Below are 269,176 nucleotides of genomic sequence, written 5' to 3' on the forward strand. Positions count from 1 at the left end.
TTTAAATAACAGCTGATTCTATGATGTATTATGTCTTATGATGCTATGATGTTTATATATGTTTTATAATTTATGTTTTATATTAGTCTTTCCCTGTAGCACTGTGAGATTTGTTTAAAATGTAAAGTGTGTTATACATAAAATGTATTATTATTATTATTTTTTATTATATTATTATTATTATTATTAGATCAAAGAAACATGTAAGCTGCAGGTTGACTTTAAATTACTGTTTGAAGATACACTGCTCATCTTTTTTTTTCTTTTTTTTTTTTGAGAATGAGGTGAATGTGAAATTTAGACTGAGGCCGGCTATATTTTTCTAGACCTGAAATGCTTGCTGCAGAATAGTTGTCAATGATACACACAAAAAGACCACGCTGTGTCTGTATTAATAACCAAATAAGGGAGGCAAGGTTAAAAGTAGGGGGAAAGCACTTGAATTTACTAAATAGCCATTGTTTTTAAGTGTATACTGTTGACAGCTTTATGGTAATTGCAACTTAAAACTTCTATGGAACTTATGTTGCTACCTATGTTTTCCTAAATAGTGTTTGCAATTTAGAATTGTGGTCCATTTCTGTGGTTGATATTTTAAACAATCACCTCTTCAATCAATAATAATTGCTGCACTGCCAAAAAACATTGTGGTGACAGTCATATACACTTTGTACAGTGTTTGTATTGTAACTTTTGAATGTGGATTACCTTGAACTTACTTTGTTGGTTGATAAAAGGAATAAAGGATTGTATTTTATTTACCCCAGTTTAATAATTCCTCATTTGCTGTTTGTTTATCTGATAAGTACAACTAAAAAAAGATTAAAAGGGGAATTTTTAATTTATGGTTTTTGTAATGAAAAAGGATTAAACGTCTGTTTTCTTGTTTTGCCATAATGGTTTTTGAGATGAAAATCAAATGACCAAAGGTAGTTCAAGAACGCAATACTGTTTTAACTTTAGGAGTCCTATAAAATTATTAATTATTGAAATATTTGGTGAAATAACCCAATTTTTTATTCACAGCTATCATGTGTCATTTCACATTGCTGTGGGGTGACTTTATGCCACTTCTGGTGCGAGAAAAAAAAAATCAAGCAACTTTGTTTTTTGATGGATGTTTTTAGTGTGGTCAGCTCTGGGGATAGTTCTTACCATGACGGTCTTAATCTGCTGGTTCCCCTGAAGCCAATTTCGTGAATGAGGTCAAAAGACAGAAACATCAATACTGGTCGGACACAAACCCTCACGAGACTTATACATTTTACACGGTAGCCTCACATAAATATATGGTGTGGAGCAGCCTTTCTCAACCGGGGTGCCGTCTGGCTTCGTCAGGGGTGCCGTCGAAAATATTCTGATAATGATGGGTCGTTCGCGAACGATCCGATTCTATTGAACGGCTCTTTAAAATAAACAAAAGGAACCGAGTCTCGCCTCTGGGAGCCGCTATATATGTTTTTATTTCTGCGCCGTTCAGACTGTAATCCACCCATTCCGCATCCATCAGTAGAGGGAATTAATCAGTCATAATAAGAGCTGTTTATTGTCGAAATTCAAATCCGAAAACGGAGAGCGGAGAGCGAGCGACACACACACACACACACACACACACACACGCACACACACACAGAGAGAGAGAGAGAGAGAGAGAGAGAGAGAGAGAGAGAGCGAGAGAGAGAGACACACACACAAACACAAACTGATCGTTATTACTACCTCATTACTGTAAATATAATTTTTATTGTTATTATTTTGCACAGTTTTTATTAATATTTTATTCTATTTTATATTTTTTTGCACATGTATCTGTTTTGTATATATTTGTTCTTTCTTACTGTTATTTTTTATTATTTCTCTGTAACTTGCTTTGGCAATACGAATGTCTTTATTTGTCATGCCAATAAAGCTTCTTTTGAGTTTGAGTTGAGAGAGCCATAACCGAACTACAGAGAGAAAATGCAGAAAAGAAGCAGTGCTCTTAGTATAATGACAAATAATTATGAAATAAACTATAAACTCGTTTAATTATGTTAAATCTGATTCGTTCATGACGCGAACTGAGCTTTTCAAGCCTAACTTACATCAAGAACAAGTACAGAGAGCGACTGAGGGCTCTGGACCAGGAGCTCGTGTCTGCCTCTCATCCATCCCTGCTAGAATAGGGCGATTGTGTGCATCATCCCAGGCTCAGGTTTCCCATTAAAAGTAAGTCACGTTTACCCCTCCCTCCCTAAATGACACCTTATGGTGTGTGTGCGTGTGTGTTAGCAGTCCGAGGGATGCAGAGTGTACGTTTTTTAATACATTTTAGACTGGGGTGACTTGAGATTTTGCATACTTTTAAAGGGTGCCGTGACCTGAAAAAAGGTTGAGAAACACTGGTGTGGAGTATGGGGTACCCAATTTGTGGGACTGTTAATGCAAGGGTGTGAGACGTTAATGTCAGAGGATGAAACGTTTTCCTGAGTTCTTCAAACAAACTATCTATCTATCCCAAATAAAAAAAAAACTTGGGACAGTATGAAATATGCTAAATAGTGTTTCTTACATTTTATTTATTTATTTATTTACTTATTTATTTATTTATTTATTTATTTATTTATTTATTTATTTATTTATTTCATAGACTATAGACCCAAGATATTTCATGTTTAATCTGGTCAACTTAAGTTCATTTGTTAATAAACATCCATTCCTGCATTAACGGCCTGCAACACATTCCAAAAAAAGTTGGGATGGTAAAGCATTTTTCACTATGTAATGTTGCCATTTCTTCTTACAAGACTTAAATGATGATCAAGGATACCAAGCAATCAAGCAGTGAAGTTTTTAGGTGTTTTTTTGGGCTATTCTTCATGCAAACAGGTCTTAGGGTGTGCAACTGTACAGGGATTTTGTTGTTGCATTTTTTTTTGTTTGTTTTAAAATTATTCACACATTCTTTATTGGTGACTGCAGACAGGCCAGTCCAGTACCAGCACCCTCTTCTTTCGCAGACATGCCCATGCGTGCAGCATGTGGTTTTGCATTGTCTTGTTAAAAAAGAAAACACGATGCCTGAACAACGAATATTGTAGTGCTTGACAAAGGTTTTAAGACAATGAAATTGACAAGCAGGAAGGTGAACGGGGTAAACCTGTGACTGGATGCTTTAACAGCTTTTCCCCAACCGGTGCTGATGAGGCATCAAAGAAAAAAAGGTAGACGGTACCCAATTTGAGAAGTGCTTTAAAAATAAACACTTATCTGTGGCGTAACTTGAATTATTTGATGTTGCTGGATCAACTTGCATTTTGAATCTCCCAAAGAAACAAGCTCATGGCATTTATTAATTAAATGTGGAATTTTTACTTGTCATTCCTTTAATTCAGTGTTTTTATCATCAACACACAAGGTCAATTATGTAAAAATCAGAACATTGTAAAGTAGCACAATGCATTTTACTCTCTCAAAAATGATTGTATACACTTTACTGTTTTTATTAATCATACTCTAAGTTCCATGTTTTTAAGATGGTGAATTCTCTTTCTGTGATGAATGTAAGATGGACACTATATGGCCAAAAGTATATGGGCTTGTTGGACATCTCATTTATCTTTTTAGTTATGACAGCAGCCACTTCTCTGACAAGATTTTGAACTATCTCTGTTTGAATTTGTGCACAGTTAAAAGGGCATTTGTATGACTGGGCACCAACATTGGTCAAGAAAATCTCAAGTGGTCAGGGCTCTGTGTGGGCTACCAAGCTTTCTTTAAAACAAGAAAAGGCCTTCCCTAACTTGCAGCAAAGTTGGAAGCATATACTTTGTTATATTATAGATTAACTAGACCTGTTAACAATTGTTATGGCTAAGACACATGCATACACACAATAAATTTGTCCATATAGTGCAAGGGTTCCTGAAATGTATCTTAAACATTTTAATCCATACAAAACTGCAACAAAGTGTCATCACCTTTACAGTGGAATTATTGCAATTGACATGCATTAGGTATCTTAATTTTTATTTTGTAACAGCAATCTTTGCTTTTAACATATTTTTTAAAAACTGCACAATAATTGCTTTACAACTTAACTAGCTACCTGGGAGGGAAAAAACTAAAACCTGAACCTTTGCTTGTACAGTGGTGTTCAAAAAAATAGCAGTGATTTTAAAAAAGCGAATAAAGCACAAAATCATTATAATAACTTTTATTTCCATAAATGCAAATGCACTGAAAATACTACATTTTCAATTCTAAATCAAAATATTAACAAAATTTAGTCAGTTTGTGTCAATCCTTTACAGAAAATTAAGAAAAATTAATATTAGGCTGTTCAAAATAATAGCAGTGCCAGCATTTTTCTTTAAAAACTCAAAAAATTTATCTATAACATGAAAAAATGTTTGAGGTTTCACTTTACTTTAAATTACTGAACTAATATTTAGTGGCATAACAATTGTTTCCGAGATCTGTGTTGCATGGAGTCAACCAACTTCTGGCACCTCTGAACAGGTATTCCAGTCCAGGATGATTACACTACATTCCACAGTTCTTCTGCAATTTTGGGTTTTGCCTCAAAAAAACACGTTTCAGATTTCAGCCCACAAGTTCTCTATGGGATTGAAGTCAGGGGATTGGGCTGGCCACTCTATTACCTCAATCTTGTTTGTCTGTAACCAAGATGTTTTGGGTCATTGTCATGTTGAAACACCCATTTTAAGGACATTTCTACTTTAAAATAGGGCAACATGATCTGCTCAAGTATTCTGATATATTTAAACTGATCCATGATCCCTCGTATGCGATAAATAGGCGTAACACCATGGTATGATAAACATCCCCATATCATCATTTTGTACCACCGTGCTTTACTGTCTTCACAGTGAACTTTGGCTTGAATTCAGTGCTTGGGGGTGGTCTGACATACTGTCTACGGCCACTAGACCGAAATAGAACAATTTTGCTTTCACCAGTCCACAAAATGTTGAGCCATTTCTCTTTGGACCAGTCAATGTGTTCCTTGGCAAATGTTAACCCATTCAGGAAACGTCTTTTTCTTAACAACGGGACTTTGCAAGGAGTTCTTGCTGGTAAATTGGCTTCATTTAATCATCTTCTGTACTCACTGGTAAATTTAGATGTTCCTTGATCTTTCTGGAGGTGATCATTGACTGAGTATTTGCTATTTTGGCTAATCTTCGATCCAATTGAACAGTAGTTCCACGCTTCCTTCCGTATCTTTCAGGTTTTGGTTGTCACTTCAAGGCATTTGAGATCATTTTAGCTGAGAAGGCTATAATTTGCTGCACTTCTCTGTATGTTTTTTCTCTCTACAATCAACTTTTTAATCAAAGTACGCTGTTCATCAGAACAATGTCTGGAACAACTCATTTTCCCCAGTATTTCAAAAGGAAATGTGCTATGACCAACCTGTGCAACATTTGCCACCCTCCTACATTAAATAAGGGCCAAAACTGACACCCGTTCTTCTGCAGAATGAATGACTTCACCAATTGAACTCCTCACTGCTATTATTTTGAACAACCCCCTTTCAATCAATGCTTCGATTACTCAGAATGAGTGGGATGCATGTCCTAATTGTTGGGTTTGTTTTGTTTTCATTACTCTACTACACTTTCAAGTAAATCTTTTGCTATGTAGAAATATCACTTCTACTAAAAACAGTGATTTATCAGGTTAATGGTGTTGGACTGCTATTATTTTGAACACCACTGTATGTGTAGCTGGGAACCCTCTTACAAACTTTTGCTAGCAGTCCATCTTGCTAGTCGATCTTTTGATAGCAGTGCTCAAATGTCTCAATTATATGCTTTGCACAATATATAGATTTTTTTTCTGGCATGGTTGTTTTTATTTCATCAACTTTAGTTTGGTTAAATATCATGATATACTGCATTACTAAGTATTGGCATGTGTAGTTATGAACAATTTAGCCGCATTTATAGAAAAAAGAAATAGTATAGTATTTTGTATATTTTGATTTGTATCTTGTATGATTTTTTTGCAGATTATTCATGCAGTTGTAGTACAAACCATTGTGTACAGACAGTGTCATAGATGTGTAAAAGATGTCTTGTTTCAAAGAAGTTCGAAAGGAATTTTTAAAAAATTTAAAATATATAAGCGATAACTTGGGTACTTTTGCCACCTCTGTACATAGAACCACTGTTTTTAACTTAAACAGAAGTTAAATCCAAAATTGGCCACCATGTTGGTGACATCGCCTAACAGGTTTCCTCTCTTGACTCACAGCTTGAGTCATGGATCACCATCTGCCAAAGTGTTTTTATTTAATATGGGTATTTTCTTACTTTTGAGACACCCTGTATGATGGTCTGCAGCTGCATGCGTTGCTTTCACATGATCTGGACTATTTGTTATAACTGATGTAAACATGAACTCTGCTCTCTATCAGAAAGTCTTAAAGAAGAATGTCTGTCTGTCGGTTCTAAATGACCAGAAAGAAATGAAGGTTTTGGAGCAGAATCCCACCGAGAAGCTGTGGCAAGATCTTAAACAAACAGTTCACGCTTGGTGATCCTCCACTGTAGCCGAATTAAAACCATTTTATAAAGAAGAGTGGCCCAGAATTCCTCCACAGTGATGTTAAAGACTTAAAGTTTTTGCTAACATTTGACTGCAGTTACTGCCAAGGGTGACACAACCAGTTATTAGGTTTAGAGGGGCAATTACTTGTTTATGTGGTTAATTATAGGTTTAAAATAAATCTTTATTCTCAAAAAATGGAATGTTGTTTAAAAGTTGTATTTTGTTTTACTTGTGTTGTCTATCATATTAATACAAGCTGGAGGATATTAAACATTTAATTGTAACAAATTAACAAAAATACAAACAAATCAGGCACTATTATCATTACCATTGATTTATGCACATTTTAGTTTTTCAATTTTGTTTTAAATCATTTCTTTATGAACGGCGGATCTTAAATGTTGTACTTTGCAGTGAGAAACCCAAAACACAAAGAGTAACAAAACTAATAAATTATCTACCACCTGCATTTTTGTGGGGCTAAAACTAATTAAGTTTTGTAGTGCATGCTAAGTTTTTACTTGTGTCCCTTAAAATTACTGTAAATGTGATTCCACACTAAACAGTACATTGTTTAGAAAAGAGAATGAAACTTTAGCAATTGTAAATTTCAGCAAACCAGCCTTCTGGTTATCATTACAATAATTATTGTATTAGCTTTATACTGACTGCCCTTAAGGTGTATTAGGAAATACTGAGTTCACATTAGACCTAATTTGATTGTTATTAATTATTGCTGAAAAAAGATGAATGATGGTAACCAACACATCTGATGCCTACAACCATGCCACAGTCAGACACTCAACACATCCACCCTCTGGTCTGATGTTTAATGTAAACATTATCTGCAGCTCATCACCAGTGTATTCACTTTTTTTTCTGCTGTTGCAGCGACATATTGTTAAAATTCATGTCATCCACAGCCACTGTTAAATTATTCTAATAGAGATGTATAGGTGTTTCTGTTAGCCAGTCTTGTGGCATTGTAGCAAATTAAACCATACAGAAACTGATCAAGAGCTTCAGTTAATAGTCAAATCTTGATTTCTGCTACAACCTGCAGATTAGGTCAGAATTTAATGTAAACTATGACTTGATTGGCCCAATTTACCTTGTTTCATCAGGCTGCTCGTGGGGGTTATTGTGTGAGGATTGTTTTGTTTAAACACTTTTGCGTTCTTCCCAGTATTGCAATACTTCGAGACATTTCTTTCAGTGGCTAGTACTGTAAACCACTATACAATAAACTGTGTTCCTGTTAATTTTTAATGGTCTTGGTGCATTTGGTGCAGATGGCATTTTACCAGTGTTTTAAATCATTACAGAAGGCCGCAGCGGTAAATTTAATCTAATATTTTCCAGGTGCCATCAATACAGAGCTGATTTGCAGTGTTCCTACAATGATCAAGAAATTGTTGAAACCCACTGGAGCTACTTCACAGATGTAGAGGCAGGAGCCATATTAGGTGCTGTTCAGTATGGAACTAAAGTGGTCAATCTCTAACTGTGCAATAAAAGAAATTGGTGCAAGGCTTAGGTAGACGCTGTGGCTAAGAAGCTCTGGGAAGTGAGTAAAAAGCTTTGTAATCTGTGCTAAGGTCTGGACTGTAATAGTGCACTTTAATTCGTTACGAGGGCCAGATAGAAGACACTCAGATATATGTACCTGTGAATGCAAACCACATCATTTAACCACTACTGTTTCAGGTCAAATTATATTTAGGAGTAAAAAACTTATTATTAAAGAGAAAAACAACAGCATGCCTTACTAATGAGAAAACTAAGATTCATGATCATGATGCGTGCTTCAGCTGCTTCTTACTTGTTATATGAACACTTTTTGAAAAGGGCATATGCCAGGTACGTGTGCTCATCCAGCAGCATATAAGTATAATGCATGGAGTCCCATCACTGAGACAAAATACATACAAATACACAAAATTGCTAATAACTGCATGCATGTTAGTGCACATTTTCACTGCATATGGTTGTTCTTAACAGCTATTATATCTACCAAAAACTGTACAATAATGCAGTGACTAGGATTTAGAATTTGAACAAAATAACGCCCGGAGAAAACCCACACAGACAGGAGGAGAACGTGCAAACTTTACACAGAAAGGACTGGATTGCTCCACCTGGGAAATCGAACCCAGGAGGCAACAGTGCTACCCACTGAGCCACCGGGCCACCCCAACTTTAATATTGTTTAATATTGCAAGTTACATATGCAAAAAAGCATGACTAAATAATACACTATGAGGTAAAACCAGAAACAACCTCTTTTCCCTATGATGTGGATAGGTATAATGTTAATACCTAAACTTTAATGTGTATAAATGCATATAAGGCTTTATTTACAGCTAAGTAATTCGAAAAATAGTAACTAGTTTAAAATAAAATTGGAAATAATAATGCATTGACACTAGAAAATGCAAGTGCTAATACATTTTTATTAAGTGAAAACATATTTACACATTTATATACAAACTTTTGGTTTTTATAGCCCAGCAATCTTCTGGTGTAGGACATGTTTCATGTCTCTGCACTGCAGATTATCTGTAATGGTGGTAAGAAAGTGCTTTGTATTGGCTATCTGCAGGGCAGTGCTACTCTTGGGATATGCGGCCAAGACTGCTTCATAGTGGGACAAAATGTCGAGTGCACACAGAAATAATGGCTCTGGCTGTCCTGGGATCATCACCTGCACATGAAGAACATGACAATACAGCTGAGTCATTACAAACAGAACCTCCTTGCTATGGGTCCTAGTGCCTTCTGTTGGACTATTAGGTGAAGTTGTGGTGGACTGAAGTGGCACCTTGTCCTTTAATGAGTTGATGATGCCCCTCACAGCAGTAGCATAGAGCCTTCCTACATGTGCCCAGGCTCGAAGAGGCAACCAGTCTGCACAGCTGCAGCCACAAAGCAGCTGAAATATGCGCAGCAGGAACACAGACATACGCAGGTCACAAGCAAAAGAATATAGATCAAGTAATGGGAGATAGTCCACATATTCAATGGAGTAGGGCACATAAAGTTTATCTGACTGTAGTAGCTCATGCAAAACTTTTAGTAGTCGCACCCATTCACTAGCTGTGCACCAGGGAAGGACCTGAGTTACTGCTACCAAGAGACCTTTGCTGAACATGCTGACATCCTCAGAATTGTGCAGGTTTAGAGACAGGGAGTCCAGCATTGTGTCCTGAATATGATCTGAAAGACAGCAACACTCGATCCAAGCCAGTAGGCCAGTGCCTTGTCCATACTGTGGTAATATCAACGCAGACCACTCCCACTCTGAAAGATCACACACAGCCATGAGAGAGCTTGGCACCTCGAATTTAAAATGTTCTCCCCAAACTACCTTTAGGTGAAATCGGACCGTCCAGTCAAGTTCTTCGACTTTTTCATAGAGCCAAGAAATAGCCCTGGACCAAGTACCAGGGGCAAGAGCCACTTCTTGACCAACTGTCTTGCCCAGTACAGTCAAAACAGAGATTAACAATTCTTTAGACTCAAAAGATAAAGCTATTTCACTCTCTAATGGCTGCTCCCAGCACCTACTGCAATTATTCAGGAGCTGAGCAAGACAGTAAAGAAGAGCAAATGGAGAGCAGTTCATTATCCACTGCGTAGCATTATCTACAGATGTATGTGCCAGAGCTGACTGGAGAAGTCGAAGGCACAATTCAAAGCTACAAGCCTTGGGGGATATTGAGGAAAGGTAAGGCAGGACAAATGCACGCACAGCTTTCTCTGGTGGCAAGAAGCTTAGCTTTTCTCCATTTTGTCCATATATGTTGGGCTCCATCAATGCTGTAAGAAAACAAAGAAACTGGTCTTCTTCTTGATGTGATGAGAGTTTGTTCCACACAGTGTCTTGCAGACATCTGCACAGCAGGTCCTGTTCTTTGATTATTGTTCCTGTGCAGTCTCTGAATGAGCTACTAAGGCCAGACAGCTGCTGCAAGATCTGAGCAAGGAGAGTGTGAGCTCCAAGATTCACGACAGCCATGTGGCAGCATCTGCGCATGGTAGCTTCAGGGTTCTGGAAGGCCACACGAGCCACAGCAAATACAGCTGAACTCAGGCTGCTCTTTGCATCACTTTGAATGATGCAGTTAAAGGCCAAATTGAGCTCCTCATCGAAGCCTGCTATTACAGGGCTAGTAAGAAAACCATGCAAACCTTTGTTTGACATGGCAAGAACATCAGAAATTGCTGCATTCTTTTCAGGTAAAGGTAACTGTGAAAAGATGTCCACTGTTATATCCTTAAGCTTTTTACAATGATTCACACTAGCATTGCTCTGAAATTTTGTTATAAGAGAAGCTACCAATGCCATAACAAGGTCTTTTCGCTGAAATTTACTTTTGTTTCTCTCAATGCAGCTTAGCCACTCCTCTGTGTCCTGAAACACGTGGCTCATATTTGAAGCACACAGTTTAGGAAGATCCTGGAACCCATTTAGACTGCCATCCATGATGGCCACAGCAATTTTTGCCATGTCAGATGCAGGGCATGTAGGCACAGTAAAAGATAAAGATAAAGTTTGCAAATCTTCCAAAGTTTTTTTTAAACTATTGATTGTCTGTTTATTTTCATTGAGGTTTTCAAACAAAGTTGGCAGGTTCATGGATTTAAGAACTCGGCACAGACTATCCTTAAGGCGAATTAATAAGGCACTCTGGTCATTAGTGGGTATTATTAATAACCCCTTGATGTCCCATGCACATATTATTTCAAGTGCTGTCTGCATGGCTTGAATTAATGTAATTCCACTTGGCTTGGACTGTGCAGGACTGAGTATGGCGGAAAGATCCCGCAGAGACTCGAGTATTGCCTGAGTAAGTTCAACTTCTTCCAACAGATTATTTCTTTTTCGCAGGCTTACTGCATGGGCAATGTTTTGTAGTTTAACTTCAACTGGAACGATGACTGGATGATCCAAAAGAAAGTTAGTATACAACATGTCCAGGCAGTTGGAGAGGGCAAAAAAACACAGCTCAGATGAATTTATGTTCTCTTTTATGTCCTTGAGTGCTTGAAATAGGATGGACACAATGCACGTTGTGGACAGAGCCAAATCTGGGTCTGGTTTAAACCGTTTTGAGGCCTGTGATGAGCAGTCTGGGGGTCTCTGTATTAAATGGACACAATTAGCGGCAAACATTTGGTCACAGTTGTCTTCTGCTTCTCTCCTGCCCCTCATCAGCTCCCACCACACCTCCAGCAGGAACTTAACATCTGCTTCAGTGGTTTCACTTGTCACATGCTTTACTAATCTTTCCAGCTCTTTGCACTGTCTGTCTGGTTCAAAGCACTGAAGCAACTCAACGTAGATGCTAAAAAAGCCCATTGATTTGATTAGCTCAAACATCAAAGTATGATTAATACTGGGGAGGCTATTCTGAACAGCAAAAAGAGGGTTTTCTCTCCATCTGATGTCAAGGTTCTCCTCGTTTTTATACTCCAAGATCTTGCTCCATAAAATACAGAGAACTCGCTTTCTCCACTGATGCCCGTCCTGGTTGTTTACACACAACTGTTCACATATCTCAGTGACTGCTTGGACAATAGGTTTTCCGATATGAGTCCAGTCATTTTTCTTTAAAGTAGAGAGAGACTCAGGGTGGCATAACTGATTAGCTAGCAGAAATCCTCCCTGCAGAACAGTAGTCTTCTCAGAGCTTAACCAGGATTCTGTAAGTAGAATAGATAGACATCAGAAGGTTGTTAAAATGAAAAATTATAATAATAATTTTTATAATATCTCAATCAAAAAAATACGAGATGAGAATTAAGTATTACAAAAACCCTCTGGTTAGCAATTTTGGATTTGTTTTTTATTTTAATTGTAAAATAAATAATTGTGCTTTTACAAGCCTTTATCAATATAAATAAACCATTGTGCTTTTACATTGTGCTTTAACAAAGTAGGAATACATTTGCCCTCATCCCCACCCCCCACCCCAACAAAAAAACTTACTAGTTAATATATGTTCTAAGCTGATAGTAGACACCTACTAAACTGTTAATTAAGAGTATGTCTATTATAAACGTTTGTTTGTTTGTTTATTAGAATTTTAACGTCATGTTTTACACTTTGGTTACATTCATGACGGCAACGGTAGTCACTCATTACACAAGATTCATCAGTTCACAAGGTTATATCAAACACAGTCATGGACAATTTTGGACTGAGGGAGGAAACCAGAGCACCCGGAGGAAACCAACGCGGACACGGGGAGAACATGCAAAATCCACACAGAAAGGACTAGGGGTGGGTTTATAAAATCGATTTTTCGATTCGAATCAATCTTTATTTGAACGATCCGATATCGATTCATATAAACGCGAGATCGATCTTTCAAATACGCCCCTTTTTACGGTGCACACGGAAATCTGTTACCTTCTTTAATTTCACGTGACCAGCCAGTGTTTTTTCATGTAACGAGATCTGACCTGCACATCAGTTCAGCATGGCAGAAGCTCAGGTTATGACCACTACACGACTTTTTGCACTGATTTTCGCTCGGCGACGGGTGGATTCGGGAAGAACTCGGTGTTCGCTCTGCGATCAAAACTCGGCTCTCAATCAATGTGAGAAACAGCGAGGGGAAACACAGGGGAGAGGTTGGAAACAGGTGGTGGAGCGCAATATAGTTTCTATCAGAATACATCAGCACACGCGAGTTTTACAGTATTTCTGACCTGATCATTCTCTACAAAACAAAATATTTATTAACCTCCAACTCACTATAGAACAAGCCATGCTGCTCGTGTTGCCAAATCCACTTAGATTCATTTATTTAATCAGCGCACAAACTTTGATCTCTCGCTACTTGTTGATGTGCATGTTTGGACGTGGTATCATTAAACCTTTCATCACTTCTCACGTGTGTTTTCGTGACAAAACGTAGTTTTGGAGACCAGAGAAGCTCGCCTGTGATTCCCCCTGGTGATAGATGGTGCAGTGTAAAACCCCCCATCGCCGATCAGTCGTGTAGTTTGAACATTACAGCGACCAGGTGTTAATCAGAGTGTCGTGTAGTGTAAACTTGGCATAAGCTGTTTAACAGCCAGGTGTATGTTTACATTACATTTACAATGTTGTAGCGTGTCAGATATATAAAATAATAATAAAAAAGTGAATGTTACTGTTTTCTGTTTTGGATTAATTATTTATGTAAACAAAATACACAAATATTTTTAATAATGAGTGTTCTTTGTACAATTATCACATTCGTTCTCTGAACATCTGTACATATTTAAAGAAAACCTGTTAATGTAACTCAAATATGCCTAAATGTGTTGAATCGAAATTCAATCGAAAATTGATTGATTGATTGATTGATTGAGTACTTTATTAATCCCCGAAGGGAAATTATGGTGTCGCAGCAGCAATAACAATTATAAACAAGTAAGATATAAAATCTAAAAAATATACATATATGAAGAAAATAAAATAAAATAAAATAAAAATATAATAACATAAAAAATAATAATATAATATAAAAACATCTAACAGGACAAGAACAAAAGAAACTAAAAGGGAGGGGGGCTGAAGGTGCAGTTACAGACGTTGTGCAATTTGAAATTTTTAAATAAAAACTAAAAACAGTACCCTGTGCAAATTGTAGTTTAATTGTCTTTTGTGGGTGTTATAGGTTCTGAGTCCTTCTCTTGCACCAGTGAGAGTTATTATAGGTTGCCACCGCTGTGGGCAGAAATGACTTCCTATAGCGCTCTTTGTTGCAGCGAAGTTGGCGGAACCTTCCACTGAAGGCACTTTGCTGTTTAATCAGCAGGTCGTGTAACGGGTGTGTGGTATTGTCCATTACGTTGAGCAGCTTGTGCAAAATTCTCTGCTCAATAACCAGCTCTAGGGGCTCCAGAGCAAAACCCAGCACAGAACCAGCCTTCCTGATAAGCTTGTTAAGCTTTTTGGAGTCTTTGGCTCTAATGCTGCTTCCCCAGCAGATGGCTGCATAGAAAATTGCACTTTCGACTACAGACTGGTAAAAAATGTGTAGCATCTTGCTGCATACATTGAAGGACCTGAGCCTCCTTAAGAAATAAAGTCTGCTCTGGCCTTTTTTGTAGACAGCCTCGGTGTTGCACTTCCAGTCCAGTCTGTTGTCAAGATGGACACCAAGGTATTTGTAACTTTCCACCACCTCCACATCATCCCCCAGGATACAGAGGGGTTTCAAAGCAGCCCTGGTCTTCCTGAAGTCTAGGACCATCTCTTTTGTCTTGGTCACATTTAAAAGAAGGTGGTTGTTCCTTGACCACGAGACAAAGCGGTCAACCAGATCCCTGTACTCACTCTCATCTCCACCCCTGATACACCCCACCACTGCTGAGTCATCTGAGAACTTTTGTAGATGACAGGACTCAGAGTTGTACTGGAAATCTGAGGTATACAGGGTAAAGAGAAAAGGTGAGAGAACAGTCCCCTGCGGTGCTCCTATGTTGCTAACCACCTGATCAGAAACACCTCCTTTCAGTCGCACAAACTGCGGTCTGTCTGTCAGGTAGTCAGTAATCCAAGAGGAAGTGAAGGTGTCCACTTGCATTAATTGAAGCTTCTCTTTAAGCATCAAAGGCTGGATGGTGTTAAAATCGAAAAAAAAATCGAATCGAATCGAAAATCGAAAATCGAATCGAAATCGAATCGATACCCAGCCCTAGAAAGGACCCGGACCGCCCCACCTGGGGATCGAACCCAGGACCTTCTTGCTGTGCGGCGACAGTGCTACCCACTTAGCCTCCCTCTATTATAAACATACCCTACTGTCATAATGAAATGGCTACAGCTGAAGACAAAAACTTTACGTATTGTACTCTGTGTTTGTAGCAGGCATGTATGTCATGACAGTATTGGAAATGTGAATGATTTCTGCAACTGTTTAATATGTGACTAAATGATTGAAGCAAATAATATTAAGTAGGGGTTAAATAATTGAGTAACACAATATTTTGTTAATACTGCAGTGTTACAAATACTTCAATTTTCTTTGTTCATTCAACTGTTAAAAACCAGCAAGCAGTTTACACATAGGGCCAGGTAGGGCTGAACAGTTTTTTTTCCCCTTAAATAGATGTAATCAATTAAAAAAAAACATTTTGTGGTTAATTGAGTTATCTTTGTTTTTATATAAAAAAAAAAGGTTTAATAAATAAAAAAACATTACTTTTACCTTTTTTTTTTTAATTAGAGCTTAAGAATTCCTTTCTTGGACACAAACTTAGCAGCATGTCTGTGATATGATTAAAAATTGGACTAAAACATTTTACTAAATTACCAAATATACAGTTTTATTATTTATTTTTATAACAGGGTAAACACTGTTAATTGGAGTACCCTTGATCTAGATTATACTCAATTACTGCTAGTGTTACACGCGACTGTCACAAACACACAGCTACACAAAGTACAATTAGCTGGATCATTTGCTCAACAATAATCCAGACTGATGTTAATTAAAAATAAGGAAATTAAAATATTCCAAGTTAGAGAAAGTTCGATATACATATTACATTTTATATATTATTTGAAAAAGAAAAACTAGATTAAGCACATAATCAAACGTGAGAGATAAAATATTGATACTAATTAATAAGGTATTACCTTGCTCCATTGTTGACTTGATTGCACCAGAGTGAGAAGTAATGACAGAACTGGACGTGTTTGTTCTTTACTAAAAGTCCACGCGAAATCTTTGCTACTGAATCAAACGTTCAGACCGCAATGCAGATCCCATAATACAATCCTAACGTGTGTTACTGAGACTTTGAGATGATGATAATCATGTAACTCCGTATCTGGTTTTGTTAGTAACAATGTTTTACTATAACGAACCGTACATGTGGAGTAAACGTACAAACTCTGACCTTCCATACCAACGAATTCAAATAAGAGAACTACTCACAGTACAAACAGTCTGTATGTCTGCGTTAGTATCGCCCTCGTGCGTTGAAGCGGTATAACAACGTTCCAATTCCAAATAATCGTTATTGTCATGCATTCGTTTATTTATTTATTTATTTATTGTTTTATCACCGCCTTATCAGGTCAGAGTCGCGGTGGGTGTGATTCATTCGAAAGACAGGAAACACTTCACAAAGGTCACCAGTCCATAACACCGCCTTATCAGGTCAGAGTCGCGGTGGGTGTGATTCATTCGAAAGACAGGAAACACTTCACAAAGGTCACCAGTCCATAACACCGCCTTATCAGGTCAGAGTCGCGGTGGGTGTGATTCATTCGAAAGACAGGAAACACTTCACAAAGGTCACCAGTCCATAACACCGCCTTATCAGGTCAGAGTCGCGGTGGGTGTGATTCATTCGAAAGACAGGAAACACTTCACAAAGGTCACCAGTCCATAACAGGGCACACACACACACAACACAAACACAATCTCAATTCAATTCAATTCAAGGAGCTTTATTAGCATGACTGTTGTGGTGGTTACAGTATTGCCAAAGCATTGAAAAGACATTTATATAAATATACAAAAAGAAAGAATTTTAGGAAAATATAAAATGTAAAAAAGAAACATAAAATAAAAATAGAATCTTAAAAAAAATATCTCTCTCTCTCTCCCTCCCTCCCTCTCTCTTTCACACACACACACACACACACAACACAACACATACACAATCTCTCTCTTTCTCCCTCTCTCTTTCACACACACACACACACACACAACACATACACAATCTCTTTCTCTCTCCCTCTCTCTCTTTCACACACACACACACACACACACACAACACATACACACTCTCTCTCTCCCTCTCTCTCTTTCACACACACACACACACACACACACACATACGCGTTTATGTGAAAAATGGGGACGTAAGAGAAACCGCAGTCATATCAGGACCTGCCTTTCTAAAGGTCCTGGAAACAAAATAAGACTATTTTTTGGATTTATTTAGCTCACATATCATCTCTGTCTGTTGATTTTTTAATTTTTTTACTTTTTTAAAAATTTTATATTTTTCAGGTTTATGTTAAATTTTAGGACTTAATTTCTGGTTTATGTTCATTTTTAGGACATAAAAGCACACACACTTTAAAGTCAGTTACTACTAACATATTTGGGACATAAAGAAAACTCAGGACCACATCGACAACAATTAATAGAGTACGATTAAGACACAGCTTGTTCTTATTATAAAAAACAAAACAACTAAATACTTATGATTTAAAACAGAGTTTTTAATATAGTGCCTTTTATAAACATGTAAAAGACATCACCATTCAGCATGACTTGAGAGTAACAGAAATATTGACTGCTTTTAACAAAGCTGCTTATCATTTAGACTATCAACATTGTAGTATGCATAGATTTATAAAACAGAATTATCTAAACACGATATAAAAGTGCAAACAAAATGTCAACAGATGTGCTAATATATAGTGAAGAAAATAATTATTTGATACACTGCCGATTTTGCAGTTTTCCCACCTACAAAGACTGGAGAGGCCTGTAATTTTTATCATTGGTACACTTCAACTGTGAGAGACAGAATCTAAAAAAAAAATCCAGATAATCACATTGTATGATTTTTAAATAATTAATTTGCATTTTATTGTATGAAATAAGTAATTGATCACCTACCAACCAGCAAGAATTCTGGCTCTCACAGACCTGTTAGTTTTTCTTTAAGAAGCTCCTCCTATTCTGCACTCATTACCTGTATTTATTGCACCTGTTTGAACTCGTTACCTGTATAAAAGACACCTGTCCACACACTCAATCAATCACACTCCAACCTCCTTACTATGGCCAAGACCAAAGAGCTGTCTAAGGACACCAGGGACAAAATTGTAGACCTGCACAAGGCTGGGATGGGCTACAGGACAATAGCAAGCAGCTTGGTGAGAAGGCAACAACTGTTGGTGCAATTATTAGAAAATGGAAGAAACACAAGATGACTGTCAATCTTCCTCGGTCTGCTGCTCCATGCAAGATCTCACCTCGTGGGGTAAGGATGATCCTGAGAAAGGTCAGTAATCAGCCCAGAACCACAAGGGAGGACCTGGTCAATGACCTGAAGAGAGCTGGGACCACAGTCTCAAAGATTACCGTTAGTAACACACTACGCCACCATGGATTAAAATCCTGCAAGGCACGCAAGGTCCCCCTGCTCACGCCAGCACATGTCCAGGCCCGTTTAAAGTTCGCCAATGACCATCTGGATGATCCAGAGGAGGCATGGGAGAAGGTCATGTGGTCAGATGAGACTAAAATAGAGCTTTTTGGTATCAACTCCACTCTCTGTGTTTGGAGGAAGAAGGAGGATGAGTACAACCCGTCCCAACCGTGAAGCATGGGGGTGGAAACATCATAATTTGGGAGTACTTTTCTGCAAAGGGGACAGGACGACTGCACCGTATTGAAGGGAGGATGGATTGGGGTCGTGGAAAGCGAGATTTTGGCCAACAACCTCCTTCCTTCAGTAAGAGCATTGAAGATGGGTCGTGGCTGGGTCTTCCAGCATGACAATGACCCGCAACTAAGGAGTGGCACCGTTAGAAGCATTTCAAGGTCCTTGAGTGGCCTAGTCAGTGTCCAGACCTGAACCCAATAGAAAATCTTTGGGGGCAGCTTAAACTTAATGTTGCCCAGTGACAGCCCCGAAACCTGAAAGATCTGGAGAAGATCTATATGGAGGAGTGGGCCAAAATCCCTGCTGTAGTGTGTGCAAACTTGGTCAAGAACTACAGGAAACGTCTGACCTCTGTAAAGGTTTCTGTACCAAATATTAACTTCTGTTTTTCCATTGTATCAAATACTTATTTCATGCAATAAAATGCAAATTCATTATTTAAAAATCATACAATGTGATTTTCTGGATATTTTTTTTTTAGATTCTGTCTCTCACAGTTGAAGTGTCTCTACGATAAAAATTACAGGCCTCTCCATTCTTTGTAGGTGGGAAAAGTTGCAAAATCAGCAGTGTATCAAATACTTATTTTTCTCACTGTATAAAACAGAAACATATCTGAACACGACATAAAAGTGCAAATAAACATCAACAGATGTGCTGTACTGTGCCAAAGTCTTGGGCATTTTATGTTTTTCATTTAATATTCTGTTTTTTTATTTGTTTTATTGGTCACTGCCCTTTGTAGTTCCACTATTACAGACTGTTGTCCATCTGTTTCTCTCTTTCTTAATCCCCTTTACTCTGTTCTGTAACTTTCAGTACCACCACAGAGCAGGTGTTATTTAGGTGGTGGATGATTCTCAGCACTGCAGTGACACTGAACATGGTGGTGGTGTGTTAGTGTGTGTAGTGCTGGTATGATGGGAACAGACACAGCAGCGCTGCTGGAGTTTTTAAACACCTCAGTATCACTGCTGGACTGAAAATAGTTCACCAACTAAAATGCTGTAGGCCGCGTAAAAAAACTCCAGCAGCTCTGCTGTGTCTGATCCACTCGTAGCAACACTACACACACTAACACACCACCACCATGTCAGTGCCACTGAAGTGCTAAGAATGATCCACCACCTAAATAATACCTGCTCTGTCCTCGTAATTGTAATAGGAAATTGTAAAGCTGCTTTGAGACAATGCTTCATTGTAAATAAATTTTACTTTGGTCTTGTGGTGGTCCTGACCATTAGAAAACAGAGTAAAAGGGACTAACATGGAAACAGATGGACTACAGCCTGTAATTGTGGTACTACAATTACTGCAGTGACCACTAAAATGTAATTAAAGTCTTTTACACAGTACTTTAGAAACAGTGCTTTCTTTTAAGAGTGGTAATTCTGTTTTTGACATAGTATTTAACAGCTGTCCAGTCTCGATTTCTGAGTGCATGTGGTTCAGCAATGATGCATGAGACACAGTCTCTCTTTATGGGGACCCGACAACTCTGAATAAATGTCAGAAGATGTTTCTCAACAGCATTTACTTCTTCATTGCTCCACTTTTTCCTGTCCTTCAGGATACCTGATAAAGGAAATGTGTGCTTTGTTAATATCATATTAATATGGACTTAATTTGCAGTGCCTATAAAAAACTTTATACCCTATTCAAATTATTTTCTTTTCTCACATCATACCATGACAATAAAAATGTCTTACTTTTTTAACTGTATTTACACATTATAACACAAACTATTAACCTTGCATGAATAAGTAATCAGTCCATTAGAGTAACCATTTTTAAGTTGCTCAGGTACAACCAATCACCTTTCAGATCTTATCCTTCAGTGACCTGGTACTGACCTAAATCTAATGAGGAAAAAAAAAATCGGTTGATGGATTTGAAGAGAGCAGTTTATTGCAGGTCCCCACGAAATTTGACTAACTCAAACAATTTTGCAAAGTTTGTTTGTTTATTATGATTTAAATGTCATGCTCAGTGATAGCTCAGTGGTTAAGGTACTGGACTAGTAAACAGAAGGTTGCCGGTTCAAGCCCCACCACCACCAAGTTGCCACTGTTGGGTCCCTGAGCAAGGCCCTTAACCCTCAATTGCTTATCGTGTTCAGCTCATTGTGTAAGTCGCTTTGGATAAAATTATAAAAAGGAGGGCGAAAAGGCAAAGATACTTCAAAAACAACTGAAGTTGGAGATTAAGGAGGGGAAACAAGCCTACAAACAGAGAGTAGAACAACAGTTACAACAGGAAGGAGTGCGTCAGGTCTGGAATGGCATGAGAAAGATCACTGGTTTGAAACAGAAGGAAGGAGGGCTGCTTGATGGTGACCAGGACACAGCTGAGGACCTGAATTTGTTCTTCAACAGATTTGAACAATCTACCTCACAATGCCTTCTACCTGTTGCACACAATGCCACCTTGTCATCAGTAACCACACCCTTAACACTTAAACCATATCAAGTGAAAACTGGATCGACTTAAGCAGGGAAAAGCAGCTGGACCTGACGGAATCTGCCCCAGGCTGTTGAGGATTTGTTCCAGTCAGCTTTGTGGCATTTTCACACACCTTTTCAACCTGAGCTTGCGTCTACAGAGGATCCCCACTCTGTGGAAAACTTCCTGCTTGGTTCCCGTTCCCAAAAAGAGACACCCAACAAATCCCAACGACTACAGGCCTGTCGCCCTTACTTCACATGTTATGAAGTCGCTAGAGAGACTAGTCCTTGCTCACATCAGACCCAGAGTGAAGGAACACATGGATCCTCTACAGTTCGCCTACCAACAAAACATCGGCGTGGATGATGCTCTCATCTATATGTTACAGAGGGCTCATGCTCATCTGGACAGTGTGGACACTACTGTGAGGATTATGTTTTTCGATTTTTCATGTGCCTTCAATACTATACAGTCCCTGACAGAAGTTCTGTCGCTTATCCCTGTTGTGGAAACAAAAGCTTATAACCTGACTTTAAATTCATCCATTGGTTTTTAGAAATGACTCATATGAAAGCTGAAACCCTCCCAAATGAGGTTTAATTTACGAAAATAAATTTGCTTCACTGCAGAAATATTGATCATTTAATGAACACAGAAAGGTCAGATTTTGGCAAGACAAAAGTTTTGTCGCCTTGTCATATAATGCACCCAATCCTAGTTTACAGCCTCACCTGTGCTCACTAATTGATCGGTTAATTAGTGGGTGTGTATAAAAAGAACCCCAGCACCCCAGACCTTCACTTGAACTGCAACTTCACCTCTGACAACATGCCAAAAATCCACCCTGCGACCAAAGCCTTGATTATCAAGAGGCTGAAGACCAGATCCACTGCAGAGGTGGCTGGCACCTTTAATGTGTCTCAGCGTCAAGTACAAAGAATTAAAAAAAGATTTGAAGAGACTGGAGATGTTTTTGACAAGCCCAGGTCCGGCAGACCCCGCAAGACGACTGCTAAGGAGGAACGTTTGTTGGTTAGAAAATCCAAAGCCAGCCCCTCTTCCACTGCAGCAGAGATCCACCAGGCCTGGTCACCTCAAGTCCCTGTGCCAACTAGAACAGTTTGTAGGATTCTGTCTCGAAATGGCCTCCATGGTCGAATCAGTGCCCAGAAGCCAGCACTAAACAAAAGGCAATTAAAAAACCGTGTGGCATTTGCCAAGGCCCACAGCCTGCTAAACGGATGGACGCTGGAAAAGTGGCAGAAGGTGGATTTCTCAGATGAATCTTCAGTTGAATTACACCACAGCCGCCACAAATACTGCAGGAGACCTACTGGAGCCCGTATGGATCCAAGATTCACCCAGAAAACTGTTAAGTTTGGTGGTGGAAAGATCATGGTCTGGGGTTACATTCAGTATGGGGGTGTGCGAAACATTTGCAAGGTGGAAGGCAATATCAATAGCCTAAAACATCAAGAAGTATTAGCTACCTCTTACATTCACAATCATAAAAGGGGTCAAATTTTGCAGCAGGATGGTGCTCCATCTCATACATCCATCTCTACATCAAAGTTCCTCAAGGCGAAGAAGATCAAGGTGCTCCAGGACAGGCCAGCCCAGTCACCAGACATGAACATCATTGAGCATGTTTGGGGTAGGATGAAAGAGGAAGCTTGGAAGACAAAACCAAAGAATCTTGATGAACTCTGGGAGGCATGTAAGACTGCATTCTTTGCTATTCCTGATGACTTCATCAATAAATTGTATGAATCATTGTGGAACCGCATGGATGCAGTCCTTAAAGCTCATGGAAGTCACACAAAATATTAAATATGGCTCTAATAGCACCACAACTTCATTCACCAATGTTATGAAACATATCTTTGTATTTGAAGTAAATTATTTGTTTGATTTTCACATTACTTTTTGTGGGCGACAAAACTTTTGTCTGGCCAAAATCTGACCTTTCTGTGTTCATTAAATGATCAATATTTCTGCAGTGAAGCAAATTTATTTTGGTAAATTAAACCTCATTTGGGAGGGTTTCAGCTTTCATATGAGTCATTTCTAAAACCAATGGATGAATTTAAAGTCAGGTTATAAGCTTTAGTTTCCACAACAGGGATAAGCGACAGAACTTCTGTCAGGGACTGTACAACCTGCACGGCTAGGTGAAAAGATGCTGAAGATGAATGTGGAACCAGCTCTAGTCTCCTTGGTTTTGGACTATCTATCTTCTAGACCACAGTTTGTGCGACTTAAAAACTGTGTCTCTGTAAAAACCTTGAGCAGTATGGGGGCCCCACAAGGAACAGTCCTGTCGCCTTTCCTGTTTACGCTGTATACATCGGACTTTCAATATAACTCTGTTATTAAGAAAACAACTGTTTTCTTCAGAAGTTTTCAGATGATTCAGCAGTCGTGGGTTGTATTAGAGCAGGATGTGAGCAGGAATACAGGGGCACGGTTAAGGACTTTGTGGACTGGTGTAGCAACAACCACCTACAACTAAACATCACAAAAACCAAAGAGATGGTGGTGGACTTTAGAAGGAGGAGGAGGGATCCTGAGCCAGTTACTATCCTAGGAACTGAGGTGGAACTTGTACCCAGCTACAGGTACCTTGGAGTTCAGCTGGACAACAAGCTGGACTGGTCTACACACATGGAGACGGTGTACAAAAAGGGGCAGAGCAGACTGTACTTCTTAAGAAGGCTGAAATCTTTTAACATCAGTAGGCCCCCTTTGTGCACCTTTTATCAGTCTGTGGTGGCCAGTGCTCTTTTCTTTGGAGTGGTTTGCTGGGGTGAGAGTGCTAGAACAATGGACTCAAACCGAATAAACCACCAGATCAAAAAGGCCAGCTCCATAGTGGGGTCTGAACAGGACTCAGTTCAGCAGGTAGCAGAGTTAAGAATGCTCACAAAGCTTAACTCAATTATCAAAAACAATTCACACCCGCTTCACTCCCTGTGGAGGTGTTTCGACAGAGCACCTTCAGTCACAGACTGATTCCTCCTAAATGCCCAAGAAGGACGGGCCCTGCTGAGTCTGGTTCCTCTCAAGGTTTCTTCCTGTAATTTTCAGGGAGTTTTTCCTTGCCACAGTCGCCCTCGGCTTGCTCAACAGGGGTTTTTGTATCTGTTGGTCCTGGATTTTGTAAAGTTGCTTTGAGACAATGTCTATTGTAAAAAGCGCTATATAAATAAAGTTGACTTGACTTGACTGACTTGACTAAATGCAGGACTGAACGCTACAGAAAATCCTTTCTTATAACTGCTATCAGACTGTTTAACAATTCACAATAATCCAAATAAACCATTTATAAGAAATACCTACTTCTGTATGCTATGCATGCACCATTAAACCAATGGTTACATACAGTGTATCACAAAAGTGAGTACACCCCTCACATTTCTGCAAATATTTTATTATATCTTTTCATGGGACAACACTATAGAAATAAAACTTGGATATAACTTAGAGTAGTCAGTGTACAACTTGTATAGCAGTGTAGATTTACTGTCTTCTGAAAATAACTCAACACACAGCCATTAATGTCTAAACAGCTGGCAACATAAGTGAGTACACCCCACAGTGAACATGTCCAAATTGTGCCCAAAGTGTCAATATTTTGTGTGACCACCATTATTATCCAGCACTGCCTTAACCCTCCTGGGCATGGAATTCACCAGAGCTGCACAGGTTGCTACTGGAATCCTCTTCCACTCCTCCATGATGACATCACGGAGCTGGTGGATGTTAGACACCTTGAACTCCTCCACCTTCCACTTGAGGATGCGCCACAGGTGCTCAATTGGGTTTAGTCCATCACCTTTACCTTCAGCTTCCTCAGCAAGGCAGTTGTCATCTTGGAGGTTGTGTTTGGGGTCGTTATCCTGTTGGAAAACTGCCATGAGGCCCAGTTTTCGAAGGGAGGGGATCATGCTCTGTTTCAGAATGTCACAGTACATGTTGGAATTCATGTTTCCCTCAATGAACTGCAGCTCCCCAGTGCCAGCAACACTCATGCAGCCCAAGACCATGATGCTACCACCACCATGCTTGACTGTAGGCAAGATACAGTTGTCTTGGTACTTCTCACCAGGGCGCCGCCACACATGCTGGACACCATCTGAGCCAAACAAGTTTATCTTGGTCTCGTCAGACCACAGGGCATTCCAGTAATCCATGTTCTTGGACTGCTTGTCTTCAGCAAACTGTTTGCGGGCTTTCTTGTGCGTCAGCTTCCTTCTGGGATGACGACCATGCAGACCGAGTTGATGCAGTGTGCGGCGTATGGTCTGAGCACTGACAGGCTGACCTCCCACGTCTTCAACCTCTGCAGCAATGCTGGCAGCACTCGTGTCTATTTTTTAAAGCCAACCTCTGGATATGACGCCGAACACGTGGACTCAACTTCTTTGGTCGACCCTGGCGAAGCCTGTTCCGAGTGGAACCTGTCCTGGAAAACCGCTGTATGACCTTGGCCACCATGCTGTAGCTCAGTTTCAGGGTGTTAGCAATCTTCTTATAGCCCAGGCCATCTTTGTGGAGAGCAACAATTCTATTTCTCTCATCCTCAGAGAGTTCTTTGCCATGAGGTGCCATGGTGAATATCCAGTGGCCAGTATGAGAGAATTGTACCCAAAACACCAAATTTAACAGCCCTGCTCCCCATTTACACCTGGGACCTTGACACATGACACCAGGGAGGGACAACGACACATTTGGGCACAATTTGGACATGTTCACTGTGGGGTGTACTCACTTATGTTGCCAGCTATTTAGACATTAATGGCTGTGTGTTGAGTTATTTTCAGAAGACAGTAAATCTACACTGCTATACAAGCTGTACACTGACTACTCTAAGTTATATCCAAGTTTCATGTCTATAGTGTTGTCCCATGAAAAGATATAATGAAATATTTGCAGAAATGTGAGGGGTGTACTCACTTTTGTGATACACTGTACCTCAATAAATACTAATTTTGTATGCTATGCATACACCATAAAAAACTTTACATGTATATAGTACCATACTGCACATTTTTATCTTATTGCTTGTTTTACACTGTAAGTTAATGTTGTATGTATACAAGAGGTTGTTGTTGTCTGAGCTGCTATAACAAAGAAATTTCCTGCAAAGGATCAATAAAGAATCTCTCTCTCTCTCTCTATTTATCTATCTATCTATAAGCGTCTGCTAAATGCCTAAAATGTAAATGTCATGTTTTATACTTTGGTTACATTCATGACAAAAACGGTAGTTACTCAGTACACAAGGTTCATCAGTTCACAAGGTTATATTACACACACTCATGGACAATTTAGTGTCTCCAATTCACCTCACATGCACGTCTTTGGACTGTGGGAGGAAACCCGGAGCACCTGGAGGAAACCCACGCAGACACGGAGAGAACATGAAAACTCCACACAGAAAGGACCCGGACCGCCCCACCTGGGGTTCAAACCCAGGACCTTCTTGCTGTGAGGCGACAGTGCTACCCACTTAGCCACCGTGACGCCCTACCTCCAAAGTAACAGCTTTTAGGGAAGAAATAAATTCTTTCTTGTTCTGTTAAATTTAGGTGCAGCATTGGACACTATAGATCATAACATTCCAGTAGGAATGTCAGTGTTAGGTTCCATGCGACAGCTGGTTAAGTTTGGACATGGCACTAAAGATGTACAGTGGGGCCAAAAAGTATTTAGTCAGACACGGATTGTGCAAGTTCTCCTACTTAGAAAGATGAGAGAGGTCTGTAATTTTCATCATAGCTACACTTCAACTATGAGAGACAAAATGAGAAAAAAAAAAAACCTTTGTTGGCAATGACAGAGGTGAAACGTTTCCTGTAAGTCTTCACCAGGTTTGCACACACTGTAGCTGGTATTTTGGCCCATTCCTCCATGCAGATCTCCTCTAGAGCAGTGATGTTTTGAGCTGTCGCTGGGAAACACGGACTCCACAAATGTTCTATGGGGTTGAGGTCTGGAGACTGGCTAGGCCACTCCAGGACCTTGAAATGCTTTTTACGGAGCCACTCCTTCATTGCCCGAGCGGTGTGTTTGGGATCATTGTCATGCTGGAAGACCCAGCCACGTTCCATCTTCAATGCTCTCACTGATGGAAGGAGGTTTTGGCTTAAAATCTCACGATACATGGCCCCGTTCATTCTTCCCTTAACACGGATCAGTCGTCCTGTCCCCTATGCAGAAAAACAGCCCCAAAGCATGATGTTTCCACCCCCATGCTTCACAGTAGGTATGGTGTTCTTGGGTTCTTCTTCTTCCTCCAAACACGACGAGTTGAGTTTTTACCAAAAAAGTTCAATTTTGGTTTCATCTGACCACATGATATTCTCCCAATCCTCTTCTGGATCATCCATATGCTCTCTGGCAAACTTCAGACGGGCCTGGACATGTACTGGCTTAAGCAGGGGGACACGCCTGGCACTGCAGGATTTGAGTCCCTCTCGGCATAGTGTGTTACTGACGGTAGCCTTTGTTACTTTGGTCCCAGCTCTCTGCAGGTCATTCATCAGGTCCCTCCGTGTAGTTCTGGGATTTTTGCTCACCGTTCTCATGATCATTTTGACCCCACGGGATGAGATCTTGCGTGGGGCCCCAGATCGAGGAAGATTATCAATGGTCTTGTATGTCTTCCATTTTCTTACAGTTGCTCCCACAGTTGATTTATTCACACCAACCTGCTTGCCTATTGTAGATTCACTCTTCCCAGCCTGGTGCAGGTCTACAATTTTCTTCCTGGTGTCCTTCGACAGCTCTTTGGTCTTGGCCATGGTTGAGTTTGGAGTCTAACTGAGTAGGCTATGGACAGGTGTCTTTTATACAGATAACGAGGTCAAACAGGTGCCATTAATACAGGTAACGAGTGGAGGACAGAAGAGCTTCTTAAAGAAGAAGTTACAGGTCTGTGAGAGCCAGAAATCTTGCTTGTTTGTTAGACCAAATACTTATTTTCCACCATAATTTACAAATAAATTCTTTAAAAATCCTACAATGTGATTTCCTGGATTTTTTTTTCTCATTTTGTCTCTCATAGTTGAAGTGTAGCTATGATGAAAATTACAGACCTCTCTCATCTTTCTAAGTAGGAGAACCTGCACAATCAGTGGCTGACTAAATACTTTTTGGCCCCACTGTAGCTAAGTAGCTCTGTAAGCAGCTTCTAAAAGTTCTGTTATCACCCAAGTCTTTTGATGTGTGCGAGAGGGTTTTTTACCTTTTTTTAATTTTTTTTATTTATGTATTTATATAGGGCAGTTGTAGCCTAGTGGTTAAGGTACTGGACTAGTAACCAGAAGGTTGCCGGTTCAAGCCCCACCACTGCCAGGTTGCCACTGTTGGGCCCTTGAGCAAGGCCCTTAACCCTCAATTGCTTAGACTGTATACTGTTACAGTACTGTAAGGGGTCCAAGGGGGCGTGGTCCGGGGGTACCTCCTGGAAATGAGTTTTTGCAACTTGGGATGTCTGGTATTACCACTAGGTAGAAACAACAATTTTACCTCTGCTTTAGTCAGGTCTTCCCTCTCATCAGTATCCAAAAAAGAATCGTGATCAAATATGTCACTGCTCTTTACGGTCTGAAGATCAGCATTTACATTCTAATAGAAGAAAGATATTTAAACTCAAAATCAAATTACAAAAATATAAAACTTATTATGAACAAAATAGAAGATTGATTTTTTAAATTGGATTTTAATATACGCTAAGCTACAATATCAGGACTCGACACACACACACTTTCTGGTAATGACATTATCAGGACCTTGTAGACTTGAAGTAGAAAATCAGCCTTCACCCCAAAAAGTGTCTAAGAAAGTCATTTTCAGGACCTCCGTTTACTGACTGTTTAACTGGTTTAAAGTGTTTATTTAGATGGAATTATTTACATTTTGTGTGTTTACACTGTGTTTAAATAATGCATGTTTACCTTCACCACTCTGATTTCTCCTCTCTGCCCATCAGAACAGTCAGGTTCAGCAGGTGACTTGCTGGTTTTTGTCTTTTCCTATAAAGTTAGAATGAAATAAGACATGAATACATTGCAGTAGCATTAATAACACCAATCTATTGTCATAAAACACAATTTAGAACCAAAATATGGTTTAATTTTAATGCGTTCTATTTCATATACGCTAAGCTACAATATCAGGACTCGACACACACACACTTTCTGGTAATGACATTATCAGGACCTTGTAGACTTGAAGTAGAAAATCAGCCTTCACCCCAAAAAGTGTCTAAGAAAGTCATTTTCAGGACCTCCGTTTACTGACTGTTTAACTGGTTTAAAGTGTTTATTAAGGTGAAATTATTTACATTTTATGTGTTTACACTGTGTTTAAATAATGCATGTTTACCTTCACCGCTCTGATTTCTCCTCTCTGCCCATCAGAACAGTCAGGTTCAGCAGGTGACTTGCTTGTTTTTGTCTTTTCCTATAAAGTTAGAATGAAATAAGCTATTAAGACATTACAGTAGCATTAATAACACCAATCTATTGTCATAAAACACAATTTATAACCAAAATATGGTTTAATATTAATACAATGTATTTAATATACGCTAAGCTACAATATCAGGACTCGACACACACACACTTTCTGGTAATGACATTATCAGGACCTTGTAGACTTGAAGTAGAAAATCAGCCTTCACCCCAAAAAGTGTCTAAGAAAGTCATTTTCAGGACCTCCGTTTACTGACTGTTTAACTGGTTTAAAGTGTTTATTTAGGTGAAATTATTTACATTTTATGTGTTTACACTGTGTTTAAATAATGCATGTTTACCTTCACCGCTCTGATTTCTCCTCTCTGCCCATCAGAACAGTCAGGTTCAGCAGGTGACTTGCTTGTTTTTGTCTTTTCCTATAAAGTTAGAATGAAATAAGCTATTAAGACATTACAGTAGCATTAATAACACTAATCTATTGTCATAAAACACAATTTATAACCAAAATATGGTTTAATATTAATACAATGTATTTAATATACGCTAAGCTACAATATCAGGACTCGACACACACACACTTTCTGGTAATGACATTATCAGGACCTTGTAGACTTGAAGTAGAAAATCAGCCTTCACCCCAAAAAGTGTCTAAGAAAGTCATTTTCAGGACCTCCGTTTACTGACTGTTTAACTGGTTTAAAGTGTTTATTAAGGTGAAATTATTAACATTTTGTGTGTTTACACTGTGTTTAAATAATGCATGTTTACCTTCACCACTCTGATTTCTCCTCTCTGCCCATCAGAACAGTCAGGTTCAGCAGGTGACTTGCTGGTTTTTGTCTTTTCCTATAAAGTTAGAATGAAATAAGACATGAATACATTGCAGTAGCATTAATAACACCAATCTATTGTCATAAAACACAATTTAGAACCAAAATATGGTTTAATTTTAATGCGTTCTATTTCATATACGCTAAGCTACAATATCAGGACTCGACACACACACACTTTCTGGTAATGACATTATCAGGACCTTGTAGACTTGAAGTAGAAAATCAGCCTTCACCCCAAAAAGTGTCTAAGAAAGTCATTTTCAGGACCTCCGTTTACTGACTGTTTAACTGGTTTAAAGTGTTTATTTAGGTGAAATTATTAACATTTTGTGTGTTTACACTGTGTTTAAATAATGCATGTTTACCTTCACCACTCTGATTTCTCCTCTCTGCCCATCAGAACAGTCAGGTTCAGCAGGTGACTTGCTGGTTTTTGTCTTTTCCTATAAAGTTAGAATGAAATAAGACATGAATACATTACAGTAGCATTAATAACACCAATCTATTGTCATAAAACACAATTTATAACCAAAATATGGTTTAATATTAATACAATGTATTTAATATACGCTAAGCTACAATATCAGGACTCCACACACACACACTTTCTGGTAATGACATTATCAGGACCTTGTAGACTTGAAGTAGAAAATCAGCCTTCACCCCAAAAAGTGTCTAAGAAAGTCATTTTCAGGACCTCCGTTTACTGACTGTTTAAAAAAGACTATTTTGTTTTTCTGAGTATCTTCTTTGTCTTTCAAAGGACTCCTGTTGCGAAATAAGGTCCCCCCGATATTCGAGGACAAAGCTTCCTTTTTCAATAAGCACAAGGGCAAATACTCCCCTGCCTAGCATAAAAAACAAACATTATTTACTCTAAGAAAAAAACTGTTTAAATAACATTTAGTCGATTAAACACTACTTAAAAGAAAGAGACTAAAATAATACTGCAAAACTACTGTAGAAAAATCAGACCTACCTTTATACTCGTTAATAAATCTCTCTTCAAACCATGGTTTATCTGTGCCTGAAAGAATGTGTTCAACAGCATCTTTTGTGGGGCTTCGCCTAGTTTTTCTTGACATCGTACATCCATACAGAATCCAATTTGAAGCTATGAATTAAAAGAAATGCATTAAAAATATAATTTATAACATACTTATTCATGACCAAATAAATCTAACCACTTAGTGTACTGTAAAATTATGAAAGGAATATGCCTCCCTTTATCCTTATTGATGATGTGAGTACAGAAGTACACTCTGAACCCCAGTAAACATGCATTACATTTACTGAACAAACAGTGAACACAAATTACAGTATTACAGACCTGACAGGGCATAAAGATTAAGCATCAAATTTGCAAGGTTTAGGCCCTGTTCTTGCATATGCTTATAATATTTATTATAACCTGCCTTATTTCCTATTACCCTCAAATAGTGTTTCAATTTGAAATAAAAATAGATATCCTCAAATTAAAAAACTTTTACTGTGTGCTTTATTTAGGCCTTTAATCCACTACCCTCTCTGTACATGTTCCACTTACATGTTTAAAGTTTAAATACATGTTTAAAGTCCCTTCTCTTACTGTGTGCTTTACTCAGGCCTTTTAATCCACATGTTCCTCTCCTACATCACTGACTGATATTCTCCTTCTCACTTTCTATATACCATTTTGTCTTCATTCCTTTACAACATTTTTGTCTCCTCCATTTTTAACACAATTTGTATAACTTTGTTTTACATTGAGCGTTTTCTCTCCTTTCTTTCTATAACGCTAAGTGAGCACACAGTATGCTGTTTCCACTCTTTTAAACAGTCCTAACACCTTATATTTCTTTGTAATTAATAAAACAAAACGAAACACTAATGTAAATTATGCCGTTTTAAAACATTTAAAACACAAACTCGTTTGTACTCACCAGAGAACACAGTACACTGTCCCAAAATCACAAACGATGACGTCATTTTCCCGGGAAAATTCACCTTCATCCAAAACGATTCCGTTTTTAGGATTCGACTCCAACTCTCGACTCTACCGCTTGAATCAATCGAGTTGACTCTTCCAGTGACTTCCATTCACCAGCATGTATCAGTTTGCAAGAGTCGATTCCGACTCCTGCCTTTGAAATCACTAAAGTTGACTCCTCAACCTAAATTAATTTTAAACCACACCGCACTAAGGTAAAAGATAAAGAGCGATCTATATCCATATGTGCGCGCGTGTGTGTGTGTGTGTGTAAAATGCAAAATGTCAGTGTGTTGGCTACACAAAATGATATACACAAGTGATATACTGTACATGTGTTTTAATGTATGAATTTATTTGATGTTTCCATAAAAGTAAAGTGCTGGTGTTAGTGTCGCTTCTTTGCTTTGATTAATAGTCTATTGGTTCACATTTAAAGACAAGAATATGTCTGTGCTATGTTTATCTTTTCCTTAATTCGCGCTAAAGCATAGCCTGATATGCTAATGCAGGGTAGCCTGCTAACACTGTGTATTGCAAGCGTTATTTCGTGACGTCAGGAAGAGCCGCCATCTTGAAGTGGGGTAAAACTTTTTCGAGCGTCCACTAGTTGGCGTGCACACTCGTGAGCCAAAAGTGCTACACCCACACCCCAGTCTGTTTCAGGCCTGAGAGAAATTTTAGGACATCAAAAAAACTCAGAGCAGATACGTTTTAGAGCATGCTGAACACGATAGCGTGGTCAGAAAAATCAGGACCTCATTTTTGGTCCTAACATGCGCCGAGGTCCTGATAGTGTGGGTGTGTTTTCTGATTCAAGTCCTGACTTTTCACAAAAACACACGCACACACACAACACATACACAATCTCTTTCTCTCTCCCTCTCTCTCTTTCACACACACACACAACGCATACACACTCTCTCTCTCTCTCCCTCTCTCTCTTTCACACACACACACACACACACACAACACATACACACTCTCTCTCTCCCTCTCTCTCTTTCACACACACACACACACACACACACACACACACAATTTTCCGGAGGAAACCCTAGCGGGCACATGGAAAACTCCACACAACAGATTTCGGCCAGCCAGAAATCAAACCCAGTCCCTGCTAGCTATAAGGCGACAGTGCCACCTGCTACCTACTGCACCACTGTGTTGCCCTCATTATTTTTACTGTTTCATTCTGGCCAGGGTCATAGTGGGTTTGACACCAAACTGGAAACAATTAATGCAAGGTAGAAATGCACCCTGGACTGGATGCCAACACATCACAAGGCTATGGCGACCCCCTTACCTGTGATAGGGATCGAACCTAGGTTGCTCTTGCACTCATTTGTTTGGATATTTGGTATGTCCACATAGTTACTTATGTAGTATGTAAAGCTACCTCAGTGTACTCTAGTTTCATAATATCATTTAACCAAGGTTGGATTGGTTACACAAAATTTTGTCTAGGTCCAGGTACCCTGTCTACGATATAATCCTGCCTTGTGCCCACTGTTTCATGTGTTTCATGTTCATAAGTAAATAAATAAATAAAAAATACACTACATTACACAATGAACAATGTAAAAGCCAAACAGCATATTAACAAAACAATTAGTTAATTTAGTTAATTAGTTAATTGATTGATTAAGCTGATTGTGGATGAATGTCTTTATTTGTCATACACATACAGTTACACATGTATACAGAAATTCTTTTTCTGCATATCCAAGCTTGTTTGAAAGCTGGGGTCAGAGTGCAGGATCAGCCATTATATGGTGCCCCTGGAGCAGACAGGCTTAAGAAACTTGCTCAAGGGCCCAACAGTGGTTGCATAGCAAAGCCTGGATTTGAACTGACAATCTTTCAACTAATAGCCCAAAGGTCTACACACTAAGCTACCAGTGTCCCACTGTATTATATTTAGAGCTAATTAAATTAATAAGAAATTGATCACTAAAAATCACTGCTTTCGCTATGTACTGAATAAAGCTAAAGAGTGATGTTCCTAAAGTAAATTTGACATTTTTCTTTGTCATAAATAATTAAATCTTGTAAGCTTTCAGTCTATATAATTACAAAAAAAAACATTAATTGTCAGGAATTATATACTATATTACATACAATCCCAGCAGTTCACCTAAAAGCCAGCAGTTATAGATAGCAGTTATGTCAGCAGTAAATCCCTTCTGTTATACTGCAGATTTTGGGACAGAGATTATGATGGCTTATATAAACCATGACGGAACTTTTATTTGAGCGAGTGAAGTGTTTAAAATGTCTGTGAGCACATCAGTTAACTCGTACACACATTCCCTTTGTGGCATTGTACTTGATGTCTCAAAGTGGGCATAGATGTTGTTTAAGATACAGTATCAGAAAGGGAAGCATCACTGTTTCCGGGGTCAGTGGTGGCTCTTTTTCTCCCATTGTCAGTGATGACTCTGATGCCCTGCCACATGTGTTGTAGTTTATTGTCAGCCAGAAGTTGTGGATGCTCCACGCATGGATGTTTGCCTGTTTGATCCCTGCATTAAGGTTACATGTGGCTGCTCTGGGGCAGTTCTGTCCCCAGACTTAAAGGCTATGTCTCTAGCATTTAGTAGAGAGTCCACATTTGAATTTAGCCAGGGTTTTTGGTTGGGCCGTAGGGTGATTGTTTTATCGTAAACAATGTCCCTCACAAACTTTATATACCTTATGACAGACTAGGCATATTCATCCAGTCACCATGTGTGGCAGCCTCTTTGAACAGCTGCCAGTCTGTGCATGAGAAGCAGTCCTGAAGCACTGGGACTGCCTCTTTAGGCCATAATGTAATGTCCTTCTTTACTAATTTTTGACATCTTTTGAGCTGAAATGCAGAACTGGTCATGTTGGTCTTTAGCCATGTCTATGTGATGGTTAAAATGCAGCAAATCATCATCTCCTTCTGTGAATTTAGTCCCAGTCTGAGTAAATCAATTTTGTTGTCCAATAAATAAACAGAGCACTGACGCAACCCGACACTACAACAGTCCCTAAGTTTTGGAGTTGCTGATAACAGTCTAGGTGGTTCTTTTTGTCTTTGGTCATACAGTGTCCACTTTCACCAAAAAAAAAACGTCTGGAATACTGATTTGTCTAATTACAACAAATGTTTCCACTATGTGATGGTCCATACCAGATGCCTTAGAGCCCAGTCCAGTAAAATAAACTTAGTGGCATTTGTGAATGTAACTCTGTATTGTAGTTCTTGACAAAGATTTGCCAAACTAATCCCTTGCCCGTGTGGTTCTATCAGTTATTGATGAATGACAGTTCTTGATGCAGTGCCATCTGACAGATCACGAGTGTTCAGCTTAGACTTGCAGCTTTGCCCTTTAAACACTGAAACTGCATGATATTATACACTGTAGAGGAATGCCTCACTAGTCAGACATTGAACATTGCATAGTTTTAAACTAACATTGCAATTAACATTGCATAGAAAAAACTTCATTTGACCACCGCTCATACTGAAAAAAAAACTGAATTTAGCCAGACTATTACTTTTTATGAGGTTATAATTTGAGGAAGTTTTACCTCCTTAAACAGTTATTGAAAACACAAATTTAATTCAGATAATTTTGTTTAGTAAGTTCAGTAAGAGAAATAATTCATAAATTTTATTAATTTAGTTCAAATAAATTTAGCAAGAGAAATAACTTACCACTAGACTTGGAGCTGCAGAAAAAAAACAATCAATGAGTTTATTAAGACTTTCACAAACCATAACACACTGAGCAGGTTCTGGAAGCAACTGAAGAGTACTAGAATTCACCGCCTTTTTATACCCCAATTCATTACTTTTCCAATATTGTTTCAGTTTATCAGTGTTCCAAATTATGTGTCATGCAAACATCATTGTTTATTAATAAATTTTTCCCAATACTATTGTTTTCAAATTATAGCTTATGTTTTTTTTAAGAATGATGTCACATTCCACTATTCACAATTGTTCACTTTGTTCCTTGTTTTTTTTACATTTCTTTCTAATAACACCATTATTTCACGTTCATCCATAATCACGTTAAAAATTTAGTTTGTTGTCATAACATACACTATTTTGTTAATTATAGTATTTCTATATAAAACAGTTTGATAATATAACTGATCTTTGATAATACTGATATATAAAAGAAAACATTTTTTAAAAGAATTTTTAAAATATGCTACTTTCCATAATTCTGATTTACATACATTCTTATTTCTTCCTTGTTTATCACACATAATAACATTTGTAGCTATACATTTGTAGAAATTTGAAACATGTGTCTGATGTCAGTGAACAGAACACACTTTCAGAATATTACTGAATACTGATTCATATTAGTCTAGGCTTGTCACTGCCCTCAGTTCTCACACACACACACTTCAACGCTTTTTCTCTCTCACACATACACACACACACACACACACACACACACACACACGCCAACGCTTTTTCTCTCTCTCACACACACACACACTCCAACGCTTTTTCTCTCTCACACACTCAAACTCAAACTCAAAAGAAGCTTTATTGGCATGACAAATAAGGACATTCGTATTGCCAAAGCAAGTTACAGGGAAATATAAACAATAAAAATAAGAAAGAACAAAAATATACAGAACAGTTACATGTGCAAAAAATATAGAATAGAATAAAATATTAATAAAAACAGTGCAAAATAATAACAATAAAAAGTATAATATTTACAATAATGAGGTAGTAAAACAATCAGTTTGTGCGTGTGTGTGTGTGTATGTGTGTATGAGACATGGTCACCCACTGTCCCTCACCTGGTGGCAGGTGTGAGTATAGAGTGCTGCTAGTGTGCAGCTCTCTCTGTGCTCCCCCAGTAGATGGGGCAGTTTGTCGGGGTCTGGGAGGGAGGTAAAGTTGAGGATGATGTTATTAAATTTAGGGAAGAATTGGGAGCGGACGTGGTGGTACTTGGTACACCGGGTGAGGAAGTGCAGCTCCGTCTCTACTGTACTGAGAGTGCAGTGCTGACACAACCTCTCCTCCCGGGGCAGCCAGGACCGGGTGTGTCGCCCCGTCTCCACGGCCAGGTCGTGTGCGCTCAGTCTGTACCTCGTCAGGGTGTTTCTTAATTTAGGGTCGGATACTGTGCTCAGATAATCTGCTGCACTGTAGTGTCTGTTTAGGGCCAAGTAACACTGCATTTTACTTTGAGATTTAGTTTCAGTTTCCCAATAATTCAGATATTTAGTTCTGAGTTTTTGTGTAATTTGGTTTATTCTAATTGGGTTTACAGATTTCTCTTGTTCCTGAGTCTTTATTGTGTTAGTGTGTGTTATTAGTGTGTTGGTGTGTGTTAGTGGTGTATCTGTGTGTGTTAGAGTGTCTGTGTGTGTTATTAGTGTATCGGTGTGTGTTAGTGGTGTATCTGTGTGTGTTACTGGTGTATCTGTGTGTGTTAGTGGTGTGTGGGTGCAGTGACTCAGGACCAGTTGGATGAGGGGACTGGTATGTTTGCTCAGCTCTTGGTGTTTCAGGGCTTTATAATGATAAGTTTGGGGGTCGCTCTCATTTAGATGGTTCCAGAAGTTGATTGCTCTTCTCTGTATGTTGATAATTAGTGGAAATCGGCCTAATTCTGCCCTGCACGCATTGTTCGTGGTGTGTCTGTGCACCTTTAGGATGCTTTTACAGAACTCTGTGTGCAGGGTCTCTAATGGATGTTTGTCCCAATTATGGAATTGATGGTGTGTAAGCGAACCCCAAACTTCACTGCCATATAGAGCAATCGGTTCAATTATTGATTCAAAAATGTTAAGCCAGATTCGAATCGGAATTTCCACGAATGTTTGACGTTTTATAGCGTAAAAGGCCCTGCGAGCTTTTTCTCTCAGTTCATTTACTGCCGGGTTAAAGTTTCCTGTGGACCTGATGTTCAGTCCGAGGTAAGTATAATCTTTAGTGTGCTCAATTTCATGATGTCCTAATTTATATGTGTGTTTGGTTCCCTGAGATCTGGATCTTTTCTGGAAGGTCATAATTTTGGTCTTTTTGAGGTTGACGGTCAGGGCCCAGGTCTGACAGTACTGCTGCAGCAGGTCCAGTTTGTGCTGGAGACCCTGAGCGCTGGGGGACAGCAGGACCAGATCATGTGTGAGACACACACACATACTCTCACACACCATCCAAATATGTACACACACTCTCACACATTCATACACACACTTTTTTGCTTACACATACACACTGACTTCAAGCAAGCAAGCAGCCCAGAAGCATAATGTATTAACTTGGCTTGCATGTGGTTTGGATTCTCTAGTATTATAAAAAAAAACAGCTAGTGAGCCCTGAAATGTAAACAGCATTACATATTGTCTGTCACTGCAAGAATGTATACATTTTAGTACTGTTATTATTTCCAATCTAGTAGAAATCATTACTAAAAGATTAAATGCTGTTATACTAGCATTAAGAAAGCAACAAAAACACACTTCTTGTGGCATGCACCTTTGTTGGATCCTCCTTTTATACCCTATTATAACCCCCCCCCCACCCCCCACACCTGTTACTAATTCACTTGCTTTTTATGTATTATTTTAAAACACTATACCTTCAATATTCAATATTCTTTTCACATTTATTTTTAGTTACAGGCATCAAATTGTAAATGTTTAATATTTACAAACTACAATGAAGTGAACAAATTTGAAATCTTTTCTTTCTACTTTTGTCAGTAAAATATTCAAGAGAATTAACAAATAATTTCACAAAGATTCATCTTTTTATTGCATTTTACTAAATGTCTCGGTTTTCTGAAAAGGGGTTTTGTACATCTACAGTGGTGTGAAAAAGTAAGTCTGTGGTTGCATCTGTTGTTGCATACGTCATTTCACAAAAGAAACTTGAGTAACGGCATAGTTTGTAAAACATTTGTTCATTCATTTATTGTCTTTTTTACCACTGCTGTGTCAGAGTTGCTGTGTATAAAGATTCCTTTTCTCTTCAGCTCAATTAATAAAGTCTTCTCAACTGATAAGTTGAAAGTAAAGGATTAAAGGACAGCCAGCCCAAACAGAAGACAGGATGTTTTAGAGAAACACTATTCATATGGTTACCAGAAGTTGGAATTTACTTGACGGTACTTAAAAATAATAATTAAAAAATATATATTTATTACTTATTTTGTTTAGAGCTAAATTAATGCATGTAAATGCAATAAGATATTAAATAGTGTTTGAATTGAAAAACTTTAAATTAGTCCAGTTGGGGAAAAAAATGCATTGACTCTGTATTTACCTAATTAAGTATACAGTAGATTTTTTCATTCAGGCTAAGATTAAAAGATTAAATTGACCAACCTTAATTAATTGAATCTTCAGAAAGATTTTCAGTTAGATACACAGCAATATGTGATTTGTTTTCAGTTAAAATTTGTTACCTCTAAAGCTTTATATGTATTAACAGTGGCATGTACAATGATGGACAATGTCGGACCTTAAACAGCAGAGAGTGCAGAGCCAAATAGTCCTGTCCCCACTGGGATTTTTTTTATTTTATTGTTTAGATTTACTATCACTCTGCAAATGTACTTATATTACAAAACACTTCTAAATGTGATTAGAAGGGGCTGCACACAATAGAGTGTAGAGTCCTGAAGTCATAAGCAATTTTAATTGTAGTTCAAGCTGTAGCCCAACATTAAGTGTATCATATATGTGTCATATTCAAGGCAAATTAGTGTTTAAATACGTTAATATTTTTTATTTAATTAAATGTATTAATAACCCTTCCATATACAGTACAAAAAACAGTGCAACAGCAAATACAACCAGTGCATTTAGATTATTAATATAATTACTGCATTCATCTTGGCCTGTAGGAGTTAAGCACTCTTTGCTTCTGATACTTTCACAAAAAGCTACAGCTTAGTGTGGAATTTGCAGGAGTCAAAAAATTCTGCATATTGATAAAGCTGCTGCCAAATAATATTAATCAAAATAAATGTGTATTTTAGGTTAAAAACAAGTCTAAATAGATAAACAGAAGCACCATAAATAACATTTGTTAATTATGCAGCAACTGTGGGTTCAATGCATGTCTAAAGTTGTTCCAATAAAGTTTGAGCAGTAATATAATTTATTAGTAAAAAAAGAGTCAATCAGTCACTCTGGACTGCAACATTATCTTTCATTTTCAAAAGCTTAATTTCATTCAGCACAAATCAAAAGTGTACAAGCACTTTTGCAAGTCCACTGTTTTTTAATGGCTACAAAAATAAGATTTAGTTCTAATTAATCTTTGCATGACTCATGAATGTGTATACTTTCAGGAATGGAACATGGACAGACAAGAAGAACAAGACAAAAATCATAGGGGGTCAGAAAAGTTGTGAGAGTTGCTGGTAATATTCACAATGCAAAGAAGGACTTGAGGCCTGCGGGGCAAACATCCAAAGCGTGTAAATAGAGACTTCGTATTCTTTTGTGTCTTGGAGAAAATATGAATTTAATATATAAATAAGTATAAAACAAGCAAGCAGAAATATATATATATATATATATATATATATATATATATATATATATATTATAATTGTATTCAATTATTAAGAAGTAAGGTAAAAATAAGGTCAAAGTCAATACAGATGTAATTAAAACAAAAAATGGTAACATAAAAACAGACCCAACAGCGGCAATTTCCAAAGTCCAGACACAAATTAGCCCAATGTGGCCCAATATGTGTGTATAGATACAATTCCTGAAGAAAAATAGGATACAAAAGCAATAAGGCAAATTTTATGTAAACTGGACAATTTTTGTTTGTGTAACATTATCTTGCATGTTATAGCGCCTAGCACTGCAGTTACACAATTTTTGCCATAGCCTACAAACCTCCTCCTGCGCTATATGGATATGTGTGCCTTATGCTTGGCTTACTCCACTCATGTTTTTGATTGACATCTGGTAATGATACTACATAAACATTACAGCATTTTTTAATAACTATTAAAGTTCAACTGCTTAGGGTTGATACCACATTTGTGCATGTAGAGTAAAAATCCAATGCCTGTTGCATGTTCAAACATTTTGCATATTATGTGATTTTGCATATTATGCAAATTAGTTCAAGATCTAAGTGGGAGGCTTTTTTGAAGGGCATGAAACAAGCAATAAGAGAAAAAGAATTTAGTCTGTCCGTCATACGGGGGAGGACATATAGACCTTGAAGTTTGGTGCTACACTATAGTGCCACTGTCAGGCAAGTCTTTGTGGAGGTCAGAGTTGCTTTGACAGCATATTAGCTGAGTGCTCCTGATGTTTCAGCACATGTTGTATGTCATTATGTTGTGCTAAAAGAAAATTATTTTGTTTCTGTGGTCCTATTGTAACCCAAGAATCATTAGATCTAGGTCTGCTATCAGTAAGACATTGTTGAAACACACATGTTTTTATCTGAAGGATTGGTATGTCACTGGACGAAACAAAGATTATGGAACAATGGTCAGAATTATGGTCGGAGGAGAAAGCGTAGGGCATTAGAATCCAACAACACTGTAGCTGCTGTCGAACTTGTGGTAGTATTATGCTCTAAAAAAATTGGCTAAAAAAAGGCTAAAGTTAAACATTAGATTTTTTTACCTATTCATGTGCATGTTCTTCACTCAACATGTGAACTGTACTGAAAAGTGAAGTCTGTATAAGAACACCAACAAATGTGGTTGAATTATCAGTTCTGCCAAGTAGAGTAAATAGAGCTAATGGGTAATATAACCAGATACAGTTATACTCCAAAGTGTGGCAAATATTTCAGATCAAAAGGTTTTTGTAGAAATTGAAACCAAACAAAACACAAAATAGCCCTATCACATACATACCAAAACAAACAAACTTTTAAAAAGTGTTGGTACAGCAGGACTTTTCACTTCTTTAAAATGGTTCTACCATAATTTTTCTTTTTCTTTTTTTCTGTGTGTGTGTGTGTGTGTGTGTGTGTAACACAACCTGACGTAAGCATTTAAGGTACATTCACAAATAATCAATAATCAATTTAAAATGCACTTAGGAACAATTTTTTTATCAGTTGTTGAAAGCGCAATTTTCTATGCAATATTCTATGCAGCATCAGAGCCAAAGACTCCAAGAAGCTGAACAAGCTTATAAGGAAGGCTGGCTCTGTGCTGGGTTTTGCTCTGGAGCACCTAGAGCTAGTTGTTGAGCAGAAAATCTTGCACAAGCTGCTCAATATGATGGACAACACCTCACACGTGTGGATCTTTTATATCCATTTTTGCATTACATTACTTTTAAGTTTTAATTCTTTTTTTGTGCTACATTGATGTGTTGTTGTGTGATGCTTGTGATAATTGTGATTTGCTGCTGTAACAATGCAATTTCCCTTTAGGGATCAATAAAGTAATCAATTAATCAATCAGTGTAGCATCAGTCATGGGAGTGGCTGTCTGCCTTTGTTTTTTTTTAGCTGCCACTGATGTTATGGAGTTTCCTGCCACTTGAGCTGTCCAACCATGCGCTGGAAACAGCATAGGTTTGTGTCCCTGTGGGGTGAACGTCTTATTTCTTTTAGTGGCAAGCATGTGGAATGTCATGTTTACTTCTCCAATTGCATGCTTGTCTGTTTGTTCTATTATCTTTTTGCTTATGGCCGTGGATTTTAATTTGGTTTTCCTTTTTGATTACATTTTTCTATATTTTGGCCAATAGCTATTTTGTAGGGGTTTGAGGTTCTTTATCTGCAGTATTGTTTTACCTTGGTTAAACATTCTGCACATTGGGTTAATCCTCTTCGTTTGAGACACAATCTGCCCTGTTACAGGCACTTTAAGTAAGAGGCAGAGCTCTAAAGTCTTGCTCTAATGCAAGACAAAAGATCACACGGTAAATGAAATGAGTAAAAATCTAATAAAAATATACTGACTGTTTTGAAATAGGACTTAAATTATCAGTATGTAATTTCCAAATTCTAAATTCTACTTTGTTTTAGAGGAAAGTTTCCTTTAAACAGATGTGTGGACACGTCTTAGCTCTGATTATGTAACAGTAATACGAGAACTTTGACCAGTGAATGGGAAGCTTGCTGTAACACGGCAGAACGCTGCAGTCAATGTGCAACATGGTGTATGACTGTGTAGTTATAGGAGCAGGGATCCAGGGATCCTGTACGGCCTACCACCTGGCCAAAAATAACAAGAAAACTCTTTTGCTGGAGCAGGTCAGTGGATTATATTTTAAATATGCACAGAACTTTAGTTAATGTAAGGACTTCAATTCATTATGTATTTTCAAGACATATGAATGCTATTATGGTTTAGAGGAAAGTTCCCATTAAACAGATGTGTGGACACGTCTTAGCTCTGATTATGTAACAGTAATATGAGAATTTTGACCAATAAATGGGAAGTTTGCTGTAACACGGCAGAACGCTGCAGTCAATGTGCAACATGGTGTATGACTGTGTAGTTATAGGAGCAGGGATCCAGGAATCCTGTACCGCCTACCACCTGGCCAAAAATAACAAGAAAACTCTTCTGCTGGAGCAGACCATTAAATTGTATCTAAAATAATTACAGCACTTAAGTTTAGATTTTAAAAAAGCAGATTCTCTTTTGTATTTATCTTGCTGCACATTGATGTGACGGCACAATGTTCTATTTTATGTGTGTATTTTGCACAGAACGGTCAGTATTGCAAAACTCGGTTAACAGCTTTAATAAACACAGTGTGTGTCCTTATATTTCTGCTCAGTTTCTCCTGCCACACTCCCGTGGAAGCTCTCATGGCCAGACACGTATCATTCGCAAAGCTTATGAGGAAGATTTCTATGTACACATGATGGAGGAGAGCTATAAACTCTGGGAACAGCTTGAAAAAGAGGCAGGAGTGAAACTTCACAGGTGTGTTCAATTAAACAAAGGTCAAAAGTTTACCAACACTTGTAAGAAGACTGAATGATTAGAGCACATACAGTACATGTATATCCAAAACGCATTCACAAGTGTGAGTTCTTGCATAAGTCTATTGTGGGTACATAAATAAAAACAACAATTTCCTAAACCTTGTTCACAACATCTGTTTTTTTAATTTACACCCACTGCTAAACAAATTACATAAAATAAATTATATGCTTGCAATTCTGTGGTAACAGTTTTTGGAAGGCCCTTATATATTCAATCAATCTGTGTTTGTGTGTGGTTATAAACCCCGCTTCACAAATAATTAAATGAGATGCAGAGACTCATTCACTCACTCACTCATGCTATACACCAATCAGCCATAACATTAAAACCACCTCCTTGTTTCTACACTCACTGTCCATTTTATCAGCTCCACTTACCATATAGAAGCACTTTGTAGCTCTACAATTACTGACTGTAGTCCATCTGTTTCTCTGCATTCTTTGTTAGCCCCCTTTCATGCTGTTCTTCAATGGTCAGGACCCCCACAGGACCACTACAGAGTTTGGGTAATGGATCATTCTCAGCACTGCACTGACACTGACATGGTGGTGGTGTGTTAGTGTGTGTTGTGCTGGTATGAGTGGATCAGACACAGCAGCACTGCTGGAGTTTTTAAACACCTCACTGTCACTGCTGGACTGAGAATAGTCCACCAACCAAAAATATCCAGCCAACAGCGCGGATGTGGGCTGTGTCCTGTGACCACTCATGAAGGTCTAGAAGATGACCAACTCAAACAGCAGCAAAAGATGAGCGATCATCTCTGACTTTACATCTACAAGGTGGACCAACTAGATAGGAGTATCTAATAGAGTGGACAGTGAGTAGACACAGTATTTAAAAACTGTGTCTGATCCACTCACACCAGCACAACACACACTAACACACCACCACCATGTCACTGTCACTGCAGTGCTGAGAATGTTCCACCACCTAAATAATACCTGCTCTGTGGGGGTCCTGACCATTGAAGAACAGGGTGAAAGCAGGCTAAAAAGGTATGTAGAGAAACAGATGGACTACAGTCAGCAATTGCAGATCTACAAAGTGTTATAGTAGAAACAGTGAGTGTAGAAACAAGGAGGTGGTTTTAATGTTATGGCTGATCAGTGTATATTCTTCTATAAAGTATGTCATTGCATGCTAGCATATAGCATATGCTTACCTCTAAAATGGTCATTATGTATATATGGGTTTTGTTACTGAAAAAGAACAATGTCAGTTACAAGTATATTTAAATGTTTGACACATATACTTAACAAACCAGGTTCTTTGTGTTAATGATGATAAATTTACAGACCTAACTGGAACTGTTAACTATAAAGATCTATTTGCTACAGCCAGACAGGTCTGCTGGTGATGGGACCAGAGAATGGAAAGGACTTCCAGCTTATAAAAAACTCAGTGCAAAAGAACAAAGTTCCCACTGTGATGCTGGAGAGAAATGAATTTAGCCAGCACATTCCCAACGTTAACCTAACGAATGATAATGCAGCACTTGTGGATATTACTGCCGGAGTTTTGTATGCAGATCGAGCACTTAAAGCTGTTCAGGTAACTCAGTGCTGAATCCTGTCCATTACATTAAGTTTACATTCTAACTGTTTCTTCCTTTTTTAGAGAAAGAAGTAATAGCTGTTTGTATTGAGTGTTAGTCAGTATCCCAACCACAGAACAGAACTGCTAGCCAGAACAAACCACAACATAAAATTATTCAGGACCTCTAAAACAGCTCACATAATATCCCTCTTTGCACCAATCACAGTCCACTTGGCGTGGCCGTAGTACCCATGTGACATTACAATACTTTCTTTAAGCCATTTGGCTGCAAAATTTCTTTATTACATCTTTAAATATTTTGCACTTCTGGGTTTTGGCAGTGTATCTCATTCTCCCAATCTCCATTAGACTGGATGGCAATTTGTGGAAAGGACTGTGAACTTCAATCACATCTGTGAACTGCCATCTTCAGGACTCTAAACAGATGTTCCACAGGGTTTAAGTCTAGGCTTTGGTTTAGTTATTTAAGGGCATTTAGAGATTTGCCCCAAATCCACTTCAGTCTTGATTTGGTTGTATGATTTGGGTCTAAGTTGTGCTAAAAGGTGAACGGTCTCCTTCACTCTGGAAGAGGTTTTCTTCAGGGATGTTCCTGTTTTGGCATATTTACATTTACACAGCATTTAGCAATGTTATGTATGTTATATGCCAGCTTGTATTTCCATAACAGTGGCTTCTGCTTCCTTACAGGCTGAAGTGGTTCTAAGTTCAAGTAGTTTTCTTATTTATGTATAGGACTACTAAAGCACTTTTAGAATGATTGTTGGGTTTTCACTTATTTAACTGACCAAAGTACTTTTTGCCTGGATGCCCAATTTGGCCTGACAGCCACCTCTGTGAAGGTTCAAGGTTTCAATTTCAAAATAATCGAAGCCATTGTGATCCTGTGAACACTCAAAGCCTTGGTTAATGTTTTATATTCTGTCCTTATTTATGCCAAAATTTGATCATTGAGATCCACATACAGATCCCTGAACTTCATGGCTTGGTTTTTGTCTTGTCAATGAAGTATAAATTGTGGAACCTTATAGACATAGATGTGTGCCTTTCCAAACTATGAACAGTCAGTTTAAATTGCACAGGGTGGACATCACCTATATTGTAGATACGAGGATATCTAAAGCAAACAGGATGCACCTGATCACAGTTTTAAGTGTCACAGGATTATTAATTATTTTCTAAAAAAAAAAAAAAAAAACTATTGTCGTAATAGTTGATTTAGGGAAGATTGGTAGGTTTAAGTGGCAATTTTATTCATTTAAAATCTACAACAATATGCAAAAGGAAAAGGGTCTGAATTCTTTCTACATCCACTGTATACGAGAACAGGCAAATGATAAGTCAGTGTAGCTTGTTATGGCTTTTTGTCTCTGCTATCGGACTTTGCACTTACGTAGGTCTCAACCTGCTTTTGCCAAAATTGCACTAATAAATTCCCTTCTGCCACTGTTTGAAAGCAGTTAATTTTCTGGCCACTTTGTTTTTTGTTTTTTATATGTTATTATCTCTTCTCTTAACCAGAGGCTTTTCCAGTCACATGGAGGTGTGATAAAAGATGGTGAGGAAGTGATCAGTATTGAGCCTTGCTCAACAGTTACAGTGACAACAGCAAATGGCGTATACCAAGCAAAAAGCCTGGTGATCACAGCAGGTCCCTGGGCCAACAAACTACTCTCCCACATCGGACTTCAGCTTCCGCTGCAGGTACTCACCAAGCCAGGGTACCATCCTAACATAAAAAAAAAACACAGACAGAAAAAATATTCACTCACATACACACCTAATCTCTATAGTTTTTACTTGATTGATCATTTTTAAACTGTCCATATTTGGATATATACTGTATGGCCAAAAGTATTTGGACACATGACCATGAGCTTATCACACATCATATTTTGAAAATTAAAATATGACCTCTCTGTGACTTTTCAGCTATAACAACAGTTACCTTTTTGAGATGGCTAGAATATCTATGAATTCAGTAAACAGAAGGGGTGTCCCACAATGGCAAGCATGGTGGCAGGCTAGCACACAGCTCCCCAACATATGTAAAGCCTCCAACTGCATCTTTACATCGGCCAGCAGTGAATTCAAAGGAATGGATGATTACGCTTCTCTCATTGGATTCTTCTGCCACACTATACTAATAACTAATTTGATAATAATAATTATCAAATAATTTGATTTACATTTGTTGCATTTAGCAGACACTTTTTATCCAAAGTGACTTACAATTGTGACTGAATACAGTTTGAGCAACTGAGGGTTAAGGGCCTTGCTCAAGGGTCCAACAATAGCAATTTGGCAGTGGTGAGCCTTGAACCTGCAATCTTCTGATCACTTCTCCAGTACCTTATCCACTAAGGTACCACTGTCGCTTGACACGGCCACCTGTGTTCAAATGTACAATGCTAGATTGTGACATTATCAAAAGCTGTGCATCTTAACCTTTTTGTATAATTAAAGTATATAAATAGACGCATTGTGTAGATGTGCAGCCTGCAAATCTCTTAGGGGTTAAAAACAAAAGAGGAAATTATTTCCACCATGGTGCAGTGTAAAGGTTAGAGACAGGAAATTACACAAAGACCATCAGAGCTTGACTGGCATCACATCAGTTCAGCCTAAAAATCAGCTAATGCTCCACATAAACAAGCCAGCACATTTTTCCTGCTAGTTCCACTAAACATGTAATATTTCTTTAGTGTTGGTTAAATTGATATCAGATATGGAACTGCATTATTTAGTAAGGTATGAACCTTGCTGTCCTTGATTAAGCAGGACTATATGTAGTGTCTGTATTTGTTATGATTATTTTCATCCCCTAAAATAATGAACTGGTCTTGTCCACAGGAGGACAGTTCATTTAAGTGAGATGTTGTAAATGCTCCTCCAAATTACCTCTATTGTGATGTGATTTGTATTAGTGTATATTCACTTAATGAAAATCCTATTGCTCATAAGATCTGATCTAATCAGAGTTCAAATTTGTTTCTCTCTGTTGGCAGGTGCAGAAGATAAATGTGTGCTACTGGAAAGAAAAGGTTCCAGGCACCTACAGCATTAGCAATCGGTTTCCCTGCTTCATCCAGCTGCAGCCAAAAGAGGCAGAACATGATATTTATGGCCTTCCATCTAATGAATATCCAGGACTGATGAAGGTGAGATTTACTGTTAGGGAGAATCTTACTGTAAGGGTAGTCAAGTCAAATGTTTTTGTATTTTTACAATTTTTACACTTTTTACAATAAACATTGTCTCAAAGCAACTTTACAGAATCCAGGGCCAACAGACCAAAAACCCCGGTTGAGCAAGCCGAGGGCTACAGTGGCAAGGAAAAACTCCCTTAAAATTACAGGAAGAAACCTTGAGAGGAACCAGACTAAGCAGGGACCCCCATCCTCCTTGATTTGCAAAAATATGATTTACACAAATAATACATAGACAACATTAAATTAAACTAAAAGTTTTAACTAGCAAAATAAAAAATAATAATAATAAAATAAAATAATAATAATAATAATAATAATAATAATAATAATAATAATAATTGGAGTTCTTCATTATTCAGTCCAGTCTGTGATGAAGTCCGTACACGCCAGGTGTCCGTCACATCTAGCAGGAGCTGCATTGTTGGCACAGCAGTCTTGACTTGCAAGATTTAACCCTGGGTTCCGTCAGAACCACAAAAAAACAACAGAAAAATGTAGTTAAAATGTGAAATCGTTAAGAGTAAAACGTCAGTTTTGCAGAGAAAAGCATGAGACTCTGGAACCCCTAATTATTACAGCATAACTAAAAGGGAGAGCAAGCAGGTAACAAAGTCATGAAGGCTTTCACAGTTCGTCATCATTAAACCTGAGTGATTGGACAAGAGAGGCAGCAACCCAACATCCCTGATCACCACAAGTTTCTTTGACCTAGAACCCCCAAGCTCTGCACCTTTGTCTATATATGGGGTGGGCAGCTCCAGTCCTAGAGGTCAGAAATCAGACGTAGCCAGAAGCCAACACGTAGACAGACATGACAAACATGAGAGCACCAGACTGCCCAGACCCCTGAGCTCCAGGACCAGAGCCACACACCCCTAGCAAATGGCTGATGTCTGCTCAAGTTTATTCTTTTGGTAACTTCTGTGCAGTTAGAAAAATGATATCTGTGCATCTGTAATTTGTATCATTATATAACAAAATGTTTAACGGTTGAACTGATTAGAGGTCTTCTGTCTTTTTCTGGTTATAGTTCCTCTTTGGCATTGTGCTTGTGCTTCAGTGGGAGTTTTTCAAAGTTATCACACTCAACATGGCTGAAACACAGAGCACAGATGATTGAGTCATGTTACATGATGTATTTTCTCTGCTCTAGTCACCAGATCTGGTTTAGTCTATCAGCATCTCTGAGTAAATTTGCAGAGTGATGAATTACAAAGCTGTACTGCTGTTTCTTGTCCCAGTTGGAACTGTAGGAGGCTTATCTTTAATCAGTCTCAAAGACTGAGTTTAATTAGATCTGGCCATGTCATTGTGTCATTGTTCAGGTTTGCTACCACATGGGCAGTGAGACGGAGCCAGATGAGAGAGACAGGCAGACGGACAAAAGTGATGTGGATGCGGTGTCCCGCTACATCAGCCGATGCTTCCCAGGCCTTATACCTGTACCTGCTGTGCTGGAGAGCTGCATGTACACTGTGAGTCTATGTTGTTGGCTACATCAATGGTTAAAGCCACAGACAAGCATTACATTTTACATTTACATTTTTAGCATTTAGCAGACGCTTTTATCCAAAGCGACTTACATGATGAGCTGAACATGATGAGCAGTTGAGGGTTAAGGGCCTTGCTCAGGGACCCAACAGTGGCAACTTGGTGGTGGCGGGGCTTGAACCGTCAACCTTCTGTTTACTAGTCCAGTACCTTAACCACTGAGCTATCACTGCATTATCTTAAAATTAGCTGTTTTTTACACCTTAGAAAGCAATTTGTTAAATGGAAATTTCGAATTGGAATTTTGCTGTTGAATAATCAAAAAATGCAACTTAAAAGTCTGTTACATCAGTTCTATGCAGAAACGCCTCCAAGTTCTCTGGGCTCATCTCAGATCGTTCAAAAGACAATGGAGACATGTACTGTGGTCATGGTTCAGGTTGTTTTCCAGACTGTTATCAGTGAAAGGTGCAAAATCCAACATCTCTCATAGTTTAGGCTGCATTAGTTCTCATAACATGGGTGACCTTTATGTGTGTGAAGGTACCATTGCTGCAGAGATGTACTGTATATTGGGATTTTATACATAGTTACATTTTTCTGGGAAGTCCATGATTATTTCAGTAAGAAAAAAATGCCCGGACTCATACCCACATACCTACAACAACATACCTTCGTAGATACGGAGTGTGTGTGCTTCACTGGCCAGCCTGCAGTCCAGATTTGTCTTCTATTAAAATATATGGTGTAGCATGAAGAGGAGAATCAGACAACAGCAATCAAGGACTGTTAAGAAGCTGAAGTCTCGTAGCAAGCAAGAATGGGCAGAAAATCCAATTGCAAAACTGCAACAATTAGTGTCCTCAGTTCCCAAACCATTACAAAGTCTCATAGTAAGGTGGTAAACACAGAAGTAAACATGCCTCTGTTCTAACTTTCTGGAGTGTATTGGAGATTAAATTCTAAATGTGTTTGTATTTACAAAATATAATGTACTTGTTTAGTGAAAACACCGACAATCTTTTCTTACTGCTTTTATCAGTTATCATCCTAATAGTCTTTGGGGTCATCTAGATGTTTTTTGGCAAGTGCAAGACGAGCCTTTGTTTTCTTTTTGTCAGCATTAGTTTGCGCCTTGTGAAATCATGTACATTGATCTTAACTGAAGGAAATGAGTTTTGCTGTTCTTTAGATGTCTGTCTGCATTAATTTGTGACCTCCTGGATAAGTCATCAATGTGTTCTTGGTGAAATTTTGGTAGACCAGCCACTCCTGGAAGTTTCCTCCATTTGTGGATAATGGCTCCACTGTGGTTTGCTGGAACCTTAAAATGGCTTGGTAACTCTCTACATAATACATTTCACATCTGGATTTGAATCTCTTTAGATTGTAGCATTATGTGCTGCTTTTTGAGACATATTAGCCTGCTTTACATTGCCAGACAAGCCCTATTTAAGTGATGTTTAGATTCAACAGGTCTGGCAAAACTCATGCCTGGGTGAGTCTAGTGAAATTGAAGCAGGTTGTCAACTGAATTTGGTTAACTTGTTGATTTAGTACCTGGGTGTCCAAACAGTTCTTGTTGTGGGCTAGAGGGAAAAAATGTAATCGGGGCCACAGACTGTCAGTTACAAAATAAATACTGATTTGACATTTTGACTGACTAATTATTTATCTTTGACAGTGTTGTGTGAACCTAGATTTTGCAATCACTCACCACTTACAATACTTATGGGTGATATTGTGCCTTGCTCTGAAGTCAGGTGTCTGGTTGTGGAGATCGGAAGCACATAGCAGAGGAGATTCAGTTATCCTGAGTTACAGTTCTTGTTCATTGTCATCAGAGAAAATGTTTCCTCATATACACATGCAGAACCAGTGTAACTCCATGGGCACTGATGCACATACCATGACAGATCTAACAGTTTTTTTCCAAATGCCATCAAACTCATTAATAACTAAAACTGAACTACTGTTTACTGTTGTTGTTTACATGCCACACTGCACTTTATACATGCTGTATAATACTGTAACTGCATCTTACTGTACTTTACTATTTATATTATGCTATTTTTATATTTTCTGTACATATGCAAATTCTGCTGAACATGTAAATTTGTACATTGTCTACATATAGTCTTGTCTGTATATTGTATTGTTTGTAAATTGTAGAATGCTTACAACAGCCGGAAACAAATTCCTTGTGTGTGTAAACATACTTGGCGAATAAAGCTGATTCTGATTCTGAGATGTTGGATTTGGCACCTTTAACAGTCTGGGTGGTCCTTTTTGTCTTTGTCACAGAAAGCATGACGTCTAAGGTGAACCCATATGTCCACTGTCAAATTTTTTGTCTTTTGGACTGATTGGTCCAGAAACCTCAGCAGCATTTCAGCACTTCCTAGGGGCAGTGGTAGCTCAGCGTTTAAGGTACTGGACTAGTAATTATAAGGTTGCTGTTCAAGCCCCATCTTTGCCAAGTTGCCACTGTTGGGCCCCCCAAAAAAGGCCCTTAACCCTCATTTGCTTGTATTGTAAGTCTCTTCGGATAAAAGTGTCTGCTAAATGCAGCAAATATAAATGCATACACCGATAAGGTATAACATTATGACCACCTTCCTAATATTGTGTTGGTCCCCCTTTTGCTGCCTCATACACAACAAACTGTGATACACTGTGTATTCTGACACCTTTCTATCAGAAACAGCATTAACTTCTTCAGCAGTTTGAGGTACAGTAGCTTGTCTGTTGGATTGGACCACACGGGCCAGCCTTCACTCCCCACGTGCATCAGTGAGCATTGGCCGCCCATGACCCTGTCACCGGTTTACCACTTTTGTCCTTGGACCACTTTTGATAGATACTGACCACTGCAAACTGGGAACACCCCACAAGAGCTGCAGTTTTGCAGATGCTCTGACCCAGTGGTCTAGCCATCACAATTTGGCCCTTGTCAAATTTGCTCAAATTCTTACACTTGTCCATTTTTCCTGCTTCTAACACATCAACTTTGAGGATAAAATCTTCACTTGCTGCCTAATATATCCCACCCACTAACAGGTGCCGTGATGAAGAGATAATCAGTGCTATTCACTTCACCTATCAGTGGTCATAATGTTATGCCTAGTCGGTGTATAATTAATGTAAGACTTTTTCTTTGTGTAATGAAGTATCAGTGTGCATGTGTTGATACTGCTGCAGACTGTGTTTATGGACAACAGTTATCTGAAGTACTCCCGAGCACATGTGCGCACATTATCGATGACAAAACATAATGGCCTTATACACCTGGAGAAAAAAAATGATTGTATTTGACATCTGCTAAAGCGTAAAATGGCATTGGACTTTTATATATTGCTTTTATTAAGCTTTTATCATTGCTCAGGTTTTTAATGACTAATAAAAATGAATTCATTCAAGGAAAACTTTGATTCTGGCCTGTTTGATTGGGTTAAAAAAGGCTACCTTGATATCACTTCAAAATCATAAATCAGGAGTATTATTCCTAAATTCACTATTGTTTCCTTTATTTGTTAGAGCACGCCTGATCAGAACTTTGTCCTGGACCGTCACCCAACTTACAACAACATTGTGATCGGAGCTGGATTCTCAGGTCAGTAAGATCTCCTGTCTGCACGTCACACTCACCTAAAGCACCCGTTGTTTAATGAGTATACTAAGAAAGAACTCAGTGTACACTTATTTACTGTATCTCATACAGTGGGCACAGGCTCACTTATGCATAGTCTTGACAAAATCTTAGAATGTCTACTTTTAGCATGACAATGCGCCATGGCACAAAGCACAACTCATCTCTCCATAAATGTAAACATTTTTAGTATACTTTAATGGCCTCCCCAGTAATCAAACCTGAATCCAATAAAGCACCTTGGAAATGAGGTAAAATTGATGAGATGAGATTTGTAGTGTGATTGTGCGGCTAATAAATCTGCTTAATAAATTACTTAATGCAATTATGTCAACCAAAATGTGGACCAAAATCCCAAAGGAATGTTTCCAACATGTGGAAGTCAAGCCTCAAAATGTAGGCATTCAGAAGGTATTAGTTTGCCCAGTATTAGTATGTTATTCCTGATGAAGTGGGCAGTGTCTGCAAATTTTTCCTCCAATGTTAGCTTATTCAATTCAGAAGGTTTAAAATAGTCCCCTGTGCACAGTACTTCTGTAAGTGTTAAAAATGGGATGATTTGATGCTGTAAGGAATGTGTAGAGAAATCTGATTGTATCTTTACAGGTCACGGTTTCAAGTTTGGCCCAGTCGTGGGGAAAGTGCTGTGTGAGCTGAGCATGGGACAAAAACCCTCATATGATCTTTCACCTTTTAGCATCCATCGCTTCCAGGTTCACAAATCTGCTCTGTAACATCATTCTCATCATTCTCATCAAGTTTGATGTCCCAGAAAATACAATTCAAATGATGAACAAATAAAGACAAATAAAATTCTGTCTTTATTGTCTGTTTTACCACTGCTTCATCGTATTTTAGGGTAAACACCCCGGACAGGTCGCCAGTTTATTACAGGGCACGGGCACACACACACACACCTAGTTGGACTTTTAGCATCTCCAATTTACCTCACTTGCATGTCTTTGCACTGTGGGATGAAATCAGATTACCTGAAGGAATCCCACAACGAAGGGGGGGGGGGGGGGGGGGGGGGGTGCGCAAACTCCAAACAGAAGGAACCCAGACCGCTCCACCTGGGAATCAAACCCAGGACCTTCTTGCTGTGAGGCAAAAGTGCTACCCACCGTGCCACTGTGCATAACACCAGAAGCATAAACAATATAGATTAATAAATTAGTTGACTGATTTAACATACATGCCACATTACTGATCATTTGTAAACATGGTAATCACTCATAACTTACCCTGTTTTATAACTATTCACCACAAATGAAAAGAATGATATAGCATAAGAGAGGAGTAGCCAGAACCTATTTGTTATTAAGGCTGGATGAACAAGGATATTGATGGTAGTTAAACAGCTTAATTAAATTGGCATTATGCATGTATACACTAATACTTTACCTCAGCAGATGAAGATTCGATGCTGTAGCGCTTTTAAACAATGTATAATCATGAGAGTGGATGCCTGGCTGTTCTCTAAGGCTTGGCTCAGTGTACAGATTGTTAATAAATGCAGCTCTTTTCATCTTAAACAGCCAGGATATCTGCTTTACACTGTAGAGAAGTTGTTTACAGTCACAAATTACTATTAAATATGTTGTGTAATGTATAGTTTTATTATGTTATCTATGATTTAGATTCAGAGATGTTATCTATGAATAACATTTATGATTATCATTAATAATCTGAAAAATAAAATAGCAAGCCAATAATGAATGTTCTCTAGACCAAAGACAAAAAGGACCATCCAGACTGTTATCAGCAACAAGTCCAAAAACCAGGCTCTGTCATAGTGTGGTATTGTGTCATGTCCTTGGCATAGGTCATTTACACTTCATTGATGGCAGCATTAATGCAGAAAAGTACATTGAGATATTAGAGCAACATATTCTAAACGGGAAAACAAAAGGCAGTTCGAGGACTGCACGGTGTCGCACCACGCTAAGTCTAAGAGTGTAGAAAGAAAACCCTAACTACCTCGACCTTGCGGTCTTACACACCCGGATGGCCTTATGCCACCAGGGGTACCACCTAAGGCTAAAAACGAAGCGTGGGCGAACAGCCACAGAGAGGACAAAAAACAAACAAAAGAAAAGAAACGGAAACAAACAGAAGGCGCGACGCCCGCTGCTGTGCAGAGCTGGCTTAAATAAGCCAGCCCACAGCTGCGGGCGATTCGCCCTAATTGGAAGGCCTATTATATAAGGCCTTCCCAAGCTGAGCTCTGTAAGTCCTGTGACGCCAGGGAAAGATGGTAAGTTCTGCTGACGCCACAGAACATTACAAAGACAACGTTTTTTCCAGGGACGTCCATGCATTTTTCAACAAAACAACGTAAAATAACATGCTGCACACATTACAAAGGCATGGCTGCAGAACAAAAAAGTTCAGGTACTGGACTGGCCTGTTTGCTGTCCCGACCTGTCCTCAATAGAGAATGTGTGGAGAATTTGAAAATAAAAATTGCGATGACAACAACCCCATATTGCTGCTCACCTTAAGATGTGTTTGAAGGAGGAATGGAACAAAATATTACCTAAAACACCTCATTATTTGGTATCCTCGGTGCCAAGGAATGGTCAAATTACAAAGTAGTAAATTACCATCCCATCTTTTTTTGGAATGAGTAGCAGGAATTAATGCAGGAATTATTATACAGTGTATCACAAAAGTGAGTACACCCCTCACATTTCTGCAAATATTTCATTATATCTTTTCATGGGACAACACTATAGACATGAAACTTGGATATAACTTAGAGTAGTCAGTGTACCGCTTGTATAGCAGTGTAGATTTACTGTCTTCTGAAAATAACTCAACACACAGCCATTAATGTCTAAATAGCTGGCAACATAAGTGAGTACACCCCACAGTGAACATGTCCAAATTGTGCCCAAATGTGTCGTTGTCCCTCCCTGGTGTCATGTGTCAAGGTCCCAGGTGTAAATGGGGAGCAGGGCTGTTAAATTTGGTGTTTTGGGTACAATTCTCTCATACTGGCCACTGGATATTCAACATGGCACCTCATGGCAAAGAACTCTCTGAGGATGTGAGAAATAGAATTGTTGCTCTCCACAAAGATGGCCTGGGCTATAAGAAGATTGCTAACACCCTGAAACTGAGCTACAGCATGGTGGCCAAGGTCATACAGCGGTTTTCCAGGACAGGTTCCACTCGGAACAGGCTTCGCCAGGGTCGACCAAAGAAGTTGAGTCCACGTGTTCGGCGTCATATTCAGAGGTTGGCTTTAAAAAATAGACACATGAGTGCTGCCAGCATTGCTGCAGAGGTTGAAGATGTGGGAGGTCAGCCTGTCAGTGCTCAGACCATACGCCGCACACTGCATCAACTCGGTCTGCATGGTCGTCATCCCAGAAGGAAGCTGACGCACAAGAAAGCCCGCAAACAGTTTGCTGAAAACTAGCAGTCCAACAACATGGATTACTGGAATGCCCTGTGGTCTGACGAGACCAAGATAAACTTGTTTGGCTCAGATGGTGTCTAGCATGTGTGGCGGCGCCCTGGTGAGAAGTACCAAGACAACTGTATCTTGCCTACAGTCAAGCATGGTGGTGGTAGCATCATGGTCTTGGGCTGCATGAGTGTTGCTGGCACTGGGGAGCTGCAGTTCATTGAGGGAAACATGAATTCCAACATGTACTGTGACATTCTGAAGCAGAGCATGATCCCCTCTCTTCGAAAACTGGGCCTCATGGCAGTTTTCCAACAGGATAACGACCCCAAACACAACCTCCAAGATGACAACTGCCTTGCTGAGGAAGCTGAAGGTAAAGGTGATGGACTAAACCCAATTGAGCACCTGTGGCCCAGGAGGGTTAAGGCAGTGCTGGATAATAATGGTGGTCACACAAAATATTGACACTTTGGGCACAATTTGGACATGTTCACTGTGGGGTGTACTCACTTATGTTGCCAGCCATTTAGACATTAATGGCTGTGTGTTGAGTTATTTTCAGAAGACAGTAAATCTACACTGCTATACAAGTTGTACACTGACTACTCTAAGTTATATCCAAGTTTCATGTCTATAGTGTTGTCCCATGAAAAGATATAATGAAATATTTGCAGAAATGTGAGGGGTGTACTCACTTTTGTGATACACTGTATATATTAAGAAAGGAAATAAAGTTGACGAGACAAAACATGAAAAATCTTGGGCATTTTAATAATCTTGGGCATGCAATTAAATAAAAGCCAATGTATTAAACATGCATGTGTTTTATTTGCATTGTCCTTACTGTCCCAATTTCTTCTGATTTAAGGTTGTAAAATGCTATTAGGAAGAGTATAGGACTGTAACCTTGGGAAGTCGAAAATGCTGCTGCAGTTATGATCTCTGCAGGCTGTTTGATGGGGATATTGGAGATGGGTGTATGAATCACAATACAGATCCTCCATATGAACCTGCCTTGTGCAGGTAAAAACAGGCAGTTGACTACTGCACACGTGTTAGAGGGGGCGTATGTTAATCACAGCTGTCCTTGGTCAAGAGTGAAGGTCTGCAGCAGTAAAGGAAGAGAAATGCAACCAGGTATAAAACCAGGTAAACAAATGCTTCAGGATTGTAAAGCTGTCTTATATTTTAAGCTATTCAGTGACTATGCATTTTAAAACCCACTCAGGTTTTTCTCAGTTCTCAGCATATTCATAAGAAACAATATTTAAAAGTGTCTCCCATCACTCAGCTAGCAGTTGGATGGGAATGCGTTGCTATGGTAGCAATAGCTGCTTACCTCTTTCAGTTTAGTGGGAGTGCAGGAACAAAAACCCAGCTAATAGAAGCAGCAACCAAACTACTTCAAGGTTTCACAGAAAACCCTTAACATTGCATTACTGCCTTACCAAAATTTCAATTCTGTTTGGGGTTTTAAACATCTGGGTTTAACTCACCTAGTCGCCAGCATTCTTTAAATAAGAGCTAGTGGTGATATTAAAGAAATAAAATCTACAGAATATCATTAGGACCTCATAATAATCCTAAACTTGCACCAGAACAACACACACTGGTATGCTACAACCTCGATGCTCATATCGTGGTTTAAATCCAATGACTGGAAAAGTATTCAACCACTTTTGGTTTTGGTGTAAATTGTGTATGTAAGGTGCATACAGTTACATAAAAAGTATTTTCCCCCACACCTGATTTCTTTTATTTATACTCATTTGTCACATTTAAATGTTTTAGATCTTCAGACTAATTTCAGATAAAGACAACATGAGTAAACACAAAACACAGCTTTTAAATCATCATTTCATTTATTGACATTTAGAAAAATTTCTTTAATTGTGGATAATGGCTCTCACTGTGCTTTGCTGGAGTCCCGGAGCTTTAGCAATGACTTTTTTGTAACCTTTTCCAGACTGGAAGATTTCAACGACTTTTTTTTTTTTTTTCAAATTTGTATTTGAATCTCAGGAGTAATGTGCTGCTTTTTGAGACCATCTAGCCTGTTACAGATTGTAAGACAGATTCTATTTTAGTGATGTTTAGATTCTAAACTAACAGTTATCATGCCCGGGTGTATGGCATATTTTAGGCAGGGGTCACCAACCTTTTCAAGAGCTACTTCAAAGGTACTGAATAATACGAAGGGCTACTTGTTTGACACAAACTTTCTGAATGACATAAAGTTGCACGGTTCACTTTTAATGATATTATTATTATTATTATTATAAATATTCATATGTATGAAGAGACTGTCTGATCATATGTTAATGATTCCTCAGAAAAATGATTAACAATGATTTACCATGGTAGGAAACACGGATATATTTTAACATGCAACATTATTTATTTCTATTAATCTAAATCTGTTTCAATATTTGAAAGTCAGAGCTATCACATCTCATTTTTGTAAATATCTTTCTTGACAGTTTTGTATGAATTAGGCACATTTGTAGCATTTTGATTAAAATCACATTATTTTTTTTATTTTTTTTTTTACAAATGACCACTGTAACATGAAGTGTAGTAGGTTGAGCCAAGCATAGGAGACCCAAGGAGGACAAACGCTCAAGAGTTCCAGTTCCAACATCTTCACTTTATTTGTTCACACACACCAGGGATATTTACAAACACGTTTTCAATTTAAAAGAAAAACAACCACAGCTGGTTGACAGAGTAACTCCAGGCAGTTACTCGGGTTATTCACTTTAGGCCTCCTGCCATTCTTTCTTCCCTCCCCCCTTACTTCCTCCTGTTTGATCAAAAAAGTCCCTCCCCTCTAGGACCTGGCAGCCAATCCAGCTACAGAAGAAACTGGAGGGAACATTCTGAACACATACAATTCATACTTGAATAAATAATTCAGCTAGCTTAATTTACTATTTACTCTATGCGTTCTCTCTCTTCAGGCACCTTCTACCCGGCAACGTCACAGATCATCACCGAAACCCGGACCATCCCCACCACGACAGGTAAGTATTTATTTATTTATACTATTTACAACATTAACTGGTTTAGCCCCTTTCCTCATTCATCACACAAGACTTGGTGATGTGTATGTTATCCTTACATCATCACACACACTTCAAATAAAGTCACATCTTCAAATCATGTCCTTCAAATCATGAACTTTGTCTCATGTTTGTACAAATGATCAGTTATGCACAATTTAAAAAAAGCCGTGATGTACATGGACGTTTTTGTGACACTTACTGAAGTGTCTCTCCACATTCCTCCCAATCATTGTAAAAAAAGTTTTATTTAGCTTTTCTTGTATGTTTTTTCGGGGTAAAACCCGCATCTCACCCTGCAATGTAGCTGTGCTCGCTTGCTTGTCTCAGCATATGTGCATGATGTAAAACTCCACACCCAGATCAGAGTTTTTGTTTTTGCAATGTTATATTCAGTATTTTCATTCACATCAACGCAATCGTTATTTATTAAAAAAGAACAGCAACACAAATACAATTTTTAGACGGAGCTCTATAGTCACTAGTGCTAATTTAGAACATGCCCATGTTGGTGACCCCTGTTTTAGGGTTTTAATGATGTTCAGGTCAGGCGACTAATGGCCTTTATGAAAGCTTTAGCTTATGTTTCTTTAAGTAATTCATAGTTGATTTACTGGTGTGTTTTAGATCATCGTCCGTGTCATAGACACTAGCTTATTTTTGGCTACATTTTTTTATATCTACATCTGCAATGTTTCCTGTGCCACTGGCTTCCAACGTTAGAATATGCTAAAGACCTTTCAAGATATAATTTATAGCAAATGCTGCTCATGTTGCCATATTTTTTGGCAATTTTGGCCTGACGACTCTTTCATGCAGGTCATGTTTGTACAACAGTACACAGTAAAACTGTGCACCACGACTCCAGAGTCAGCTTAACATGTTCCTGCAGGGGTTTTGCTTTGCTTTAGGGGTTTCTAACTAGCATACAAGCTATTTCATCTTTTTGATCTCTCAGATCTTGCCTAGACTTTCAAATTTCCCCTTAGAGGCACTTCATTAGGTGTCTGAACAGAACTGCCTGATTAAAAAATATGTAAATAAATAGATGAAGAGATAAAATAAACCAATAAATACTTTTATTTAGTTAAAACTAAAGTAACGAGCCTGTTTTGAAAATGTAGTGAGTAAAAAGTACAGATTTGTCAATACTCAAGTAAAGTACAGATACCTAAAAAAACTACTTAAGTACAGTATGAAGTACTTGTACTTTGTTACTTACCACCTCTGTATATTGGACAGTAGAAATTGTAAGCTGGTTTAGTATAAGTTTGTTATAACTTTCCTGTGGTGTTGGCAACTTTATTTTTAGATAATCAGTCAAGTGCCTGAAGGAGCCCAGGGCTGCTGATTGGTTTTAAGAGTGAAGTTTAAAGTTTTAGAAAATATATTATGCTCTGGAATTAGTCTAAAAACACAGACAAGAAAATAATGCCGGTACTGGGTAGAACGGTTTAGTTGGTACATATAGTACATGTAGTCTACCTCTTTAAACATACCAGTGCAAATGTTTTTTTAGCACTTTAGCCCTTCATGGAAAAAAAAAATGTCAAAGCAGCATTTGGTTAATTAGCTATGATTTATTAACTCCAGTTAGCAGCAGCAGTGACTGGTTAGCTTTGCAGATAACATGTGATTAGGCTAATTGGTTTTCTGGACTTCTGTTGAAAATACATAAGTCACATCCACTTGTGACTTACAAAGGCTGCACTCTCCTCGGCTCATTTATAGGTATTTTCATAAATCCAAAACTCACAATACACATTAAAATTATGTTAAACAAAGCAGCGGCTGATATGCAGATTAAAATGAGTGGAAAAAATATGAAAAAAAAAAAAACACCTAGACAAATCTTACAATCACCATCATTTATTTACAATATATTAACCCATAATGAAAAAAATATTATAACAAGTGGTCATTAAGTCAATAATGAAAAAAACATGAGCTTTTGGAAGCTACGATGAATTATACAATTCATCAATTTTAACATATTCCTTATAATGTGTACAGCCAGCAGTTATGCATTTTTGCCATGTGTTTTAATAAGCCAAAACATCATAAAACATACATTATTTATAGTAAAATAATAAAGACTGCACAGAACAGAAAATGAAGTCAGTGACTTGTGCAGTCAGTAAAACAAGTCAAATGCACACCGGCTCCTCCTGAAATAAGAGACACGAGACTATTATCTCCACGCTTCTTGTAAAAATCATGTGCATTTGGCAGCTTTGCTCAATTCATTTACACTAGTTCATAAATACTACAAAAACAAATCCACAATCAGAAAATGAACGAGCTTTGTTAAGTGCACCTCTACGTAAAAATCATCGGTTATGAAGTAAGGCTGAAAATCAGCTGAATCCGGCTTTCAACATGCTGTAAGAAGGTCAGCCTGTAGGATTCATAAAATCTTTCTCGTTTTATGCCACTTGTGTTCAGCTGTATAATATCAATGTAAAAGCTGCTCATGGCTTGTAAAGTTTTCCAGTAACTGGCCACTGAAACGATAGAAAGCAATCAGCAAACTGCGCAGAAATCAGGAGCTTGTACATTCCCTTGTAAAGAACTGAAAAGCATGAAACCTAAAAATAAAAAACTGGCAAAAAAGCTACAGAAAACACTTGTTTGAGTGAAGTACGAGTACTTACAGAACAGGAAGCAGTGAGTGTTAGTTTAACCTGATCGTCAATTCATGCCACTTTTTTTCTTGTCCGACAGCCGAGTATGCACACACTTGCCATCAAGGCATTTCATAAATCCATTAAATAAGTGCAAACTGGCCACAACGTCCTCAATTAACACTAGCAAACTTATTCTAGCTTCTTTGGTACTGCATGGCCTGTGCTGGAAGTGGAACGAAGACAAGGCATGATGCTGAACTGCACTCTGGGAAAGTATTTGTGTCAAGGGAGATGAAGGAAGTTTAAAAAGTAAAAATATATATGTATATAGTTGATGGTGCAGGTTTCATAATACAATGCATGGACGTAGAGGTAACACTAAATTTACTAAAATTAAGGAGGAGAACTACTGGCAAGTGATGGATGATCAGGACTCATGCCAATACTGGTGGGCAAGATTCTGCCAATATGTGTGTGTGTGTGTGTGTGTGTGTGTGTGTGGAAGCACATAGATGTTAAATTGCTTGTGCTTTTTGGTGTTCAGCTCTGGGCTTCAGGTGTATCAGGAGCGGTAGGAGCTTCGGGCCGCTCCCCTTTCCTTCTTCTCCTCCTCTTCTTCCTCGTCAGATCTGTCAAGGCAAAAGCGTCTTCGGCCAGAGGGGGGGCTGCAAGTTAGAGACAGAACAAACGACATGTGTTGAGAGGTTGTGATGCCCGACATGTAATTTATCAGCATTTTAAACAAATGACAGAACAGGTTAATAGTTTACATTTACATGTACAGAACATGCATGTCACAAAAATAATTTGAGATAATTTACGCAACGGTTCTTTTATTGTTACTTAGTTATTCTACAAACGTTTAGTTCTTTTTTAAGTTTGTTTTAGGTTTTCTTTATTATTCTGTGTCAAAATGAATAATAAAAAAAACTGCATCTAAGGACAGTATATTTTCCTACCCCGCGCCCCCTCCGACGCGTGCACAGTCCTAGCGGACCCCTTCTTTTACACCCATGCTTTCTGCACAGGCGCCTCTGTCTGCTTGGTTCTTGGACAGCGTTTGAAGACCCCGCCCACTCAGTCTGATCATTTCCCCACCCCAGCAGACACAATGACCAAATTTTGTCTGCAGGCACTGCCAATGGTGCCCATCCGACCGGTAGCAGAATCTCTGTGCTGGTGTGCTAGCTGAATATCCCGCTGCGCCACCTGGGTGCCACGCTAGCATGTTTTTCGTTTTATTTATTTATGAATTTTCTCTCATCTTCTCATTTTAGCGTAGCCAATTAGTCCCGACTGCATCCGAGGACGGTATATTCTCGTGCCCTATGCCCCCCTCAGGCTGCTAACCGGGGGCCTTGCACAGCGTTTGAAGACCCCACCCACTTTATTAATTGCAGTCTTGCTGCCAATTGTGCCTGTTAGATGGTGTCCAGATCTCGTAGGAGAGCCGAGATTAGAACCGGGGAGTTCGGAATCTCAGCGGAATATCCCGCTGCACCACCTGGGCCGGCTAGCATGTTTTATGGCAGTGCTACCTGAGTGCCTATGGCATTTCTTGGATCACATATAATCATCTGGACGAAAACATTAGTTTTTAAACTAATTTTAAACACACCATGCTTGTGGTTAATTGTAGCTCTTCTCTACTGCACATATTGATACAACAGAAGCAGTGCTAGAAGTGGAATGGTACTCTTTCTTGCAGACCACTTGCTTAGAGAAACTGCCAGTACTCTTTTAGCCCTCTCCATATCAGGCTTAGGGTGATTCATAAGGACCATATATACCTAGGGGGCACTATGTGATGCCCACCTTTTCCCGTTCTCTCGAAAAATGTGGTACAAGACAAGTAATGGTAATGCTAGTCTAGATAACATTAAATCAGACCGTAATACTTTTATGCACTAACAAGATTTTTTAACAAAATAAACAATCGAACCTATTACAGAAATTAAGAAAGCCGGTAAAAAAAACCTTTTACTGTGTTCAGATATGTTAAAGCATGCACAACAAACTGTTAACTGTGTTAAAACTTATGAAAAATATAAATACTGATCTGAAATTAATTCTTAAAATCAGTGTCAGTACTGGCTTGTATTTTGGATCAGTGTTGGATTGATGACATAATTTTTGGGTTAGTTTCACACCGTGCTGGCAGCAACTTCACTCCAAACCAGGCATCACCTACTGCTGTTTTTAATCACTGTCAGGTCTGTACAGATACTTCATCATCACACTGTCCACATTCTTCTTTCTTTTCTTGTCCTGTTTCTTGCTGAGTGATGGAGCTGATTCAGATGATCCTCTTGGTTCACCTTCCTCTTCTGAAGACAACGTCTTTTTAGCAGGAGCCTTTTTAATGCTGCTAGTGCTTCGATAGGAAATAGTGGAGGCTCCTGAGCTGGAGTCTGACTCTGAGCTAGACTCCGATTCAGAGGAGGAAGAAGAGGAAGAGGATGACTCCTTCTTCGACGACTTCTTCTTCTTCTTTTGTTTTTTCTTTGAGGCCTTCTTCTTGCGCTCATTCTCGGAGGAGCCCGAGCTGTTGCTCCTCTTCCTCCTGTCTTTGCTTTTCTTCCTGCTGCGGCTGCTCATGCTGCTACTGGAGCGGTGAAAGTCCACCGCCGATGCGGAGCGCCTCAAGCTGGAGGAGCTGCGGCTGCTCTCCCCGCCGGACCTCACGCTCATCCTACCATCCTCCTCGTCTTCGTCCTGCAGCTGCATCTTTGGCTGGCCAACCTCAGCCTCGGAGTCATCCAAGCTACTCCGCTTGAATTTGATGGGCTTGAAATTCAGCACCTCATTGATTGCTGCTTCCAGGTCTGGATCCAGGTAGTTGCGGTGACTGACAGGCTTGAGGTCGGTGGTATCTGGTAGTTCAGTGTCAGTGGTTCTTGCCCGTGGTGGCATTGACATGCTGCGGCCACTGGAGGAGTGATGGGGGCTGTAGGAGCCGGAGTGCCTATCACTGTAGGCCACACTCATGGCATCGTCATCTATATCAAACTCGCTGAGGCGGCAGCTGCGACTCAGAGATATGCGAGAGTCAGCGCGGCTTACACTGCCAGGGCTTTTACGGCCAGTGCTGCCGGGGCTCCTACAGCTCAGGGCAGGGCTCAATGCCGAGCCACGCTCGCTCTGGCGATCGTCTAGACGGGACATGCTTCGACGCCGGCTCAGAGCACTTGTAGTGCTTACACAGGACTTTGCATCATCAAACCAGGAGGCTTGGCTATGGCTTATTGGTGACACAACCGACTCCTTGTCCAGCTCTGACCAGCGGCTATCCGTACCCTTCCTGCCTCTGCTGCCTGCCCCTGAATAGGCCCGGGACATAACCGAGCTCCTGCCATCAAAATCATCCTTCCTCCATGACCTCACTGAGTAGGAGTCATCCATGAGATCAAGCTTGGATTTGCTTTTGCTGAAGGAAGTGAACTCCTGAGAGTCATCCTTCTCCTTAAGGGTGCTGAAGAGAGCGCTCTCATCCCCTTTGTCCTTCAGGCTGGAGCATTTTCTGTAACTTAGTGAACTCATCACAGACATGGGCCTGCTCTGCTCTAGCTCTTTACCTTCCTTGCCATTTTCTTTCCAGTCCTTTCCTTCTTTGGCATCAGTGTTAGCATATCTAGATGAAGTGGCAATTGCAGGGAAGGGGTCAAACAAGTCAAACAAAATAACAAGATAGGAAGAGAGAACATGACGGTAAGTCTACTTCCTTTTAGTGAAATGCAATAAAAAAAGAATCTTTATTTAATGGACAATATAGAAATATCATTAATCAACTTTACTGTATTTTGTAAGCACATTTAGAATTTGATGCCTGCGACACTCAAAAAGTTGGTACAGGGGCAAAATAAGAGAAAAAAGTTGCTAGAATATTGAAGTTGCAGTGTAAATATTCCATAATTAGCAGGTAAATTGATAACAGGTCAGGGAATCATGATTAGGTATAAAAAGAGGATGCACCAAAGGCTCAGTCTGTGTGAGCAATGATTGGCCATGGCTTACCACTTGATGTCCAGATCTAAATGTATAGAGCACCAGAAGGAGGTGGATTGTTAGCCAGCTCATATCAAGTCTCGTATCAAGCAAGAATGGAGAAAAATCCAGTTCATTTATACCCAATTAGGATTCTGTCATATGGTACCAATTCACCTGCTCAGTGTGGAATCTTTAAATCACTGCAGCTTCAACATTCTATCAACTTTTCACTCTTATTTTGACCCGTCAGATAAATCGGTTTGTTATGCGTTAACCATTGCTCCCTAAAGACGAGGAAGGATATACAACTCAGCTCTATTCCCACCTGTAAGGAAAGGACTAAATGTGTACAAATTCAACAAGCACCAGTATGTGAGACAGTGGGGGTTGTCCCTTATTACTAGTCTATAGAAATGTATTCACTTGGTACAACAGAGTAGGTACTGAAAATGAGTTCTACTGGTTTGTGATTTATGAGGAACTAAGTGGGCAAATAAAAGGCCACTATATCTAAATAATAAAAATGAGGAGACATGAAAACTGAGACATTTCTAACATAAGGGTGGGCTCAAAAGTCAATAAACCAATGTTCATGGGTAAAATTTTGGATCAATCAATGCACAAGGTCACTTTAGAATCACTCTAGGAGCAGAGCAATGTATTGTTCATAGACATTAGTGGCTCCAACACAGCAGCACTGGTTGTTTCTAAAACCAGTGGCAAACCCCAAAGGCGTCCTGTTATACGGTAAGGGGGTGAGTTTTTTTTTTTATCACACTATCTCAAAGGCAGCATGACAGGCCAATATACATTTGCAAATAGGCTTTCATATAAAACCCCCACCACCACAGAGACCTGTTTTCAAGTCTTGCTGCTGCCAGTAGCCAGGTCAGGTACTCAACAGACACAATTTGCCATGTCTAAGGGAGGGAAGACCAAATTTAAAATCACCTGATTATTAAGCAATACAAAGTGCCTGGCATGTTCCCTAGCGTGTGTCCCTAGGGCCTAGGCCTTATCATCCAGCATGGGTACAGCAATTGAAATCAGGAATTAGAATAGACTAAATTGGAAAAGAAAACAGTTTACAGCTGGCCAGTGGAAGAAAACCAGTTTGATGACATGACATGCACATTTGGTGTTACTTGTCCTGACTAGGTTGTGCAGCCCTGCATTGACAGTAGTTGATGTGGGGTTTATGTGGACCATGCCCCCCAGACTCCAACTCCAACACATTTTGAAGGCAAAAACCAATGCCAAAAACATCATGTTGACTTAACTGTTAAATTAAACGCTGACAGGCAAGCTAGTACAACAAGTTACTTATATAAAATGTATACCCTTATATCTCTACATATTATTTGCAGTAGACATTAACAGATTTTTCTGATTTCCTTAACTCAATGTTCTGTACTAAGAGAACCCCCTCCCATATAATCTAATGCTATTTTCTAGCCTGATTAATGTGAACACTTGATTGTGACCAGATCATTAAATAAACGGCTGTGGTGGCATAACTCAGAACCCAAAGTACTGACCTTGAACTTTTTAGGCTGCCGTCATCTGACAGATTCTTGGCTGAGCCCTTGCTTTTTGAGAGCCAAGACTTCACGGCGTCAACGCGGTCGTCTACTTCAGAGCCGGAATCCGAGTCCCCCTCACTGTAAGGAAGATGAAGAGGTGGCAAAGAGTGTCAGGTCCAAGCTAAAGCATATTTAGCATGTAATGGTAGACTGGCTATAGGGAGAAACACATGGCTTAATAGCACAAACTCAACAGCACTAATGCATGTGCTGGGCCAGCAGAGGCCAGAGAGACTCAGTGCAGTACTTTGTGTTAGTCAGCGCTCATGTTCAAGTCTTGGGGTTAGCTGCACAGCAAACATCGAGTTAATCTGAGCAAGGTTGGGTCTGTTTTATTCAGGGCAAACAAAGCACAACCAGAGAAAATAAACTAAAATTCCAAACAATTCTAAACAAATCAACTTAAAATAAATTGTGAAACAAAAATTTAATTAAAAAAAAAAAAATTAAAACAAAGCTATTTCAAAGAACAATGCAGATCTCACAGCTGTTGGAGAGTACTTTGTTCATCTTGTATCTCTTTAGAAAAAAATGTAGCGCTGTCAAGAACAGCAGAAAAGCCCAGACACCAATTTCCCCAGCAGAAAAAACATTAATATGTCACACGCTGAGCCAACTGAATTAAGGCTCTATTTTCTCATTATTTACACCAAGATAAAGCTACAGGTTGATTTTGTTCCAGATTTGCTAATCAATTTGTTTGTCTTTTGTAATTAGTTTTATCTCTAGACAACTATGCAACACTGAGCAAAATTAATTAACAGAAAAAAAACTAACATTTCAGAAGCAGCTCATGGTTTCCAGTTCCACCTTAACAGTTCCATGAGACAATTAGTAGCTTATATCGAAGATCATCATGTGGCAGTGCATGTGTGCATCCAACATTAAGAACTTAAACCCATTGGTACCCACAGTGTATCAAATGTATTTATGAACAGACATGATTGACCAAAGCCTTGAAATGGACTGGTGCCCTCTCTAGGATATTTCAGCCACCCATGAGCCCAGTGTTTCCCAGTGGACCCAGACCCGCCCAGCCCTGACCATGATAATGCAGTTGATGAAAATACAATTCATATTTATGAATAAATCAATGTTACACAATTTTGAAACATTCCACATAAAAGAAGGATCCAACAAATGCTCAGTCATTGCATGAGTGGCTTGCATATGTGTAAAGGTAACACTGGAGAGGTACAGTGGATATAAAGTCTACACACCCGTTACAATGTTTTTTGTGACGTAAAAAAAATCTGACCAAGATAAATAATTTATAAATAATGTGAACTATAATCTGTACAATTCAACTGAAAAAAAACAACAACAAAAAAAACAAACTGAAATCTTTTCGATGTGAAAGGATAAAAAAAAGTGGTTGTATTACTATGCAACCTTTTATGACAACATTCAGTTTTTTAGGTATAAGACATTACCATCTTTTCCCACTCTTCCATGTAAAGCAGAAGCTTTAAATCCACCCTTTTCAGATCACCCCACAGATTTTTAATTATATTCAGGTCTGGGCTCTGGCTGAGCCATTCCAATACTTATTTTCTTCTGGTGAAGCCATTCTTTTGTTGATTTGTTGAGAGATACTTTGGGTCATTATTGTGCTGCAAGGTGAAATTCCTCTATATCTTCAGTTTATTAGCAAAGGCCTGAAGATTTTGCAAAAATCAATTAGAATTTATTTGCATTAAAAAAAGAACTCTATTCATTGCTCTGCATTCGTCCACCATATTTGTACTTTTTTGTGCCGCACCAAATGCTGGGATTGCCTTTACCGCTAACGCCTAGTTTACACTACACAATTTTTGCGACTTCTGACCTTATTGTTCTCTACAAAACATAACACCAACGTTGCATTGCAAAAAATATTTATTAACCTCCAACTCACTATAGAACAATCAATCCCTGCTGACCACGTAGCCCAATTCACTCAGATTCATTTATTTTTCCTACTTACTTTTACGCTGCACATCAGCGCACAAACTTTGATCTCTCGCTGGTATTATTAAACCCCTCGTCACTACAAAACGTAGTTTGGGAGAACTGCGCTTGCAGTGATAGATTGTGTAGTGTGAAACCCTCTATCGCCGATTAGTCGTGTAGTGTGAAAGCCACACTGACTTGAAAGACTACCGATTACAAGAGATCCAGTTTTGTAGTGTAAACTGGCACCTTAAATAAGGCACCTTAGTAGGCAGCATTTTAAGTTACTTAAGCATTCAGACAGCCTTCTTCTCAGGAGCGTGTTGGATGACGTAAAATGTTGTTTATGTGGAGAGATCACTAGGATTTTGGACAGACCCATAGTTACTTGATGCCTGAGGATGGTACAGCACTGGAGGCCATGGGCAGGTAGGTTTGGTTACTCGAACCTTTGAGAATTATTTATTATTTAGCAAAGTATGGTTAAAGGATTGATAAAAAATGTAAAATATTAAGCACACACAGTAAAACATGATCAAAGCAATAATGTATATAAAAGGTAGTGGATGTTACAGGACTCTGTATTTGACAGTGCTGTACAGAGGGCTGATGCTCCTAAGAACAGCAGGGATTCAGCTCACATTCTGAACCCAGAGGCAGTACAGCTGTGCAATGCCACACACAAACAAACACTCCTGACACTTAGCTGTTAATGTATTAACTGATAAACACATAAGGAATAATGTGAATAGGAGAGAAAACAAAGATCATGCTTGGCTGGGAAAAATATTTGATCAGTGACATGCAGGCATGATGGGATGTGATTCCATGCAAAATAATGGATGGAGTGCTTTATATATTGGTGGTGGATGTTAGTAATCTTGTCTGAGAAATGTATTGCAGTATCACTCAGGCCTGATTATTTAAATATTAAATATTCTATAATAACATTTACATTTTCAACATTTAGGCAACGCTTTTATCCAAAGCGACTTACAGTTATGGCAGTATACAATGGCAACCTGGCAGTGGTGGGGCTTGAACCTGCAACCTTCTGATTACTAGTCCAGTACCTTAACCACTAGGCTACAACTGCCCTACAATCGCAATTTACATTATGAGAAAGCCTTTTATAGACGACTTATCTTGACCTCTTTGGGACAGTGGTAGCCTAGTGGGTAGATCGTTGAGCTATGAATTAAAATGTATTGGGTTCGAATTTGACTCTGCCATGGAGCCACTGTTGGGCACTAGAGCAAGGGCCTTAACCCTCTCGGCTACAGGGGCGCTGACCCACGCGTGTACATGTATATTTGACAAATAAACACATTCCATTACCCAGAAAAATTGGGCCTTCCTCAAAAAAGTATTTATCAATAATATTATTAATGCCTCATCAGTAATATTATCATTACCGATTAGGCAATGAAGACATAGAAGAATGCCATATATACATATACATGTGTACAATACAATGAAATGTGTCTTCTACATATTTCCAACAGTGACTACATAGAAGAAACAGGATTTGAACCAAATATCTTCCAATTGATAGCCCAATGATCTACCCACCAGGCTATTGACCACTGTCCAATTTATGTTATCAATGTCAAACATCATGGACTTAGTGATTAGAAGGGATGAGAACATAGTTTTGGGCATATATAGTAAAATTATAACAACGCCTTCCAGGTATTTGGAGATATTTCTAATCATGTACAGGTACATTGTGTCAGAATAATAGGGATACTGCAATACTATTCCAAGAGTAGACACTCCAAACCAGTTAAACAGAGCTCAAACAAATGCTCGGGCTCCTCACATTCTGTTCTTTCGTTTCTGATATTTAGTCACCATGTCTTGCAGACTAGAGATGAAAGATGTATAAGAAAGAAACATAAAAAGAAACAAAGATTAACAAAGAGAGACATACAATTCACAGAAATTAAAATAACAACATAAACAGGGTCAGAAATAATCAGATTTGTGTCGTGGATTGTAAGATATTTTTATCTGTGCATATATGCACTTGCATTTTTTAAATTATGGCTTTACTGGCCATCATGGGCCTGTTTCATTGCACTGTACCCAGTATATCCATGGTCCTACATTTAGTAGTTATTTTCATTGCCAAATGACCCATACTGTACCCATGATCCCCTTCTAAATTTAGAAAGGGAAGGGGGATACCCTTCTTAACCAAGCACACAGGATCAGGTCTTGTGGGTGAAGCAAAAAACAGGGCCGACCGTTGACTGGCCAAATGTAATCGTCACAAAATGAGCAACAAAAAAATTATTAGTTTTTTTCCTTTTCCCTGTCAGCTTGGATTTAAACTGGGCTAGCATATACAATGCGCCACCTGGGCGCACCACAGCTGAGAAAGTTACTGGGAATCCACATTTTGAACTTATAGGATAGTATAGACCAGGGGTGTCAAACTCATCTCCATTATGGTGGCCCTCAAAGGGCCGATTGTAATGTATCCTGCTGTAATTGCAGTCTGCCTTTTAATTACAGTAATTTATACTGTATATTTAAAATGTATATCTACATTTTTATTGTACTCATTCCTTCTTGCAGCACAAACTCGTATTCACTTTCCCATATTTTATTTAATTACTTCCCTTGCTTAAATTTTCTTTTCTTGTACATTTTGGCATTATTTCTAAATATTTCTCAACATCGTCGCTCAGGTGGCGCAGCGGTAAAGTACGCTAGCTCACCAGAGTTGGGGTTTTTAATACATCGTATCGAATCTCAGCTCTGCCTTTCCGACTGGGTTGGGCGGCTGCATGAACAACGACTGGCTGTTGTTCAGGGTTAGAGGGTAAGAAAGTCAGATCGTAGGTCCTCATAACTGGTGCGACTGCATCCCCTGCTGGCTGACTGACGGCGCCTGCACAGGGCTGAGGAATAATGCTGATGTGGGTGTGGCCCTCCGTACACAGTGCCCGTCAAGTGTATGAACTCGACTCGTGCAGGTGAAAAATGCATCTGTACTGACTGTACGTGCCGGAAGGGGCGCATGTCAGTTGAGAGGCGTCCTCAGTCAGTGGTGAAGGGTCGAATCAGTATAGAGGACGCATTCAGGGTAATTGGACACGACTAGACTGGGGGATAAAAAATTGGGGGAAAAAAGAGGGGAAAAAATATAAATAAAAAAAAAATTATATATATTTCTTAACATCACTTGTTGGAAAACAAGTTAAACGCTGTGGCTTCAGTTAAACGCTGTGGCGGGCCCGATTTGGCCCGCGGGCCTTGAGTTTGACACATGTGGTATAGACTATGCAATCAGACACCAAGCCAAGGTGCTGTGACTCAAAGAGCCTAGAAACATGTACAGGTCCTTCTCAAAAAATTAGCATATTGTGATAAAGTTCATTATTTTCCATAATGTAATGATAAAAATTAAACTTTCATATATTTTAGATTCATTGCACACCAACTGAAATATTTCAGGTCTTTTATTGTTTTAATACTGATGATTTTGGCATACAGCTCATGAAAACCCAAAATTCCTATCTCAAAAAATTAGCATATTTCATCCGACCAATAAAAGAAAAGTGTTTTTAATACAAAAAAAGTCAACCTTCAAATAATTATGTTCAGTTATGCACTCAATACTTGGTCGGGAATCCTTTTGCAGAAATGACTGCTTCAATGCGGCGTGGCATGGAGGCAATCAGCCTGTGGCACTGCTGAGGTGTTATGGAGGCCCAGGATGCTTCGATAGCGGCCTTAAGCTCATCCAGAGTGTTGGGTCTTGTGTCTCTCAACTTTCTCTTCACAATATCCCACAGATTCTCTATGGGGTTCAGGTCAGGAGAGTTGGCAGGCCAATTGAGCACAGTAATACCATGGTCAGTAAACCATTCACCAGTGGTTTTGGCACTGTAAGCAGGTGCCAGGTCGTGCTGAAAAATGAAATCTTCATCTCCATAAAGCTTTTCAGCAGATGGAAGCATGAAGTGCTCCAAAATCTGCATTGACCCTGCCCTTGATAAAACACAGTGGACCAACACCAGCAGCTGACATGGCACCCCAGACCATCACTGACTGTGGGTACTTGACACTAGACTTCAGGCATTTTGGCATTTCCTTCTCCCCAGTCTTCCTCCAGACTCTGGCACCTTGATTTCCGAAAACAGTACTTTGGACCACTGAGCAACAGTCCAGTGCTGCTTCTCTGTAGCCCAGGTCAGGCGCTTCTGCCGCTGTTTCTGGTTCAAAAGTGGCTTGACCTGGGGAATGCGGCACCTGTAGCCCATTTCCTGCACACGCCTGTGCACGGTGGCTCTGGATGTTTCTACTCCAGACTCAGTCCACTGCTTCCGCAGGTCCCCCAAGGTCTGGAATCGGCCCTTCTCCACAATCTTCCTCAGGGTCCGGTCACCTCTTCTCGTTGTGCAGCGTTTTCTGCCACACTTTTTCCTTCCCACAGACTTCCCACTGAGGTGCCTTGATACAGCACTCTGGGAACAGCCTATTCGTTCAGAAATTTCTTTCTGTCTTACCCTCTTGCTTGAGGGTGTCAATGATGGCCTTCTGGACAGCAGTCAGGTCGGCAGTCTTACCCATGATTGCAGTTTTGAGTAATGAACCAGGCTGGGAGTTTTTAAAAGCCTCAGGAATCTTTTGCAGGTGTTTAGAGTTAATTCGTTGATTCAGATGATTAGGTTAATAGCTCGTTTAGAGAACCTTTTCATGATATGCTAATTTTTTGAGATAGGAATTTTGGGTTTTCATGAGCTGTATGCCAAAATCATCAGTATTAAAACAATAAAAGACCTGAAATATTTCAGTTGGTGTGCAATGAATCTAAAATATATGAAAGTTTAATTTTTATCATTACATTATGGAAAATAATGAACTTTATCACAATATGCTAATTTTTTGAGAAGGACCTGTATATCCAATGGACTATTTTAATTAGTTTAATCATAAAAAAAACTGAAGTACTTTAAGTCTGACGTGATCTCTTCCTTCCTTGCTGCTAGAAAAAGCTCTCCTGTAGTACAGAAAAAAAGGAAGGTAGTATTGTAGATGGAAGTGACTTTACCTATTAATAAGATCCTCGTTGTCATCACTTTCCATCTCATCCTCGATAGCAGCCTGCAGGTCAGAAATTCTTTTGAAGGCCAGCTTGAGGTCAGCCTGCAGACTCTGATTTGCAGCTTCCAAACTCTCAATGTCCATTTCCTACAGGAACAGGATTATTTCGAGCTTACCAAAGACTCACAAACCATGAAAAAAAGTATTTTTGCAGTATAAGGTTCACTAGGTTGGAAATGAAATGCTGAAGAGAGGCTGTGTGTCCTACCAGCTCATGCTTTTTGCGACTGGCTTCACCCTCCCTCTTGGCAAGTTCAGCAATCTCCTCTTTAATGTCCCGGATTTGACGCTGCAGCCGCTTGTTCTGCTCCTTCTCACGGTTTTCACTGGCGCTACGCTGGTCACGCTCCTCTGTCAACTTTTCCAAGTTCTCCTTCAGCCTGGACACCAGACTCTGGAGCACAGTGGGTTTATTAGTCATTAAAATGTCCAAATTGGCACAGACTGGCATCTGGTAACAGGGCTTAAAAATCAATTCATCTTGGTCAAAAGTAATATTTTTGAGTTATTTGTTAGTATAGCATCTATGACTACTTCTTGGTTTCCTAAAGATCTCCCAATAGAAACATTATCCACAATGAGGGAGAATGTGAGGGAATTTAAGAGTAGTATGTATGTACTATAAAAAGACCCCTAAATGTTCGCCTACGTTTTGAATATTTTATTTATAATGGCTATAATTAACATTTTCACCAATCAGTGTCCACTTAATCACCCATAAATAAGTAAAAACATGTTTTAGAATTGATTAATCAATTGTTTGTTATTTATTAGACCTTTAATGTCATGTTTTACACACTTTGGTTACATTCATGACAGGACAAGTAGTTACAGGTTACACATGATTCATCATTTCTAGTTCAACTTCAAACATAGAGCAGATTTGTTGATTCTTGTGGATTTATTAGTGGTTTTGGGTTTTGGCTATGATGATGTTTCTAAATATGCACATCAGTTTTTATATGTACCACCAGACTTGGTAAGAGTGCCTGCTTTGATTTGGTTGAATATTCCATCCATTGTGTGTGGTATTGCTAGTATTCTTCATTCTTTATAGTACATTGGGCACTTTGTTAGTATGTGTTCAATTGTTATTGCCATTTTACAGTGGTCGCAGATAAGGGGGCACTCTTCCCTCACTAGACATGAATGAATTCATTCAAAATCAAAATTCACACCAGAATTCACACCCTTTGATGTGATATGCCAAATTGTGGTCAAGTGCAACCCATTTGTTTTAATTATTATTTAATTGCTTTAATTATCCTTGAGATCCTTAAGGTCGACCTGTTGCAATTTAAATTGACTGGACAGAGTTTGGAAAGACTATTATGGCCCACAATTCACACTGCATTGTCATGACAAAAACCAAGCCATGAAGTCCAAGAAACTGTCTGTGGATCTCTGCAATTAAATTGTGACAAGGCATATGACACATTCAAGGCTTTGAGTGTTCCCAGGGGTACTGGGATGAAGATTTCCGTGTGGTTGTTTGTACTGTACAATTTTGTTCATGTGTTTGACAGTTTAAAGTTTAAAGGATTTTACTGTAACGTTTTACTTTTTGGCTGCATTGACAGGACAGGTAACCAGGTTACACATGATTCATCACAGGGAGTTACTGGTTACACAAGATTTATCAGTTCAAGTTCAATGTCAAACACAGTCATGGGCAATTTGGTATCTTTAGACTGTGGAAGGACACCGAAGCCCCAGAGGAAACCCAGGCATACATGGGCAGAACATGCAAACTCCACACAGAAAGGACCCAGACAGCTTTACCTGGGACTCTAACCTAGGACCTTCTTGCTGTGAGGCAACAGCAACAATTGTTCATCTTTCACGAACAGCATGAGGGGGCTAAGGACCTTTTCTACCCAGGACCCCACAGAGAGGGTGGTGGGTAAACATGGCAATGATCTTTATTTAAAATCAAATCCACCATCAAAAACTTAATAAAGTGTGCAAAAACGTCAGAGGTCTGAATACTTTTTGAGGCCACTTTTTCTATATATCTTTGACTGCCTGTACCAAGCTTAACCCACACACAAATACAACCATTCCCTCACCTCCAGACGTTTCACTTGTGTCTTCTCAAACTCCAGCTTGGATTCCATCTCACGGATTTTAGCCTCTTGTCTGCTGACTAAAGATTTTTCCACTGTGGACTGTTCCAGAAACTCCACCTGACTCTGCAGTGCTGTGAACTGGGGACAAAGCAACGCGAGTTCAAATACACAGAAACATACACAGCTTTCAACAGAAGTTTTGATGTTGGGTCTAAATCTAACTGGAATATTTTCAGAGATGTATTTTTCAGTTCATCACCAACTTACATGATGCAAAATTGATTTCATTCTTTACAGAGAATTACCACAGCAGTGATACTACAGCCTTCTTTAGAAGATCTCTGCTGCCTGACTATACTACATTGCATCTCTATTAACCAGTACTTTAAATCCATTGTTTAAATATCTGTGTCTTTACTATCAGCACAATAATTTATTTTTAAAGTGAAGAATAGCTTAGATATTAATTTGAGCCAGGCTCAAGCCTGATGTTTGAATCCCAGTTTCAGCCTTTAGGATGAAAGAACGAGTGATCTTTGAATTCCTCTGACCTCTTTTGAGCTTTGAGTCATTTAGAACTGCAGAGTAAACTACTATGACCTGTGCTTCTGCTACCATGACCTGTTTAGCTGTGTGTTTAAGGAAAAAATTTAAGCATAAGGGCCAGATTAGCCTGGTGCATGGATACTTTGTGCAGCAGGATCTAATATTTATGTCTGCATGGTAGCTTTTAAATTTAAAAGATATTAATTTCTTAAATCGCGACCTTATTGCCACAGCAGAATGAGCATAAGCTCAAGTTTCTCTTTGGACGTATGGGCTTACCTTTTCCTGAATTTCCTGTTTCTCCTTTACAGCTTCTTCTAGCTGAGTTTGAAGCTCACTGACCTGTGCCAGGCTCTGAGAGCACTAAAACAGAAAAGAGGGGAAAAGAGTTTACTATTTGCACTACAGTACAGTAAAACTAAGGAAAATTAATAGATAGACAGAGAGATAGGCAGACAGACACTATTTATTGGCTGTACCCAGGTTCAAGCGGGCTTCTATGGGTGGCCGTTCATTCACCTGTGCTGCCCCTCGCCTCTGGAATTCCCTTCCTCTGGCTCTCCGCTCTGCGTCTTCCCTCACTATTTTCAAATCTTTGCTTAAAACACTTCTCTTTACTGAGCATTTTTCATAGTTTTTGTATTGTATTGTAAAAGTATTGTATTGTATTGTATTGTAAAATGTTGTAAAGCGTCCTTGAGCATTGAGAAAGGCGCTATATAAGTTTAACTTATTATTATTATTTTTATTATTATTTATCCCAAAGAAAGTTATTGAGTCCACATGACAGTATTGGGATACAATGGCATTGTGTCTTTGGCTAATAATCTGGCTGATCAATTCATGTATTTTGTAACAAAGAGACATACGAGGGTTCTTTAAAAAGTTTCTGCACTTTTTAAAAACTCTGTTTATTAAGAATTAAACAAATTACATCACTTTTCACCATAGTCACCTTCTGATGCATTTTTTCCAGTGTCATATCAACTTTTAAATGCCATGAGGAAATAATGTTTTTTTGTTGAGTGTGTAGCCACTGATGCACCACTGCTTTCACATCATCACCACATGAAAATCTTCTTCCTCTTAAGCTCCTTTGAGTGCCCAAAAAGGTGAAAATCAGATGGCGCTAAATCCAGACTACAGTAATCCCTCCTCGATCGCGGGGGTTGCGTTCCAGAACCCCCCGCAAAAGGTGAAAATCCGCGAAGTAAAAACCATGTGTTCATATGGTTATTTTCATAACCCGATTCCATCGGGTTTAGCATTTAGCATCTTGTCATTAAAACCAATGGATTGAGGTAGCACAGAACGCTAACATGTCAATATAACATCTCCCTTCATGTACCGATTACGGTTACATTTCCTGACAAGCCCGAACTTGCAAATAAAAACACTCGGTACAATTTTATACAAGTTAAAAATCAGTAATATTTTATTTACGTTTGAAAAGAACTCCATTCGTTTGTCCGCACCGTCAGCCATGTTTATTTTTCTGTGAGAGAAGAGCACTCGACCCGCAATGAATTCTGGGATTGCCTTGATCACTAAGGCAGCATCGGATGCTCACTCGTTTTTGAGTGAAAATAACATTGAAATGTTGAAGGATTTGGAACAGCCTCCTTATCGGAAGCGCACAGGATGACGTGAAATGCGTCTATGAAGAGAGCTCCCTAGCTTTTCGAACACACCCCTTGTCTGCAGAAATCCGCGAACCAGCGAAAAATCCGCGATGGAGTGAAGCCGCATAAGTCGAAGCGCAATATAGCGAGGGATTACTGTATAAGCTCTCTCTCAGTCTCTCAGACATGACCAATTACTACTCCTCCCACCCTCAATGTTTTTAATAAAAATATAAGTGTGGAAACCTTTTGAAGATCCATCGTACATACGTAGATACAGCGGGGGCCAAAAGTCTGAGGTCACTAGTAAACATGCTTCTATTTGTATTGTTGTGATTTAATGTGTTTTCCTTTACAAATCATATAATCAGCTAATATAATACTAATATAGAGAGTAAAAAGACTAATCATTAATTTTGCATTTTCTTTGAATTTGGCATTGCAGGAAAGCATGACAAATGTCAATTCCTTTGTGGAAAAGATCAGATTTCTTTAATATTATTTCTACTGATGCAGATACTTAGGCATATTTGAGCATGTGGCTTATGGTACTAATCAGAATCATGTTTGTGTTTATAAATTTGCTACCATTGTTCACCTTGGCCTCAACTCCACCTCGCAAAGTCAGATAGGGAATACATGCCTTGGCAGGTATGAGCCGTTTATACAGCATATTAGGTGGGTGGTCCTAATGTTTTGGTTCATCAGTGTGTTTACTATGGTTATAATTAGACCAAAGAAAAACAGACACACATAGGAAGGTAAAACAAAGAGTAGAGACAATGCAATGACAACAATGCTAAAGTGCTCTTATACAAAAACCCTATTCAGGATGAAGATGTTCCTGAAAGTAATGAATGAATGATGCTGAATTGGCACCCCCACTGGCATGCAGCTCTTTACCTGAACAACAGCAGCTTTGTGCTTCTTCATGAGTTCGTTCATATCCTCCTGGTCCTCCTCCATGCGTGACTGCAGGTCATTCTTTTCTCGCTGCACCCGGCTAAGCTGCTCCTCCAACTGGAAGCAAAAGAAACAGGATATGAGAATTTAATGTGAATACTTTTGCTCAGACAGGTGATTGTGTGTGTGCAAGCACATAGTTGGTGGAGGTGTGAATACTTTTGGTCAGAGAGGTGACTGTATATGTGTGTGTAAGCAAACAGCTGGGGGTGTGAATACTTTTGCTTATGCAGTTGATAGCTTGCAAGGTACAGGGTGATAACTACTTTGTTACTTTTGTAATTTGGGAGAAAACGCATTAAACAATAGCAAAAATAATAATAATAGTAAATCATAACAATGATCTCTTGCTATTCTGATGACTGTGGTGTCTAACAAAATGTTGTGTATGCTGGATATATTTTGCCACCCTTGGTTATGTTATGGTAAGGCTTTTATACCTGTCAAAACAGGCCTCTTTCAAAAGGATTCAATGGTTCCCTGATCAAGCACCAGCTCAGGCACCAGTTCTGTGTTGTGGACTCACCGCCTGCTTGGCTTTGGAGATGTCGTCCATCTGGACATGCAGGTCCTCCAGCTCGGCTTCCATCGACTTACGGGCCTTAACGGCCGCAGCACTCGTGAACTCTGATTCCTCCAGCTGTCCCAACACACACACACACACACACACACACACAATAAAGAGTTAGTCACAGAATCTGAGTCTCAGTAAGGACCTTCTTAACTGAGCTAGAACTGGAAGAGTGGAAATACCTGATTCTTAAGTTGAGCAATCTCTCGCTTGCTAGGTGCATTGTTCTTTAGATGGTCAAGCATGATCTGAGCATCAGCCAGCAAGGCTTTGGTGCGCTTCAGATCCTTCCGGAGTCGCTTTTCTGTCTCTACGTCTCTGTGGCTGACCTGGTAGACACATGAACACCAAATTCAACCCAATAGAAATGGCAATTGTTTCAGGCAATCTCACACTCACAGCACCTACATGCAAAAGTTAGGACACCCTTGGGCGTCTACTGATTGGCTATGTCTCATGGCAAACAGCTTAACCATTAGGAGGGGAAATCATCAGTGCAAGGTATGCAGACAGAAATGATCCGCAGAAATTCTACCAGGGGTGTCAAAACTTTTGCATAAATACTGTTAAAAAAAGACTCAGACAAAACACATTCTGCCAATAACAAATCTACAGTTTAATAACGTGGTGCACGTGTGTGTCTGTGTCCATACCTGATCTTGAGCAGACAGTAGCTTGGCTTCCAGTTCTCTCCTCTCCTTAAGGACCTTCTGTTTGTCTTCATACTCTTCCTCCAACTGCACCTCCATCTGCTTCAGCTACACACCCACACAACACAACAGTCAACATTCAATAATCAAAGTCTTCCATAACAATTGTACACACCATAGTGAGGGACATATTAAATGTTGAACTGATTGTAGTTATTTATAGTCCACATATTTAATGCAGCAGATATAGTGACTTTGACAGGGATCAGACTACTGGGATGAAGCAAAGAACCCTCAATAAGTCGTTGGGTAGCCAAGACTTATTGATGCCAGTGAACATGAAGACTGTGGCATTTGGTATGGCCCAGTAGAAGAGGAACAGCTGCATGAATTGCAGATGATAGCTCAGTGGTTAAGGTACTGGATTAGTAAACAGAAGGTTGCCGGTTCAAGCCCCGCCACCACCAAGTTGCCACTGTTGGGTCCCTGAGCAAGGCCCTTAACCCTCAATTGCTCATCGTGTTCAGATCATTGTGTAAGTCGCTTTGGATAAAAGTGTCTGCTAAATGCTAAAACATGTAAATGTTAATGCAGATGGCACCAGAATTCATTGTAGAATAATTCTCCTCACAATGTACAGACAATAAAAGTACCAGGAGATATGAGATACCACAGGAATCCTTCAGATGTGTTGTGGAGCCCATGTCTAGATGGATTAGAGCTGTTTTGATAGTATATTATACAGGTGGTCTACATGTTTTGGTTTATCTGTGTATTACTGAATGTTATTGTAGGTTTAAATCAAATTTTAGTAAATGACTTTGTTTTTTGTTTGAAAATGGCACTCACAATTAACTTGGATGAACATTTCACATAATTGTAACCACAATGAGGTAGATGTAAGGGCTGCTATTTAGTGTTTCCATAGTTAAAGATAAGATAAGATATATAACCTATTGTTCTACACAATAGAAAAATTGAGACAGTAGGTGTAATGGCTTGTGAATCCACTCTAAATAATATTTAAAGTACAACAACACAGACAACCTTAATAAATTTATTTTGATTTGGAAATTTATAGTAACTCTAAAATTGATACCTGTAGCACACTTTAAAAAATTGGAACAGGGCCATTTAAGGAGTTAACTAGGAATGTTGTGAAACATCTTTTACAGGTGGTGGGGTGGTAGAAAAGGAACATATAGAAAAGACCTGTAGCTTTGATGCTAGTGATATTCTGAATAGAGAAAAACAAATTGCATAAACCCTTAAACTGTCTTAAAAGAATATAACGTTTTCATGTCATCTTGTATGTTACTCAGCAGTGCAGCAGACAGCAGGGTTATAATGAAGTGAGCTGAGTTTTGTTCAGAGGTGGAAAGAGTACTAAAATATTGTACTCAAGTAAAAGTACTATTACTTTAATGATTTTTTACTTAAATACGAGTAAAATTACTAGTCTAAAAATCTACTCAAGTAAAAAGTAACTTATTTAAAATGTACTCAGAGTAAACGTTACTTCGTTACTTTTTTAACAGAAGGAGGGACGTCATGTTCCAACAGAAGTTGATAGATGAATGATACAGCAGATCACACACAGCTCAGCAGCCATGTGTGGATTTAACCTCTACACACCTAACAGCCTGCAACTGCTGTTATCAATTCAAAACAGCATTATTTCTGTTTATCCTCAATAAAAGGGTTAGGCGGTTAGGGTTGCACCTATAAAAAATAAAACGGGTCTTACACCGTCATAGGAACATGATCAAAATCCAAAACAAACCAGCAGAATCTCACAATCACATTTATGCTGTCCGTTTTACTTAAATAAATACTCAAAAATAATGAACATAAAAAATCACAATATTTCATAATGCTTTGCTATCGTTGCAAAATGAAAGCCAACCGTAAACAGCAGAACCGCGACCCAGATCAGTCACACAGCAACAGAAAATCATAACCACTTATCTGCTTACCTGATCTATATCCATGTGTTGTTCCATTAGGGATATAATCCACTTTATATAAGACCATCTTGTATGTTTCCAGAATATATAAATCCATACCCAACTGTTTTATCCACCTAACTAATGAAAACTATATTTATTCTCTCGGCTTTCCCGGTAAAAAGCTTAAATTGGTGATTCGTTCACTAAACTGTCATTTATAGAACAACCAATGAAGAAAGAGATTGAAATTCTGCCCAGAATGTGAATTCTGAAGCTCTGATTGCTTTATACATCTGAATCTCTTCACCAAATGAACCGATTCATGGAGTTGTTTATGCACAACATCATAATGAAACAGAGTGAGTTGTTTCTGACTCGTTAATTCAGTGATTCAGTTCGCAAGCCCGACTCTAAAGCACACAAATGCATAAATGCTCAGCGGGCCGGATCAAACAGCCTAACGGGCCGGTTTAATGTCGAGTTTTTTATTGTTTTCATTTTTTATTTTTTTTCCTCAGTAACGGACGTTATTTAAAATGTAGCGAATTACAATTCTTAATACAAAACATACTTAAGTAAAAGTAAAATTACAGGCTGTAAAATCTACTTTCAAAAGTACAAGTACACAAAAAAACTACTCAATTACAGTAACGTGAGTAAATGTAATTCGTTACTTTCCACCTCTGGTTTTGTTCCATTCACTGTTTTTCACCCAGGAGAAACTCTTACCTTCTTACTGCAGGACTGTCTGATCTCCTCCACCTCTTCATCTTTGCTCTCAATCTCTTTGGAGTGAGTCTGCCTGAGCCTCTCCGTCTCCATCTCCAGACGCAGCTTCGCCTAGAGGGACAAAACATAAACTCTTAATACATGCAGAACCACACATACACAAAGTAGCTGGTCCTTGTTCATTCCTGAAGATTAGTTGTTTAGGGTCTTTAAACAAAATTTAATACAACCCCTTGCAAAAATGATGAAATCAACACACTTGGAGAGTTTACATTCTGTGTTAATGTTCTGTTTTTTATTTCCTGCTGATGTGTTGGGGGTTCAATTGGCTCATAGTTCGAGATTGTTGTCTTGTTTTTGAGCATTTTAGTTTATGCTTATAAATACAATGTACAGTTTATTTCCCCAGTCATCTACAGGAAACAAAATTCCTCACATTTCAATGCCCAGTTAACTGCTTAGCTGCGTAAATTAGAAATAACATTGCAAAAATAATGACACATTTCAAATGTTATTTTTATAGCATGTTGAATTGATCAAATAATTCTAAACTGTGCTCTTAAATGCTATATTTAAGATCAATCCCTATAGAGCACACCCGGGCATTGTACGGGGATGTTACCCGCATTGTACACGGGTAACATCCGGCCCTTTGGCTGACCCTAAGGTCAGTGGTGATTAAAAATCAGATGTAAATAAATGTACATCACACATAAAAAACAACAGGATTGTTTTATTTCTTTTAATTCAGGTAATTTCTAATGTACGTGTGTGCGAGTGTATCCAGCTTTACCGTACAAACATTTAACACGACATGAACTTCTAAGTATTTACTAACTCAAGTATCACAATTAAATCTAGGGTTTAAATCACCATTACGGTACTAAACACAGAGAAATAAAAGAACTTGAACAATCTAAAGCTTCGCTAGCTAATCTAATCTAATTAATTAATTAAATAATCCAATCTAATCTAAGAATCTAAATCATCTGGTTTTCAGACCCCCAGTATCTTAAAATGACGAGCTTAGTAATAATGGCTTTTGCACACATTTCATTGACCCACAGCTGTTTGTATGAAACAGTGTTCCCACCTGCTCCAGCATCTGTATGGTTCCAGCTTGTTCGTCAAGCTCCTCCTCCTGATCTTTGACTTTTGCTTCCAGGTCACGGAGCTGCTTTTTGACCTTGGCCAGTGAGGCCTCATCCTTTGACTCCTGAGAGTTTAGATCCTGCAGCTCAGCCTCCATTTGTTCCAGCTTCAGATTGAGTGCGCACATTTCCAGATCTTTGTCCTGAGAAAGAACACGAATGTTAAGCACACGTTATCTGTACACACACACACCACACACATAAGCACAGTCCTTGATGCTGATCAGATGAATCAGCCAGAAATAATGCACATGCTTTATTAATAAATGAACACGTAACCCAACAAGCAAACAGATGAACAGACATATGAAAGTAAACAAAGGAATAAACAAACCTAAAATACCTTGATTAACGCTGTCTGTTAAAATAGTCATTACAATTTATTTCCAACAACGAACAGTTCATTTGAACTAAGAGTGGAGCAAGTGTAGCTCACCCTTACCCACCCTCAGTGAGCATGCACCAGCTTAATGTAGAAACTTATTTAGGGAAAATGCTGCCAATTTAATCTGAACAGAGAAACTTTTCAATGCATGTGTATCATTTGAATAATAGAATAATGGATCACTGAATAATTGAATAATGGAACTATTAAAGGTTAAAATACCAAACAGAAGCTGTATTGTGCATACATCCTTTTTACGTGACAAAAATGATGTGGATATTTTGCATCATGTCCCAGTATAAAGGAAGAACTTTGCTTATTGTCTTATAATACATACACTAAAAATGTCAAGAGTTTTAATATTCTGGCTGCAAATTTAGTAATCATGGTTAACATGTTTAGTAAGCATTTGTAATTAACTATTTATTACCAACTTGGTTTAAAAAGTTCATTCTGCAGTGTTCATTTTAAAATTTTTTGCCACTTTCACTACTTTTAAGTTGTTTTGTATTTAATAAAGGATTTGTTAATAAGTCAGTTGAAAGTCAGTGATAGGTTTTACATTTTGATAGGACTCTATATAATTTTCAGTTTTCGGTTATCCATTACCTAATGTTAAAAGAAACTGGTAGAATTTGCATCCCTAGCTAGTAGTACTATGTGATGGTTAAAAAAACCTTTCAATTTGGTTTATTAATAAATGTTTAAAAAAGATGAACTGCAATTCTGATTTAGGACCAATAACAAGACTTATAAACTAAGCTTAAAGTCATAAAGCTGATAACAGTGACCTATGCTGTGACCTTTTGGAATCACACTTTTATGGGCTTTCTCACTGTGTAGGCTGGTTTACAAATGTTATTCTTCTTATTCTCGTGATTAAAAAAAGAAGAAGCTGCAAGTAGATACAGAAAAGTGCAGGAAACTGGATCACCTGTTTGGCAGTGAGGAACTACAGCATAGCCAAAGAGCAGAAAAGGAAAAGTTAGTGTTCAGTGCCTCTGCTTCGTTAGTAACGCCGTTTAAAAAGAGACTGTGGGTCCATCTCAAATGTCGCCTATGCCCTACTTAGGGTACTTCGTAACAGTACAAAACATTTCTTTTAACAGTCACTGAATGATTAATAAGTAGTTATCTAAGCTACTGTTGGATACCAGGGGCTTTAAAACAGCCGTTTTAAGGACTATTTTTGTGAAAGTTCTATTGTGTCATGTCCAACATAGTGCACTACATAGGGCGGTGGATATAATTTGAGATGGTACCATTAGTCTCTGCTCCTCAGAAAAAGTAAACACTATCTTGTCCTCTGTAATACAGAAAGGAAAATGCAGTTGTTCAGGAAATTTTTAGAGTGATTATGTGCATAGCTCACATGGTTAATTTCCCTTGTCAACATATTAAAGTATTTACACATGCGATTTATTTCTTTGCTCATCGGAGCAATGCGCTAATTTGGAACAAACGTGAATCACGCGTGAATAAAAGTGCGAAAAAGCATATTTACCAGTGTTAAAGGTTTAAAGACTGATTTCATTTCTTGCAATTTAATGAGACAGGATGGGGAAATCCAATAGAACCATTTAATAAACTGTAAATTTTAAGAAATATTGTAGAATTTGTATTCTATATGTAAATGATATGTGTGGCACGATGTGCTTGTCAAGAAAAAAAGTCCAGGGCTGGATTTTGTTCCCAGTCCAGCCCTGACTAACACTATAGATGCAGTATCTAAGTTGCAAGACTTGAGGACAGCAGCAGTGTTAAATACAGTACGCTCTTGTGCATTTTGTATCTTGTTTTTACCTTACTTATTGTCTAGCACTTTTGCTACCGCTTGATGGCAGACAAAAGTGTCTACTAATGCCTAGTTCACACTACACGATTTTTGCCCTGATTTTCGCTCGGCGATTGATTTTCCGGGTCGGGAGCAACTCAGCGTTCACTCGGCGATCAAAACTCGGCTCTCAGTCGCTAAGTGTGAACTATCCAACAACTCGACCCGACCGGCTCGCCGACCGCTCGGCGACTGGATCGAGTTTTCTAGCACGCCAGATATCTGATCTCAGACGGGCAACTGGGAATGAGTGACATGTCAAACAGCCAATGAGAACGCAGGATACAGCGTGAAGGGAAACGCAGGAGAGGATATAGTTTATATCAGGATACACCGGCACACACACGTTTTACAGTATTTCTGATTTGATCGTTCTCTACAAAACATAACACCCACGCTGCACAAAATTATTCATTAACCTCCACTTTACTACAGAACAATCCATACTGTTTGTGTTGCCAAATCCACTCAGATTCATTTATTTTTCCTCTTTGATTTTACGCTGCACATCAGACCACAAACAGCTTTGATCTCTCGCTACTTGTTGACGTGCATTTTTGGACGTGGTATCATTAAACCCCTCGTCACTTCTCACGTGTGTTTTTGTAAAGAAGAAAAAAAGGGAGACCAGAGAAGCTCGCCTGCGATTCCAGTTGGTGATAGATGGTGTAGTGTGAAACCCCCTATCGCCGATCAGTCGTGTAGTGTGAAATATACACCGACTGAAAGACTCCCGGGTGCAAGAGATTCAGTCGTATAGTGTGAACTGTACAGTGACCTGACAAATCAGAAAGTCGTATAGTGTGAACTGTACAGTGACCTGACGACTTGGAAAGTCGTGTAGTGTGAACTTGGCATAACGCGGACAACAGGTCTAAGTTAAGCTGAACGAGATATAGGTCATAACAAAGTCAAAATGTGATGTCGCCATATGTAACAGCAGGTTCTTAAGAGTGTATGGTACAGTGTAAATCTGACCTTTGTACTAGAATGTAAAAACCCTACATTGCATCTTAGAAAGTAAGAAAGAAGCTTCTGACCTCCAGTTGCTGTCGAATGCTGAATACTTCTCCAGTCAGCACATCTTTCTCTCGACTTAGCTTCTCTCGCAGACTTCTCTCTTTCTGCACTTCCTCCTGAGCCACATTCTGCTCAGAGTCAAATCTGCACACACGGAACGTTTTACAATTCATACCGTTTGATTTAGCATTACATCAGTTCCTGAGTTCTATTGCGCTTAAGCCATAACACAGCCGAACCTCAACCAAGGCTGATGGAAAAGGAAAAGAAAAAGAAAAAAATGCATAAATCTAATCTAATTTGTTTGTTTGTTTTTTAATGATAGTCACTCACTTCCTCTGTTTCTTCTCCAGCTCATGATTGCGGCTCTGCTGGCCCTCTAGGTGCAGTTTGGTGTCTTGCAGCTCAGCTGTCAGTTTCTGGCATTTCTTCTTCAGCTGCTGTGTGACCCGCTGCACCTCCTCATTATCTGCCTGCAAATCCGTCAGCTGACAAACACACACAAAAATAATTGAACTATTGAAAGTTTTGTTAGGAGTTTCTTATCAGCCCACTGTCTGTCTAGTTAAGGGCAAAACCAAGCAGCACCTGGGGACCGTATATGTATTTATTTTATTTGTTTGGGTTTTAACACCATGTTTAACACGTATGTGTCATTTAAGGCCAAGACAGGTATTATGTTTCTGTCTGCTAATTTTATCTTGTCTTTATATTGGGGACTGCATATAGTGTTAAAATAATACATGTTCAAATGAATAATACATGGGAGTTACTATGATGTAGAAGGCAGCAGAAGAAAAAGCGTGTGTTTATAACCTCACCCGTCTTTCCAGCTGCCTCTTGTTCTGCTGCTCAACCTCTAGCTTGTCATCAAACTCCTGCTGCAGCCTCTTCTTGGTGAATTCAGTCTCTCGGACAGCTCGCTCATACTTCAGTCTCCATTCACCTCCTACACAAACAAAGAAAGAAATGTTCCAATCACCTACATGTTTTTCATCTGGGGCGGCTGTAAACACTAGAATTGTGAAGTGAAGATGTCCAGGACCAACAACAGCTAGTCAACCACAACTAGGCTACTCTCAGAAAACATCTAGCAATTGTCTGTTGATTGCAACACTCACTACCGAGCCCCTACCCAGCTTAAACTGCCACTGGAGACACCAGAACAGTTTCTGAATAACTGTTTTCCATGGCAGCAGTGATACACTACATGGTACCCTATGCTTAGGGCCCTACTAAATTCATGAAGAAATGTGCTTAATTTACGAACCCTATTTGACTAAAAGTATATGGACACCATGAATGTGCTACAACAGTATATCATTTTCTAGAACAGCTGTTAGTATCTGTCGTAATTAGTGCCCATTACATTGAAAAATAATTTGTACGGTCAGGCTCTGATGTTAAACAAGAACGCCTGGCTCTAAATCGACTCTCCAACTCATCCCAAAGATTTTTAATTGGGTTAAGATAAGGGATTTAAGCCGGTCACTGGAATTAAACCATCCCAAACCCCACTAACCCAGGTCTTTATAAATCTTGCTTTGTACACAGGGGCACAGTCATATTGAAACAAAAAGGGGGCCCTACCCAAACCATTGCAGGTGTGACAACACATGAACTTAAATAATGTATTGGGTATTCGCATACGTCTGGCTATAAATAGCATATCTTATTAACAAGTATATTATGTATTAATTAAGTGCCTCTAATGACACATAAATGTGTTTAATGCCTGCTGGTAATTATATAAGAACCATTTAAATAAAAAAATTGAACAAATCAACAATAAGATTAAGATATAAGACTGTATAAAGGTGTACAAGTGTCATTTACTTGCAAATCCGGGCTTGTCAGTGACAATTTAACCTTTTTAAATACACGAAGGAAGATATTAGCTGGCATGCTAGTGGATTGTGGTTTGAATGGCCTGAGGCTAAAACAAAGCAAAAACTGTCATAACATGACATAATCACCATAATCGCTGTCTAAATAATGCGTCTAAATAACCTACTTTATAAGTTCGATGACTTATTAGAATCCTCTCTACTTATGCAGCAAGGCAGCACACTAGGTTTTCAGACAGACCCTTAGCCTTTTATTTACAGGTGACAGCCTGCAACATGCTATGTTTTGCAAAGAAAGGAGAAACCTATTTAAATGTGATGAATGATAAGTGAGCAAGAAGTGAGGTAACTCACCAGCGTCATCATCGTCCATCTCTCCGTTGAGGTCAGAAGCGTTAATGAGCCGAGACTCCATCACCTCCATCTCCATAGACTCCATTTGCTTCTTCATGGAGTCGTACTTGGCCTGATACCACAGACACACACAATTATACATCAGCTTTTGACTTTTTTGAGAAAAACTTAAAGACTGAGGAGGCTCTAAAGCTCACAAGCAAACTTAAATAAAATACGTTTGCATCTACAACAAAATTTCAAGCTAGCGGACATAAAAAAAAGCATGTGTGTGTAATGTGTGTGTGTATAATGTGTGCTGTACCTGAAGATCCTTCATGTCTTTCTCCAGCCGGAGTCTCTCGGAGGTCTCAGACTCGAGCAGCTGAGAGGCAGATTCACCCGTGTTTCGTTCATCGGCCAGTTCTGATGAAAGCTCTGTGATCTAAACACACACAGTAATGAAGAAGCTCAGTTTGCTGTCCTGTCTTAAATGAACTAAGCTAACAGTTAAACAACTAATTGCTGCACCCTGAAGTCATACCCTAGATATTTATCACTTAGCTGACAGCTTTTAAGCTGTGGCATGGGAGTTGGTCTGTGCTGGAGTAAGTGTGTGTGTGCATACTGTATATGTTCCTGTGACTTTCTAAAAATAATTCCTAATAGCAAATAATACAAACTAATATTTTTGGAGGTAATGTATTTATCCAAACAACAAAATGACTCATTTCATAACAATTTTGTAGAACTAATTTAATCCTGGGCTGATGGTAGTCACTCATAGTAGTCACTCATAGTACTACTGATATGATCAGGCATGAAGAGCTGAGTGACATTGATAAGGGCCAGGAAGTCTTGGTGAGCACCAACCATAAGAACCATAAGAAGTTTGTTGTGCAGCTTGTGCCTAGTTCACACTACACGATTTTTGCCCTGATTTTCGCTGGCCAACAGATGTGCCAAATGATGAGCCAAATGATGAGGCAAATCGGCGTTCGCTCGGGCTCGAAAATCAGCTCTTGATCGCTAAATGTGAACTTTTCAACCCCAATTGCTTGCAGACTCAAGAAAAATATCTAGCATGCTAAATATCTGGACCTGTCTGTGACTCAAAATCCTGTAGGGTGAAATGTGTTGTGATCAGGTTGTTATTGACAGTGAGTGCAGTGTCAAACTCCAGCCAATGAAAATGCAAGATACAGAGTGAGGTGTAACCCAGGGGAGGAGTTGTAAATGTCAACAAGCATGACTACAGAAAAATATAGTTTCTATTAGAATACACTGACACACACACAAGCTATATAGTCTTTGTGATCTTATCGTCTACGCCAAACCATAATACCAACGCTGCATTGCAAAAAATATTTATTTACATCAAACTCTCTAACACAAGGTAAAAAATACACGAAATAATCATGTGACGTCAACAGGTGAATGTAATCACGAAAGGAAAATGATTGAAATCTTTAAAAACAATATTCTTCAAAGAAAGATTAGAAGGGATTTGCATATTACAGTGCATAATATCATTAAATGGTTAAGAAATCTGGAGGAATTTCAGTGCCAAAAGGGCAAGGGCACAAGCCTAAATTGAACACTTGTGATCTCTAATCTCTCAGACGTCACTGCATCCTTGTCAGAGACAACTATAATATAGAAACTATATTTTTCTCTGCAAAACAAGATTCACCCAGATTCTTTTTCCTCCTTGCATTTTCGCTGTATATCAGTGCACAAACAACAGGATCACTCGCTGGAACTGGATCACTTACTTCTAAATTTTTGGGTCTTTGTCATTGTCATTAAAGTGCAAATATGAGACGAATCTGCATTTGTGTGGAACAACCCTCAAATCCACCCACATCCACATGTATCTGTGTTTAGCTGGATTTTTTTTTTCCTCACTGTTTCACTTTTAAACTTGTGTTATAGCTCAGGGTGCTGAGTGGTGAGAATAAGCATTTCTGAGTCTAAACACTTATCAGTAAAAGAAAGCTAGATGTAGTTTAAGGTATTAAAAGAACGAAATAGTGACACTAAACTTCTCCTAATTATTGCCCGAGTCGCTTTTATCGCATCATATCAAACAGTTAGTCTTATTGGAGGCACTTTAAAAAAGGTCAGCTGTAAACTGGGTCAAAGTTCAACCAGGTGAACTTTAAGCGCTGTGGCAAGCGCAAATATCACAAGCCCAGTGCAGCAAAAGTGTGCGTTGCGTGCTGCTCAGAGAACCATAGCAGCAAGCTAAGTGGCATCGCCACACAATATAGGAAACAGCGGCACAGCCAGCATGAATGCAGTTTTGCCACTTCTCATGTGAATGCACTCGTAGACTCATTAATGCCAGGACATGAAATTTTTGACTAGTACGGACTAACAGAAGAGCTACAGTTGGTTAAATTGGCACTAATTTTAATAGTGGTGCTAGTTAATGTGTCACAACACAGTGCATCAAACCCTTCTGCGTATCGCTATGCTAACCCCGGTATTGGCCGGTAAGAGCTAGGGTGGTCCTCCTAATTCTGAATTAAATAAATACATCTACGAATATTCAGGCCTGGCTGATCTAAAAACAATCTGTGAGATGTGTGTGAGCTTCACCTTGCTTTCTAAACGGTCTGTGTTGAGTCGTAGTTCGTTTCTCTCTCTCTCCACTTTCTCCAGCTTTTGCTTCAGCTGCTGAATCTCCTCCTGAGAAGAAACAAATAACAACAACAGAAAGAAACAGTCAGAAAATCAAACATTCAAACAGCCCAACAGCAAAATACATTCTGTCCCGGTAAGATTAGCGGAGAACAACACTAAACTGAGAGCATACATCATAAGACTGATCCATGCACTTCCTTTTTTCAGGCTCTTCATGGCCCCCTGATTGCTGTCTGGACCGACTCTGCAGGCCGTTCGACTAAAAGACTTAGCGCTGGTGTTTTGTTCATAAAAGAAGGCTGCTCTGAGACGGTCAGCACCCAGATGACTGCACAAATACACAACGCTCGGCGGGTCGCAGCCCAGCGGACGTGCCACGCATGCACATGCTCGAACCCTTTGACTTGCTAATGCAGAGCCTCAAAGGAAGAGTCACATTCGGTCCAAGTAGCATCTCTTTACCAGTGCACATCCTAAAAGCGCCTTCAGAGGAAACGCATTCACATACATTCAACTACAAACTGTCACACTGGTCTAATGCCCATTTTGCACCAACTTGGTTGCGTTTTTCCACCAAAGAAACTTGTGTTCGCAGCTCGCACCACAGAATACTAGGTGGGTAGGGGTTTTTTCAGCGCAAACCATGACGTCATCTGTGGCAATGCCCACCGTTGATGATGCATGCTTGGCTCCCAAAAACTGGTGGAAAGGCAGTCGGTTCTCTAAAAAACACCAAGGTTTGAACCAGAGTTCTTTTGATGGAAAAACGCTGAAAGAGGCAAGTGCTTTGAATGACACCCAAAGCAGCTACCTAGGTAGGCAGCATTTTTAGCAAGCATTTGCAGGAGATGAAGCCTTAACTGTTTGAAACACAGCCATTATTTAAGCTACTTTACTTGGCCAAAATAAAGCAATAAGCCACGAGAGGCCGTACGTTACTGTGATTTTAGCACGGGGATGACGTTTTTGGCGCGATGCGAAGCGGAGTGCCTAAAACTTCTTTCCCCGTGCTAAAATCGTAACAGTAACGTACGGTCTCGAGTGGCTTATTGCTTTTATAAAACGGCGGTCAACATAAAATATAATAAATACAACAATGTTTAATTCATAAATGTATTTATTGTGTATAAACTTACAATAAAGCATTCTTCCGCGACGCAAAATAGTTCGATTAACAGTGTTGCTAGGCAACATGAGGGCGAAAATAACATTAACTTTTCTATTCAGTGGCGTATTAATATGGAATGATGTGAGGTGGTCCTAGGTGTGAGTTTATCGGGGATTTTACAACGGCTTCGAACGCGGCTCAGCCAATCAGATTTTAGGACCGGAACTATCCGTTTCATAATACAACTTTGTAACGATTTTGATGTTAGAACAGTCAGTTTCCTTTCTGCACACTTTAGACCAGCTGTGTGTGGTGATTTATTTGATTAATTATTTATTTATTTAGATGCTTTACACCGTGCTTACACACATAATGGTCATATTCACAGCAGATCTGTCTATAGCCCTTGTCAAGTGTTGTCTTAGTATGTTGGCTTTTTAATGCTTGAGATTAAACTTGAGGATTGTTTCTATTTTGGCTGGGTTAAAAATTTCTCATGGTCTTAGGTATTGCTATACATAGTCGTTTCTGTAAGTATTTAGGAAATCAGTCAGTATATACTGTATTTGACAGAACTGTTCTTTCCACCAAAAGACTTTCGGTTTTTGAACCGGTTCTATTCAGGCTTCTTCGAACCTTGGTGTTTTTTAGGGAACCAACCCACATTTCCACCAGCTTTTGGGAACCAAGCCTGAGTAGAACATGATGGTGGAGCATGTAGATCACCTGTGAGCATTTGTGCTGTTGTTCCAGATGTTCGTTTTGAGCAAAAAAAAGCATCTATTAACTATGGGTGATAAGAAGACGTAGATGGCGACTCCTTCCTTGTCGTCATTGTTGCTTTCTTTAGCGCATTCATGTGAGAAGCATTTTGCGCTTTGTAAATAGCCGCTTTACTCAGCGCTTGGCTTGAGCAGTAGAGCTAGAGCATAACCATCAAATCCACTCTAAAAACATCCACATTTATCAATATTTAGTATTACTACGTATTTACTTCACTGTGTGGTGGTTATACTTTTAAACTCGTGTTATGCAGCTCGGGGTGCTGAGAATCAGCTTCTCTGGGAAGTTTGGAACCTCTTATTTTGGTGGAAACAAAGTTCAAGTTCATGAACCGGAACGGAGCCCGTTTAGCGTCGGTGGAGGAGGGGTAAGAGTGGGGTAGCTCTTCCCCTTACAACACATTGTGTTAAATGTTTGTGTCCAATGCTGCATCTGGTACAGATCACCTGATCAATACGTTTCTCTGGTTGTAGTTTTACTTTGATGAAAATGTCAGGACATATTTGTGTGGTGGTTTTAATTAGGCTCTGCAACCCTGAGTATGCATTTGTTAAAGCTGAGTAAATAAGTAAATACAACTTATTATTAAATTGTGCTACATTTATAATGCAATAAAATGCATCCAATCATTCCCTAATGTAAGCACATTGCTTCTGATTGATTAAAAAAAAAAGAAAAAATAAGAGGACACAAATGTAAAAGCACAGAGCAGCGAAGAGAACTAAGCAGTTACGTACGTCTTTGCCTCGGATCTGCTCCTCGGTCAGCTGCACCTGGATGAGTGGCCGCACCGTGGTGAAGAGCTTCCACCAGGGCCAGCCCTTCACACCACGGTTCTTTTGAATGTTCTTCTGGATGCAACGGATGGCCAAATCCTGGATCTGCAAAGCAAAAGCACATGGTAAACAACAATGCACCCTGATTGAGTACCCCAAAGTGGTCTCAGAAAAATCAGTATTTTATTACTACAGTCTTTGTTACTTTGACACTGCAGTGTTACATCAGCAATCCACAAACATCACAAGCATCACACAAGCACGTCAATGTAGTGCAAAGGAAATCAAATAAAAATTCAAATGTAATGTAATGTAATGTAAATATCCTCTGAGATGCCCCGAGATGCTGTTAGACAAATCCGCTGAAACCCTGTTAGAACTAATATTTTAATAAATAGGATAAAGGTGCAGTTTATAGACATTATGTAGGGTGGCTCAATGGATAGCACTGTCACCTCACAGAAAGAAGGATCTGGGTTCGATTCCCAGATGAAGCCTGTTTTACACACATTGGTTACATTCATGACAGGACAGGCAGTTACTGGTTACACAAGATTCATCAGTTCAAGTTTTTAATGTCAAACACAGTCATGGACAATTTTGTATCTCCAGTTTACCTAACTTGCATGTCTTTGGACTGTGGGAGGAAACCAGATTTCCCAAAGAAAACCCACACAGACACAGGGAGAACATGCAAACTATAACAAAAGGAGGCTGACAGCTGCACCTGGGAATCGAACCCAGGTGAGCGTGCTATCCACTGAGCCACCGTGCCGTCCCCATGATGTCAATGAACGGCATTTTATACAGTGTATCACAAAAGTGAGTACACCCCTCACATTTCTGCAGATATTTAAGTATATCTTTTCATGGGACAACACTGACAAAATGACACTTTGACACAATGAAAAGTAGTCTGTGTGCAGCTTATATAACAGTGTAAATTTATTCTTCCCTCAAAATAATTCAATATACAGCCATTAATGTCTAAACCTGCGGCAACAAAAGTGAGTACACCCCTTAGTGAAAGTTCCTGAAGTGTCAATATTTTGTGTGGCCACCATTATTTCCCAGAACTGCCTTAACTCTCCTGGGCATGGAGTTTACCAGAGCTTCACAGGTTGCCACTGGAATGCTTTTCCACTCCTCCATGACGACATCACGGAGCTGGCGGATATTCGAGACTTTGCGCTCCTCCACCTTCCGCTTGAGGATGCCCCAAAGATGTTCTATTGGGTTTAGGTCTGGAGACATGCTTGGCCAGTCCATCACCTTTACCCTCAGCCTCTTCAATAAAGCAGTGGTCGTCTTAGAGGTGTGTTTGGGGTCATTATCATGCTGGAACACTGCCCTGCGACCCAGTTTCCAGAGGGAGGGGATCATGCTCTGCTTCAGTATTTCACAGTACATATTGGAGTTCATGTGTCCCTCAATGAAATGTAACTCCCCAACACCGGCTGCACTCATGCAGCCCCAGACCATGGCATTCCCACCACCATGCTTGACTGTAGGCATGACACACTTATCTTTGTACTCCTCACCTGATTGCCGCCACACATGCTTGAGACCATCTGAACCAAACAAATTAATCTTGGTCTCATCAGACCATAGGACATGGTTCCAGTAATCCATGTCCTTTGTTGACATGTCTTCAGCAAACTGTTTGCGGGCTTTCTTGTGTAGAGACTTCAGAAGAGGCTTCCTTCTGGGGTGACAGCCATGCAGACCAATTTGATGTAGTGTGCGGCGTATGGTCTGAGCACTGACAGGCTGACCCCCCACCTTTTCAATCTCTGCAGCAATGCTGACAGCACTCCTGCGCCTATCTTTCAAAGACAGCAGTTGGCTGTGACGCTGAGCACGTGCACTCAGCTTCTTTGGACGACCAACGCGAGGTCTGTTCTGAGTGGACCCTGCTCTTTTAAAACGCTGGATGATCTTGGCCACTGTGCTGCAGCTCAGTTTCAGGGTGTTGGCAATCTTCTTGTAGCCTTGGCCATCTTCATGTAGTGCAACAATTCGTCTTTTAAGATCCTCAGAGAGTTCTTTGCCATGAGGTGCCATGTTGGAACTTTCAGTGACCAGTATGAGAGAGTGTGAGAGCTGTACTACTAAATTGAACACACCTGCTCCCTATGGACACCTGAGACCTAGTAACACTAACAAATCACATGACATTTTGGAGGGAAAATGACAAGCAGTGCTCAATTTGGACATTTAGGGGTGTAGTCTCTTAGGGGTGTACTCACTTTTGTTGCCGGTGGTTTAGACATTAATGGCTGTATATTGAGTTATTTTGAGGGAAGAATAAATTTACACTGTTATATAAGCTGCACACAGACTACTTTTCATTGTGTCAAAGTGTCATTTTGTCAGTGTTGTCCCATGAAAAGATATACTTAAATATCTGCAGAAATGTGAGGGGTGTACTCACTTTTGTGATACACTGTATATTGTTTCATTTTTATTACTTATATTTTTAAAACAATAAAATAGAGGATAAATTGAACCCACCTTTCTCTTTTTGAAGGCCTGGCGTGAAAGGAATCCCCTGCAGGTGGCCTGGAAGAGGGTGAGGTTGCGTCTGGTCTGCAGGTCCCTCTGTTCCTCCAGCCTGGCCAGAACCCCTGCCCTGAAGAACACCTGTATACACCACAACCGTCAGACGTCGAGCCCAAAAACACAAATGTTCTCCTGCAAATTCGATATTGATCGCAACCCAGAGACTTAACTCAATCACCTTTACTACAAAATAAGTAAAGAAAATATATGCAATATATACATGGATGATCGCTTCTGATTACTAGCACTGATCAAGCAGCTAATTTATTATTTCTCAGTTGCTGATGAGATGTTTTTTTTTTAATCAGATTTTTAGATTTAAAGCTCGAGTCCTTGTGTACATGTATTTTTAGTCCATGTATACTTTTTAACATGGAATAAAATACAAAATACAAAATACATGCACAAAAAGCAAGTGGAACACCTACTAACGCCTTGACATCCTAGAGTTCTTGCTGCCATCACCCAAATATAATGGTGTATGAAAAATCCTCAATGCTTCCTAATTAAACGACAATCCACCAGCAATATTTATACACTGTTGCAATAGTTATTATATAATGATATAAGAAAAACGATTTAAATTTAGTGAAAACTCATAACTGCAGCCAAACAGCAACCACAAACATTCGTATTTTTTCACAAATAATTTTCTAGAAAATGTTCATTATTAATTGAGTTAAAAGCTTTGAATCCTTCATGCTTTCTAAAAGGGGAAAATAGTTGAACTCACCCTGCTTATGCCCATGTGATAGCTGCTTTTCTCCAGCTCCAGAAACTCCAGTAGCTCCTCCACAGCCTGAAAAACACACACGCAACACATAAAATGTTAACATAACACTGTTTACCTCCAAGAACAAAGATTATACAGCATTATACAGGACCCATTTTTCTCTAGAATCATCAACTGTAGACTATACTAGGGCTGAAATACATTTCAAACCTGTGTACTCACTCTGTTGGAATAATGCCGCTAGCATTGCTAAGCATTGGCTGAGGAGGGCTGAGATTATCACACACCACCTTGCCGGTTGATATCAGATATTAGTAATTTTTTAATGGCAATTGTTATTGCTTATTATTATTTTTTTAACAATACGAGGGTACTGTGAAATACCATCAGCTACATTCTCCAAACTCACAGCTTTGGTCGAGACACTGGGCCAGTGATAGCTCAGTGGTTAAGGTACTGGACTAGTAAACAGAAGGTTGACGGTTCAAGCCTCACCACCACCAAGTTGCCCACTGTTGGGTCCCTGAGCAAGGCCCTTAACCCTCAATTGCTCATCGTGTTCAGCTCATTGTGTAAGTCGCTTTGGATAAAAGCGTCTGCTAAATGGTAAAAATGAAAATGAGACACAAAAACACCCCACATTAACGTCTATATTAATCAGACGATCAGCAAGCATGCAGTGATGAATGGGGTAGTGAAGCCCGTTTTCTCAGACAGATAAACTATGAAGGCGCACCTGTCTATTCTTCGTGGTGCTACCAGCCAGGTTGGGACCACTAAAGACACGACTGACTTATTTGACAACTCTGCACAAACCTAACTTGAGCTGTATGCCAAGCTTTATTTATTTACTTATGTAATTATGATTTTAAAGTTATTTTTTACACACTATGGTTACATTTATGACAGGACAGGTAATTAATTAAGGTTTTTTTTGTTAAAATATTACTGTTTTACTGTTACTATTATAAAATGTTACTGTTATACTTATTCATACCTACATTTTATATTATTTTTTTTATATTTCATTTTATATTTAGATACACTCTTGCTGCTATTGTTTTTATGTCAGATTCACAATTTGCACATACTTTCTTGCATACCGTATTGTATATTTGAACGTTGTACATTTGCTACACCTCACTTACTTTATTTGTATTAGTTTTTCATCTTTTGCTTGTTTAACTACTGGAGGCCAATAATTTCCCTCTGGATAAATAAAGTATCCATCCATCCATCTAACAGTTAGAGACAATTTAGTATCTCCAATTCACCTCACTTGCATGTCTTTGGACTGTGGGAGGAAACCAGAGCTCTCGGAGGAAACCCACGCAGACATGGGGAGAACATGCAAACTCCACCTGGAAATCAAACCCAGGACCTTCTCACTGTGAGACCGTACTGCCAACCTTCATCACAATAGCTTAAAAGTACCCACTGATTTGGTAAAAAAATCAGCATTAGCCATGTGTTTCACAGAGGTAAATTATTGGGGTGTCTGCGTTCACAGCAACACAACAACAATATAGATTTATTCAGACACGGGATGAAAAATGATGAGCATAACAGACCATCACTCACAGCAATGCTGTCATAACCAATTATGCAGCAGGCCAGCTAAGAGAAAAACACACACACACACACAATGACTCACCCTCTTCTCATCAGTAACAATGTAGTTCCGTCCGTGCTTTTTAGTCAGATGGGGTGCAAGGACGTCGAAGCGGCGACGGAACTCGGAGAACACCATGTGATCGGGGTAACCTTGAAGAAGAAGAGCAAGAAGCTAAGTTTGCATAAAGGTAATGAGCTTTAGGACAGAGCCCAATTCAGAGTGCCATATCAGGCCAGTGGGAAGAGTATATTTCAGGGATAAATACACATATATATTTACAGTGCCTTGCAAAAGTATTCGGCCCCCTTGAACTTTTCAACCTTTTGCCACATTTCAGGCTTCAAACATAACGATATGAAATTGTAATTTTTTGTGAAGAATCAACAACAAGTGGGACACAATCGTGAAGTGGAACGAAATTTATTGGATATTTTAAACTTTTTTTAGAAATAAAAAACTAAAAAGTGGGGCGTGCAATATTATTCAGCCCCTTTACTTTCAGTGCAGCAAACTCACTCCAGAAGTTCAGTGAGGATCTCTGAATGATCCAATGTTGACCTAAATGACTGATGGTGATAAATAGAATCCACCTGTGTGTAATCAAGTCTCCGTATAAATGCACCTGCTCTGTGATAGTCTCAGAGTTCTGTTTAAAGCGCAGAGAGCATCATGAAGACCAAGGAACACACCAGGCAGGTCCGAGATACTGTTGTGGAGAAGTTTAAAGCCGGATTTGGATACAAAAAGATTTCCCAAGCTTTAAACATCTTAAGGAGCACTGTGCAAGCGATCATATTGAAATGGAAGGAGTATCAGACCACTGCAAATCTACCAAGACCCGGCCGTCCCTCTAAACTTTCAGCTCAAACAAGGAGAAGACTGATCAGAGATGCAGCCAAGAGGCCCATGATCACTCTGAATGAACTGCAGAGATCTACAGCTGAGGTGGGAGACTCTGTCCATAGGACACAATCAGTCGTACACTGCACAAATCTGGCCTTTATGGAAGAGTGGCAAGAAGAAAGCCATTTCTCAAAGATATCCATAAAAAGCCACCTGGGAGACACACCAAACATGTGGAAGAAGGTGCTCTGGTCAGATGAAACCAAAATCGAACTTTTTGGCCACAATGCAAAACGTTATGTTTGGCGTAAAAGCAACACAGCTCATCACCCTGAACACACCATGCCCACTGTCAAACATGGTGGTGGCAGCATCATGGTTTGGGCCTGCTTTTCTTCAGCAGGGACAGGGAAGATGGTTAAAATTGATGGGAAGATGGATGGAGCCAAATACAGGACCATTCTGGAAGAAAACCTGTTGCAGTCTGCAAAAGACCTGAGACTGGGATGGAGATTTATCTTCCAACAAGACAATGATCCAAAACATAAAGCAAAATCTACAATGGAATGGTTCACAAATAAACGTATCCAGGTGTTAGAATGGCCAAGTCAAAGTCCAGACCTGAATCCCATTGAGAATCTGTGGAAAGAGCTGAAAACTGCTGTTCACAAACGCTCTCCATCCAACCTCACTGAGCTCGAGCTGTTTTGCAAGGAAGAATGGGCAAAAATTTCTCTCTCGATGTGCAAAACTGATAGAGACATACCCCAAGCGACTTGCAGCTGTAATCGCAGCAAAAGGTGGCGCTACAAAGTATTAACGCAAGGGGGCCGAATAATATTGCACGCCCCACTTTTTAGTTTTTTATTTCTAAAAAAAGTTTAAAATATCCAATAAATTTCGTTCCACTTCACGATTGTGTTTCACTTGTTGTTGATTCTTCACAAAAAATTACAATTTCATATCGTTATGTTTGAAGCCTGAAATGTGGCAAAAGGTTGAAAAGTTCAAGGGGGCCGAATACTTTTGCAAGGCACTGTAACTGTTTTCAAAGATTTCTGCTGATTCAAAAATCTGGTACTTGAACACACTTTAATCTGGTGTGATATTTTACTGCACCATTCCTACAGAACATAAAGAGAACAAAATTCATATATATATTCTGAACACAAGGTCACTCAATTTTATGTAAATAAAATCTGTCTATTCTGCAAGTCTGCTTAAATTTATAAGGATCAAATAATCACAAAATATGAAAATCACAAAATATGTTGATAGCTGGAATGCTATGTAATTGAAACCTCAGCTAAGTGCATTTAGATTGTAACTTCATACATTCAGCTTGCTATCCAGCATAACTCAAGTTAATAAACTGTGCTATAAGGGTATATTTTTCTTTACTGAGGTTTGTATGTTTGATTCTTTACACCATGTCAGCCGCTATTAAAATTTAAAGCAGGTGTCGATTTGTTTCTTTCTTGTGTACATAGACATTACAGCAGGGTTTTTACCACAACCCAGGCAACACAAGCAATGCATCAAATCAAAACACAATACAAAATATAGTTAATTAATGAAAATGGTGGTAATCTGGTCACAGTGTGGTTTACAAGATGTAACAGTTTATTCCGTGTTTATGTACTTGTAAAAACTTGTTTATTATATTATTATTGTTTTTCTCTGCGACCCATTTCTTTCGGCTTGAGACACTTACCCAGGATTAAAAAAGCCTGCACTGTTGTGTTGTTTGCATTACTATAAGGTTGTGTAGGTTGAAGGGAAAGGATGTTTTGGCACAACGCGAAGCGGATCAGGTAGCCCGTTAACAAAGCTACTAGGCAACGTAAGGGCGAACATAATATTCGCAATAAGCATTCCTCCACAAACACTATTACACTTTTTTACACATTTCTTCGACTAATGATTAGGATTACTGTTTATATTAATCTGGCCATTTCTATGTATAGTACATGAGTTAAAATAGTGTTCAACCAAGTTTGTACTTTTTCTTTTCAGTGGCGTATTACACACAGTATTACCACTCCTATGCAGATGACACTCAGCTAGTTCTGTCATTTCCTCCTTCAGACACACAAGTCTCAGCTCGCATCTCAGCATGTCTGCGAGATATCTCACAATGGATGTCAGCTCATCATCTAAAACTCAATCCCAGCAAGACAGAGATGTTGCTCATTCCCGGAGATCTGTCTCCAACCCAGGACCTAGTCATTTCTCTTGATGACTCCCAGATCAGACCATCTGATAAGGTCAGAAGCCTTGGTGTTGTCCTGGATAACCAGCTGACCTTCTCTCCGTTTGTACCCAACATGAGGAGATTGTGCCGGTTCCTTCTGTACAACATCAGGAAGATTCGACCATTTCTCTCCAGGGAAGCTACCCAGATTCTGGTCCAATCACTTGTAATCTCACGGTTGGACTACTGCAACTCCCTCCTGGCAGGAGCTCCCATGTCCACTATTAAACCCTTGCAGCTCATTCAAAATGCAGCTGCCCGTCTGGTTTTTAACCAACCTAAACACTGCCACATCACCCCACTGCTGCGTTCTCTTCACTGGCTCCCTGTAGCTGCACGCATTCAGTTTAAAACACTGACGCTCGCCTACAAAGCCAAAAATGGACCAGCCCCAAGCTACCTTCATGGTCTAATCAAACCCCGCTCTGTACCACGCAACCTCCGAGCCACTAGTCTCGCTCGACTTGATCCTCCACCCAGGACTAAAGGAAGACAAGCATCAAGGCTCTTCTCTGTTCTAGCGCCCAAGTGGTGGAATGAACTTCCTCTGTCTGTCCGAACATCTGAGTCTCTTGCTGTCTTTAAAAAAACTATTAAAAACCCACATTTTAACAGGTTTCAGCATATTTGTGTTCTTTGACTGTTGTTTACTATGGAAGCACCTCTGTAAGTCGCTCTGGATAAGAGCATCTGCCAAATGCAGAAAATGTAAATGTAAAATGTATTAATATGGAATGATGTGAGGTGGTCATAGGTGTGCGTATATCGGGGATTTTACAACGGCTTCGAACGCAGCTCAGCCAATCAGATTTTAGGACCGGAACTATCCGTTTTATAATTGATCTTATACTAGGGTAAAACTGCATTTTATGTAAAACTCCATACTGTAATATATATAACATTTTAGTGTGTGTGTTGTTAGCTATCAATGAAAACAAATTCTTAAAAAAGCATTATCTTCTCATATTTGCAGTGTTCATATTTCAGCACAACAGAAAACCCAAGAGGACCCCGCTGCTGACTCAAAGACATAAAAAATATTGAATTTACCTAAAAAGGCCACAAGCTTTCAGGTACAATTTTGGAGAACAATATAGATCCTGGGTCTTCCAGCAGGACAATGCCCTAAAAAATGCTTCAAAAAGCACCTTCAATGGATAAAGATGAAGCTCTGAAGAGTGATAAGGTGGCCAACAATGAGTCCAGGTCTAAATACTATTGAACACCTGTGGAGAGATCTCTAAACAGCAGTTGGGTGAAGGCGCAGTTGGCAAAAGAAATTCCAGTAGAGATGGGGAAGAAACTAATTTAAGGTTGATTTCAGCTATTGGTTCCAAAGAGTATGCTAGCAAATATTAAGTTAAGGGTGCCAATATTTTTGTCCAGTCCATTTCTGTGAGTTCTGTGTGGAATGAGACCAGATTTGACTTTCGTTTCTCAGCTTTTATCATGATGTTCCAATGCAAACAAAAACAATTTTCTGAAAAAAGTATGGGGTGCCAATATTTTCCATGGTCCATGACTTTGTTACTTCATTTGTATATTTACTTGTTATTTACTATTATTATTTTTTTTTTTATATACATTCCTTATTCCTATTGTTATTGTACCTTGACGGTAAATGCGCAGAGCATCGAGCAGTTTGGAGCCCCTGAGCTGAGCGCGCAGCAGCACCACGTCCAGCTGCATGAGGCCGTTATCACAGCTCTCTCCGTGCGCCCGTGGCTCTCCGCTTAAAGCCTCCTCCTTGGGCAGCAGGCAGTGCAGGAAATGCACCCTGGAGCGTCTCACTGTGTCTATGAGAGCGTCCTGGTGGAGCAAACACAGATCAGCATGGTTCAGTTCCGGTTTCAGTCAAGTCTTTGTGAACTTAATGGACATGACTGAAGTTTGTATGGTGTACTGACCACTTGCAGCTTGATCTGGATACACATGGACCTCTTCTTGACCGCAGCCATGCCGGTGGTGAAAGTCTTTCTTATGCTGGTGGCTCGGCGCAGGGCCAGCTGAGAGACGCCCTCCAGGCCAGCGATGGAGCCCGACAGAACGGTGGCACCACCTGAACGACCCATGAACAGCCCACTGATGTTCTTTCTGTGGAGCAGAAATCATTGGATGCTTAACATTTTATCCATTACAAAAATTACATATTTGCTAAAATTATTAATTCATAAAAATACATAAACAAAAGAATCTAAAAATGAAGTTAATTGCAAAAATTTGCACAGAGCTCATTAACATTAATTAATTAACAGACGTTTCTTACTTTTGCGAGTCCTGCAGCAGAGTGGCAGCATTCTGGAAGGCCGGGTTCTGCTTAGCATGGCTTAGCCACCCCAAAACATTATATTCCACCCATTCTGTGCCGTGACTGTGTCCCATCAGAAAGTGATGTGACTTCTCACTCTTCAGCAGCAGGTTCTGACCTGGGTAGTAAAGAAAAATGGGGTTTAAAATATATATATATATATATATACACCGATCAGCCATAACATTAAAACCACCTCCTTGTTCCTACACTCACTGTCCATTTTATCAGCTCCACTTACCATATAGAAGCACTTTGTAGTTCTACAATTACTGACTGTAGTCCATCCATTTCTCCACATACCTTTTTAGCCTGCTTTTAACCCTGTTATTCAATGATCAGGACCCCCACAGGACCACCATTATTTAGGTGGTGGATCATTCTCAGCACTGCAGTGACACTGACATGGTGGGGGTGTGTTAGTGTGTGTTGTGCTGGTATGAGTGGATCAGACACAGCAGCGCTGCTGGAGTTTTACAATACCCTGTCCACTCTATTAGACACTCCTATCTAGTTGGTCCACCTTGCAGATGTAAGTCAGAGACGATCGCTCATCTATTGCTGCTGTTTGAGTTGGTCATCTTCTAGACCTTCATCAGTGGGTGTGTTCAATTTAGTAGTACAGCTCTCACACTCTCTCATACTGGTCACTGAAAGTTCCAACATGGCACCTCATGGCAAAGAACTCTCTGAGGATCTTAAAAGACGAATTGTTGCGCTACATGAAGATGGCCAAGGCTACAAGAAGATTGCCAACACCCTGAAACTGAGCTGCAGCACAGTGGCCAAGATCATCCAGCGTTTTAAAAGAGCAGGGTCCACTCAGAACAGACCTCGCGTTGGTCGTCCAAAGAAGCTGAGTGCACATGCTCAGCGTCACATCCAACTGCTGTCTTTGAAAGATAGGCGCAGGAGTGCTGTCAGCATTGCTGCAGAGATTGAAAAGGTGGGAGGTCAGCCTGTCAGTGCTCAGACCATACGCCGCACACTACATCAAATTGGTCTGCATGGCTGTCACCCCAGAAGGAAGCCTCTTCTGAAGTCTCTACACAAGAAAGCCCGCAAACAGTTTGCTGAAGACATGTCAACAAAGGACATGGATTACTGGAACCATGTCCTATGGTCTGATGAGACCAAGATTAATTTGTTTGGTTCAGATGGTCTCAAGCATGTGTGGCGGCAATCAGGTGAGGAGTACAAAGATAAGTGTGTCATGCCTACAGTCAAGCATGGTGGTGGGAATGCCATGGTCTGGGGCTGCATGAGTGCAGCAGGTGTTGGGGAGTTACATTTTATTGAGGGACACATGAACTCCAATATGTACTGTGAAATACTGAAGCAGAGCATGATCCCCTCCCTCCGGAAACTGGGTCGCAGGGCAGTGTTCCAGCATGATAATGACCCCAAACACACCTCTAAGACGACCACTGCTTTATTGAAGAGGCTGAGGGTAAAGGTGATGGACTGGCCAAGCATGTCTCCAGACCTAAACCCAATAGAACATCTTTGGGGCATCCTCAAGCGGAAGGTGGAGGAGCGCAAAGTCTCGAATATCCGCCAGCTCCGTGATGTCGTCATGGAGGAGTGGAAAAGCATTCCAGTGGCAACCTGTGAAGCTCTGGTAAACTCCATGCCCAGGAGAGTTAAGGCAGTTCTGGGAAATAATGGTGGCCACACAAAATATTGACACTTCAGGAACTTTCACTAAGGGGTGTACTCACTTTTGTTGCCGGTGGTTTAGACATTAATGGCTGTATATTGAGTTATTTTGAGGGAAGAATAAATTTACACTGTTATATAAGCTGCACACAGACTACTTTTCATTGTGTCAAAGTGTCATTTTGTCAGTGTTGTCCCATGAAAAGATATACTTAAATATCTGCAGAAATGTGAGGGGTGTACTCACTTTTGTGATACACTGTATATGGTAAGTGGAGCTGATAAAATAGACAGTGAGTGTAGAAACAAGGAGGTGGTTTTAATGTTATGGCTGATCAGTGTATACATGTATGTACACACACACACATATGCATGTATGTGTGTCTACTGTACACATGTGTATTTATATGTATATAAATTGGCATATATACAGTATATAAAATATTATATAATATTATATTCTATTATGACAAATAATATCATTTCATGTATTTTTAAATCATATATGCAGTATATTTTACACTCAGAAGAATTTCTCACAAGGTTCCAGAAGCCAAAAGAACTTTCTATTCTATGTGAGCTCATGCTGACCTTTCACCTCCCCCTCTGTGGGGCCGTAGTAGCTAAATAGACGCTCCAGCAGAGTGTCCTCAGAGCCTCCCGGCTGTAGAGCCTCCTCCTCCATCAGCCACAGCAATCCCCGCGCCTCATCGGTCCTCGCTAACGACCTCACCTGATATAAACCACGTGCGCACACAAACACAGTTAGCAGTTCAGAAACATTCATACAGGAGTGAAACAGGACAGAGAGCACAAGCCACAGCATCCACTCAAATCACGTTGAGAGAATCCAAGCTAAAGAGGTGCTATAAGCTTCAAATTGCTTAGAAAAGCCTTACGTTTGAGGAAAGTCGAACAGGGTCTGGCAGAAAAATACTGGTCAACTAAAGGCCCTTCCTAACTTACGGCCGTGAAAATCGTGTCAACAGACCGTGAAATGAGCCTTTTTCTGTGTAATATGCAATTTGCTGTAAAATTCTAAATGTAAGGTTCGTGTTTAGCGATTTAACATTTTTCATTCAAGTAGCGTTCAAGTGCCTTATGTTTACTGGTTAATTTGCACTATAAGGTGGCCCTAGTGTAACCGAGCGTCAGGAGCAAAATACTGTACTGTCTTGTTTTTTTAAGACACAGCAAAGACTACAGAGTGATCACGTGTGTAGAGAAGCACACTTTTCCATTGATTAAGGAATCCTCAAAGGGACAAAATGCACTCAGTATGTAAACACGTACATCAAACATTGTCAGCACACTACAGCACAGAAAAGTCTGTTGCACTAGCAATCCTACAGCAATTCAGTTAGCAATCGTTCAGTCAAAATGTCCAAGATGTAGAAGTCTAAAGCAGCTAAAAACAGGACTCGGATAACTGAGTTTTGAAAACTCCCACCAATCCTGTGTATTGTAACTTTTATTTTTTCTATCATTCAATTTATGAGTGTTATTTCTTTAAAAACCTGTGAAGTCTGTGATTTTTGAAAAAGCAAATTTTCCTGTGAACAACAATTACATTAAATAACATGTGCTTGATGTAATACATTTCAGGAGCAGTGTGCAACATATTACACCTCTAATCAAATTTCCCATTAATATCATGCACGTAGAAGTTCCAGATCACCATGCTGAGCTCCGCACTGACACACACATGAAGACAAAGCTGGAGGGAGGAAGTGCTTACCAGCGCTTGAGTTGAGGCCTGGTCTACAGCAGCTACAGATAAAGACGTACTGGACTCTATGTCATCTAAAGCAAGCTCTATGTTTTCCTAAATGGGGACAGAGGAATCATTAGTCCATCAGGGTTATCACATGATTAAGGCTGCAGGCTAGAGAGTAGTTTTTATTTGTAAAAAAATTCAAAGTGATTTCATTTTTCCTCTTCTTTTCGTGCCTTGTGACCAAAGATTTGCTATTCTTTACTCCCGAGTCAAAAAAATTAGCCAAACCCAAACTTGCACTAATCTTTTATGAAAGAAAAGAAGCCAGAGAATAATGACATGTTAGTTTAAGGTTTATATCAAACATTAAAATCTTTACATTAATTTATCTTTGTGTACATGAAGATTTTTTTAATTGAGTTTTTTTGGTTACACCTCCCCTATTCCAAACAGCTTCCTGCAGCATTGACAAGCAAATTGTGGCACAGGTCTCAGGAGGGCCTTTTATTAGTTCTTGCTCATTTTCTGACCAATGATTTGTGGTTCAGTCTTTTAAAGGGAATTCTGGGTTTGGCTCATTTTTTTTTTACTCTGGAGAGTAAAGATTACACTCTGGCTTGGTCAGTCAAAAAATACAAGTACTTATATCTTGTGCTCAATATAATTTATTCCTAATTTAAATGTAAATCAATGTAAATGGTTAGGTTTAATTCATATCCTGCATACGAGACAAACTTTAATCACAATACAAATATTAGGGGACAGCGGTAGTCTGCGTCCTTTGCGACTGTGGGTACTAAATGGTGCAGTAAAAATGCATTCACTCTATTATCCAGAGGTCATCCAGAGTTTGAGGCCGCTATGCTATAAGCCATCTGTGACGAAGAGTGGCAAGGGCAGTCAGTCCTGGAACAGGAAAGCTAAGCAAAGTACCAAAGTTCCAAAATGAAGTGAGATCTATCGGATATTATTCTTTCAAGCTTTGTGGGGGAAAAACTATGCTGCAGAATGTACAAAGTCATTGTCCCATGCAACATATGTAAATCTTCAGCAGGATTTGTAGTAGACTAAATTGAAAGTCCGACAGATAATGTGATGAATTTGCTGATGCAATATTTAGGAGGGATCCCAGGTGGAGCGGCCCGGGTCTTTTCTGTGTAGTTCTCCCTGTGTCCTTGTGGGTTTCTTCCGAGAGCTCCGGTTTCCACCCGCAGTCCAAAGACATGCAGTCAGTTTAATTGGAGATACTAAAATTGCCCTATGTGTGTGTATGTGTGTCTGTGTGTGTTCAGGGTGTTGTACCCACTACGACCCTGAATAGAATGAAGCGGTGATAAAACAGACAGTGAACGAAAAAAACAAATTAATAAATTTCCAGGAGGGACTAAACACAATAAAAGAACAGTGTAAATCAGAGTGAATCATATACGGTAGATTCTTTATCATTTGATTATTTAGGGCAGAATCACTAAATTCAATAAATGGTCATTCGTAAATCTCTAATAGGTAACATTGCAGAAGGAAAAGAAATGCATATATTTTTTAATCTTTGATCACATGTTTGGCAACTGCACCTCCTTGTATCGGTCCAGCTCCTGTACAAACGTGCGCTCCTGGAAAAGGGCCTGCAGGCATTCCTGCGTGTAGTTGTGGCACAGCTCTTCAAACGTGGCGCCGCGTTTAGCCAGCCGAGGGTTCTGGAAACCCGGCGTGTCAACAATCAGCAGAGAGCACAGAGAGTGCTGACTTGATTTTAGCGCTCTGAAATAAATTCAAACACACACAACCAAGTATATTTATTTATATTGTGTGGGCAAATTCAAAAATTTTAAACAAAATTCGAATATAAAGTTCAAAATAAACAAAAAAGTTGTCTGATCGCTGTACTGTTCATGCTACACAACTTGATCTCTCGCAAACAGGAGTTTTTTTCAAGTCATTGGGCACACTACATGACTGATCAGCGATAAGTGGGTTAAACATAACATGATTTATCACCTGGACGAGTCTGTCTGATTTCCAGCAATTCAATCCAAGGGTATCAGCAAATCAAGGGTAAAAACGTGTAGTGTGAACTAAGCATTAGCAAAAGCATTACTCATATAAATGTTTTACATATTTTGTTCCATTGCTCGCTTTGAAGCTATAAAATAACTCTTCACACTTCTGAGACTCTCATACTTCCATTTCTTTAAATAAAATAAAACATAAACAGACGCCGAATGCTTTTTGGCTCCTGAGATGAACAGAAAGTAAAAGCTCTCAACTCCACACTCCATTAAGTTCCCTGGTGGGAAGGAAATGCAGCGCTGTGTGAGTGTTTCAAATGAACAGAATTGGAACTGACCTGTTAATAAGAGAGATGATAAGAGTAAAAAGTTCTGAATAGAGTCCAGCAGCCATGGCCTCCAAACACTCCAGAGCGGTGATTTTTGTCCCTGAATCATAAACACAACACGACACTCAGAACAAACTGTAATAAGCACAAGCTTGAGAGAAAAGTGTCTGACTATAGAAAATCATGTGCAAATCACATCCTTTAAATGTACTTAGCAGACTAATAAAATCCATTCATAATATTAATCATTTTGTTGGCTAAATTGCATATATTAATTTTATTTATATATTCCTAGAAAGGCACAGTGAAGCAATCTAACACACTAGCACACCACTGCGGAGGGTTCTATCTCACAAGTTCAAATCCCAGCAGAGTAACAACAAACACAGTTGGCCATGTTCAATGGAGGGAATGGAGGTATGTAGACTCTCACTGCTGCTGCTGCAGCAGTATGAGTTCACTGGAACTGGGGGTCAAATGGAGCTTAGTGAGGTTCACCAGACGTAATACTGCGCAGTGTGAAAACTTAAAACCAGCAGGTGACAAAAAGCTGCCACAGATTGGACGTGTCAGAGGATCTCCGACTTTCCTTGATCATATCGGGGGTAGCACAAGTAACAACGGATTCTCAATTGGAGATTGGAAATGAATGACTACATTTGGATATTTAAAGGGGGGGGGGGGGGGGGGGTGTCGGTCCTGAATTTTTTTCAATAAAGATTATAAAAGTATAGACGGAAGATGAATTGAAAAAAGCTGTAGTAATCATAAAAACCCACAATTTACATAACTGTCATGACAGAAAGCCACAGACTGAAGTTGGACAATATTTGGAAAACTGGATAACCTAATATTTTATTGGATAATCCTTGGATGTCCAACATCCCTCATTGAGTCTAAATTGACAACATAGATCAATGGTTCTTCCAATTTTTACCTGATCAAATCATGACATTTATTATATTTACGTATTAGGATTTTAATGTCATGTACACTTAGGTCACATTAATGTCAGAACAGGTAATTACTGATTACACAAGATTCATCAGTTTAAGTTTTTAATGTCACAGTCATGGACAATTTTGTACCTCCAATTCACCTCACTTGCATGTCTTGGGACTGTGGGAGGAAACCAGAACACCCGGAGGAAACAACCCACACAGACACAAGGAGGAACATCCAAACTCCACACAGAAAGGACCCGGACCGCTTCACCTGGGAATTGAACCCAGGACCTTCTTGCTGTGGGGTGACAGTGCTAGCCACCCAGCACATGACATAAACCTTACTTACACCCAGAAAGCCTATGTGTACACTGAGCACCTTTCATTTCAGCAGGGTGGCTTTAAATCTTAATTTTTTTATGTTGTAATTCTAATTCTTATTCTCAACATGAGTTCAGCCTTCATATAGCTATAAAAATCTTGAAAACTGTCAGAAAGCTTGATTTTGGAAAATGGGGATGCAGTGAAGTGTGGATCTGTCAGTAGGAAAGCATGTACCTGAGCTCTCTCCAGATCCGCTATCATCCGGTCCCTGTCGGAAGGAGGTGGATCTCTGCAGGGTTCCTTTGGGCTGGTGTTTAAAGATGGACGAGGAGAGCTCTTCGAGGGTGCAGCCCAAGAGATAAGCCGCCTTCTGAGCCCACTCATGACGTGCGAACTGTTTACGACCAGCTGTGGAGAAAGTCGCATTAGCAGGAGATTGTGTTAAATGTTTCTGTATTAAATGCAGCTCTCATTATTGATATACTCTCTATAACTACAACTGCAATACAAAGTAGAATTAAGACTTAATAAAACCCTGGATAGAAGATGTAGATGTAATTATGGTATTACATGGAATCCCCTAGCTGCCCTTTTTACGTATCTACTTCTTGTTTCTAAAGCCCATTTTCAATCAAGTCTATGAATTAGATGCTATAAAATAGAATAATGACTGTAATAATAGAAAGCTTTCTTATATAACCCACCCTTAAACACTTCTAACCAGCATCATACCTCAAATATTTACACACAATTCATAAGCTTTAGTAAAATGACCTAAAACTTATAAATATTTGAATTCTGACAGTCTGATATTCAAGATTTTGTTCATTAAAAAGCACATAAGGCAGCACTACAGCAGCAGCAACTGAAGCAGCTCATACAGAATAGAGAACAAAACTCAGACAGAGAAAACAAAGAATGTTAGAGCACAAACAGAGGATTTTCCATTCTGGTAACAGTAAAAAGGTGCAGCAGAAATCTAAAATCTATGACATGGATGGAGAAAGGAACATCAGAGCAGCATAGCTTGAAAGGACGAATGGCTAATCTCACACTGTGTAGCATCAGTTTAGTTCAGCTCTGAGACAGTTTGAGACATGTATGAGAAAAAGATATTGAGGAAGATAATAAAAATGCAGATGAAAATGCATGGCAGCGGCAATAACGGCATGAAGAAATGCCACTTTAGCATGAGGTTTGATGAATGGTTATGGTGGTTTTGGTTATGGTGATTTATTTCTTTACCTTCTTCAGTCTCTGCATTCATCATGCAACATGCAAGTAAAAAGAGGAAGATAGAACATCAGTATGACATCTGTGGTTTAATACATACACACATTTATTTACAGAACAGGCAAATAAAAATAAAAGTTAAACACTGTGTGACTAGAGGCAGCTTTGCAGGTAGGGGTTGTAGGAGGAGTCAACACTTCAATTTAGAGGATACCAATACTGTTCTAAATTTATAGGAAGTGGTTCATATGGGGACACGTTCTGCTCAGTAATTACTGGGGATACCAATAGTGAGCAAATCATGTCCCCATATGAACCACTTCCATTCTGACCAGTAAAAAAATCAAATAAATAATAATAAAATTTTATTTGAAAAGTGCCTTTCATGACATAAGAGGACACTACAATAAAAATAAAGAAAATCTAAGAAAAAATATAAATAAAATACACATTTACAAATATGGAAACACTAAACATGTGGCACAGTTCTGGGTCACCCAAAAGCCAGCTGGAAAAGATGGGTTTTAAGACGAGTTTTGAACACAGCTGCAGATGAGCAGGCATGTAGCTCAAGAGGAAGACTATTCCACAACTTTGGGCCCGCGACACTGAATGGGGGAACTTTTAACGGATGCAAGGTGGAAGAGCGAAGAGACCGAGCTGGAGAATATGATGTAAGCAGACTTCCAAGATATGAAGGTGCGAGGCTGTGTAGAGATCTAAAACCCAGCACAAACAGTTTATATTGTATTCGGTATTGTACTGGAAGCCAGTGTAGGTGTTTTAAAGTTGGGGTGATGTGCTTCCAGGATCTAGTATGGGTTAGAATCCTTGCAGCTGAATTTTGTACATACTGCAGCCGGTTCAAAACTCTGGATTAAACTAGATAACAAAAATCTTAAATGGCATTCATACTGCATCTATACTAAAATAATATTAAGTAATAAAATAATTAATAAAGTTAATACAGTTCAGATAATAAAAGACAGTAAGAGTGAACCAACTTTCAGGATCAGTTAATAAAAAAAGAGAGAAAAAAGAATTGTAAATAGTTTTTAGGCATTTTTTAATCATAGCAGATGTATAATGTATTATTAGTGACTGTTAAAAGGACTCACTGCATATTTAATCATTTTCGCACATTTACACAAGCCATTAAGGTTTTTTTTTTGGTTTTTTTGTAAAACTTTAGTCACGTTTTAAGTAATAAGTGCTCCAGTTTCACAGATTGAAACTCCTAATTTAGAACAGGCAACATTAAAATGGGTAAATTAAAGCTTAAATAATTAACATCTTAAGTCATCTGTCAGTTTGCCCTCACAAATAACTTTGTTCTGGGTGGCCCTAATTCTTTAGTTGCTAATTTATCCTGATTACTACGATGACTGAATGGCATTTCCCTTAATGACACGATGGAGTTGCTCCAAACTGAGGTGATGGTAGTCATGGTGACGAGAACGTGACACCAGGTTACGTGTGACGCAAGCACGTAAGTGCGAGCCCTCCCGGAACCCATTCAGAATGTATTGCAGCGCCTGCAGTTCGAAAAAAAAGAGCCTTAACATGAGAGTCTATGAGAGCAATCCGAAGGGGCGGTTCTGTACGGAACACAACTCGACGCTGGTTGGACTACGATACTCCGAGGCAAGACAGACTCCAGAACAGTCACAGCTGTGATAGAAAAATTTCTTCCCTTTCGCCCTTTGGTGGTGCGTCGCCCGATCGCCCTAAGGAACGAGCCGGCTCGCCCCTGTATATAAGGTAGGTTTGTTTGTTATGATTATTGTTAACACATCCACAGAGCCTCTGTGTGAGACTTTATCTGTGTGATCCTTCTCTGCAGACAAGATGAAAACTTTTCTACTCACAATCCAGTCTTTGAGGTATTTTATTAAGGGTTTTTCCACCACAAATCTCAGTGCTGCGCTGTCATTTCTAAATGTGTAGTTGACTAGGTTTGCTGTTTTATTATCAAGCAGTTAAGTGTTGCCATATCACCATGCCAACCACTGCAACCTGATCATAAAAAATAAGTCCAACATTTTAAACATTACCAGTTACAGAAAGGTGTGGAAGACTTAGTCTAACATGCTAGCCCAACACAGCTCTGAGTCAAGATCTGAGTTTTAAACTCAGCTGTGCTATCGACCAGACGGGCACCTGCACAGACAAGATTTGTTGTTGAAGGGATTCCTCATTACTGGCTGATTGAAGACGCCTGCACAGAGATGGTGATTAATGGAGAGCAGTGTGTGACTCTCCATACATGATACTGCTCTCTATGTGAACCTGTCTCTGCTAGGTGAAAAGAAGCGGTTGGCAATTGAACACGTGTGTTAGATACAACCCAAAGAATATAAAAGTAAAACTATTTTGCTAAGCAATATAATTGTGGAGCATCATAAGCATTATATTCATTATGCATTCTTCGCATTTAAACATACTGATGATGCAATAAGACATTATCCTTATTTTATATTTAACATTTTTTTATATTGAACAAGTTTAATACATTAAAGGCACCCACAAGCATTTGGGTTTAGATCACTACTGCAGTCTGAAGGCTGCTTGATATCTGTAGGTGAATTTTAAAAGTTGTCTACTAAGTCAATACTCTTATACACAATACCCCATTCTTATGCATACATGACGATGAATTACAGTGAAGCTCTATATCAATAAAGAAAGTAATATTTGGCTTCTTTTTTTAGGAGAATTATTTTACAAGTCAGACATGCACAACAAAACAGAAGACTGACAGTAGCGAACACACATAGTTAGTGAGGGTGCATGTCATTATCCTGATATTGCCATGTTCTATATAGGAGAGCTGCACATGAACACTGAAAAGAATCTCCTCCAGCTCCTTCTGCATCTCAGGCGACCTCAGGTTTACAGTGTAGAAGCATCTTAAGTATTTAAAGTCATTTCTAACCATGGTCACTTAGTGCACATGGTGTGTGCAAATACCCAGTTATTATTATTCCCTAGTCATTCTCCTTTTTACCAATGTCCCCTAGTGGTGCCCACAGTTTATTTATCATTGTTTAAAATAGAATGTACTTAAAATAGAATATCCTGATGAGCCAAAACATTTGGACCAGCTCAATTTTTGTGCCAGTGTATATTTCATAACAATTGGCACATTACAGTGAGGGATATATTAAATGTTAGGCTAATAGTAGTAACTCATAGTACATTTTTGAATGCAGCAAATATGATCAGACATAAAGACTGTGACAAGAGCCGAATCAGTATAGTGTGCACCGGTGGCACCCACTAAACGTCTACACAAGCTTGACTGGCTAAGTCTGGGGGTGGCTGAAGCCGTGCGATGGATTGGAGTCCTGTCCATTCTGTCCAGTGTTTCTAAGTGGGTTTGGGTAATCTCCGAAACAGCAAGGGATGCTCACAGGCAGGGACAATGCCTATTGACAGTGATCAGGCAGGGACAAACCATGAAATCCTTATACTGGTGATGAGGTAAACATGTCACAACACGGTACACCAAACTCTTTTGTGTGTGTACACGGCACACTGTTATAGCTACTGCACATTGTTACACACACACACAGACTTCTAGGGGCAATTTTTGTCTGCATGTCTTTGGACTGTGGGAGGAAACCCACGCGGACACGGGGAGAACATGCAAACTCCACACAGAAAGGACCCGGATCGCTCCACCTGGGAATCGAACCCAGGACATTCTTGATGTGAGCGGACAGTGCTACCCACCGAGTCACCCCTGTTATAGGTACTGTCACTTATGGTACAGTACATTTTAAAAAATGGTGTGGTGTGTGTGTGTGTGTGTGTGTGTGTGTGTGTATCTGTATCAGAACTAAATCCATAGATGCTGTAATGAAATAAGCACCTTGACACTGATTTCATCAGTTTGCGTTTTGTCTTTTGACTTGTCTGTTACTGCAGCAAAATAATGCCATGCCTACACCAAATGTCACCTGTTTTGCTTTCCTATCATTATGGGATGTTAATATAACAGACCAACACTCATACCTTTGGTGGCCCCTGCGGCTCCTAAGTGGTAGATGGCCCCTAGTATGAGCCAGAGAGCTCTCTGCTCGTCAGATGAGATACCGAGCACCTTCATTGCTGCCTGCAGCTTTGTGAACTGTTGTGCTGCCTTCTGCTTGTCCTCAGGCTGAACACATACACACACAGTGATAAATACCTCTCATAATAAAGCACTGTTAGTTTATGTTAGTAAGTGTTTACTTCATTTCAGTCCTGGAGGAATGGAATTCAGCATGGCTATTTCACAGAGAAAATACAACTAAACGTGCTGAATAATTAGCAAATCTGTCAAAGTAATCGAACTGGACAGAACTCTGGCCCTACAGGACTGCACTTGAGTACAATTAACAAATGCATAAATACAAATAAATACAGATTTCTGTCTGTGTACACTTTCAGGCAAAAAATAGGCCAAATCCATTTTTTTAAAATAAATCAAACAACAAGTCATTGGTCTAAATATGAAATGAATTAAGGGAATGCACTGTGAGACTTGTGCCACCCATTGGGGGGAATTTACTGTAATAGTCTTCTCACAGGCACAGATAAATGTATGTCTAGGTGTGCAAATTGTTCCAAAATATCGTCTGACTTGTATCCAATTACACGATTGTAATCCACTTCCTCTCTACTGATGCTGACTTCCACCCTAACTGAGAAGAGCCGTGACCAACACACGCCCCCTCCGACACGTGTGCGGTAGCCAACTGCATCTTTTCACCTAAACAAGGCAAGTTCATATGCGGTGGCAGAGCTGATATTCGAACCGAAGAGTTTGAGATATCAGCTCTAGTGTGCCACCTGAGCGCCCGTTTTTTTTTTTTTCCTAAAAGATTAGTGCAGTTTTAGGTTGTGCCCTGTTTTCACAGGCGTGTATTTTGTGGCTACCTTGGTCTGAGGAATTATTCCAAAGATGTTGTTTTCAGCAAAGTGGTTCAAATGCAGCTCAGTTCTGTAAAAAAAGCAACAACAAAAAAACATTAAGTACCAAAGCATGTTAAATATTGAACAGCTCAGGGAAAGGGTGTGACTCAAGACAGGGACATTTACATGGCAATACAGTATCCAATTCAAGCAACAGAGGGTTAAAGGGTGGCAACATGATCGAACCCTCAACCTTCTGAGTAATAGTCCAGTTCCTACATGCTTGTCAATATTTTATTGTTTGCTGAAACTACCCGATCACGCTCAGCATTTAAGGTACTGGACTGTTAATCAGAAGGTTTCAACTGTTAGGCCCCAATTGCTCAAACATATTTCTAAGTCGCTTTGAATAAAAGCCTCGGCTTAATGCCGCGAACTGATGTAAATGTGAGAAAAACTAATACTTTCCAGGATCATTAAACAAGTGACCTAATAAATCATGCAAATGAGATAAGAAATGTGCAATATGTCACAGCAAGGTTGATCTTTGACCAATTCTAATGGGAAAACCCACTTTTGTGCAGGCTGTGCTATTGTTTCCTATGTGTACTGTATAATATATATATATATATATATATATATATATATATATATATATATATATATATACAGTGTATCACAAAAGTGAGTACACCCCTCACATTTCTGCAAATATTTCATTATATCTTTTCATGGGACAACACTATAGACATGAAACTTGGATATAACTTAGAGTAGTCAGTGTACAGCTTGTATAGCAGTGTAGATTTACTGTCTTCTGAAAATAACTCAACACACAGCCATTAATGTCTAAATAGCTGACAACATAAGTGAGTACACCCCACAGTGAACATGTCCAATTTATGCCCAAATGTGTCGTTGTCCCTCCATGGTGTCATGTGTCAAGGTCCCAGGTGTAAATGGGGAGCAGGGCTGTTAAATTTGGTGTTTTGGGTACAATTCTCTCATACTGGCCACTGGATATTCAACATGGCACCTCATGGCAAAGAACTCTCTGAGGATGTGAGAAATAGAATTGTTGCTCTCCACAAAGATGGCCTGGGCTATAAGAAGATTGCTAACACCCTGAAACTGGGCCACAGCATGGTGGCCAAGGTCATACAGCGGTTTTCCAGGACAGGTTCCACTCGGAACAGGCTTCGCCAGGGTCGACCAAAGAAGTTGAGTCCACGTGTTCGCCGTCATATCCAGAGGTTGGCTTTAAAAAATAGACACATGAGTGCTGCCAGCATTGCTGCAGAGGTTGAAGACGTGGGAGGTCAGCCTGTCAGTGCTCAGACCATACGCCGCACACTGCATCAACTCGGTCTGCATGGTCGTCATCCCAGAAGGAAGCTGACGCACAAGAAAGCCCGCAAACAGTTTGCTGAAGACAAGCAGTCCAAGAACATGGATTACTGGAATGCCCTGTGGTCTGACGAGACCAAGATAAACTTGTTTGGCTCAGATGGTGTCCAGCATGTGTGGCGGCGCCCTGGTGAGAAGTACCAAGACAACTGTATCTTGCCTACAGTCAAGCATGGTGGTGGTAGCATCATGGTCTTGGGCTGCATGAGTGTTGCCGGCACTGGGGAGCTGCGGTTCATTGAGGGAAACATGAATTCCAACATGTACTGTGACATTCTGAAACAGAGCATGATCTCCTCCCTTCGAAAACTGGGCCTCATGGCAGTTTTCCAACAGGATAACGACCCCAAACACAACCTCCAAGATGACAACTGCCTTGCTGAGGAAGCTGAAGGTAAAGGTGATGGACTAAACCCAATTGAGCACCTGTGGCGCATCCTCAAGTGGAAGGTGGAGGAGTTCAAGGTGTCTAACATCCACCAGCTCCGTGATGTCATCATGGAGGAGTGGAAGAGGATTCCAGTAGCAACCTGTGCGGCTCTGGTGAATTCCATGCCCAGGAGGGTTAAGGCAGTGCTGGATAATAATGGTGGTCACACAAAATATTGACACTTTGGGCACAATTTGGACATGTTCACTGTGGGGTGTACTCACTTATGTTGCCAGCCATTTAGACATTAATGGCTGTGTGTTGAGTTATTTTCAGAAGACAGTAAATCTACACTGCTATACAAGCTGTACACTGACTACTCTAAGTTATATCCAAGTTTTATTTCTATAGTGTTGTCCCATGAAAAGATATAATAAAATATTTGCAGAAATGTGAGGGGTGTACTCACTTTTGTGATACACTGTATATATATATATATATATATATATATATATATAATATGTACGGGTCAAAGACGAAACGTAACTTTTTAGTGTCCCCACTTGATAAATAATATACAATTATATTAGTATAAGTGGATATACCTTCAATGTACTCCATTTGTACATGTTTACTGAAACTTAAAGTAATTTTTTACAGAAAATGTATGATTTTTGAAAAAATAACCCTTGAAACCCCCAAAATGTCATTCAGTGCAACGGTCCCCCTACCTCTTTAAGTAATAAAACATTAAGAAAAAACTAATTAATCTTAAATAAAACTTAAAATTTACTGCTTTGGCATAATTGTACAAATGTCATGTGTGACATATTAAATAATATTCAATCAGATGTGTTTTTTAATATTAATAATATTCAGGATACTTTCAGTCCCCATTTTCCCAATCTTCAGTTGTCCTTTAGTACAACGTTAATAAAAAGCCTTATTTTAATATGTAATCAAGCTACTGCAGTCATGTGACCAATTATAACAACAAAAGAAGACTCCTGGGGACCCTTCAGCACACACAAAGGTCAATGCATTTTAACATTATTTGATAAAAATGTCTTTTTACTGACAGTACATTAAAGAACAAAACTGAGTGTCATTCAGTACAACACAGAAAACGTAATATTACGGTTAATCTTGTAAACAAACAAGGTTATTAACATTTAAATGTGAATATGTGTAGAAATGTCTTTGAGTTAATGTCAATGTTAGCTTTGGCTAACCACTGGGATAACTGTAAAATGTGCTAAAGTAAAATTTCTGTCATTCAGTGCAACAGTCATTCAGCGCAACAGAATTTTGCTGTTGCACTAAATTGACAATGACATTGTTATACTGACTTTTTAATGTTTTAAAATTATTTTTTAAAGCAAAATTGAAACAGAAATTCCTTTGTGTGGCCAAATCCACCTGATGAAATTTACTACCTTAAGTCTGATGTCAAAATCATAATCGCAGAACTAAAGCCATGTACAGCAAGAACCTCAAGGTTAACAACAAAAGATAAAATGTGACTTCAAATGGTTTTCACTGCTGAATGAATTTAGATTTACTGCAGCAACTTTTTCACATGTTATGACACAAATTCCACACTTCCACACTGTTCTGGTGCCTTACAAGTTGTTATGATGGATCATTAGCTATGTTTTAATATTAAAATGCTTTATGAATATATTGAAATGCTTTAACAGCAACCATTTTTTCATGCTATGACAGGACTTCAAATGATCTTATGTTACATCACTTTTATGCAAGTTTCTTGTTTTATTTCAGAATAAAGTTTACGTTTTGGATTGCCTTACTTTTTTCATGATGTATTTTGTTTGTTTGTTTATTAGGATTTTAACGTCATGTTTTACACTTTCGGTTACATTCATGACAGGAAACGGTACTTTATCTTCACACAAGGTTCAATAGCTTTATCAAACACAGTCATGGACAATTTAGTGTGTCCAATTCACCTCACTTGCATGTTTTTGGACTGTGGGAGGAAACCGGAGCTCCCGGAGTAAACCCATGCAGACACGGAGAGAACATGCAAACTCATGATGTAGTAATATTATAACACATACTTGCCACTGGTGTGGCATATTTTCATTCTACTACTGCTACTTTAATCAATAAAGAACTTAAAAACAAATTAAGTCATGAATATTCTGATGTAACAGGATAATTTGGAGTATGTCATTCAGTGCAGCATAAAATCATCATACAGTGCAACAAAAACATTTGCTTAAAATAACTGTAATAAGTCATTATTATATTTTTTTTTTCATGTGAATGCAAGAGAATCCAGGCCTGCTTCATAGAAAACAGAGTTTAATTAGGTTTCAAATACAATAGAATGTGTAGCAAAAACGTCTTGTATACAAATAAACAAAATCCCAAGACGCATTAGAGTACAAACAATGCACAGAAAATTCAAAACAGAGTAAGTACAGTTTCTTCTGAGGTTTTAAATCTTTTGTAAGAGATATACTAAACTTATACATTTGAAATGGCTAAGATTGTTCCTTGTGTGTGTATTTTGTCATAAATTAGTCGTTGCACTGAATGACATTTTTGTGCCCTTGTTGTGTGTCAACAACACTAAAATGATCAAATAAGCAGAAAAAAAATACATATTTACATAATTGACACATTTGTGCACAATATTAAATGAAAAAATTATACAATTTAACCATTTTATTTTTTTGGTACTTGGAACACCCTATTCGTCTTTCACCCACGTATATACTGTATATATACGTATATTTCTCCATCACAGTCTGGTACGGTAACTGCACTCCATCACAGTCTGGTACGGTAACTGCACTGCAGAGGACAGGAAGGCTCTCTAGCGTGTAATAAAAACTGCACAAAGAATTTCTGGAACATCCTTCCCTGCACTACAGGATATTTATCAGACCAGGGTGGACAAGAGAGCCCACAACATAATTAAGGACAGCACACACCCCCAAAACAACCTCGTCACTCTTCTGCCATCAGGCAAACGCTTGAAGCATTAAGGCCAGAACAACAAGACTGACCAACAGTTTCTACCCACAGGCAGTCAGGCTTGTGAACAAACATGGACTATCACACACACAACCTACCTCATGAACATTAAACCTCATAATACAATGCACAACTGTATATCCAATGACTGCTGCTATGCATATTTGCACCTTAAAACAACTTAAACAACTTAAAAGTTACTTAAAATAACTTAAAATGCTGCTATATTCTTAAACATTGCACAATTTTTCTGCACCTTAAACAACTGCTGCTATGTGCCTTTTTTTTACTACCTTAGTTTACTTTTATCTCTATTTTTACTCATTGTATATAAAAGTTTTTATAGTTTAAGTTTATATTTAAAAAGTTTTAATACTAAGTTTTTTATTGTGTTAGTTTAATTTTTGTTTTTATGTATAATACTTTGACGTTTGGAGGACGAACAAAGTAAGAATTTCATTGTACAGTGTAACTGCTGGTTTTTCTGTGCACATGACAAAACTCTTGAATCTCGAATATATATATATATATATATATAATATGTACAAGCACTTACCTAAGATTGCTGTCTGCCCCAGCCATCAGATAGTAAAAGACATTATAAGTGGACTCATTCTCTGGTCTCTTTGCCACCCTCAGCTTCTCCAGGAGCATCGTCTACATATCAATCACATAAAATCATTCAACAAAGACTGATATACAATCCAGCTGTGTGTACAAACACTGAAGTAAACGCTACCTGGATGGATGCTGAGGCCACCAGTCCGGCCTGATCGAAGTCTAGAGAGACGATCTGGGAAAAGCGGCTGGCGTTGGAATTCATGGAGGTGGTACAGTTCCCAAACGCCTCCAGGATTGTGTAGACCGCCTGCCATTTCTCTGCTGTGAGAAACACACATAGACAGACACATTAAAAAAAACAAAATAAAGAATTTAATCATAGTAGGATACTTAGGGCTGCTAAACAAGACCTTGATGAACAATGCTAATTTTTATTAATTTATTTATTTATTAGGATTTTAATGACATGTTTTACTCACTGGTTCCATTCATGACAGCACACGTAGTAACAGGTTACACAAGATTCAACATGGACAATTTTTTATTTCCAATTCACCTCACTTGCATGTCTTTAGACTGTGGGAGGTAAACTGGAGCTCCAAGAGGAAACCCACGCAGACACGGGGAGAACATGCAAACTCCACATAAAAGGGACCCGGACTGCTCCACCTGGGAATGAACTCAGGACCTTCTTGCTGTGAGGTGACAGTGCTACCCACCGAGCCGTCCCTCTGTCAGCTTTTATAACAAACAGCTTTTTAATTGTTTCCATGGTTGTATATGTTTATATATGTTTATAAACATCACCACACCTGAAGCAAATAACTGGTCGTAATTGAGTTCCCAATGGTTTTATCATGTTGTAACCCAGCTTTAGGTCATACAGACTAGCAGTATGTTTTAATATCAGTAATATTATGTAGGGGCTGAAAAATGTGGCATGGCAGTAATAATAAAATATCCTGCAATTCCAAAACACTACGTCATTCTTTTTTTGTATGTTTGTTTATTAATTAATTAATTTATTTAGATATTTTACGCCGTGCTTACACAGTGGATATATTTACAGCAGAAAATGTAGGTAAATCTCGTATTTTAGTTTATAGTCCTTGTCCAGTGTTGTTCTTATATGTTGTCCTTTAGATGCACTCTTTTAGACCAGTTCTTTTCCAAAAACTTGAGGACTGTATCTGTCTTTTATAAATGTATCTGTCTTACCTGAAAAGATCTTGCCAGTGCTGCCAGCAATGGAAAGCAGGTACTGCACCAGGTGCTGGCAGTTGGTGGTCTTGCCGCTGCCACTTTTGCCCAGCAGCACGATGGACTGGTCTTGCCGTGTGGTGAGAAGGTTCCGGTAGGCTGACTGGGCCACAGCGTAGATATGTGGTGCCGTGTCCTCGCGCCTACAGCCTTTAAACATGTGCATCACCTGAAAGCACAGTGAAAACACCACGGTCATAATTGTTCCTGTGGTTTAACGACGACTGTTGTTGTTATTGATGAATTTCTTTACATGTGTGTTTATGGTATCAGGTGTTAGGGTGTTCCTGTTCTGGTGTTCAGGTCTTCACAGACAAGCACATGAGCCTGAGCCTGAAAATGGCAGGTGGGCCATTCCACTGAATCTGTGTCATTTCCTTCCCCAGGACATATTATACATTAATATACAGTAGATTTGGTCTCACTTTGAAGAATAGAAGCTCAGGTAAGCAGCGGTTATGATTTTATGCTGCTGTGTGGTTGATCTGGGTTGTGGTGCTGTTGTTTAATGTGTGCTTTCATTTTGCAATGATAGCAAAGCATTATCAAATATTGAACTTTTTCGGGATTTTTATGATGCTCATTTATTTAAAATAAAATGGACAGTATAAATGTGAGATTCTGCTGGTTTGTTTGATATAAATACTGTCAATATGAATACAAATACAGCTTTGTAATAATACAAAATATAAACACTGTAATTAGTCAGAATGTATCAGAACTACAATGTTTTGTGTTTTTAAGATAACTTGTAAACCAAATAAGCTAAAACTCGAGCAGTGGTCTGCCACTGTACTTTAAGTTTACATTATATCGTATTATATATCGCCACTTCTCATGAGCATATTAAGATATGAGTTTTTTTTGTCATATCGCACAGCCCTACCTGTTACCCTAACATTTTTATCCTTACAGAAATTTGCAGAGTTGCTGTTACCTTCTCAGAGTACATGGATGGAGCACTGATGGGGTTGATGACCACCATGTTGGGTCCGGCGTAAGTATGGATGAGGTTTCCTCCATAGCGCTGCCTCAGACAGTGCATCACGCTCGACTCGTTCAGGTAGGGCAGAGTCGCCAAGTCCTCGGAGCGGTCAAAAGAAGGAGGGTTCGCCTGAAATTGGAAAAGTTGACAGTTAACACAACAAAGGTTGGAGTCAGCGGAACTAAGTGGAAGCACTATGGCTTTGGATCTTTGGATCACATTTACAATCCACACACTAGCTAAAGTTCTCTGCAAATCACTCTGAATCTTGAAGAGAAATCTTAATGCTTTAGCATACCGACACATTTTGGACAAGTATATGCTTCTAACTTTAAATTTTTTTTTTAATGCATTTTCTCCCTTTTTTTCCCGATTTTTCCGTGCGTTTAATTTTGACCCAATTGCGTTATGCTTCCTCTCTACTGGTGCTGACCCGATTGAGGAGAGCGAACTCACACATGCCCCCTCTGAAATGCATGCAGTAGCCGACTGCATCTTTTCACCTGCACGAGGCGAGTTCATATGCGGGTCAGCCTTGTGTACGGAGAGCCACACCCTTATTAATGCATTATTCCTCTACTCGGTGCAGACGCCATCAATCAGCCAGCAGAGGTCGTAATTGAATCAGTTATGAGGTCCCTATCCATGCCAAACGTTGTTCATATAGCCGCCCAGTCGGATGGCAAAGCTGAGATTCGATACGATGTATTCGAAATCCCAGCTCTGGTGTGCTGGCGTATTTTACCGCTGCGCCACCTGAGCAGCCAATATGCTTTGTAAGAACAGTTCAGGGAAGGCCCTTTTTTTTGTTCTGTGCACAAAGCAAGGTCCATGAAGGCATGGATGGCCCTTACCGCAATCCCAGCAAATACCTTTAGAATGAACTAAAACAGGGATTGTGAGCCAGGCTCTCTTGTGCAACATCCATGATGCACCTCACAAATTCTTTCTTTTTTTAAAATGGGCTAAAAATTCCTACAGATACACTCCAAAATCATGTAGAATATACGAAACACAGAAGATGTGTGCGTTTCAAATCGACTCAAAGCATCCACATGTATCTGTGTTTAGCTGTATTTTCCTCCTGTTTCACTTTTAAACTGGTGTTACAGCTCGAGGTGCTCGAGGAAAAAAAGCTTAACATGGTTTTATGTATTAAAAAAATTACATAGGAACATGAAACCTCTCTTAATTATTACTGCTTATAAGTTCTCTCCACTAATTAAATTCCTCGCTCGTTGTTTTACTACAATAAGTCACGTTAAGCTTTGTGCTCTACAGGAAATAACGGCACAGTCAGCGCGTCTTTACTGAACAGAATACGGTTTTCCAATCTCAAGCATCTCCACAATTAAGAAGCATAAGGAAACAATAAAGAAATAAAGGTAACGTGCAAATTTTTGTATTTAACTTTATTTCAATTGTATTTCAGTGTTTTTTTATATATTCTATTTGTGTTATTTCCAGTGCTCTTAGTCTTACCTTCTCCACGTCGTCTTCATCCACCTCAAGCACTGTCCCATCATGTTCCAGTTTGATCTTCACCTTCCCCTCGGGCAGGGCGCCCTGCTCTGTCTTCAGCAGAATGGCTGCAGAGACGTGTGGACACAGGTTATTAAAGTGTACTTTTTATCCTGATTAGAGATGCATGAGTACCGATACTGGTATCGGGTATTTGCCCGATACCGCGCTCATTAACTTCGCAAACGAGGCTCCGATACTAAACATCCAATACCGTGTACCTAGTGCACGTTGCTGCGTTATGCCCAGTTCACACTACACGACTTTCTGATTTGTCAGGTAGCTGTACAGTTCACACTATACGACTGAATATTTTGCACTCGGGAGTCTTTCAGTCGGTGTGTATTTCACACTACACGACTAATCGGCGATAGGGGGTTTCACACTACACCATCTATCACCAACTGGAATCTCAGGCGAGCTTCTCTGGTCTCCCTTTTTTTTTAACAAAAACACACGTGAGAAGTGACGAGAAGTTTAATGATACCACGTCCAAAAATGCACGTCAACAAGTAGCGAGTGATCAAAGTGTTTGTGCGCTGATGTGCAGCGTAAAATCAAGGAGGAAAATAAATGAATCTGAGTGGATTTGGCAACACGAACAGTATGGATTGTTCTATAGTAAGTTGGAGGTTAATAAATATTTTTGCAATGTAGTGTTGGTGTCGGCAAATCTAGCGCCAATCGGGAGCAACTCGGCGTTCGCTCGGTGATCAAAACTCGGCTCTCGATCGCTAAGTGTGAACTATCCAACAACTCGATCCGACCGGCTCGCAGAGCATCAGATATCTGATCTGAGTTGTGCAACAGGGAATGAGTGACATGTCGAACAGCCAATGAGAACGCAGGATACGGTGTGAGGGGAAACGCAGGAGAGGAGTGTAAACAGGTGGGACAGGGGGATAATATAGTTTATATCAGAATACACCGGCACACACACACGTTTTACAGTATTTCTGACCTGATCGTTCTCTACAAAACACCAACATTGCAAAAATATTTATTAACCTCCAACTCACTACAGAACAATCCATGCTATTCGTGTTGCCAAATCCACTCAGATTCATATATTTTTCCTCCTTGATTTCATCACAGCGCACAAACACTTTGATCACTCGCTACTTGTTGACGTGCATTTTTGGACGTGGTATCATTAAACTTCTCGTCACGTCTCACGTGTGTTTTTGTTTAAAAAAAAAAACGGTATTCTAAATAGGTATCGGTATCGGCAAGTACAAAAATACATGTACTCGTACTCGTACTCGGTTGGGAAAAAATGGTATTGATGCATCCCTAATCTCGATCACCTTGTAATATGTACATCAGGTCTAAATCAACTGCCTTTTATACAGTGGATTAGGACAGTACTCAGACCCCTCAAATTGTTTTGCACTTTTATTGTGTAGGGGATATATTTTAATAAGTTGAAGGGATTTAATTTAATTTCTTGCTTAGAACATTAAGTCACTGTGACGGTGGAGAAGCTCACCCAGAGAGAAGCCATCCTTGTGGACCAGCCACACTTTCTCGGAGCCATACCACGCCTGCTCGGCAGCTATCTGCTCCTCAGTCTTCACCTGTGGAGAGAAAGACTCACGTTATTCTCATTCATCGTTCCGCACAGAGTCCGAGAATGAAAAGCACTCATAACCACTCCATGCAAGAAGCATGCTTTCCACCACATGATTTCCACAGCCGAGTGATTAAAAGTAGATTTTTTTTTTCTGGTGCTGATCTAAGACCCGGATATTTGTTCTTAGATCAACATCAAACGACAACTTCTACGGTGTTGCATGATGGGTAATTAAACAAATTATATAAGGTGAAAAAGAAGACTGTTGAGATGATTAGCAGGGCTTAAGTTTACACATGGCAGCATGTTTGGAAGGACACACACCGGGATCTAGAGGGATCCATAACGTTGGAGTTCTCAGTGATCAAACTGTAGCAAGGCATAGCCATAATATCAGCAGCATCAATCATTTTAAATTGGAAAGAGCTTGGCAAAACAATGAATCTCCAAGAGATGACCAATTGGGCATCCAGGAAAGAAGGGACTTGGCCAGGGAGGTAAAAATTTCCTGACCACTGGTCTTGTCTGCAGAATGACAAACTCTCACTAACTGCTCTAATCACTACTTCACAACTCTGATCATCTAGAGTCTACAAACAAGCAGTTATAAATTATTGGTATGCTGTATAGGTATGCAGGTTATATATAACATGTAACATATGCATATAACATATTCATTTGTACCCCCTATTTTACCACCACTATATTTTGGACAGGGTCATGGTGGGTCTCCCCGGAATCACCATGCACAATGCAGTAACACACCTCAGACTGCAGGTGACTGCTAAGAGAGTTAGGAGGAACTGACTTATGGAAAATCTGCGCCTCCATGCCCCTTTTGCCAGCCATGAATGGCAATGCAGAGGAGCATGATTCTGTAATCATGCCCAAACCTCAAACCCTTCAACAAGCAACCCTCTCCCCCCAATCTCGATGGCTAGTGGGTTCGCTACACCAGTGGTCCCCAACCACCGAGCCACGGACGGGTACCAGTCTGTGCGTCATTTATTACCGGGCCACACAGAAAGAATAATTAATTAGAGATTAGAGAGCGAAAAGATTTGTGAGTAGTATTGTTATTCTATTTTAAATCCCCCTGCCCCTACCGGTCCGTGAAATTATATCTTATTATGAAACGGTCGGGGATTGCTGCGCTACACCCTTATTGGTGGAAATAATAATCAATAGCAATAAATCAATAGCAGTGCAGTGCATTTTCCGTGGATGCCAAATGTCCCTATGAACATGGCCAAATACTTTTAAACCATTAGTAAAATGTCACAGTGGTTCAGTCTGTCAATGACTGTAGATTTTCAGCATTTCCTAATTAGTGTGAGTGCAAGCAGTCTCACAACACACCCAGAAATACAGTGACAGAAGATCAAAACAAGCCAAATATACCACAAACATCAAATCTGCAAATAAATTCTATTGTTAATCTGTAAAATATTAAATTAATGCACTCTTAATGAGTCCCAGTATTTGCTGGGAGTGTGTTGTTCAGGTGACACCAGGGGTGAGAGATTCCAAACAAAAGAAAACACATAGCACTCTTAACAAGGTGGTTCAAGGGGCATGAACACACACACAAGGCAGACTGCAGACCTTAGGCTGAGCGACGGCGGCATGGGCCGCCTGCAGGATGGCCACGGGATCGTCCTCCACCTGTCCCTGGGACACCCAGCGAGAAGCAAGTCAACAAGAGGAAGGAAGAGCATTGTTAATCAACAGCGTATTATACAGCGATATATTCACATCCATTAATGCTACACCAGTATTAGAAGGATTATATGTGTACTGATGCAAAGACAGTTGGGAAGAGGAACAATATAAACGCTGGTAACCTGGAAGGAAGGACTGATTAATGTGATTAAATTTCATTAAAATACATTCATCAAAAACATCTTTTTGAGGTATTTTGAGGATCTGATGTCATCACAGTGTCACACCCTATTCCCATCCTCATTATTCTGGGGTTGTCTGAAACCTAGTGAGCTCCCAAGTCTGTCTAAATTCTTAGCTGCATTAAAATGCTGCCTACTGAGGTGCCTTATTTTGAATCCATAAACTGACTGAATAACGAGGGAGCCCATTGGTTTAAATGGCCGAGGCGAACTGTGTTACCTTAGTAGGAAAAAACTGCGATGTTATCGTCGTAGTGCATCAGTAAGCTCGACGTCTTATTAGAAACCTCTCTACTGAGGCAGCTGCCTAGGTAGGCAGTAGGCAACAAGGCAGCTCACTAGGTTTTCAGACAGACCCTAACTTTATTAGGTACACCTATCTGGTACCATAACATTAAAACCACCTACTTGTTTCTACACTCACTGCACATTTTATCAGCTCCACTTACCATATAGGAGCACTTTGTAGTTCTACAATTACTGACTGTAGTCCATCTGTTTCTCTACATACTTTTTTAGCCTGCTTTCACCCTGTTCTTCAATAGTCAATGGACCCCACAGAACAGGTATTATAAAGTTGGTGGATTATTCTCAGCACTGCAGTGACACTGACATGGTGGTGGTGCGTTAGTGTGTGTTGTGCTGGTATGAGTGGATCAGACACAGCAGCGCTGCTGGAGTTTTTAAATACCGTGTCTACTCACTGTCCACTCTATTAGACACTCCTACCTAGTTGGTCCACCTTGTAGATGTAAAGTCAGAGACGATCGCTCATCTATTGCTGCTGTTTGAGTTGGTCATCTTGTAGACTTTCATCAGTGGCTGGATATTTTTGGTTGGTAGACTATTCTCAGTCCAGCAGTGACAGTGAGGTGTCTGTCAGCACTGCTGTGTCTTATCCACTCATACCAGCACAACACACACTGACACACCACCACCATGTCAGTGTCACTGTAGTGCTGAGAATGATCCACCACCCAAATAATACCTGCTCTGTGGTGGTCCTGTGGGAGGTCCATAAAAGGGGGCTAACAAAGCATGCAGAGAAATAGATGGACTAGAGTTAGTAATTGTAGAACTACAAAGTGCTCCTATATGGTAAGTGGAGCTGATAAATTAAACACCGAGTGTAGAAACAAGGAGGTGGTTTTAATGTTATGGCTGATCAGTGTACATTCATTAACCATATTATATGCTCCACCCACTATACAGATGAACACAGTTACTGACAGTAGCCCATGTGTTCCTTTGGACACTGTTGCCCCCTGTATCCCAACTATCGTTCGAAAGGGACCCCCACTGACTAGACGTTATTTGGGTTATGGACCATTCACAGCACTTCAAATATATTACCATAGTAATATTAGGTTGTACTGGTACAAGTGTATCAATGAAGCAGCAGCAATGCCGGGATGTTTAAACACCTCAGTGTGAATCTTGGAAGGAGAACAGTGCTCCGCCCCAAAAATATAAAGACATCAGCATTCTCTGGTCACAAAGTGACCACTGATCAAAGACTAAAGATAAAACTGAACAATTACAACGAGTACCAACAGAGTCTATGCTCTTTATAAAGAGGCCATCCCAACAACATCGCTGCACCCCATATAGTCATACCAGTACTACATACTATCATTTCATTACCATGAGTCACTGCACTGCTAAGGATAGTTCAGCACCCAAACATCATCTGGTCAGTGAATGTCCTATGGGGGTCCCTTTCGAATGATAAACAGGGTGAGAAAGTGTGCAGAGCAGGAGATGGGCTACAGTGAGGAATTCTCTAGTAATAAACTGGTGATATGAGGTAATGCATAATAGTATGAACCTCATAAACATGCCAGAGCAATGTAATAAGAGCAGGCGCCATTCGCAAATAGTAGCACACGCTAACCATCCAAACAACAACACATGAGTAGAACATTTAATGAACAGGACCTCCAAAACATATCACTGCTGGCTAGATAGATGGATGATAGACGGATGGACGGACGTACAGATAGATAGAAACAGAAATGGAACAAAGACAGAACATTACATTTTGTTTCGAATTGGGAAAAACGGCAACGGAGTTTAAATGGTTAACATGGTTAAAAATAGCATTAGTTATCGATTCAGAATGGAGAAGATGCTTACGCTGCAGCAGGTGGCGCGAGAACACACCGCAGCCAGGCCGAGCTGGAGAAATACAGCGGGATTCTCAGACTGGCTCTGTTCCTGAGCGGGTGTGACGGGTGTGGACAGAGACGTGACGGGTACAGGCTCAAGCTACGGTAGCCAGCAGGTTAGAATCCACACACACACACACAAGTGCCACAGCCAAGCCAGCAGTAGACAAGAAACAAAAGGGCAGATGAGAGAACGGCAATGGCAACGAGTGAGAGGAGAAGACAGTGAACAGTGGAACACAGCATGAGAGCAAAACTAGTCTTTACTTCTTAGGTCACGTGTGATTTATATTAGCACATCTGAAACCCTCCATTCCCCAATCTGCTGCTGGCCCGGTCTGGTCTGGTCTGGTTTACGTTATATAAACAATTTATATGACTGGTGATGCTTTTAAAAATATCATCAACAAACTGGGTCTAAGGTCAATCATACTCAGCTCAGCGGCAAGCCATAAAAACAAAGAAGCAAATCTGTGCAGTGAAATACACTCAGGTGTCAGGTAAATAAAGATAAAGAAGAATCCAGATTAGATAACAGATCAGATGAATAATACCAGGGCCCTGCAAATGAAATATTACACAAAGGAATAACAGACACACTTGAAAAGACATGAGCACTGTTAGAGCTGGACTAGTTTTACCAATCAGTGTTTAACAGGGTCATTGGGAAACAATTTTACTAGCCAATATACACAGATAAGCCAAAACATTAAAACCACCTCCTGGTTTTTACACACTGTCCATTTTATCAGCTCCACTTACCATACAGAAGCACTTAATGGTCAGGACCCCCACAGGACCACCATAGAGTAGGTATTATTTGGGTGGTGGATCATTCTCAGCACTGCAGTGACACTGACATGGTGGTGGTGTGTTAGTGTGTGTTGTGCTGCTATGAGTGGATCAGATACAGCAGCGCTGATGGTGTTTTTAAATACAGTGTCCACTCACTGTCCACTCTATTAGACACTCCTATCTGGTTGGTCCACCTTGTAGATTTAAAGTCAGAGACGATGGCTCATCTATTGCTGCTGTTTGAGTCGGTCATCTTCTAGATCTTCATCAGTGATCACAGGATGCTGCACATGGGGCGCTGTTGGCTGGATATTTCTAGTTGGTGGACTATTCTCAGTCCAGCAGTGACAGTGAGGTGTTTAAAAACTCCAGCAGCGCTGCTGTGTCTGATCCACTCATACCAGCACAACACACACTAACACACCACCACCATGTCAGTGTCACTGCAGTGCTGAGAATGATCCACCACCCAGATAATACCTACTCTGTGGGGGTCCTGACCATTGAAGAACATGGTGAAAGCAGGCTAAAAAAGTATGCAGAGAAATAGATGGACTACAGGCAGTAATTGTAGAACCACAAAGTGCTCCTATATGGTAAGTGGAGCTGATAAAATGGACAGTGAGTGTAGAAACAAGGAGGTGGTTTTAATGTTATGCCTGATCAGTGTATACTAGGCAGTATAAAAATAAATAGAATTTTTCTAAATTATGTATGTACAGGCATAACACTAGATAACATCTGGACTGCTGTGGAAATTACAGGATGAAGTTATTACATAAATGTAACAGTGATTTACGTAACATTATCATTATTACTGATTCAGGATCAGCCTGATTATAAATGAACTACAGTATATCACTTTATTATGCATATCTATCTGGTACATGCGTTCATTGATTGTTCTATAAGCTACATACATATTTGGGGGTATACAATTACTGACTGTATCCCATTTGTGGCTCTGGACACTTTAAAGGGACCCTCACCGACCTTATGTTAAGTTGTCTAACCTGGTGCTAAACTTAAACACGTTCTCTGTTACTCCCAGCCCAGATGTAAAAAACTTAGGTGTCACAATAGATTCAGATCTCTCCTTTGATACACACATTAATAATATTACTAGAGTTGCTTTCTATCATTTGCGTAATATCTCTAAAATAAGAAATATACTATCTGTTAATGACGCCGAAAAACTGATCCATGCGTTTATAACTTCTCGGTTAGATTATTGTAATGCTCTTCTAACTGGATGCTCTGGTAGATCCTTAAACAAACTCCAGTTAGTTCAAAATGCAGCAGCTCGAGTGCTAACTAGAACTAAAAAATTTGATCATATCACTCCTGTTCTATCATCTCTACACTGGCTGACAGTTAAATTTCGCATTGATTACAAAATACTTTTACTAACCTATAAAGCGCTACATGGTCTGGCTCCACAGTATCTGAGTGAGCTTATTAATTACTACAGCCCAGCGCGTCCACTTCGTTCACAAGATGCAGGGTTACTTATAGTTCCTAAAATTAAAAAGACCAAAGCTGGTGGAAGAGCATTTTCTTACAAAGCTCCACAACTCTGGAATAATCTTCCTGCCTCTGTTCGGTATTCGGACACAGTCTCAATGTTTAAGTCTAAACTGAAAACATATTTATTTTCTCAGGCTTTTGATTAGTATAGACAAAGGCGCAGAGCTTGGGGGTTCTTGGTCATAGAAACTTGTGGTGATCAGGGATGTTGGGTCGCTGTCGTTCTGCCTCTCTTGTCCAATCACTCTGGTTTGGGTAGGAGAGGTGGGCGCTGATGTCCTGTGAAAGCCTTCATGACCTTGTTACCTGCTCGCTCTCCCTTTTAGTTATGCTGTAATAATTAGGGCTGCCGGAGTCTAAAACTCTCTGTAAAACTGTTTGTCAACTAGCATTGTACATTATTAACTACATTCTCTGTTGTTTTACCCCGAGGGCATTCTGATGGAAACCTGTTTACCCGCCGAGGTTAAGGATTAAAGTCGAGACTGCCGGGACAACGATGCTGCTCCTGTCAGATGTGACGGGTCTGGAGTAATTGCAACGACAAGAAATCACTACAGACTTTATTGAAGACTAGAGCGGATAACAACTCTATTATTATTTAATTGTTTATTTATCTATTTATTACCACTGTATGACTTTTAGATCATTCAATTCTGTGTTTGTATGATTTGTGTAAATCGTGTATTTATTTAAAGTATCCTCCAGACCACCCAAGAAGGATGGGCCCTGTTGAGTCTGGTTCCTCTCAAGGTTTCTTCCTGTAATTTTCAGGGAGTTTTTCCTTGCCACAGTCGCCCTCGGCTTGCTCAACAGGGGTTTTTGTATCTGTTGGTCCTGGATTTTGTAAAGTTGCTTTGAGACAATGTATATTGTAAAAAGCGCTATATAAATAAAGTTGACTTGACTTGACTTGACTTGACTTGACTTGACTTGACTTGACTTGACTTGACTTGACTTGACTTGACTTGACTTGACTTGACTTGACTTGACTTGACATGTTATTTAAATAGAGGACCATTCTAAGCACTGCAATAACATGGTAATGGCAAGCTAGTGTAGGTTGTACTGCTGTAATAGGTACAGCAGTGTTGGTGGGATCTTTAACCTATTTATAAGAAACACATACTCCTTAGCACTCATTGTAGGTGCACAGCCTTGTGCTGTCTAGCGTCTTTTTTTTTATTGGTCACTCTCTGATCACATGACACTGTTGGCTTTATATATTTAGTTGGAGCGCTATTCTCCCGCCAGCATTCAAACTAAAGGGGTATAAAAATCCAAACAACACTGCTGCACCTGATACACATACCAGTACAACACAGGTCACTAGCATGTTGGTGTCAATCCAGTGCAACATCAACTGATCAGTGGGGGTCCCATTCTATTGATGAATAGGGTTATATAGGATCAAGAGATGGCTTACATTCAGTAAATGTACACCCAGAAACATCATCTGTATAGTAGGTGTAGCTTATAAAATATAAGGGTACATACTAAATATGTATGAAGGCCTAGAATGCCTATATTTGTCATATATACATATACAGGTGTACAGTACAATGAAATTCTTTCTTCGCATATCTCAAGCTTGTTTGAGAGCTGGGGTCAGAGCGCAGGGTCAGCCATTGTCTGATGCCCCTGAAGCAGAGAGGGTTAAGGGCCTTGCTTAAGGGCCCAACGGTGGCTGCAAGGCAATTTGTTTGTTTGGTTGGTAGGTTGGTTTTTATAATGCCTTGTTAACTCTGGTGAGTTATTTTGGCTGCATGGCAAAGCTGGGATTCGAACTCTCAACCTTTCAGTTGATAGCCCAAAGCCCTACACACTGGGTAACCACTGTCCCTATATAGGTATGTACGTATTGTTGGGTGGACACAACAGTGGGTTTTACACAATGAGCCCTGAGCCTCTTGGGCTTTGTTGAAGCTCATTGGCCAATTTAATGATGCATTTTCACTCAAAGAGCCTAAATATTTATACTGTACTAGATTAACCAGCAGCAAATAATGCATTTTAGTGACAGAACTTCCACAGGTAAAACAGATCCAGCTCAAACAGAAATCAGAGGCATGAGAAAGTGGAAGAAAAAAGAAAAGTATGAGAGTTACAGATGAAGCGAAGATCTTCTCCAGTCGTCTCTGAGCTGCGTCAGTAGGGCTCAGCGGAGGACTTTCCTACAAGTCAGACCACCGATAGAAAGTGAACTGATTAAGAAGCTGGTCTGCAATGTTTGCATATTGTCGATTAGTGCAATCGAGCGCTGTGTTAGCTGTGTCGATTCTAAAAGCATTTCCACCACGCAGTTTATAGCTATCGAACACCCAACAACTGCTGAGGGGGGTTCCATGCACATGCACACAGACACACTATTCGGGTTACAGACAGACGGGAAGCTTTGGATATGCTGATGGGATTGTACATTTATGCCAAGTTCACACTACATGAATTTCCAAGTCGTCAGGTCGCTGTACAGTTCACACTACACCATCTATCACCAACTGGAATCGCAGACGAGCTTCTTTGGTCTCCCAAACTACGTTTTGTCACGAAAACAAACGCAAGAAGTGACGAAAGGTTTAATGATACCACGTCCAAAAATGCACGTCAACAAGTAGCGAGCGATCTTATCGCTCTTATCGATATCTCTCTTCGGTTGCCGAGCGTTTGGCGAGTGCTCAGCGAGCCGCTCGGATCGAGTAGATCCGAGCAAATCTAGCGCCGACCAGTGGGTGAAATCATGTAGTGTGAACTAGGCATTATAGAACAGTAATACAAGAGCACAAAGTGATTCAATGCAGTCTAGCGTCTTCTAGTCTCTTATCGCCGACTAATTTCTGATCACAAGACACTTATTTATTTGTATACCTGTATCTCTTTTCACAATAGACATTGTCTCAAAGTAACTTTACAGAATCCAGGACCGACAGATCAAAACCCCCTGTTGAGCAAGCCGATGGCGACAGTGGCAAGAAACCTTGAGAGGAACCAAGCTCAGCAGGGACCTCCGTCCTCCTTGGGTGGCCTGGAGGACGCACTGTCTGCTTTATATTTTAGTTGGAGCGCTACTGACCTCCCAGCATTTGAACTAAGAGGTTAAAATCCTAAAAAACGCGGCTGCACCTGACACACTAATAGATCTAGTGCAACACAAAAAAAAGTCAGAAGCAACAAAGAGTCCATGTATAAGGACTTGTTCATAAATCACTGGATACTGTCTTTACTTAAGTGTTTTCACAGACCCATACAGACCCATACAGACCCATGCCCTACCAAAAGCAAAACCAAAGAGAAACCAATTTCTAAACCTCTGTGCACTCGTGGGTATCGATTTCTGGTCCACCTTAAATGGGGATCAGTTGATTTATTGACGCGAGCTTGGCTGCAGACCACACAGTGTGAATGTGACCCATTCCTGAGGTTGAGAATAGAGTTATGTGCTTTTGGTCAGACTTTTGGTTAAAAACACCAAGTGTCCTTACATGTAAACCAAACTATTAATCAGTGGTTAAAAAAAGTAAAAAAAACAAAGCAGAGACTTCCCATGGGGCACACGGCTGGTGCGGTGGTCTAATGCGCTACCTCACCGTTGCTGAACTCTCAGGCTCAAATCCCAGACGGTGCTCTCAAATCTCAGAGGTAAAACAAGCTAGACCACCAGTGCTGACATTTCTGACTTACAAGTTAGAATCTAAGCTCTGCTATTGGATTCCTCATAAATGCTGTGATTATGGCCTCTGCTGGCTAATCAAAGATGCCTAAACATGTGAAAAGAAAGAAGCAAATGGCTACTGCACATGTGTCGGAGGGGGCGTGTTAGTTACAGCTCTCTTTAGTCAGAAGTGGAGACCTGTAGCAGTAGACGTGAATACTATCAGGTAATTGAATATGACTAGAAATGTGGGGAAATGCATAAATAGAAAATACAAATCAGACACAGTTGGCTGTGACTGAGGGAGGAGGTTGATTGGGCTTCATTGCCACCTTACAAAGCAAATTACACGTTTTTGTATACTTGGTAGTTGGTAATTCCAATTGGTTTTTGTATAATTGGTAATTGGATATGACTAGATTTGGCAAAAATTGAAAGGAAATGCATAAATAGCAAATATAAAACAGACACAGATGGCTGTGACTGAGGAAGGGAAGGTTGAATGGGCTTCATTGCCACCTTACAAAGCAAATTAAACGTTTGTGGGTAATTGGTAATTCCAATTGGTTTTTGGATAATTGGTAATTGGATATGACTAGATTGGAAGGAAATTGGGGGGAAACGCATAAAGAGAAAATATAAAACCGTCACAGTTCAGTTGGCTGTGACTAAGTGAGGGTGGTTGATTGGGCTCCCTTGCCACCTTACAAACCAAATTAAATGTTTTTAGACAGAGGGAAGCTGATTGGGCTTCAGTGGCCACTAAAGTACAATTAATAAATGAAACCACGACTTGTTTCATCTTTTAACTTAACATGACACTGGGAGAAGATTCTTTATAGATACAGTAAGTGCCCATAAGCAATGCAATTAGCCACAACACTTGGACTTGTTCCAAACCACATTTGAACAGCTGAAGTATACATGTTGGGTGCTTTTCCACCTTTAGCTTAGACGCAGCACCAACCCAGCCAAAGAGACACAAATACAACTGTTATATCCGACACCCTGTCCTCCCAATGCTGCCTAAGCTCCAAAAACTGTCAGGATATACCCTGGTGTAAAATGATCCTGGGGTGCAAACACACTGTGCAGTAAGTAATGTTAGAATCATTCAAAGTCAGAAGAAAAATCCTCCATGGTGCGTTCAACGGTATGTTAGATCAGTCTGGTTTTTAATTCTCACACAATTCCACACCAGTAAAATGATTCATGCATCAGAAAAGCAAACGGTACCTCTGGACTCTTTAATGCCACTTGTTTGGGGATTGGAGTGAATGAATCAGAAGATGACGGAACAGTTACTTTAACAGAAGTAGGACCTGAAGCTGCTTTGAAAGCCACAGCTTCTGATTTGGATGATATGGACCCAGATTTAGGATCCGGAATGGATGCTGGTGTAGAAACGGTTGGCGGTTTGGGAGCTCCAGTTGCTTTGGGAATAAATCCTGGAGGAGGGGACATGGGAGAGGGTTTGGGGACAGGTACTCTCCTTGGAGGTGGGATAAACACTGCTGGTGGTGAGACGGGACACTTAACTGGAGAGGAGGTCGCAGGAGAGGTTGGTGGAGAAAGAGCAACAACCTTTGATTCTGGTTTTGGAACCACAGTTTGGTGTACTTCAGATTTCTGGACACTCTTTACTGGTGCTGTTGAACTTTCTTCCTCTTTAGTTGTCTCCTCCTTTTTGGGTTCTTGCTTTTCTGCAGGTTCTGGCTTGAAGGGCCGGATCCGTGGATCCCTCGGCCTGCCTCGGCTCACCAAACTGGCCAGTCCTGTGGAAATGTCCTCCTTCTCCTCCTTCTTTACAGAGTCATGTTTGAATGAAAACATGGGTACTTTCACAGCTTTGGGGACTGATGTTTGTGTGGGTTTAGGTGGCTCAGGGGCAGGTTTCGAGGCTTCACTAAGACTCTGAACAGGATTCGTGCCTGTAGGTATTGCAGCCGTGTCTCCTTCCGCAGGTACTACTCTTCTTATTACCCTCCGTACCATCTTGATCACCTTTTTGGGCGTCACACCTTGCGAGTCCTCGGCCGTCTCAGGCTGGCTAGCACTGAGTGCAGTATTGGCGGTCCCGTTTAGAGCATTCTGAGGTCCGTTAGTGCTGGTGTGTCCATTTAACACCGGCTCAAGGTTCAGTGAAGCTGGACGAGATACAGGGCTTTTGAAGCGCTCGTGCGTACTGGGTGGTTCCGGGCTCTTGATAAAAGATAAGCGGTTTCTTGTAGGTGAGGGGCTTTTGAGCCTTTCTCGGAGTTGAGGTTGGGACTGGGAATTGCCCGAGGGATCTCTGGGAGGTTGGGGACTCTTGGCACGCAGCAGGACTTTACCAGGCTCCAGACTGGCCAGTGACTGGGAACGACTCAGACTGCCATTAATGTCTGACTACTCAGAGAGCATGATGGAGGAAAGGAAAGACAGTAACGATGAGTTTAGCATCATTCTACATAAACAAAATCTAATGTTCTGATTCTAACATTATTTCTGTGTATCCAGTGGGCTGACAAACTGCCATACAGAAATATATGATACCAATAAAAATACGATTTACCACAGCCATCAAACAAATGAGGTAATCAAAATTTCTGATTACCAAAATTAAAAGGGCAAAAAAGCAGACTGTTTACTGATAATGACACACAGCCCTAAATCCAACCAGTCTCCTTAGGAAGAGTAATAAGGTGTGGTGATGAGAGACCGAACTTACTAAGGCATGCAGAGCTTGGCCTATGACCACCACGACTACATTTTATCTGGTGAGTCTTGCCCATCAATAAATAGAAACCCAACTGTCCCTATGTCACTAGGAAGGAATTCTCAAGTGTACATTCATATTGTATTTTTTCTCCTTAAGAAACCCAGTAAGGTAGGTTCGAGACTGGACCTTAAAGATCATTGTTGTATCAAACTTCATGTTTCCTGTAGCTCACACAAATAATCAGCCCTATTAGCCAATTATAAAGCTCTTCTTAAACTGTATAAGTTGTAGGTTTTGAGCACAGTTAAGTAACCTGGCATATAGAATTGTGTAATTCACCTTTAAATGACCTTAAATTGGTCACATTTCTAGCCAAAAATTATGTTCACGAGCACAAAACATACTATAAAGGCAACTACTCAAAGATAGTTATTGTTTAGTATGGTTTAGAGTGTCCTGATCTAATTGTTCCTAGTTTTTAACCAATACCAGAGTGTTGAATATTTATCGATACCCCGTACTGACTTGGTACAGCCACAATTAAGCAATTATCTACAAATGAGTTTTTTATTTATTTATTTTCTTTCGGCTGCTGTCGTATTTAGGGGTCGCCACAGGAAACCATTTTTGTTTGCATACTTGATATGGCACAGTTTTCTTCAGTGTTCGGGACCGCCACTGCGAGTGCTTGGGCTGTTTGGGCACAGCCCTACCCCCTACGGAAATAGCCAATCTTGTCTGTCTAGATGCCCAACCAGATTCGAATCCTTAATCTCAGCGATAGTGAACTAGCTTATTTTACCGCTGCGCCACCCAAGCGCCCCTCTGCAAGCGGATTATGCTAAAGGTTAAAGGTTTGACCGGACCATGAACTACTTTACAATTGTTAGTCGAAATCAATCAAATCCAACTAAATTTGATTTGATATGATCTACTATTCTGCTCTAGACAATCACAGACACAGGTGTGAGGTGCTCTATAGACACAACTGGCCTGTTTCTTGTTTCTTTCACATATCCCACATCTTTGAAAGCTGGGGTCAGAGCTCAGGGTTAACCGCTGAACGATGTCCTTGGAGCTAAGAGAACACAACAGTGGCTGCATGGCAGAGCTGGGATTTGAACCCAAAACCCTTTGATTAATGCCCCAAAGCTCCACCCACTAAGACAGCACTGACCCTAAACTTGATTGTTACTTACTTCAAAGTGTCAGTGCATTGTAGTTTCCAAATGAGAGAAGGAGCTTTTGATACAGTTTTTAATCCATACATCGTGTGTAATTGTCTGCTAAAAGTTACATGCTTTTACAAGTTAAAAGCAACCTTAGTTGTTTATTATAAGTAACATAACTGTTTCTATTAGTATACAAACAGTTTGTATTTGTATACATTTTAATACTATTTTATTACTATTTGTATACATTTGTATTACTATTTGTATACTTTTTTATTACTATTTTATTACTATTTGTATTCATTTTTATTACTATTTTATTACTATGTATTAATTTTTATTATTATTTCATTACTATTTTATTACTATTTGTATACATTTTTATTACTATTTTATTACTATTTGTATAAATTTTTATTATTATTTTATTACTGTTTTATTACTATTTGTATTAATTTTTATTACTATTTTATTACTATTTGTATACATTTTTATTACTATTTGTATACATTTTTAATACTATTTTATTACTATTTGTATACATTTTTAATACTATTTTATTACTATTTGTATACATTTGTATTACTATTTGTATACTTTTTTATTACTATTTTATTACTATTTGTATTCATTTTTATTACTATTTTATTACTATTTGTATTAATTTTTATTATTATTTCATTACTATTTTATTACTATTTGTATACATTTTTATTACTATTTTATTACTATTTGTATAAATTTTTATTATTATTTTATTACTGTTTTATTACTATTTGTATACATTTTTATTACTATTTTATTACTATTTGTATACATTTTTATTACTATTTGTATACATTTTTAATACTATTTTATTACTATTTGTATACATTTTTAATACTATTTTATTACTATTTGTATACATTTTTAATACTATTTTATTACTATTTGTATACTTTTTTACTACTATTTTATTACTATTTGTATAGATTTTTATTACTATTTTATTACTATTTGTATTCATTTTTAATACTTTTTTATTACTATTTGTATACTTTTTATTACTATTTTATTACTATTTGTATACTTTTTTTATTACTATTTGTACACATTTTTATTATTAATTTAATTCTATTTGTATACATTTTTATTACTATTTCTATTCATTTTTATTATTTTATTATTATTATTTGTATACATTTTTATTACTATTTTATTACTATTTCTATTCATTTTTATTACTTATTACTATTTGTATTAGTTTTTTAATTTTCTTTTTTTAAATTATAATTTAAGTTTCTTTATTTTTTTCAATTAACATTTTTAATTTTCTACACTTTTACATTGTAAAACATTTTAATTTTAATATAAATATATATTTTGTCAATTTTTGTCTTAATTACTAATATGGCCAAGCAGTCACAAAAGCATTTTACTGCCAGTTGTGCTGTGTATGACTATGTGTATGTGGCAAATAAACTTAATTCTATCTATGATTTAATTCTATCTATCTATCATAGTTATATAATATGAACATGGTACAGTTTTATGTTCAGCTTTTGCCTATTACAAAGTCAGTAACCTGTGTGACATCACTTACACAGTATTTATAATGTACTAAGAAATAAAATCCAGTAGGCTATTAATAGTCTAGGCTTTTGATTTATTGAGCCAGGTTATTATTATTATATATATATTTTTTTTAAATAGGATGTGAAACATAATGAGTGAGTTTCACCCATTACTAATTTATGTTTACTATCTTCTGTTATTATTATAAACAGGGAACAGGGAAAGGTCCAGGCTGTTCGTTTTTGGGCTGACCTGAGCAAGAACATGATTCGGATTCTGACTTGAGCTACTTGTGCTAAAAACCTACTGCTTGTACGCTGATTTACAGGCGTTATCAGAAAACATCACCGCCTTTAAAAGGAAATGATGTTAGTTCAAAGTTACGCTGACTGAACTCTAAAGATACAGAGTTATGTCTTGGCAACACGACTTACAAAGCTACGTTACAAGCGGGCAATAATACTTAAAGCTAATCTTAGCACCGAGATTTCATTTTTAATTCTGTACTGATGATACAAATCCTCTGTGGGGAATTAAGCATCAAGCAGATCAGAGTTATACAAAAACTAAATGTTTCTAAACCAGTAAAATGTGCTTCCTGTGTACAACACGGTGACGTTTCATTCATTTTTACACACACACACACACACACACACACACACACACACACACACACACACACACACACACACACACACACACACACTTACGCTGTCTTTCTTGGGGGCTGTCGTGGTCTCTTCTTTGACCTGAAGACGTTTGTGGAAAAAGTCGTTAGCATGTGTGCTTTAAATGAGCTGGGCTTCATATTACATCCACACACCACACACTCATGCATGAACTTTATTTTTTACTGCAAACCCAAATCCCAAATACACACTGTGTTATATACAATTTGGCCAAAAGTATGTGAACACCTGTCTTAACTTAAAGGTCATAAATATACAATACACTGATCAGCCATAACATTAAAACCTCCTCCTTGTTTCTACACTGACTGTCCATTTTATCAGCTCCACTTACCATATAGAAGCACTTTGTAGTTCTACAATTACTGACTGTAGTCCATCTATTTCTCAACATACTTTTTTAGCCAGCTTTCACCCTGTTCTTCAATGGTCAGGACCACCACAGGACCACTACAGAGCAGGTATTATTTGGGTGGTGGATGTTAGTGTGTGTTGTGCTGGTATGAGTGGATCAGACACAGCAGCTCTGCTGGAGTTTTTAAGTACCGTGTCCACTCACTGTCCACTCTATTAGACACTCCTACCTAGTCGGTCCACCTTGTAGATGTAAAGTCAGAGACGATCGCTCATCTATTGCGGCTGTTTGAGTCGATCATCTTCTAGACCTTCATCAGTGGTCACAGGAAGCTGCCCATGGGGCGCTGTTGGCTGGATATTTTTGGTTGGTGGATTATTCTCAGTCCAGCAGTGACAGTGAGGTGTTTAAAAACTCCAGCAGCATTGCTGTGTCTGATCCACTCATACCAGAACAACACACACTAACACACCACCACCATGTCAGTGTCAGTGCAGTGCTGAGAATGATCCACCACCCAAATAATACCTGCTCTGTAGTGGTCCTGTGGGGGTCCTGACCATTGAAGAACAGCATGAAAGGGGGCTAACAAAGCATGCAGAGAAACAGATGGACTACAGTCAGTAATTGTAGAACTACAAAGTGCTTCTATATGCTAAGTGGAGCTGATAAAATGGACAGTGAGTGTAGAAACAAGGAGGTGGTTTTAATGTTATGGCTGATCGGTGTATATTCCAAAAAAATGAGTGAGGTGCATAATCAGATCAGACTTCTTTTGATTTGAAGTAATTTTGCCAGCGCACTTCAGCACTGTTCCGCTGTTGTAGATGCCCTAAAGTGTTAGCAGACTACATCCAATCATCCTTGGAGTTTCGCTTGTTCTAGTGATGTGGATGAACCCATTCGAACCAATTCGAAGTAACTCCAGTGGCTGGCACAGATCCCAAAATCCAACCCTATTTAAAACCTTGGGGGCGCCCAGGTGGTGCAGAGGGATATTCCGCTAGCACATCAGCGCCGAGATTCTGATTCAAACTCCTCGGTTCGAAACTCGGCATTGCCACCGTCAGCTGGATGCCATCTGGCGGGCAATAATTGGCAGTGCCTGCAGCGGATACTAATTGGCCACTGTATTTGCAGGGTGGAGGCCGGACTATGTGTGGGTGGGTGGGTCTTCATACGCTGTGTAAGGACCCTGATTGGCGGAAGAGACGCCTGTGCAGAATGCGGGGGCGAGGAGAGGTACAGCGACGTGCTCTCCTCAGATGCAATCGGGTATCCCTCAGCAGCGAAAGAAGAAATTGACCACTAAAAAAAATTAAACCTTGGGATGAATTGGAATGTCAATGGCAGGTCAGGGCTTCTTGTCCAACATCAGCGCCTGTCACTTCAGAGCACACTTTTACATGCTCAAGGGGACCAACAGTGGCAACCTGGCAGCGGTCAGACTTGAACCAGCGACTTTTCATTGACCTCGCTACAACTGCCCTTTCCAGAAAAGTGGATGCTGTTACAATCACTAAGTATGGGTCAAATTCATATTAAGACCAATTAATTAATTAGCAAAATTCATGTTTATATTCATGGGATGGGATCATGGGATGTAAAGGTTAAGTGTCCACATACTTTTGGCCATCCATGTTATTATAATCATGTTATAATTAAAGCAATGGTGTCGGTTTACTGCTAAGATCAAGCAAGTGGCAGCTTGTGAAACTCTAGAGCGCTGGCTGAGCGTGGGTGGACTCCCAGAAACACGTTCCATCACGGTGTTCCACACGCTTCACATTTTCACACACTATGAATGTCTTCTATCGTTCCAGAACACACAACTCACACACAGCATGCGTTCAAATGTAACGAGAATGTGTTAGCGTCCCTGCTGTTTTGTTAGAGTTAGAAACCTAGGTGGAAAAAGAAGCACTTGGAGTGACGCATGCAGAAAATCCACAGCTCGGACCACACAGTGCGATGAATTTAAAAAAAAAAAAAATGAAGAGAATGAAACACAACTTTCCTTTTGCTCCCAGAAGGAAAAGCGTGATGAGAACGCCATGGCGGTGGCGCCCCGCTCATGGGCTGGGCCGGGCCGGGTAGAGAGGGACAGAAGGTTGGAGACAGGTGAAGGACAGGGAGAGCTGATGAGTGACAGATGGAAAGACCGACCGATGTTGACTCTGGACCAACGGCTTTAGGAAAGCAAGTGGATCCACTGCACTGGAGGAAAGAGGGGGTACGGAATCTGTGGACAGGGGTCAAAATAAATTATGACACAGTAATATGATGGTTCGTTGTAGAAGCAGGTTTAAAAAACAGTTCAGAGTGAAGTCAGAACATCAGAGGGTTTGAGAGTGTGGGCTCAACATGAGACTAAAGTCAGGTATTCGTGCAGCTACTGGAACCCAGGAGCATTTTTTACCCAAAAGTGAACAGTCTACCCTAGGGGTGGACGATATGGCCTTTAAATAATATCAAGATATTTTGGGATATTTTTGCGATAACGATATTCACTCGCAGTGTTTTCACCCTTTACAAAGACTTGAACAGTCTATAATTTTTATGGAAGGTTTATTTTAACAGAGAGAGACAGAATATCAACAAAAAATCCAGAAAAAAAACATTAAATAAAAGTTATAAATTAATTTGTATTTAATTAAGGGAAATAAGTATAAGTATAAGTATACATGCAAGATCTCACCTGGTGGGGTAAGAATGATTCTGAGAAAGGTGAGGTCAGCCCAGAATTACACGGGAGGAGCTTGTCAATGATCTCAAGGGAGCTGGGAGCAGAGAAATGCTGGATATGACCCCAAGAACACCATCCCCACTGTGCATTTCTTTGCCTCCAAACACGGCGAGTGGAGTTGATGCCAAAGAGCTCAATTTTGGTCTCATCTGACCATATCACATTCTCCCAAGCTTTCTCTGAATCATTCAGGTGTTCATTGGCAAACTTCAGACGGGCCTGTACATGAGCCTTCTTGAGCAGAGGGACTTTGCGGGCACTGCAGAATCTAAATCCATTACGGCGAAGTGTGTTACTAATGGTTTTCTTGGTGACTGTGCTCCCAGCTCCCTTGAGATCATTGACAAGCTCCTCCCGTGTAATTCTGGACTGACCTCACCTTTCTCAGAATCATTCTTACCCCACCAGGTGAGATCTTGCATGGAGCTCCAGAGTGAGGGCGATTAACTGTGATCTTGTATTTCTTCCATTTTCGAATTATCGCACCAACAGTGGTCTCTTTCTCACCAAGCTTCTTGCTGATGGTCTTGTAGCCCATTCCAGCCTTGTGCAGGTCTACAATCTTGTCCCTGACGTCCTTTGATAGCTCTTTGGTCTTGCCCATGGTGGTCGAGAGATTTGAAAGGAAGAAACTGATTCTGTGACAGGAGTCTTTTATACAGGGACAGGACTAATTTGTGTGCCTCATGGGCACATAACCGGTCTGTGGGGGTCAGAATTCTTGCTGGTTGGTAGGGGATCAAATACTTATTTCCCTTAATTAAATACAAATTAATTTATAACTTTTATTTAATGTTTTTTTTCTGGATTTTTTGTTGATATTCTGTCTCTCTCTGTTAAAATAAACCTTCCATAAAAATTATAAACTGTTCAAGTCTTTGTAAGGGGGTAAACTTACAAAATCAGCAGGGGATCAAATACTTATTTTCCCCACTGTACTTTGCGGTGGCGGCCCGCCGCTGCTTAATTATTGCCGCCGCTCCATCAGAATTTATATAATGACATGAAACCGCAATGACCCCCATCCCAAAGCACTCACAGACGGTCAGTCTTACAACCCGCGTTTCCACCAGTGTTTGGGAACCAAGCGCGTGTCATCAACGGTGGGCGTTTCTTAAAGAAAATAAAGAGTAGTGATGTGGAGTAATGCGGAGCGTGTAGATTATGTGTGAGCATTTGTGCTGTTGTTACAGATGTTCATCTTTATGCAAAAGCACTGGATAACTGTTGGTGATAAGAAGACGTAGACGTGTTTGTCGTAGTTGTCGTTTTCTTTAGTGCATCAGGTGAGAAGCGTTTTGCGCTTTGCTCTCACCGCGACCCTCGGCTCAAATAGCCGATTTGCTCAGCGCTCGGCTTGAGCGATAAAACATCAGTAAAGTTCCACGACACGAAAAAACATCTGTGTGAAATAACCATTAAATCCAGTCCAAAAGCTCCACATAAATCTGTGTTTAGCTGGATTAACTTCTTGTGTGGTGGTTCTGCAGCTCGGGAGAATCGAAAAAGCTTTAGGTAAAAAAAGTGTAACTTGGAGTACTAACAGTACCACACAGAAACACTAAATTTCTCTCCGTTATTACTGGTTATAAGTGCTCTGTACTGGTTATAAGTGCTCTGTACTGCCCATTCATCGGTCATTATTTTAGTACAACAAGTCACGTTAAGCTTTATTTTTCACGTTAAGCGTTGTTCGTACTGTTTAGAGCACTTTTACCGCCTCATATCACACAGTTTATCGCTTTGAAAATATCAAAATTTAATCAGATTAACTTGTAAAATATGAAAGAACAGCGCAATAGCGGTTTCACAGCCTCTACACTGTGACACGCCCACAGATGACGTCACGTGGGGGCTTAAAGTACAATGGCAGGCCACCGCCCGTATTTTACCTTATATTGTTTATAAGTTCTCTTAAAAACACAAAACATTGTAGTTCTGATTGATTCTGACTGATTACAGTGTTTATATTTTGTATTATTACAGGCTGTACTTGTATTCATATTGACATTTATATTAAACAAACCAGCACAATCTCACGATCACATTTATACTGTCCGTTTAACTTCAAATAAATGAGCATCAAAAAAAAATCCCGATTCATATTTGATCATGCTTTGCTATCATTGCAAAATGAATATCTGTCAATTGTACAGCAACCAATGAAAAGAGAGCTTGAAATTCCACCCAGAATCTGAATTCGAAGCTCTGATTGGTTTATACATCTGAATCTCTTGAACCGGAGTCGTTTTGCCCACAGATTCAGCAACACGAACGAATCTTTACCACAGATAAGAGCACAGATTCCTGATTCGATTCCAATAAATAATTCGGCAGAAGAGTGTCGTTTCTGACTCGTTGACTTAGTGATTCAGTTTCCATGCTCATACGTGAAGGAAAGCTCTCCGCTTAGCGCTGTTGGTAAACTGTGTGGTAACCTGTGGGGTAACCTGTGTATTCTGTTCGTTCACTGACACAGTTTTTGGCTTCACATCATTCTCGGACTCACGCAGTGACCGACACTCCTCGAACTCACGCGGGTGCTTTTGCTTTAGGTGCTGAAATAAAGTTGACGTGTTGCCACCGTTTGTCGTTACGGTATTTTTGCACGTTTTGTCCGATCTTCTGTATCTGAAAACTTCCACACTAGTGACGTAGCTCGGCTTTTAGGGACTAGTTCGTCCTCGGTGCTAACTCCGGTGCTACTCTCTGTCCATTATTTCACTGTTACGCGCTTGAGAGCGAGTGACGTGTGTTTGCTAACAATATCGCGATATGGCAAAAACCATATCGAGTTTACAACTATACCGGTATTATCGTCAACGATATTATATCGCCCACCCCTAGTATACCCAACACCTGAGCATTGTCCAGCCCTCGGGCCACATCCAGCCCTTTGAATGTCCTCAATCAGCCCGCAGGAGGTCAGTGGTAACAAGAAATCAGAGTGTACATCATGTATGTAATACAATATCATTGGTTTAGATTAGCTATTTTTTTATTTACTTAAGTTTTAATTTACGTTATTGTATGTGTGAGTGTATCCAGCTTCACCTGTAATATGTCGGCAAACGGAACTGTGAGTGTGACTGATACAAAATGTAGAGTTTTTAACAAGACATGGACGTCTAAGTATTTATCTACTCAAGTTAGATGTCAATCTGTGTGTTTAGTTTATAAAGAACAGACCGCTATGTTCAAGGTTTACAATTTAGATAGACATACAATCGAAATACAAGAACCTAAACAACGCAGAACGCTCACATCTGAAGCTTTGCTAGCTCAACTACAAAAGCTATGTATTCATGCATTTTCTCCCTTTGTCTCCCGATTTAGTGTAGTCAATTTGTCTTCCGCTGATGTGAATCCCTGATTGCGTTTGAGGAGGGTACATTTGTGCACAGTCCTATAGCAGATCTAGTCTCCGCACAGGCGTCTTGCACAGCGTTTCAAGACCCCACCCCACTTGGTCCGGTCAAGACACGGTGTATATATATACAGTGTATCACAAAAGTGAGTACACCCCTCACATTTCTGCAGATATTTAAGTATATCTTTTCATGGGACAACACTGACAAAATGAAAATTTGACACAATGAAAAGTAGTCTGTGTGCAGCTTATATAACAGTGTAAATTTATTCTTCCCTCAAAATAACTCAAAATACAGCCATTAATGTCTAAACCACCGGCAACAAAAGTGAGTACACCCCTAAGAGACTACACCCCTAAATGTCCAAATTGAGCACTGCTTGTCATTTTCCCTCCAAAATGTCATGTGATTTGTTAGTGTTACTAGGTCTCAGGTGTGCATAGGGAGCAGGTGTGTTCAATTTAGTAGTACAGCTCTCACACTCTCTCATACTGGTCACTGAAAGTTCCAACATGGCACCTCATGGCAAAGAACTCTCTGAGGATCTTAAAAGACGAATTGTTGCGCTACATGAAGATGGCCAAGGCTACAAGAAGATTGCCAACACCCTGAAACTGAGCTGCAGCACAGTGGCCAAGATCATCCAGCGTTTTAAAAGAGCAGGGTCCACTCAGAACAGACCTCGCGTTGGTCGTCCAAAGAAGCTGAGTGCACGTGCTCAGCGTCACATCCAACTGCTGTCTTTGAAAGATAGGTGCAGGAGTGCTGTCAGCATTGCTGCAGAGATTGAAAAGGTGGGGGGTCAGCCTGTCAGTGCTCAGACCATACGCCGCACACTACATCAAATTGGTCTGCATGGCTGTCACCCCAGAAGGAAGCCTCTTCTGAAGTCTTTACACAAGAAAGCCCGCAAACAGTTTGCTGAAGACATGTCAACAAAGGACATGGATTACTGGAACCATGTCCTATGGTCTGATGAGACCAAGATTAATTTGTTTGGTTCAGATGGTCTCAAGCATGTGTGGTGGCAATCAGGTGAGAAGTACAAAGATAAGTGTGTCATGCCTACAGTCAAGCATGGTGGTGGGAATGCCATGGTCTGGGGCTGCATGAGTGCAGCAGGTGTTAGGGAGTTACATTTCATTGAGGGACACATGAACTCCAATATGTACTGTGAAATACTGAAGCAGAGCATGATCCCCTCCCTCCGGAAACTGGGTCGCAGGGCAGTGTTCCAGCATGATAATGACCCCAAACACACCTCTAAGACGACCACTGCTTTATTGAAGAGGCTGAGGGTAAAGGTGATGGACTGGCCAAGCATGTCTCCAGACCTAAACCCAATAGAACATCTTTGGGGCATCCTCAAGCGGAAGGTGGAGGAGCGCAAAGTCTCGAATATCCGCCAGCTCCGTGACGTCGTCATGGAGGAGTGGAAAAGCATTCCAGTGGCAACCTGTGAAGCTCTGGTAAACTCCATGCCCAGGAGAGTTAAGGCAGTTCTGGGAAATAATGGTGGCCACACAAAATATTGACACTTCAGGAACTTTCACTAAGGGGTGTACTCACTTTTGTTGCCGGTGGTTTAGACATTAATGGCTGTATATTGAGTTATTTTGAGGGAAGAATAAATTTACACTGTTATATAAGCTGCACACAGACTACTTTTCATTGTGTCAAAGTGTCATTTTGTCAGTGTTGTCCCATGAAAAGATATACTTAAATATCTGCAGAAATGTGAGGGGTGTACTCACTTTTGTGATACACTGTATATATATATATATATATATATATATATATATATATATATATATATATATTTGGACACACTTTCTCATTCCTTATATATATAATATATATATATATATATATATATATATATATATATATATATATATATATACAGTACCAGTCAAAAGTTTGGACACACTTTCTCATTCCTGTGGTTTTTCTTGATTTTTTTTTTAATTTTCAACATTGTAGATTAATACTGAAGACATCCAAACTATGAAGGAACACATACGGAATTATGTAGTAAACAAAAAAGTGTTAAACAAACCAGAATATGTTTTATATTTTACATTATTTAAAGTAGCCATCTATGGCTTTGATGACAGCTTTGCACACTTTTTGGCATTTTCTCAATCAGCTTCATGAGGTAGACACCTGGAATGGTTTTCAATTATTGTTTGTGCTTTGTCTAGAGTTAATTTCTGGAATTTCTTGCTTTTTTAATGTGTTTGAGACCATCAGTTGTGCTGTGCAGAGGTAGAGTTGGTCAAATATAAAACATATTCTGGTTTGTTTAACATTTTTTTGTTCACTACATAATTCCATATTAATCTACAATGTAGAAAATAAAAATAATCAAGAAAAACCATTGAAGAGAAGGTGTGTCCAAACTTGTACTGTATGTATATATATATACAGTATATATATACTTATATTATTAAAGAAATTGATGATTATTTCTGAATTATTCTGTGTGAGGGTTTCTTTTAATGTATTGGGTATATGTAAACCAGGGGTGTCAAACTCATTTTCACCAAGGGCCACAACTGCATTATGGTGGCCCTTAAAGGGCAGATTGTAACGTATCAGTGGGACAAATACCCAATACCAATATAAATACTTTATGAATTTACACTACTTTATGAATGCTATACATTACCTACAATAATAATAATAATAATAATAATAATAATAATAATACATGATGTGAAAAGCATTTAGACCTTATCTGGTAAACCAGGGTTTTTCTCTTTTTTCTTTTTTTCAAGCGACTCACATTTTGTCCATGATTTTTATGGCGACCCAGGCAACACATCAGAACACATAAAATTCATCAAAACGAAATATATGAAATCTGGTCCCACTGTGGTTTACAATGTGTAATGTAAATTCTCTAAAGGGGGCGTTCATGTACAAATTTATTTTTTTAATGTGCCTGTTAAAATGCATTTATTTAATTATTATTATTTTTGTCTGTGACCCACCCAAGGGTTTGAAAACCCCTGTGGTAAACCCTCGCTATAAAGTAAACTGCCCTGCGTGTACATCTGTTGGATCACATGATCACAAGCATGCTGTAATAGTCAAAAACCCTAAACAGGGTCGTTCAATATTTGCAAAGGCCAAACACACACACACACACAAACACACACACACACACACACACACACACACACACACACAAACACAAACACACACAAACAAACACAAACACACACACACACACACACACACACACACACAAACACACACACACACACACACAAACACACACACACACACACACACACACACACACACACACACACACACTAAATAAAGAATCTGGTGTGCTTATCACTGTACAGTGAAGTGCGATCCTGACAGCATTGCTTTTTCTGGAGCTGAGACTCCAGTATTGGCTCACTTAACACGATGCTGCCTTACTAAGCACATAAAAGCTGTACAAACTCAAGTGTACAAGCATCACATTCATAACTGGATGTTTTGCAGGGCTAAATGAGTTATAAGATTTAAAAAAACTGCAACCACTCAGCTGCTATTTCCTTCCTGTGCTAGAACCTACAATATCAATGTATGAAACCTTAGTGTTGTTCTGGATAACCAGCTATCCTTCTCTACTCATGTAGCCAACATGACAAGATCGTGTCGGTTCCTCCTCCACAGCATCAAGAAGATTCGGCCATTTTTTTCAACAGAGATCATCAGATCCTTGTCCAATCGCTTGCTATCTGGCAGGTGCTTCCATGTCCACAAATAAACCCCTGCAACTTATCCAAAATGCAGCTACCCGCCTGGTTTTTAACCAACCTAAACACTGCCACATCGCCCTGTTGCTGTGTTCTCTTTATTGGCTTCCTCTAGCCGCCCATATTCAGATTAAAACCTTGACAATCGCCTACAAAGCCAAAAATGGACCAGCCCTCTGTACCAAGCAACCTCCAAGCCACTATTCATGCTCGTCTTGATCCTCCACCCAGAACTCAAGGAAGACGAGCATCAAGGCTCTTTTCTGTACTAGAACTCAAGTGGTGGAACAAATTTCCTGTCTGTCTGAACATCAGAGTCTCTTACGGTCCTCAAAAGATGTTTAAATACCCACCTCTTTACTAAGAACTTAAGCTGAGAACTAACACGCACTTACTAACCTTCTTTGTTCAGCGAAAGTGTAACTTTTGTTTAGAATGTGATCTATAATCTTTACAATTTAATAGAAAAACAAAGTATTTAGATGGGAAAATAAGTGAAGCAGTGTTCAGATTGAACTAGGGATGTAACGGTGCACCAGAGGACAGTTAAAAATCGGTGCGCATGTGCCGCGATTTGAATCGGTTAATCATTTAAGATTAATCGATATTCACTTTAAACAGCAGAGGGCGCTGGTGCTATATATTTTATTACAGAATAAGGGAAATGTGTAGCATTTATTTAGCATAGTTTGCACTTATCTAATAAATAAAAGGACATTCATTATTTAGATGAATTAAAAATAAGCACAAATACAGTATTTTATTTTAAATAGAAGTAATAAATTTATAAATAAATAAATTAAATAAATTAATTAAAAATAAATAAATTGAAACGTCATAATTTGTCTTCGATTTCATTTAGTTTTAAAAAATGAACCCAGTATCGTGAATCGTATCGCATCGTGGGTAGAGTGGATCGTTACATCCCTAGATTGAACCAATCACATTATGATTTTCCTGACATTTATTATAATTGCATCTTGCAGCTAAAGTCATGGTGTACAAACAGCACACAAAGCATCAAAGAGATCTAACTGGTAAAGGTATCAGTCAGGATAAGGATACAAACAAATTCCAAAACATTACAAGTTTGATGGAAGACAGTAAAGGAAGTCATCAACAAGTGATTAAAATATGGCACAGCAGAGACATTACCAAGAACTGGACGTCCCTTCAAAATTAATAAAAAGACAAGAAGAAACTGGTCCTGGAAGCTGCCAGAAGACCTACAGTAACATTAAAGGAGTTGCAGAAACTTCTGGCAAATACTGCTTGTATATATTTTTTATATGTCTGGCAACATTTTGCAAAACCTACATCAAGTCTGCCTAAAGCATGTTGAAAAAGCTTAATAGTCTGATGGGACCAATGTTTAACTTTTTAGATATAATTCCAAAAAGTAGGCTTGGCGCAACAACAACACTGGGCATTACCAAAAGAACAGCATACCTACAGTAAAGTATGGTGGTGGCAGCATTATGCTTTGGGTCTGTTTTTCTTCAGCTAAAACTAGGGCTTTAATCGAAGTGAAGGGAACTTTGAACAGTTCTAAAAATCAATCAGTTTTGAAACAAAACCTTCAGGCCTAGGCTTTAAAGCTGACGATGAAGAGGAATTTCACCTTTCGGTATGACAATGACCCAAAGCATACCTCCACATCAACAAATAATGGCTTCACCAGAAGAACGTTTTGGAATGCCTTAGTTAAATCCTAGACCTGAATCTAATCGAAAATCTGTGGGGTGATCTGAGGAGGACTGTGCACAGGAGATGTCCTCATAAGATTGCCAAGTCAAGACGTGTCATGCTGATAGACTCTGATCATGAAATTAAAAGGTGCCTCGACAAAGTATTAGTTTAAGGGTGTGTGTTTTTATGCAACCACATTATTGTACATTTATCTTTATTTTATACCTCTAAACAATTTTACTTTATGATGATTATGCGTCACATGTTTTTGTGCTGCTGTGCTGGTGCTTCCTATGAAGTAAGATACACATTTTGCTAACAACCTCTTCAATGAGACAAACTGTTTATATGACGTAGTCAAAGGTGAAGGACAGTTTGTTTATTTTTTTAGGATTGTAACGTCATGATTTACACTTTGGTTACATTCATGACAGGAACGGTAGTTACTCATTACACAAGATTCATCAGTTCACAGGGTTACATCAAACAGTCATGGACAATTTTGTGTCTCCAATTCACCTCACTTGCATGTCTTTGGACTGTGGGAGGAAACCGGAGCAACCCACCGGAAGAACATGCAAACTCCACACAGAAAGGACCCAGGACCTTCTTGCTGTGAGGCCACAGTGCTACCCACTTAGCCACCGTGCCGCCCAGGTTGCCGCCCGTCATGGTGGAGAGAAACTGATTCTCACTGTTTTACACAAACCTTGAACTGTTTAATTCCACCTTAAATCTAGCATGACATTGTGAGAAAACGCAGCATGACGACTTCTGAGATGTGCTAGGGTAAAGTAAGGTAATGTAGGGTAATGTAAGGTAGGATATAGTAGGGTAAAGGAAGCTGGGGTAGGGTAAAGTAAGATGATGTAGGGTAAAGTAAGCTGGGGTAGGGTAAAGTAAGATGATGTAGGGTAAAGTAAGCTGGAGTAGGGTAAGGTGAAGAAATGTGATGTAGTGTAACATAAGTTAAAGTGAGGTACATTAAGGTAAATTAAGGTACAATAAGTTAAAATATGGTAAAATAAAGTATGTTACAAGGTAGGGTAACAGGGACTGATGCCACTCTGGGTTTTCGTAATCAATTTATGTTACGGTAGGGTAATAAAGTAAGGTACAATGATGTTATAGAAGTGTGGGGTAACTAGCTTCAAAAATGCTGATCTGCATTAAACATGTTATAATATAGTTGACAGTTGACACAGGACTAATCACAGCAAAACGGAGAGAAGAAAAACACTATTCACCTTAAACCTCCTAAATGTTTTAACACTAGTCATCACTAACACACACGGTGTGATACTGAACGTCTGCTACCCTCATAAAAAGAGGAAACAATCGAACCAAAAACCTTCATTCAACCCACCCTTCAGCAGCGACTGGTAGAACTGGTGCCAACTCCGGCTAAATGCAGCAGTACATTTACACTTCATGCCCTCATTAAATGTCTACAGTACCCCATGTGAGAATCAGATCTAGTTGGTAACTTTCCCATGTACCCACTGCTCTTACCCCTAAAAATAGTTCAGCAGAGCTGGACAGATCTCTGACTGAGCTGACACACCGAGCCCACACTCTTTATACACCTCAGATTGTGTCCAAACCTCAAAAATACTCAACCAAGATCTGGACTTGTACTGGAGATCCGCTCGGTGGCTTACCTCGACCCTTCTGCGCTGGTTCCTCGGTGCTAGCGTAGCTCCCCTACCGAGCTTAATCCGGGTCAGAGTACAAGTCCAAAGAAGTCAGAGAGAGAAACCCAGGCGCTACCGAGCGAGCCGACGTCACTGACCGTTTGAGTGGACTCTTCTATTCCTGACACGGCATGGCGAGGCGATGAGGAGGGACAGCTGTCTTAGTTCGATGGGGTCAAGTCGGGCTAAATTTAGACCCCCGACTAGCACCACTGCTCTGACTACTCTATTACTCCCCACCCCCAAGAATCTGATGTGATAACGCTCTTCTGCTTTCCCAGCAACAGCTGAGCCGTCTTCTCGGCTGGTCCAGAGAAGAGTGCATCTGACTGCAGCTCTGGAGGTTTTGGGTTTCGGGTGGCCGAACGAGTGCGTTTGCTTTGGGTGGTGTGGGTGTGCAGACAGACACCCGGCAGTAAGGGATGCATGCAGGCTGCAGTGTGTCAGGGTGCAGCCGGTTTCCAGCAGAGGCGAATATAGGAAATACAAAAGCGCAGCCAGACGGTGACAGAGGAAATGATGCAAGGGTACGGCACTTCCTACAAGCTATGTCAAAACAGCAAAGCACAGGATGAAAAGACAGAAAGTAAAACTGGCAGTAATACTGCGTTTTATGACAATATTCACCACCTGATGATATGAATGTGTCTACCAGTCACAATGCTAATATATTGCCATGTAAGTGTTAAAGAATATACCACAAAATACTGAAAATGTGTCCAGAAAGGTCTAAAAAAATAGTTTAAACTGGGATGGGATGTTTACTATGCTACCCATAACCTTACAATGCCAACATTTTTATCTTTCTTATGGCTAATTCTTCTTTTGTCATGATATTAACCAAAACCAACCAAAATACTTTGTGTTCATCAGTCATGCCATATTAACTGTATACAAACAATATTGTAATCCTAATTAAACAATAGCAGTGGTGTATAAAGTACCGGAAGGCCATACTTGAGTAAAAGTACAAGTATCTTACCAGAAATTTACTTTGATAAAAGTAAAAGTCACCTTTTAGAATATTACTTGAGTAAAAGTCTAAAAGTATCTGATGTTTAATGTACTTAAGTATCAAAAGTAATTTGATATTAAATGTACTTAAGTATTAAAAGTAGAAGCAAAAGTAAATGCTGTTAGTATAAATGGAAGCGGTCATTTTAAATATAAAGATTGTTCTTTTAAGTCTGTAAAACACCTTAACAACCTTTTTCTTTCTTCCATCTGAACATGATTTGTGCCAATTCATGATTATAATCAGCTGTTCACATCACCTATTTGAAATCACATCATTATTTAGTTGTTGTTTTTTTAACCTTATTACTAGCCCTAAATTGTCCTGTTCCAACTTTTTAAGAATGCATTGTGGGCTTAAAATGCATGTTTATGTATGTTAAGAATTGTAATGAAGTTGACCAGACAAAACAAAATATTTTGGGTCCATATAAGATGAAAAAAGAGTCGATGTAAATGTAAGAAACACTGCATCTATTTTATTTACATTTTTTATACTGTCACACTTTTTTTATTTAGGTTGTACATTCAAGTCATACTGTATACATCCCAATAACCAAAAACAACTGAATTTTGGCAGAATTAATTTGAAGCAAAATTTTAACAAAACATGGCACTTTCAGCACTTTAATGATCTGCTCAACCATTAGTTTAAATCTAAATATATGGGTAAAATAAGCTGTATTTAAATCATCTTTTCTGGGCCGTATCTACTACCTGATTGACGTGTTAAACTCAAAAAATATTGGTATTCTTACTTTAAGAAAACACAATTTCTAACTTGTGTGTCAACTAGTTGTTTTTATAAATAATGGACAAGTCTTCATGTCTGCACTGAAGTAATTACGAACTAATTTAGTGAAACGTTATATTTGTGGTTCAAATGTAATCGAAAATGGTAGCTAGATATCTGAACTGTTAATGCTTATAATAATAATAATAAACAATGATGCTCTGGATTTACTTTGTTAATCATTTTTAACTTACATCAGTGTGTTGGACGGGGAGATTCTGAAATGCCGATAGTTTAGAATCTTTGGGTGAACGATGCGCTTCACTCTTGTTTGTGTACACATGCGCAATAATGTGTTTAACCACCGATCTAATTTACAAGCGCAGATTCGCCAAACCTGCTGCAGTCTGTCACACATCTCACATCGTTTAGCTAAAAAATTATTGTCGTTTTATTTTGTAGTAACGAGTAACGAATTTGCATACGGCAAATGTATCGGAGTAAAAGTACACAATTTCTTTAGGAAATGTAGTAAAGTAAAAGTGAAAGTTAATGATATTTTTTATACTCCAGTAAAGTGCAGATACTCCAAAAAACTACTTAAGTACTGTAACGAAGTATTATTACTTCGTTACTATACACCACTGTTACAAGCCCTAAATGTTCCTGTTCCAACGTTTTTAGAATGTGAGTCGATGTAAATGTAAGAAACACTGCATCTATTTTATTTGCATTTTCTATACTGTCCCATTTTTTTATTTGGGTAGTATATTTCAATAACAAAAAAATAATTTTGGCATAATTAATTTAAAGCAAAACTCAAGAGAGTTTAACAAAACGTGTGGCACTTTTATCCCTTTAATGATCTGTTCAACCATTATTTTAAATCAAAATATTTGAGTAAAATAAGCTGTATTTAAATAATATTCTTTGGGGGCTGTATCTACTCACTGATTGGCATGTGTTAAACTAAAAAAATATTGGTATTCTTACTTTATGAAAACACCATTTCTAACTTGAAGCCAACAGCTGAAAAATCATTAATAATAATAAGTTGGATAAGTTGAGTTCTTGTTGAGATGATTAAAGGGTTAAAGACGTGCTGCATTATCCTCAGCACCATGAATCTCTCCTCTGCCGGTCTAATACAGAAGTTATCTGAGGAAATATTTGTGTCTTCATGAGTTTTGCAGTCAATGAATTCCAAACAAATTTAGTAATCGGTAAAAATGGTAGGTAGATATCTGAACAATGTTAATGCTAATAATATGAAAAACCGCTGATGCTGCAGCTTTAATTTGTTAATCATTGTTAACTTACATCAGTGTGTTGGAGCTTCTGAAATGCCCATATTTGCATCTAGCAAGCATAGCTGGCAGTGCCTGCAGCAGACACCTTTCTGCTAGGGCGGGATGACCGGACTAAGTGGGTGGGGTCTTCAAACGCTGGGTAAGGAGCCTGATTGGCAGATAGAGGCGCCTGTGCAGAGTGCATAAGTGAAAAAGGGTTCTGCTAAGGGCTGCACGCGGGTCGAAGGAGGCGTGAGCAGCATAATACCCACCTCAACTACAACTAGTGATCCCCCAGCAGCGGAACACAAATTGACTACACTAAAATTGGGAGAAAATGCATAAATAAAATAGAAAAAATCCATAAAAAATTGCTACTTTGTGTTCATCAGCCATGCCATATTAACTGTATACCAACAATACTGTAATCCTAATTGAACTAAGGTGATAAAAAGTTGACCGGTGTCACTCAGTGCTTTCACAAACAATTTACGATATAATAAAGTAAATTAGGTTATGGTACAGTAAAGTGAGGTACTGTAGGGTAAAGTAGGGTGGGATAATGTAAGGTAGGGTAAGGTACACTAGGGTAAAGTATCATATGGTAGGGTAAAGTAAGGTATTGTAAGGTACAGTAAGGTATGGTGGGGTACTGCAGGGTAAAGTATGGTCAGGTAAGGTAGGTGAAGTAAGATGAGATAATGTAAGGTAGGGTAAGATAAACTAGGGTAAAGGATATGGTAATATATAGTAAGGTATTGTTAGGTGAAGTAAGGTAGAGTGGGGTACATCAGGTTAAAGTAAGGTACGATAAGTTAAAATAAAGCAAGGTAGGGTAAAGGTAATTATGCCACATAGTATTTTTTTTTATAATTTATTTTACAGTAAAGTAAGAGTAAAATGAGTAAGAAGAAGAATTCCTTCATTTGTCATGAACAGTAAAACAAAATTCATATTCCACATATCCCAGCTTGTTTGGAAGCTGGGGCCAGAGTGCAGGGCCAGCCATATATTTATACAGTGGTACCTTGAAACTCAACATCAATTGGTTCTGGGACTGGCGTTGAGTTTAAAAGGTGTTGAGTTTCAAGGTATTTTTTCCCCATAAGGATGTATGGGAAACCTGTTGATGCGTTCCAGGGTCCCGTGCACTATTTTAGGCTTATGTAAAATAATGGGGTTGTTTTTGACACTTATACACTGAAAATAACACAAATATAATATAAAAACACTGAAATAAAAAGCTGATTCTTACAATTTCTCAGAACCCAGAGCTGTAACACAAGTTTAAAAGTGAAACAGTGAGGAAAATCCAGATAAACATAAACACATGTTGGCGCTTTTAGAGTGAATCTGACGGTTATTTCACACAAACGCAGTTACATCTCATATACGCACTTTGATGACGTATTACTGCACCACTCAACCCGAGGGCTGAACAAAGTGGCTGTTCATTATTAATTTGAAATTAAATAAATACATTTTTAAAAAACAAACTGAACACGTTGAGTTTAAGGGAAGCGTTGAGTTTACAGGTACAAATTTCTCTATGAAGGGTGTTGAGTTTTAAAGATTTTGAGTTTAGGGGACGTTGAGTAACAAGGTACCACTGTACTAAAGTCACTTGTCATGAAGGGGTTGAATAATTCTGATTTTGCATTTTGTGTTGAATTTGGAGAAACAACTTCTTAAATTAGTTGTGTTGAGCAATTTAAATTGTTTTTGCTTGACTGGTTTATTGAAGACAAATAAAATGTGTAAATTTTGATAGTAAACCTAACTTGCACAGAGGCTGAATAATAATAAAAATAATAATAATAATAATAATAATAATAATAACTAGGGCTGTCATGCGATTACAATTTTTAATCGAGATTAATCGCGATTAATCGCAAACTAATAATTCAGCAAAATTTGAACAGTTATGCACATTTTTATTGCAAGAACCATTTCTAGATGTAACACCAGTGATGTAACTAGGAGCTCATGGGCCCCAGTTAAAAAAAAAAAAAGTGAGGTGAGTGGTTGAGTTCATGTCTTGGAGGACCCCAGAAAACACGTAAAAACACGTAAAAATAGTGAAAACCGCTAAAAGTAGTTTATCATCAGACAGCGACGATAATTTATTACTTTTTTCTGTTTGACTGCGCTGGTGGGTCACAAGTAATGCAGTTTAAAACAGAAAATGCGGGCCGTATAAAATCAGATCCGGTGTCGACAGAACACCCCGGACTTTGGACCTGCCTGCTTTATCCAGTCCATTGTTAACAAATTCATCTGAAATACAGTTCATTACCACAGAGACACATATTTATGTGGCACAAACAGCCAAATAAAAATAGTTAGATTAAAAATTTTAATCTTGATGAATTTTTTTAATCGCGATTTAAATTTTAACGCGTTAATCGCGTTAATTAACGCGTTAAACGACAGCCCTAATAATAACAATGTAAATAATATTAATAATATAAATGTAAATATTATAATATAATATAATATATGAAAATATATACATATATGTATATATATATATATATATATGAATATATATATATATATATATATATATATATATATATATATATATATATATATATATATATATTTATATATATATATACAAATTATATAGTATATCATATTACATTACTTATATAAAACTATATTTCATAAAAATAATATATAAATATTTACATTTATATAGTATTTATTTTATAAATATAATAATATAAATATTATTATATTTAAATTATATTTATAATATAACATTATAAATATAATAATAATAATAATACATAATAAAATAATGTAAATAACAATATTATTATAAATAAGGTCAATATTAATATACATAATATATAAAATATATTATATATAAATGATATAGTACATTATAACATATTAAATATATAAATTTATATTTTATGAATGTATTATTTAAATGTATACATATACAAATATATACAATATTTATTTTTTAATATAATACCAATAATATAAATATTATTATATTTAATTATATTTACAATATAATATTATAAATATAATAGGTTATAATGATAATTATTATTATATTTAAATTACATTTATGATATGATATTATAAATATAATAATAATAATTACAATAATAATATTTATGACATAGATAAATGTGTTCATCTGTCATTTGGCAGATGCCTGTTACTGCAGCTCCAATGCACCCAATGCATCTTGTCAATGCATGAAGTCACAAGAGGGCGCTTTAAGCCTTTTCAAATTTTCATGTGAGCTTTAAATTTTAAAGCTGGCTTAGACAGAGGATCAAGTTCTCAGGGAAATGTTTGCTTTACAGTTCCGGTTTCATTTTCTTGCCCAAACAAAATTTGACTCAACACCAAAATGTGTGTGTGTGTGTGTGTGTGTGTGTGTGTGTGTGTGTGTGTGGGTGTGTGTGGGTGTGTGTGTGTGTGTGTGTGTGTGGGTGTGTGTGTGTGGGTGTGGGTGGGTGTGGGGGGCACTGCCCATCAAGGTATAGGAAAATACACCTAAAGGTGTAACAGGACTCAAGTTCCTATATATAATGCATAAAAGAGCTGAGAGTTTCTCTTCTGGTTGACGCATTGACCGCGAGAGCTCTGTGCGAGAAGCTGAATGAATGGGTCAGCAAGTGACGGTGAGTATTTACTGGATGGCTGCTGACCAGCTGAGAGAAAATAAAAACAGAAAAAGGGGACGTTTGGACCGGGAAGGAATGCGAGCTATGAGCCCCTTCAGCCATGGATAATAAGAAGAGTGTGCAGCCCAGAGCAGCCAGGAGCAACTCATAACCTTCTCAGTCTTTATTACCCCTGACCTCACCTCTTCCCAAAGTGCCTTTCATCCACCCAGTCTTAAACCATCTACCACCACCCCCAGGCCTCAGGCAATCTGCTCAGCAACCAGTTTAAAAGTAGCTGTTTTTCTCAGAAAGAACAAAAAATGCTGTAGTTAGATGAACGACAGCCATCAAAAACCATCAAAATCACACAGCATATACACTGGATTAAATTACAAATGATGAAAACACTAAGCAGAACACTCACATACAGCGATGAGCCAAAACATTAAAGCCACCCGTCTAATACGCTGTCAAAATAGCTCTGACCCACCAAGACAGACTCTACAAGTCTTGGCCATCCAGCAAGCTGTCAGCTGTTTGTGGCTCGTCTCTCCTCGGACCAGTGGCGGTACTGAGTACTCACCGTGACTGACTGTGTGCACTTCTTGCATTTTTGCAGTCACTCCGGTCTTTATGCCTGATCATATCTGCTGCATTTAACACGTAATATGAGGAACTACCACCAGACTAACATGTAATATTCCTTGTTTCTACACTCACTGTCCATTTTATCAGCTCCACTTACCATATAAAGCACTTGGTAGTTCTACAATTACTGACTGTAGTCCATCTGTTTCTCTGCATGCTTTGTTAGCCCCCTTTCATGCTGTTCTTCAATGGTCAGGACCCCTACAGGACCAACACAGAGCAGGTATTATTTAGGTGGTGGATCATTCTCAGAACTGCAGTGACACTGACATGGTGGTGGTGTGTTAGTGTGTGTTGTGCTGGTAAGTTTTTAAACACCTCACTGTCATTGCTGGACTAAGAATAGTCCACCAACCAAAAATATCCAGCCAACAGTACCCTGTGGGCTGTGTCCTGTGACCACTGATGAAGGTCTAAGATGACCAACTCAAACAGCAGCAATAGATGAGCGATCGTCTCTGACATCTACAAGGTGGACCAACTAGGTAGGAGTGTCTAATAGAGTGGACAGTGAGTGGACACGGGATTTAAAAACTCCAGCAGCGCTGCTGTGTCTGATCCTCTCCTACTAGCACAACACACACTAACACACCAGCACCATGTCAGTGTCAGTGCAGTGCTGAGAATGACCCACCACCTAAATAATACCTGCTCTGTGGTGGTCCTGTGGGGGTCCTGACCATTGAAGAACAGCATGAAAGGGGGCTAACAAAGTATGCAGAGAAACAGATGGACTACAGTCAGTAATTGTAGAACTACAAAGTGCTTCTATATGGTAAGTGGAGCTGATAAAATGGACAATATGTGTAGAAACAAGGAGGTGGTTTTAATGTTATGGCTGATAACATGTTGTTCATATAGGGGTGGGGTATTAAGCCGGATAGGGACTCCTCGTAACTGATGCACTACTAACTCTGCTGGCTGATTGATGGCGCCTGCACAGAGGCGGGGAAAGAGTGCGGATCAGGGTGTGTCTCTCCGTACACAAGGCTGATTCGCATTTATGCATTCGCCCAGTGTGGGTGATAAAATGCATGACTGCTGCCCACGTGTCAGAGGGTGTGGTTTAGATTCGTTCTCCTCAAATCAGAGCAGGGGTCGGCATTAGTGGAGAGCAAGCGTGATGCAATCGGGCAATTGGACGCACTAAAAAGTCGGGAGAAAAAGAGGAGAAAATGCATAAAAAAACAAAACAGATATTCGAATAACATCTTAAGATTAAAAAAACACATACAGGAAGTTTAACATGTTCGTCCATCTATTAGAGCTCAGCGTGAAGCTCAGGATGCAGCTAAAGATCGGACCGTCTTGCCAAGATCAGCTTCATTAATCCCAGTCATCCGTTACACCATACAATTACTGCTGAAGAGTCTCATTCCACACAGGCTCCTGCAGGAGAGGGTCTCAGGAGAAGGTCTCTAGACCCGCCACTCTCATCCACGTACCCTCGCCTCAGGGGGCTCCTATTCTTAGCGTGAGGAGGATGTTCGGGCAGAGCCCAGAGTGATAGCATCTGACTGAGATGACAAAATTAGCATCTTTAAGTAGCGCATGTCATATTGTCGACCTTTACATTGCTTAGTTATAATTAGGGCTGGCACCTATCCGATACTCGGTATCGGTCCGATATTGGCCCAAATCACTGGATCGGATATCGGAAGGAAAAAACATGTAATCCGATCCGATACTGTTGCTTAATGTAAATAACACTTAATGTAAATAAGGCCATTGTTTGTGTGTAAAGCAAACAACACACAAAGATACATTCCAACAGAGTGTTGTAAAATAAGGTTAGGGTTAGGGTTAAGGTTAGGGTTAAATCGGTCTGGTCCTGGCTTGGAGATCGCTCACATCCTCAACGATTAACCCATTAGTGTTATGAAATAAAACAAAAGGCACCGTTTCCCATTTTCCTCTTCAAAATCCAGCAGGGTTTTTTAATAAGCGTGCTTTGGTTTTTAATATCTAAAATCGTGACAGAACCTTAACGAAAAATCTCAACTCCGCGTCAATTCTAATTGGTCCGTCGCGTTTGATTGACATTCACATCTTCCAATTGTTGACACTTTTGTTAAGCAAGCCAGCGAAAACAGCAGTTTTGCATAAGTGTGATGTTGTAGGTTCTGTATTTATTCCTTTAGAATATTAGTTTCACTGTCTGAGCATTGTTATTTAGATAGCTAGTTTAACCATGGTGCATTGAGACGTGTATTATTACTGCTTAGTTGTTTGAGAGGAGAAATGACGGTATCGGATTGGTATCGGCAGATACTAGGGATGTAACGAATCACCACATACAGTTATTAACCGATTCAAAAATTCCACAATTTAAATCGATTTCACATGTAAAATGAATCGATATTCACTTTAAACAGCAGAGGGCGCTGGCGCCTTGATGACGTCACTGGCGCCATACGCCTGGTTGCCAAATTCGGGGTTTTTCAGCCAAATTGAGCTTAATTCAAAATTGTTTTGCATAGTTTGTGCCTACCTCAGAAATAAAATGGCATTCATTATTTACATAAATAAAAGATAATCACAAATACAGTATTTTATTAGATTTTTTTAAGAGAAATAATAAAAGGAAACTTTGCATCATTTGTCTTCAATAAAAAAAAAATCGTATCGTAAACCCAGTATCGTGAATCGCATCATATCATGGGTAGAGTGTATCATTACATCCCTAGCAGATACTCAATTTGCAGTATCGGTATCGTATCGTATCGGACAGTCCCCAATCTCTGCTCTTTGACAATCCAATTGTAATTCAGCAGTTACTCTGTTCAACAGAATAGATCCTCATCAATAATTACAACGAAGCACAAATGGTCAAGGACTGGTGAAGTCCTACTGCAACAAACAACATAAGAACAGCTCTCTGGTAGATCACAGCTTGCCTCCAGCCGAGCGGGAAGGCTGGTGATGATGAGTACCAGACTGCTCTTCTGTTTGCCATTCCTGTGTAATAAACTACTTTGACTAGGAGATGAAAAGCAGACTCGCTTAAAGAGGATTCAAAGCCGCTATTACAGTGTGTAATGTGGAAGGTGTTAATCACAGTGACTGATGTGCAGTCATCGACATCACAGCTCAGCAAAATAACACAATAAAGACAGAGAAAGAAATTAAATACAGCCGTCACTTCCAGTTTCAGTACATCAACGCAAACTGTTAAGTTACGATCCCAAAACACTCCAGCGTGATATGATGTCCAGTGCACGTAGCGCTACATAAATAAATAAATGTATTATTTATGCATTTTCTCCCCTTTTTCTCCCTTTTAGCGCATCCAATTGCCCGATTGCGTCATGCTCCCGCTCCACCAATGCCGATCCCTGCTCTGACTGGGAAGAACGAAGCGAACCCACGCCCCCTCCGACACGTGGGCAGCATGCCGTATGCATCTTATCACCTGCACTTTAAGGAGTGCAGTGCAGCTCAGCACTGTGTACGGAGAGACACACCCTGAGAGCACTCTTTTCTCATCTCTGTGCAGGCGCCATCATCGTAATTGCATTAGTTATGAGAGAGAGACACTATCCGGCTTAATCCCGCCCATATCTGAACAACAGGCCAATCGTTGTTCATGTGGCTGCTCCGCCTTAGCCAGTAGACAGAGCTGAGATTCGATACGATGCAGTTAAGATCCCAGCTCTGGTTCCAGCGTGTGATTTTACCGATGCGCCACCTGAGCGGCGACTATTTATTAGGATTTAGACGTAGGGAGAACATGCAAACTACACACGGAAAGGACCGGGACCGCCCCACTTGGGGGTCAAACCCAAGACCTTCTTGCTGTGAGGCTGCTACATAAATAAATAAATAAATAAATACTCTTGACCATGAGCTCCTTGGTAACATTTGTCTTTTGTTTCTGAATACACAAACCATGAGGATTAATTAGGCGCTAGGGCAGTTGTAGCCTAGCGCTTAAGGTACTGGACTAGTAATCAGAAGGATGCTGGCTCCAGCCCCACCACTGCCAGGCTGCCACTTTTGAGTCCTTGAGCAAGGCCCTTAACCATCAATTGCATAGACTGTGTACTGTCACAGTACTGTAAGTCATCATGAATAAACACCACATGGTGTTTGTGGGCATTTTTGCCTATTCAGGGTGAGAAAGTCTGGCCCTCAGTAGACATTCCAATGGATCCTAAATACGTATAAATATATTCATAACAATATTGAGGTCAGGGCTCTGTGTAGGCCACTGGAGTTCGTCCACACCAAACTCATCAAACCATGTATTGAAATAGTCATGCTGGAACAGCGAAGGACCTTCCTCAAAAACTGTTGGCTCAAAGTGAGATGCTGATGCTCGTCATTGGATTTACAGTAATTAATTGATTTTGTACATCTATTAGCAATGGGTGTGGCTGAAACACCTGCATTTATTACCTAGGTGAAGTGTCCACATACATTTGGCCATATAGACTAGCTAAGTAAACCTAGACAGAGATGCAGCTCACCAGCCCATAGATGTAATCCCAGCATTCTTTTGGTGCTAATCTGTGTGGAATATTAAAATTTATGAAACTACTTTATGGAATTATGAAGATTTCAGCTGACGCTTTACCCGTCCAATCATTTACATTAACATTTTCGGCATTTAGCAGACGCTCTTATCCAGAGCGACTTACAGAAGTGCTTCCATAGTGAACAATACCTTACTCTAGTTTAAGTAGAACAACAGTCCAAGAACTCAAATCTGCAAAAACCTGTTACAAGTGGGGTTTTTTTGTTTGTTTGTTTTTGATTTTTGATTTTTGAAAGAAATGAAAGTGTTAGTAAGTAAGTACATGTCAGCTTAAGTGCTTAGTAAAGAGGTGGGTTTTTAATCATTTTTTAAAGATAGCAAGAGACTCAGATGTTCGGACAGACAGAGGAAGTTCATTCCACCACTGGGGTCTGATACAGAGAAGAGCCTTGATGCTTGTCTTCCTCTAGTCCTGGGTGGAGGATCAAGTCTGGCGAGACTAGTGGCTCGGAGGTTGCGTGGTACAGAGCGGGGTTTGATTAGACCACGGAGGTAGCTTGGGGCTGGTCCATTTTTGGCTTTGCAGGCGAGCATCAGAGTTTTAAACTGAATGCGTGCAGCTACAGGAAGCCAGTGAAGAGAACGCAGCAGTGGGGTGATGTGGCTGTGTTTAGTTTGGTTAAAAACCAGACGGGCAGCTGCATTTTGAATGAGCTGCAAGGGTTTAGTAGTAGACATGGGAGCTCCTGCCAGGATTGAGTTGCAGTAGTCCAGCCGTGAGATTACAAGTGACTGGACCAGAATCTGGATGGCTTCCATGGAGAGAAATGGTCGAATCTTCTTGATGTTGTAGAGGAGGAACCGGCACGATCTCGTCATGTTGGGTACACACGAAGAGAAGGTCAGCTGGTTATCCAGGACGACACCAAGGCTTCTTACGTCATCAGATGGTCTGATCTGGGAGTCATCAAGAGAAATGACTAGGTCCTGGGTTGGAGACAGATCTCCGGGAATGAGCAACATCTCTGTAAATCACTTGGTAAGAGAGCCCTTCCGGGTAGGAGGCCATCCATTGCCATGCCGAACCGGTTACTCCAAGGTTGGAGAGAGTAGACAAGTCGAAGGCTGCAGAGAGGTCAAGAAGAAAATGGACCGATGACAGTTTGGCTGCTCTGGCTTCATGAAGCTTCTCAGTAACCACCACAAGAGCTGTTTCTGTAGAATGTACTGCCTTCTGACCCAACAATCAGTGGGAGGGGCTAGATCAATAACCCAGCTGACCGCCACATCAGCAACCAGCAAACATGTGAGCTGCTCATTGATTTTGGAAACACACACAAGCAAATGAAATGAGCCAATAACATAACGGTCCACTCTTTTACATTGTCCTGACCCCTGGCTGTCAACAAGGGCTGTTGTCACAGTACGAAAAATCCTTCGCAGTCGCTGTCAGTTGACCTTTGCACTTTTGCGGTGGGCAAATCAAATACGTGTCCACTCTTAAAGACCCAACATAGGCTATACGCAGTTCAAAATATAAGGAATTCCCCATATGCCAATAGTCTATTGATTTTCCCGTCCCAACACGTGATTCTTTTTACTCTTCTCAACTACAGTATATGCAGACTATATGAGACCCGCCCCTTCCCAGGCTCACTGTGGCCCCACCACCACTGTGTTTCCAAGCCAGCCACAAGTTATATAATCCCTCCATGAGGTTCTGGGTCTGCCCCGGTCAGCCGTGCCTGGTATACCACCAATGGGAGGCGTCCAGGAGGCATCATCATCATCATCAGATGACCAGACCACCTCAACTGGTTCTACTTCAAGCTTCTTCCAGAGAGTATTCCCAGTAACTCGCTGGAGTTAGTGGCTGCTTGCATTTGCAATCTTGCTCATGACCATATGTGAGGGTGGGAACATAGCTCGGGCAATAATTTGACAGCTTTGCTTTGTGGCTCAGCTCCCTCTTTACCACTATGATCTGGTATCTGGCAACCTCATCACATCACGATCCCTCTTTCCATCCCTAATCAACAAGACCCAGAGATATTTGAACTCTATCACTTGGGGTAGGTTCTCACCCCCTACCTGAAGGAAGCATGTCATCTTTTTTTCCAGGAAAAGAAAAGTTATGTAAAGAGTGGTTAAGAAATATTTTTCATAATATAAAAATCTAGTGCAAATGTGATCCTGTGTAAGGAGTTACACTACTTATTCGTTTCGCATACGTTAGATACAAGTACAGTGATTTTAGAAACTCGACACTTTTCGTCAAGAAATTTGAACCCTTAAACTTGGTGTTTGCGACTGTCGCTTTGTTCAGCGTTTGGCTTGAGCGATGCGGTAAAACATCATCAAAGTGCGAATATGAGACGGATCTGCATTTGTGTCGAATAACCGTCAAATCCACTCTGAAAGCTCCACATGTATCTGTGTTTAGCTGTATTGTCCTCACTGTTTCACTTTTAAACTTGCCTTATAGCTCGAGGTTCTGAGAAATTGTGAGAATCCACTAATGCTTCGACAAGGCAGATCCACTACTGATCCACTTGTTTTACATACACCAGTGAGTCAAAAGATTAGGACCACGGCCGCTCAGGTGGCGCAGCGGTAAAGTACGCTAGCGCACCGGAGTTGGGTTTCTAGATACATCGTATCGAAACTCAGCTCTGCCTTTTTTGACTGGGTTGGGTAGCAGTATGAACAACGTTTGGCTGTTGTTCAGGGTTAGGGGTAGAGTCGGAGCATAGGTCCTCATAACTGGTGCGACTGCGGCCCCTGCTGGTGGACTGACGGCGCCTGCACAGGGCTGAGGAATAACATTGAGAGGGGTGTGCAGGTGAAAAATGCAGGCTGTACTGATTGCGTGCCGGAGGGGCCGCAAGTCAGTTGAGTGGCGTCCTCAGTCAGCGGCAAAAGGGTCGAATCAGTATAGAGGACACAATCAGGGTAATTGGACACGACTAGAATAGGGATAAAAATTGGGGGGAAAAAGTGGGAAAAAATAGATAATTAAAAAAATAAATAAATTTTTAAAAAAAGATTAGGACCACCCCCCTTATATGCTGTCTATAAAGTCCTTGAATATTTTTGTACTAAAATACTACAATCCGCAGGTCCTTCAACTTCTGGACGTAGCAAGTTGGATCGTTTTACAGTGCATCCATGTGTCAACTCTATTACAAGTAAACAAAACACAAGTGACTGGCCATCCACATGTATTTGTGAGAATCCACTTTTCCGAGTCTAAAACGCTAATCGTTGAAAATAAATGCTTGATGTGACTTAATGTACTAAAAGAACGACACAGGAACACTTAACCTCTCCTAATTATTACTGCTCATAAATTCTCCCCACTAATAAAATTCCTCGTTTGTTGTTTCAATAAGTCATGTTAAGCTTTGTGCACCGGTACACTCCATAGTAAGTAACGGCACAACCAGAGCAATAGCGTTTTTGCCGCTTCTCATGTGAAAGCGCCCTTACTGAACTCTATAAGGAATGCGGTATTCCAAGATCAAGCATCTACAATGAAGAAGCATAAGGAAACAATAAAAAGGGTTTTTTTAAATTGTATTTCAGTGTTTTTTATATTATATTTGTGTTATTTTCAGTGTATAAGTGTCAAAAACAACCCCATTATTTTACAATAACCTAAAATATATGCAGTTCTACAGGACCACGGAACACATTAACAGGTTTCCCATACATCCTTATGAGAAAAAACACTCTTTTAAACTCAACGCCACTCCCAGAGCCAATTGACGTCGCGTTTCAAGGTACAACTGTATGTATAAAGGCATCTTTGATCTTGTTTGCCGACTGTTTGGCTTTCCTGTGCTACGTAGTACTGAAAATGAAATAGTCAATGGCAGGAAAACACACACACACACACACACACACACACACAGAGCTGCAGGTAAAGTACAAAGTACAGTGTTACATTCCTTTATCTTCGATAGCTCAGTTCCAGTATCCAAAAGTGTATAAACAAACACAGACGCAACAAACTTCCAGAACTATACTGGTGCTGCAGCATACATCCACCAGCTTTGACCCCCCAATGAAGCTATAATTCATCCTCCTCACTGTTTCCAGAAAGTTCCTCCTCTAATCCTGCTCTGGGATAAGATGCTTCTCAATCAGCTGAGGCTTCTTTGTTTACAGCTAACTGACTCATCTAGCGGCCATCTGGAATTCATCGGTGGTGTCTGCGCCTCCGTTCTGCTCAGTACAGCGTTCGGCCTCCCGTCCCGTCCAGACGTCACTCATCAACAACTGCGCTGGTTTAGCGGGCAACATCATGAACTAGTCATCACTGTGCCCCTCCAGCCTTGGTATTTAAGAAACCCAGTCTAGAAAAAATAAAGAACTGGAAAGTGTCCTGTACCCGTTACGAGGTTACTGACCGACGTGTATTGATTGACCTAGAAGGCCCTGCTTTAGCTAGTGCAGTAAACAGCAACGCATTCCTAAGCTTTAACTGATTCAGAGGCATTCTCACAACCAGCCCTGCCAAGCACACGCTGAAGAGTTTATTTCCTTTAAGACCCGCGGGGATGAAGAGCAGCTGTTCTAACAGACAGTTGTACTGTCCAGAGTTCCCAGAGTTCCCAAAGTTTCCAAAGAACCTGGACATTGAAGCTGAGTTATCAAAGGCTTCCACTGTATTATGATTAGCTAAACATGCAGACTTATGCTTCGACAAGGAAGATCCACTATTGATCCACTTGTTTTACATACACCAGTGAGTCAAAAGATTATGACCAAGCCACTCAGGTGGCGCAGCGGTAAAAAAAAAACACGCGCTGCAACCAGAGCTGGATTTCGAAAGTGCGTCGTTTCGAATCCAGCTCTGCCTTCAGCGGTCGAGGCTGGGCGGCTATATGAACAACGATTGGCCTGTTGTTCAGGTGGGCGGGCGGGATTGGAGACCGGAGGGGGTGGGTCTCTCTCTGTCAGAATGCGATTACGACCTCTGCCGGCTGATTAAGAGGCGCCTACACAAGAGATGAGGAAAGAGTGCCCTTAGGGTGTGTCTCTCCGCATGCAACGCTAGGTGGCGCCAAAGTCATCAATGTGTGGGTGGCAAAAATGCATCCGGCTGCTGCCAATGTTTCGGAGGGGATATTGGTTAGCTTCGATCTCCTCTGTCAGGGCAGGGTTCGGCATAGACAGAGAGGAAGCACGATGAAATTGAACAATTGGATGCGCTAAAGGGGGAGAAAAAAGAAAAAGAAAAAGAAAAAAAAAAGATTATGACCAGCCGCCTTATATGCTGTCCATGAAGTCCTTGAATATTTTTGTACTAAAATACTACAATCTGCAGGTCCTTCAACTTCTGTACGTAGCAAGTTGGATCGTTTTGCCTATTTCACGCGCTTTAGATGAGTGGTCCACAACCACCAGGTCGGTCGTTGTGTTTTTTATTTTGCTCGTCGTAGAATTTCGTTTAACATCCTCCCGCCCCCGGCAGCTCATGTAATTATATCTTATACAAAACCGGTCTGTAGTGCAAAATAGGTTGGGGACCGCTGCTTCAGATGGTGGACAGAAGTTAGCACAGACACTCGGACTGGCCTGCGACTACTAAGTCTCATACACCTCATCCTCAGGATTAAAATGATCTACAATTTGAGCCACAGTAGCCTTTCCAATCACGGTCGTGTAGGAGCCTGGCCAATCCGATAGCATGGTAGAGTAGATGATCATCTACAGGAAACAAATTTCTGTATATTTTAATAAACCATTACTGTTTATTTGTTAAATATCATATTTAAAAGTATGGGTAAGTAAAGTAAAACAATGGGTGGCATGTGCTAGACTTGTGGTTCATTTCATGAAATTCTCAATCACAGAATTTGGCTAAGTGTGTTCAGTATTTTGCATTAGACTATAATGCATAATACACTTCATGAAGAATAATCATCAGGTATCATGAACATTTTTTTCTTATGCAAACGTGGAGGTTTTGCTTATTAACCAATACTAATACTCATCTGTCAATTCTCCTTGGTTGTCACAGCAATCAAGCGACTTACTGCACGGTATAAATTCAGCAATTTTGGCCAGCATCAGTATGGAACATCAGGGGTGCCAAACTTTTCTTGTTGGGGCCAGATGGAGTAAAAAAATATGTGAATGCATCAGATGCTCCCTCATTATTCAGTCAGATTATTGCTTTGAAATAAGGCACCTTAGTAGGCAGCATTTCAAGAATTTAGACAGCCCTCTTCTTGGGAGCGCGCATAGAATGACGTAAAATGCTGTTTATGTAGAGAGCTCACTAGGTTTTCGGACGGACCCAATGTTTGATGTATTTGTTTACGTACCGAGTGCATTTGTCCCTTTGGGGATTCCACAGTTAATAAAAGAGTGTGCTTCTACACACAAAAAACAAGCCAGTAAAGTATTACGCTTCGGATAATGTACAGTTTATTTCTTTCTTTATTGGTAGCAGGCCGCAATTGGCAAACAGTACACAAAGAACTCAAGCTCGCTGGCATTCTGTACTAACTTTTAGAATCTCAAACTGATAATAGTTCAGACCTGAGTGTGACTGACATCACATTTGTCTCAGCTTTCAAATAAAACAGGAAGCACTTCACTCTTAAACGCTTCGTTCTGTGCTACAAAACTGCGTTTACAGGCAAAACTCTTCCCGGCGGCTGAGCAGTTAATGACGAGTGCTTTTAATTAGTTATAGGGCCAGGGTCCCGCCAGGGTGAGTTATAACAGACGCTCACAGCATGCTACCGCTCACACACTGCTACTGTATACTCACACGATAGCCATAACTGTTCTCCATGTCTGTCTTCAATCAAAGTATAATCATAATACAGAGGGTGAAATCTTTATCCTGAATCTATCCATACACCAAGTACCAATATATCAAAGTACACTGCCTGGCCAAGAAAAAGGTCACCACCTGGATTTAACTAAGCAAATAGGTAAGATAATTACTGCATGGGTGATTATGTTTCAGCTGGCAACAAGTTATTTAACCCTAACTGATGCAGCGAGTAGCTTCTCATTTGTTAAACAACCATGTGGAAAGACACATCCTGTGGTCGTGGAAAAGATGTTAATCTGTTTCAGAAGGGTCAAATTATTGACATGAATCATCAAGCAGAGAAAACATCTAAGGAGAAGCTGAAACGACTAAAATCGGGTTAAGAACTGTCCAACGCATTATTAAAAAGTGGAAGGACAGTGGGGGAAACATCATCTTCGAGGAAGGAATGTGGTCGGAAAAAAATCTTGAACGATTGTGATCTGCGATTACTTAAACGTTTGGTAAAATCCAATGGTAGAAAAACTACAGTGGAACTCAGGGATATTTAATAGTGAAAGTAAGAGCATTTCCACATGCACAATGCGAAGGGAACTCAAGGGATTGGGACTAAACAGCTGTGTAGCCTTAAGAAAACCACTTGTCAGTGAGGCTAACCGGCAAAAACGGCTTCAATTTGCTAGGGAGCATAAAGATTGGACTCTGGAGCAATGGAAGAAGGTCATGTGGTCTGATGAGTCCAGATTTACCCTGTTCCAGAGTGATTTTTTTCTTCCCTGATGGCACAGGCATATTCCAAGATGACAATGCCAGGATTCATCGCGCTCAGATTGTGAAAGTGTGGGTTAGGGAGCATGAGACATCATTTTCACACATGGATTGGCCACCACAGAGTCCAGACCTGAACCCCATTGAGAATCTTTGGGATTTGCTGGAGAAGGTCCAAATCTCCCATCATCAGTACAAGATCTTGGGGAAAAATTAATGCAACTCTGAACAGAAATAAATGTTGTGACATTGCAAAAGCTTGTGGAAACGATGCCGTAATCAAAGCTAAAGGCGGTCCAACCAAATATTAGAGTGTGTGACCTTTTTTTTGGCCAGGCAGTGTAGAATCATAATACTGAGGGTGAAATCTCTACCCTGAATATATTCATACACCAAGTACCAATATATTAAGGTAACAATTACAAAAAGGAATTCCAAGCATATAAAACTACTAAGTAATAACTCGACAGTATCGACAGCTAAGACACTGAGTAAACACTACATGATTACACACTACAAACTTTCACCAGCATGTTATGTCATGACTCTGCTGACAGGGCAACGCTAGCCTGGCTACGTGGCGTTCTGCTCACAGCAGACAGTCATAAGCCCTGAAGTGCTGAATCATGGAAAACCGACACAGCCTTCGCACAGGTAAACAATACAAGCCTGATTCGTGGTTACATCAAAGGGCTCCTATGGACCCTCATTAAAAGCTTAAGATCCTGGATGTCTAACAAGCTGCCTACATGAAGCTCGGTGGGCGTTATCTGTTGGCACACATTAACAGTGTGAATATAAGTGAAGGTACTTAGTGCTGCCAGACAAAACATGCCCACTTTGTTGATTCAAAAGTTTGTATACATACAGCACCTTTAATAAAAAATGCAGAAAGCAGGACATTCCACTAGAGCAGTGGTCCCCGACCACCGGGTCACAGACCGGTACCGGACAGTGGGTCATTTATTACTTGGCTTCCGTTTCCAGCATCCTATCTTTGTGAAGCAGGATTTTCTGCAGTGATGGCAACCAAAACAAAAATACAGAGTTGACCGGACACAAGGAACACACTTCGGGTGTTATTGTCTCCTATCACCCCTAGGTGGGAGCGTCTCGTTGCAGCGAAAAAAGCTCAGCGTTCACACTGATTTTCCATTATTGGTGAGTAGAATCATTATGCACTTTGTGTTTTTTATTATGCTCGTCCTATAATTTAATTTTAAATCCTCCCGCCCCCGCCGGTCCGTGAGATTATATCCTATATGAAACAGGTCCGGGGTGCAAAAAAGGTTGGGGATCGCTGTGCTAGCGCACCAGGTGCTGTTTAAGGACCCTGGTTAGTAGCCGGAGGTGCTTATGCTTAGAGATTTGTTTGTCTGTTCATGGACAATTTAGTGTTTCTCCAGTTCACCTCACTTGCATGTCTTTGGACTGTGGGAGGAAACCGGAGCACCCGGAGGAAACCCACGCTGACACGGGGAGAACATGCAAACCTCACACAGAAAGGACCAGGACCTTCTTGCTGTGAGGCGACAGTGCTAGCTACTTTGGTTGATACATCGTGCCACCCCTACAAAAGCAATGAAAACACTGCTTCCATTCCCAACATCCTATCTTTGTGAAGCAGGATTTTCTGCCGTGATGGCAACCAAAATAAAGTTGGGAGTAGACACACTTCGGGTGTTATTGTCTCCTATTACCCCTAGGTGGGAGCGTCTCGTTGCAGCGAAAAAAGCTCAGCGAACACACTGATTTTGCATTATTGGTGAGTAGAATGCACTTTGTGTTTTTTATTATGCTCGTCCTATAATTTTATTTTAATTCCTCCCGCCCCCGCGAAATTATATCCTATATCCTATATCAGCGGCCCCCAACCTTTTTTGCACTTATAAGATATAATTTCACGGACTGACAAGGGCGGGGAGTATTTAAAATAGAGTAACTATAGAATGCAAAATCAGTGTGAATCCTAAGCTTTTTTTGCTGCAACGACATGCTGCTCCCACCTAGTGGTGATTGGAGACAATAACACCCGAAGACTACTGAGAATTTAACTGCTCTTCTAGCAACTTCTAATTATTTTGTTATTTCTGTGCGGCCCGGTAATAAATGACCCACAGGAACCACTGTCCTATATGAAACCGGTCCATGGTGCAAAAAAAGGTCGGGGGCAGCTGCCCTAGCGCACCAGCGCTGGAATTCTGAACTCTCAGAGTTTGAATCTCTGCTCTGCTACCGGTCGGCTGGGTGCCTTTATCAGCGCCTGCAGCAGACAAAATTGGCCACTAGTCTGCTGGGTGACAAAAGACCGGACTAAAAAAGGGGGTCAGGGCTGGTTAGTAGCCCGAGGTGCCTTTACACAAAGTGGGGAAAGATCAGTGCGCGACTCTTCATGTGCAAGACTGGCCTCACGTACGAATCCAGCAAAGTATAGGCGAATAGGAAGGGGTCGGTGGACTGCGCACACGTCTGAGGGAGCATGTGTCAGGCAAATATACCCTCCTCGGACGTGATCAGGGACCACAGCAGCGGGAAAATAAACTGGCTATAGAAATGTATAAATAAAACATGAACACAGAAGAGCAAATTAAAGATAAATAAGATAGTTTGCCGCATAATAATAAACTGCAGCTTCAAACCAGTCACATGCAGGGGTATCCTAAAGGAAAACTTGCCTTCTTCTGCTCAGACATTGTTTTTCCAATCCTAATGATTATGAATGATTTATCCAGCAGGACAATGCTCTAGGCCACACAGCCTGGTCAACAAAGGTGTGGATGGACGAGGAGCAGTCATGGCCATAATCTCCAGACCTGGACACCCAAGTGAAAACCTCTGGAATGTGAGTAAGAGGAAGATGGATGACCATGAGCCAGCAAACAATGCTGAGCAGGGTGGCAGAAATTGTGAGCACTTAAAATAGGGTCACTTGCCAAAAAATGTGACAAGGCCCTCACCTACTGGCCAATCACTGTAGCTGTGGGTTTCATCTGACGCCTTTCACACTGCTTTCCTCGCCCCAGCTAGCTTATTCATAAGCCTGCCACGGGTCTCTAAATAATTCACATTCACAAGTTTAGCCAGAGCTCAGGAGACCTGCAGTGCCCTCTCAGCTGAAGCTGATAAACTGTCACTGTTACAGATGATCCAAGATCTAACCTGAGACTAAAAAAGATCAGCTGATGAGAAGAAAAAGAACGGCTTTATTTGCCATATATACATATACACGTGTCTGCATATCCCAGCTGGGGTCAGAGCTCAGGGTCAGCCATTGTACGGCGCCCCTGGAGCAGACAGGCTTAGGTGAGGGGCAGAGCCAGGGATCTAACCTATAATCTTTCAATTGGTAGGTCAAAGCTCTACCCACAAGGCTACCACTGTCACTACAGTCCCTTCAGAAATTACGCATTCGAGATTCACACATTTGTGGAATTCGCAGGGGGTCAACACAACCTGAGTGCAGTGCCTGTCAGGTAAATATAAGTGTATCAGATTCATCAATGGAATTACCCACTTCTAAACAACCCACCATGGAGGAACCCACAAACCACATGACCTCAACGTTATAACAGTCACTGGCGACACGCAATTTCAACACCGTAACATTGCATCACACTATTTAAACTAGGATTTAATGCCAAGTTTTTAATATTTGGAGTCCAGACATGTTGCAGGCATGTGGAGCTGCTGGTTTTAACCATCCAGTCAAGTTCCAACTAATACCAGAATGCTGAGAATGCACCAACATAAATTGAACAATGTGCCCCCAACAATGCACCTTCACTTCTCATTACAATGAGCCTTCAAGCACACTGCTCACAGCCAGGTCATCTAAGAAGGGTTTTGAATATGACTCCAAAAGTGGAGGTGCCTTATTCTGAGTGATAATCTGACTGAATCATGAGGCAGCATCCGATGCGGTGATTTTGAATTTGCATAAAGGTGTACAAGTGTAATTGATTTGCAAATTCAGGCTCGTCAGTGACAAGTTATGCTTTCTCTCTACTGGTGCTGACCACCTCCCCGATTGAGGAGAGCGAACTGACACACGCCCCCTCCGACACACGTGCAGTAGCCGACTGCATCTTTTCACCTGGACGAGGCGAGTTCATACGCGGATCAGCTTTGTGTACAGAGAGCCGAACCCCGATCCACGTTATCCCTCAACTCCGTGCAGACGCCATCAATTATAGATAGATTAGATAGATTCATCTTTAGTCATTGCTCAGTACAGGTACAAGGCAACGAAATGCAGTTAGCATCTACCAGAAGTGCAAATAGTAGCATTGTGCAAAAAAACAGAGAATATCAGTGAAGTTCATATCTATGAATAATATTAATATATGATTATAACTATAGCTATTTACATATATGAAATTATAACTATGAACATAGTACTATAATATATATTATATATATATTATTATATTGTTATATATATACAGTGTATCACAAAAGTGAGTACACCCCTCACATTTCTGCAGATATTTAAGTATATCTTTTCATGGGACAACACTGATAAAATGACACTTTGACACAATGAAAAGTACTCTGTGTGCAGCTTATATAACAGTGTAAATTTATTCTTCCCTCAAAATAACTCAATATACAGCCATTAATGTCTAAACCACCGGCAACAAAAGTGAGTACACCCCTAAGAGACTACACCCCTAAATGTCCAAATTGAGCACTGCTTGTCATTTTCCCTCCAAAATGTCATGTGATTTGTTAGTGTTACTAGGTCTCAGGTGTGCATAGGGAGCAGGTGTGTTCAATTTAGTAGTACAGCTCTCACACTCTCTCATACTGGTCACTGAAAGTTCCAACATGGCACCTCATGGCAAAGAACTCTCTGAGAATCTTAAAAGACGAATTGTTGCGCTACATGAAGATGGCCAAGGCTACAAGAAGATTGCCAACACCCTGAAACTGAGCTGCAGCACAGTGGCCAAGATCATCCAGCATTTTAAAAGAGCAGGGTCCACTCAGAACAGACCTCGCATTGGTCGTCCAAAGAAGCTGAGTGCACGTGCTCAGCGTCACATCCAACTGCTGTCTTTGAAAGATAGGCGCAGGAGTGCTGTCAGCATTGCTGCAGAGATTGAAAAGGTGGGGGGTCAGCCTGTCAGTGCTCAGACCATACGCCGCACACTACATCAAATTGGTCTGCATGGCTGTCACCCCAGAAGGAAGCCTCTTCTGAAGTCTCTACACAAGAAAGCCCGCAAACAGTTTGCTGAAGACATGTCAACAAAGGACATGGATTACTGGAACCATGTCCTATGGTCTGATGAGACCAAGATTAATTTGTTTGGTTCAGATGGTCTCAAGCATGTGTGGCGGCAATCAGGTGAGGAGTACAAAGATAAGTGTGTCATGCCTACAGTCAAGCATGGTGGTGGGAATGCCATGGCATGAGTGCAGCAGGTGTTGGGGAGTTACATTTCATTGAGGGACACATGAACTCCAATATGCACTGTGAAATACTGAAGCAGAGCATGATCCCCTCCCTCTGGAAACTGGGTCGCAGGGCAGTGTTCCAGCATGATAATGACCCCAAACACACCTCTAACACGACCACTGCTTTATTGAAGAGGCTGAGGGTAAAGGTGATGGACTGGCCAAGCATGTCTCCAGACCTAAACCCAATAGAACATCTTTGGGGCATCCTCAAGCGGAAGGTGGAGGAGCGCAAAGTCTCGAATATCCGCCAGCTCCGTGATGTCGTCATGGAGGAGTGGAAAAGCATTCCAGTGGCAACCTGTGAAGCTCTGGTAAACTCCATGCCCAGGAGAGTTAAGGCAGTTCTGGGAAATAATGGTGGCCACACAAAATATTGACACTTCAGGAACTTTCACTAAGGGGTGTACTCACTTTTGTTGCCGGTGGTTTAGACATTAATGGCTGTATATTGAGTTATTTTGAGGGAAGAATAAATTTACACTGTTATATAAGCTGCACACAGACTACTTTTCATTGTGTCAAAGTGTCATTTTGTCAGTGTTGTCCCATGAAAAGATATACTTAAATATCTGCAGAAATGTGAGGGGTGTACTCACTTTTGTGATACACTGTATATATATATATATATATATATATATATATATATATATATATATGAGATTGGAAGCGATGAGTTCGAAAAATCAGCTCTGGTGTGCTAGCATGTTTTACCATTGCGCCATTGCTCAACTAAGGCTGAGCGGCCTTAGTTTCAATGTTAAGATCTCAATGCAGAATTAACTCTGTTCATGATATGTGTTGATGTACATGTTTTCTATTAACATCTTCTAGTCTGCACATAAAGAATGAGAAGGTATTACTAAATACAGATACTGGAATGTTTAAAGCCCTTCCAGTCCTCTCTTGTACAGCTACAGTTACTCAGACGAGCTGGACTTTGCACCGAGACTGCTCGTTGCCTCCGAGTGTCTGCGTAAACCAGCAGACGTGCAGGATCTTGTTCCCTGCGTGCGCAGTACAAAGTCCGGGCAAGTCTAAAGGGTGATCAAGCCCAGCGAAATGCCGCTAAACCAACTGCACTTAACTTAATGCGCCATGATGAGCCCGAGGCGCTTAATCTAAACAGAGGATGAATCAGGGCTTAATATCTTATTGAAGGTTAGCGGAACATCTGCTAGATAAACCAAATGCAGCTTGTTAAACGGCTTTGCACATTCGTCCTGAATAAACGGCTGCTTATCTCTAGATTTTAAGAGCTAGATGACCCTTGACATCATGTCCCTGTTGATAGCGTAGAGTTCTCAGTTGCTGGAAAGTGCTGGTGGAAATTCCGGTGAGGAAGTCAGCCAGCTGTAGTCCAGCAATTCCCAGCAAGTCATCCACATGACCGGACCTTCAGAGTACCGGAGCTCATCAGTCTGTGCAAGGCTACACGGCGCTGCTCAGTCTTGAAAACATGTAACCAGGGGGAACAATCCATTATAAGCCATTAGGAATCAGTGGTATTTGATATAAACCACAGCTATTCTAGAGTCAACAAGCATTCCATTCTTTGTTCTCGCTGAAAATGTCTCCAGTTCAGGGGGAGAGCTTTAATAATTATGTTACTTTCTTCTTACAAGAAAAACCAAGCTTCAGTTACAGCCGTTACGGTCCTACAGGATAAATGAACCAATGATTCCACATACTATAAGTTTCCTGTGGCCAAGCAAAGAATGTCTATGTGTCTATATACTAAAAAATCTTACTATTTCAATATTGGTGGATACCTTATCCAACATGCTATACCTAATTATCAAAAAAAATAAAATAAATACATGACAACAGTGGCACGTATTTAAGCTGTTTGTGGCTTGGTGTAAGTTTATGTACTGGATCAATTTACCATGGCAAAAAATGTTACCAGATTAAAATTAAATCCAATGTCAGTGCCAGCCTCAATAAAAATTGTTTGTACGTTGCTAGTACAGTCATTTCCAGACCTTGATCGCATTCTCCAGATCTCAGGTTCAAATCTCAGCTGTGCTATCGACCAGCCAGTGCTGCTGCGATTGTGGCCTCTGTTTGCAGGTCGAAGCACCTGCACGAGGGATGGTGTGTTAGTTCTGGGGAAAAGTCTTAACTCTGAACAGGAAGGACATTTAAATCCATATTAACCCATGTCCAAAACCAAGAGTCAACTTCAGGAGAAAACCTAAATGCTTCGCTTTGATTTTTTTTTTTAACTAGGCTTATCATTTGATTGAGTTCTTGAGAAGTTGTTTCAATACGCTAATGTAGTAATATATCATCACCACCATCTTTTCCACTTTAATCCATTCCAGTGTTAATTTCGTTGACGAATGATTTTCGTCATAGTTTTCGTCAACGAACCTTTTTTTCATGACGAAAACGAGACGATAACTGAATAAAAACGACATAAAAGGATGAAAACTATGACGAAATGAATTGACACTTTCGTCAACGAATAAAAACGAGACGAAAATGTTTGGCGGATGTGGAGAGGCGGGACAAGCCGGGTAGCCATCCAATCAGTACTAATCTCTTTTGCAGTACCGCGGTAAGACCACACTTGCACAAATTTGATCTAAACCCGGGAAGACCAGACTAGCCTGTGAACTGTCTTTACTCATGGAACTAGATTAACTCCACAATGTCAACAGGGAGAAAGATGAGAGCCGATATATGGACACATTTCTCATTTGACGTGAAATGAGAAACAAGACGATGTGTAAACCATGTGGGGCGATCTAGGGTAAAAACACAACAAATCTGGCACTGCTGGCAGTATAATGGCAACATAATGGCACTGCAGCTTTTATGGTGCCCAGTTTTATAAAGAATGTAAAATGCAATTTGTTATGAACAGTGCATATATTTTTCAGGTAAAGCAGGCCTACTGGTCATTAATATTTTGTTATTGTTATTTTGTTATCTCAATAAGCAAGGTCATGTAAATAAAGATGTTGTTTGAAATAAGTTAAATCTGTTTTTGTGTGTATTGCACATTCAAACATTAATAATATTCCATAACTGATTAAAAATGTTTCATTTTGTGTAAGTGTATATAATGACTTAAATAATTCAAGGGAACTGATGACAAAGCATTTACATTTTACACCCTTTATATTTTAGACTAAATGACTATATTTTAGAGTAAAACTAAATGACATTTTAGTCAAAAGACTATGACTAAAACTAAATCAAAATTTGCTGTCAAAATTAACACTGGTCCATTCAGGGCTGCAGTGGTAACAGGGCAAGCAAAGCATCCCAGGCATTTCTGTCCCTTGCAACACCAGATGCCCAAACCACCTCAACTGGCTTCTCTCCACTTATAGAAGCAATGGTTCTACTCAAGAGCTTCACCCAGATCGCTGAGCTCCTCACGTGATCACAGAGATTAGATTAGAGAGAGAGAGAGAGAGAGAGAGAGAGAGAGAGAGAGAGATAGAGAGAGAGAGAGATAGATAGATAGATAGATAGATAGATAGATAGATAGATAGATAGATAGATAGATAGATAGATAGATAGATAGATAGATAGATAGATAAAAGACTCAGTTAAAAACTATTAATTAATTACTATTAATTAAATAGGCTTAAGATGCATAAGAAATAATAAGTAAGCCCAGCAAATTATGCCCAGCAACTCGCTGAAGAAAACTCATTTTGGCCGCTTGTATTCACAGTCTCGCACAGGCTAGCAAAATGTTCCGTAATGTAGAGTAATTCGACATCAATTTGCATAAATTAGGACCGAGTGCACTAATTATGCACACTATTTAGTTTGGTAGGGTGTAGTATGAAACATAACCTCAACCCCACCTACTAAACATTATATTTACATTTAGATTTTTGGCATTTGGCGGATGCTTTTATCCAAAGTGACTTACAGTACTGTGACGGTATATTTGTCTAAGCAATTGAGGTTTAAGGGCCTTCCTCAAGGGGCCCAACAGTGGCAACCTGGCAGTGGTGGGGCTTGAACCAGCAACCTTTCGGTTACAGTTTGACAAGCAGTTACTCTGATTCTTGATTGTAGTATTTCCTTTTCCAAATTCTAGACTAAGGCACGTGAACGAATGCAATAAAATTAAACGTTGCACTGATACCCCTCCCCCGTGGATGAGGTAGAGTCCTGCCTGCGTTTGACACTAAGACTGGAACAACAGAATGCTCTGTCCCAGATCCAGCCTACAATCAAGTCGGAATTAATCGGAGCCAGAAGCTGTAGGAGGAGTCGTGGGTGGAGGAAGTCAGAGGAAAATTTCCCTCAGTGCAGGGAAACAGAGAAGCTTTTCTCTACTCCAGAGCGAGCCGGTCAGATACAGCTTCAGCTACGTTACCACAGTACCACACTACTTTTTACTGCGGTGTAGGGCAAGCCATGGAAAGCCTTAGCAAACTGTTAAATGTCTCCTGAGTGAGTGCTCAAACGGGGGCTCTGTTGCTTTCCTCTTAACGATGAGAGAAAGAGAAAAGGTCGAGAGATGGACAGGATGGGCGGGGTCCAGTGCAGCAGACCACCACTAAGAGCGGAGCTATTTTCTCCCAGCACTGATGACAGGACCATCCTGACAGGAAGCAGCACAAAACTAACAAACGTCTAGTCATCTCCCATTTACTTTGGCGACTTCTTGTCTAATTGGGATTACCGTGATTGAGAAAACAGGTGAGACAGAGCAAGTTCACGTCCGTTTTCGGAATAACGAAAAGACCAGTGGAACCTCAATTTTATGGACCTCCATTTAACGGACAAAATCTGAAAAGCCGAATCTCCTTGGATGAGCGTATCAAGACCAGTACTTCAGTAATTGTCCACTAGCCGACGCACGTCTCTCTGTTTCCATGAGTGATGAACTTTATTTTGTTGGGAGGCTCACTTTATTCTCGCCTTTTTCTCAGTGTTTTATGCTTCATTTTGCAAGTTCTACTGCTCATTTAAAGCCCAGATAACACCTCTAGTTAAGCTCCACCACTACCTAGTTGCTACTGTTGGACCCTTGAGCAAGACCCACTGTTACTTTGAATAAAGGTATCTGCTATTGGCCCTTAAAGGACATGGGAATGCATGAACAGCCACCAGTTTGTCCCGATTGTTTGAATGTTGTCGGTCCACATTAAGCCTACTTGTTTTTATTTGTATATAAAGAACATGAGGCTCAGAGTCTGGAGCTTTGTAATCAAGTGTATGTTGTACTTACAACTAGGGATGTAACGATTCACCACAATACAGTTAATAACCGATTCAAAAGTTCCACGATTCAAATCGATTTCACATGTAGTGAATCGATATTCACTGTAAACAGCAGAGGGCGCTGGCGCTATACACCTCGCCTTGATGACATCACTGGTGCCATACGCTTGGTTGCCAAATTCAGGATTTTTCAGCCAAATTGGGCTTAATTCAAAATTGTTTTACGTAGTTTGTGCCTACCTCAGAAATAAAAGGGCATTCATTATTTAGATAAATAAAAGATAATCACAAATAAAGTATTTTATTTTCTTTTTTTTAAGAGAAATAATAAAAGAAAACTTTTTTTTCATCATTTGTCTTCAATTTCAGTTTTTAAAAAAAATCGGGGAAAAATCATATCGTGAACCCAGTATCGTGAATCGCATCGTATCGTGGGTCAAGTGTATCCTTACATCCCTACTTACAACTGCTATGTTAAGAGAACTAGTCAGAACGTTCTATGTTTAAATCACTGACGACAGATTTCACCTCTGTATGCTCTATCGTTTGGATATTAAAGATGGAACAGTTAAAGGGAACAGCCAATGAATCCAACAATCTGAAGAAAACTCTCAAGCTCTGTTGTATTTTAAACTTCTCGGTACATTTATACACCCCCTGCTTTCAAAAACAGCCAGCCAAAAAAACCAAGGAGGCGGTCAGGAAGGGTCATGTTTGTTCCGCAGCAAATTCCACAAATACCAGAATGGAAGTTAAAGGGAGGCCACCAGTCAGTGTGCACTAAAGACACATAGAACCACACATTAAGATTCCTCGCAAACACACCAGCGAGACCCTGATCAACATCAGTATTGTACAATAGTGCTCGTGTGTTCGGAACCAGGCCTGGAAAGCTGTACCACAGCAGTTTAGTATGTCAGCAGATGTAATACTACGTTTAACTAAGAAAGACATGACGTTAGTTTCATTCCACTTAGTACAGCAGGGGCATTTAACTTAATCTGATGGTCATGCAGGACTTCCTGAGCATGCTCAATGACTTCCTCTAAATCACGCTGGAGGCTGGCAAACCCGATGAATTTTATTTCCTAAAAGTCAGAACCACAATACAGAACCAACTTCAGCTGGACATGGACGTATGTGAACATGAATCTAGGAAGATGGATGGGTGGATAGACAGAGACACAGAAAGACAGACAGACAGATTCTTTATTGATCCAGGAATGAAAATTAAAGGGAAAAAAAACTATATGTGCATTAGGGATGTATCAGGACAGCAACCAAGCAACCATATAGAAGCACTTTGTAGTTCTACAATTACTGACTGTAGTCCATCTGTTTCCCTGCATGCTTTGTTAGCCCCCTTTCATGCTTCTTCAATGGCCAGGACCCCCCACGGGACCACCACAGAGCAGGTATTATCTGGTTGGTGGATCATTCTCAGCACTGCAGTGACACTGACATGGTGGTGGTGTGTTAGAGTGTGTTGTGCTGGTATGAGTGGATAAGACACAGCAGCGCTGATGGAGTTTTTAAACACCTCACTGTCACTGCTGGACTGAGAATAGTCCACCAACCAAAAATATCCAGCCAACAGCACCCCATGGGAAGCGTCCTGTGACCACTGATGAAGGTCTAGCAGATGACCAACTCAAACAGCAGCAACAGATGAGCCATCGTCTCTGACTTTACATCTACAAGGTGGACCAACTAGGTAGGAGTGTCTAATAGAGTGGACAGTGAGTGGACACAGCTGTGTCTGATCCACTCAAACCAGCACAACACACACTAACACACCACCACCATGTCAGTGTCACTGCAGTGCTGAGAATGATCCACCACCTAAATAATACCTGCTCTGTGGTGGTCCAGTGGGGGTCCTGAGTCCTGACCATTGACTAACAGGGTGAAAGCAGGTTAAAAACGTATTTAGAGAAATAGATGGACTACAGTCAGTAATTGTAGAACTACAAAGTGCTTCTATATGGTAAGTGGAGCTGATAAAATAAACACTGAGTGTAGAAACAAGGAGGTGGTTTTAATGTTATGGCTGATCAGGGTATATTTTATATTGTCAACTTTACAGTCCCATGGTTACTTTCTCTACCCTTTATGACTTGACGCGTCCACGTCTTTTTAACACCAATAGGCAATCAATGCTTGATTTTTGCATAGAACGCACATCTGGAACAACAGCACAAATGCTTGAGGGTAATCCACACCCTCCGTCATCATGTTAGTACTGTTTACCTCCATTGTGCAACACCCACCATTGATGATGCATCCTTGGCTACCAAAAACTGATGGAAACGTGAGCTGGTTCTTTTAAAAGCACCAAGGTTCTAGGAAGCCTGAACGGAACCAGTTCAAGAACCAGAATTCTTTTGGTCAAAGCGGGCTACAAGTGCAATACATATTTAATAGTCATCTCCAGTGCACATTTTTTAACATCTTTTTATGTCTATATTATACACTGCCTGCCCAAAAAAAAAAGGTCACACCCTCTAATATTTGGTTGGACCGCCTTTAGCTTTGATTACGACACGCATTCGCTGTGGCATCGTTTCCACAAGCTTCTGCAATGTCACAACATTTATTTCTGTCCAGAGTTGCATTAATTTTTCCCCAAGATCTTGTATTGATGATGGGAGATTTGGACCACTGCACAAAGTCTTCTCCAGCACATCCTAAAGATTCTCAATGGGGTTCAGGTCTGGACTCTGTGGTGGCCAATCCATGTGTGAAAATGATGTCTCATGCTCCCTGAACCACTCTTTCACAATCTGAGCCCGATGAATCCTGGCATTGTCATCTTGGAATATGCCCGTGCCATCAGGGAAGAAAAAATCCATTGATGGAATAACCTGGTGGTTCAGTATATTCAGGTAGTCAGCTGACCTCATTCTTTGGGCACGTAACGTTGCTGAACCTAGACCTGACCGATTGCAGCAACCCCAGATCATAGCACTGCCCCCACAGGCTTGAACGGTAGGCACTAGGCATGATGGGTGCATCACTTCAGCCGCCTCTCTTCTTACCCTGATGCGCCCATCACTCTGGAACAGAGTCCAATCTTTATGCTCCCTAGCAAATTGTAGCCGTTTTTGCCGGTTAGCCTCACTGACAAGTGGTTTTCTTAAGGCTACACAGCTGTTTAGTCCCAATCCCTTGAGTTTCCTTCGCATTGTGCATGTGGAAATGCTCTTACTTTCACTATTAAACATATCCCTGAGTTCTACTGTAGTTTTTCTACCATCTGATTTCACCAAACGTTTAAGTGATCGCCGATCACGATCATTCAAGATTTTTTTCCGACCACATTCTTTCCTCGAAGATGATGTTTCCCCCACTGTCCTTCCACTTTTTAATAATGCGTTGAACAGTTCTTAACTCGATTTTAGTCATTTCAGCTTCTCCTTAGATGTTTTCTCTGCTTGATGCATGATAATAATCTGACCCTTCTGAAACAGATTAACACAGGATGTGTCTTTCCACATGGTTGTTTAACAAATGAGAAGCTACTCACTGCATCAGTTAGGGTTAAATAACTTGTTGCCAGCTGAAACATAATCACCCATGCAGTAATTATCCAATGGAAGGCTCTTACCTATTTTGCTTAGTTAAATCCAGGTGGTGACCTTTTTATTGGCCAGGCAGTGTATGTTTATATATGGTATACCTTTCTTATATTTTTATTGACCTAAAATATGCTGACACCTGCACCAATAGAAATTCCTTGTACACCTGGTACTTGGCGAATAAAGACTCTGATTCTAAGTTAATATAAACTGCCAAAGTTTGCATCAGTAGCTTGTACATTCATGTTGAACATAACATGTACAAACGTTGCTGCCGTCATAAAAAAATTAGCAGCAAGTTCAGGAACACGTCAAAGTTAATTCCTGAGTATCTAACATGGCATCTAACCATTTCATAGAGTAAAAAAATCGTTCCCAGGCCAAGAGTAACATAAGCGGAAGCCTTGCTGGTATGTCTGTGTGTATAACTAAGAGCAGATTCACGCTAGGCAGATAGCGCTAAGCACACAGGGACGGAGACGCTGACCTTTCATCCCGTCACAGCTAATCTGTGGGTCAAAACATGTTTTATAGTTCAGTGCTCGTGATGTTAGGAACAGAAGAGTTGTTGTTGTACTCGAAAGGAAAATAAAATAATGGCATCCAAAGTAAATCAGATTTGAACCAATGAAAGTGATGGAACACTGCCGCTTTTAACATGTCACACATGGATAGTAGGCAAACAAGTAGTCCAATGGCGTGGAGCAGCCTCGTCCTCCCCAATCAGGAGCAGGGACCAGCATTAGTGAGAGGATGATTGACGGGCAGAAATTGGATGCGCTAAAGTGGGAGAAAAGGGGGGGGGAATGCATGTGCCATAATTTTACATCCCCAAATCAGAGAAAGTTGGGACAGTATTGACTTTTATTTGATTGCAGACAGTTTGAACCCAAGATATTTCATGTTTTGTCTGCTCAACTTCATTTCATTTGTTAATATACCTCCATTCCTGCATTTCAGGCCTGTAACACATTCCAAAAAAGTTGGGACGGGGGCAATTCCGGGCTAGTAATGATTTGAACAAACTAAACAATGATGTGATTCCAAACAGGTGATGTCAACAGGTGATTGTAATCATGGTTTGGTACAAAAGCAGCATCCAGGAATGGCTGAGTCTTTGATGAGCAAAGATGATCGGAGCATCTCCATTTTGTCAACAAATGTGTGAGAAAATTATTGAAATGTTTAAAAACAATGTACCTCAAAGAAAGATTGGAAGGCCGCTCAGGTGGTGCAGCGGCAAAAAGCACACGCTGCAACCAGAGCTGGATCTCGAATACATAATACATGGTATCGAATGCAGCTCTGCCTTACCGGCTCGAGGCTGAGTGGCTACATGAACAACGATTGGCCGGTTGTTCAGTTGGGGGGGTGGGACAAGGGGCCAGAAGTGGGTTTTTCTCTGTCAGAATGGTGCAGTCACGACCTCTGCCGGCTGATTAGAGGCGCCTGCACAAGAGATGAGGAATGAGTGCTCTTAGGGTGTGTCTCTCCGCATGCAACGCTAGGTGGCGCCACACTCGTCAATGTGTAGGTGGCAAGATGCATACGGCTTGCTGCTCATATGTCGGAGAGGATGTGGGTTAACTTCGATCTCCTCGGTCAGGGCAGGGTTCGGCATGTGTAGGGAACATAAACCAATTGTCTAAGTCACTGTCTAGTGCACTAGGTAGGGAACATAAATCCGTGATCTGATATACAATCTAGTGAACTGTGTAGGAAACATAAACCAATCGTCTAATACACTATCTAGTGCACTATGTAAGGAACACAAATCATCATCTAGTTATACTTTCTAGTGCACTATGTAGTGAATAAGAATGCGTTATCTAATACACTATCTAGTGCACTATGTAGGGAACATAAACCAATTGTCTATCATATCACAGATTTATGTTCCCTACCTAGTGCACTAGATAGTGACTTAGACAATTGGTTTATGTTCCCTACACATTGCACTGGATTGTATAAGTCACTTTCTAGTGCACTAGGTAGGGAACATAAATCCGTGATATGATACACAATCCAGTGCAATGTGTAGGGAACATAAACCGATTGTCTAAGTCACTATCTAGTGCACTAGGTAGGGAACATAAATCCGTGATATGATATTCAATCCAGTGCAATGTGTAGGGAACATAAACCGATTGTCTAAGTCACTATCTAGTGCACTAGGTAGGGAACATAAATCCGTGATATGATATACAATCCAGTGCACTGTGTAGGGAACATAAACCAATTGTCTAAGTCACTATCTAGTGCACTATGTAGTACACATTAATGTGTTTGTGACGCGAACAGTTAGCTTAGTAACTCAGTTAGCAGCTCCTAAAAGTTCTGTTATCACCCATATCCTTTGGTGTGTGCGAGAGGTTTTTTAGCTTTTGTTTTTTGGGGGGGTGCTTGGGGGATCGGGGTCGAGGTGCGGGGGTACCTCCCTGAAATAAGTTTGCCTGCCTCAAGGGCCCAGAGCCGGGATTCAAACCACTGTTCCCATGGTCTCAACTAAATATTGTATACTGGGTGTGTAAACGTGTAATCAGATGACGGCATCTGGCACACAGCAGTGGACACACCCTTGTAGTCAGTGTTACAGTGAGTAAGAAGACATGGACAAGCCCTTAATATTCAATATTTGTCCAAATGGAGACAACTTTTCCAGTCTGCACACCACAATAAACCTCCTGCACCCTTTCTGTTTCGGAACGAGTCTACATTGTCTCTTCTCCAGGCTTCCTGAAATTGGTCACAGGACGTTCCAGTGACATTTGTGTATTCATGGAAGAACAGTGAACTTCCTGCCGTCGCTCTCCGAGGTAACGAGGGGAAGGGAGAGCGGGACCTCTGCCCCGTTCCTTACCCGCTCGGCCTCAGAGGCATTCCTAAGCCAGGGAGGAGGGATTCCTAAACGCTGCTTCCTGCCAAACAGCGATCCTTCTTAATCGATCTTTGGCTCCAAAAATAGTCCATTCCTTTCGATCCCACACTCACGCGGACATTTCCATCTCCTGGACTTTCCAACGGGGAACAGGTCCGACGCTCATTTCCTGTTGGCGGCTGGGGAATGTGAGCTATGGTTTATGCAGCAGTGGAGCAGCAGACCTAGCTTTTTAGGACCTTGTTGACCTGGATCATTCCTGTCCATGATACAGGCAACACGTATTTATTATTAAAGATGATTAATTATTAGGGATGTTCCAGTTCAACTGTTCTCTCGGTTAGTGACATGAACTTAATTCTTAATTTACTGCCCACAATCATTTTAAGCACTAGGCATCACTAGCTTGACTGATTCAGACATATAGACCCATACAGATGTTCGTATTATTTGGTGGACTAAGCAATCATCTAGCACAAAGCGTCAAATGCGTGAGGGTGGTGTCGTCTACAAATACATTAAATCCAATCAGTTAGGGTCCTCTGTGTTGTACTGGACAACCAGCTGACCTTCTCTATTCATGTAGCTAACATGACAAGATCAATAAAGTGCTCAGTGATGTACGTATCATATAGGTGTATCTAATAAAGTGCTCAATAAGGTGCAATGTAAGACGGTCCTAGCAATCATTTTGCACTATACTTCAGTGTAACAGACTTTTCTGTGGTGTAGTGTGCCAACAGTGGGTCTGTTCGAAAACCTAATGAGCTAGAGTGAAAGTAGAGAGGATTCTAATCAAACTTATAAGGCAGATTATTTAGACACACTACCTAGGCTCAGGCTATTTAAACCAATAGACTGAGGCAGCACAACCCGTTAGTATGCCAGCTATCTCCCTCTGTGTACCCAAAATGGTTAAATTGTCACTGAGAAGCCCGAATTTGCAAATAAATGACACTTGTACACCTTTATACAAATTAAAACTCAATAAGAATTTATTTACATTTGAAAAGAACTCATTGTTCAGCATTCAGAAATCTTTGGCCACACAGAATGCTGGGATTGCATTCACTGCTAAAGAAGCATTGGATGCTCCCTCATTATTCAGACAGTTTATCACCTTGAATTAAGGCACCTCAGTAGGCAGCATGTTAAGGCATCTAGGAATTCGAACAGGCTACTTCTCCGGAGCGTGTGTAGAATGACGTAAAATGCTGTTTATGTGGAGAGAACACTAGGTTTTTCGGACAGACCCAATGATGTATGTGTTTATGGAATCCCTAAAGAGACAAATGCACTCAATACATAATCAATGGAAAAGTGTGCTTCTCTACACACGAGATCATCTCTCTGTAGTATGTGCTCAAAATAACAAGCCTTTAAAGCATTTTGCTCCTCATAGATTGTCTATGTACAGTTTTTTTTTCTTTATAAACTCAGCAAACTCTAAAGACGCTCAGTTACACTAGCAATCGGTTAGAAAAAATGTCCAAGATGTCAAATGTAAAGTAGCTGAAAACGCGACTCAAGTAACGGAGTTTGGAAAACTACCAACCAATTGTGTGGATGCGGGGGTGAACGACATCTCAGTATCAAGCCCTCTGATTGGCTTAGTTATGTAACCGAGCGTCGTAGTGATGCACTTGCTTAATAAAGAAATAAATACACAGTATATTCACAAATTGTCGGGAGCAGAACACTTTATTAACTTCTTCTGTTACGGTACCGAATAGCGGACAGCTAGAGTCATCGCGTTAGCCAAGCACGCTATTACATGCACTATGGAAGCCCCAAAGGGTCAAAACACACTCACTTCGCGTAGAAACGTCCATCAAACCATTGTCACAATACAACCACAGAAAAGTTTGTTACAGTTACAACACGCATACAAGTACGGTGGCTCATATGAAACAAACCAGATATCATTTAAACAAACGATCTACAATTACTACCAATTTGATACGGCACCTAAAAAATAAACACTCAGTCGAATACAGCAAGTTTATTATTATATGATGAGAAGAGGAACCGGCTGTCCGCTAACACGGCAGTGATGCTGATTTTCCTCAAAAAGAACCTTCACTTCATTTTGAGTGTTCTAGTTTTACTACTACAATGCTGCACTAAGTTTGTTTACTTTTATTTTGTTAAAATAAAAGAACATTAAGCAATAGCTTGGATGCAGGCAATTTTTTTCCTACAGCACTGCAGAGCTATTCAGTTGTTAAACATATACATTGAATTAATTTGAATAACTGTAATGTACTTGAAGTGTGCACTGTGTGAACAGTATTATCTAGTTCTTATCTAGACAATATCTAGAAAATACAAGTATCGGTTTGAGACTCGGTATCGGATCGGGATCAAAATTAATGATCGGGAACAAAAAAACGTGATCGGGACATCCCTACTCATCACACTACTCGATCAGTCAGATATCAGTGTTTTTTGTCATTTAAAATGAAAGTATTTATCAACGAATGTATCTCAATGTTTTACTTTCTTTACAAACCTCCGAGAGATTATCACCAAAGCTGGAAGCAGCCTGAACCACCGCGACCCTGAACGGGATAAAACAGGAGCAGAACTTAAACCTACAATGAAATAAAACTCCTAGCTGGGTCTGTGTGCTTACTGGCTGACGCTCTTGGTTGGCCACCATCCGAAAAGAGACAGCCTCCCCCCCCCCCCCCTCCCTCCCCATCCTAATTTACGATCACGGCATTGCCGTTTGTCTTCCGAGACAAAAGCAGCCGAGTCCATCTCCCGCCGTTTAGTAAGACCCACAGATCAGGCCACGTGCTGCCCGTGTCATGTGGGCGAACACGACCGCTCTACGGACTCGCGCCGGCCCCGCGTCACCCGCCCGACACCGCACACACTGCAGAACAAAGACGCAGCTCTGGTTCCTGTTTGTGTGCTCCAGATGGGTTCTTACTTATTTGGGACTCGGAGTACGTTCCAGGAAACCCATCGATGGGTGAGAACCCAAATGTGGCTTTGGGCCCGCGGTCATTCTGCTGCCAAATTCCGGAGAAGAACATGGGACTGGGTGGAGCTCAACAGATGTATGTAATTGCCGTCGTATCAGATCGTCTTTCATTACAGAGCTGGGACACAAAAAGGCCCGAATCAGAGGCCACAAAGTACAAACAGTGAGCTTTAAATAAGCCTCTTATGATAGATATGCACAGGAAACAGTATCCCAGTGTCCCTGTGATAGACGTTAGATGAAATATCATTAAAACCATGACTGTGGAAAATGTCTGATTATATTTCAGAAATAAATATTTCTAACATTTAAACAACCCCAGAAATAAAAGGGTCTTGTTTGACTAATAAATGGGGCACAGAGCAACAGGTTGGTTACAGTCAGAAACAAAACAATAGATTGGGTGATAACTGGCAATGTCTCAGGGAAGAATGACTGGTAGCAGAATTATCTCACCACCACTGCAACAGTGACTTTTATTTTGTGGTGGTGTTCCCAGTACAGGAGGTGGAGGAATACAAAGGTTATAGTGCTAATCCGTCACATTACAACATCTGGTGGGTGAAAACGGTGTTGTCACAGTGACACGGTTGCCAAATTGCAGTCGAAAGTTCCATATATCTGAATTGGGACGATGGATTGGAATATACTGCTAGCTAGGGCTGCACGATATTGGAAAAAACTGACACTGCGATTTTTTTTTTCCTGCGATATATATTGCGATATTAAAAAAATGCAGGAATTTTCACCACATTATTAATAATGCATGTATCTTACTCTGAATAAGGGGCTCATCTGTGAAAAAGGGTGGTTGCTACAAGGGCTACAAAAGATTATGACAAGCTACATCTTTGTACTCGGTTGAAACTGAGCATTAAACTAAGAAAGCTTCAATATCACATGAGGGAATTAACAGGATTGACAAAATGGGTCATTTAATATTTTATTTCACAATCAAAACCTCTTCAAGTAGTAAACATTATTTAAAAAAAACTATACAAACAAAAGAGCAGCTATACACCTGTTCCAAATCCGAGATGCCTTACTAAGCTCACTACTGAGGCATCTTAATATTTCAATGTTATTTTGACTCAAGAACGAGTGAGAATCGGAAGCGTCCTTAGTGATGAAGGCAATCCCAGAATTCATTGCGGCATCTCTTCTCTCACAGAAAAATAATCATGGCTGACGGTGCGGACAAAGTTATTTTCAAACGTAAATAAAAGTTTTTATTTTCAGGTTTGGGCTTGTCAGCAAATGTAACCGTTTTCTGTACACGAATCGAGATGTTATATTGACATGTTAGCGCTGTCCCACCACATTCTATTGGTTTTAATGGCAAGATGCTAAATGCTTAACGCGAAACCCGATGGAATCGCTAAGTAGCGTGTTCAAATAACCTGCCCTATAAGTCAATGACTTATTAGAATCCTCTCTACTGAGGCAGCTACCTGTGTAGGTAGTAAGACAGCGAGGCGGCTCACTAGGTTTTCGAACACACTGGTAGATACGTCATGGAAAATGAGAACGGTGGGAATTTTCGTTTTGTGTCAAGCAGCAAAAAAGTTGTAGCATGACGTATTTGATTTAATTTGCATTAAGTGACATCGCACGTCCTGCGATGTGACTATTGCGCATGCACACATCGCGATGACTATGCTGAGACGATATATCGTGCAGCCCTACTGCTAACTATTTCATATTTTAGTTGAAGCTTAGTATATTTTAGTATAGTAATAAATAGGGCTGCAACGATTAGTCGACATAATCGATAATGTCGACTATAAACATTTGTCGACGTGGAATGTCATTGTCGACGCGTCGTTATTATTGCAACACACTAAAGGGACTGCAGGGGGTGCAGCATCGCTTCCATGGCGCAGCGGGGAGTTTATGAAGACAGACCGGCAAAGCTAGAGAGACCGAAACTTTCTAAAGTATTTTAGGAGCATTTCAGCCCAAAGAAACGAGCTGAACGCAGACACTACAGAGCAGAGTTGTGGTTTCACGCCAGCACTACGGTGAAACGCCAGCACCCTGCAGCCGTGATGACCAGCGTTATTCTGCACAGGTACGTTTTTACACCGCTTTGTGCTTTAACCAACGTAGTTAATGTTTGTTAATGCTTGAGTACTTGTCGGAAAACTTCCTAAGAGTTCGATATTTTTCAGGTTTGTTAGCTAGCTAACGCATTAAGTGCAATAGTTAATCAGTCATTTATATGAGTAACGTTATATAAATTAATTATAGCCTAACGTTACCCTGTCTCGTCTTCCATATTTTTTGCTCTCGTTAATGAGAGCATTCATTCTAAATAATAAGCCTCATCCACTTAATGATAGCTAGTTAGCTCAGCAGATAATTCAGTTAAGATATTTAAGCTGTTATGGTTTAGTTGGCATAGCCAGTACACTATTTGTAATAAACTATGATACATAGCCTTCAGTTTGTGATAACGAATACAGCTTTCTCTTTTGCTCTTTCTATTAATAGCACTAAGCAATGGAGTGTGGATGTGATGAGAAGATGTTCATGCACCCCTCAAATGGCTGAGGTCTTCACAGACAGCATTCACATGTTTCTCAACCACGTGTTATAAATGTTTTTGACTTCCAGAGTGATAACTTCTGAAACATGACAGATTCTAATGCTGTCCAAAGCTTTCTTATTTCATTGATTGTGTATTAATGTTTCAAATATATTTAATTAAACTATCAAGCTTAAGTTTCATATTCATGTTTCATGGGTCATTATTTTAATTTGATATTGGAACTTAAATAACATAACAGAGTTTTGTTATGTTAAGGCAGAGATGGAGGGTATGACATAAATAATCGTTGACTAGTCGAAAAAATAATCGTCAGATTAGTCGACTACTAAAATAATCGTTAGTTGCAGCCCTAGTAATAAGTTATTTCTTCCTATTGTGTTTCGTTTTAAGAGCACAAAACTTAGGAAGAATGGAAAACGGTACAAAGGACTAAATAAGCAACATTCATATACTGTACTGTATTTATATGGCTTATGTAATTCAATATACATACAATTATTGTGTCAAGTTGTCCAAATAAGTGGACTGGAAAACTTTAGAAGATGAAATTCTTTATGAATTCAGCAAAGGTTTGTAGATAATATGCCGATAATATCCACATAAAACCAGTGGGAAGAATAATAATCAGTACAGAGCTGATGGAATTTCAGTACACGGTTAAACCTAATCTAATTAAAGTGATCTGTTGAGTGATTTAGTCGTAGCACAGGGGGATTTCAACCCAACCGCCAGTTCTCCAAAACAAACCAATGAACCCAGTAGAAGTACAGAGTGCTGTTGGCCTAAAGGTAAGCAAGCAATTCCGGCTTTGTTTGTTGGTAAAACCCAAAAATAGAACAACTCTGGTATGAAAGGGTGCTGGAGCCGGCCTTTCACTATCCCTGGTGCTTTAAAATCCCACTCTCCATGTGCTTTCTGTCTCAAGTTCTCTGAGATTCCATTCCGTTTCTACAAATGTGGGATTGTTCGAATGCTGTGTTCACATGTCAGACGTCTTCAGGACCGCAATCGCTTCTGGGGTCGGAAAGGACGAGCCGTGTAGAAGTAACACTGGAAAGGCTTGATAGTGCAGAAACGTCAGACCCGTGAGAGCGTGTGTCATTCAGCGACACGTTAATCAGCTTCTCGTAAATCACACAAGAAGAGCCTGTTCGTGCAATACAATCAGGAGACTCCAGCAGTGAGGCTCAGAGAAACACGAGAAATCTGCCAACCCTAATTACAATAAAACATATTACACAAAGATAAGATAAGATAAGATAATCCTTTATTAGTCCCACAGTGGGGAAATTCACATCGTTGCAGCAGCGAAGGGATAGTACAGCACTCAAAAGAATAAAAAGATTAACAATAAGAAGAACAATGTATAATAATAATAAGTCAGGAAAAAATATTTACAAATAATTGCACATGGGAAAAATATTGCACATTGTAATAATTTCACATGGGGAAAAAAGTTGGACATAGTTATGAATAATTTAAAGTGTGTGTGTGATCTGCCTGGAGCAGTGCTGGTTATACAGTCTAACAGCAGCAGGAAGGAAAGACCTGCTGTACCGCTCTTTCCCACATTTGGGGTGAAGCAGTCTGTCACTGAAGGAGCTGCCCAGTGCTGCAAGAGTCTCATGCATGGGGTGGGAGTCGTTCTCCAGCATGGATGCCAGCTTGGGTAACATCCTTCTGTCTCCCACCGCCTGCACTGGGTCTAAGGGGCTCCCCGGGACAGAGCCGGCACTCTTAATAGGTTTGTTCAGTCTCTTCCTGTCCGCTGTGGAGATGCTACTGCCCCAGGATACCACTCCATAAAAGATGGCTGATGCCACCACTGTGTCAAAGAAAGTCCTCAGGAGTGCCCCCCATACTCCAAATGACCTCAGTCGCCTAAGCAGGTAGAGTCGAACGCGCTACTTAGCGATTCCATCGGGTTTCAGCGTTTAGCATTTAGCATCTTGCCATTAAAACCAATAGAATGAGGTGGGACAGCGCTAACATGTCAATATAACGTCCCGATTTGTGTACAGAAAATGGATAATTATTTATTTACGTTTGAAAATAACTTTGTCCGCACCGTCAGCCATGTTTATTTTTCTGTGAGAGAAGAGATACCGCAATGAATTCTGGGATTACCTTGATCACTAAGGACGCTTCTGATTCTCACTCGTTCTTGAGTCACATTGAAATAACATTGAAATATTAAGATGCCTCAGTAGTGAGCTTAGTAAGGCATCTCGGATTTGGAACAGGTGTATAGCTGCTCTTTTGTTTGTATAGTTTTTTTTAAATAATGTTTACTACTTGAAGAGGTTTTGATTGTGAAATAAAATATTAAATGACCCATTTTGTCAATCCTGTTAATTCCCTCATGTGATATTGAAGCTTTCTTAGTTTAATGCTCAGTTTCAACCGAGTACAAAGATGTAGCTTGTCATAATCTTTTGTAGCCCTTTTAGGAACCACCCTTTTTCACAGATGAGCCCCTTATTCAGAGTAAGATACATGCATTATTAATATTTTTTTTTAATATCGCAATATATATCGCAGGAAGAAAAAAAATCGCAATGTCAGTTTTTTCCAATATCGTGCAGCACTAGTCAGAATATGCGCCTTCAGCCCAGAAAACAGTGAACAAAATGAAAACATAAGCATCAAAAACGTCCTTCTTGCGACTAAACCCAATGCCAGACCACCTTAACAGCACATTGCTTTTGTGCTCCCATTATGGCACCGCTCGGTCAGCACCACCCACTCACCCAGGACGGCGTGAGCGAGGCAGTCAAACACTTCATCTCGTTCATCTAGGGAGGAGTGGCCCTGGCAGTGGAATGAACATCCTCCTTAAACACACCACCTAATTAAGCTGTGTGTTTAGACCTAGCTGGGACCGAGCTCGTCTGGAGTAATGGTAAGAGCCGTGCTGCTGATAAGCTTCAGGGATTCAAAGTCCGGGCCAAGGCTGAGAAATACAGAAGACCCATGGCATTATGTGAACCATATCAGCACACGCTTAGTGCCGGGCACAAGCCAGGATAAGCAAGAGAGTTGTGTCAGGAAGGACATCCGGCGTACAAAACCGTGCCAAATCAAATATGCCGATAAATGAGCTGCTCTGGTGAAGCCTAAATGGAGCAGCTGAAAGGAATCATTCATTTATTGTGTTTACTAGTACAGATTTGGCTTTACTGTTCTTGAACGGACTGTCTACAACCAACTATCTGTATCTCTCACTCAGAATGACGTGTCGGTTCCTCCTCTACAACATCGAGAAGATATCGTCCATTTCTCTCCATAGAAGCCACTCAGATTCTTGTCCAATCACTTGGATTCACACAGTTGGACTACTGCAACTCCCTCCTGGCAGGAGCTCCCATGTCCACTATTAAACCTCTGCAATTCATCCAAAATGCAGCTGCTCGCCTGGTTTCTAACCAATCTAAACACTGCCACATCACCAGCCCCAAGCTACCTTCAAGGTCTAATCAAACCCCGCTCTGTACCACGCAACCTCCCAGCCACTAGTCCTGCTCGACTTGAACCTCCACCCAGAACTTGAGGAAGACCAGTATCAAGGCCCTTCTCTGGACTTGCTTCCCGTGTCTGTATGAACATCTGAGTCTCTCGCTGCCATCAAAAGACGATTAAAACCCAACCTATTTACTGAGCACTTAAGCACACATGCACTTACTAATGCTCTTATTTATTTCTTGCATAAAAAAAAAAACATTCTTGGTTCTAACAGGATTTTCAGCAGATTTGTATTCTTGGACTGTTGTCTACTTAAACTAGAGTAAGGTAATGTTCACTATTAAAGCACTTTTGTGAGTCTCTCTGAATTAGAGCATCAGCTGAATGTCGAAAATGTAAATGTAAATAACGTAGTATGCATCAGTGCTGCTAACTGTACTGATCCAGAGCCGCTTTTTAGTAGAGATGTACCGATCGGGGTTTTTGGCAACGATTTCGATCTCCGATCTCCTTTCAGGGCGATCGGCCTGATTTTTTACGCAAAATTAGCAGTAAATAAACAAAGTAAATCAAACAAATACAGCCAATACTGTAATGATTCTATTTAGACTAGGGGTTTTCAACCTGCGCGAGTGCCTGACCATGGCATTGGGAGATTTTTTTTTTACTTCTAAAACTAAAGCAATTCATTTTTTCACCCACAGGAGACATATTTCATTAGTCTAACTGACCACACACACGCACACACACACACACACACGCGCAGGTTTAATGTTATCCAGTTCAGTCTGAAAAAACCTTAAAAATAGGGCTCACAGTGAAGATAAACCGGTGACAAAAGCAACGGCGTGTGTGTCTTTAAGAGAGATGATCTGTTCACAGTATCGATATAAGTGATTCAGGAGTCGATTCATTTTATGAGAAGCGTAAGTTTCTCTTCTCAGTTATCTCTCCGTGTTTACTGTTATTAATTAATGTTGTGGTTTTAAATAAACACCAGATACTACAGAACATTCTGTGTGACTCTCTTACATTAAAAAGCTTAATTAAAAAGCTTAATTAAACCACTATTACCACAGATCTGTAACCGAGTCAGAGAGCAGACCGAGAGCAGATGATCCTGAACTAATGAATTTAGTAATTAATAAACTTTTGCCTCTGATTAGCTCTGTAACGTTTTCTGTTGTCATCTACATCAAAAGCAAGAACCGCTTACGATTTACCAAAGTGAACCACGAATTTATATAATGTGCTCATAGAATCGAATCAGATGGGATCGGGTTGAATTATCCTTTTAAAGTAAATATTTCAATCAGGAAAATTGCATCGTATGTATGATGCACAACGTTAATTTTTTTATTTTAGATTGTGAAATGCGATGGTTGACGAATGGTGATGCGATGGTTGGCGCTTTGTAGCTCAAAGTCTGGATCAATCCACTGAGCTGTTAAGCTTAACATGGAGGTGATCTTTACATATCACGCGATCGTATCTGCTGAATTTAGGAAATATCGACCGATCGCATATTTTGATTAAAAATCGGCCGATTTCGATACATAGCCGATCGATCCTTCCATCTCTACTTTTTAGAATTCCTGTTATGTAACAAACATGATGCAATTCATACAGATTATGGTAGTTTGATCTGCTCGGTTTTGTGGTCTAATCATGGTATGGGTGTTAATTATTTCATGTCGTTTATTTCTCATTTGAAACTGACCAGATGGGGTCATTACAACAATTACAACCTGATCGCAACACCTTTCACACTACATGATTTTGAGTCGTCGACAGGTCCAGATATTTAACATGCTAGATATTTTTTATCTGAGATATTTTTCTGCGAGTGCTCAGTGAGCTGCTCAGGTCGAGTCGTTAAAAAGTTCCCAGCCCCAAGCGAACGCCGATTTGCCTCCAAGCTGGCACATCTTGGCGACATGTTGGCGAGCAAAAATCAGGGCAAAAATCATGTAGTGTGAACTAGGCATTACCAAAACAGAGGCTCTTATATGGATATGGAGTAAAATGTACCAAAAATATTAACTTAATATAAACAAACTTCATTTTATCAGACAGTTCAGCCAGTATTGATCCATTTTGGGAAACATGCTGCATCCGGCGCAGATGTGGCGGACAGAGATCAGGCTTTTAATGAAGGAGTATTGCTTAACAGCTGGAGAGGGAACACAGGGTCATAAGTGAACTTCTATATTTATTATTTCTGTGCTGAAGTGGAAAAAAAGGTATAATACAGGACGATCATTCACTCTGAAAAGCAAGTAGTTATAAATATTGTATATTTCAAATGAGAACCAGTTGACACTGACCACTGAAGTGACGGGTAGATGAACCTGTGGAAAACGCACCAGCATGAACAGCAAGCGAACAGAAAACAGGAGGAACTTACGTCTAAAGCGTCCCGCCGCGGCCCGTCCGTGTTTCTGAGCCAGCAGCGACTCAGCTCGCTCAGCTCCAGAATGGGCTGCACCTTCAGCCGCACCGAATCCCCCGACTGCCTGATCATCTCCACGATCTCGTCCCTGCTCTTGCTTTCCACGTTGCGTCCGTTGATCTCCACAAGACGATCTCCGGGCACCAGCCCCAGCGCCAGGTCCTTGGTGCCGGCACCGGGCTCTGCGAAGTGCACCACGCGGCGGTACACGGTGCCGTCGGCTGCCCGGTCCAGCATCATAGTGCGGCGAAGGGAGAAGCCGAAATCGCCCGTGTTACGCCGCTGTAGCTCCAGCTCGCGAGTCTGAGGGGTCGGCGGAGGAACGACGACGGGAAGGCGCAGACTAGCCGGGAAGGTTTTCTCCACTAATTCTGGGAGGTGAACCTTCTTCCCGTTAGATATCTGCTGCTGAAAGCTTTGCTTCCACTGCAGGTCCATGATCTTAGTCTCGACCTGAGGTGACGGGGCAGCGGAGTTCTGGCCCGACGGTGTAGAACCTTCTGAAAAGCTCTCCTCCTTGCTCCTCTGCGAGAAGGAAAAGCGCTTCATTATCTGACTCATCTGCGAGCTGTGAGATGCCAGAGAGCCGAACTTAGCAGCCCGTTCCCGCACGGAGGTGCCGTAGTCTCCCTTCAGGTCGTCGCTGGAGCTGGCGGCACTGAGCTGCTCGAAGTCGAGCACCACGCTGCTGCGGTTGCTGAGACCGTCCGACTCGATGTCGTTGAGGCCGATCTCTGTGCTGCTGGCCACTTTGATGGGAATGGGGTTGGAGATTTCCGGCTTGTTGCGCGAGTCGCGCTTTGAGCTGCGGTTCAGGTTGAAGAAGCCGCGCCTCATGCTCATCTCGTCCAGGCTGCGCAGCTCGGCGGCGGACATGCGTTCCCGCTTGTCTTTCTTCTCCTTCTTCCGGATCCCATCCTTCTCCTTGTCTTTTTTCATCAGGTTGAACATGGTTTGGATTTTAAAACGGCACGCTGCACAGATGTGGTCCTGAGGGTTTTTCCATACAGATGCAGGGTGGCTGGTTTAATTCCAGAATGGCTTAATTCATGCAGCCTAAAATAAACAAACAAAAAAAAACACAATTAGATAGAACATCTGAAATGGGAAAGGGCATTTCCATGCAAAACTTCACCTAATTAAGAAGCGCCCAGGTGGTGCAGCGGGATATTTTGCTAGCACAGGGGTCTTTAACCTGTGGGGTGCGCCCCACCTGGCATGACATAACGAGATTTTTTACTCCTAAAACTAAAGCAATTCATTTTTCACCCACAGCAGACACATTTGATTAGTCTCGCTGACCACGCACACACGCACGTTTAATGTTATCCAGTTCTGTCTGAAAAAAGGACCGTTGGCTAGCAAAACTTAAAAACAGGGCTAACAGTGAAGATAAACCTGTGACAAAAACAATAACTGCTGTTATAGTACGTGTGTGTGTGTGTGTGTTTGTGTGTGTCTTTAAGAAAGGTGTATATGGGAAGATGTGCTCTGTTCACAATATCGCTATAAGTGATTCAGGAGTCGATTCGTATGAAGCGAAGCTTGTGTACGTCCAAAGTTTCTCTTCTCGGTCAGCTCTCCATTTTTACTGTTATTAATAAATGCTGCAGTTTCAAATAAACACCAGCTACTACAGAACAGCTTGTGTGACTCGCTTTCCTTACTGGTGGGAGGCTTAAATAAACTGGCTATTACCACAGAGCGGTAGTCAAGCAAGTACCGCTTACGATTTACGACTAGCTGTAACTGAACCACGAATTTCTATAATGTGCTCACAAAAACAGGCTCAGCTGTCGCATTGTATTATCTTTTTAAAGTAAATATTTCAATCAGCAATATTGCATCGTGTGTATCTAACATTAATTATTTAATTTAGGCTTGTCAAGACCTTTCACGGTGGTTTCTGTCCGAGGGTTGATGGGGGTTGGGGGCAGGGCCGGAGTGGGCCCCTTTTTCAGCCCGGGAGTTTCATGCCCAAACCCGGCCCACTTTTTCCAAATTTGAATAAATGAAACAGCAGCTAGCTCTTACAATGACTTTTTATTGGGTATAAGTTCAGGTGTATGTTGGTAAGTTAACAGAAAACACTTGACAAACATGTTTAATTCGAATTTAAATCAGATAAAGATTTAAAAGGTAAAAAATGTGATAAAGATGAAAAAGTATTTACATTTGTACATGAGCAATAAGTTGAAATAAAAATTAAAATTGCATTTGTCTTTTCAACAGAGAGGTGCTCTATTGTTAGGTTTACCCTAAACTCTTAAGTAGCTTCACTATTTAGTAGGCTACCTACAGCATCAAAAGCCTCCTAAGCAGTGCACTTTATTAATAACGGTGTCATTGTCTATAGACATGAGACATGGCTTATCTGCTGCTCTGAGGTAAAAAAAAACATTTCATTAAGGGTTAGTCTATTTTGCTGAATAACATAACATGCTTAAAGTTTTTTTTGTTTTTAACAATTTAGCCTATATTATGATGGTGTAAAATTGATAGTGATTTAGGTTATTTGTCTTCATTTGTTAAAATAAAATAGGCTATCGTGCTGACATCTTTCTGAATGTCTGAACAATTTTACATACATCATGTATATTCTCTACGTTATATTTTACATTACAAATAACTATCTTAGTTTAAATAAATCTGTTAGACTATCCTCTACCTGTCCCTTCAGTAGTCATGGATCATCAGTACAGCAGCGTCGGAACAAAAACATTCCATTAATGAGTTAGGCTATTTAATATATCACACTTCAAATTATGTTTATTATTTTCAGCTTGAAACTGGATATTTGTGATTAATGGTGTGTATTTGGGTTCTACAAAATAAACTATGCTAAGTTGACTTGGCAGTGTTGCGCAATACCGGCTGCATGGGGTCTGTCCTCTGGAAAACATGTCTGTTAATTTGGCACATTTGGCAGCATCTTCTTCCATTGCCTTTCTTTTTTCTAACCTGGTCTTTTCGGCTCCACCTGGCCTCTTCCTGCCCTCCATCACCACCGACTTGTGCTATTCTGTTGCTATATTTACTTTTACCGGCGCTCCAGAAAAGACGCCTCATGGGCCAAACCAACTTAAACATTTGGGAGGGGGGATTCCCTCAGATGGTAGAACCCATCTAATCTACTGCGATGTAGGGGCTGTGCTGTCAGATGAATGAGAATGAATGCAAGAATAAGATTCGATAAGTGACAGATAAGTGTCAAAATTATTTTTCCCAACCGGCCCAAACTTGAGACTGACATGAGCCGGCCCATCGGGAATCCTCCCGAATCTCCCGATTAGCCACTCCGGGCTTGGTTGGGGGCAGCGTGAGTTCAAGGTCGGCACACGAAAGGGGGTGCGTGTCCAAAAAGGTTGAAAACCCCTGCGCTAGCACACCAGCGCTGGGATTCTGAACTCCCTGCAACAATTGTGGACCAAGTAATTTGGGGATTACCATCCTGTTACCATTTCTGATACGGCTCGCAAGGTATTTTAGAAATAAAAAAGTTGGCCACTATTAAGCAGGTTTCAAAAAACTGCTTGAACTGTCTAAACTCTGGGTGGCGCTATTGCATAAAAGTACCCGGTTGACCTACCGCCTGGGCAGCTATTTTTCAGTATGCAAACACGGCACACTGCAGTCCGATAATCTATCCCATAATTCAACTGCTGCTGCAAAGGTGTTCGAAGCAGAAGTGGAAATCAGATGGCTAACTATCCCAGATGCCTCCAAGCCCAGAGAACTTGATGTCGCTTCTATATATGGTTAATATAAAGCTTCTTTTTGCCCAGTAAAGTTTTAAGTGGCATTTGTGAATGTAACTCTATATTGTAGGACTTGACAACGGTTTGCCGAAGTAATCCCTCACCCATGTGGTTCAATCAGATATTGATGAATGACGTTTCTTGATGCATTGTTCAACTTAGGCTTGTGTCCTTGCTCATTACGTACTCAAATTCCTTCAGATTTCCAGAATATTTTAATGCTATTATGAACTGTACAGGGAGAAATATGCAAACCCCAGACTTGTTTGGTGATCCCTGGATTATTTATGCCTATTTGTACCAACTTACTCTCAGCATAAGATGAGTTTGGATGGTTTTTCTTTCCAACCTTGTTTCATGTCTGGTACTTATGCACGATTGTTTGTACAGACTAATCTTGGGATGTTACATTGATTAGAAAGCTACAGTTGAAGTTCTACTTTTAAACTGTAATATCTGTGGCTAAATCCAATAGGTCCAGTCAAACCAGCTCTATTTAGATGGGCACAGAAGACAACAGCCGTAGTCCATCATTACTAACAAGGAATTAGGACTCCTAGCCATAAAGTTCCATTATAGGCGAACTAAACCACCATATTATTCAGAATTATTCATCGTATGAAGCTGATGTATGATGTGAAACACTTCTCATAAGTCATCATGAATTTATATGTCAAGTCTATAAGACTGGAACCGTCCAGACGTGTTCAACTATTTGAAAAATAAACATCTAATCAAGCACTGGGAATAAATCTATTCAGCCACAGACAGCAGTGTAACGTCAAAAAAGTGCAAGATTAATGATGACAATAATAATAGGCTAATAATAACATTATGAGTTCTCATTCAACCGCTTAGGGGAGTTATGAAAGCCACAGGCCTCCAAATAACAGCTTTAACATTCAGAGTTTCCCACCAGTGGGAGACCCCAACATCCCAAAAGAAAAAAGTTCCATTAACAAGGGAGCCAAATTCCTCCCGGGGGGGGACAGGAAGTAATTCCTCCACAATTAAAACTGGCCTAAGAGAGAATGGCGTATAAAGAGTTCAGTGTAAGAACTTTATAATGCTGTATCAGGACCAACTACTTCCATTAGATCGGTTCGATTTAAACCACAGGCTGTTAAACTTCAACCTTAGTGAAGCTTTGAGACTCCAAAAAAGTACCAAGTTGTGTTTTTAGATCTGATCTTTATCCCCCATATGGACCCTGTAGTCCATGGACAATCACTATAGCACCCATTTTATTAATAACAGATCAAATCTCACAATAAAGTGTTTACATGCACACTATAGTCAGATTAATCTGAACATGACAACAATTCCTTTGGATTTACATGTACTACAGCAGAGACTTTCAAACCCTGGGTAGTGACCCTTGGATGAGTCGCGAGCCAAAGAAATGGGTCGCATAGAAAAATATTAAGAATTTAATAAACAAATTAACAAATAAACAAAATAAACAAACCTGCATGAAGTTGTACACAAACACCCCCTTGTGGAGGCTTTACGTGACATCTGGTAAACCACAGTATGACTGGATTGCCACCATATTTATTAATTAAGTATACAGTGGTACCTTGTAACTCGACGTCCCCTAAACTCGAAATCTTTAAATCTCAACGCTTTTCATAGAGAAATTTGTACGATTAAACTCGACGTGTGTTACTTCAAATAAATCAGCATTAAAAATCCCGAAAAAAGGTCAATATTTGATAATGCTTTGCTATCATTGCAAAATGAAAGCACGGGGGTAAACAGCAGCACCGCGACCCAATCGCTCTTGAACCTGGCTTCTTTTCCATTAGTTTTTAAACCAACCCATGTTTGCTGGATGTGATCTGAGAACTGGTGGAAAGAAAATGCTTCATAAAACTCTGTGGACTGAAAAAGGAGCACAGTCTGACGTCAGGAACTCAGCTGTTCTGCAGGAGAGGAGCTTAAACTGCTCAAATATTTTTGTTTGCTTAAACGAATCTTCTGTTTTTGGTGTGGACGAACCGCTTTGATAAAACAGTGTAGACTAAACAGGATGGCGCGCTTATTGCTAACACTGAAGACGAAAACATTCAGAAATATTATCTAACCACGGAGGATAAAGTAACTCAGAGGAACGTCACCATCGTTAATCTGCAGTGTTGTTCTTCTGACAGGTAAACAATTATTTACATTACACTGGGACAGTCACAGTCATACGTACGACACCTTCACACGTTATAATGTAAATACTGGCCCGTCAACATGGCGGCAGAGACTGTTTGGTGATGCTTCAGGTTTGAATTATGATGTGTTGATGTACTAGGTGCGTTCAGACAGTCTGTGTTTGTGACTATTCAACCAGTAGGCTAATTATTCCAGATGAGTCCAAGCCCAGAGAACTTCATGTCACTTCTATACATGGTTAACATAAGGCTTCTTTTTGCACAGTAAAGTTTCAAGTGGCATTTGTGCATGTAACTGTATATTGTAGCAGCGGTAAAAAAAAACACACGCTGGAACCAGAGATGGGATCTCGAATACATCGTATCGAATCTCAGCTCTGCCTGCCGGCTAGGGCTGAGCGGCCACACGAACAACGATTGGCCTGTTGTTCAGATATGAGCGGGACTAAGCCGGATGTAGCACTTGACAAAGGTTTGCCAAAATACGAGGGTTCTTCAAAAAGTTTCTTCACTTTTTACTCTATTTACAAATGACATAAATTTTTTACACAGTCACTTTCCGATGCATTTTTCCAATTTTTTAATGCCATCAGCAAAAAAAAAAAAAAAAAAAAAAAAAAAAAAAAACGTTTTTGGTTGAGCGTGTAGCCACTAATGCACCTTTCCCTTAAAGCTTCCTTGAGCGGTCCAAAAAAGTGGAAATCAGATGGCTGCTAAATCCGGACTATAAGCTCTCTCTCAGTCTCTCAGACACGACCAATTACTGCTCCTCCCACCTCACAGTTTCCAGTCAAAATATAACAGTGTGGAAACTTTTTGAAAATCCATCATAATTCCTTGCCCATGTGGTTATATCAGCAATTAATGAATGACGATTCTTGATGCAGTGACGTCTGAGGGATCGAAGATCACATGTTCAGCTTAGGTTTGCACCCTTGGTCTTTACGTACTGAAATTCCTCCAGATTCCTTGAATGGTTTAATGATATTATGCACTGTAGAGGGAGAAATATGCAAATCGCTTCCGATCTTATTTGAGAAAATTACTGAAATGTTACAAACAACATGAAGATTCTGTGCCTGTCTTAGCTCCTCAAAAACTCAGCATTTTGTGGATACTGCTTTTGTTCCAAATCATGATTACAATCACATCATTTAGTTTCATTTTAACCTCATTTCTAACTCTAAATTTCCGCCGTCCCAACATTTTTAAAAATGTGTTGCAGGCCTAAAATTCTGGGAAAGTAATGAATTGTACCAAGATACTTGTTTCTACTCCCACTATACACAATAAAATCATACAAAACAACTATATACACTGATCAGCCATAATATTAAAACCACCTCCTTGTTTCTACACTTACTGTAAATTTTATCAGCTCCACTTACCATATAGAAGCACTTTGTAGTTCTACAATTACTGACTGTAGTCCATCTGTTTCTCTACATACCTTTTTAACCTGCTTTCATGCTGTTCTTCAATGGTCAGGACCCCCACAGGACCACCACAGAGCAGGTATTATTTAGGTGGTGGATCATTCTCAGCACTGCAGTGACAATGACATGGTGGTGGTGTGTTAGTGTGTGTTGTGCTGGTATGAGTGGATCAGACACAGCAGCGCTGCTGGAGTTTTTAAATACCGTGTCCACGCACTGTCCACTCTATTAGACACTCCTACCTAGTTGGTCCACCTTGTAGATGCAAAGTCAGAGACGATGGCTCATCTATTGCTGCTGTTTGAGTTGGTCATCTTCTAGATCAGGGGTGGGCAATTAAATTTTGCAAGGGGCCACATAAGAAACTGGGACTGTTGTGGAGGGCCGGACCAATAAGGTGAACTTAATTCTGCTCAATATTAATTTGATCTCTTTATAAAAAGCAGTAAATTGTACAGTTCTGATAATCTGTTACTGTTAAGATGTTACAATCAGAAGAAGTAAGCAGAGTAAAAACATCAACATTATTTCACTATTTAATCAACTAATTTTTCAAAAACAAATGTGAACAAAATGTGCAGGTTTTTAAACTTTACACTATTTTGTTTGGAGTCTAATCACCTCATTTGCTGTTTTTCAGTCCTTTGTTATTGTTGGATATTCTTTTAAAAATCACAAAGCTGGTCCTGACTGCTTCAGTTCTGGATGTGTCAAACTTTACAAACAGTCCGTGTTGGTTTTGGAGTTTAGTTAGTGAAGCTTCAGGTGTGACGCTCCGCATCGTTCATGTTCTTGTATTTCTCTGTTTAGTACCGTAACAGCGAATTAAAGCCTAAATTATCCTTAAACAGCATTACTCCTGACTTCAGTTAATAAATAATTCAGAAGTTCGTGTCTTGTTAAAACTCGACCGTCAATCAAACTCAGTTCTGTTCGCCGACACATTAGGGTGAAGCTGGATACACTCGCACACACGTAAATCCAAACTTGCGGAAATTTAAAGAAATAGCGCTCCCGTCAAAAACAATCCTGTTATATTGCATGTGTGATGTGCATTTATTTACGTCTGATTTATAATTGCCACGAACCTCATGCGGGCCGGTTGTGGATGTCTCGTGGGCCGGATGTACAATGCCCAGGTCTGTTCTAGACCTTCATCAGTGGTCACAGGACGCTGCCCACGGGGCGCTGTTGGATGGATGTTTTTGGTTGGTGGACAATTCTCAGTCCAGCAGTGACAGTGAGGTGTTTAAAAAACTCCATCAGCACTCATACCAGCACAACACACACTAACACACCACCACCATGTCATGCTCTGTAGTGGTCCTGGGAGAGTCCTGACCATTGAAGAACAGCATGAAAGGGGGCTAACAAAGCATGCAGAGAAACAGATGGACTACAGTCAGTAATTGTAGAACTACAAAGTGCTTCTATATGGTAAGTGGAGCTGATAAAATGGACAGTGAGTGTAGAAACAAGGAGGTGGTTTTAATGTTATGGCTGAACGATGCATAAAGCTGCAGTCTGCTGCAGGCATCTTCATCTTGTTGAAATACAAATATGCAAACAGTAGCAAGGGTACGCAAATTCCTTTAACGGATTTTCAGCGTGCTCCTACTGTGTGTGATGTCTTCAACTCTATGTTCAAATATCAGCTGTTCACTAAAAGACCCACAGCTTTGATCAAACAATGAATTATTTAATAGTCACGGTATAATTTACCTTCTTCTGATCGCATTAGAAATAAATCTTTAAATAATAGTCAAGGAAGTCCACAAGGGAGTCTGCCATGTTGTTGTTTGTGAATAGTGAAGCCAGGAATAGAGTAGAAGGCTCTTGGAGACGTGTTTATTGTGGCTAGTGGGGGAATCTCAACAAGACATCCTTCTCCTGTTTCATTGTGTTCTGCACATAATCCCATGTTATTTGCAATAATCTTGGGAGAGTGGTAGCCTAGTAAGTAGAGCAATGGGCTATCAATTCAAAGGTTGATCGCTCGAATCCCGGCTCTGCCACGGGGCCACTTAACCGTCTCGGTTCCATTGGTGACTGACCCTGCGCTCTGACCCCAGCTTCCAAACAAACTAGAGTATGCGAAAAATGCATTTTGTTATACTGCACACCTGTATATGCATCTACGACAAATGCATTCTGTTCTAATCTAAAAAAGAAAAATAATATTAATATTATTACTTATTGCATCTTAAAGCTTTCAAGATAGAGTTTCAAGTACTAGTCTATCCCTAAACAATAAGTCAAACAATGTATCCCTCTAAATAAATAAATACATTTATCAACAGACCATGCCACTGTGCTCAAAACTAGAGATGCATGAGTACCGATGCCCTGATTTTCGCTCGGCGACTGGTCGGCGCTAGATTTGCCGGCTCGGGAGAAACTCGGCGTTCGCTCGGCGATCGAAACTCTGCTCTCGATCGCTATGTGTGAACTACTCAACAACTCGATCCGACCGGCTCGCCGAGCGCTCGGCGACCGGATCGAGTTTTCTAGCACGTCAGATATCTGATCTGAGATGTGCGACTGGGAATGAGTGACATGTCGAACAGCCAATGAGAACGCAGGATACGGAGTGAGGGGAAACGCAGGAGAGGAGTGTAAACAGGTGGGACAGGGGGATAATATAGTTTATATCAGAATACATCGGCACACACACACGTTTTACAGTATTTCTGACCTGATCGTTCTCTACAAAACATAACAACAAAACACCAACATTGCAAAAATATTTATTAACCTCCAACTCATTAACTCCATTAACTCATTAACTCCATCATTCTAAATAGGTATAGGTATTGGTATTGGTATTGGTATCGGCAAGTACAAAAATACATGTACTTGTACTCGGTTGGGAAAAATGGTACTGATGCATCCCTACTCAAAACCTGATCAATAAAGCAGACCTGATGTGATGAGTCTGTTATTACAGAGCTCCAGTGGCCCGCACAGAACCCTGACCTCAACCTCTGATGAACTGGAATGTCGATTTCCAGCCAGTCCTTTTTGTGTAGCATCAGTGCTGACCTCAAAAGCTGTGATTATATGGACACACTCCAATAGCTTCCATTTAGACTTCCACATAGGGATGGAGAGGAGGCTGTTGTGGGTAAAAAGGGGACCAACTCTAGAATGGTCTACTATCTCTTGATCATCAAGTATAAGTGTGCACACCTTTTTCCATGATCTATAAAGATTTATACTGTAATCTCAGAATCAGAATCACTTTATTCGATACACATGAAGAGAAGGGTAAATACAATATAAAAACAATGAGAAGAATCAGAATATAAAATAAAGAATTAAGGAGACAAGACGATGAAATTAAGAAGATAAGAATATTTATACCTACGCATATCAGAATAGAAATATAGTATACAACTATTATAGACAGAATATAGCAGAATGATAAATGAATTAATGCCTTTATGGTCACATACACACTAAAATGGTAAAAAGAGATTTTTTTATATACATAAAATATATATATACCGATCAGCCATGACATTAAAACCACCTCCTTGTTTCTACACTCACTGTCCATTTTATCAGCTCCACTTACCATATAGAAGCACTTTTTAGTTCTACAATTACTGACTGTAGTCGATCTGTATCTCTGCATGCTTTGTTAGCCCCCTTTCATGCTGTTCTTCAATAGTCAGGACCCCCACAGGACCACCACAGAGCAGGTATTATCTGGGTTTTGGATCATTCTCAGCACTGATGTGACACTGACATGGTGGTGGTGTGTTAGTGTGTGTTGTGCTGGTATGATTGGATCAGACACAGCAGCGCTGATGGAGTTTTTAAACACCTCACTGCCCCTGCTGGACTGAGAACAGTCCACAAACCAAAAACATCCAGTCAACAGCACCACGTGGGCAGCGTCTAATGACCACTGATGAAGGTCTAGAAGATGACCAACTCAAACAGCAGCAATAGATGAGCCATCGTCTCTCACTTCACATCTACAAGGTGGACCGACTAGGTAGGAGTGTCTAATAGAGTGGACAGTGAGTGGACACGGTGTTTAAAAACTCCAGCAGCAATGCTGTGTCTGATCCACTCATACCAGCACAACACACACTAACACACCACCACCATGTCACTGTCACTGCAGTGCTGAGAATGATCCACCACCCAAATAATATCTGCTCTGTGGTGAAACAGGGTGAAAGGGGGCTAACAAAGTATGTAGAGAAATAAATGGACTACAGTCAATAATTGTAGAACTACAAAGTGCTTCTATATGGTAAGTGAAGCTGATAAAATGGACAGTGTGTGTTTTAATGTTATGGCTAATCAGTGTGTATATATTGAACCCAGTAAGGTACAATAATAAATACATTATATGTATGTATGTATGTATATATTTATGTACTGTATATTTATATATATATATATTCAACGATATACACATGACTATAGGCACGGTGGCTAAGTGGGTAGCACTGTCGCCTCACAGCAAGAAGGTCCTGGGTTTGATCCCCAGGTGGGGCGGTCTGGGTCCTTTTTGTGTGGAGTTTGCATGTTCTCCCCGTGTCTGCGTGGGTTTACTCCGGGAGCTCCGGTTTCCTCCCACAGTCCAAAAACATGCAAGTGAGGTAAATTGGAGACACAAAATTGTCCATGACTGTGTTCGATATAACCTTTGTGAACTGATGAACCTTGTGTGAAGATAAACTACCGTTTCCTGTCATGAATGTAACCAAAAGTGTAAAACATGACGTTAAAATCCTAATAAACAAATAAACCCATGACTATATATACATATCATGTATATATCATTGTATATATACAGGGGTTGGACAATGAAACTGAAACACCTGGTTTTAGACCACAATAATTTATTAGTATGGTGTAGGGCCTCCTTTTGCGGCCAATACAGCGTCAATTCGTCTTGGAAATGACATATACAAGTCCTGCACAGTGGTCAGAGGGATTTTAAGCCATTCTTCTTGCAGGATAGTGGCCAGGTCACTACGTGATGCTGGTGGAGGAAAACGTTTCCTGACTCGCTTCTCCAAAACACCCCAAAGTGGCTCAATAATATTTAGATCTGGTGACTGTGCAGGCCATGGGAGATGTTCAACTTCACTTTCATGTTCATCAAACCAATCTTTCACCGGTCTTGCTGTGTGTATTGGTGCATTGTCATCCTGATACACGGCACCGCCATTGGATGCACATGGTCCTCCAGAATGGTTCGGTAGTCCTTGGCAGTGACGCGCCCATCTAGCACAAGTATTGGGCCAAGGGAATGCCATGATATGGCAGCCCAAACCATCACTGATCCACCCCCATGCTTCACTCTGGGCATGCAACAGTCTGGGTGGTACGCTTCTTTGGGGCTTCTCCACACCGTAACTCTCCCGGATGTGGGGAAAACAGTAAAGTATGTGGTATGCTGACATTACCCTGGATACCGTGGCTCTTGATACATCACAAAGACTTGCTGTCTTGGTCACAGAGGGGTCCCTGAGGGGTTGGACAATGAAACTGAAACACCTGTCATTTTAGTGTGGGAGGTTTCATGGCTAAATTGGACCAGTCTGGTGGCCAATCTTCATTAATTGCACATTGCACCAGTAAGAGCAGAGTGTGAAGGTTCAATTAGCAGGGTAAGAGCACAGTTTTGCTCAAAATATTGCAATGCACACAACATTATGGATGACATACCAGAGTTCAAAAGAGGACAAATTGTTGGTGCACGTCTTGCTGGCGCATCTGTGACCAAGACAGCAAGTCTTTGTGATGTATCAAGAGCCACGGTATCCAGGGTAATGTCAGCATACCACCAAGAAGGACAAACCACATCCGACAGGATTAACTGTGGACGCAAGAGGAAGCTGTCTGAAAGGGATGTTCGGGTGCTAACCCGGATTGTATCCAAAAAACATAAAACCACGGCTGCCCAAATCACGGCAGAATTAAATGTGCACCTCGACTCTCCTGTTTCCACCAGAACTGTCCGTCGGGAGCTCCACAGGGTCAATATACACGGCCGGGCTGCTATAGCCAAACCTTTGGTCACTCGTGCCAATGCCAAACGTCGGTTTCAATGGTGCAAGGAGCGCAAATCTTGGGCTGTGGACAATGTGAAACATGTATTGTTCTCTGATGAGTCCACCTTTACTGTTTTCCCCACATCCGGGAGAGTTACGGTGTGGAGAAGCCCCAAAGAAGCGTACCACCCAGACTGTTGCATGCCCAGAGTGAAGCATGGGGGTGGATCAGTGATGGTTTGGGCTGCCATATCATGGCATTCCCTTGACCCAATACTTGTGCTAGATGGGCGCATCACTGCCAAGGACTACCAAACCATTCTGGAGGACCATGTGCATCCAATGGCGGTGCCATGTGTCAGGATGACAATGCACCAATACACACAGCAAGACCGGTGAAAGATTGGTTTGATGAACATGAAAGTGAAGTTGAACATCTCCCATGGCCTGCACAGTCACCAGATCTAAATATTATTGAGCCACTTTGGGGTGTTTTGGAGAAGCGAGTCCGGAAAAGTTTTCCTTCACCAGCATCACATAGTGACCTGGCCACTATCCTGCAAGAAGAATGGCTTAAAATCCCTCTGACCACTGTGCAGGACTTGTATATGTCATTTCCAAGACGAATTGACGCTGTATTGGCCGCAAAAGGAGGCCCTACACCATACTAATAAATTATTGTGGTCTAAAACCAGGTGTTTCAGTTATTTTGTCCAACCCCTGTATGTATGTATGTATATATATATATATATATATATATATATATGTATATGTATATGTATATGTATATATATATATATATATATATATATATATATATACATTATTATATAATGTATATAATGTATATATTATTATACTTTACTACATGTGTCTATATATATATATATACACAATGATATACACATGACTATATAAACATATCATGTATATATCATTGTGTGTATATATATATATATATATATATATATATATATATATATATATATATATATATATATATATATATACATATATATATATATATAATGTATATAATGTATATATCATTATACTTTACTGTAAACTGGCAGAGTGTAAGACAGAACAGTAGAAAATCCAGAGCTAAGCCATGTTATTAGCTTCTCAGTTAGCCATGCCGGGGTGTTGAAACACAGGGATTAACATTTTCTCACGCCGCGTTATATAAAGTGATTTTAATCCTGTTTCGTAACTACAATAAATAAAAAAGATACAGTTTTAAACACTCACTGCTGTTAGCCCGCAAGCTAATAGCGTTTAGCCGGACTACCAGCCAGTCTGTCCTTTCTTTGGCACAATAATATCCAGGAGCAGACCGCTGTTCCACCCGAGAACACATCACATCACCCACAGATCTGCAGTAACAACACAGCGTTTATTTACCGCATTAAACCCGGAGCATGCAGAATATAAGAGCACTGAGGCGGTACTCACCGTTACGTGATGAGGGTTCTGTTCTCTGTGTGTGTGTGTGTGTGTGTTCAGGCTGATGTGTGGAACAGTAGATGGGTGCAGCTCTGCACTGGAAAGCAGCTGCTGTTGGAAGTGTGTGTGTGTGTGTGTGTGTGCGCGCGGGATAAAGGCGGTTGGTCTGTTGACGGGCTCATGTTGCTCACTAACACAGAACGATGTGGCGGCATCTGCTGGTCAGATCATGAAACTGCAAACAAAACGACAACACCAGTAGCACTTGTTGTTGATGCACGCTCAATAATCCAGGTACACAAATCCACAAAAAGAAGGCACTAAGGTCTTACTCAGGGACACCTCCTCAGTCATTGGTTCAGATATGTGGACGACACCTGGGTTAAAATAAAATCCGAGGAAGTACCACATTTCACGGACCACATCAACTCGGTGGACAGACACATCAAGTTCACAAGGGAGGATGCAAGCAACAATAGTTTAGCCTTCTTAGACTGTGAAATTGCTATTCAAGATAGGGGCCGTTTGAAAGTAAACGTGTACCGCAAACCAACACACAGACCAGTACTCAAGGTTTGACTCCCATCATCCATTGGAGCACAACCTAGGAGTCATCAGGACGCTGCACCACCGGGCAAACAGCATCCCAACAGACACTACGGGCGAGGATAGAGAGAAATCTCATGTCAAGAAGGCCCTGGGTGAATGTGGTTATCCCAACTGGGCATTCGTGAAAGCGGGAAAAATGCCCAAACACGGCTCCAGTGGATCGAAGGGAGGAGAAGGACAGATTTGGCCCGCGGGTCTTAGGGCACCCCTGCACTAAAAGAACCATGGTTTATAGAGAACCGAAATGCGTTTCAGTGGCATAACTACAGGGGGGGGGCAGGTGCACTGGGGTCCATGGCAGGGGGGCCCTCCACGACATGAACTCAACCACTCACCTCATTTAATTTAATTTAATTTCACCCACCTTTAATTCATTCTGATCAGCTATCAGCATGCAGTAAATATAAATATATATATATATATATATATATATATATATATATATATATATATATATATATATATATATATATATATATATATATATATATGAATTTGTTGAGGGGGCCCAAAAAATTTTTTTGCACTGGGGCCCATGAGCTCCTAGTTACGCCACTGCCGTGTTTCCACCAGTTTTTGGGAACCAAGCCTGCGTCATCAATGGTGGGTGTTACACAGCGAAAGTAATCATGATGGTGGAGCATGTAGATTAACTGTGGGGATTTGTGCTGTTGTTACAGATGTTTGTTTTTACGTAAAAAGCATCGCTCAGCCGTTGGTGATAAGAAGACGTAGACGTGTTTGTTGCAGTTGTTGTTTTCTTTAGTACATTGACGTGAGAAGCGGTTTGAGCTTCGCTTTCACTGCAACTCTCGGTGTAAATAGCCGATTTGCTCAGCGCTCAACTTGAGCAATAAAACATCATTAAAGTTCCACGACACAAACAAACATTAGTGGAAAATAACCATCAAATCCAGTATAAAAGCTACACATGTGTCTGTGTTTACCTGAATTTACTTCACGTGTGGTGTTTATGCAGCTCGGGGTTCTGAATCCGCAAATAACTAAATAAAGCATAACGTGGCTTAATGTACTAGAAGCAGTGGTGTATAAAGTACCGGAAGGCCATACTTGAGTAAAAGTACAAGTATCTTACCAGAAATTTACTTTCATAGAAGTAAAAGTCACCTTTTAAAATATTACTTGAGTAAAAGTCTAAAAGTATCTGATGTTTAATGGACTTAAGTATTACAAGTAATTTAATATTAAATGTACTTAAGTATTAAAAGTAGAAGTAAAAGTAAATGCTGTTAGTATAAACTGAAGCGGTCATTTAGAAAAATATAAGTAATCCCTCACCCATGTGGTTATATCAGCTATTGTTGAGTGGCGGTTCTTGATGCAGTGCCGTCTGAGGGATTGAAGATCACGGGCATTTAGCTTAAGCTTGCACCCTTGGCCTTTAAGCACTGAAATTCCTCCCGATTCCTTGAATCGTTTAATGATATTATGCACTGTAGAGGGAGAAATATGCAAATCCCTCATTTCAATAATTTTTTTTTCGCATTTGTTGACAAACTGGAGATCCTCTGATCATATTTGCTCATCAAAGACTCAGCCTTTCCTGGATGCTGCTTTTGTACCAAACAATGATTACAATCACCTGTTGACATCACCTGTTTGGAATCACATCATTATTTAGTTTTTCCACCTCATTACTAGCCCTAAGTTGCTCCGTCCCAGTTTTTTTTTGGAATATGTTGCAGGCCTGAAATGCAGGAATGGAGGTAAATTAACAAATTAAATGAAGTTAAAAATGGAGATTAAACATGAAATATATTGGGTTCAAACTGTCTGCAATCAAATGAAAGTCAAAGTAAATGTAAGGAACACTGCATTTTTATTTTATTTACATTTTCCATACTTTCCATACCATACAAGTGCATAACAAGTGCAATAGGTTAATTATAGACTCAAAAGAACAAAATGAAGTAAGTCAAAGTCTTAACCTGATCCCCACTGACATGCTGTAGCAGGACCTTAATGTTCAGTTTATTCTCAAAAAATCATGTAATGTAGCTGAATTAAAGCATTTCTTCAAATAAGTATGAGAAAAAACTCTACAGTGATGTGAAAGATCTTCACTTATCACAAGCATTCGGTTGTAGTTGTTGCTGTTTAATATGGCATCATAGTTATTTATTTTGGTGAGGCACTTACCCCAAATCAGAAAAAGTTGGGACAGTATGAAAAACGCAAATAAAATAAAAACACATGCACAAATTACATGCACAAATGCCACTTAAAACTAAAAAGAACTTAAAAAGAAGCCTTATGTTAACCATGTCCAGAAGCTGCGTCGACTTCTCTGGGCTCGAAGGCATATAGGATGGACCATCACACAGTGGAAACATGTATTGTGGTCAGATGAATCTGCATTCCAGGTCTTTTTTGGACAAATGGATGTCGTGTGCTCCGGACCAAAGGCGAAAAGGACCATCCAGACTGTTATCAGCAACAAGTCCAAAAGCCAGGGTCTGTCATGGTATGGGGCTGTGTCAGTGCCCTTGGCAAAGGTCATTAACACTCCTGTGATGGCAGCATTAATGCAGAAAAGTACACTGAGATCTTAGAGCAGGGGTGTCAAACTCATTTTCACCGAGGGCCACATCAGCATTATTGTAACGTATTCTGCTGTGATTGCAGTCTGTTGTTTTTCTTGGAGGCTGAATTCTGCATTTATATTTTCCTCCTTTACCACAGACACGGCCTCATAACACAAGAGACGCACTGGTTTCTCTTCCTGAAGCACAAACTTGTTTTCACTTTCATTACATTTCCTCCTTCTGCTTAATTTTCTTACTTATCTTCTTGTACATTTTGGGATTGTGTGTAAATATTTCTTAACATCTACTGGTGGGATGAGGTCACTTTTCAGGTCACAAAATCAGCATGCATTTTATGTAGGATTTTACAGTGTTTTTAAATACAATCCTTCTGCCCTCACTAATAGTTTATCCCCCTTTCCCAGCTAGACAGACAGACAGACAGACAGACAGACAGACAGCTAGCTCTCTTCAGAATACAGTCGGTTTATTTGCTTCCCAGCTGTGTGATACACTGTGTGCATCAAAATGAAGTAAAAATACAAACAATAAAAACAATAAAGAACTTAATACAGTAAAAGCACACAGCTGTAGGCAAGTGTTACATCTGGTACAATATGAGATTTAACCAAACGTAAAATAGCGCTAATGAGTTAGCATTTAGTGTAAAGATACTAATTGCTATAGTAACGGTAACAATTGTATTTAATTACGGTAAATTTGTAACTAAAACGCTGTGATATACTCACTAAACATTTACTAACAACTGAGAATATAAGCGCCACTACTTACAGACGATGCTTCTGTATTATACTGCAAGATAATTATTTGTATTTATTTATTATTGTTTACATTACTGACTACGCTACCCCGCGTTCTCTTGCAGTAAAAGTCACATGGCTTCTCAGCCAAGGTTAAAGTTAGTTGCCATGACTACGATGTCACCGGTTGCCGCTTTAAAGGCGCAGGAGTCCCGTTAAATTATAAATTTGTTTTGCACTTCTCGGCCACCGTAGTACGGACTCGAACCATCACAACAATCTCACAACAATCATACAGTCATTTAAGTTCTCGCGGGCCACATTAAACAACGTGGCGGGCCGGATCTGGCCCGCGGGCCGTGAGTTTGACACCCCTGTCTTAGAGCAACATATGCTGCCTTCAAGACGTCATCTTTTCCAGGAATGTCCATGCATTTTTCAACAAGACAATGCAAAACCCCATGCTGCACACATTACAAAGGCATGGCTGCGAAACAAGAGGGTACGGGTACTGGACTGGTCTGCCTGCAGTCCTGACCTGTCCTCAATAGAGAATGTGTGGAGGATTTTGGATTAAAAAATGTGACAACAACGACCCCGTACTGTTGCACATCTTAAGACCAGGGGCGGCTCGTTCCTTAGGGCGATCGGGCGACGCACCACCAAAGGGCGAAAGGGAAGAAATTTCTCTATCACATTCAACCAGTGTTAAACTCCGTATTTTTATCAATGGGAGAGAAATGCTACAGATTGTACTGAGACAGGGCGATATATATGAAACAGAAGGAAACTGCTGCTACCGTGGGAATTAGAAAGCGTTTGGTTATTATTGTAAGTAGTATTCACTTTTAGTCTTAGTAACGCCATGTGTGCACAGGCATATCAGCATAACAACCTGTTCTTACTTCAATGTTTGAGTAGCGCAGTGGGCAGAGCGCATCACACTTATTTTTCCGCCCTAGGTTCGAATCCGGCTTAGGGTGAAAGTAAAGTAACACAAACAGAGCCGGCACTTTTCTCACTGCCCCCTAAGCAACGCAGTCCAGAACCGGGGCTGCATGTCAGTGTGAAGATGGATTATGTAAAAATATTGTTTGCACTACTGAGAAAAAATGTTACATGATGTTCTTTATGTTGTTTTGCCTAAAATATGGTTCTGATTTATTATTATAAAGAATAAAAATAATAAATGTTAAGCAGCCTAAATAAAACATTTTGATAATGTTCCTATGACTGTGTAAGACCCGTTATATTTTTTTATAGGTGCAACCCTAACTGCTCCCGCTCAGGTAAACACCCGCCATACCACCCCCCACCCTATGCCTTCCACCAACCCGCCAGCCCAGGGTGTTCCTTATTTCCAGTTCTGAAAGTTGGCAAGCCTAATGGGAGCAGCTAGTGATCTCGTCAACATGACTACCATTACCTCAGGATCTGCTGCACCTAAAATAAAATGCTGATGAAGACTGAATTAAATTGTTAGTGTGAAAGCTTTACTTAATTTTATAATTAATGGTAAAGCTGGTGTCTCTCCATGTTCAAAGTTATTTGTGAGGGCAAACTGACAGATGACTTAATTATGTTAATTATGATGTTAATTATTTAAGCTTTAATTTACCCATTGAACGGGTCACCTTGGCCATCATCGCGACAATTGGCCATCATCCCCCCCCCCCCCCCCCCGAGAGATTTGGCAGGAGCCGCCACTGCTTAAGACGTGTTTTACGAAGCTACACTAAAGAAACGCTAAATCACTTGGTATCCTCGGTGCCAAAACGTATTTTAAGTGTGATGAAAAAGAAATGGCAACATTACAAAGTGGTAAATGCTTTACTGTCCCAACTTTTTTTGGAATGAAAAGCAGGAATGGATGTTTATTAATAAATGAAATGAAGTTGAGCAGATAAAACATGAAATATCTCAGGTTCATCCTGTCTGCAATCAAATAAAAGTCAAAGTAAATGTAAGAAACTCTGTGTTTTTTTTATTATTTGCATTTTCCATGGTGTCCCAACTCTTTCTAATTTGGGGTTGTACTTTTTACACAGCTCTTTTTGTCTTTGTTTTTGTTTTTTTCATTTGTCTCTTTTTCATCTTTCTTCCTCTTTTCTTTGTTTTCTCTCTGTCTGTAACATTTTGTTTTATAAATTCCTGTTATAATTGTCATACGGAGAGTTTACAGTGGGTACAGGTCAGGAGAAAAGTGGGAGAAAAGTCTAATATTATACGGAAAACTGTTTTTGTGACATGGGTCGTGTGAAGCTAGATTACATTTTTACAGACTACTTCTGGTCAAGATTGCAGTGGGCCTGGTACTGGAAATACTGGACATAAGGCAGGAATACACCTTGGACATAAAGCATAAATCCTTCACAGTGTAAAACACAATCACACATTCTCATAAAAAAATATCGTAGTGTATTACACAGATTAGGCATAACATTATGACCACCTTCCTAATATTGTGTTGGTCCCCCTTTCGCTGCCAAAACAGCCCTGACCCGTCAAGGCATGGACTCCACTAGACCCCTGAATGGGTGCTGTGGTATCTGGCACCAAGATGTTAGCAGCAGATCCTTTAACTCCTGTAAGCTGTAGGGGCAGCTGTAGCCTAGTGGTTAAGGTACTGGTCCAGTAATCAGAAGGTTGCCGGTTCAAGCCTCACCACTGCCAGGTTGCCACTGTTGGGCCCTTGAGCAAGGCCCTTAATCCTCAATTGCTTAGATTGTATACTATCACAGTACTGTAAGTCACTTTGGATAAAAGCGTCTGCTAAATGCTGAAAATGTAAATGTAAAGTTGCAAGGTTGGGCCCCATGGATCGGACTTGTTTGTCCAGCACATCCCACAGATGTTCAATTGGATTGGGTAACCAGACCAGGTCACCTTCTTCCATTGCTCTGTGGTCCAGTTCTGATGCTCACATGCCCATTGTTGGCTCTTCCGCCAGTGGACAGGGGTCAGCGTGGGCACCCTGACTGGTCTGCGGCTTTGCAGCCCCATACGCAACAAACTGTGATACACTGCACAGCATTAATTTCTTCAGCAATTTGAGCTACAGCAGCTCGTCTGTTGGATCGGACCACACGGGCCAGCCTTCGCTCCCCACGTGCATCAATGAGCCTTGGTCGCCCATGACCCTGTCGCCGGTTTACCACTGTTCCTTCCTTGGACCACTTTTGATAGATACTGAACACTGCAGACCGGGAACACCCCACAAGAGCTGTAGTTTTGGAGATGCTCTGACCCAGTCGTCTAGCCACAATACTTACACTTGTCCATTTTTCCTGCTTTGAGGATAAAATGTTCTCTTGCTGCCTAATATATCCCACCCACTAACAGGTGCCGTGATGAAGAGATAATCAGTGTTTTACACTTCACCTGTCACTGGTCAAAATGTTATGCCTGGTTGGTATATTTTGACATGGCTGATAATAGAATGTAATCTCGGTAAAATATCAAACTAGTAATTACAAATATTTTAGATTAGGAATCTTACAAGTCTCTTGTATTTATTGTACTGTTTTTATCTGCACTGTGTTTACTGTGTTGTTTTGCACTTCTGTGTGTTCTGTGTTGCACCCTGACCTGGTCCCGGAGGAACATATTGTATAAAGCTGAAATGACAAGAAAGCCTCTCTTGACTCTCTCTTGACTCTCTTATGTGAATGAATATAACATCTTGCATTTGTGACTGTACTGATGGACTGTGTTTACTGACATGCCTTTTTTAAGTATTTCCAAATGTATCCCATGAGGTTATATTCATTGCAACAGCATATCAGCATGTCAAACATGAAGAGTAATAATATACTATCTATTCTTGTATCATTACTGTAAATAAACATTGTTATGGCATTTTAAAGGTTAAATAATTTGCAAATTATTAATACATAATCAATTGATTTCATATGTGTTCTCAATGAAATCTTATAATAATAATAATAATGAACCATTGTGTTGACCTGTAGTCATGTAACCTACGGTATAATATAAAGGCTAACAAAACCATACATCACATGATAGTAAAACTTGAAAAAAGGTACTTAAAAGTAATCATTTAACTCTTATTAGTGATGTTTTTAGTGGCAAAACCACTTGGATACTTTAATTTTGGTTTAATAAGTGGCGGATTGGTATGAGATTTATTTTCTTTATGCATTGTCTCCCCTTTTTCTTTGCATCATGCTTCCTCTCCACCAATGCCGATTCCCGCTCTGATTGAGGAGAACGAAGCTAACCCAAGCCCCCTCTGACACGTGGGGAGCGTGCCGTATGCATCTTATCACCTACACTTTGACGAGTGCAGTGCAGTGCAGCTCAGCGTTGTGTACGGAGAGACACACCCTGAGAGCACTCTTTCCTCATCTCTGTGCAGGCGCCATCAATCAGCCAGCAGAGGTCATGGGAGAGAGACCCCATCCGGCTTAATTCCGCCCATATCTGAACAACAGGCCAATCGTTGTTCATGTGGCCGCTCAGCCTTAGCCGGCAGGCAGAGCTGAGATTCGATACGATGTATTCGAGATCCCAGCTCTGATTCCAGAGTGTTTTTTTTTGCCGCCTACATTTGAACTTACCTTGAATCTGTAGTACAACATTCTAGCCTTTTTGTTTTGCTTTTTAAGTAATAAGGATTGTATCAGAATCACAATCACTTTATTTTGCCTTTATTTACGCATATAAGGAATTTGTCCTGATGAGTGCACACATGTACAGTATGTAACAAACTTAACACACCAGACAAAAAACAGACTGTTAACAAGCATTGTTTTGGAGTTAAGTGTTTTGAGGCACACACATTTACATTCCATTTACATTTTAGGCACTTAGCAGACACTTTTATTTAAAGCGACTTACACTACTCTGACAGTATATTGTTTAAGCAATTAAGGGTTAGGGACCTTGCACGAAGGCCCATTAGTGGCAACCTAGCAGTGGTGAGACTTTAACCAGTGACCATTTGATTACTAGTCCAGTACCTTAACTGCTAGGCTACAACATTTAATGTTTCATCAGGTTTTTAAGATTTTTTAATTATCATTATTATTTATTAGGATTTTAAGGTCATGTTTTACACTTTGGTTACATTCATGACAGGAAATGTAGTTACTGGTTACACAAGATTCAGGGCGGGACGGTGGCTAAGTGGGTAGCAAGATGGTCCTGGGTTCAATCCCCAGGTGGGGCGGTTTGCATGTTTTCCCCGTGTCTGCATGGGTTTACTCCGGGTGCTCCGATTTCCTCCCACAGTCCAAAGACGTGCAAGTGAGGTGAACTGGAGACACTAAATTGTCCATGACTGTATTTAATATAACCTTGAGAACTGATGAATCTTGTGTAATGAGTAACTACCGTTCCTGTCATGAATGTAACCAAAGTGTAAAACATGACGTTAAAATCCTAATAAACAAACAAACAAACAAACAAACACAAGATTGAACAGTTCACAAGTTTAATGTCATGGACAATTTATATCTGTAATTCACATCATTTGCATGTCTTTGGTCTGTGGGAGGAAAACAGAGCTCCCAGAGGAAACCCATGTGGACACAGGGAGAACATGCAAACTCCAAACAGAAAGGACCCGGACCACACCACCTGGGGATCGAACCCAGTTGTTGTGAGGCGACAGTGCTACCCACTAAGCCGCTGTTCCACCCAATTATCATTATTAATCAATTTTAATTATTACAACCAATTCAGTAGTGACCGGTCAAGCTTTAAACTGTAACGTCATCTTAGATTTCGGCTAGTCTTTGCATATTAGGGGTTGTTTGATGAGCACTGAGGTGTGGGTGTGTCAGGTACATCAAACAGCTACACTATATGGACAAAAATATTGGGACACCCCTTCTATTCATATGAATTCAGCCACAACAATTCCTAATATAAAGAAAATTATACTGCATGCTTCCAGCTTTGCAGCAAAGGTTTAAGGAGGGCTATTTTCTGTTCCAGCATGATTGTGCCGCTGTGCACAAAGCAAGGTCTATAAAGACATGAAGAAAAGCTCGATCTGAAAAAATTCCAGTGGCCTGCACAGAGCCCTGACCTCAGCCCCACTGAACAGCTTTGGAATGAACTGGAAGATCTATTAAAGGCTTTCTTGACCAACATCAGTGCTCAGCCATACACATGCTCTTTGAGAAGCCTTCTCAAAAGAGTGGCTGTTGTTATAGCCGAAAAGATCACATAGATCACCTAGAGTCACTTTATTGTAACACCAATTGATGTCCAACAAGCTCACGATAAGATTTTGATCATATAGTGTATTTTTCATAAACCAAAAACGTTACTCTTGTAAAAGATCATTCAAACATATTTATATCACGTTTTTATATAGATAACCTTGCATTTCTAATAATTAAATGCTTTAGCTGATAGGTATATTTGTAGTTATCATTATATCAGTGCACGCACTCCACACTCTTGATGTATGAAATAAGTTAAGCATAACTTAACATATATAATTAATAAAATGGGCGGTACGGTGGCTCGGTAGGTAGCACTGTTGCCTCACAGCAAGAAGGTCCTGGGTTTGATCACCAGTCCGGGTCCTTTCTGTGCGGAGTTTGCATGTTCTCCCCGTGTCTGCGTGGGTTTTCTCCAGGAGCTCCCGTTTCCTCCCACAGTCTGAAAACATGCAGTCAGGTTAATTGGAGACACTGAATTGCCCTATAGGTGAGTAGGTGAATGTGTGTGTGTGTGTGTGTGTCTGCCCTGCGATGGACTGGCGCCCCGTCCAGGGTGTTACTGTGTGCCTTGCGCCCATTGAAAGCTGGGATAGGACCCTAATTGGATAAGCGGTTAAGAAAGTGAGTGAGTGAGTAACTTACAACATAGTCTGTTGGGGAAAAATAATGATACATCAACTTAAACTATGACTACGGCTGATGGAATCTTTCTCTTTACTAGCAGGTCTCCCGTGCCATTTCAGAGTTCGCTCGTTTCTATGTTTTCTTCATCTTCTTTTAAAGGCATCTTTAGTGGTGATGTTTACTATCCTAAAGTCTTTGGTGATCTGCTCAATCCATCTTCCTCTCTGCCTCTTTCCTTCTGGGTTGTAATGGAGGACACTCATTGCCATTAATTATTTATAATTAATGATAATTAAGTAATTATTTATCATTAGCACCTGCACTTTACACAACTGTCATACATATATATATGTATGTGAGACCACAGGGCATTCCAGTAATCCATGTTCTTGGACTGCTTGTCTTCAGCAAACTGTTTGCGGGCTTTCTTGTGCGTCAGCTTCCTTCTGGGATGACGACCATGCAGACCGAGTTGATGCAGTGTGCGGCGTATGGTCTGAGCACTGACAGGCTGACCTCCCACGTCTTCAACCTCTGCAGCAATGCTGGCAGCACTCATGTGTCTATTTTTTAAAGCCAACCTCTGGATATGACGCCGAACACGTGGACTCAACTTCTTTGGTCGACCCTGGCGAAGCCTGTTCCGAGTGGAACCTGTCCTGGAAAACCGCTGTATGACCTTGGCCACCATGCTGTAGCTCAGTTTCAGGGTGTTAGCAATCTTCTTATAGCCCAGGCCATCTTTGTGGAGAGCAACAATTCTATTTCTCACATCCTCAGAGAGTTCTTTGCCATGAGGTGCCATGTTGAATATCCAGTGGCCAGTATGAGAGAATTGTACCCAAAACACCAAATTTAACAGCCCTGCTCCCCATTTACACCTGGGACCTTGACACATGACACCAGGGAGGGACAACGACACATTTGGGCACAATTTGGACATGTTCACTGTGGGGTGTACTCACTTATGTTGCCAGCTATTTAGACATTAATGGCTGTGTGTTGAGTTATTTTCAGAAGACAGTAAATCTACACTATCTATGTCTATAGTGTTGTCCCATGAAAAGATATAATGAAATATTTGCAGAAATGTGAGGGGTGTACTCACTTTTGTGATACACTGTATATATGTATAGTTATTAGATATTTTTCACCATCCTTATATAGTTATAGTTACAGCTGTATAGTTATTATTTACACATTTTTATTACTATTACTGTTATTACTAATATAAATATATACCTAACTAATGTTATTATTATTACTGTTATAATTATAATGTATACCTAACTAATCTTTATTGTTATTACTATTATTATTATAATACATACCCATTTTCGAAGACGAGTTCGTTCAGAATCAGCTACTTATCACAAATCGACTGACTCGATTTTGTTAACTCCCGTAGCATCAATGCATTTGCCTGTAGAAGCTGAGCGTCTATTCACTTCAACGGGACTGCATGGAACGGTTTTTTTCATTGCTTCGAAACTCGCCGGTCATTGGATAAATGCCACGATTTTGTCCCACCCCCGGACGATGAGCGTCTCTGGGGGTGAATGGAGCTGTGGGCAGGAGATCTACACGTCACTTAATCACTGGGAGCCTCAGTCCCATCGCGGATTTTGCGATTGAAGTCGAAAGACAAACTGCAACCCATTTCTTGGTATTTGCTTGGTGAAATTACTTGACCATTTCCATTGTTCATTGTGTAAATAAAACACACTCATAGTATTTGTTTCAGGACACTGGTCAAGTCCCTGGAAAAGACGCCTACTTGGTACAATAGGATCACAGGCCATTTTCTTGAAAAGGAACGGAGGGCAGAATTTATGTATAAATAAATTGACAAATTTTATGATGTAAGCCGACAATGAGCTTTCCCTCTTTGAAAGACCAGCAGCCGCCACTGAATTCCATATATGTAAATAGCTATAGTTATAACTTTATATTCATATGTTTACTGATATTCTCAGTTTTTTTGCACAATGCTACTGTTTGCACTTCTGGTAGATGCTAACTACATTTCGTTGCCTTGTACCTGTACTGAGCAATGACAGTAAAGTTGAATCTGTCTGTCTGTCTGTCTGTCTGTCTGTCTGTCTATCTATCTATCTATCTATCTATCTATCTATCTATCTATCTATCTATCTATCTATCTATCTATCTATCTATCTATCTATCTATCTATCTATCTATCTATCTATCTATCTATCTATCTATCTATCTATCTATCCATCCATCCATCTACTGTATTAAAGAAATGTCACTGTGCATGACATGGCCATAGATACTGAGCAGAGCTACTGGGTGGATCACTGTCTTGCAAATTTCTGCCCGGAGGTTACTTTAATATTCTTGTCTCATAATAATTCAGTGACTCATCACCTACTCAGCCATGCAGCGGTGACTCTTGTTCATGTGTCTGGCATAGTGTCGTCATTCCAGGTAACGAAAGATACAAGGCACTTAATATGCATAGCTTTGGGTAAAGCTTGTCAATTTTGACAGAGATGTTTTTAAAGTGTTTATAAATTTGAGTCATAGCCCATTTTTCATTCAGTGTTTAAAGTCATGTCAGACCTGCTTAATGAGCATCATGTCATCTACAAACAAAATTGGCCAGTGGTTGGCATCCAGATGTCCCTGGTCACTATGTCCATGCGCAGGATGAACAGTAAGGGTGATGGTTGATCCTTGGTAAAAAAAACAATGGTGATAGGAAATGGTGATGATGTCCTGCTGTGTACTATACTGTGCTTGTGACATTGCATTATAGATGTTGTGATAAACGCACATATTCTTTTGGGATGCGGGGAGATCTGACTGCTCTCCAGATGTCAGACATGGTCAATTGTTTTTTCTAAGACCAGGAATGCCCAGTGGACACTTTTGTGTGTAGTGAGAATGGCATCAGTCGACCAGGATTTCAGCTTGCCAAGCATCTTTCACACCTTTGCTCTGGTCTGGACTTGCTTTGCTTGTGGTCTGGACTTTGCTGTTTTCCATCTTCCATTTTTGTACTGGTCCTTTAGTGGGCTGAACTCTGGAGAATGTTTGGTGCAGAATTCCTCATTGCAGACTTTTGCAGAGTAGTCTCTCCAGCATTGCTGGATAAATGGGGGGTCTCGCTGTGCTTGGTGGGCAGTCGAGGGACACAATGTTTTGGGCCAATTTGACAAACTTTGTCCATGTGTTACATCATTTTGCTCCTAATGCCATGTCCAGCTGGTCATACAATTCATGGCAATAGCTGTTCTTTGCACCAGCTACAGGTTGTTTTGCTAATGCTATTAAAGTCTTGAACTGGCAGAGATCAGTTTCATGATCCCCCTTGACATGGGTTATGTTATTATTCTTATGCTTTCAGCAAGGATGACAAAACATAGTGTTCTTGCTCATTAAACAATTTGATGAACCCATGATGAAGATATATAATCTTCGTTCTACCTGATTTTAGTTGATGCAGTTGGTTTACTTCTGGTGAACTGGTGGTGGGATCTTCCTCACCTTGGTCTTCAGTGAGATCCGCATCAACAACAATGTTTGAATCTTTTGTGGTCCTGTCCGTTGACCTTTGCACTATTGATTATCCAGTACATACATAACAGTCTAAGAACAAAACTATACAATAATACTGGACATTAACTGTGGTGTACATTTCATGTAATTTTAATTAAAACATCATGATAACACACCATCATACACTATATTGCCAAAAGTATTCGCTCGTCTGCCTTCACACGCATATGAACTTGAGTGATGTCCCATTCTTAATCTATAGGGTTTAATATGATGTCGGCCCACCCTTTGCAGCTATAACAGCTTCAACTCTTCCGGGAAGGCTTTCCACAAGGTTTAGGAGTGTGTTTATGGGAATTTTTGACCGTTCTTCCAGAAGCGCATTTGTGAGGTCAGACACTGATGTTGGACGAGAAGGCCTGGCTCACAGTCTCCGCTCTAGTTCATTACAAAGGTGTTCTATCGGGTTGAAGTCAGGACAGTCAAGTTCTTCCACTAAACTCGCTCATCCATGTCTTTATGGAGCTTGCTTTGTGCACTGGTGCGCAGTCATGTTAGAACAAACTTGGAGAGCATGAAATTGTCCAAAATCTCTTGCTATGCTGAAGCATTAAGAGTTCCTTTCACTGGAACTAAAGGGCCCGAGCCCAACTCCTGAAAAACACCCCCACACCATAATCCCCCCTCCACCAAACTCTACACTCGGCACAATGCAGTCAGACAAGAACCGTTCTCCTGGCAACCGCCAAACCCAGACTCATTCATCGGATTGCCAGACGGAGAAGCGTGATCCGTCACTCCAGAGAACACGTCTCCACTGCTCTAGAGTCCAGTAGTGGCGTGCTTTACACCACTGCATCCGACGCTTTGCGTTGCGCTTGGTGATGTAAGGCTTGGATGCGGCTGCTCGGCCATGGAAACCCATTCCATGAAGCTCTCTACGCACAGTTCTTCAGCTAATCTGAAGGCCACATGAAGTTTGGAGGTCTGTAGCGATCGACTCTGCAGAAAGTCGGCGACCTCGGCGCACTATGCGCCTCAGCATCCGCCGACCCCGCTCTGTCATTTTACGTGGCTACCACTTCGTGGCCGAGTTGCTGTCGTTCCCGATCGCTTCCACTTTGTTATAATAGCACTGACAGTCGACCGTGGAATATTTAGTAGCGAGGAAATTTCACGACCGGACTTGTTGCACAGGTGGCATCCTATCACTGAGCTGACATTCTTTTACAAATGTTTGTAGAAGCAGTCTGCATGCCTAGGTGCTTGGTTTTATACAACTGTGGCCATGGAAGTGATCGGAACACCTGAATTCCATGATTTGGATGGGTGAGTGAATACTTTTGGCAATATAGTGTACATCCAGTATGAAATGTAACAGACTTAGCTCTGAGCTAGCACGGGCGCAGCAGAGTAAATGTAGGTTTTGTGGGAGGAGTTTAAGCTGCGGATGACGTTCCGCTGCTGTACGTCATCACGTAGAGTTTAATAAATGCTTGGGTGCAGTGAGTGAACCATCCAGACAGAAGAGATTTTAAACATGATATTCTAACGCGTTCACCATCAAAACAACAAGGACAGCGCTCTGGTTCTATTCGCCCTGTGTTTTCGGAGAACTCAGGTGTATGAGGAGCGACAGAGGAGCAAGTTTTACCTTAATAAGGTAGCATAGGAAGGGCGAGTGAAAAGGGGGGCTGTAGCTGGATATTGGAGAAGGAAAACAACATGGCCGCTGTGGAGCTGGAGTGGATCCCTGAGACTCTGTACAACACCGCTATATCAGCTGTAGTGGATAATTACAGTCGAGCGCGCCGAGACATCCGCTCTCTTCCAGAAAATATACAATTCGATGTTTATTACAAGGTAAACACGAGCTGTTCATGAACTGCCATTAAACACTTGAATAATTTTACTAGCTAACATTATTAGCCTAGCTTGAGAGTCTGTGTTAACGTTCGTTTGATTTGCAGGATTAGCTAACGTCAGCTAGCTACAGCAATACTTATTAGTTAATTCAGCGCAACTTTGTTTATAAAATATATGTTTAATTTATAAGAAAATATAAGCTTATATAATTAACTGGCTTTCTGCATTTCGGTTGTAATGTTAGGTTAATTTGGTAACTTCACTTCGCTACCTAGTGTCAGGCTGTATCTCAAACAGCATACTAGCGTACTAATTAGTGTGTCAAATTAGTGTACATTTAGCAATGGCGCGCATACTATTTAGTGCGTAGTGTGTAGGTTAGGATGCACAGATTGAGCCACTGATCACTAACGACCAAACTGCTGTCATTGCTGCTACAGTTATAAATGTGTAAGATTCACGTCAATTACAGTGCAAACGTAATAGATCACTATTATTATTGATCATGTAGACGTCAAACTCAATGTAGATGTTGAGACAGAGGGCGTTGGGGAAAGCTCACCCATCTGTGCAGGCAACCATCGCAAAGAGGCGTATTGACATGACAAGTTTACATTAAAGTTAAGGTGGCTAAGTGGGTATCACTGTCGCCTTACAGCAAGAAGGTCCTGGGTTCGATCTCCAGGTGGGGCGGTCCTGGTCCTTTCTGTGTGGAGTTTGCATGCCCCCCCCCCCCCCCCCCCCCCCCCCGTTCTGCGTGGGTTTCCTCCGGGTGCTCCGGTTTCCTCCCACAGTCCAAAGACATGCAAGTGAGGTGAATTGGAGATACAAAATTGTCCATGACTGTTCGATATAACCTTGTGAATGTATGAACCTTGTGTATTGAGTAACTACCGTTTCTGTCATGAATGTAATCCTAATAAACGAACAAACAAACAAACATCGAAGTTAACTTTCAAAACAAAGGTTCAGTAATATGGTATAGCATAAATCAAATAACGGTTACATGACTTTTCATTGTTGTCATGATACACAAGAACTTACTTATTCATGAATGTACAATAATATCTGCTGTATAACAGTATGCTATTGATATCCCAATACATTACTCTGCCTAGGGCTGCCAGTGCACCAGTAACTCCATTGTTGCTCACTGTATGCTGTGATGTATAAAAATTTTATAAAAAAATTATCATATAGTGTATATTTTTTATCGAAAATTGTATAATCAAGTGATGTATAAAAATTGCACACCGTGAGCTGTATATAAATGTATGGATTAAACGATGTCTCGATGCAAAAAATTTGAATCGCGAATTTTTAGTAATCAAATTTCTGCAGGAATCGTTTCAGCCCTAAATTGCACCAAATAAACTTCTGTAATCTTTAAGTGAAATTATTCAAAATAAATTAATAAGTTACACTGCTATTTATACGTAATAGCCGAAATGCATTGCATAGTGACACAGATAGTTGCACTAGGGCTGCAACTATCGATTAATTTTGTAATCGAGTATTCTATCGATTATTCCAGCGATTAATCGAGTAATCGGATAAGAAATACTTTTGCTTTAATAAAGAGCAAAAATAAATACGTATAAGATTAAATAAGACGTGTCTCTCAAAACAAACTGTACATTTTTATTTCTTGTGTACAGGACAGTTTAAAGAGAACATTTTGATATGCAAAAACAAATACATCAAAAATAAATCAAATACTTTTATAATGTATACAGGCAACCTAAAACTAAGGCATAAATAATAATAAACAATAATACATGAACATTACCTCTAATTTGTGCAACTTTTAGAACTAAAGGTTTCAACTACATAACATAAAGTTTTAATATTTTTTAATACATTTTTTCCAGCTTAAAATGATCCCAAACCTTCTGTGGTTTTCTCTGTCCAGTCTCGTCTGTTCGCCCCTCACTTTTTTCTCTCTCCATTCTGTAGTCCGCGCCATCAAATCTCGGCCGCGTCCTAAATCGCACTTCTATACTGAACAGTACGCGATGAGCGGCGAGCGTGTCCAAAAAGCGTAGTATTCATCGAACTGTACGTGAAAAGTACCCGGATTAAGTCCTGTTAAGCAATGTTTAAGTGTGAGATTTCGGACGCAGCCCTCGGCTTCTTCACGTCACCTGACCACAGCGTGAACGCGTTGTGCAAAAGTGCGAAGCACCGTGAGCTGTATATAAATGTATGGATTAAACGATGCCTCGATGCGAAAAATTTTAATCAATAATTTTTAGTAATCGAATTACTCGAGTTTCTGGAGGAATCGTTTCAGCCCTAAATTGCACTAAATGAACTTCTGTAATCTTTAAGTAAAATTATTCAAAATAAATTAATAAGTTACACTGCTATTTATACATAATAGCTGAAATGCATTGCATAGTGACAGTGTTCAGGTATTACATGTCATATTGCTCAGTTTCTTGTGGACTTTGCATGTTCTCCCCGTGTCTGCGTGGGTTTCCTCTGGGAGCTCCGGTTTCCTCCCACAGTCCAAAGACATGCAAGTGACGTGAATAGGAGATACAAAATTGTCCATGACTGTGTTTGAAATTAAACTTGTGAACTGATAAATCTTGTGTAATGAGTAACTACTGATTCTGTCATGAATGTAACCAAAGTGTAAAACATGACGTTAAAATCCTAATAAATAAATAAATATTGCTCAATTTCTGAGGAGGAAAACCTGCTTCTTACTAGATAACTACCAAGAACTTCCCTAATAGCGATGTTTATAATAAATATTCAGTACAGGGATGTGTGAGAGAGCAAAATTAACCATCTGATAGACTCTGTTCACAGGTAAACATTTCAGTTCACTGGTTATACCGTGATATGGTAGATTGTTTACTGTGAAGTTTGCTGTAAACAGCTGCTTTATGTAACTGTCATATCAGAGAAATTAGTAAAGAAGGTAGATTATTAGGTAGATATTTCTTGGCTGCATTTAAAATAAACATGAATTGTTTGCAGGGCTTTGCAAGTATGTCATGTCAGTTTGGTTTTGTTCTTACATTTCTGAGCAGAAAAATAGACACTGACACTCATGACACTTTGGCACAAATAACTATTTTAGGATGTAAACCGGTAGTGATGCAATGTCCCGTATACTATTCTAGAGGATTTTAGCTGTGTCACTTAACTCTTAACTTATCCATGTCAGATATTTAACAATGTTTACATAGATTTTGCATATTTAGTTCAACATGGGAGTGTGATGCCACACCCTAGCTGCCCACCAGATGGTCAATATGTCTGTCTTGGATAACTATCTTGCAAACAGTAAAACAAGCCTAAAACTGTCAGCTTTTCGATCATAGAAGTTTAGTTTAATTTCATAGTGAACAGATCACAAATTCCTTAATGCTGCCGGGCATTTCACACTTACTTACGATTCAAACAAGCAGTTCAAACAGTGTGATGTTTACAGTATTGACAGAGTTAAAATAAAATAGCCTAATAAAAATATTAATTATGTAATTAACCCTTTGATGCACAACCTGGGTCAAAAGTGACCCAACTGAGTTTTTATTTTCTACATCTTTGCAATAAATTAATTTTGTCATTCAAGCTTCCATGAGTTCCTCAATTAACTTGTTTTTGATCATCACAAATCCTTATTTCAGTTTTATATTTTTTACTTTTTTTAATAAAAATCATTTTTGTATCACTACCCTTCTAATGCACAACATGGGTCAAAAATGACCCTTATGTATTCACTATGGAATCTGACAGAAACTACTGATTTGTAAGTGTTTGTAGTCAAAAACATATCTACTGATCTTTTGAAAGACAACCAAAGATTAGGCTCTTGAATCTTGAATATGTCCAATACTATTTGCTTGCTAGCTGTTTACATATTCTAGTATAGATAGCTTTTATTAGCTAAGACAGCAAATACATGAATAACTGACAAATGTGCATATGAAAATATTCTTGAATGGATGAATATGGGTCACTTTTGACTAGTGATCGACCGATTAATCGGCCGGCCGATTAATCGGGCCGATTTTTGGCATTTTTTAGATAATCGGCATCGGCCGATATATGTGCGCACAAGGCTGATATTTAAACATTGCCTCCGTCAGCTCAGTGACTGTATACAGTCATTGGTCTGGCTGTTGTTAGAGCGCCCCGTGTGTCCATTTTGCCACTCTCCAGGCAGACATCAGTGAATGCACAAGAACAAGGACTGTAATCCTCCAGCCTGGAGGTTTAAGCATGTTTGTTCATTCTTAAAAACAAAAAGATACTGCTATCTGCTTGTGTATGTTAAGTGCACTGAAACCTTTGAAATAATTTGTATTTTATTTAAAGTTTTTATTTTTTTTATTTAATTTTTTGAACGGCCAAAAGAGCAAACAAGAATATACAGTGATAAATAAATGTTTATTTAAGATCATTAATTCTGTTTTGTTTTATTATTATTATTATTATTATTGTATTTTTTAGTTGTAAAAAAATGGTATAATCGGCTTTATATATCGGCCATCGGCCACTTCTTTCGTCTAAATATCGGTATCGGCATCGGCCATTAAAAAACCCATATCGGTCGATCACTACTTTTGATCCATGTTGTGCATTAGAAGGGGTTTGCTTAGCTTGTGCATCAAAGGGTTAAATACTGTTCTGTTATCCATAAAGCTAGTACATTGCAGATGGCTGTCTTGTAAGCTTTTACTTCCATATCCTGCTTTGCACATTTTGCCAATTTGGTGTAATTCTTGTTTTTGTTACCCTCTTTGTTCAGAATCACTCCAAACTAGGATGTAAACATACTTCTGGTTAGAGCAGAAATCTGCCAAATGGTCATTATGTGAATTCCAGAGACCTTTGTGGTATTTCTTGCCATATCCTCCACCATGATATTTCATAATAGAACAAATCTAACTGTATTTGCGGTCATGTTTAGTGTCAACAAATTCTTAATGTGGACTAAATTGGTCTATAGTTTGTATTGTAGTGATATACTATCATTATAATAATTTGCAATATACTGTACGGTGAGCCAAGAGACTTCTTAAACTCTTATTAAAGTCCTCTAAAACTCTAAACTTACTCCCCCCATGGATTGTGTCACCTTTTTTACAGTTTTTAATCCACATCTTTTTGGGCAGGGTGTCATAAAGACTATCTTGAAATTGGAGCAGAGAGATAGGCGTGAATACTGTTGCACAAGATACATATTGTCATTGTGTTTCTGTTTCTAAGTAGCCTTTTTGTTCCTCCCTCTAGTTTCTGGTTACATTACTTTCCCAAGGGAAAGGGCCAGTTGTCTGCTTTGTGCCACAGGGCATCGACTTATCAGTTTTGCATTTCTTTTTTTTTTTTTTTTCAGCTTTACCAGCAAGGCCGGCTTTGCCAGTTGGGGGGAGAGTTCTGTGAGCTTGAAGTCTTCGCTAAAGTCCTGCGAGCCTCTGACAAAAGGTATTTGACACATAGACACAGCATTCAGATATTACGGACAAGCATTGGCTTGTCTGAGGGTGGTGAGTGTCAGAGAGGATTCCTCATAACTGCTGCAATTTTGATATCTGCTGGCTAATTAATGGCGCCCGCACAATGAGTTGGGGGGATAGTGGAGAAGGGTGTGCAGGGCTCTAGAGTGCGACCAATTTGGTCGCACATGCGACCTAATTTCTCAATGGTGCGACTAAAAAAAATCTCAGGTCGCACCGGTGCGACCAGGCATCCGAGGGAAAAAAAAAAAACAACAGACACACATTAGGCCAATAACATGGTCTAAACCAATCAGAGATAGCGAAGGGCGGGACATTATTGTAGCGGTGATATGTGAGCGACATTCAGCTCAGCCAATCAGAATGCAGCACCAGGTTTCTACATGTGCGTTCGGACGTTCTGCCGTAAGTTTAGTTTTGTATATGAGACTCGCCGGATGTCCCCAGAATGAAAGTTCGGGTTCTGGAGCTCGGCGGTGTAAAGTGTTGTAACGCTCACTGAAGTCCTGACTAAACAGTTAAAGTGACTCGACCCTGTCGTGTGCCTTTATTCCCACACCTCCACCACCGCACAGCAAAAGACCCGCAGCATCCCCACCGGACAGCGGCTAGGTGAGCCGACCCTCTACAGTAGCAAGGGGCTAATGCTAGCGGTAAAGTGTGGCGATAGTGAAAGTAAAAACACGACAATATTTTCGTTAAGTAAAATATAAAAATAACTAAAAGACCATAATATATTACAATACATGTAGTCAAAATACGCAGTGAGTGCACCGCAAGCGATTTTGGGAATCTGTGTAAAAGATGCAGTAAAGCCGATAATATAATGCACTGCATTTAAGATTACACTCTAACACTCTAGAGCCCCATACACACACACAAACATATACATATAATTTTAAATATACACACACACATAAATAGATATACACACATACATACACATTTACTCTTTTATAATTTTTATAAGTGTGCTATAATTAGTCTATAATACTATAATTAACTGTATTAACTGTATAATTACTACAGTATATTAACTGTAAAGAGCATGGGAAGACCATGGCCGGCAATAGTATATTTGTGACTGGTTCTAATACATTTCGAATTGAAAGGCTGAAAAAGCCCAATGCATCTATAAAACACATTACATGCCGCGATAAATGCACTGCCCAAGTGTCCCCTCTCCCCACTGCCTTTCAGTGGCAGGCAGTAGCAAACAGATCATCAGACAAGGCCATGTTGACCAGAATGTTAGTTATTTACAAGTCAATATTGCCTGTGTGGACAGTGATTTAAAAAAAAGAAAAGTGAACCTGTAAAACTGCTGTGTTAAATGCGATGCGGTCGAAAATTTGGGTGCACCTAACTTTTGTGCTGGTGCACCTAAGAAAAAAAGTTAGGCGCACCAGTGCAACCAGTGCAAAAAGTTAGTCTAGAGCCCTGGTGTGTGATCTCCATATGAACCTGTATGAGTCTGCAGATGTACATTTAGCAGGCGCCTTTTATCCAAAGCGTCTTACATTACAGTTACAGTATACAGTCTGAGCAACTGAGGGTTAAGGGCCTTGCTCAGGGGCACAACAGCAGCAACCTAGCAGTGGTGGTGCTTGAACCAGCAACCTTTGGATTACAAGTCCTGCGCCTTAACCACTAGGCTACGGCTTGCCCTATGTAGATGTAGAAGAAGTGAAATGCGATCAGATGATTGGATACAACTACTGTAGATTGGGGGAAAATGCAACAGAAAAAAAGAGTACAGTTTTGTAGGTGGAGGGTAGGTTATGATTTGCTCTTGTATTATGCATTTTACAAACCACTTGTCTAGACTGTCAGTCAGCTAGACTTGGCGTGTGCCCAAATGAGTAGTTACATACCCAATAATTAAAAAAAAAAGGCAAGTGACAAAGTGAGCAACTCAGAATGGGCATAAAGAAAGTTGAAAAGTATCATGTGTTCAGCTTGAAGCGGCTTATACTTGCTTTGCCAGGTTCCACACAGAGCTTTTCCATGTGCTAACACAGCACATTTGAATAATATACACAAATGTTTCATAATGATTTACTTCATGCACCATGCTATTCTCTTTGTGTCTTTTAAGCACATTTTAACTTTATACCCCAGTATTTACGGAAATCAACGTACAGCACATACCATACTTGCTTGAATGTTTCCTAGCTCTTTAAATTGCAATCAAATCATTTTTAATAACTTGACAAGCTATTAGCACAACTCGCACAACTAGAATTTTTAACTAATCTGGACTTTTCAGAATCAGATTTATTGGCCAAGTATGTAGATACACACAAGGAAGTTGGTTCTGGCTGATGGTATCTCTCTGGTATAAATACAGTATACAGGCAATGTATACATTAAACATGAAAAATATAGAAACTATAAGACTATATACAGGCAATATATAGAAAATGTATGGACGTGTGCATGTATGTATTACAGTATGTATTCAGTGACCTATGTATGCACATAAGCAGAGGTACACAATATCTGGTAACACACCAATACAGTTCACATATTCTTGCTTGGATTGTGGTTGGGTAATTCCATAAGCCTTATTTTTGCCTGATTTTGCCATTCCAAAAGCAGCTTTGTGCATGTTTTGGATCACTAGAATTCCCAACGGTGTCCAAGACATGCAGGGTAGTCTGATATTTAATCCACTTTCTCTAATGCGTTATTTCCAATGACGGCAAAACAGCCCCAGATCATTATACCACCACCACTGTGCTTGACAATAGGTCCAGTCGTGTTGGGTTAAATGCCTCGTCGGTTTCCTTCAAACATCAATTCAAATCAAACATTCAAACTCCATTGAGGTCTCAAGGTGCAGGTTTTGCAGCAGTGGCTTCTGTTTTGCACTACAGTTGTTCCACCCCAACATATCCCACCAGTATTGCTGATCTTAAAACCGACTGATGGTCTGTTTGAGCAAATATTGTATTACAACATAATTAAACCACTGGGAACTTAATTTGCTTTATTTGTGATATGTTGAATTAAACACCCCCAGAGATTGCATTCAAAGTGTGTTGCAACCATGCTGAAGACTAAGAAGCTGTAACAAATACTATAAGAGGAGATTATTTCATTGTATTAAAATGCAATGAGGGCAATGAGTGTAAGAAGATTTCAGTGACCTTGAACATTCCAACAGACGGGAGTATTGTCTGGAAGTTCCAAACGTATTGTGTATAACTAGACAAAAACTCTCCATTACAGCAGAGGACTTAAAGGATGACCTGATGTGCACTGGGACAAATTATAAGTGGGATTTAAAGAAAGCAGTACTGAAGAGCACTGATGATCGGGATTGGATAATAGTGCACATGGACATTTGTGTAGCACTGTCGCCTCACAGCAAGAAGGTTCTTGGTTCGATCACCAGGTTGGGCGGTCCGGGTCCTTTCTGTGTGGAGTTTGCATGATCTCCCTGTGTCTGTGTGGGTTTCTTTCTGGCGCTCTGGTTTCCTCTCACAGTCCAAAGACATGCAGTTAGGTTAATTGGAGATACTAAATTGTCCATGACTGGGTTTGACATTAAACTTGTGAACTGATCAATCTTGTGTAATGAGTAACTACCATTACTCATACCAAGTGTGTAAAACATGATGTTAAAATCCTAATAAATAAATAAATACATTACATTTAAACTTAAATTACAATTTCAAAAGAACTCAAATTTGACAATTTTATCACTAAACATTCTTTCTCTGTTTCCGGAGAATTCTTGTTGTGAGTTTTCATTACAGTCTATACATATTACCATGATATCTTTTTAAATATTTCTGATTGCAACTGTATATTTAACACCAATGAAAAATTGTTTTAGTTGTTCATGTTAGTTTTTTGTTACTTTGTCATATGAGCTTGTTCCTGGACAAGTCACTATAAATACAAGTATCTTTTTAATAACATAATTATGTTTTTTTCTTGTCTCCTTCTAGGCATCTCTTGCACCACTGTTTCCAGGCACTAATGGATCACGGTGTGAAAGTGGCTTCAATCCTGGCCAACTCCTTCAGCCGTAGATGCTCGTACATCGCAGAGTCAGATGCTCACGTTAAAGAGAAAGCCATTCAGTTTGGCTTTGTTTTAGGTCAGCAGCTTTTCACTTGTCTGATTGTTGTTTGACCTGGTTTGTACTGTTTGTGAGACTAAAACTGGTAGCAACTGCTCTCTCTTCCTGTCAGGTGGCTTTCTGTCAGATGCTGGCTGGTATGGAGATGCAGAGAAAGTCTTTCTTTCCTGCCTCCAGCTGTGCATGCTACACGATGAGGTTCTGCACTGGTATCGTGCGTTGGAGTGCTGTGTGAGGTGAGGCTGAGTGTAGTTATTGATTTAAGAATTTAAATTGTAATTAACTTAAAGTTAGGGCTGGGCGATTTTGCAAAAAATAAAAATCTCGATTATTTTAAAATTATTACCGACTGTCGATTACGATTTCGATTTTTTTGTTCTTGTATAATGCAATTGAAAAAAGACTCAAATTTCTTTTTGCTTTTTAATTTAAAAGACTGCAGAAGTGAAAAATAGGAACAGCACCACCTATAATGATCATTTCAAGAGACTCAAACTTTATAACGATATAACAATAATTAAAACAAAATAGAAATCTTAATTAGCGATATCTTTTATAAGAATAGCTCACAAACAACTCTTACTTTAAATATTGTGCAGCAGAACCTCCTTACATTAGGAAAAGTGCAAAACTACAAAAAGTTCTTTACAGGTTTCTTAAAAGGAACACAAGCCTGTGAAGTGAGTCTGTATCAGTATCTAGGCTGGGGGGAGGGCATCAAGTAGTCACTCTGCTCAGCTTTGATTTTGTCCTCTTGTGACTCTGCGGGGTGGATGGAGGGGGCAAGTGCTGCTTCTAACAATATAGACTACAATTCCCATGCTCCCACGGACTGTCACGTGACTAGCACATGTCCCCGGTCAGTCAATCCTGATCGGGCTCATCTGCTCCGGAGTTGTGATTCAGTTCGGTTGTGTTTGATTCAATGAATCTTATTTGAACTCTGTTTGTGTGTCTCGTTTTGCCGATCGTGTTTGAGTTTACTGTTTTAGTTTTCGCTGGTTTTGGACTCTACCTGATTTTGTACACTGTTTTTGCCCTTTTGATATAAAACTTTCCCTGATTTACAGGGGTTGGACAATGAAACTGAAACACCTGGTTTTAGACCATAATAATTTATTAGTATGATGTAGGGCCTCCTTTTGCGGCCAATACAGCGTCAATTCGTCTTGGAAATGACATATACAAGTCCTGCACAGTGGTCAGAGGGATTTTAAGCCATTCTTCTTGCAGGATAGTGGCCAGGTCACTACGTGATGCTGGTGGAGGAAAACGTTTCCTGACTCGCTTCTCCAAAACACCCCAAAGTGGCTCAATAATATTTAGATCTGGTGACTGTGCAGGCCATGGGAGATGTTCAACTTCACTTTCATGTTCATCAAACCAATCTTTCACCAGTCTTGCTGTGTGTATTGGTGCATTGTCATCCTGATACACGGCACCGCCTTCAGGATACAATGTTTGAACCATTGGATGCACATGGTCCTCCAGAATGGTTCGGTAGTCCTTGGCAGTGACGCGCCCATCTAGCACAAGTATTGGGCCAAGGGAATGCCATGATATGGCAGCCCAAACCATCACTGATCCACCCCCATGCTTCACTCTGGGCATGCAACAGTCTGGGTGGTACGCTTCTTTGAGGCTTCTCCACACCGTAACTCTCCCGGATGTGGGGAAAACAGTAAAGGTGGACTCATCAGAGAACAATACATGTTTCACTTTGTCCACAACCCAAGATTTGCGCTCCTTGCACCATTGAAACCGACGTTTGGCATTGGCACGAGTGACCAAAGGTTTGGCTATAGCAGCCCGGCCGTGTATATTGACCCTGTGGAGCTCCCGACGGACAGTTCTGGTGGAAACAGGAAAGTTGAGGTGCACATTTAATTCTGCCGTGATTTGGGCAGCCGTGGTTTTATGTTTTTTGGATACAATCCGGGTTAGCACCCGAACATCCCTTTCAGACAGCTTCCTCTTGCGTCCACAGTTAATCCTGTTGGATGTGGTTTGTCCTTCTTGGTGGTATGCTGACATTACCCTGGATACCGTGTCTCTTGATACATCACAAAGACTTGCTGTCTTGGTCACAGATGCGCCAGCAAGACGTGCACCAACAATTTGTCCTCTTTTGAACTCTGGTATGTCACCCATAATGTTGTGTGCATTGCAATATTTTGAGCAAAACTGTGCTCTTACCCTGCTAATTGAACCTTCACACTCTGCTCTTACTGGTGCAATGTGCAATTAATGAAGATTGGACACCAGACTGGTCCAATTTAGCCATGAAACCTCCCACACTAAAATGACAGGTGTTTCAGTTTCATTGTCCAACCCCTGTATATTCCGTGAGCGTCTGGTCAGTTTCTGCCTCGTGACATGTTGGTATTTTAATTAAAAGATAAAGTATGTAAACAATCGCGATTGTCACATTTCTAACATCGGGTAAAAGCGTTCATGCGAATTAACCGAATTAATCGTGAAAATCGCCCAGCCCTACTTGAAGTATATTATTGTGTCCACCTATTCTTGTTTGTTCATAATGTTTGTATTCGGTCAGGTTGCTGCACGTACGCAATGGCAACTGCAAATATCACCTCGGAGAGGAGACCTTCAAACTAGCCCAGTCTTACATGGACAAACTAGCCAAACATGGACACCATGCAAACAAGGCTGCGCTTTACGGAGAACTTTGTGCTCTGCTTTTCGCTAAAAGCCACTATGATGAGGTAAGGACCTGGACTTTCAGGAATTATGTTTAACTATGGGTAACTGGCTGTTGTAGCTTCACTTTCTTTTTCTTTGTCTTTTAGGCATACCGGTGGTGTATAGAGGCCATGAAAGAGATCACCGTCGGCCTGCCAGTAAAAGTGGTAGTCGATGTCCTAAGACAAGCCTCTAAGGTAATTCTTTAGCACTAATTATTTTTATTCACAACTGAATTGAATTATAAATATGAGTGATGTAAAAACAGCTGCAGCAGCATTTGAGTTATGTCTCTATGTTATGTCTCCTGCAGGCATGCGTTGTTAAACGGGAGTTCAGGAAAGCTGAACAGCTGATAAAACATGCAGTATTTCTAGCACGGTGAGTCACTTTTGCTCAGGGAATGATGACCTGTGGTTTGTCTACCAGTTAATTTGGATTTCTGATTTGCATGCACTTTATTGGTCGGTTAAAATAGTATTTGAGTTAATAACAGCTATAACAGGGTAATAGAATATGTGCTGTTGTTTAGGGCTGCAACTAATGATTTTTTGTAATTAAATAGTTACAAAGAACCATTACAACACTTATGATGCAGTTATGCACTGAAATATTACAAACCCTATTTCCAAAGTTGGGACACTTTGTAAAAAAAACCCAATAAAAACAAAAATCTGTGTTTTGGTAATTGTATACTTTTGTAACTGTAGCTTTCATGTAACTTACAGAAATATAAAGAAATTACAGTGTTTTGGCTGACCCTCTTACTCAAGTTGGGATGGGGCAAAATAAAAGTAAAAAGTTTCTAAATGTTCTACAGTGAGTATGTGAATTGGTAAGAGGGTGTCATGATTGGGTGTAAAGGGAGCATCTACCAAGGGCTCAGTAATGGCAAGGAAACATAAGTTCCTCACACTGAATACAACCCATATTGTGAGTTGTATTCAGTTCAGAAAGAACATTTCTCAGAGCAAAATTGCAAATAAGTAACGTCTATCACTGTCTACCGTGAATAATATTGTGAAAAGATTCTAGAGATATCACAGTTTGTGTGGGGCAAGGCTGGTTGAATGTGATGTATGATCTATGCTGAATTTGTCTGAGCTTTTAGACTTCAGACAGCATTGTGATAAAAAACTAGTCATGCCGCTGTTATGAATCCAAGCCCATGTTGCCCATTGTTATTTAATACAGTTTACATCTCCATCAAGTAATGCTAAGTAATGTAAAAAAAATGTACATTTTTATGCTATAAGATTTACTTTAAAAGTTATCTTCATTTTATGTCAATGAGAGGGTACAAATAAAATCGTAATTGATGGCTCAGGTATTTAAGAGGAATCTAGTTTGTGTATTGGTGTTCATGTGTGGTATGTGGGTCCATTTTTCAGGGAACATTTTGGACAGAAGCACCCAAAGTACTCCGATACGCTGCTTGATTATGGATTTTACCTACTAAACGTGGATAATATCTGTCAGTCTGTTGCCATTTATCAGGTAGGTTTAATATCAATTTATGAACAGTTTTAAAGAACAGAACTTGCAGAAGAAGTCATGGTTTGTTGTTAAATTGATGTTGTTTTTTTGTGTGTGATTTTAGACTGCACTCGATATTCGGCAGTCTGTGTTCGGAGGGAAAAATATCCATGTGGCGACGGCACACGAGGACCTGGCATACTCCTCTTATGTGCACCAGTACAGCTCTGGAAAATTCAGCAATGCACTGTGAGTAACCCGCTCCACTTCTGGACCTGTTGTGTACAATGATCTTATATTTTCTGCAGTTCTCTGTTGTTGTGAAAGTGTTTGAGAAATATTTGGTAGGTCAGAGGAGAAACATGTAAGAATGTGCTATTTCATTCTGTGTAATGCTTTTCTCAAAATGTTGGGTGCTTTGGCGAAAAAACACAATTATTTACAAACACTGTTCAAGACATGGAATGTTCCTTGGGGATTTCTGATCTAGTAGCTCATAGTGCGTGTTTATGAAGCATGCACACAGACTGTCCTGGTCTTTAACCCAGTTACAGTGTTCTGTCAGAAAGGGGAAGCTTTTTTTGTTCATGGAAGTGTGATGTAGCTTGGTGGTCTTACTCAAGACTCGTGCTGTTGTGTTTAGATTTCATGCAGAGCGTGCCATAGACATCATAACTCACATTCTCCCTGAGGATCATCTACTACTTGCTTCTTCCAAGAGAGTCAAAGGTGAGAGAAGCACTCACAGCACTATTCATTCACTCGTTTACAGTCCAGTGTCTGTTTGTCAACACAAAACTATATTACATATCACATTAGCTGTAGTAATTGTGGTCCCAGCTGTTTCCCAGGCATGTTGGCAGATGTACGTGAAAACACCGAGCACTTTGTTCACTCCATTAGGTTCAGCAATTGCACTTTATGGACTAGTTTTGTGTACTATCCCTTTCACTAGCCTTGATCCTAGAGGAGATTGCCATCGACTGCCATAATAAAGAGACAGAAGAGCGACTCCTGCAAGAGGCACATGACCTGCACCTGTCCTCCCTCCAGCTTGCCAAAAAAGCCTTTGGCGAGTTCAACGTCCAGACGGCAAAACACTATGGCAACCTGGGGCGCCTCTACCAGTCAATGCGCAAGTTTAAGGTAACAAGTTTGATTTTTATTGTATTTATTTATTTATTTTTAATCAGCCATGAAAAACATACACACTTTGACAAGATTTTACAGCCATAAAAATAAAGAATAGCCCAAAATTTAAAGACAACACTAAATAATAAGCAGACAAAAACATACTACCTATATACACAATATGGCAAGAATTTTGCAGCCATAAAAAAGCCAACAGACAGAAGCATACTATCTTAAACATACATGTTAAACATGGCCATAAAATCCAAATAAATAAATAATTAGACAAATAGACAAATTATTTGGACACCTGACTAGAAGCTTGTTAGACATCCCATTTAAATAAACAAATTATAATAAAATAGTGACGTATGTGATCATTTTAGCTATAACGGCCACTCTTCTGATAAGACTTTTTCACAAGACTTTGAATTATGTCTGTGGGAATTTGTGCCCATTCTTTTAAAAAGAGAATGGCCAGTGATCAGAAGTTCTCACACATAGCCGTATCGCGAACAGACAGACACGCTTTGCTCCGTGTGACCCTTGTACCAGTCCTGGAGACTGCATATCACAGTGGAGACGAGATTTACCCCAGTGTCAGGAATAAACCTAAAATACATTATGGAAAACATACAGACCAAGTTATCTACACTAGATGTAGAACAGGCCATTTCAGATTGACACACCAACACTTAATAGCAGGAGAAGACCCCACAATGCAAAGAATGTCAGACGCCCATCACCATAAAACGCATCCTGCCTGAATGCCTAAAGTACAACAGAGCAAGACAAATACTACACATGCTCTAAACCAGGGGTCATCAAACTACGGCCCGTGGGCCGTATACGGCCCGATGCTTTAATTTGACCGGCCCCTTTAACCACAGCAGCAATACATGTTGTCTGGCCACTGTTCATCTTCGAACTCACAGTATTATAACGGGGGGGAAAAATAACAGAGGAAACAAAAAATGGCCACATGGAGTCTCAGCAGATTATACGGCAGCGATCCAACGTGTGGCGCTCCAAGCATGAGTGGAGTGATTGGCGCATCAATAGAGAGATGAGTGACCGCAGCCACTGAACTGTGTTGCGAAGCAGTTAAGTGGGATTTCGTTATGAAAATCCTCGTGTCCTGTGTTAAGTTCATTAAAGCTAATGCTCTTAACTACAGGCAGTTTCAGGAATTCTTGTCTGAGCTGAAGATGTGCTTTACTGAGATCCGCCGGCTGAGTCGGGGCGAGTTTTGAAATGTTTTAATGACCTGCTCCCGGAGATCAACGCATTTATGCATCCAAAATAAAAACTCAAGCACATTGTTTAATTTTTATGCTTCTCTTTCCATTGTGAGCTCCCCGATCTCATTAAAACATGCACTCAAAGTAACTACCGTTTTCGGGAGCATCTGCATCTGTGAGCAGACTTTTTCGAAGTTGAAACACCTTAAATCTCCAACCGGATGCAGTCAGACTGCTAAATTGCTCCACCCCTCATGTACTGTCTATTCACCAGTTACCTTAAACACCTGTGACCTGGTTCTGCCTTTTTCTGCTGATATAGTTCGAATCATGCACTTTAGATCCACATAAAGCTGCTGTAATTCCTGTGCAATACTTGAATGTAAATGTAAATATTTAAAATTCCTATCTTAGTTATTTCTTCTAGTCTTTTTAAGTCCTAAGTTTTATTTTTACTTAACTTGGTTTTCTTGCTATTTATATTTTATATATTATTATGTTTACACGCACCGAGACCTGAGTAAGTGCATTTCGTTCTAATCATGTACATGGTTTTGAATGACAATAAAGCTGAGTTTGAGTCTGAGTCAGATCCAGACTCACTGATCAACATTTATTAGCTATTATGACTGGCAGTAACAAATATGGAACCTGATGCTTACTCTCGTCAGGCACAAGTAGGCTCACAGTTCACACTGATTTTTTTAAGGAAACACTGTATGAGGAAGGATAATGGAAATTATTAAAATAAATAACATTTCTGCCTTATCATTATGAACTACAATTATACAAAGCACAGACAATACATCCAGTATACATAGTAAATAGCTTTTTTGGGTGTGTTTACTATTTCACCTGCGGTCCGGCCCCCTGAAACACTGAAGAACAGTAATCTGGCCTTTTGTTTAAAAAGTTTGAGGACCCCTGCTCTAAACATTAAAAGAAACCCTCACTCAAGATAATGCAGTAAAATCCTCAATTTTCTTAATAATATAAGACTGAAAACACATAATACAAGACCAATCAAATCTAGCATAGAATGATTCCAGCCATAAATATCACAAATGTAATGTAATGGCCTTATAAAAACAAACAAACAAATGAACACATTGCAATGGAAAGAGACTGCTTCTAAACTTCCCTCTCTTAAATACGCTGTGCGAGGTTGGTTGCTCTGCTGAGATTGATGATCTTGATTTTAAGTAGAACATTTGGTCCTTATTAACATTAAAATTTCAGTCTGTGTTTGTCTTATGGGTTTGTTTGTTGTTGCTGTTGTTGTAGGAGGCTGAGGAGATGCACATCAAGGCCATCCAGATTAAAGAGCAACTACTAGGACAGGAAGACTACGAGGTAGCTCTGTCTGTGGGCCACCTGGCCTCCCTTTACAACTACGACATGAACCAGTATGATGATGCTGAACGTCTCTACCTCCGCTCCATTGCCATTGGTGAAACACTTTACCTCTTTCTGTCTGTGTTATTGATTTATGATGGGTCATTCTTGGTTTTTAGGTTAGCTGCATGGTTTGCCCTTTTAGGTAGAAACTGTGGGTCTGTCTGAAAACCTAGTGAGCTTTTTACATGGACTGCATTTTACATTGTCCTATTAGATGCCTTAAATGCTGCCTACTAAGGTGCCTTATTTCAAAGCTATAAACTGACTACCAAGGGAGCATTCAGTGCATCCTTAGGCCAGGGTCTTTCAAAAATTTTTTAAGTGACCCACATCTCTCTCTCTCTCTCTGTACAATCTGGTCACATTGTGGTTTACAGGATGTAACATAAAGCCTCCACAAGCGGGTGTTTATGTACGAGTTCATTTAATTATTATAATTTTTCTCTGTTGGGAAAAACCCTGCCTTAGGCAATCCCAGCATTCAGTGCAGCGCAACTCTTTTCTCACAAAAAATTCGAAATATGCTGGACGAATGTGGAGCAACTATAAATAAATAAATATAAATAAATTCTCTTTTTTTTTTTTTTTTTATGCATTTTCTCCCCATTTTCCTCCTGATTTAGCGCACTCAATTTTTGTCTTCCGCTGCTAAGAGATACCAGATTGCATCCGAGGAGAGCACGTCTCTTCTCCTCTCGCCCCTGCATTCTACACAGGCGTCTCTTCCGCCAATCACAGCGTACACAGCGTATGAAGACCCACCCACACATTATGCCCACCAGACGGCGCCCAGCCGACCAGTGGCAACACCGAGGAGTTCAGAAACTCGGTGCTGGTGTGCTGCGCCACCTGGGCGCGCCCGTCGTTGATTTTTAATTTGTATAAAGATGTACAGCTGTAATTCATTTGCAAATTCAGGCTTGTCTGTGACCATTTGATCTTTTTCGGTACACTGAGGTAGATGATCGCTGGCATGCTAGCTGGTCGTGCTGCCTCAGCCCATGGGTTTGAATGGCCTGAGGCAAACTGTGTTAGCTTAGTAATCAAAACTGAACACTCCTAAAATTCCTGTCATTAACAAAACTGAAGCAATACATATAAATGAACATACAGTACAGGCCAAAAGTTTGGACACACCAGCCAAAAGTTTGGACACACCTTCTCTTCAATGTTTTTTCTTGATTATTTTTATTTTCTACATTGTAGATTAATACTGAAGACATCCAAACTATGAAGAATTATGTAGTGAACCAAAAAGTGTTAAACAAACCAGAATATGTTTTATATTTTACCAACTCTACCTCTGCACAACCCAACTGATGGTCTCAAACACATTAAAAAAGCAACAAATTCCAAAAATTCACTCTAGACAAGGCACAAACATTCATTGAAAACCATTCCAGGTGGAAACCTAATAAAGCTGGTTGAGAATTTCAAAGAGTGTGCAAATCTGTCATTAAAGCAAAAGATGGCTACTTTAAAGAATCTAAAATATAAAACATATTCTGGTTTGTTTAACACTTTTTTGTTTACTACATAATTCCATATGTGTTCCTTCATAGTTTGGATGTCTTTAGTATTAATCTACAATGTAGAAAATTTAAAAAAAAATTAAGAAAAACCACAGGAATGAGAAGGTGTGTCCAAACTTTTGGCCTGTACTGTACATAGACAACAGACATAACTTCTCTAAGTCAAATGGCAGACATGAACTGAACACTAACTAACTAACTAACTAATCAAAACTGCGGTGATGTTATCGCCGTAATCGCTAAGTCATGCGTCTAAATAATCTGTTATATAAGTTACAGCATACTAGGTTTTCAGACAGACCCAGCATGTAACATTATTTACAGTCTGTCAAATCTCTAACAGTGTTTTATTTATACATAAATTCTTACACATCTGAGACAGTACAGTTCCAACATTTATGCTGTGTGTGTGTATGTAGGTAAAAAGCTATTTGGAGAAGGCTACAGTGGACTTGAGTACGATTACAGAGGCCTGATCAAGCTTTACAACTCGCTGGGGAACTTCGAGAAAGTGTTTGAATACCACAACATCTTGACCAACTGGAACCGATTGAGAGACAGACAGTACGCGGTAGCAGACGCTCTGGAGGACGTCAACACGAGCCCCCAGGTCACGAACGAAGTGGTGCAGTCCTTCCTGTTATCAAACAGCCAGATTGCAGGACGCTCCTGTATGGGCTAATCCGGAGCTCATCGTTCCACATCGTTATCGTTTGATTTATTCAAACCAAAGGGACCGGATCCTAAACTGAAGTAATCTACCACATCAGCTAGCACCATAACTGTTTACCGTACTGAATACTGGAGAAGTCTTGGTATTTTTTTCCAGTACACGCAACACTCTTATAAACCTTAAAAAAGCAGCTCGCTTTCCTCCACAGGATCCTTAGACTTCAGGGGGTCTGACTATTTATCTGACTCGCGAAAAAGACGGCGCAAAACCGAGTGTTACTTATTGACATGTAAATGCCTGCTATGATTCTGTCTCATTTCAATGTCTGAAATGTACTCTGTACACATATCCTGGAAGTGCGGCCTACGCCCTGGGACAGAACGAAGCACTAAAACCATTGTTGGAAACAGACACAGACACGGGCACTTGAGTAAAGTTAAGAAGGTTGTCGCTTTTTTTGTGTAATGCAGAGCCCTGCATTAATAGTTTCACGTGTGTGTGTGTTCTGTTCGGCGAGTGTGAGGAGCTTTGTGTTACCATTACTGGTTTTCTTTTTTTTGTCATCGTCATAAAATAATGAAAGGAATGAATTTTATGGACCAGTGGACGATTGTTGAGTTACATGGACATTTTGTTATTTTCTGTTTTGTGTATCCATGCATATTAGTTTGGCCATATTTTCATTTTAAAAAAGCCAATATGCAAACTGTGCTCTAACCGTTAGATGTATGATTGTGAATGGATGAGCCAAAATTACCGATTAAAACCGAAGGTGAGACCATGACTGCACTTATGAGTGAGTAGAGTAGACCGGAACATGCATCCACTCACTACACAAACAGCCCCACAACACACATAGAACTGAATGAGTGTGTGTGTGCGCGTGTGTGTTGTGCGACTCGCTCCAGCTTTAATGAGGCTCATGGAAATAAAGCTGATTACAGCAACTGGCTATGTGAGTAGGCGCTGCTACAGAGCACCCAGTTGTTTGTAGATTAAGACTGAGCAATGTCATGGTGATGAGCAACTTGTCCATCATGGCACTATACTCTTGTATTTTAGGCCTAGAACCTTCATCCTTGTTTTTTATAAATGGGGTGTCTTTTTATTTTGAAATCCAAAACCAAGCAAGGCCCTTCATAGACCACTGAAGTCGTGTCGTCATTTTGTAGTCCACGCCATGTTGTTATGCCCATATTTGGTAACCCGGGTCTAACAGAAATTTTGAATGGGGAAAAATGAATGAAGATTTCGCAAATTGCCTCTCTCGCATCCTGTAGTCATAAAAAATGTTCCAGAGCTGTTACATTTTGTTTTATGGAGATTCTTCTGTCTTATCACTGGATCCTCTGAATTATGAAGTCGGTAAAGAGTCAAAATATGAATATTGCTACATGTAAGCTAATGCTACTGCGCACTGAATTGACGTCACCAGACTGGAAGCCTCTTACATTTTTCTTTTATAAGCCTCTTAAGTAACCGCACGAAGCAGCGCGATTCACCAGTGTAACAGTGGAGTGATATCCACAAGTTTTCCTTTATATTTTTAGTAGCTAGCTACATTAAAGTAGAAAGCAAGGATGGTCGGGTGTTACGCCTTTGGTTGTACTTAACAAAAGCGGGCCGCTCTTTCCGGCAATTCGATTGGTGTAGTTCAGTGACGTCTAATTAATGAGCAGTAGCATTAGCTTTCGTGTAGCATTATTAGTATTACGATCCTTTAAAAACTTCAGAATTCAGAGGATCCAGCGATGTACAGGAGAAAAATGTACACAGGACAAAACGTACAGGGTTCTGAACATGTTTATTTAGCACAGGATGCGTTAGAGTACCCCGTTAATTTTTGGGTCTCCAAATATGGGCATAACGAGGACTACAGAATGACGCGCGACTTCAGTGGTCTATTGAAGAAATGATCCAGTTTTTCTGTTTATGCATTTTCCCCTTCATCTCGTCATATCCAACTACCCAGCTATATCACTCCTCAGTCCTGCCGACCCCTACCCTGACCATCTTCCATACGTGTTGTAGCCAACGCCTTGATTTCACCTGTCGACGATGAGCTTCACATGTTCTCCCCATGTCCGCGTGGGTTTCCTCCGGGTGCTCCGGTTTCCTCCCACAGTCCGAAAACATGCCACCAGGCTAATTGGAAACACTGAATTGTCCTATAGATACCTAGCCGCTAGATGCACAAACCAGTGCATCGTAGTGCCGGTCCCAAGCCCGGATGAATAGGGAGGGTTGTCTCAGGAAGGGCATCCGGCGTAAAAACTGTGCCGAATCCCGCCGGCGACCCCTAACTGGAAGATGCCGACCCCGTAATCGAAAAACGGGACAAAAGCTGAGGAAGAAGAAAAAGAGTATGATTAGCTTCACACAGTGAGCTGCCATAATCACAGCAGTAATGAGGAATCCCTTTGCCCCGCCCTCCCTCGGACATTGCTAATTATGTCTGTGTAGGCTGTCTTCCGGGTGATAGCAGAGCTGAAATTTAAACTTGCATAATTCACTCTTCGAATGTTATTTCTTGTGCCATTTGTTCAATACAGCAAACAATAGTAAACTTTACAGCTTGTCATTTTAAACGTACTTTGAGATTCGGGGTTCAAATCTAAGCAGTGCTATTGGTCAGCCAGGCACCAGGGCGGCACGGTGGCTAAGTGGGTCCTGGGTTCTATCTGTCTGGAGTTTGCATGCCCCCCCCCGAGTGTGTTCGATATAACCTTAAGTAAACTGATGAACCTTGTGTAATGAGTTAGTACCGTTCCTGTCATGAATGTAACCAAAGTGTAAAACATGACGTTAAAATCCTAATAAACAAACAAACAAACAGCCGGGCACCTACACAGGCATGATTGACTATATCTGGGGGAAGGTGGGGTGACCAAAGTCGTTCGATGGATTGGCATCCTTTCTGGGATGTTCCTGCTTTGTGCTCTGCCACAACCCTGACCAGGATAAAGCTGTTGATAAAAAAGATTTATATAAATTCAGTGTAAACTCATTATTTTTGTGACCATACACCAGGCAAGGTCCCTCATTACGTTTGTCCTAATTGATTTTACTCATTATGCTGTTTCCTTATATTTTATAATTACACAGTCTGATGTAAAGGTGGTCTTTACATATTTGATTATGGAACAGGGCAATTAGTGGCTGATTGCTTCATTCCATTCCAGTCATCTAAAGGAAATAAGATTAGAGTGTTATAATTATTGGGATGGGTCTCAGTTCTGTTTATATGTATCCTGTGTGTTTTTACACCTGTGTTTTATTTAGATCTCAGTTTGGGAGTGTGAACAGCGTCTAAATTTCCCAGCAGTTATATCTAAACTAAGCTTGCATTAACGTTTAATAACGGCCCTTAAAATTTTTTTCCTTGGTATAGGAAAAATGTCCAGTTAGCTGTTTGTGGGATGATCTGATCTTGAAACGGCACTTATCTGGAGTGTGTACGTGAGGACGTGGAATTTGTAAGTGAACAGAGGACACTAGTCTAAACTTAGACCCCGTCCCCCTATGCTTTCAGTAAGGATTTTCATCCTCAGTGCTGCCGACCCCTACCCTGACCATTTTCGATATGTGTGTTATAGCCAACGCTTTGATTTCACCTGTCGATGATGAGCTTCACACCGAGAGCCGTGCCACGTACTAAAAGTCACGGACTGATCTCTTATTTTCTGCGCCTTTGACCTGCCAACAGAGGCCGTAATTGCAGCAGTATTGATGAATCAATTCACCCTGTCCACCCTTAGACATAGCCAATCATGTCACTCTTTGAATGTTATTTCTTGTGCCATTTGTTCAATATAACACACAATTTTGTACTGGGAACAGAACCTAAACCTTTCAGGCTTTCAGTCATTTTAAACGTACTTTGAGATTTGCGGTTAAAATCTGAGTGGTGCAACTGGTCGGCCGGGCACCTACACAGCCATGATTGACTATATCTGAAGGAAGGTGGGGTGACCAAAGACCACCGCTTCTTTTCCACCTGCTAGAGGCGGGGTCTCACAGACCGCAACGTCTCGAATGAAGAGCCTAAATTGTCGTCTGTGATCAACCACCTTTTTGTTTCCTCGTCCGCCAGCAGAGGCCGCAATCGCAGCAGCGACGGAGAATCCCTGTTTGGACGTTGTCCATGTAGATGTCTATCTTGGATCTCGGTAGTGGTGAGTTAGTACATTAGATCACTTCCCAAGCATTTAGGTCAGGGGTTTCTTTTGCTATAGATACAAACCCTTGCTATATAATTACAAAATAATTCAAATATTCGCTTGTTCAGCTATTTTAAACATGCAAGGTCACCTGGGCTGTTTGAATACACTAATTTTAGCTTCGTTTCTGGAAAACACTCCCTGACGTGTGATTAAATGGTTTCGCCGCTTCATACTGACAATTAAAGGGAATCAAAATGTTGTTGAGTTTGCTTTGTTTACACATAAAAATGGATTAATGGGTTGTTCAGACTCGACCAATAAAACCAAGTGGTGATTTTAAACTACTATTGTTTTTTCTTCGTCATAATTACACCTAAAAGTATGTGGACATCTTGTTTAATTATGGACCAGGTATTTCAGCTACACCCAAAATAAATTACATGCTTCTAACTTTGTTGCAGAAGTGTCAGAAAGGCTGTGACGTCCACAAACACCTTCCATAATAAGTTTGATGTGTAGAAACACCAGTGGACTGCACAGAACCATTACCCTAACCCGACAGAACTCTTGAATTGACGCGGCAATTTACGAGCCCGAGCTTCTCATCCAACATCACCGCCTGATTTCACAAATGCTCTTTTGACTGAATGGGCACACATTCTTAGATGACACACACCACAATTCTGGTAAAAGCTTTTCCAGATGAAAGGAGGCTTTTAACAGCTGTTATTGTGGATGTTATAGTGAATTCACACTTCACTGCCCATCGTTTTAAAATATCTCCAACAAGCTCCTGTTGAAGCGCCCACAGACTTTTGACGGTGCAGAGTTTGAAAAGGCACACAACTGGGTCTATAAAAGCCCAGAATTTATACAGTATTACCAGGCCATGAAGTACGATGAAATTATACCCACATGGGTGAGGGATTACTTTGGCAAACCTTTGTCAAGCACTACAATACAGAGTTACATGCACAAATGCCACTTAAAACTTTACTGTGCAAAAAAGAAGCTTTTTGTTAACCATGTCCAGAAGCGACATCGATTTCTCTGGTCTCGGAGGCATCTAGGATGGACCATCACACAGTGGAAATGTGTATTGTGGTCAGATGAATCAGCATTCCAGGTCTTTTTTAGAAATGCTGTGTGCTTCGAACCAAAGATGAAAAGGACCATCCAGACTTATCAGCAACAAGTCCAAAAGCCAGGGTCTGTCATGGTATGGGGCGGTGTCAGTGCCCTTGGCAAAGGTCATTTACACTTCTGTGATGGCAGCAATAATGCAGAAAAGTACACTGAGATCTTAGAGCAACATGTGCTGTATTTTTCAACAAGACGATGCAAAACCACATGCTGCACACATTACAAAGGCATGGCTACGGAAGAAGGGGGTACGGGTACTGGACTGGCCTGCCTGCAGTCCTGACCCTTTATCCAAAACAACTTTATCACATTAAACAGCCAAAAGTAAGTCACCAGCGTTCTCATTATGGCAATATCTTTCATCTGTGTAAACTAAGAGCTTTAACAGCTCAGTGGTTGGATACTTCTGCAAATAGGCATTTTCTGGTATCACATAAAACCAAGTCATGAACTGTAAGAACCATTCTTTTACAATATCACACAACCAAACAAATCTAATGGCTTTTAATTAAGGGGATTTAAAACTTGCAATGCAGTACTGATGGATACATAGTCCAACCAACCTAAAATCTAGTGGCCTGTTCAGAGTCTTGATCATAACCCCACTGGGATGAATTTTAATGTCAACTTTACATTAGGGCACTCAGTGGCCAATTGGACATCTACATAGAGACATGTTTGGTTATGACATCAGTGTTTTGGTAGGGGGAATTCATGACAAAGGCCCTAATGTGAGACAAGCCTTTATGTTCTTCATAGTCAGCAGTTGATTTCACCTGCAAAATACAATTTTGCCCAGTATGTTACTAATTGTGACGACATAAATGCTGACAAAGCCTGTAGGTACCAATAATGTCACCCTTGTCTGTATGTTTTTGTTATTGGATGATGGGTGATAGATAAACTGGTTTGACTACAGTAGGTAGTACTAGATTCCAACACAGAAGTTCACTGCCAGATAACTGCCAGAACATAAAACAATCACTGAGATGTTGAAAAGGTTTCTGCTTCTAACATTTAATATTCTCTCAGACTTAAATAATCAGACCATTTCAGCCTACAGGCTACAGTCTGCCTTGTACGTAGTGCCACAGCTACTCGAGTTATTGTTTTTAGACTACAGAAGGAATTTTGTAGTGGAAGCAGATGCCCACTAGAGGGCGTCAAAGGGTACGTGAGAAACAGGACCACAACATAGAGCTTCAATCTGATGAGATGGAAAACACACCATTGCTATTAAACTAATCAATCACCAGATTTATACACATTAATTATCCTTATGTTCTTTCAGTCAACGTTTTAACAACATCACCTTTATTAGAAGCTTAAAAGAGTAAAGCCTAAATCATTGGTACCCAGCTACCCACCATACAGGGACTACTATAAACTGTGCCTGGGCAGGCTGTAACCCTGCTAAACTCTACCACACCACTTTAAAAGTATCACTGCACTTTGAACCACACTGAACTATTTGCAAATTTGCACATGGCACTATTGCACTACTTACACCAGCTGAACAATAATGTATATACTGTATATATCTGCTAAACGTACACACTCTGTTTATTCTAATTCATTCCTCATGCATCTAGCCACTTTAGTCACCTTCCATTACTCTGTAATTATATAGTAGTCTACACAGTGTACAATCAACATTATCTGTTTAATATCAACATTATCTGTCTAATATTCTCAACTTATGTCTCCTCATATCACTTATCTGGTCACTTCTGCACTTTAACTGTAATATATGTACAACCCAAAATCAGAAAAAGTTGGGACGGCATGGAAAAAGCAAATAATAAAAAAACACAGTGTTCCTTACATTTACATTTCATTGCAGACAGGATGAACCTGAGCTATTTCAAGTTTTATCTGCTCAACTTCATTTCATTTATTAATAAACATCCATTCCTGCATTTCAGGCCTGCAACACATTCCAAAAAAAGTTTGGATAGTAAAGCATTTACCACTTTGTAATGTTGCCGTTCCTTTTCACCACACTTAAAAGACGTTTTGGCACCGAGGATACCAAGTGATTTAGTGTTTCAGCTTTTATTTTGTCTCATTCTTCCTGCAAACACGTCTTAAGATGTGCTACAGTACGGAGTCATCGTTGTTGCATTTTTCCTTTCAAAATCCTCCACACATTCTCTATTGGTGACAGGTCAGGACTGCAGGCAGGCCAGTCTAGTACCCGTACCCTCTTCCGCAGACATGCCTTTGTAATGTGTGCAGCATGTGGTTTTGCATTGTCTTGTTGAAAAATGCATGGACGTCCCTGGAAAACATGACGTCTTGAAGGCAGCATATGTCGCTCTAAGATCTCGGTGTACTTTTCTGCATTAATGCTGCCATCACAGAAGTGTAAATGACCTTTGCCAAGGGCACTGACACGATCCATTTTTTCCAAAAAAGACCTGGAATGCTGATTCATCTGACCACAATACATGTTTCCACAATGTGATGGTCCATCCTAGATGCCTCTGAGCCCAGAGAAGTCAATGAGCTTCTGGACATGGTTAACATAAGGCTTCTTTTTTGCACAGTAAAGTTTTAAGTGGCATTTGTGCATGTAACTCTGTATTGTAGTGCTTGACAAAGGTTTACTAAAGTAATCCCTCACCCATGTGGTTATATCAGCTATTGTTGAGTGGCAGTTCTTGATGCAGTGCCATCTGAGGGATCCAAGATCACGGCCGTTCAGCTTAAGCTTGCGCCCCTGGCTTTTATGCACTGACATTCCTCCTGGTTCCTTGAATCGTTTAATGATATTATGCACTGTAGAGGGAGAAACATGCAAATCCCTTCCAATCTTTCTTTGAGGTGCATTGTTTGTAAACATTTCAATCATTTTCTCACACATTTGTTGACCAACTGGAGATGCTCCGATCATATTTGCTCATCAAAGACTCAGCCTTTCCTGGATGCTGCTTTTGTACCAAACCATGATTACAATCACCTGTTGACATCACCTGTTTGGAATCACATCATTATTTAGTTTTTTCACCTCATTACTAGCCCTAAATTGCCCCTGTCCTTTTTTTTGGAATGTGTCCTGAAATGCAGGAATGGAAGGTATAATTAACACATGAAATGAAGTTGAGCAGATAAAACATGAAATATCTTGGGTTCAAACTGTCTGCAATCAAATAAAAGTCAAAGTTAATCTAAGAAACACTGCATTTTCCATACTGTCCCAACCTTTTCTGATTTGGGGTTTAAATAATCTCTGTCTTGCACTTCTGGTTAGATGCTACTGCATTTCATTGGCTCTGTACTTGTTTACTCTGCATAATGACAATAAAGTTGAATCTAATCTAATCTAATCTAATCTAATAATGAAAAAAACTCTTAACGTAGAGTGGGGGGCCAAAAGTCTGACACCACTAAAATGCCTCTATTTAACATTTTTCTTGAATTTAATACAATGTTTGTTTTATTCCAAATCCTATAAATGGTGACTTTTACTATAGGTGAAGAATGGCTGCAATTTTATTGACTTAAATAAGCTCATGATGATTAGATCAAATTGATAATCTCATATTTGTCTGAGTCTGCACAATGAAAGATAAAACTCAAGTTAAATCTGACCTTTTGAACAATTGAAGTAACATGTTTAGCTTATAAATGTGCTTACTTGCTTTTCTGTAGAGCAAAACACTAATTCTAATTCTGAAATGAGATGACTTTGAATCAAACTGTTATGCTTATCATATGGGTTATGAAGGGCAGCACGGTGGCTCCGTGGGTAGCACTGTCGCCTCACAGTAAGAGGGTCCTGGGTTCGATTCCCAGGTGGATTCCCAGGTCACAAACTGACTGACTGATATTTTCCTCCAGAATTTTCTGATAGAGAGCAGAATTTGTAATTCCATCAATTATGGTAAGTTGTCCAGGTCCTGCAGAAGAAAAGCAACCCCAAAACATCATACTACCAACTCCATGTTAGATTGTTGATATGATGAACTTTTGGCGAGATGCAGTGTTTTATTTATCAAGTTCTACTGTTGCTTAATCTGTCCATTTTATCCCAAATGTCTGTAGGGCCATCTTGCGGATTGTTGGCAGATGTAAAATGAGCC

The 269,176-nt window shown here is 40.0% G+C and overlaps 4 protein-coding genes and 1 long non-coding RNA gene across 10 annotated transcripts; 3 read left to right on the forward strand and 2 right to left on the reverse strand.

Annotated features, from left to right (window-relative positions):
- Window positions 1–8,991: 8,991 nt before the first annotated feature.
- On the reverse strand, window positions 8,992–16,384 carry gemin4 (gem (nuclear organelle) associated protein 4). Its single transcript, XM_063016664.1, has 2 exons — window positions 16,199–16,384; window positions 8,992–12,264 (listed from the first exon to the last, which is right to left on the reverse strand). The coding sequence occupies exons 1-2, from the start codon at window positions 16,206–16,208 to the stop codon at window positions 9,059–9,061; spliced, it is 3,216 nt and encodes a 1,071-aa protein (XP_062872734.1). The 5' UTR covers window positions 16,209–16,384; the 3' UTR covers window positions 8,992–9,058.
- Window positions 16,385–43,802: 27,418 nt separating this feature from the next.
- pipox (pipecolic acid oxidase) lies at window positions 43,803–55,393 on the forward strand. Its single transcript, XM_063016628.1, has 8 exons — window positions 43,803–43,920; window positions 44,454–44,602; window positions 46,006–46,219; window positions 47,747–47,929; window positions 49,234–49,386; window positions 50,763–50,912; window positions 54,466–54,541; window positions 55,184–55,393. Exons 1-8 carry the CDS (start codon window positions 43,813–43,815, stop codon window positions 55,309–55,311), a joined length of 1,161 nt encoding a protein of 386 aa, XP_062872698.1. The 5' UTR covers window positions 43,803–43,812; the 3' UTR covers window positions 55,312–55,393.
- A 5,431-nt stretch (window positions 55,394–60,824) lies between these two features.
- LOC134334368 (uncharacterized) lies at window positions 60,825–95,691 on the forward strand. The gene is made up of 3 exons (XR_010015474.1): window positions 60,825–61,018; window positions 94,641–94,755; window positions 94,830–95,691. It is a non-coding gene; the product is annotated as an uncharacterized LOC134334368 (long non-coding RNA).
- On the reverse strand, window positions 62,911–224,118 carry myo18ab (myosin XVIIIA b). 6 transcript variants are annotated; one of them, XM_063016637.1, is made up of 44 exons: window positions 223,946–224,118; window positions 223,742–223,866; window positions 209,070–210,170; window positions 133,007–133,072; window positions 131,318–131,405; window positions 129,790–129,896; window positions 128,260–128,436; window positions 127,281–127,491; window positions 126,241–126,383; window positions 126,058–126,158; window positions 120,743–120,806; window positions 119,837–119,981; window positions 114,821–114,994; window positions 113,328–113,418; window positions 112,555–112,741; window positions 111,002–111,088; window positions 109,855–109,996; window positions 107,563–107,722; window positions 107,204–107,390; window positions 106,907–107,105; window positions 102,239–102,348; window positions 100,585–100,650; window positions 99,804–99,932; window positions 97,251–97,394; window positions 94,578–94,667; window positions 92,299–92,418; window positions 91,995–92,106; window positions 90,615–90,742; window positions 90,127–90,281; window positions 89,814–89,937; window positions 86,497–86,697; window positions 85,404–85,514; window positions 82,729–82,833; window positions 82,258–82,404; window positions 82,031–82,144; window positions 81,445–81,561; window positions 79,199–79,282; window positions 78,374–78,511; window positions 76,513–76,698; window positions 76,252–76,391; window positions 73,009–73,053; window positions 69,210–69,332; window positions 65,876–67,315; window positions 64,262–64,349 (listed from the first exon to the last, which is right to left on the reverse strand). In XM_063016637.1, exons 3-43 carry the CDS (start codon window positions 210,063–210,065, stop codon window positions 65,884–65,886), a joined length of 7,446 nt encoding a protein of 2,481 aa, XP_062872707.1. In that variant the 5' UTR covers window positions 210,066–210,170; window positions 223,742–223,866; window positions 223,946–224,118; the 3' UTR covers window positions 64,262–64,349; window positions 65,876–65,883. The 6 variants fall into 6 exon arrangements, with proteins under 6 accessions (XP_062872710.1, XP_062872707.1, XP_062872706.1 ...); XM_063016636.1 differs by lacking the exon at window positions 223,742–223,866; XM_063016640.1 differs by lacking the exons at window positions 65,876–67,315; window positions 223,742–223,866 and having other exon boundaries at window positions 62,911–64,349.
- A 15,594-nt stretch (window positions 224,119–239,712) lies between these two features.
- appbp2 (amyloid beta precursor protein (cytoplasmic tail) binding protein 2) lies at window positions 239,713–260,574 on the forward strand. The gene is made up of 13 exons (XM_063016555.1): window positions 239,713–240,058; window positions 245,418–245,506; window positions 249,498–249,649; window positions 249,744–249,867; window positions 252,189–252,357; window positions 252,442–252,531; window positions 252,648–252,715; window positions 253,726–253,831; window positions 253,935–254,059; window positions 254,454–254,539; window positions 254,766–254,956; window positions 257,467–257,632; window positions 259,532–260,574. Exons 1-13 carry the CDS (start codon window positions 239,921–239,923, stop codon window positions 259,792–259,794), a joined length of 1,767 nt encoding a protein of 588 aa, XP_062872625.1. The 5' UTR covers window positions 239,713–239,920; the 3' UTR covers window positions 259,795–260,574.
- The last annotated feature ends 8,602 nt before the right edge of the window (window positions 260,575–269,176 follow it).

Source organism: Trichomycterus rosablanca, chromosome 20 (assembly GCF_030014385.1).
Source record: "Trichomycterus rosablanca isolate fTriRos1 chromosome 20, fTriRos1.hap1, whole genome shotgun sequence".
In the NCBI taxonomy this organism is placed as follows: Eukaryota; Metazoa; Chordata; class Actinopteri; order Siluriformes; family Trichomycteridae; genus Trichomycterus; species Trichomycterus rosablanca.

Bases quoted from the DNA above. Each gene is read 5' to 3' on its own strand.
- pipox (XM_063016628.1), top strand. From the start codon at position 43,813: ATGTGCAACATGGTGTATGACTGTGTAGTTATAGGAGCAGGGATCCAG. The intron at 43,921-44,453 runs GTCAGTGGATTA...ATTTCTGCTCAG, and splicing joins AAACTCTTTTGCTGGAGCAG to TTTCTCCTGCCACACTCCCG. The intron at 47,930-49,233 runs GTACTCACCAAG...CTCTGTTGGCAG, and splicing joins GACTTCAGCTTCCGCTGCAG to GTGCAGAAGATAAATGTGTG.
- myo18ab (XM_063016636.1), bottom strand. From the start codon at position 210,065: ATGTTCAACCTGATGAAAAAAGACAAGGAGAAGGATGGGATCCGGAAG. The intron at 128,437-129,789 runs GTAAGACTAAGA...TTCCAATTTCAG, and splicing joins ATGAAGACGACGTGGAGAAG to GCGAACCCTCCTTCTTTTGA. The intron at 82,834-85,403 runs GTAAGAGTTTCT...GTGGGTGTGTAG, and splicing joins GACAGTCCTGCAGTAAGAAG to CTGAAGCAGATGGAGGTGCA.
- appbp2 (XM_063016555.1), top strand. From the start codon at position 239,921: ATGGCCGCTGTGGAGCTGGAGTGGATCCCTGAGACTCTGTACAACACC. The intron at 252,358-252,441 runs GTAAGGACCTGG...TTTGTCTTTTAG, and splicing joins CTAAAAGCCACTATGATGAG to GCATACCGGTGGTGTATAGA. The intron at 252,716-253,725 runs GTGAGTCACTTT...TCCATTTTTCAG, and splicing joins CATGCAGTATTTCTAGCACG to GGAACATTTTGGACAGAAGC.